A 288,358-nucleotide genomic window follows, 5' to 3' on the forward strand; every position below is an offset into this window, starting at 1 on the left:
CTGAACATGCCGTTCAGTTGTGGAGACATTCAGAAGAATTCAAAATGCAACATATCAGTTGTTAACAGACTGGATGTAAGGTGATCACAAAATCCTCTGTCTAGTACAGGCAGCTGTCTGTGAGACAGAAGGGATTTTAGGAAATGTAAGGGGTAAGGCAAGATCTCCCTACTTCTCAGCTTGCTACTTGGCTCTGTATGTACAGTAATGTATCCATTAGATCAAAAATATAAGCAGGCAGCTGAAAGAAAAACTAGAGGCTGTGTTATCTCTCCAGAATGTCAACATCAGTCACACCTCAGTCACAATGCCAAGCTAGTCTCCAGAAATTGATGAATTTAGATCTTTATCTTTTTGATATGTAAAACTAGTTTTGGCTCTGATTTTGCAAGATCATTTGACCTCATGTGCCAGCCTAAATTCTCATTGGAGTTGCCAACCCTGTGCATTTCATGATATCTATGTAATCTTTTTTTCTTTTCTTTTTCTTCTTTTTTTCCTCCCTTTCCTGAAGTTCTGTGTGATGCTTTAGGAAACATGCACAAAGCTGCTGTTTTTCTGCATCTGAGTGGCCTGGGAGAAGCAGTTTACATGAACTGATCCAACAGTTACCAACAGTCCACTCTTTAGGTGGTTTGCTTGTTTATTAGGAATGGAAGTCTCATATGGGTATTAAAACATGACTGCTTTAGTATAGTTCTATAGAACTTGCTATTATAGGTCATTATTTGAAATCCATTCTCCACATTCATCTTGAAACCTTTTAGATCAGTTAAAGCTCAGTAGCAGTATAAAAAGCCTAAAATACCACTGCTGTGACTGTTTTATATTCTGGGTTGGATTATACAATCCCACTTTTACCTTCTGTCTTTAACATTCTCTGATAATAGTTCACACAGAGGATTTCAGATATCTCACAGTTCTCTTTTTCTTCAAGTGACAGGGGGCGGGGGATGCTCAGCCTCCTGTGGATTTCTGCACTGTGCTTGCCTACCAGATAAACCTTGCCACAGCTAGCAGAGTTCTCCCCACACCTTTCTGAAATGTATTTGAAGTAGATTAAAAGTGTGATGTTGAGAAGTTCTATAAATATGAAGCTAACTTTGTGGCCAGAGTAGAAATTCTTGGATACCGTGGAGAAAGGCTGAAATATGTTTAATCTGTCCATAAACTGAATGAGTGTCTTGCAAAAGTTTTCTGCATTGACAGGGGATGACTATGCCTTGGTAAGGCATCATTTGCATTTGAGTTCTGAAATGCTATTAGTAATGACAGACTTGGCTGATGGTGTGGTGCTGCGCAAGTTGGTCTCCTTCTCTGAGCCTTCTCTTTTCCAAGCTGAATTCCCCAGCACTCTTGGCCTTTCCTTGGAAGAGAGATGCTCCGTCCACTAACAGAGGCTCTTCACTGAATTCTCTCCATTATGTCTGTGTCCCTTTTGTGCTGGATACAGTACTTCAGGTATGACCGATTCTGAAAAAAGGAGAAGGACCATCTCCTTCTACTTACTGGCAACGCTCCTGCTAATGAAGCCCAGGATACTGTCAACCTGTTCTGCTGCAAGGGCACATAGCTGGCTCATGTTGAATTTAGCGTCCACCAAGACCTCTAGGTCCCTTTGTGCAAAGCTTAGAAATTATCGAATTACTAAGTGATAGCTCTTTACCAGACATTCCTCTGAATTCCTCTGAAACAGGTTCCAGTTAAATTAAATATATGTAGATAATAACACTGAAAATGAATATGATTGACCACATGCAGGAATGAGTGTACTGGACAAGGAAGTGTTAGTTTTCAAGTGACCTGATGAGCCTTTCTGTTTTATAGAATGGAGTTTTAGATCTGCAGCTGTGCAAGCGGCCTTCACTTTGCTCAAATTTTCTCTGAAAACAAGTTAATGGTTTGCAGTGACATCAATTGATGTTACTTTGGCCAACAAAATTGGAAAGGTATTTTGTTTGTCTGCTATTCATATAAATTTTAATATCACCCTTTTACTAGGAATAAAAATAACAAGTATTCACTAGCATTAGACGGGGATAAAATAAAATCCTAGTATTGACAGGTGTATTGTAGATGTGGCCCCTTCTAGCTGACTTCTGAAGTAGTGGCCAGTGAAAATACAGGTTAGAAGTTACTAATAGTGACATAGGAGCAGTACTAAACTGGTCAGGTGGGGCTGACCTCACTTTACATTTTCTCCTCTTTCTTCATCAGCAAAGCCAGACTGAGAAGTTTCAGCCCTTCCATTCTGCTAGCTGCCCTCAATTTGGTCTGCCCTTTCAGCTAGGTGAACACTGATGTTTGGAAAGTATGTGATGTTTGGAAAGTGAATAAGCAAAATCCTCTCAGTCATAAATTCATTCTGCTCCTTTCTGATTGCTTTATTTCTAAGTAATAAAGGAATAAAGATATTTTTCTAATGATAATGCCACTGATCCTTGAAAATGAAGTTTGTGTAAGGAGCCCTGATAATGCTAGTCCTTTAGCTTTGCCAAAGTTCTAGAGCATTTTGGAAAGCAGGACACAGACTTTGGTGATTGTGCTATTTTCTGCTGGTGAAGTGGACATGCAGAGCAGCATACATTGTGTAACGTGGCTTGGACTGTTGCCTTCTGCATTAACTGTATGTTATGAATGGTGATTCTTTCCCAACTGTGATGATTTGCCAATTGCAGTGATCTTATTCTTGTGGCCTCCAAATTTATGGCATCTAACCACAGATCAGTATTTTCAAAAGACAATGTAATATCAACCAATGGTTTTTCTAAGCTTCCAGTTCCTACAGTTCTCTGATTTCTTTCTATTTGCTCTGTCAGAGCTACGCGCAGACCACAGGCACAAACACTACCCAAGGAACAATTTGAAACATTTGTTTCTTTCAGATATTCTTAAAATCGGCTTACAAGCAGGGGTATATGGGGAAATATTTATTTTTCTGGTGGGAAAACTGAAGTTAGATCAGTAAAAGCAAGTGATACCATGAATGAACATTAGATCTGGAAATTAGACTATTCCCTTATTCTTCTAAAGTCTTATATTCTTATATTCTTTCATTCTTATATTCTTAAATTCTTATTGCCTTATGATGATCTATTGGCTGAGTCAAAATCAGTCAACATGTCTACAGCTTTGTAAAATTGGGTGCTTACAAACAAGCTGAAGGCCAAGAAGTTTTCATCTGAAGTCTATTGTGAATAATCCTACACAGCAGACAGATTTGAAAAAAATCATCAAGTGTTCCTGGGAAAATAAAGAGAGAAAAAGATCCACGTTTGTCAAATAAATTGCTGTTATGAATTACCTTCTCATTTTACCTTCCTCAGCACAATGGTCTGCTGTAGCATTTCTCATCTATAAGAGTCTCTCATGAATTCTTTCTGAAGGTCCTTCCTCAGCAGGAAGTGCAGGAAAACTTCTTCACAGTGGTTAAAAAGTTGCTTGTTCTGCTGAATACAACTAGTCAGATTATGGTTTTCCAATCTGGAATTTCTCCAGGATATCGGTGCTTTTATCTCTCTCCTTTTTTTAGACCAGGTTGCTCGAAGTCCCACTGTCCTAGCCTTGAGTGCTTGCAGGGAAGGGGCATTCGCAATCTTGCTGGTCAACCCATTCAAGTGGCTCACCACACTCAAAGTAAAGGATTTCTTCCTGATATCTGGTCTAAATCTACCCTCTTCCAGTTTAAAATTATTTACCCTTGCCTTGTCACTACCTGCCCTTATAAAAAGTCCTCCCCAGCTTTCCTGTAGGCAGGGGAGTTTTGATGCTTCTGTTGGTATTGATGCTTCTATCACAGGGTAGCTCCAGAGGCTTCAACACACAGTACTGAATATTCACTGAGACATCCTAATGTGAATAGGAAAGATGATACCTTGTGCGAGACACTCCTTGAACTGCCAATGCAAACGTTTCCCTTAGAATTGATGTTGATTTCCTCAGTGGAATAACAAAGTGACTAAGTTTCCACTCTTAACTAAGAAGCTTATTTGTGTATTTTTCCTGTTCTGTCTAGCACATGAATGATATTCATCTCACATTATTTTTATAAATAGACTTCTCTGCCTGAGCTAATCAAATCAGTCTCTCTTTCTAGACAGAGACATAAAATAGGTACTGTTAGAATGCAATTCATTTCACCTGAAGTTGGTGAAATAATAAGAGAGTCAGTCATTCAGTTTTTCTTCACAGTTCTCTGTGACTGGCCTCTGATATATAAAATGCATAAGAAGTTAGAGGAAGCTTTCTGTCTTTGTGGGTGTTTCCACACTAGTACTTTGTTCCTTAATTTCATCAATCCAAAGTAGCTATTCTGCTTTCATATTTCCTTGGAAGTTCTAACAGTGTGCAGAGAGTATTTCATGAGATTTTCCCAATATTATCATATTTACACCTTATGAAATTAGGAATCTGTCATTACAGGTAGCCTTTCATGTAAATCACGACACCAGCTTTCTAAATGATGGGCTTACCATTTAGCATTTTTCTATATCATTTGCTCCCCAACATATGTAACTTTTAGGAGCTCATGTCCTCATAGATCCTATTGCTCTTGGCATTATTAGTCACATAGACAGTTTCTGTCATGTATTGTCTGGAGTCTCAGTCTTTAAACAGCTTCTATGTTGATAAGAAAAGGAAAGTGATGAACACTCAGTTTCTTGTATATTTTTTATTCTTTTTTCAGTAACAATCATCCCTATTCTTTTTAATTTCAGAGTTTTAAAAATATAAGTAAGACATCATGAGTGAATTAGAGAAAGGGAAGAGAAATGTTAATGAGGGGAAGATGCACACAGATCATTTGCCAGGCATGATAAGTATGTGTGTGTGCATGTGTATGGATTTGCAAGTGTATACACATTTAAGGGGCAACATTCAATTTGCTCTTCTGAGAGCAAGAGTGAGAAAGTGCCCTGAAGGTGCTAAGTTGAAACTTATTTAGATGTGAAGCTGAAGTCTTTGTAGACTTTATGTGGAGTATCTACCACTGTGAGGTGTTTTAAACAGAATTTTTAGCAAAAGAGATAAAGCTTAAGATCTCTATCCCTAGATGGGACTAAAGCTTTTCTAATTTGTAGGCACAACTAACTTGCTGCACCTCAAGCTTGGTGCGGTGATCCATTTACAATGGTCTGTTACATCCACATCCTTTGCAACAGAAAATATTTTTTGTGCCAGAAGTCAAACATGTTAGTGGAAACTCCTTATGTGTAAACTAGCAAGGCTAGGCTGCCAACAGATCTGGTTAACTCAAGGCTGGTTTCCCATTAATGTAACTGTTTTCAGATCCTGAACTTGTGCTTCCTTGTTTAAATTTATAGGCAGGTCCAGTCGTTCCTTTTCAGCAGCTGGAAATTTGTGTGAACAGGAGATTTTAATACTCTTTTCTCAATTTTAGAAGTCTAAATTTATCATGTGTGAAGTCACATGACCCCATACACCCTTTTAGTTTTCACAAGAACTGTCACTGACATCCGCTTTTCTTCTGGAGAGAGTTGTAGATTTGAGTACAGTTTGTACTCTTAAAGTGCCAGAGATAACATTTATCAGCAGTTTCATTCAAATGATACCTTAGTGGCTCTTGCTTGCAGTCCTCACCCCTGCCTTTTTGTCACAGGAACTACTGATTGGCACATATCTACTTTTACCTTACAGATTTATTGATGATACTATCAATCTTACTTAGGCAGAATGACAGCTCAAAATTAGACTCTCTCTTGGCAGCATCTGCTGCTAGGCTTCAGCAAAGTGATAGTTTCAAGCCTTTGTTAAAGGACCAGTGATCTGGATCACAAAATAAAGTTTTCAGATTCTAGACCTGAACACCTGAAGCATCAGGCTATGAGAAAAACTTGTGCACGGGTATCATTTTGGGAAATCATTTTCTAACAAATCAACTGCTTTTTAAAGCCAGATTTAATTATTAGTCTAAACTATACTGCCTCCCTTTCACATAACTGTCATGTGGAATTAGATTTTTCATTCTTTTATTATTAATTATGGTGTTTATACATATGTCCAAGAGTTAGGAACAATCATTTAGGACATAAGATATGTCTATCTGCCAACTCAATAATGTATAGAGACTAATGTTTTGTTCTAAATAGCTTAAGTAAAGCAACTCCAACCAGTTTCTAACATGATTATTTTATGACATTTAGAAGGCACTGGAACAAGCTTTCTTCTCAGTCTCTTAATATCAAAGACAGAAATAATAATACCTTTAGGTATTGAATTTGTAGGTCATGTTTACATGAAGCAAATATTTAGCATCAAATGTTCTGAATTGATTCTGAAGGACTTTAGCAGCGTTTTCAGATGCTTTCCAGATCATAAATCATCTTTTATAGATATTTGGATATATTTTATTTGGCAGATTCTTTCTTCCCCCTCCTACTGCTGCACTCAAAAGCTTGACTCTAGTAAAGAAAAATTGACTATAGTAAAGAAATTCACTTTAATCTGTAAAAGATGTTTATACTAGCTTAATCTAACATATACCTAAGTAAACTATACCAATGAATGCTATACGTTTATGTGAAGAGTATCACAGAGAGTATTAAAGAGTATTATGATTGTATTTATAACACCGTAAACTACATGACAATGCCTACTTTCAAGAGTTTTAATTCTAGATGATAGAACAGCTGACAGAGTCCAGAGAGAAGTGAGGCAGAGGTTCAGAAGCAAGGAAAAATGGTCTTTCAGTCTACTGTGGAGTTGAATCTTAAATAATGGTTTATGTGAGACTTCTGTAACTACAAAGATTAAGAATGGATTCCTTAAGGAGGCTATGGAATTGAATGTAGGATGTAATTATGAACAAGTTAAACAAACTTGTGGTGAGAATGGTATGGGAATTGTTGGATCCTTCAAAGGCCAAAGAGACAAAAGTATTGTCACAGCTTCTCTCTTTCCCTGTTCTAATTTGAAGGATCTTCTGATTTATTGAATGGATTTATTTTTTAACATGAAGGACCCAATATTCATGAATATTTAGGATTCACTACTTGATAACTGAGAGAGATTTCAATTTTGTGTGTTACCTGCTAAAACTACTACATCACTACAGATCACATTGTGGATGCACTACAGTGGAAAGGTTTCTCATGCTGCTGCAATATATTCTGCTTCCCGTGGGGAAAATGCTATGGAGGGATACCCATCTGCAGACCATTACAGCTATAGCCATCCTGAAAGTAAGGATATTGCCATTTAACCAATTGGTGTAGTTAAAACAATGTATTCTTTGTGTATGTAAAATTGAAGGTTACTTTTGTAGTGTATATACATATGCTACATGGAGGGGTAAAAGTTGACCTGTGGACAGATTATTTTATCCCAATTCAGAGTAACACAAAAAAGAAATATGGGACCTTCAAAATGAACAAAAAATATGAATTTCAGTTTTCCAGTAGCTCATGGAATTGTTGGTAGGGATTATATTCTGTTTTAGCAGTGAAAATAGGAACTATTTATTGAATAGTTTTTAATAACAACTGTTAGTAAAAGGATGTTTCTCTCTATACAGATTCTTTTGCAAATTTTACAGTGATGGGTAAAGGACTGAGAATAGATTGTTCAAGCAGATCTAACCTTAACTATGGAAAAACTTGTCTCTGTTTAGAAACAAAGACAAAATTGTTGGAAGGAAAAGGGAAATAATACAGCTGCAAAAGAATTCAGAGTGGATTTTGCTTTGAGAACAGACTTATTAGCAGATAAAAATTTTATATAAACTTTTATTGGCAAATGCATTTCATTGCAAGTGGAAGCTGATATTGAGTTACCAGAAGAAAGTATCTGGTTTGGCTATATCTGAATTCTCACATTGTTAAAGTATTAATGGCAAACCAAAAGTCAGATGCTTCTGCCTCAATTCAGAAAGTAAATATCACAATATTAATCCCCGCTGTTGAATGTCCAATTAAAATTCTTGCTGTACGTGCCAAAACTGTATTCTTCTTTACTATGCGTGACTCACAAATAACGTAGTGTTTCCAAAACATGTCTGAAGACAAATTCCTACTGTATTTAGCAAAGATCAGAACTAAAGCTTATAGGCAACTATGAATGGAGCCAAGTTGTGATATTCAGAGGAAGAGATGACACTGTGTGATGAGCCCATGTTCGTTTTAATGGAGTATTCTGTAGCTAAAGTGTTCAATCTAAAGTCACCATTGACCTCAATATACAGGATCAAATCTATGAAAGTCTGTGCCTAAGAAAGAAAATCTAAGGCATTTTCTGCTTTTGACTAAATATAGACAATGATCTCAGTTTGAACTTGCTTAGGAAAAAAATGAAGTGGTACATTGAATCCAGCCTTTCTCAGTAGACAGTGAATTTTTTTTTATGTTACTGAGAGGAGACCCCTTAGAATGCAAAGCAATGTGGACATTTTAGGTTGAGAAGGAGACTTTAGTGAGCATTTCTGGATATACTCAGATAATAATAATCTGAAACTGCTATTCCACCTCCAGTTGATTATAGAGAGAGGTTATGCTTCTGATATATATTCTACTAAAAAAGGCAAGTGAAATGGGATGAATCTAGGCCGTTGTGTTCAGACAGGTAAGATTCAGCATGATCATATGTGGCACAATTTGTTCTTTACTATTCTAGACTATCATCATTTGTTGTAGTTAAGTACTACATTGACAGCTTTAGAAAAAAAGCCTTATGTAGACAGATCTATTTAGTCACTGATAGAAACAAGATCTGGAAGAATAACTTAAAGTGAATAATTTATTGGATGGTTTCTGTCTTTTTCTCTGCTCTGAATTATCCATGAACATAACATTGTTCTAGGAGATGTTAGAGACTGTCACAGCATCGGTCTTTGATTTATTCACCGTTACAGACTTGGTTAAAGCTGAAAAATGTTGCAGACAGCTTTCTTTCAGGATCATTGGAGGAACAATTAAATTTGGGCACCACAAAGTAACAAACAATTGTCCAGACAGACAGAGTGGTGTGCAATATTTGATAATGCTATGGAAAAGAGTATTGCAAAAAGTTAGTTTACTGGAATTTAAAGGCAAAAATAGTGTGTTCTTGTGAGAGAATAAAAGTAATTTCTGCCCGAGTTTATTAGTTTGCAGACTTGAATTTGTATAACTGTGTGCACTTCCTGTTTTCATTAAGTTTGAAAGCATAGGAATGTTTTTTATTTAATTATATATCTGTATTTAAATATTTAATTATATCTCTGACATATTTTCTATTTTTTCATGTGATTATGAATGACTTAGCAGAATCCACAAATCCACTGCTTGGAACCAGCAGGACAATATTTTCTCAGATGTAAATTTCCAGTGATTATTTTCCTGAAGTTATTTGAGGAGAACTAAACTGGTCAAATATCAGATTCCTTCCATTTCAGTAAATTATTTGGCAAGTTGTTTTCCAAGGTCAGCTTATTTTTTAATTTTTACTGGACTGAATGATTTTAGAAATTGTTTGATGGTGCAAATATTCAAAATTTTTATTCCGATCTACCTTCTGTAAAAACTTGTCTTCATTTAAAATTCCCATGAATTTGCTTCTTGTAAACTCATTGTCTAGAATATCTGCAGAAGGCAAATGCAACAGGTTCATGAGAAGTGTCCAGGTAAGATTAATTAGAAATGAAAACAAATACAGCAAATACCTGGCTTTGTTTTCACTGTGCTGATGAAGTTGTTAAATGAGAACAGAGCTAATAGTGATCAATGAAGTAATTGCTAGACTCATCCATCTCACTGTGATGTACTGCCATTTATCTGCTGTTCTCACTGACCTTTGTTAATGGCCTTTCTTCTGTTTCCAATACATACAAAAGTGCTTCTAATCCAGAGCAATGGAGAGATTTCATGAGCTGCTGAAACCAAAGCTGGTCTTTCATGATCTTGAGAATATATTACAATGCATCTAATACATTACACTTTGTTAATTTCAGTTAATTTAGATTATTTTCTATTTTACAGATAGTGATTTTAAAAAGGTAAAGATCTACAGTGAGAACTGCTTTATGGAGTCAGACAAATTACATTTTTGCAATGCTGTAATTTAAGAATTATTTTGTATATATATAGATGCTTATCTAACTTTTTACTGGTGAAAATACAGTTATCAATACAAGCTAACAATTCTCAAAAAACAACAACAACAACAAAATTGAGATCTAGTCCTTTAGTTCATTTTCTGATGAAGAAAATGGGAATTGAAAAATGACCTGGATGCATTTCTGAAGCACATGAGGGATGTGCTGTGAACATCTGGGAATTAACCAAACAGCTGAATAAAAGTAGTAGGAAGAGAAATGAAAATGGGTTGCTCTGCTCAGAAAAGAGACATGCATTGCACACAAGCCCATACAATCTTCAAAATTAAAGCCTTGATTGTGGATGTCATAATGACTCAATTCTTTTTTCTTTTTTTTTTTTTTTCTTTTTTTTGGGGGGGGTGGGGGTGGGGCAACTTTCTCCATGAGCTGTGAAATTACACATTTTTCATTCACTCTAGGATAATTGGTCCTCTATCATTTCAGTGTTTCTCCAAATCGGAAGAAAATCCATTCGTTTTATAAGAGTTTGTTTTGCTTTGTTTTATCTTAAAGAACTACTGGCAGTACTCACTGCATGTAATTCTCTCAGTGAAGAAATTTATCATAGTTGCTCCTTATCCTTGGAAAAAAAAAAGTCAAACCACCAACAAAGCTCCATGTGAGAGTGCCTGTGAGCCAGTGAGTTCACCCTCATTTACTGTTTTGCTTTTTTCACAGTCCTCAGAAAAATGACTAAATGTCTCCATGTGGCTTTCTGAGGATAATTTGCTTTATTTTTTTTTTTTCTTTTTGAAACTGAAGTATGGGCATAAACATAGGACATAGTCCTGTCATCAGGTTTTTTGGCTCCAAATGTGCTTGGTCACTTCCTAAATGTCTCTCCTCACAGCTTGTGCTGAGAAGGCTGATAGTCAAATGGCCAACATGCAGCATGTGTTCAGAATGTGTGAAATGGCTTCTCTGTGCAAAGAACATCTATTCTATGGCATCTGAAAAAACTCTTCTGCATGTAAATGCTTTTATCCTATGCTGCAGCCTGCCTTATGTACTTGTTAAAAAATGTGCTTTTTTTGTTCTGGATCTCATAGAATTTCATTCATTGTTCATTTCCATTCATTTCCAGAACAACTTCATTACCCAGTTGCCCCAGCTTGTATTCTCTGAAGCCTTTCTCCCACTCAGTTCATCTGTGAAGGTAGCCCTCCTTCAGGCTGGGCCATCCTCTCCTGACAGTACTGTTTATTTTTACAATAGCCTGGACAAAAAGACCAGATCCAATAAGCAATAAAATTTGGTTCTGAATATAAATTTGATGCCAGTGTCACAGCTCGTATTCTTTGTTTGTTTGTCTGTTTCTTCGGGCCAAGTTCATTCTTAAATATCAGTTGTTTTTCAGTTGTTAGTGTCTAGACCAGCCTGTTCTTATAAAAGCCTTGGAAAAACTTTACCCAGTCAGATCAACAGCAGTCCTTCACTTTTTCTCTCTGAGGTGAAATCCTGCAGGCTAGATGTTGATTAACATATTTTATTCTTATTTCAAATGGTTTGGCACAGGATTTCACATCAGTCATTTTTCCACAAAGAAGCTCAAAAATATGCAAAGCATCAGCCTGATATTTCAATAAGAACAAAACCAATGGTACATTAAGACGCCACACCTAAAATCTTTTAGTCCAATCACAGCAGCCCAGTATTGCTATGTGTCTAGAAAGGCAAATTTACTTAGGCTTAAGAAAATAAGACTGATTCCACTTTACTGAACAGGACATCCAAGTCAGTCCTTGAAGTAAGTTTAAGCCTGGTCTGTTTCCATTTGGCTCCTTTCCCAACCTTCTGGAGTCTCAACAGCAGGCTTCATTTTCCAGACTATGTCTCACAGTGAGTGGACTCATATGTTTATTCTCCCACTTGATGGGAGAGAAAGCAGCATTAGTCACATGTGTGCTCAGCTGGAAGGAAAGGAAAAGGGAGGAAGGAAATCTAAAGTTGTTCATTTTAAAGGCAGTACATTTCCTAAATCTGTTGCTTTCTTCACCTCCAGCAGGCAGGTTTACTTACGTTGCTTTTGTTTTCCTAGCTGAGAAAGCATTGACCATGTCTCTCCCTCATCCTGTAGGCAGTGACATCTGATTTTCTTCTATATATATTACATATATATTACAGCGAGTAGTTGATCCTGCCAAGCACAACTGAAATTCTTACTCTCTGGCTTCCCATTTCAGTGTTTTGTGGAACAGTAATTATCATTGAAGGAAGCAAGTTGGGAACTCTTGACTTCCTCATGTGAGCCTTTGTTAGTATCACTGTTCATGCTTTGCAATGAAGCAAAAATGATCCTTCTTGGAAACTGTTCCTAGTGAGATCACAGTTATTAAATACCAATATTGCTTACAATAGTTAATCTTTTATTATCTACGTTCCAACCCTGTCAATTTTGTCTTCCCTGAGATCCTGTTGTTTGTTAGCCAAATGCTGTGGGAGGACGTGTTATGAATAATACCTTGAGAATACATTCTCAAAACATACTGTGCTGAAGAAACATCAAGGCTTCTAATTGGGAATTATGAATTTCCTAGTGACAGACAATGAAGACATGGATAATTTGAAAGATGTAATGGAAGTTAATCCCTCTGTGATACAGACATAATTATCCAAACAGTGGTGTGTGTAATATAATGGGCCAGATTGCATGAGTTTATGCACTTTAACAAAGCAACTTAACATGGACCTTAATCAGAGATAGGTGAAGGAATGCCTTGGAACCTGGTAGGGAAAGAAATTCTTCGAGGAACTAGAGACTATGAGATTCACTTAGTAACTCAGTAAGGATCTATGTTTGGCTTTGTTCTGGACTGGTAAAATAATTGTTGAGAATTTTGCCATATTCAAGAAATAATCTCTTACAGAGCCCCAGTATTAGAACAGCAAAGGATTTTGCCATGAAAATCAAGTTATATTCTCATAGCAGAGCAGTATGGTTTAAGAGGAAGCAGAGGAAGTTGCATCACTAACCCAGCATTTGTGGGTATAGTATATCATATTTGATAGAGTTGTTAGGAGTCCCAAGGTTTGTGTAGACAGCAGACCTGTGGAAGAGCAGCTAACTGTGGTGTTAGTTCTGTGGGAAATGTAAAATATCTACTTACATTAGAGGAAAACCTAGGTTTGCTGAAACTACAAACAGACTCGTGATTTTAATCTATTGAACTGGAACAGCTGAGCACGTTTCTCAGAGAAAAACATTAGTGTTTCTTTTTGTAACATTGAAGAGAAACTAAAATTTCTAAAATCTGATTATATTAAAGTTGATAGTTCTGAAATAGTCGCATTAAAATAATATTGAACATGCATCAGAATGGATTTACACACTCTACTCCTTCTACCAAAATAAAATACTAGGAATAAATATATTAGAAAGAAAAGCAAGCAGAGGGCTAACCTGCAAAATATAAATACCCAGCCTACACTAATAAAGTTTTTAAACATATTTGCTGTTCACTGTGTGGCCTTATTCAAATCTATCTGATAACAAGGATTTTGCCTGCCAGCAGATAAGTGTCAGAGATCTTGCTTCTTCATTTTACTATGTGAATTCAATTCCAGTGGAATTCCATGCAAGACTACATTTACAGGAGACAATTTGAAGATTTGAAGAAAGAATGTGAGGAATGGCTATGGAAACCAATGAGAGAAAAGAGGCTGTAACAAAAGTAATAAAGTTTTAAGTTTCCCTAACACAGCTGTGTTAGCTGTGTAGAGTGGTAAATTTTGGATTGTACTGGAGTACAAAATATCATCACAACAAAAAAATCAAAGATGATACGTTCATGTCTAATGTTTTCCTTTTGGGATTTCACCTCTGGTTTTCAGCTCCATATCCAAGATCATTAAATTAATAGGTCAGGTACTTCAGTCTGAGGCTTGTTGAATTGTTCTGCTAGGTATAAGAAAGATATCTCTACAGCATCAGTTTGGTTCTGGATTGTGTGTTGAAGAACATTTGTAACTTGCATCTAAAATGATCACGGTGATGCTAGGCAGCTGCACTTACAAATTTTTCATATTTAGTTAGACACAAGGTGTATGGGAACTGCTAAATCATGGCCTGAACCTCTGATTGAGGTGAGCAATGAGTCAGCCCTGGGAATACAGGTGAAGGCAATTCATCTGTGCTGCTGGAAGGGGTGAAGCCTGGCTCCGCCTCTTCTAGACCCATTTAAGAGCTGACTACCAGTGGGGAAGGATCTTTTTCTGGAGATCCCTCCTTTGGAGTTTTACAGTGAGCCCAGGACACGGGTAATCCTATTCTTTCTTTGGTATAATAACCTGCTTAGCCAAACTCCCTTATATTTCAAAATTATAACATCTGTATATTCATTGATTATACATAAGGGAAAACTAGTATGTTGCTTGACTTTTGGAAAATGAGGATAAAAAAAGAGATAATAGCTTTTCTAGGCCTTTGTGCTTGTGATCGCTGAACTGCTTTGAGGTGGAAGCAGTTCAGTTTTCCTTTATGTTCTTCCTTCCTCATACTCTGATGACATTCAAAAAATGGAAGCGGTTTCTTACCGCAACAGTTTCTATTTTGCGTAAGAAACAATAGACTCTAAGCCTGGCTGAAGTCTGGCATTGTGGTTTTCTAGAGCAAGAACTGTGAAGAAGGAAGCCTTGTATAATAGTTTAGGTCTCTGCTGACACAGTTCCGTTCTTTGTGGAATGGTTCCCACTACTTTGTTTTGTTTAGTTTGAAATTAGTACTATCCTAGAAACTGTTGGAACAGAAACTTTTTTTTTTTGAGAGCTTTAATCTTATACTGAAATTGACCTACTGTCTATTCATGAAGGACGTGAGCGCTGCACTTACCCTATAAAGGCTATTTTAGATACCCTTTTCCAAAACTAGGTTTATTACTTTCTAAGTGCCCTGAAATACGTTTATGTCTTGTAAATACTATAGACAATGATTTTGTTGCACTTGAAATTCTTGCTTTGTTGGTACAGTACTTCTTTGATTTGACAAACCAGGCAGCCTGTGATATAGCACATACGTGCACCAAAGTGAAATCAAGGAACAAGCCACTGTTCTAGTCTTCATTTAGATTTCAGAGCTTTTCTAGTTGGAAAATCAGATTTCAGTTGACTCTTTCTTTGTTCTGAGCACAGATAGTGACTGCACACATACTTTAAATAACTCTGGGATCTGGTCCAGGGCTTTTCAAGAGCATTGTTACTTGCTGTAGCAAACATGTCCCTGATATCTCTCACCATCAACTTTAACCTGCTTTGGAAAAATGACTTCATTTTTTCTACTGATGTTATCTTCATTTGTATAAATAATTAGCTGCTTTATGTGGAATAAAGTTTTAGGTCTTGGGTTCTGTGTGTAGACAGAAACATTTCTAGAGTACTGAAAAATCGAGCAAGAGCCAGGAGGGCAAAATTTGAGGCGCTCTCTCTGTTCTGTGGTATATTAAATTGAGATTGCTTTTGGCTGCAGTGCTGAATTTAGTGAATTGTATTCTCTGGCATTTAGTACTTCCTTTTTAGAGTGTAGAACTAAAATTATAGTGTACAGGACATCTACTGAAGCCAGTACCATCTTGCAGCAGATCTCCATGACCTATCAATTTCAAACAGGGTACGTCCATTTTTATTGTGTTGTGATACCGTATAAAACAACAGAATTAATCTTTTATTATACTACCTAAAATAGCAAGACTGACAACAGTAGAAGTCTTTGTAATTCTGGTTATTGAATTCCGTTCATCTCAGAGCTGCTCCTAAGGAATTTGAAATTCAGCTGCTTTTGTACTTTGACATGTCTGTCTGTAATGCTGCTAAAATACTGCCTCCCTCACTGCTATCACAGTTATTTGAAAATTGCCTAATTGATTCCAAATAGTCTTTGTTTTTATATCATTTCTACAAGAAAAGCAGTAATCAGAAGAGAGAGCAATAGGAATTTTCTCTCATATTTGAAATACGTGTTTTAATGGAGCTTGGACTACTGAGGAGCTCTTTTCTTCTTTGTGCATTGATAAAAACCTCTGCAGTGTTGTCAGCTGAGTTGTTTTCATCAACTCAAGTTTTTGACTGAGTTTTTGCTAAGAACATTACTTTTAAATGAGAAACAGCAAGAAGACAGAAAACTTGTCTCTAGTTTCTTTCCCAAGAGGCAGGTAACTTGTATCTTGTTTAACATTCTACAGTTATATACTTACTTAAAAAGAAAGAAACAAGCAAAATTAAAAAGAATCAGATCAGTAATAAAACAGCCCTCAAATGAACTTCCAAAAGTGCATTTCTGTGGATCAGACTAAATCTTTGAAGTAAACAAAGAGCAGGAAAAAGCTGTCATCTGAAAAGGCTTAGTTGTGGGGAACTTATTGGAAAACATAGAAACATTTTAAGTTAATTAAAATAATTAATAATATAATTAATGTTATTTTGAATGTATCTGTCACTAAACATTAATTATCTTGTAGCCACTAGAACAACATAATGAAAGCATCGCTCATACTGATCAGTGTAAAACTTTATTCCTATGGTAGAATTTGGTTGTTGTCAAATGAAGATAAATGGAGTACCAAGCTATGTATTTGTTCAACAAAGCATGTCTGTATGACCTGATCTGAGAGGTCTTGGGGGAAAAAAGTCTCCTGGTGAAGATCTGTTGCTGGACTTGTGCTCATTAATTCTGGCAAATAGCAAATGGTGCATATAAGTGAGGAAGGAAATTAAAACAATAACAGAAAGAAGAAATTATTTTGGACTGACTATTTTTTATTGTCCAAAGAGAGTTTTAAGACCCTGATATAAGGAAATAGGAATCCTCAGAAGCTGAGAATACTGATTATGAAAGTTTTCTTTCTCCCTTGAGGATTCCCTTTTTTAACTTTCCTCAGAAAAACAAAAAAATTTTTATGAAAAAGTTGCATGTCATTAGCATTCAGTTTCTTTCATGGCGGATCTCAGCATTAGGGTAAGAGGCACTCACTTAACCTGAACATTTCTACTTGCAGCAAAGGTTCTTTCTAGGAATATCACCAATAAACCTTAAAATGACTTACCCAGAATCCAGTACACTTGTACGGGGCCATGCAGGATGTTAGGAGTGCACTCTTTTTTTTTTTTTTTCTGGCCCTGTATCCCACATCCCACATGAACTCTATTACAGTAATTACATCAGTCCTGTACAGCACAAGCTGTCTGGCAATTGGACTCATTCCCCATATCCAGCTGCTTCTCCTTGGAGGAAAAAGACTTCTGCTATAGATGAGAGACTGAAGTTTGGCTTATATTCATATGGCCTAAGTGTGACAGTCCTGAAATAATTCAAAATGGGCATGAACCTCTTTCCTTTTAAAACAACAAATCTGTCCAAATCTTTCTCCTTGTTCCTCAGTGGAACAGGTTGTCTAGCGAGAGTGTGAACGCCTCCTCTGTGGATGTATTCAAAGCTGGGCTGGATGGGGACTTTGAGCAAACTCTTCTAGAGGAAGGTGTCCTTGCCTATACCTGGGGAGGTTAGAACTAGTTGATCTTAAAAGTCCCTTCCAACCCAAATTATTCTGTGATTCAGCTCCCACTACAAGCCTTTTTCATACAGCTGCTGAAGTTGGGAGAGGTGAAGCGCTTACACTTACTGCTTCTGTGGACTGTCCAAAGAAGGGCAATGAAACTGGTCAGGGTTCTGGAGCACAAGTCTTATGAGGTGCAGCTGAGAAAACTGGGATTCTTTAGTTTGGAGAAGGCTTGAGGGAGACCTTATTGCTCCCTACAGCTCTCTCAATGGAGGCTGTGGTGAGGTGGGAATCAGCCTCTTCTCCTATATATCTAGCAATAGGACTAGAAAGAATAGCCTCAAGTTGTGCCAGGGGAGATTCAGTTTAGATGTTCGGAAAAATTTATTTTTTGAAAGAGTGGTCAGGTGCTGGAATGGGCTGCCCAGGGAAATGATTGAGTCACAATCCCTAGAGGTGTTCAAGGAACATTTAGATGTTGTACTAAGGGACATGGTTTAGTGGGGAAATATTGGTGGTAAGTGGATGGTTGGACTGTGGATGGTCTTGGAGGACGTTTCCAAGCTTGGTGATTATATGATTCAATGAACTATGCAAGTCTGAGGCCCTATCAGTTAAAGTGGAAATGGGGAAAGTAGCAGAGATTTTAAAGATTTTGACAGAGGGAAATATAAATGGCATTAAACAGTCAAAAAACTGAATGCATTAGCCTTGAAGTAAGACCAACCACCTGGGACTTAGTGCATTTGCAGGAGCCTGTGACACAGCCTTGTCTGTAGCATGCAGATGTAGTAAGTGAGAGTTTATAAATTGGCATTTTTGTTTGTAAGTAAATAAAAAGCTGAGCATGCCTAGCATGAGTAAGATGTGTTCCTGTAAGAACTGTGGGATTTATTACCTTTTGTGTCCGTGCATGTTTATCTAAATGAGTCATTTGTCAAGTAGTTTGGAAATGTAAAACTCCTTTATGCTTTAATTTGTATCATTTTCATTGCCTCTTATATTTCGTTTTGCCAGATGCTCCTTGGGCTTGTCCTTTTTTTCCCTCTCATTCCCTCATCTATCTGGAGCAGCAGTTGGTAGCTGTTGTGATTTAACCCAGCAAAGTTAAACACCACACAGCCTTTTGTTCACTCTCACCCCTCCCTCTGTCATGGGGAGAATAGAAAAAGAAGATAGAATTTATGGGTTGAAATAAAAATTATTTACTAAGAAAAAGAAGGGAGAAACAGTGGTAATGATAATTATATATGTATATATTTATATATATGCATATTTATACACAAAACAAGTGATGCACAAGCAATTCCTCACCACCTATTGACCAATGTCCAGACAGTCCCTGAGCAGTGGCTGCCTGCCTGGCCAACTCCCCTCAGTTTCATATTTTTTTCACATGATGTCATATGGTATGGGTTATTCCTTTGGCCAGTTTGGATCAGCTTTCCTAGTTCTGTCCCCTCACAACCCTTTGTGCCCCCTCCCTCCCCCCAAACCTCTCATGAGCAGGACAACAGGGGAAGTTGAGAAACTGAAATGTTCTTGGCTCTGTACAGCAGTGCTTAGCAACTGAAACATCAATGTGATATCAGCATTCTTTTTCTCCTGAAGTCAAAAGATAGCATCATATCACATGATATCACACCACGAACAAAATCAACTCTGTGCTGTGTAGCAAAGTGACAGGAAGAACTGTTGCTCCAGAGCTTAAACCATGACACATGAGAGTTATATACATCAGTCAGATGTTCTGTTCTCTAGCTTTTGTGACTTATATACTCCCTCTCTTTCATGGGATGCATTTAGGATCCCATCGGAAGCAATTAGATATGAAATATCAACATATATTTATTAAACAGGCACTGTTTTCATTGTTCCCTCAAGTGTGATTTAGCAGTGCTACAAAATCAAGTCTTGGTGTAATGTATATTCTCTCATTGTTCAAACAAAAGGAAAATAAACAGAAGCAGTAGGTACAGATTGTATATTGCTGCTGAGCTTCTCAGTCAGTGGCAAGCTAATGAGAGAAAGTGTAGTAGTCTGACAGGAGGTATTGCCTTTGATGAGCCTGAAGTTGTACATGAAGTAGGTTCTTGGATTTATTTATTTATTTTTAACTCCATCTAGCTATCTTCAGGGAGAATGTGCAGGCCTGACCATCTGAGAAATTGCCACATGGAGAGTTCCCACCCTGTACATCAAGCTGCCTGTTTTCACTATAGCTTTTCTGTGAAACATCAGCTTAGTCTGTCAGTCACAGCTTCTGAGGGTAATGGTGAGCACAGACTGGAACTGATAGTTCAGCTGGAGATGGAATCAAATTTAATGCTTTTTTGTGTATTTGTGAAGAGGCACAAAAGTTTGTTCTACGCTGTGGGCCACAGCAAACAAGATGATGAGGAATGTGCAAAAAATCAGATGCAAAACCATAGATAGAAATGGAGAATACTCAATATTGAAACATATTCTGATTTAATTATTATTCATAAACACTACACTCTTTTTTAATAATGCAGGTGAATCATATTCTAATTACTACATTTTGAGTCCATAGGTTTCACGCATCTGTTTTAGCTACAGTTTGGCTTAGACTTGATTTTCATTGGACATTTATTATTTTCATAAAAGTAAAATTCTACTGACTTTGATCATGTGTGATTTTTCTATGAATCAAGTCTTTTACTTATAGAAGTAAACCATGCTTTTATTAAGAAATATCTTGGTTTCTCTTGACATTTCTGTTACTGTTGGGTATGCCTGTTGTGGAGGGAAGATATGTTCAAACTCTCTCCGTTTGTCCATCCATACTAATGGTTGCAGCAGAAGCTGAATTTGCCAGCTTGCTAAACATACTGTCAATCATTTTGCTCCTGCTAAGTTGCTGCATTGGTCTATGTGCTTTCAGTGACTCAATCCATGCTAAAGATGTCACTTATTTTTACAGGAGTAATGGTTCCTTATCGGAATAAGGAACACACTGCCCTTTTTTGTTTTATTTTGGAAAGAAAATTAAATTTCCTGCGTATGATTTGCTCTTTTCAAATCCACATTGACCATTAACCCTGTGCTTACTGTCATCTACATATTCATGAGTTTTAGCTTTGCTCTGATAAATTTTCTGGGAGTCAAAATTAAGCTGACTATGCTATAAATCTCTATCCTCCTCCATTGTTGTTTGTTTTCAGTTCAAAAAGCCCAAACCAATGTAATGTGCAATTTTTAAAGGTTTTGAGAGCTCACCCACTCTTCAGTACTTTCAACATGTAACTTCCATAGTAGTGCTTTAGAAATCTCCATAGTTTATCTTTCCATCATTTATTTTCAAGTGCAACTGATAAAACTTCTAACATATCTAGTTATTATCTAAATAGTTCCTTTGCATTTTTGAGTTTGAGTTACTACCCTTTTATCATTGGTTTAATGATAGCTGCCTCATAGCAGTTATCTGTGAGAGCAAAATAGACGTTAAAACTCATGAAGCAGTGTATATTTTGATTTCTGTCCTTGGAAAGGAAGCGTAATGTGTTCTTAGGTATTCCACGTAATAGTAATAAACATGTAGAAAATTTCTTGTATCTTTTCGTGTCCCTTGGTAGTAACTTCTTCTGTCTTGACTCTTCTAAATTTACCTGTATATGTCTCTACTGTAATTTTGTACTCCTCCTTTGTAACCTCATCTAATTTTCAGCGCATGTAAGTCTCTTGCGCCCAGTGGAAGACAGCCAGCTGAGCATCAGCCAGCAGTGTGCCCAAATGTTCAAGAAGGCCAACGGCGTCCTGGCTTGTACCAAAAATAATGTAGTCAGCAGGACCAGAGGGGTGATTATCCCTCTGTACTTGTCACTGGTGAGGCTGCGCCTTGAGTATTGTGTTCAGTTTTGGGCCTCTCACTACAAGAAAAACACTGAGGTCCTGGAGTGTGTCCAGAAAAGGGCAACAAAGTTGGTGAGGAGTCTGGAGCATGAGTTTTGTGAGGAGTGGCTGAGGGAACTGAGATTGTTAAGTCTGGAGAAGAGGAGGCTCAGGGGAGATCTTATTGCTCTCTACAGCTGCCTGAAAGGAGGTTGTGGTGAGGAGGATGTCAGCCTCTTCTCACAGATAACTGCTATAGAACGAGAAGTAATTATTTATCTTGATTAATTTAATTAAGCCTTAAATGGCACAAGGGAAGGTTCAGGTCGGGTATCAGGAAAAAATTTAGTATGAGGTTGTGGCGATAGATTCGAAAAGGTTGCCTAGTTACTGTCCCTGGGAGTGTGCAAAAAAAAAAATGTAGGTAGAGAACTGAGGGGTGTGGTTTAATGGGCATAGGCAGATGGGTTGACTGTTGAACTAGATGATCTTGGATATCTCTTCTAGTCTTAGTGATTCTATGGTTCTATGAATAGTTATGTGTGATTTTGAGAGAGTAACTGTGAACATTTTTCTCTCTAACTCCCTAATCCACAAGTAAACAGGACAAGGGGTGGAGCTATATGATATCTCACATCATTGCGGTCGTTGCTAGGGAAAAACATTTGGATTTTTGTGATAGAATGCTAAGTGCCCTTTCTTCCCTGCTACACGAGCAAATTAAATTATACGGGCCTCCCTTTCCAGAAAACTGAATATGTTTTGACAGACTGGTTGAGAACTGAAACCAACAATGATTTTGGTAAATGAATCCATCTGCTAGTGCTGTGGAAGGCAGATGCTGAAGTGCCAAGTTGTGAATACAAGGATATGTAGACTGTGGGTTTTTGCTTCATTCCTTTGGATATAGATGATATCATGGGAATGAAGAATATCGGAAGGGAGGAGGAAAAGGTCAAAAATGACAATCATATGTGCTCACGCTTTGGCATGTTTATGTTGCACATCAGTTACAGAGGAAGTGAAGAATATGTTGTCAAATTTATACATTAAGGGTAACCAAGAACTGAAGAAAAAAGTGACCACTTAGTATTTTCCCTTCTATGTCAACTTATTCTTAAAAATGTGTCTGATTTAGTACTTTTCAGTATCCTGCAGTGATTTCAACATGCCCACTTGCATGAATTCTATAAATAAGTTTCCTGATAGAAATGAGTACTTCTAATTTTGTATGTCTACCTATAAGGTTTGCACTTTTCATCTGCAAACAAGATGGATAACATCACATTCGTGCTTATAGTATATAGGCATTTTTAAATTTAAAACTTTCTTAAAATACAATTGGATTGTTACTTTATTTATAACTGACTTTTGATGAAGATGTCCCTTTATGCCATCAGTGAAGATAAACATTAGTTAGAAATGGGCACAGCAGAAAGGATTTGTGCAGATCTTATAGAAATAATGTTTTGTATGACTTACATTTCTACAGTGTTTTTTATTATGCATACCATTTTCTAGGGTTCTGAAGTAAAGCTGACCTTGTTAAGGTCACTATTACTACTGTTTTGACAATCCTATTCTGAACAAAGTACTCTAGTACTGTGTACCATAGCCAGTCTATAACAGGTATAATTCAAAACTGCAGCTTGAGGCACCAGCTTACTTCTATGACCTTCTGAAGGGCAATCATGTTGACATAACAGTGTCTAGATGAAATAAAATATTGCACATAAGCAACTGCAGAGTGAAATAGTGAAAGATGAATGACAGGAGGGTGTTGGGGAGGTGATAATTAGTATTTGTGCATTATAAGGTTATCCTAGTAGTTGATTGTTCTGGTTTTGTACAAATATTTTTGCTATAAAACTGCTCTTATAGAAAGTTTCTCAATGAACAGATGAAATATATTACTGAGAAATCAGGCAGATTTCTATGACAGTGAGAAACAACCCACTACAGTTGGTTGTAGTATACAAAATTTTCTACATTATCTGTTGAAAAGGAAGTTGCCACTGAGTTGGTCTCTTGATTTTTGAAGATAACGTGCCTGCCTATGGTTTTCCCACTGGAGGTTTCTGGTGTAGTATTATCAGGAGTCTCTGGCTCTTTTAAAAGCAAGTGTCTTAGCTTCTGAAAACACTACTTTATTTTTTTTTTCACAGCTCATCTGCCAAAGTACAATTCTCTAAAAATGTAATTGAGTTAATGAGTTTGAACAGATATATTTTATTTTGTCTCCATCTCAGAAAAATAATCTTGTAACTAATGAGCCTCATAATAAGTAATTTGCTGGCAGCTGAACCCAGAACCTCAAACACAGAGCAGAGGCTTCAGCCATTTGGTTTGACAGAGTAGTAGACTGCACTAGATGGATGCAGCAGAAGGCTGTTTTTCTCTGTTATTGATTTGCCAATTAGAAAAATGCAAAACACACCGAACTGGTGGGTGGATATTTTTGAAAGGATTCATCAATGACTTTAATGGAAGAGGAAGCAAATAAATGGTAAGCAATTTCAAGTGTGTGGTCTACAGGTCTTTGCAAATGTATTCATACATAAGCACCACTGTTTGAGTATGCAAAAGAGTTTGGCAAGACAGGCACCACATAAATTAAAGGAAGAAACAATAATTCAGAAGTATGTTAAGTGAACCTGAATAAATGGCAGCAGTGCTTTAAGTGTTTGGCTGTTACAGAAGCTCTGCACTTTCTGGACATAATGAATACATTGTGATTCAAAACAAAGGTGCTTCCATCTACTTGAAAAATGAATTAGGTTTTGGTAACACAGCATTTTCTCAGGCAAATAAAGGATAATTTCCCACCTTATAGCAGTTTTCAAACAATAGTACCTAAGGAAAATAAAAGGAGAGTCACAAAATAGGTTAGTTGAGAATCTGAGATTGTCTTCGTTTGAATAATACTCTAGGAATACTTACTACTTAGCACTTTAAGATCCCACCTTAACGCAAGTGAAAAACTTCAAAACCTGTATATTAATATTTCATTTCAGGAAACATCAAGGACAAGGCCTAAAAAGAAGACATTTTCAGTAGTGGTGATCAGAATCAAGATAAAATTCTCTACCAATAAGGCACTTTCTGTGATGATTAAGAAGGAATAATATATTTTATGTGTACAGATTTATACAGGAAATTCATATGACTATCAAGTCTGCGGTCTTTGTAAGAGTTACAGCTCCGATGACTGTAGTCAGGAGTTTTAATGCATATTTCCACTTACCTTCTACTTCATGAGATAGAGATAAATAGAATCATATAAATTATTTTCTTGGAGTAAATGGTATTATACACTTAGCCTTCTTGTAGAATGACTTTCAAAATGAGCTGCATTGCTGATTAATAATTTGCAAATATTAATTCTATTCTGTAGGGGATAGAAAATATTTGTTGATAGTGTTATAGAAGAATTTAACTTTTTATGTAGTTGTAAACGTGTGACTGGTCACTGGCAAATGCTGTATTGTTTGTTTCCTCACTGACAGAATGAAAGATTTTAAAGGAGAAATGCATGATGAAGAATGAATAAAGAACAACCATGCTTTATTGTATGAATTCGTGAGCAAATTATATGTATTAAAATTTCTGACACTTTCAAGAATTGTGAATGTTTTTCATAAATAAGTCCATCACAGCACACATTGAGTATTATGACCCAAAGAATAATAGTAAAGCAGAATTGCCATTTATTTTCGCAATATGTAGACAGTAACAGGAAGTCTCCAGGTTATGGAAGAAGAGCAAATAGCTTATTTGAATGATCCCAGTATGCTTTGAATTCCATAGTAGTCCTTGGAAGACTATAAATAATAAAGGATCATTTGGGAACACTAGAAGAAAGGACACGGAAGCATTTTTTTCTCAGTTGTATGAAACCAGTGTAATATTGTTCTGAAGTGCTTAAAGCAATGGTTATAGAGATATATTATCAATTTTCTTTAATGAAGTAACAAAATTTTCTGCAATTTAAAAACAAAAAAATATTTTTAGTTTGGATCACGTTCCAGTACTTATCCAGTGTTAACTGAATGATTTATTTTTGGTATGAAAAAAAAAAGTGGAATTAAATAATTTCCGTTCACAGAAGATGTGGCCAGAGCACTAAAACATTTCAATAGATGCTTGACCTTTAGCAAAAAATCAGTTATGAAAAATTCATTCTTCTAAAACATTATTTAATTCAAGAAGGACAAACTGAGTTTGGAGTGGCCGTTATGTGTACATAAAATTTAGTTTAAAAAACCTCTTCCACTTAATGGCAGAAGTAAGCCCAGCTAGAAAGGATAATTAGGCAGCTAAAGAAAGTGTTACAGTATGAACAGAAATGAAACAGATTGCTTTAACTGATTTTACAGTTTTAGGGACTTGCAAAAAATAGGCAGGTTATATGAATCTGTTCTTATCAGAATAGAAAGCTCTAAAACTTGAACATTTAAAGAGAAAATAAGACAGGTAGTTTCCCAGTGACTCTGATGTTGCTTTCCTGAATAAATAACAGAAATAAATATTCTGTTCATCTATGGACTTCAGACTTTCCACAGTCTGCTCTGTCAGACCATGTTCATCTTACTCTATGATACAAATACTTTCTCATTATTTCTTACATTTCCTGTCATTGTGTCATCTGAATATTTAGTCATCAGCTTCATGTTTCCTCCTAGACCATCAGTAAAACATTGGATAACACTTGGTTTGGCAACATGACCTACAGAATTCTTTATTAACCTGTTATGTTTTGTTATGTCACTTAGCTAATTATTGATCTGCTGAGTGCTCTGCTGATATTGGATATTGTGAGTTTTTAAATCAGAAGACCACATTGTACTAAAGCAACTCTCTTAGAGAATTATATATCTATGTATTTACATTTATTAGCTGAAGAAGCTATCTCTTTCCCCACAAAATCCTTCTTTTTTTTCAGCTTTCAAGAAAACTGATTGAAAACCAGAGAACATTCTACCACTCTGCTGACTGTGGTCTCCTTTTTTTTTCTTCATAATTTTGCTCATGAGCAACACCAGAGTAACTAAAATGAAGTGACCCAGATCACATACCTCTTTGTGATGTTGGCGAAATATTAACACAGTTGCTTTTCAAAGATTCCATGTTTGCACATTTCTTCATGAAACGATTGCCAGATTTATTTGCCAGAGCCACTTGAATGTTAACTTACTCACAGTTCAGAAATAGAAAAGGAGGTGAAGTACTTAGAATAAATTATTACTCATCTCTGCATACAAAGTATACAGATGTTTTATATTGCTGAGGGGTATAAAAATAAAGGCACAGGATTGAACCTCAGCTTCTGTCTGCCACCAATACCATAGAATCTTTGGCTTTGAGGAAAATATACCAATAATAGTTAAAATAAAAATTACTGAAAGTAAAAATGCCACTGGAGTTTCCTTGAGAAGCTGAGAAATCCAATTATTCTTTGGAATGGTGTATTCTGACTGCTGGACGTGCATAAATGTGGATGAAGGGGCTGGGAAAATAGCAGCTAGGTCTTTTTCCATCTTTCTTGTCAGATATCACCCACAGATTTGGGGGATAACTTCAGACATAGACATAAATTCTGAATCTTTTCAGGACTCTTGAGTTGTCGGAGGGGAGAGAGGGAGATAGAGATATCTTTAATATTTTCATCAATGACATTGACAGTGGGATTGAGTGCACCCTCAGCAAGCTTGCTGATGATACCAAGCTGTGGGTTGTGATCAACACTGCAGAGGGATGCGGTGCCATCCAGAGAGACTTAAACAAGCTTGAGCAGTGGGTCTAGGTGAGCCTCATGAGGTTCGACAAATCCAAATGCATGATTTTGCACCTGGGTCAAGGAAGCCTTCCCTACCAACACAAGCTGGGGAACGAAAAGATTGAGTGCAGCCCTGCCAAAAAAGACTTGGGGGTACTGGTGGATGGGAGGCTGGACATGAACCTGTAGTGTGCCCTCACAGCCCAGAAAGCCAACTGTATCCTGGGATACATCAAAAGAAGCGTAGCCAGCAGGTCAAGATGAGGTGATCCTGCCTCTCTACTCTGTGCTGGTGAGGCTTCACCTGGAGTACTGTGTCCAGATGTGCAGTCCTCAGTACAGGAGAGACATAGACCTTTTGGAGTGCATCTGAAGGAGGGCCATAAAAATGATTGAAGGGATGGAAAACCTCTCGTATGAGGACTAGCTGAGAAAGCTGGGGCTGTTCAGCCTGTAGAAGAGAAGGCTCTGATGTGACCAGATGGTGGCCTCTCAATATTTAAAGGGGAGCTACAGGAAAGAATGGGACAGACTCTTTTGCAGTGTCTGTGGTGACAGAACAAGGGGAAATGGTTTCAAGTTTAAAGAGAGAAGATTTAGGTTAGATGTAAGGAAAAAGTCTTTCATAGTGAGGGTGGTGAGGCATGGGAACAGATTGCCTGGAGATTTGGTTGATGCCCCATTCCTGGAAACTTTCAAGGAGAGGCTGGACCAAGCCCTGAACAACCTGATTTAGCTGTGCATGTCCCTTCATTGCTGTGGTGGAATAGATGCCCTTTAAACATCCCTTCCAACTCTAAGGATGCTATGATTCTAAGAGATGTCTGGATACACTTGACTATTTACTGCATAGAGAGTATGGTAAACACACTTGTATATGAGGCCTTCCCTTATATGAATTACGAGGTTCGGAGTGGATCCCCTTGCTTTCCAGACTCCTTGAACCATGAATGTATGGAGCTTAGGTGCAGCTGGATTGATCTTCTCCTAGTCCCAAACTTAGTCAATTGTTTATATCTAAGACACAATCAATCTAAGATATGTGATCTTAGCAAGGCTAACAAAACTTGAAATGGTTAGTCAGTTACCAGGAATCTGTACTGGCAAGACATTTTGACATCAAGAAGTACTGGATCTTTACATAGGTGTAACCTTGATAGGTGTCCCTATTCGAGGAGAGATCCTGTCATGCAACTCACTGCCTCACAGAAGAGCTCAAAGGGGATTCTTGGGCTGCTCATTATTTATGGGGTAAGATGACTGACTCATAGTCAGAAGTAACTTCTGTAACTTTTTTTAGATGCGTGCTCAATTGGTCTTCATCTGTTAAACAATGTGTATGTTAACAGTTCTTTCAGCCCCTAGGTTTGAGGCAGATTTGTGGTCGTTAGTATGTCTTAGCAGGAGTGTTATCAGTACTGTTGCTCATTATTCACTGTGTAAGGCCTTATCTGTGAGGGCAGGTCGAAGAAGGGAAATGAGGGAAAAAAAGGGTGGAGAGGAAACTGAGGGGAAGGGACTGCGTGGGTCAGGGAGAACATACTGTCACAAAGTGGGGTCAGTACAGTCACTGGGACAGGCAGGAATGTTCATGGGGTTTCTTATCCTCATATTTTTCATTTTCTAGTATTTCTCAGAAATATTTCTACAAATTGAATAAGCTATAAAAACGTCAACAACAGCAAACCAAGGCCCTCACTCTGTCTACAGGTAGGGAGATTGATAAATTTGCAGTGAATTATTTGATTTCCATGATAGCCTCATTACTTACTAACAAAATGCATTATTAATAATGAAATAGGACACCTACATAAAAACTGTAAACTCTATGGGAAGCTAGGTCAGGAGATGACAAGAACACATTCAAAACTGCAGAATGCTCATGAGTTAATATGGCTTTCTTAAGATTTGGTCTTTTGGAATGCATTTTTACATGATTTTCTCTTCCATACTGTCTGTATTCTCTTTGCAGCTGCCACATTTGACTTTCAAATCAGAGTGGCTTAATGGATTCAAGAGATATAGGCACAGAAATACAGCAGCACATAGGGATATACACTATACCACATGAATATTGATGGCATAAGTGGACCTGGAAAGCTATACGTGTTATCATAGCCCTGTTATTATAATATGTTGTCACAGCCTTGGGGCTTGAGATGATACCCCAGAATGCTCAATACTATAACAGCACTGGTGCCAAAACTGAAAATATGTTAAATTGTTCAAGTGAAAATTGATATAATTTAACTAGAAATTGAAATGCAGGGGTTTTGTTTTGTTATGTTTGCTTATTTATTTTCAGAACAAATGTTTTAAAAACATTTTGAGACTCTTTTCTGGTAATAATTATTAAAGCTTCTTATTTTGTTAAGCATTTTTTAAATAGTACATAGTTATTTTTTCAGTTCTGAGTCATTAATATGATTGCTTTTAAAAAAGAAACAAAGATTAAGAAAAAAAAGAGACTAAAAGTGCAGGAAATGCAGCTTAGTATAGATGTTCTCAGGACAAAATTATCGCAGTCTTCAAGTTTTCAACAGCATCTACTCTGTTTGTCCTTAAGAGTTAAAAGTGTATGGCTAGGTTAGTCAAGACCTTGGATTGCTGCTGCTGTTGAATTGATGAGGCACCACATTTTCTTGTGTTGGTGCCAGGTGATACACTAGGTCATTTGCAAACATGCAAAAGAGATGTTTCAGATGAGGTGAATGTATAATGAGATAAATCAATGCTTGTATGTTTTAGTCCAGTATTTAACATACTGGTGTAATTCCTGGAGCTAGAATTTTCAGAAGAGTAGATGTACATTAAAACCAGGAGATTTGGCAATTGCAGTCACAGCATATGTTTTGTTAAAGGGAAATATCTGATCTTTTTAAAATCTAAAATAGCTTCCAACCTGATGGAAATTCCATCTGTGTATGTGTAGGGATCAGAGTTAGAAATGCAAGCTGAAATTTTCCCTTGCACTTGTAAAAAAACACCAGGATGAATTTAAGGATATGTTCAAAAGTCTATATAATGGACAAAATCTCCTTGTACTTACTCAGCATCTCTGTGCATGCACAGGCTGCATCTTCATAGAATCATAGAATCATAGAATGGCCTGGGTTGAAAAGGACCTCAAAGTTCATCTAGTTTCAACCCTCCAGCCACGGGCAGGGTCACATCACTTTTCTACCCATGGAAACATATTAAAATATGTCTTTTGATGAAAGTAGTCACCACTACCTTCTTACTAGACTGGAAAATGGAGAAAGTGGATTTTGCAGAATTTGTCCTTATTTCTATTAATGTACCATTTTTGGCTTCTGCTTATTTCTCAGAAGAAATGCTGTAGAAAGTAGACACACACGCACATAAGCCACTTTGAACTCCCACTGAGCAGCAGATTGCACTGAAAAGTTTTAACTGTCTTTGCTGATTAGCTCATTAGAAGAACGACACCCAGGTCAACACTGTCACCTTTGCACCATGGTAGTGTATGGCTTTAGTACTGATTAGAAGCGAAGAGTAACATCTGCTTCTTAAGTACAATTATTCTCTACATACCTCAGTTTTTCCTTGGAGATCACTCTAACTCCTCCTTGTGTAACTTATGTACTCAATTGTTTTTGAAAATCGATATGGCTACCAGCAGCATGAATCACACCTCTCAGGGAGGAATTTCCCATTTCTTTTCCAGATCTGAAGTTGAATGGATGCTGTAGTATACAAGTTAGCTTGCTACTGTAAATATAAATATACAGCACATGGGAAGAGAGAGAGCCATTTGGGGCAACGCATTTATATAGTTTGGAAATGTAAAGCACACATCTGGTACAAATGAACAGCAATCAGGAAGTTATGGCTGGAGGAAAAGAGAGAATGTTATAATCAATTGTGTTAAATGAGTTTTTCAAACAACCAAAGTTATGGCCCTTTGAGCCCAGGGAAATGGTTTGTTTAGAGCACAGGGAAGGGTGGACTGAGCCAAAGCCAAAAAATCTGCTTGGATTGAGATCCTACTTGCTTAGTGAACATAACAAAAAGGTCATTCGTGAACCACTGCATTCCAAATATGACAGATTTGAGAGCAACATTATCTGGAAACCTCTAAAACAACTTGAATGAAATACAGCTTAGTTTTGGGAAAAGGAACTGGTGAAAAAGGAGGTGGGTGTATATACACATTCTGAGAATGGTATGTAAAGTCTTTCCCACCATCAAGACACAGATTTCTGTGAATTTTGTTTTATTTGAAATACTCTGGTTTATTGTAGCTTGAAACATTTCTTTGCTTCTCTTGGATGCACGCCTTATGGAATTCTTCTTGGATATTTCATCCTTTTAGACTATAAAATGAAGGTGAAGTTTCCTGACAGTACTGGCCAAGAAAAGAAAAATAGAAGTTCAAAGCAAAAATTTTTGTGCTGCTGACTTCAGGTACATGGTGAGGGTTAAACAATACCGCCATGAAAGCCAAAATGTTGTGGTTTTCTTTAGCAGGCAAACCCAAGTCTTTTTATTATGGAGTTAGTTAATTTGTGGGCTTATGCCTTTAAATGCATGAGATGCAAACTTTATGTTTTTGATTATGGTTAGATTAGTATCTATAATTCAAATGTCAAAATTCAAGGTAAATTTGATGACTGTATATTGCAAACTTATAGGGGATTTTTTTTCTTTCAGAATATGATCTTTTGATTTTAGAGTCCTAATAAGGATACAAACAAAAATAGCAAATAGATATCTTTCAAAGGAAAGACTGCATGAATAGGACCTTATGGCGTCAATCCAGAGAAAGCATCAAAGCAAACATGTTAAATGATGGTGATAATGCACAATAGTGAAAAACTACTCACTCAGAAAATACCTATTTACATACTATGAGGCTCTGTGAAAGAAGAAGGTGATCATAAAAATGAAAAAGCTGTATTGTAGTTTATAAGCAGAAAATGTCTGAGTTAAGGTTGAAAGGACATTCAAATTCTGGCATTTCATGTATTCTGGGTCTCTGATTTTATGACCATAACATTTAATAGGTTTTTAGAGGAATTTTTCTGCTAAAAGAGCAAATGAAACCCTTGAGTTCCATCTCCCTTATTTCTCATTGAAATGTTACCCATTGTATAAAGATCTGACACACAGAAATGTAAAAGAGCAAAGCTGCAGCTGGAAGGAGGGGGAAACAGATGTTTTTTTCTCTCAAGAAAACTATCCCAGTTAAATGAAAGAAAATATTCACCACAAATAGGGTTTAGAAGTTGAAATGTCACATTTTTCTTAGCCTGAAAGTTAAATGCATGATTCTTATTGAATTGAAGCAGGTCTTCTGTATAGTTTTGAACTTTTTCCTTTTGTTTCTGATCATTTTAGTTTCTTTTTTTTTAATCACAGTTAGCTTGCATTTCCAAATGAAAGCTTGTGACATGCCATAAAACCAAGATTTTCAATTTTGAAAATGTCACTGTGGGCACTTACCATTCTGTAGCTCTTTTCCTCAAACTTTTTTGCTTTGTGGAAACCCTCTGAAAGCAAGCCCTCTTGCTGTGTAAGATATATTCAACAAATTGGCCTTTGTCAAGAAAACGAAATCAACCATAAATGCCCAACTAGATCCTTAACGCTCATAGTATGGACCTCTTTGTATATTCTGGTGTCACTATTGTCTGCTAAATGGTTTTGTCATTTCTGAGACTTATTTTGAGTGTGGCTTTCAAAGCTATTGCTCATAGCAGAGCACTGCTGAGGAGTCTGAATAGTTACAAAGCCTCCACTCTTCCCTTTTCCTTCTGACTCTTCCAGCAGCTGCTTTCCTTTCACCTTTTCTCCACCATCCAGTCCATGTAAGATATCAAAGCTCTCACAGAGTAATTGCATTGTTCCTTCCCCTCCCCTCCAGGAAGACATGGGTTTCTAGAAGAGAAATAATGAGAGTAAGGAGAAACAGCTTTCTCTCGTTCAAATCCAGCACCTTACATCGTAACAGCTTCTAACAATATGGAAGGAGAATTAGAGGGGAAGTTCTGCTCACCTCTGAAACAGGATCAGCTGCTCTCTAAAAACCTTCACTTTTCCCTACTGTCTGTAGTGTAGGAGGATTTGTGAGCTGACAAAAGGTGCTTGGTACAGTGGAAAATTTGAAATATTTAGCCACTGAATTCTTAACAAATGCAATTTGAACTAGAAGCTTCGTCGCTGTATGGTTCTGATAAGTTTCCTAGCAAAATCTGTACCAAAGTTGTATCAGCACCTCTTCTGACGTCACAATGCCAACTTTCAAGTGTCTTCAAAATGCAGATTTGCCACTGTATTTTTTTTGTCAGACTCTAAGAAGCAATTATTTGTAGATAGACTGTAAAGAAACTAAAGATCTGATGTGTTACATGGTTGATTTAGGAAAGACAAATGTGTTAATCTGCAAATACTGTGTGAATGAGTGAATAAATAAATAAATAAAGTCACACAGCACATGCAGGGCACCTAATCTTTCAGTGTAATTATTAACTGCAGTATAGCGCTAATGTTAACATCAATTTACTGACTGATAAAGGAGAGATTTACTTTGCAACATATATCATATATGTGCCTTTCAGTGGGTATTTGGAAACAGTTTTTTATCTGAGATCCACCTGTAAAGTGGAGGATTACATCACATTGTGACTTTATTCTTGATTTCTGCTCACCATTTCCCACTCCACAGCTTTAGCAACTGGGAAGTTTACAAGTAAGTAAATACAATGTTTAATTGTGTAGCAAATTGTCTAAGGTTATGTCCGCTGTAAGAAGTGCAGGAATGGGATGGAGACAGTTTCAGAGGCACTGTCACTGACCCAGTGTATTACTCCTGTTTAATACCCTGTGGCACAGAGCTTGACTGTTCCTTCATTCTCCATCAGTCTATACATTCGTGTGGATAAACCAGACCAGAAAGCAGCTGAGACAAGGTACATGCTGTTATCTCTACCTTCCTTGAATTCTGTTCTTTTGACTATTTTATTAACATTATTATGACTTAAGCTTTTTTTCATCTCTTTTTCATGAATATTTTAATCACTCATATCTATTTAGACCGTGAGAGAAGGTCAAAGAAGTGATTTCTTCTAGTTAGTCCATATGAAACATGGCAAGTGAGGAAAGGGTAAAAACCCTTTGAGATTGCTAAAGCCCTGCTGTTGACAGAACAGACAATTCAGACTTCCTGCTACTGTTATTCAGAGTGGCCAAGAGCTCTACCAGAGGAACCCACACCTGTGCTAGAGTCAGTCTTTCATGGGCTGATAGGAGTAGCATGGGTTCACATCACTTTGTTATAAAAAGCATTGAGGTATTTGGGTGTTTTGTGGAATAGCAGGTCTCTTGGTTGTATGGTACAAAAGAGGATATGAAGACAGTCTATGAAGAATGACATAAAAATCATTACTCACCTTTATTGCATAGGTAACTATTCCATCAATCAACAGCATCTTAAATACTTGCCTCCCTCAGGTGAAGGGGCTGATTCAGATCTTACCTTTAAAAAACCTCCACTCACCCAGAGACCTACTCCTGTCTTATGTCGATGAACAAGCCCCAGCTCATATGTGTCACTTCTGTTTTGCATACTCTCATCTCAGAGATTGTGCAAGGAAAAATGTGTCTGAAGAAGTTTGTTTTGGTGATGGAAGTGAATTTAAAATGTTCTTCCTTTTGATCATAATAATCCAGAAAAATGCTGGTCAGATTTTTGTCTCAAAAATCTTGGTGATCCTTTATGTAACTTCACTATTTATTCTGGTCCTCTTTCCAAATAATCACATTGTGAGATTTTGAATTTGATAATAATCTCAATAATCTGTTTATTCTTTTTTCATTCTCCTTTTTTTTTTTTTTTAATTCAGAAATGAATACTTGTTCTCTGCTTATCTCATGTTGCTTTTAATTAATACCACATTCCTAGTATTCCTAGTATTTTTTTTATCTCATTTTAAACCTGGAATTATGCTTTATAAATTTGTTGTCTGCTTTTCCTAAATGTTTATCTCCACTACCTAATCTCATAATGGAAAATTGTGAAGCAGACCTTTGTATTACTTTACTGATTTCACTGAACTTCTATCAAGCTATGCTTTTATCATGAAGGAAGGGGGAAGAGATAAGAAATCTGTGCAAGGAAGCATGATGTACCTGCAAGAAATAATTGGAATGAGAAGTAAAGGGGGAGGGAAGAGGGATGTAGGTGGCAGCTGGAGATTTGGGAAGGAAGTGAAGCAGCACATGGTGTGCAGTCAGACATCTCTGGAAAGATGGGAGGTAGCAGACATACTGAACAGCAGGGGAGTGGGCACTAAAGGGCATTGATATATTAATTCCTTCACTCTATGTTGCATTAAAAAGAGAAAAAGAAGAGGAATAAACCCTGATAGGTGTCTAACACTTTCCATGGCTCTACTCCTTTCATCTGAGTAAACAAAATATAGCACTGTATTAGCACAATGCAGCAGGTGTCCTCACTGCAGCTCAAATTCAATATGAGCAAAGGCGTGAGGTGAGACCTGTTAGAAGAATATTTGCTTCTTCCATTATTATGCACTGAGCGTTCTTTCTAATAAAAGGCTTGCCTTTGTACAGGGATGAAAAAGAGAATCTCAGAATTTCTGTCTCTGATATCATAGAATCATGCAATGGTTTGGGTTAGAATGGATCTTAAAGCCCACCTAGTTTCAAATCCCTGCTTCAGGCTGGTTGCCACCCACTTGCTCAGGCTGTCCAGAGCTCCATCCAACCTGGCTTTGAGTGCTTTCGGGGATGGGGCATCCACAGCTTCTCTTGGCAGCCTTTGCCACTGCCTCACCATCTTCTCAATGAAAAATGTTCTCCTGACATCTATTCTGAATCTCCCTTCTTTTAGTTTAAAACCATTCAAAACCCACTATTCACAATTCTACAAATAAATAATGCTTCCTTTTTAATCAGGTTGCAATTTGACGTGGATTATGCCAAATGTAAGTGCAGTGTGGAAGCAACTAATGTGCAGGAGGAACTTCCACTAAAGCCAATGTAGGAAGCAGAATAAAATTCCTATACTTGTGTTTAATTCCATCAGTGAGAGTTTTTTACTTTCTTTCCTCGCCTTGTTCTCCTTCTTTACAATGGCAGTACAATCATGCTTATTAAAATGTAGCATGGCAGAATTTCACTGTGAGAGAGAAACTTTGGTGGAAGGGAAGTGATGATCTTACATTTACTACTTGCTAGAAAAAAAAAATAATCCAGGAGAGAGAATTTTTCAGATAAAATTTTCTCAGATAAAAGATGAAGTGAGAAGGGAAAAGGGAATAAAAAAAGTCAGCAGGGAAAAGCAAAGTTAAGCTGATGGGAATGTTATGAGATTATACAAAGCCACAATGAAAACTCACCGCTCATCAACAGTTTTCTAAGATTGTAGAGTTGACTTTCTGTTCTGTAGTCAACTCTTTCCTTCCCACCTGTTGCATGTAAAATAAAAAAAAGTTTTCTCCTAATACTTTGTATGCAAATAATCTTTTACTGAAGGCTGGGTTAGACTTGTTTTCAGTATTTTTGTTTTAATACTTGGCCTTTTATCTTCTGCAGTCAGAGCAGTTTGCCTGATAGGACAGGTCTGAAGCTAGCCCTTCTTCCCCATCTTCACAGAGGTGTTTAAGTGTTTCAATACCTGCACAGAGTCTCTGTCCTGAGCTGCAATGAAATCTGTAAATAAGGAGTTCTGTGCTAACATCCAGTCCCTGAAAAAACAGTGTAACTGTAGGTTTTAGAAGCATTTAATTTTTAAACTGATAATGTTAAAAGCATGCTATATTCTTCCCCACTCTGAATAATTGAGAATAATGCTGTAGAAAAAAAATAAATCCTTTGAAAATTGCATGGAAAAGTGATTCTCAGACAGTCTTTAATCAGCAGCACACAGCTAAAGCAAAGGTACAAGCTTGGAAACAAGTTAAATTTTACTGATACCTTGCTGCAAGAACATTACTTACTACAGTCTTGTTTGATCGATGCTCTAATTTATAGTTGAATTACTCTCCAATCAAATAATAAGGTAGGAGAACTGCAAAGACTGCCAAGAACAACCTGTGCCTCTTCAGTTTTACCCTAAACAACATTCTCCTGAATCAACTTATTTGCCGTGACATTTGCTTTACAATGAATATTTCTAGTGGTCACTGTTAATCCAATACCATCAGAATTAACAAAGCTACGTTTATTTATAACAACCTAAGAGTTGGTGTAGTATTTTTAACCCAGACTAATAAAAATTTAAAAAAACAACCTTCCAAATCAGAAAACTGATTTGGTCAGTTAAGTTTCTCATATTTCTGTTCTGAAAAAATACTCTGCATTTGACTTCTAACAAAAAGTTATTATATTTTTTCCTTCCAATTGAAATTGCTCCTCCATCAATACTCTGCTTTTGTCCTTCTTCTGTCCATGGATGTCCTTCCTTAATCTGACTGCAATATGTTGGAATCAGCCAGCAATTCAGTTCTGACTGGGATTTTGGACTTTAAACTGACCTTTATCTGAGAAGCACATCGTTCTTTCCAATCATTTTTCAATATGAGAGTGGTCTCTGGGAAAAAAAAATTAGAAAGAAAAACATATGCAATCCTTTTCTAGATCCTCTAGGGGGTTTATTTTCATTTCATATGATTTTATACTAGTAAAGTTATTCAACCTGACAAATGTCTGTCGTCATACTGGGATGGTCATTTGAGATGGAAATCCCATTGAGAAAATTATACTAAATGAATCCATGATAAAAATTTAGCTATAGATAAAGCTTAGCTATTGATCTTTTCTAACCCTCCTCTGCTCACCTCCTATCTTTAAGTATAGAGGATAACTCACAGTGTTAAAAAAAATTGTTAAAAAATACTCAACCAAACAAAATATGCTTTTAAAAAAATATTTTTATTTTTTTATGTTTACCACTGGATTCTACAGAAAATAATAAGAACTACTGAGTTATATTGCACAGCCATTAAGTCTGTAATAATTGAAGGCTGATCTCCTTTGAATGAGTGTATTAGGATTCCCTGTTTTTCTTATTAGCTATACATTTTCAGCTGTGATGAACAAGAGACTGCATGCTATGCTCATAAAAGTCTGCACCACCTAAAGCCTCACTGCTTACATCCACTGCTTGGTCTCCATAAACATTCAGCAAGTGTCAATGAATATCAGTGTAGTAATTACATGACACACCTTTGCTTCTTCTGCACTTCCATGTCAGATGCCATTTTGTCAGACTAACCTTTTGCTGCCATCTGTCTCACAGCAACAAAATGTAATGGAATATTTGTGGAAAGGTTCAACTTCTGCTGCCATACCACAAACATCTACTTCTGATGTCATGGGCCAACATAATAAAACAGGAGACATTACTTTTGGAGCAGGCCTCATAAAATATACAATATTGATACTGTATAAAAAGACATTTCAATTTTTGCATAACAAAAACATAAAACTGGTGGGATATTTGAGCTTGTTTTCATGAAACAAGTGCATCGCCCTGGTTTGATGGCAGTGGTTGCAATTCTTAATGTGATCTCAAGATGTTCATCAGATATTTTTGATGAAATTTTACTTCTCCTGTACTTCATCCTTGACAAGTGTTCACAAATGTGCCTGCTGTCAAAAAGCAATGACATGAATACAGCGTGACTGTGAAGTGAAGGATATATTTATCTGGTAAGAAACTCTGGTAAACAAACATGATCAGATTTTTGAGTTGAGTATCTGATTGCAACTCTATACATTCCATTTGAAAATTTATAGGTCATGTATTTGTATCAACCGAAAACGTGTCACAAACATAAATTGATGATTTTTTTTTTTTTTTTTTTGCAATCTTCAAACCTGTTCTCAAATTCTTTTATCAGAATGGAAAACATAGCTGCATATTCTTCACTGTTTAGAGCACTGTCTTTAGCCAATGTACCAAAAACATACTATTATTTGCCACCATTTGAGTCAACGCTGCACAGCATTGCCCTCCCCAACAGTTTGGGTGTTGCTGAGCGATGGGTGTGTGCTGAGGGTCTCTCTGCAGGGAAGATCTACCGCCTCTACAGCTCATCCTGACCTATGCCAGATTGCGGGTTGGATATGCCTGAGCAAAGGGAGAAAGCCCTGAGAGGCCTCTCAGATCTGCTCTGAAATTTGTCTTCTGTGCTAATAGAAAAAAGACCCACAGGCTGGGCTTCTGAGCTCTGAAAAAAGGAGGATGAAGCTACAGGCAGTTGGAGAGGGTAACAAAACACTGATGATATTTTAAAGCAAGGAATAAGAACTCCTGGCAATAAAATTCTCATACTTCAGTAACCTCAGCATTCAACAAACTTTTGCAAAATACAGTCCTTCTGCCTTCAGCTAGCATGAGGGTTGATGATTTCTGAGTATTTGATGAGATTGTCTGAAGAGGCATAACCTTGCCACGTGATTCTGGTTGTATGCACATTACATTTGTTTTGCTTTCACCAAATGCTGAAGGCTGGACAATTCTGGAGGTGAAGAATGTCCAGTCTCCCAGGAAATGGAAACCTGAGTAGGCTGTTGGTGTCTCACTGTTTGTGCCTAATCAGCCCCTGCAGATTTCTGGGGCACATTAATAATCAGAAGACTGCCGAGCCACTAATTATGTTGACAGAGACATAATTTCTTCCAGCCAAATTCCAGCTTGCACAAGCTTTCTGGTGTCCAATGCTCTTCTCTAACTGCACATAAAAGGCAACTCTTCTTCGGCTCTAACATCACAGGGGTAGTTATGCATAAGATCTTAGCCATATTTCAGAAAGAAGTGGAATTGAATAAAACCCAGGTCTCAATCTTTGTACTTTGCTTTCCCCACAGAACACCTCAAGCACCTGGGAGTCTTAAGAATATAGCTAAGAAGTAGAGCTGGTCCCCACCCTTCGCTCTAAACTGCAGGAGGCTAGCTGCTAAGCTAAAAGTGAATTGCCTTTGAAGGAAAACAGAACTGGGGAACACAGAAACATCTTTAAAAGTGAAAGGTATTTTCTCCATGTACTCCTTAAGAGCTATGCTCTAGGAAATTTGAAGCTCTGAACTTGAAAAAGATTTAGTTCTATTTTTTCTGCAGCAAAATTTAATTTGACCTAGTTGTCTTGAAATGGGTAAGGTAGAGCTGACATTCAGCTAAGCAATTATGTGTCAATTAATGAGCGGCAGGTTGTAATAACAGTAACTGAGATGAAAGGGTAAGATCAACATTTTTGCCAGGAAGCCATATGGGACTAGAAAATAGAAGAGACCATTATCTTAGATTACAAAGGCTGTGGTGTGGTAGGATAGAAATAATAATAATAATAATAAAAAACTACTAGTAGCAAAGGTTTGATAAAAGACAGAAGTTGATGAAGGCTTTCTGAATTATATTATAGCAAAAAAAAAAAAAGAATGTTTTGTAAGTTCTTTCTTAAAATTATATAATTGCGTATAGCGTATGTTTCTAGAGAAAAAGAATTGTTTTTCTTCCTATATTCCCCTATAACATACCATAATTTACTGTTTTTTTTCTTATAATATAGGTCTCAAATCTAGACCTGGCCATTTTGTCTTAGATTCTATTCGTTTGGATATCTTGTGGTCTATGGGAACTGCTAAATCACAGCCTGAACCTTTGATTGACCACCTGAGGCAAGCAATGAGTCAGCCCTGGGAGCACAGGTGAAGACAATTCTCCCGTGCTGCTGGAAGGGGTGGAGCCTGGCTCCACCTCTCCTAGACCCTATTAGGAGCTGACTACCACTAAGGAAGAAGCTCTTGGAGATTGCTTCTCTTGGAGTCTTCTCAGCAAGCTCAGGATAAGGGTAAGCTTTCCACCCATTCTTCTTTAGTGTAATAGCCTGTTTAGCCTAACTTTCCTGTGTATCTCTTAATTATAGCATCCGTATATTCATTTATTACACACTTGGTGAGCCAGCAGGCCAAACATACTAAAACTTACATCATGTCCTTTCTATGGAATTTCTATAAATGGGTCAGGGGGAGGAGAACATTACCCCCCCCCAGATAAAATGATTCTGGGACAGGTCCCAGGATTTGGGGGATCTTCCTATTATGAACTAGGGGTTATGATTGAAAAATGGGGTCCCTTATGTATTATAAGAAATATCTCCCCATATTGCATGGCAGACTACTTTCAGGGACTTAGCGAAGATGTACTAATCACAAAAGAATGATAGTTAGCTGCCTCCACAGTGGCATGGCCACTATTAAATGTTTTAAATCAGGCTGAACTGAGGAATAATACTTCAGAAAATGAAAACCAACTTTTAAGAAACCGCATTGAAAAGTTGGAGCAAGAACTTAGCATATTAACGGAGAAGACACCAATTTTACATCTTCCAATAGGTCAAGTTTGCAACATTTCAATAGACAATGACCAGGCTCCTGAATCAGCAGACTCATTGATCAGGAAAACAAAAATTCTAAATTAGATCTCAAAGCTCCGATTGTGACAGATCTGCTAGAAGTCCATCCTGTTATAGCTCAGAAAACAAAGAAAGTACAGGATAGACCAGTAGGGGTGCTGCCTGATCAGTGGCCCCCCTGCCCAGACTCACTTGCATGTAACAGCCTAGCCAAACATGTCAACGGAGTTGATGGATTTAATACAGTGATTTTGGCAGAAGCCTAGAGAAAGTGTGCCAGCTTTGTTATTAAGACTGTGGGACTCTGGGGTGGAAAGTGTTATGGTGAATGGCCCGAAAATATCCAAGTTGGCCACCATGACTGTCCATCCTGCCCTCAGGCAGAGTTATATGTGGGTGTTCAATATCTCAATGAAAACCATTCTATAATAGAATGGTTAACGGCGGTCTGCCATATGGTATGGCTGAACAAATCCAATATACCTCCACATGCAAGGAGGTGGTCCTCCATGGAGGACCTTTGAAATTATATCTGTGAACTAGGCATAAGGGAAGCAATTTATGAAGATACATTTGATGGCCTTGATATGGTCAAATTCTCAGTGGGGATGAGAGACTTGATTCTACAGCAAGCCCCCTCCCATCTATATAGTACTTCAGTTTCTGTATTAAATCCTCTAGTGGCCTCAGAAATGGTAGTCCAGCAGGCTGCCCAGTTAGTGGCTGACCTAGGAGAAACAGAATGCCTGTGGACTAGGCACAACATTTGGATGTTAGAAGAAACTGAGGTTCTGATGGTAATTAAAACCAATAGGCCAGCTACTCGAGCTCCTCAATTGGCCTATAAGGGTTTCCCAGAAACAAATGTTTGATCTAATTTGGGCTGGCGTCCAATTTGCTAAGATTGACTGTGAGCCCCATCAGTCATGTCCTCCTCCAGCTTTGGAAACAACTAAAGGACAATCAAAAATTTCAGGACTACCCCCAAAAATGTAGGGTAAGAGTTATAAATAGGCTACCAACTATAACATGGAATTTAGTAGACTTTATAGTCCCCAGTAGGAGGAAAAAAAAAAAAGCCTCCTCAGGTGTCTCGGGCCACAATGGCTGAGCCACCGGAGGCGAAAGAATTGGTCATAGCACAATTCATGGAATGATGAGGGATGTTAGTCCCCTTAGAGCCTCCAGATGGGACCAGGGGCCCTGTGTAGAATTAATGATTTATTGGTTCCAAAAAAAATATTCGGAGAGTTATGGCAGAAACATCAATTATCTACAGAGATCTGACTAAATTTGATGAAGACAGAGTGATGATTGGTGGTTTTGGGGGACAGACTATTCCTGTCACCCAAACGTGGTTGAAACTGGGGGTTGGGTGTCTCCCACCCCAGGAGTATAGTGTGTCTATTGCCCCAGTCCAGGAATACATCCTGGGCATAGATATTCTATGGGGTCTGGCTCTCCATACAACTGTGGGAGAGTTTAGATTTTGACAGAGTATTAGTTGTATTAGTATCTGGGTGATGCAGGTAATACTAAGAGGCCATGTGGAACATGGGCCTATTTGCCTGCCGAAACCACACCAGATTACTAATGTAAGGCAGTATAGATGCCCAGGTGGGCAAGATGAAATATCAAGAATGGTGCAGGAATTAGAAAAAGTGGGCATTATAAGACCTGCACATAGCTCATATAATTCCCCCATATGGCCAATGCGAAAGTCAGATAGTACATGGAGAATGACAGTGGATTTCAGAAAACTAAATAAGGTCACATTGCCTATTCATGCGGCCATACCAAGTATTGCCTCCCTAATGGACACATTAAGTAGGGAGATAAAAAACTTATCATTGTGTCCTAGAATGTGTTAGCAAGTGTGTTCTTCAGTATCCCAATTGCTGAAGAATCGCAAGATCAGTTTGCATTTATGTGGGGAGGCAGGCAGTGTACCTTTCAGGTCCTGCCACAGGAGTACGTGCATTCACCAACGTATTGTCATAATCTAGTGGCATGTGACCTGGCTAATTGGGGAAAAAACTGATGGTAACTTATATCATTATGTTGATGATCTCCTGTTGTCATCTGACTCACTGGAGAAGGTAGGACAGGTGGCAGTTTCATTAACTGCCCGTTTACAACAGAGAGGATGGGCTATAAATCCTCAAAAGGTGCAAGGTCTGAGCCTGTCCATAAAATTCTTGGGGTTGGTTTGGTCAGGAAATACCGAAGTGCTACGCAGTGCTGTCATAGATAAAGTTCAGGCGTTCCCAGTCCCTACAACATCGAAGCAGCTGCAAGAGTTTCTAGATATATTGGGTTCCTTTAAATACCTCACTTAGCACAGCTGCTAAGGCCACTGTACAGACTCACAAAAAAAGGGGAGCTATGGGACTCGGAGAAAACAGAAGAGGATGCTTTCCAACAGGCAAAACTGGCAGTTAAACAAGCCCAGGCATTGGTATATTTGATCCTACTCTCCCAGCTGAGTTGGATGTTCATGTTACTCAAGACTGCTTTGGCTGGGGCCTTTGGCAACGTTCTGTTTGGACCAGTATTGGTTTCTGATCTCGGGTCTGGCATGGAGCAGAAGAAAGATACAGTATGATTGAAAAACAGTTATTGGCTGCCTACTGTGCATTATGGGCAGTAGAGCTAACAACTCAAACGGCTGAAGTTATAGGTAAGATCACTCTGCTGATTCAGGGGTGGGTGAAAGATCTGACCCACCTTCCTAAGACAGGGGTGGCCCAAGCACAAACAGTGGCGTGATGGGTTGCCTACCTCAGCCAAAAGAGTAGTCTGTCTTCATCACCATTGAAAGAAGAACTTCAGAAGATCCTGGGCCTAGTGACGTATCACAGTGATGCACCAAAAGAAACATTGGTTGCTCCACCAGAGAAGAGTCCCATTCAGGAGGGAAGATATCCTACCTCTGAAGATGCTTGGTACACAGATGGGTCCAGCAAGGGCAACCTGAGTAACTGGAGAGCAATAGCATACCATACCTCTGTAGAGACATCCCTCGTCAAACCAGATTGTCAGAGCAGCCAATGGGCAGAACTGCGAGCCGTGTGAATGGTTATAACCAAGGAACCTGGTGATGATATCCTGAATATCTGTACAGATAGTTGGGCTGTGTACCTAGGGCTTACTCTTTAGATTGCACACCCAAGATGGACTATTCAACCAATCTGGGGCAAAGATACGTGGTTAGACATATGGAATACAGTCAAACACAGGACTGTACGTGTCTACCATGTTTCAGGTCATCAGCCCCTACAGTCACCATGAAATGATGAAACTGACACGCTGGCCCGAGTTTGATGGATTGAGAATTCACCATCTGAGAACATTGCCCGCTGGTTACATCAGAAGCTATGGCATGTGGGACAAAAGACGATGTGGGCAGCTGCTAAAGCATGGGGACTGCCCATACAGCTACCTGACATCATCCAGGCACGCCGAGATTGCGATGCTTGCTCTAAGATGAGACCGCAATCGTTGCCTGAATCAACAGCCCATCTTGCTAGAGGACACAATCCTCTCCAGCAATGGCAGGTCGATTACATTGGACCCCTTTCTTAGTCTGAGGGGGCGAGATATGCCCTGACCTGCATTGTCACTGCAAGTGGGCTAATGCAGGCCTATCCAGTACCAAAAGCAAACCACCTCATTTCATTGAGAGTGACCAAGGGATTCATTTTAATGTAACAATACAGCGCTGGGCAGAAGAAAATAACATCAAATGGTGATTCCACCTGCCATTTGTCCAACGGGAGTAGGCCTCGTTGAATGTTACAATGGTATTCTTAAGGATGCCCTGAAGACAGACTCCTAGTCCCTGCAGGGGTGGACAAAAAGACTCTATGGAACTTTGCAGGACCTGAATGAAAGAGCCCGAGATGGTAGACCCAGTGTCCTGAAAATGTTGCAGACAACGTGGGCCTCCCCGCTTAGGATTCAAATTACGGGCACTGATAAATAGGTCAGACCGCAGATTGGTTTGTTTGTTTTCTTTTTTTTTGTTTTTGTTTTATAACTGTCATGGTTTCATGATTTTTCATTATCGGTGTTCCACATCATAACATCATGCAATGTACTGGGGGTTTGACTGCTGATGCTCAAGTTCCGGGTGCCTGTCCAGCGGAGAAGAGCAGCTACGTTTCCCCAGGGGGCTTTGCGGTCAGCGAGGAGATATAACTCCCGGCAAGGTCACCTGATGCTCTCTTCTCTGCCTGCGCTGCTTCGCTTGCGCTTCTCTGCCTGCGCTGCTTCGCTTGCGCTTCTCTGCCTGCGCTGCTTCGCTTGCGCTTCTCTGCCTGCGCTGCTTCGCTTGCGCTTCTCTGCCTGCGCTGCTTCGCTTGCGCTTCTCTGCCTGCGCTGCTTCGCTTGCGCTTCTCTGCCTGCGCTTCTCTGCCTGCGCTTCTCTGCCTGCGCTTCTCGCCTGCGCTTCTCTGCCTGCGCTTCTCATCTCGGCGTTGTGGTGGGGCCGGTCCACCATCAGTTTCGCATTCTCTCTCCTTGTAAAATTCTGTTGATACCATATTTGGTGGATTGCTTTGTTTTGCCTCGGATTGTTGCCACTGTTTTCAATTATTTCGGGGTCCCTTGTTTTCTTTTTTTTTCCCGGGGGCGCGGATCCGCGGATCCCTCCGCCCTTCTAGTCACGGAGCCGGGCCGGGCCAGCCCGTAAACCGTTGACATTCTTGGTGGAGAATGCGGGCAACAGTTGCTTTTTAGCTTTTTGAACAAATCTCTCTCTCCGCTCTCAGACAGCTTCATTGGGAAAGTTTATCTGTTTCACCAGTACTGTCTGAAAGCGTGACCTTGAAAAGTCCAGGCGGACGGCCAATACTCTAGGATATTTGTAAACTTTGAGCCTTGCTATCTTGTTTCTGTAAAAGAAAAAAAAAGAGAAAAAATGCTTTCTCTACTGAAACTGCCTTTTAAGGGGCTGCATGCCACTGTCTCTTCTTTCTTAATGCTAAAAACATACTGGGCCTTAATTAAGTTCACCACTTTGCTCTATGGAGCAATAGGTATATATAGCCAATTGAAAACATGGATGGAAATAACTATGTGGCATCTGCATATTATGTGGCATACCATTCCAGAGGGAGCTGCTAATTTTACAGGGTTGGGGATTTTTAAGCAGGTTTCCAGCCTCTCCTTTGAATTCTTTATGCGGATTTTCAATGCTCACCTGATCACGTTATTAATCTCCGTGAATGTACTGCTCACCATTTCACTTATTATTAGTATTTATTATATTTTGAGGAAGTCTGCCCCAAAACCAGTAAATACTGAGTGGCAGGGAATGTGGAGAGGCCTGGGTGAGACTTTAGAGAGATGGAAATCTTCGGTGTCATGGAACTTTACTCCAGAACACCTGAAAGACCCTGAAAATTTAAACAGATATTTGAGACAGGAATGTCGCGGCTCAGGAAGATCTGAGGAGGCCCAAATTATTTGGGGCCTGGCTAATGCTTACCGGGCCTTATTCAATACTATCCTGGAGAGGGAGAGAGTTTGTGAAATTGAAAAGGAGAGTCTCAGGGAAACAGTGCAAAATGAGCGAGAGAGTATCCTGGTCGAGAGAAACAGCCTCCAATCTGAGAGAGATGCCCTCCGAATTGAGAGAGACTCCCTGCAATCCAAACTCAACAGTCTTCAATCTCAACAAGACACCCTCCAATCTGAGCTAGATACTCTCATAATCGAACGAGACAGGCTTCGAGCTGAACTGGAGGATGAGAGCATTGGAACTGACCAACCTGATCAACTACAAGAAGCACCACAATTGATGTCACTTGCCCCTGTAAGAGGACGGAAAATGAAACGAATCTCGACTCAGTTAGAAGAGAAGAAAGAAGAGGAGAGAGGTCCAGAGGAGTGGCTCCAAGATCCACAAGAAGCACCCCTAAGTCCAGGGGAGGGGCCCTCAGTAAGACCACGGTCACCGGCGCCAATGAGGGCAACAAGAAGTCCCGAAAGAGTAAGAGGTGAGCAAGATATCGTTACTATTGTTGATCGATCTCTGAAAATGAATGAAATTCGAAGTCTGAGAAAAGACTTTTCACGTCACCCAAATGAGCCTATTGCCACTTGGTTACTTCGATGTTGGGACAATGGGGCCAACAGTGTGTGGCTGGATAGTAGAGAAGCTCGCCAACTGGGTGGCATTGCCAGGGACTCAGCCATTGACAGAGGTATTAGTACATGCCAGAACCAGGCCTTTACCCTCTGGAAGCGGATGTTGTTAGCTGTAAAAGAAAGATACCCCTTCAAAGATGATCTGATGCCTGAGAAAAAGAAATGGGCTGATATGGAAGAAGGCATCTGTTATTTAAGAGAATATGCTGTGGTGGAAATGCTACATAGCCCCGATTTCATTCCTGACGAGCCAGACCAAGAGCATGATCCCGAGAGAGTCAGGTGTACACCAAACATGTGGCGTACATTCACAAAGACCGCACCAGAAAGGTACGCCAGCACATTTGCAGCAATGTATGGCAGAGGGGAAAGAAGACCCCTTATAAGTGAATTGGTTAATAAACTTCAAGACTTTGAGTTACATTTAAGCCCTCTGCGAGCTTGTGTTTCAGCCATTACAAAGGTAGCTGAAAAGCTGGACAGAATGGAAAACAAACAAGAAGATATAATAGACAAACTATCAACCGTGCCTGAAGCTGATAAATCCATGGAGGTAACGGATACATCAAATGGGGACCAGAATTCCCAAAACAGCCTATTGGAGGGGCTCATCAACTTGATTTCCTCCCAGCCGGTGGCATCTAATGTCTCAGCCATCAAAAGAAGACGTTCTCCTGCTCGAGCAAGTGACAACAGTAAGACCACATCACGTTTTGCCTTGTGGCATTACCTACGTGACCATGGAGAAGATATGAAGGAGTGGCATAAACAACCTACTCCTGTACTTCAAGCACGGGTAAGAGAGTTACAAGACAAATCAACCACCAAGGTGAACTTCTCCAAAAAGGTGATTGCTCCAGTTGCTGCAGACAATGAAGGTAACAAATAGAGGGGCCCTGCCCCCAGCCAGGGGGGGGAAAGGGATAATAGAGTTTATTGGACTGTGTGGATTAGATGGCCTGGCACATCAGAATCACGAAAATATAAGGCCCTGGTGGATACTGGTGCACAGTGCACTCTAATGCCCTCGAGTCACCAAGGGACAAAATCAATTTATATTCATGGGGTGACTGGAGGTTCCCAAGAGCTAACTATGTTGGAGGCCGAAATCGGCCTCACTGGTAAAGACTGGCAAAAGCACCCTATTGTGACTGGCCCAGGGGCTCCATGCATACTTGGTATTGATTACCTCAGAAGGGGATATTTTAAGGATCCCAAAGGGTATCGATGGGCCTTTGGAATAGCTGCTGTAGACACAGAAGGTGTTAAGCAGTTGTCTATTTTGCCTGGCCTGTCAGAAGATCCATCTGCCGTGGGGTTGCTACGAGTGAAAGAGCAACAAGTACCGATTGCTACAAAAACGGTGCACAGACGGCAGTACCGCACCAACAGGGATTCCTTGCTCCCCATTCAGAAGCTGATTCACCAACTAGAGAATCAGGGAGTGATTAGCAAGACTCACTCACCTTTTAACAGCCCCATATGGCCAGTGCGTAAAGCCAGTGGAGAATGGAGGCTGACGGTGGACTACCGTGGCCTGAATGAAGTCACACCCCCATTGAGTGCTGCTGTGCCAGATATGTTAGAACTCCAATATGAATTGGAGTCAAAGGCAGCCAAATGGTACGCCACCATTGATATTGCTAACGCCTTTTTCTCCATTCCTTTGACCAAAGAATCTAGGCCACAGTTTGCTTTCACCTGGAGGGGCATTCAGTATACCTGGAATCGTTTGCCCCAGGGGTGGAAACATAGCCCAACCATTTGCCATGGGTTGATCCAAGCTGCACTGGAACAGGGAGGTGCTCCTGAGCACTTACAGTATATTGATGACATCATCGTGTGGGGCAACACAGCAAAGGAAGTTTTTGAGAAAGGAGAGCAAATAATCCAGATCCTTCTGCGTGCTGGTTTCGCTATTAAGCGAAGCAAAGTGAAAGGGCCTGCCCAGGAAATTCAGTTCCTAGGTATAAAGTGGCAAGATGGCCGTCGTCACATCCCAACAGATGTGATCAACAAAATCAGTGCCATGTCTCCACCCACTAATAAGAAAGAGACACAATCGTTCCTGGGTGTAGTGGGTTTTTGGAGAATGCATGTTCCAAACTACAGCCTCATTGTAAGCCCCCTTTATCAGGTGACACGGAAGAAGAATGATTTTATGTGGGGTCCTGAGCAGCAGCAGGCTTTTGAGCAGATTAAACAAGAGATAGCCCGTGCCGTGGCCCTGGGGCCAGTACGGATGGAACAGGATGCGAAGAACATCCTCTACACTGCTGCTGGAGAGAAAGGTCCCACTTGGAGTTTGTGGCAAAGAGCCTCAGGAGAGACCCGAGGCCGACCCCTGGGATTCTGGAGTCGGGCGTATAGAGGGTCTGAAGAGTGCTACACTCCAACTGAGAAGGAGATCTTAGCCGCGTATGAGGGGGTTCGGGCTGCTTCCGAAGTAATCGGTACAGAAACGCAGCTCCTTCTGGCACCTCGACTGCCAGTGCTGAACTGGATGTTCAAGGGAAAGGGTCCCTCCACCCATCATGCTACTGATGCCACTTGGAGTAAGTGGATTGCGCTGATTACGCAGCGAGCGCGGATGGGGAATCTCAACCGTCCAGGAATCCTAGAGGTGATCATGGACTGGCCTGAAGGCAAAAAGTTTGGAACACCGCCAGCAGAAGAGATATCACGTGCTAAAGAGGCCCCACCATATAATGAACTACCCGAAAATGAGAAGACATATGCCCTATTCACAGATGGATCGTGTTGTATTGTGGGGAAACACCGCAGATGGAAAGCCGCTGTGTGGAGCCCCACACGACAAGTTGCAGAGGCCACTGAAGGAAAAGGAGAATCGAGCCAATTTGCAGAGGTAAAGGCTGTCCAACTGGCCTTGGATGTTGCTGAACGGGAGAGGTGGCCAATGCTTTATGTTTACACTGACTCGTGGATGGTGGCAAATGCTCTATGGGGGTGGTTACAGCAGTGGGAGCAAAACAACTGGCAAAGAAAGGGTAAACCTATTTGGGCTGCTGACCTGTGGAAAGATATTGCTGCCCGAATAAAGAATATGGTTATAAAGGTGCGTCACGTAGATGCCCATGTGCCCAAGAATAGGGCTACTGAAGAGCAGCAAAATAACCATCAGGTAGACAGAGCTGCCAGAATTGAGGTGGCCCAAATAGATCTGGACTGGCAGAACAAGGGTGAATTATTTCTAGCCCGATGGGCCCATGAGACCTCAGGCCATCAAGGGAGAGATGCGACATATAAGTGGGCTAGAGACCGAGGGGTGGATTTAACTATGGATGCTATTGCGCAAATCATTCACGACTGTGACACGTGTGCCACAATTAAACAAGCCAAGAGAATGAAACCTCTCTGGGAGGAAGGGCGATGGCAAAAGTACAAATATGGGGAGGCATGGCAGGTTGATTATATCACCTTGCCACGATCTCGTAATGGTAAGCGTTATGTGCTCACCATGGTGGAGGCAACAACTGGGTGGCTTGAAACCTATGCAGTACCCCACGCTACCGCCCGAAATACCATACTAGGTCTTGAGACACAAGTCCTGTGGCGACATGGTACCCCAGAAAGAATTGAGTCAGATAATGGGACTCATTTTAAAAATTCTCTTGTAGGTACCTGGGCTAAAGGTCATGGTATTGAGTGGATTTACCATATTCCCTACCATGCACCGGCCTCAGGTAAGATTGAACGATACAATGGGTTGTTAAAAACTATGCTGAAAGCAATGGGAGGCGGTACATTTAAGCACTGGGAGAAGCATTTGGCAGAAGCCACCTGGTTAGTCAATACCAGAGGATCTATCAATCGTGGTGGTCCAACCCAGTCCAGCTCCCTACATACCGTAGAGGGAGATAAAGTCCCTGTTGTACATGTAAAGAATATGTTGGGAAAGGCAGTTTGGGTTATTCCAGCCTCTGAGAAGGACAAACCTCTTCGTGGAACTGTTTTTGCCCAGGGACCTGGGTCCACTTGGTGGGTGATGCAGGAAAACGGGGATGTTCAATGTGTACCGCAAGGGAACTTGATGTTGAGGGAGTGCAGTCAGTAATTCCTAGTGCGTGTGTTTATATTTTGTTTGTCTATATTAAGCATGATGTAGTGATGTGGAATAAGGGGTGGAATGTCATGGTTTCATGATTTTTCATTATCGGTGTTCCACATCATAACATCATGCAATGTACTGGGGGTTTGACTGCTGATGCTCAAGTTCCGGGTGCCTGTCCAGCGGAGAAGAGCAGCTACGTTTCCCCAGGGGGCTTTGCGGTCAGCGAGGAGATATAACTCCCGGCAAGGTCACCTGATGCTCTCTTCTCTGCCTGCGCTGCTTCGCTTGCGCTTCTCTGCCTGCGCTGCTTCGCTTGCGCTTCTCTGCCTGCGCTGCTTCGCTTGCGCTTCTCTGCCTGCGCTGCTTCGCTTGCGCTTCTCTGCCTGCGCTGCTTCGCTTGCGCTTCTCTGCCTGCGCTGCTTCGCTTGCGCTTCTCTGCCTGCGCTTCTCTGCCTGCGCTTCTCGCCTGCGCTTCTCTGCCTGCGCTTCTCATCTCGGCGTTGTGGTGGGGCCGGTCCACCATCAGTTTCGCATTCTCTCTCCTTGTAAAATTCTGTTGATACCATATTTGGTGGATTGCTTTGTTTTGCCTCGGATTGTTGCCACTGTTTTCAATTATTTCGGGGTCCCTTGTTTTCTTTTTTTTTCCCGGGGGCGCGGATCCGCGGATCCCTCCGCCCTTCTAGTCACGGAGCCGGGCCGGGCCAGCCCGTAAACCGTTGACAATAACTTTCTGTCTGCAGTAATCAAGTTTACCCTGAAATCAAATGGAGAAGAGTAAACATCTACTGATACTGTTTTTCAAAATCCATGTATGAGTTTCTAGTGAGGCTCTGCTAATATTGAAAGGAAATAAATCATCAAGGACCAGGGGAAATCTTTGAAAAGAGGAAAAAAAGAGTTGAAAAATGAAGGGAACATGAAACAAGCCAATTTCCACAGTTTGTGGTAATGATGTTGTAAAGCTTTTTATAACCATTTATTACTGACCTTTATACATAGCAATTAAATTCCTATGCTTGTGAACTATAAGGCTGAGGAAATCTGAAATAAAAAATTTACTTAGTTTTACCTAGGTTCCAGCTGCTTTGGCTATTAGACCTGTTCTTTTCCTTCCCATAGCACAATCCCAAGCCTTTTGCCTAAAGCTAAAGCCATAAAGGATGGAAGTGTTTTCTGGGTTTTAAAAAGGATTTTTCAATTTGTGTTTTTGGTACTACATTTCTCCTGACCTCACTGGTAGGCAACTATAGAGCTTACCATAGTACTTCAGTACCTTCTTGGTTAAGGCTTCAGGTGCTTATTTCCTAGCAGCTGTTGAGAATTAAATACCCATACCAACTATCTGCAGGTATTACTTCCAGAGCACTCAAAAATTGGGTGAAAAAGACTGAAAATGGAGTAATACAAAAAGATGGAAGATTATTGAAGAACAAATGAGGGTATGTGTCCATGGGGGACTGCAGAGTTTGGCTTCCACAATTTTTGCACTAGAAAGCTGTGTTAATCTGTTTGCTATCTTTTGCATATGCTGTAGATTCCCAGGGTCAAGTCCCTCAAACCACATCATTAACAACCTATTAATATTTTTTTTCTTTGTGTGTTCGGCTGGGATTTCTGATTTATATGGTACCAAGAACAACGAAACATGTTTTTTTTTTCTTTTTTTTTCTTTTTTTTTTTTCTTTTTTTCCCCCTATGAAGACACTTTCTGTTGTTGCTAACTGAAAAGCTGTGATGACTTTGCTGGGTACATAAGTAAGGATGGTTGCAACCATTGCAATCATATAACAGCCTCCTTTTTTCATGCCAGAGGAGCCAGCTGTGACAGACTCATATCCAAAAGTAAGCCAAAATGTAGTGATGAACTAGTAACCCTACAGATGCTTCCCTGTTCTCCAGCAATCACATCATCATGACTACTGTCTAGAAATGCCAGCTGGTTACCAAAATGCTTGCATGAGATTTATGCCATGTGGACAACTATACAATTGGCATTTTTATGTGGAGTTATGCTAATATTGGACAATGGTAGAGAGCAATTAGTTGCTATTACCTTTCCTCTTGTGAACTGCAAAACATATGCATCTAATTCCCATATTAATTATGAGTAGGGTGCAAGAAGATGGCAAGGTTACAGACCCAATGTGGTGTCACATTTGTGACAGTAGACATAATTACCTCTTGCCAGTTAGCAAGCAAAACTTTGTATTATAAATAATTTATTTAGTTGCTTATAAATTTTTACACAGTTAATTTCATGGGAAAACTTTACAGTTACAGTATTACAGGTTAACTGGGTTATATAGGCAGGATGCAGAATAATGTGCACTAATTCTTTTTTCTTCTGATATTTGCTTGCTTTTGTACAAGTTTTCATTCTTTTTTTTTAACTGACTCTGATTCAGAATGTAAACTCTAAGATGTGTTCTATCATGATGAAATTCCTTCTAATAGTAAGTGCATGTAAGAAAATGATATCATGTTCCTTGTTTGCTCTTGTGAGAGAATGCTATCACTGAACCTTTGTGCAATTAACAAGTTCAGAATTAAGCTTGATGTTATTTAAATAACATATTCCTACTACATTTGAAGCCCACAGAACATGCAGAAGGATTTAGAAACCTGATAGTACATACATAAAGCTGAAGCCCATAAACATCTGATCCCTTTGAAAAAGCTCTTACTCATTTTGCATGCCTCATTCATGGTATACTGTCTATTAATGTTCTTTATAAAGATACAAAATACTAACAGATAACTTTCTGAGCATGTAGAGATTATCTTTAAGAAAACAGTAATGAAATTCTGAGTAGCAATGCATATATCCATTTCAACTGAAAATAAAAAAGCCATTAGCTTATAGAGATTTCTTACTGTTGCCTTCATCATGTTAGCCCTTAACAGAATTTCTTGCTGACTTGTGCCTTTACAGTATCATTGTAATATTGCTAAATCTAGAATACTCAAACCACGGTGGAGAGTTGTTTCATGGAAATCTCACAGAAATGCCTTGCAACTTTTACAGTAAAGGGAATCCTGCAGGATCCACTGTTAAGTGCTGTTGCAACAGCAAGAGATTTATTATTTTAAAAATAAAAAAGATTTTCATGAAGATTCTCACAATTTTAATAATTATCCAGGATTGAAAAAAATCACTTAAGACATTTGAGTTAATCATGGTTATTGCTGGTGGGTTTTATTGCTTGTTTTTAATTTGGAACTCTTGTGTGGACTTCAGAAATGTTTTGAGATGCATAGCTATTGAATTATTCACTTTAACTATCCTTTGTTCATCATAGGCCTTAAGGAAAAAATTGTGTTATTTCTGTTCTTTTTTTTGTGTGGTTAAGATAGTAAAAAGATGGCAAGTAGTCATTATGAATTAACTGAAAATGCAAGAAAAATAAAAAAAAAAAAAAAGTTTGCTTAAGAGCAAAAATATTGAAATTTGTTATTACCCACCACAAGTCTCCATCCATATTTAGTGGTGCTTAATTGGTAATGTACTGAATAACATGAAAAAGATCAGCAACTTGGTGCTATAATTCATTGTGAATCAAGAGCTTGGGAATTTTTCCACCAATGCTGAGCAGTATTTTTGCTTTTTTTTTTTTTTTTTTTTGGTTGGGGGGGGGCAGGGGAAAGGTTTGGTTTTCGGGTTTTTTTTTTTTTTTTTGAGAGTCTTGTGTGGCTGCTAATACGACTGTCTCGCCGCACAGTAGTTTCTCATTTCATTTAATTGTTACTGTCATCATGGTAGTAGCAGAGATCCAATGTGCTGTACAAATATTTACAAATATTTTCATTTTTTTTAGTACTCTGCTGTGCCTATCTCCTGGTTTATAATTTTTTGGATAATATTATGTCATCAGATATTTTTCTTTTATAGAAAAGCCCCTTTATGTTGTGCTTTTAGTGGTGAGGAATCCTAGCTCTCTTTAGAGTAAGGCTTTCCTTTATTGTTTACTCTAAGAACCTGAATTAGTCTCACATCTTGGTGGTAAACATGTTTGTACTGTTGCACACTCTTTATCACTTTTGTACATAGCCACGCATTTTAAGGAAGATATCATAATTCTAGTTAGTATTTTTTTCACTTTGTTATGTTTTGTGGGACATTTTCCTTTTGATTGTAAGAGTGAGAATGAACCAGTGCATGGGACTTGAGGAGTTCTGCTTACAGTCTTACTACAAATTGGGTATTATAAGCAAGGATTGGAATTCTAGTTCAGGGAGTGTGATACTAAAGTGATGTGTAGTGGTGTTAGCAGATTTTTTTTTTTCTGTGGATGGCTCAGGCTATCTTTCACTAGTAGATTTTTTTATTATTTTTTGAGTTAAAAAAGAATTCAAGTAATGTAAATGAGAATGACAATAATTTTCCCCATTTCTGGATTTACCAATTACATATCTCTCCTCAAAAGTATTTATAACAAGTAAACCAAATACTTTCCTGAAAGATAGAGATGAAGAACCCTATACAGCAAAGCTCTATAGATTGGAAAATACCTCATAAAATTGCTCCTTCTCTCCCATCTCAGGTTTCTTGAACATCTTTCCTTGTTTTTCAGACTTCATTCAGTCTAAAATCAAGCACTTTTTTACTTAGGCTACCTTCAAGGGAACTGAAAACAGTGTTCAGAGATAGCTGGTTCCAGAGTTTTAATTTAGAAGGTGCTGCAAAATGGTAAAACAGGTGAATTCTGTGGATGCAAAGAAGTTAAGATCTTAAATCTATACTGGCAGGAGATTGGAGTCTCCCTTTCCATCACCACTGAAACGGACTGGGTTAACTGTAATTTTAAGAGTCTCAGCACTGGAACGACCAGTAAGGTAACACCTAACACCTAGCCTGCACTTGTTCATCTTCCTTTTATGACTTCACTGTGAGCCACAGTGGGATCCCAGCTCAAAGCTAAGGATCATTCCTTCCAAGTGGACCTTTGACAAGTACAGGGGCTGACTTCTGTAGCTGCTGACCTTTTAAAGGAAAACCTGGCGAAGATGAGTAGAGTAGGGATGTGGTGGTTCTTGCAAGCTGAATATGTTAGCACTGTGGAATCAGCAGAATTATCTGCAGCTGAAATTGAATGTAGTTGGAGAAAGGAACAAAGTAGGGATGAGCCCACAGGCTGTGCAAGTTTCTTACTGGTTTTGAAATGATCACTTACAGTGTGCTCTTATGTGAATGTAACCATAGAATTCTTACAAGCAGAGTTGAAGGAACTGCACAAAGATCTGTGGAAATCTTGTCAGATCAACACACTGGATTTCAGAGGATCTGTGTCTTGAAATAAGTGATCTTTAAAAAGTTTTGGATAAAGCAGAACTTCATCCGATTGTAGTTCTCATTCTTCAGCCTGGGGTGATATTTCTTTTGTTCCATTCTTTATTCCTCTTGTTTTTGTCATAACTTTAATTGATATCTAAACTGAGATGCAACCTTTAGCCCCCTGGACTGAGGCATCTTCTTCTTTTTTCTGTGTCCTACTCATGGAATCAGACTCCTGGGGATAGGGGCTATCTACAATGTATTAGCAGGAACCATGGATTCTTGGGGCTTCTGTGCTTGTGTAATGTAAACAATCATTTGTTCAAGATGTCCATCAAGTCAGTTTTAAGCTTAACCTGACCTGAACTTGAAGCCAGCTCATCAGAGAAACTAAGTTCTAGTCTAAAAATACTTCCCCGTTAACAAATGATTGAAAATGTTTGAATCTGATACGAGAACCTTTCACCTTTTCCTGTACTCCACCAACCAACCAATGCTCCCTTCCTTATCCCCCTCCTCTTCTTTACCCTCCCACCTCCTTAAGCTCTATTTTAGGCAAGTAACAAGTAAATGCAGCTTTTCAGTGAAAGGCAGCAAATCCCACCCAGACAAAACTGATTTCAGTTGAGTGACACCAGTGTAAAACTGCAGTGAGTCAGGAAGTGAATCAGAACGCATAGATTTGATGGACAAAGAAAGGCACATCAAATGAATGATCTAAATTGGATTAGAGTGATTGCTTTCCAAAGAACTTGCTGTCAGAATTATAGAAGTACAAATGGAGCAAACACTGAAAATAATTCAGTAGAGCAAAGAGGAAAATGTTATTCATCATCAGCTCTTTATTACTGAATTTGCTGAAATATGATTCAGAATTTCATTATGCTGTATATGTTTTTTGATCATTTTTAAAAGCAAAAAGAAGGAAATCTAATAGTTACACTATAGCACACAAGGCCTCTGGGTCTTATTTTGAGATCTGGGACTTTCTTGATGTATGATTAGGAAAACTTTAAAATAATTTTGTGTTTCAGTTTATCTTCAAAGATGAATGCTGAAAATTAACTATCTCAGAAGACTGCAAAAGCATGCTTATTTTGTGTTTACAAAGTATCTTGAGATTCTGGTACAAAAAGTGCAGTAAGTTTAACATTTTATTAACCCAATAAAAGTGAATTTTTAAATTTTAAATTTTAAAAACATTTTTAAAAGTGGGTAGGAGCTGTAATTATGCTTGCTTAGTATCAGAAAAAAACTATTGTTTTCCAAAATGTAATAATTGCTTTTGGAGTATTTCATGTTTACCTCTTTGTGAGAAATGCTAATTGAGCACCTGGTGAGAAGGCAGGGCCATTCAGGTGAGCTCAGGTGCAAGCAGATTTCATTTAAGGGTTGTCAGTGGAAACAAGTGGATTGTTTGGAGATGTCTGTTTATCTAAGGGCTACTTCCTGAAGTAAGCAGACTTTTCCCTTTTTTCCATACCTGTTGTTACTTCTGAACAGATTATCCCTCACCTTGCAGCTCCTCCATCTCTCCATCTTGTAACACGTTCTTTTTCCCCTCCAATGGTACTGTAATGCACTGCAGTGGTCTCTGAAATTCATATGCTCTATTTTGAATTTTTTTTCTACTGTCCTGTGAATCTATAACAGAAAAAAGCCTATTAATACCATGGTAAAGTAGTGGATGAACTGAAGCAGTGTCTTTCTGTGCTGGTACATCTTTACACTTTGTGGAGATCTATCCAAAGAAAACTGTTTCTGAACAGTAAAAAGATAAATTAAAAATATCCATCGCCTTGCATCCTAAGCAGTCTGTCATCTCTGAACCTAATAGCATTCTCTTGTGCAACACTAACAAAAGACTTGTTTGTTGATAATGGTTTGGATTGTGATTGTCAGGATGATATAGATATAGATAGATTTTTTTTTTTTTTTCCAGCTTCTGTAGTAGGAATGGCAAATTTAAAAAAGGGATGTGGTGGAAGAAATATATTAACTCTGTGTTTCACTAGAAATTAAGAGTAGGTTGTAATGATTTCACCTTTGTTTTAACTCTCACCTTCACGTTGTTGTGGCAGGAGACTCAGGAGATTCGTTATTGGCTGCCCGGTACAAAACTGTGCTCCAAGTCAGCTACCACTTCTGTAGCTTATGAGGAATGTAAGAAAAAAGGAATATTATACCTTAAGAAATTAATGACATCCCATTACCATATATGTTGGAGTTCAGAGGATGTTTTTGTATATAGGAGCCATTATGGGTGAGCTGAGAGTGATGGACTGACCATGCTCTGCCCTGTGACTACACACTATGGAGTCCAGACTTGGTGTCTGAACCAGTGTGAATTACTTGATTGTAGGCAGGGTGTGAGTTAAAAGAGTTGTAGAAAATGCTCTGTTGCAACACACAACAGGATGTGAGAAAGCAGTAAGTTAAAGAAGTCTCCCACATTAACCTGCACCTTTGCCAAATAAGAAATGCCAACTTCAGGCTTCTTCATGCTCACTAGGACTCAGTCACACCCACTTACTGCTGTTCAGCTCACTCCCATCTTGACTGATGTAATAAATGCGATGTGCCTCATGAAAGTGCAAAATGTCCTACAAAAACAGTTAGCAACCATCATGCCCAGAGACTGAAGTTACTCATGCATAGCCTGTGAATGGTGTGTTGTTAGAATACTCTACCCAATGTTTTGTGCTAGCTTCTGTTATGCTGGCTCAGGTGATACGAGTCTATTTTCCCCTACAGTCAGGAATGCCATCATGATACATTGTGAGTGTAAGGAAGCCAGAACTCAACACTGGATTGCGATCAAGTCCTATTCATCTTACTCTGCCAGTGGCCAGAGGAATTATGTATACGGACTTTTTCAGAGATATGCCTTTTGTGTAGGACAACACAGCAAAGCAAATTTAACCAGATAATTGCATCAGGCAGTGAGGGACTTTACATTTTCGTACAGAAAACAAATACCAAGGGTTGTGTTCGTTCTCCGGCTTGATGATAACCAGGCTGACTCTAAAACTCTTTTTACTTTTCTCTCTTTTTTTCTTCCTTTTATTTTATTTATTTTTTCCACAACCATGAACATGGTAGCTAATTTCAGAGTAAGTAAAACAAACTTGTTGTCTATGAAGTCAGTATAGTAGTCTTTTTCCCATAGTTTTAGATTCTACGTATTTAGATTCTTCATGTCAATTTAACCAAAATACTATTTTCCAGATGGGATTTTCTTCTTATTTTTCTCCCTTTTTATCATAGTCTCCTGAATTTAACTTGGTTAACCAAGAAAAATGGAGAGATACAGGGAATAGCAGCTAAACTTTCTCAATTCTATCGTTTGACACAAAAGGTATGATACTACCACAAATTCTTTAGTTATTCTTTAATTATTCTGGACTGCTGTATTTTTTTCCAATATGTTTGTATTAGCAAGCGTATGGGAATTGTTAGGTCATAGCCTGAACCAGTGATTGAGCACCTGGTGAAGGGGTGTGGCCAGCCCTGAGAGCACAGGTGCAAACAATTCACCAGTATGACAATTTCATTTAAGGGCTGGCAGCTAGAAAGGGAACATTTCTACTTGGAGGTCATTTCCTTTGGGAGTTTTCCAGCAAGTCCTGATTCTAAGAAGATAAGCTATTCCTTCTTCATTTCTGAGAGTTGGTCAATACCTTCTTTGGGTAGTCTGAAAAGTGGTCACTGGCAGCTATATTCTCTGCTTTATATCTTACAACATGGTTGAAGTGGCTCATGTACCTTAGATATTGGAAATATAATTTAATGGCATCATTTATAGTTACAGCTTTAGAGAAAAATCAAGGGTGCAGTGCATTTTTTAATTTTATTTTTAATAGCAATTTCTGATAGCTCAGCTTTCACAATCCTTCATCTTGAGCTATTTGATATGAGTAATATCTTCTATAAAATTTAAATGACATTAGAATTAAGTTGTAAGCAAATGGTAGCATGAGCATACACTCATTTTGTGAGTCAGCCTAAAAATCTGTCTCAATTAGTCTCTTGCAGAGGATATAAGAACTGGTCAACTGTATATTATCTTCAAGCAATAATTGCTACTGCCACTTCATGAATTAGCAGCTTTTGATTTTTGTTTTATCAAGCTTCTTAGCATGAATCAGAAAAAATTCATTCTGCATGGGATGGTGAATTCAAGGAAAGATATTCATAGCCTTTTAGGGATGCTATCTTGTAACTTACACTTTGTTTGCTTGAGTTACTGTCCTGTTAATATTACTATCAGGAGAGAATGTCACTTTCAGAAACGGTTCAAGCAGTATTCAGTTTGAAAGCATGTTTGTGTATGTAAATTGTACAAGCAGAAGTCATTGTAATACAAGATCCCACTTCTACATTCTTGCTTATATTCTTTTAGAAGTTATATTGTAATTCTGCAATTAATTTTGAGATTTATCATGAAGCATTTGAAATCAGCAGAGAAATCTGATAGATTTTAGATTAAATAGATGCGTTTGTTCACAAGTAATTTTAAAAGATACCATCATTTTATACTTTTTTCCTAGCCCTACAAATTCTTCATCCACAAGGTGCTACAGTGAACACATTATGTAGCAATTGCAGTATTGATGTTTTGCTCCTGTCTTTTTAATTTGGAAGAGCAAATAAAGTGTTTGCCACTTAACTGAAAATAGAGCAAGAAAACTAAGTAGGTTTAATGGGGGGAAAAAAATAGGTATATGGATTTACCTGTTTCCTTAAAAAAAAAATGGGATGTTTCAGGCATTGTTGCTTTAAGAATGTCCTTACAAAAACAAAAATAAACTAAACCAACAACCCAACCAAAACAAAGGAAAAACAAAAAACAACACCAGAACAATTCACCTAATAGGTTTGAGAGTTTCTTGTTCATAGGGAATAGTAGGTAATCCTTCCAGAGTGGAAGGATACTCCACTACTAAGACAAGCAGCCTGTGGTGTGGCTACCTAGCCAAAATTGTCTAGTTTGGTGGGGCTGGAGTGGACTCCATATCCTGAAGCAAAATGTAGTTATGTTCCTTCATTTCTTAAAATGAAAAACATTGAACCTTTTGACTATGCTCAATCATCTTAAAGATATGAAATCATTTAAGAAACACTTACAAACATGTAATATCTTGACCAAATCAGTCTTCAAGTGCTATTCTACTTGTAAATCAAAAGCTGGCAGAAATTAGATACCACACCTACTGCACTACCAAGCTTGCATTTTTCTCAGGAGCATCTGTCAAATGGAAACTAATGGACAGTTTTATAGAAAAAATACTGTATATTTCGTTTTAACCTTCTATTCCAAGTAACCTAAGAATCTAATTAAATTTTGGAATCTCTTATCAGTTATCTGCATTCAGATGGTGCTAGGCTACAGAATTCCCACTCAAAAGAGAAAAGCATTGCCTACTGATTATGATGATGAAGTAAACTGATAAATTATCATGTATTGAAACTTGTATTTCATATGAGTCTTTATGATTCTTCTGTGCTATAACCTGTGATTTTCAGATTCCAGACCTGACATAGCATGTTGGGATATGACAAAGAGTGTAGCATTCACTCAGTTCTTGTTGGATAGTCCAAAATTCCTGGGGTACAAAATTTGCCTTTGACAATGCTTTCAAGAAACCATTCATAGTTTTATTTATTTATGGCTAACACTGGACACAACTTTTGTTCTCGTACTTGTGCCACCTATGTATTGGAGTACTGTCTGAGGAAATAAGAATTGAGGAAGCCTTAGCGAAGACTGACTTGAATTTCTGAAATGGTCAGTTTTTATTATAAAGTTTAGTTGTTATGGAAAGAAATGCAGCTTTTTGCAGTTACTGTGTATGGTTTAACAACCTAATACAAATGAAGCAAGAGACAGAACCCACGTAACATAGGAGAAATGGGATTTTCATCAATAATGAAAGAGATACCAAAGGCAATAAGATATGAGTATAGTGAAGCTTTGGGTGATGTCTTTCAGCAGAGACTTCAATGAGTAACCTCTGCTGGTGCTGTCTTTTATGAGTATGGCATGCAGGCTCTTGTTCATCACAGTCAAAAATGCATAACTAAAGGTGGTTTATATGCTAATAAATATTATTCTTTTACTGAGCACTTGCTCTGTTGAGCAGTGTTCTTACGCTCTTTGAATCTGTTGTAGTTTCCATGAAGATAAATAGGAGGCATTACTTTTGGAGAGATCTACTTAGTAGAGGTAGACATTACATATTATCCTGCCCATGACTTAAAAACTTAGCTACGTATCTGTTATTCTTGCAAGAGTGATCAAAAATGTAAAAGAAAATGACCAGATACTGTTCTACTTGTATTTGTATTTCTTGCTGCTAGTTTCAAAGAATTCAAAAAATCATCAAAATTTATTATTTAATATGTAATAATAATTAATAAAAACTTGCTTAAATTTAATCTTTTATATGTAATGATAATTGTGCTAGCTGTTAAGTATGAGCTAATTATTATGGTTTTTTCATATTGGCAACACTTGAATCAGTCTTATGTTCAGCTTTTTTGATGTTTTGTTCAGCATTTGGTTTGAAACATTTTTACTGTGGATTAAAAAAGCGAAGTGTTGAAACAAAGCTGATGTTAAAATCTTTGCTCTCAGAACCAGCCTAATACCAATGTAGTTCTGTATATCAGCACAATCTATTGTTGTCATCTGTTTCAAATGCCAGGCTCTTTTAAATACCACTAACATTGTCAGAGCCTCATTTAAACATGTATTAGCAAGGTAATCCTTCAATCATAAACTTCCAGTAAGACATAAAAGGGATGATTACTGACATTCTGTAACCTTTTCAGAATTACCTAGGGGAAACAATATAATGAATATCTTGGGCTTGCAGTGACCCAAGACTTTTCATAGGAAAACAAGGGAAAATAAAACAAAATTATGTGAGCAACTGTTTTCTTTTTTGTTTCCTCTTTTATTTTACTTCATAACAATTGGTGAAATAGTCATATTCACAAAACAGCTTTGTTTAGGTGATTGTAGTTCTCATTAATGGATCTTTCTGAGAGAAGCAAAGTAACATCTAGTTTAAGTTGTGGTACATTTTTTTTTCTGAGGCTGCAAGGAGATTGCTCCTACTAGTTTCAAAGTAACTTGTGCCCTTCCATATGTGCTCTTGGACAACTAAACAAACAGCACAACTAATTGTCAGTGCTAAGCTTGATTTACTACAACAGTGCTGCAGGCAGCAATATACCCTGCTGAGATGTTAAAATATAATGACTGTTTCAGTGCCAAATTTAGTATAATTTAAAACAAAAATCAATAAAATGCATCTCATATCTCAAAAATATAGCTGAATGTACTCTGCAAATTTGTTGAGCTTATAGGTCGGGCAGATAAAGTTATTTCCAGCAATGCCATAATTTAACATCTTGAATTCAGAAGAGCCTTATCTTTGGGCTGCCATCTTTCTAAAATTATTTTGTAGTAACGTGTGTTTTCAATAGGAAGGTGAGTGTTTTAAAAATATGCTTAAGATGGCCACTGTGGAATCATATGGCTTTGGAGTGTTTCCTGTTTCCAGAAAGCTTTGAAAACATGTATTAACAAACCTTTCAATGCTTGGGAAGCCAGAAAGTTGTTTTGGAAGGAAATCGCCCTGGGCAAAATGTTCCAGACGCTCACCAGGAACTGCTTACACAGCTTAGGACTATGTCTCAGATATTTGCACAGGAGCTCCTGCTAAATTGTTAGGAGTCTGGGCTGGAAGGATGGAGGAACGTCTCCAGACCAGCACGTGTTGGAGCAGCAGACAAACTGGAGGTTTACTAGGAGAAGAGTAAGACGATTTGGAGGTGACAGTAGTGCTTTCAATGCATGTCTCTCTGCTGCCTGCAACCAGCTGCAGTAGGAACCAAGCTGAAAAGAGACAGAAGCAGATGACACAAACTTGCCCAGGGCACTGAAAATGTGGGAGCTGGAGGGGCTCCTGGCAGTAGTGCCTGTGCAGGTGTACTGAACATTGCTGAGTTGAACAGAAACAGCGCGGAGGCAGAAGAAACACTTGCAAAGAGCAAACCTTTTGCATGAAAAAATATCCTGCTAGGAGCCACACCTTGGTAGTTTGGTAGCTTAGGGGTTATGTTTCTTTCTTGATCTGGTTTGGTGCTTGTCTCAGTGAGAAGGTTTCTATTTGTTTGGGGGGTCAGTTTCACTGTTAGAGTAAATCCTCTGAAAGTCCTCAAGTTACCTTGGGGAAGGATTTGGCACCGTGCTCAGTGACAATCTGTAACTATGTATAATGCTCTGCAATTTTCTGTAGCAAGCAAAGCCCTTTACCTTCCCTAAAGGACTGGCTGCAACATTATTCCATGTGTTCAGATCATCCAGACTCTTCATCTACTAGCAATTCTGTGTGACATTCTGTATTTTTTCCTGCCTTTTATTTCAGCTACTTTGTGGCCTGTGAAAGTTCCTGCACTGACCTGTGTACAAAAGAAGTTTCTGTAGGAAATTTTAAGCCTTGAAGTCAGATTCTGATTTTGGTCACATTAGTGGAAATGTGAAGTTATTAATGAAAGTAAGCTGAATGACATAAAAATTTGCACCATTGAAAATTAAATTTACAGAAAATCTTTTGAACAACTGTTTGTGTTTTCTCTGTTCCTTTTAGATTTTAAGCAAGTTATTCCTTCTTGGAGTACAGTAGGAGCATAAGAGCCCACAGCTACAGGGAAGCAGATGAATCTAAAAGTCATCAGTAGTTTTTGCAATTGACTGAAGCGTGCTGCCATCTGCACTGCAAACCAGCTGCCACAAGAAAACAAAAAGCCACAGAGGGATATTTTCCTGTAGCAAGAGGTAATGTGAAAGATACGAAGTAGAAGCTATATTGTGTTATTGTAGAAGGGTAGAAAGAGTTAAAAAGCTAAAATCATGACTGAATTATAGGCTACAAATACTTAAAATGTTATTGAATGTACATGTGCATGTACTGAGCCAGTGATCTTTGTAGACTTTGTGGTCACTTGTTCTGATCTTAGTGTAAGGTTACCAAGGTATAGCAGGAAGATAAAGACAGAGGCAATTAATGAATTTGAAATAATACAATTGTCTTTTGCAATTTCTCTTTTGTCTGTATGAAAATTACAATTGTTTTCAGCCTGTCTATAGGTCAGTCCAGTTAAGCCATATCCAGCCACTGAGTTAGTACCTTATGCTTTTACGCTTCTCCTCCAACTACTTTTTGATAAAGCATGTACAAACTGAATTGGGCAGAAGTAATGGAAGTCGACTATCCCACTGTATGTAATCCATTTTCACAAATACTAATAGGAAAAATAACAATATTAATAATAAAATAATAGTGCTAGATAATAGCAACAGGATTTGTAGACAAGTTCAGATCCAGGTCTGAATTTTGGTTAAGAATCCACCTACATCATACACAGGCTACATTCAACCTTTTATGCCGTTTTCACATCCCTTTGACAGACCATGCATAATGGTGTGAGATACACCCAAATGCAGTTGTCCAGCCCCCTTGAAAAGATGGATCACTAGTGAGCATTCTTATCTTATCCCCTGCAAATAACTGTGAAACATCAAAATCCCTGCAACTGAATATCCCTGAACTCTGAGAAAGTTTTAACTGGGCTCAGTTTTCACTCTGTAGCTCAGGAAACTGTCACTGAAATGTGCATAGCTTCCAGAATTACATCCCTCTTTTGCATCCAATTCTTGGATTATTTCCTGTTTTCTCAATGCTATAGCAGCTGGAGCCACTCCTGGTGGCTGCACCCTGTACTTCACACAGCTGCCTCCAAGGCTTTTATTAACATTTTCCATTTCTCATCCTGTTTTCTCACTGATGACTCTGGCAAAAAACACACTCTCTATTGGAGTAAAAAATAATGTGGAATCCAAACATCTAGCTCAAAATAGCTAGAAAGGAGCTTTTTGGCCTAGATGCAGGAGAGTAAAATTAGTACCTATTGCAGTGTATTCGTATGCCTCAGAATATGTTGCAGGTTGGAAGTCACCAGCAGAGCTTTGTTCCTACTGTTCGGGTTTTTTTTGTTTGTTTGTTTTGTTTTTGTTTCTTTTTTTTTTTTTTAAAGTCCTTCATGTTAGTAAGGAATCCCTTCTTCAAAGTACCTAGTGGTACGTTGGTGAAGAAAGTCAGTTGTAGGGCCCCCTCTTCCCTGCAGGTGTCACTATCCTCCTGAGTCTCTGGATAAAGGGCAACCTGTAGAGCTATCAAAAATCAATATCAGGACTGAGCTTGCAGAATCTAATAGCTGATTTCATTACATTGGAGTGACAAGGCATAAGCTGTCTGATTTGAGGAATGGGATTGATTTCACTGTGAAAAGTAATACCAAATGTAAGATTAATCAATAATCCGAGACAAGTAACTGTAAGCCTATTAACTTGGTTTTTAATTCTGAGGAACACTTTGTCATTAGCTGGAATTCTGGACTGATTTTTGTCCTTGTGAGTAATGCATTTCAGGAAGACCTATTCTGAGTTTGTAATTATTCTGATAGAGGCAGAAGCCTGTAAATGAAAGAACTATAGACACAAACAAATCCATTCATAATTAGTCTTCCCCTCTTTCAATAGGATAGTAACAATGAGTAATGATAGCCATTTATTGAGTCCCATTTAGTTAATGGAATCATACTCCTGGCTTCTTGTTATAACATTTTTAAAATTTATTTCTTCCCAACTTGTCTATTGGGCAGTGGCTGCCATATTCAGTCTTTAAAGTGCTTTTATTTGAGATGAGATGGAATTGTTGGAAAGGCATCTAGAATAACTCTGGCACTTTTGAAACTTTTGAAATGGTCGCATTTTATATTCAATTGCTCCTTTGTATGGCATTTGGGTAAGCTATTCATTTTGACTTCTATAAATCATCTCTACAGCCATAAGCAGCTGAAGTTAGGTATCTGTCATCCCTAGAACTGTTCTTCTAAGGCTATTGCATGTGACCCACACACGTCCTTGCAAAGCCTCAAGGGTACTAGAAGGCCAGAAATTCTGAGGCTTGGTGGGACACAGAATTCTGTTGTATGTCAAATTGTCTTTGACGGACTTGCTACAGAGAACAGTTTAGGCAGTGTGACATCATTTTCTATTACAGCAAAGAGCAAGCATGTGCAAGGGCTAGTAATGACATAAAGAGGATTTGAATTTGTAAGAGAAAGGAAAAAAAGTTGGAAAATTGCATTAGGTCCATTTTTTTTGTGTATTTCAAGGAGTGGAGCAGATCTGGTGGGTCAAATACTTTACTGATAAGAGGACTCTTGTAGAATTAGGTAACCATGGAGCCTCACAGTGCTTGCTTATTTTGTGGATCCTTTTAGTTCCTCTAAGTTTGTGATACAGTGTAGCAATTTGCTCTCTCATGGGTAGTAAGATTCCTTAATGGCATTTGTGGCCTATTGCTTGTCTCAGCTCGATCATCCAGCAGCCAGGAGCCTTGCTGAATATGAGGACTTCCTTAGTTTGACTGAGGACAGCTGTCAGACATCAGTGAATCTTGCTATAAATCTTGTTTTATGCAGAAATACAAAGAAATAAAATGGAAATGGATGTTTGGGGGCTTTATTTATACAGTTCTAGTTAAAACAATTTTTAAAAGATTAATATAAAATACGAAATAAAGAATAAATGTTAAAAACAAACATACAAACAAAAATCTGTAAAAATAAATGTATTTAATTTATTATTCCCCACCCCCCTCAGCCCCCCCGGGCTCTACTTTGGCTTAAAATATAAGTTTATTTTATTTATTTATTTATTTATTTTCACTGAAGAGTCCTTGTTGCTTTTTGCTACTTATAAGAATAATATAAGATACAAGTATTTTGTGTTTTAAAACTTTAATGGCTGTTGTTGTTTTTAAACTTTGCTTGGCAAAGTAAAATCCCCAAGGGCTTGCCAGGGCTTGCAACATTTCTTGGAAAGGAATTTATCATCAATGCAGTATCCCTGGGTGCAAGAAAAGCATGCTGTGAAGCACAGCGTATCTTCTGAATTTTCCTTTGAGTATAGCATCTTTAAATTTGTTTGTTTGAACATTTCATGACTTCAAAGCTGGTTGTCCCACATTTCTCTACACCTTACTAGTCTCCTTCACAGATGTCCAGGTTCCATTAGTCCTACTATTGCCTTAGGCATCTATTTTTTCTTGGAATTGCTGTCTTCTCTATACTTCCATTCAAGGAGGGATGACAGGATACTTTCAGTATCAGCCAAAGATTTAGAAACTCTAATCCAGAGTGGAGAGAAAGAGAAAACGGCAATTCCAAGAAGAAATAAATGCCCGAAGCAATAGTAGGACTAAGTTTGTAGTATTACGTTTTTGTCCTAATTATATTGATTTCACAATGGATGTCACTTTCTTCCTCAATTATGATTAATGTGACAAGATGGGTTTTTAGCTTAGCTTTTATTATATATATACTTAGTAACATATATATTGTATCTATATACTTAAAAGTCAGAATAATTTTGTCTTGTGTATGATAATTAAATTTCAAACTATTTTAACAACAAGAAAAACACTCCAGAAATCACTTTCCTGTAATGTGGATAGATGGAAGGACTCCAAAGTTTCCATTACAGAGAAGATCAAAAATAAACACAGAGGTGATCAGCCATCCACAGATTTTATATTGTGCATGTAGAGACACACTAAAGCTAATAAGTTAGAATTTTGTAGTAGTCTGGAAGGTGTGTGCACATGAGAGAAATTTTGTAGTAGTTCCATAGTAATTACAAATATGAGAGCATGAATTAGTTGAAGGAAACAGCTGAAAGAAAATATTAGGAAACATTTTATAGTAGTTGGGTCAGATGAGGTATGAGATGAGTCTCCAAAAGCATAAAAGCTAAGCTGGGGACTTCCAGTCGAGTACAGTAAAATCACAGAAGATGTGGTGGGAGGCAGGGCTTCCCTGTCTGAAGCATAGGTGCTATGACTAGCCAAGTACAGATAAGTGAGGCATATGAGCAAGCATCACCTACCTTGTCTCTATTATGCCAATATGATATATTCTACCTCTCCTGTATTCTTAAAAAATAATACATAGACTGTATTGTTGGGGCTTACTTCAGTTCAAAGTTTAATGGGTCTCTAATTGCAAGATTCAGTTCTTCAGTCTTGCTAAGCTTTGCTCAGTTCAACCCATAATTCTGAACGATGGGAGAGCTGTCAAAAATGTTTTTATAATAACTTGGTGATGATCTAATCTCCAAGGCTACCTTGGTCCCAGAATATGTTAGATTATTTTTGTAGATTGCTTGATGCATTTTAGCTGGCAAAGGCACCATTGTGCCAGCTTTGGCTGGCAGGAGCTCAGCCATGTCACCTCTCAACATGTCGTTTATTATCAGCAGATCAGGAGCTGGAAGGGAATAGAGTGTAGATGGCTTTCTGCCATACAGCTAAGCCAAAAAGGAGAACAATCACAAACAATAACCTTGGGTCTACAATTCAGGCACACTGTGCGAGTTCCATTCCCCAGAATTTTGTAACTCATTTTGTCTTTTACACCCACAGAAAGAGATTGTAAAGCAGACATAATGTCAGATAGGAAGTCTCTCTTCCTTCAATAATAAAAAGAGAACAGCTTTCTACACTGCACTGGAGAAGAAGGGTTTTAAAAGGTCAGATCAAAAATAGCCTAATACGGGATTCATTCTATTTCAGAAGGCAGTAACAGAAATGTTAAGAAAAAGAATAGAAGAGATTCAAATAGTAATAATTTGTCCAGGTGTTCAAAGCAAACAGTGACCAAGAGAGAATCAAGCCCCGATTACCAAGGTAAACCAAAAACCTTTTTGTAGGGTCTGAATTCCCAACACAGGAGTGAGATCTTTTTTAAAAAATTATAGTGCAGTGGGATTCAGACTTTGAAATAGAAACAGCGGCACTGTAATACATTTGAAAATTGCAAACTATGATTGCAGGTTGGCCTATATACTTAAAATTAACATGTACTGTTATTTACTAAATAGCTTATCTGTGTATGTAGGAGTTTATGATAGGTAGAATACAGCAATAAATTAACAAACTGTTCCTTAGGGGCACATTCTAGTAATTTCAGATTTTATGTTTTCATCAGCCTTTCCAAAGACTCCCTTGTATATTCCTCCTTCTCTCTCATTCATATTCCTTATAGTAACTTCTGAATGTACTTTTCTGAAATATTATGTTCATTATCATTGCTGGGTAATTCTCCTGTGATAATTTATTGTGTTTATTAAGTTTGAACTTTACACCTTTTATATTTTTTGCAGCATTTTTTGTGTTCACTTGCCAGTGCTGGATGTCCCAACCCACTTGCTTACTAGAGATACTGTGCTGCCTGCTCTGTGGAGCTTGCTGAGCAGGGAAGTTAGATTTGATGATCTGTAGAGGTCCCTTCCAACTCCTACAATTCTGTGATTCAGTGACCTGATGCCCACAAAAACTTACTTTGGTTAGACTGAGAAAAGGTAGGGCATGGGAGAGACTGTTCCAGATATTGCACAGGGCAAGGCTTTCTTTGTCTGAGGAGAAATACAGTGGGCTGGAATGAAATGTGTGCTGCATATTCATTCTATGGGAAGGCTGACTTATACAAAGAAAGATTTTTACCTTTAAGTCACCAGTTCAAAGCAAGATTCTGGCATTCATCAGTAGGGACTTAAAAGCTTTACTAGCCTGTGTCATGTTCTAAAGATTTAAATTTAAAGAAATGACAGTCTTAGGTTAGTTTCTCATAAACACCATCACTGCTGTCACTGCTAATTGGGCATTTGTTGGAAGCATTGGAAGAGAGGCAAAAAGACTGAACAAGCCATTGACATTAAGTTCACCTCTTGTTACATGTTCAGCAAGGCTCTTTGTTGCTGGTAATGTGACCAATAGAGGTAGAACTGGAAGAATCTCTTTCTGTCTACTCTTCTTGCTCTGGAAACCTAGTGCTTCAAAAAATATCTTTAATTCTGTGACTACCTTTTATACCTAGTGTGTTGTCACAATGTAATTTTGAATGAGGTAATCCTCGGAGTGCAGTGGTCAGGAAGTATTGGAATATTTTGGCTTAATGTCAAGAAAAGCTTTTTGAGAATAGTGTAGTTTGTTTCTGCCAGCCTGTGTCTAACACAGTCTGAATCTTGCAAACTCTATTAATATCTCAAAATATTTAAGACTTGAAATAAGACAATTAAGTAACCAATTCCTGTAAACCATATGAAGACAAACTCCTGTACAAATGTTTTGCTCAGAATGCTTCTGAAGCTTCAAAATTCTATATATTTTAAGGATGGAACAATTTATTTTTATAAGCACTCTTCTTAGTCAGGGTATTTAATTCCTTAGGACACTCAAAATGTTAAGTATCCAATACAGTCATAGTGATTACCAGCAGAGAAAGGATAGATCACTTACAGATAAGTTCTCAGCAGCTATTTATTCTGTCAGGCTGCAGCTGAACTGAATTTTTGAAGGTAAATATTTTGGGTTTAGTTATTGTAAATAACTTGCAGATCAAGTCCTTGTCCTAAGGATGTTCTTTTCAGGATGTTTTTCAGTACTTTCCTGGTACTTCTTCAGGTAGTTAGGAGAGGTGAGTGGACCATTCAATGGATAAGAAATTGATTAAAAGGCTGCAGGCGGAGGGTGGTCATCAGTGGTTCTATGTCCAGGTGGAAACTGGTAACAAGCGATGTCCCCCAGTGGTCTGTCTTGGGACCGGTGCTCTTTAACATCTTTATCAATGACATCGATGATGGAATTGAGTGCACCCTCAAGTTTGCTGACGACACCAAGCTGAGTGGTGCACTTGACACAGTGGAAGAAAGGGATGCCATTCAGAGGGACCTCAACAGGCTTGAAAGGTGGGCCCGGGTGAACCTAGTGAGCTTCAACACAGGAAAGTGCAAGATTTTGCACGTGGGCCAGAGGAATCCCAGGCATCTATGCAGAGTGGAAGGAGCGGTCCTTGAGAGCAGCTCTGCTGAGAAGGACCTGATGGATGAAAAGCTTAATGTGAGCCAGCAGTGTGCTCTTGCAGCTTGGAAAGCAAATGGTATCCTGGGCTCCATCAGAAGAGGGGTGGCCAGCAGGGACAGGGAGGTGATTGTCTCCCTCTACTCTGCTCTTGTGAGGCCCCATTGGAGTACTGTGTCCAGGTCTGGAGCCCCCAGTACAAGAAAGACAGGGAGCTGTTGGAGAGGGTCCAGAGGAGAGCCACAAAGATGATCAGGGGACTGGAGCGCCTCCCCTACAAAGGCAGGCTGAGGGAGCTGGGCTTGTTCAGCCTGGAGAAAAGAAGACTGCAGAGTGACCTCATTGCAGCCTTTCAATACTTAAAGGGAGCCTACAAATAGGAGGGGAATCAACTCTTTGAAAGGATAGATAACAGCAGGACAAGGGGAAATGGTTTTAAGTTGAGGGAGGGAAAATTTAGGTTAGATGTTAAGAGGAAATTCTTTACAGAGAGAGTGGTGAGGTGCTGGAACAGGCTGCCCAGAGAGGTTGTGGATGCCCCATCCCTAGAAGTATTCAAGGCCAGATTGGGTGGGGCCCTGGACAGCCTGGTCTAGTATTAAATGGGGAGGTTAGTGGCCTTGCATGTGGCAGGGGGTTGGAGAGTCATGATCCTTCCAACCCTGGCATTCTGTGAGAGGTGTCATTTCAAATACCAGCTAGTTGTGCTGAAGCCAATTCTGCTTTATAAGATAGTATATAATCAAGCAGATAGGTGATTCTTGATCACAAGATAAACAAATTTGCTGATGATTGCTCAAACTGATACTGCTTTTTCTGTATCTGTTGGCAAACAGCAGGTTTATGGATCCATTCCATTGTAGTAGTGTCTGGAGTAGACAAATGTAGTGCGCTCTGCATTGACAGTACAGAGCTACACAAGAACCTCAAAAGATTATTTTTAGGGACTGTGCCATGAGTATGAGTTTGGTATCTTGTCTCACAGCAAGAAAGAAGAGCAGTTTTTCTTCAGAGTTTGGTAGACAAAATCTGAGGAGATAATTCCTGTTCAGAAGCCAGAGGGATACTGCCCAACTTGTAGAACCTTTATCAAGAATGTTAAACTTTTCCTTTTCAGACCCTATGACATAGTGGCTGTCCTCAGTTCTGTGACCAGTACCCCCTTGTCAGAATTAAGTGGACAAGAGTCCACCTAATTGGAGTGCTTCCATACTTTTTCCTCACCTTTTGGCTGTTCCTTCAGTGTGCTAGTTTGCCATGGTCACAGAGAGAATCTTTGTCTTATGTGATGTATATCATGGTTGAGGTCCTGTACACAAGGAGGCATTTAAAGTCATAGAATGGCCTGGGACCTCAAAGATCATCTAGTTTCAAACCCCCTGCCATGTGCAGGGCTGCCAACCACTAGACCAGGCTACCCAGAGCCACATCTAGTCTGGTCTTGAATGCCTTCAGGGATGGGGCATCCACAGCCTTTCTGGGCAACGTGTTCCAGTGCATTACCACCCTCTGAGTTGTAAGTTATCCACTAATCCTAATATCTAACCTAAATCTCCCCTGCCTCAGTTATAACCATTCCCCCTTGTCCTATCCCTATCAGTGTATGTAAACAGTAATTAAAAAAAAAAAAGTGTATCACACTTATTTCTGCTATAAATCACAATTTATAAAATTGTATCCAATAATTTTATCTTAAGATCTTATAAAACACATTCTTTCCTTCCTTTTGAAAAAGTGAGATATTACTCTTATTTGCTAATGAAGAAGAGATTCTGACATAGTAAATCAGTGCTTGAGAATACAGAAGTCCTAACTACTGGAATATAATTTTCTACTTGAAACCTTCTCTCAGACTGGTTTATTTAGAAGACCTTTCTCTGTTTTGACAGGATACCCTCTCTTAACCTGCAGTATGAGGAAAGTGGCAGTCAGATCACTCTTCACTGTGAATATCAATGAGAACATTCATAATAATCCTTTCCTTTGACAGTGGAACAGACTCTGAAGTCCAACCACAGGATCAAGCAGGGTGGCATGCTACATGCATCAAACCATCTGGCTAATGCATAGCTCAAGGAAATGAGCCAAAACATTTCAGTCAAACTCTTCACCAGAACAGTAATAACCCATGAGTCCCTTCTCCCTGAAAGCCCTGGAGGCAGAACAAAATATCCTGTCAAAATGCATCAGTGCAGTGGAGCAAGAAAAACAAAAACTTCAGACAGTGTGTGTGACTATGTGAAGGTGTTTATACGTAACACAAAGAATTTTTTCCACTCTGTTTCTCTCTTTGTTCATCTGCCCTCTGTGCCTTCCACCTCCACATACAGACTATGCCTGGCTCTGTCTGCTCCTTATGTTTTTCACCTGCATCTACCTTTCATTTAGAGACACTGTTTACTTCTAAACTTTCTTTTATTTTTACTCTTTGCATTTTGTTCACTGTTTTGTGTACAACAAGTAACACAGTTACTGAATTTGTTGCTATCATTTCACTCATGGTTGGAAAGGAAAAGGCATGTTTTCTAAAGAATTGTCTACTTAGGACATTTTATTCAGTCTTCAGGCTTAAATATATATCCATCTACTTTTTGACAGTGTTTGCTGCTGGTTATCGGAATAGTTCTTCAGCACTAACATTGGCCATGATATTGGTACATCTATGGTAGAGAAAAAATGTTGTGCTTGATGTTATTAATTAAACCGCCTCTGGCTGTCTTATTCAAATCATCATGGTCTGAATAGCCCAGACAATTGTCCTGCCAGTTCTGAGATGCGGTGCCTGTGGGCATGTTGCTGGAGTGATAGGAGGTGGTAGGTGAAGGTCAACCCTTCCAAACTTCTTAGTGTGGGATTAAAGACTCTAAAAGTGCTAAATCAACAGATTTATGCATGGTCCTTAGTGCTCATTAATGTGTGACAGCCTTTTCACTTTGCTAATAGGACACATTCAGTGGCTTTTTAACATATTAGGTGATAAAAGCAAGATGAAGATATGCTGGACATCTGATCAATAGGGATGAAATTCCAAATTCCAGTATTTCTTCATTAATCAGTACTACGTATAAAGTGGCATATGAGAAGTGGCATAGCAATTTAAGACCAAGATGCACTGAAAGAATTTCATTATGGTTATTCAATGTTAGAATAGTCACTGTAGATCAAATTCAGAGTGGTGGTGAATGGACAAATAATGCTAAAAGTGGAACTTTCAATGCCTGTAACAGTTCTTTTAAAAAACAGAACTTTTATATTCATTGATAGTCAAAGTGATCCATTTAACAGGCCCTGACTGACGACAGTTCCCTTTTCTCTAGAGAATTTACAGTCTGAATATCCAAAAGAGAGCAGTTAGTGAAACTCAAAGAAGGGAAATGACTTAGTTCATGTCATAGTGGACATCAGCAGACAGCTAGGATAGGAAATTCCACATGGTGCCTTCCTGGCTTCCATGTCAACCTCTCAGAAATACATAGAACCTACATTAAAACATTGTTAGTCAGCCAAATCTTTCATCATTGAAGATACCTTTTGAAGAAAATTTAATGTGAAGAGTGTTTAGATTAAACACTCAATTCAATTTCTTCCTCAGTTCAATTGCTTCCCTACTTTCATCCTTGCTTATAAGACAGTGACAAGTATCAAATGGGTAGAGATATGGATCTCTAGTAAAGTACTGTTGGCTGTTTTCCCACCTGCTATACTTACAGTCTATCCACCAGAAGAAAAAATGTCAGCAAACAGCTGAGTGCTGTCAAGGTTTATAGTTTCTGATTATTTTGAACAAGTTTAGAACTAGTTTGTAAACCAAAGGATTAATTAAGCAGCTGAAAGCATTGGAAAAGATGCATTATAATTAACAAATTTCACTAGTATTAGGGGTGCAATAGAAATGGGGGCAACATGTTTCCAACCAGCCTGCACAATAGATGTTTGTTTATAATCTAGAAACAAAGCAGAAATCCTTTTCTACCAATTTTGAGTAGTTTGTGATTTGTCCTTTGTTTATGATTTGGAAGTGGTTACAGAATGAGAGAAATGATTCTATGTGATTTGGACTGTTTTTTCTCTTTACAAGTGACTGCAGATGGAATCAGCATGTAAGGCACTGTACCTGCAGTAAGTAAAGCTAGGTTACGTACTCAAAGTCATGATTCCAGTAAGAGTTTTGCTGTATTTTTTTATCTATTAAGTCTTAGGAGGAAAAGTTGTAACGTGGAAATGTTTCTGAAGCAGACATATCACTGCACAGCTAATTGTCAGATACTGCTATATGGGAGAAAGATTTACTGGGAATCTGCGATGACTCATCAGGTCATGTTGAAGTGTGATCTGGAGTACTGATCTGGGAGCCATTGGAGCTCCCGCCTAGATGGATGTACAGAACAGGACAGATGATCTAACACTTAGCTGGAGATGATCTGTGAGGATAGGTGTTTTGCCAAAAGATCTTTATACCTTTAAAATTTGTTATACCTTTAAAAATGGTTTAAAATTCTGCTGGTGAAAAGCTAGGAATGCATTCTCTACACATTTTCAAGAGTGACTTAAGTTTTTATCATAAAAAACTCCCGAAAATGAATGTTTTGTTTAAAATAGAAGTGATTTCGAAGCTAAGAAAAATGTTTTTATTGATAAAATATCAACTAGCTTTGCAGCAAACAAACATGAACAGCAACAAACAAACAAAAACAAGAAATTGAAAACAAACACAGAGAAATGTTCTTGAAGGAATTTTTCTTCCACCAGATGGTTCTGAGGTGAAATGCAATGGTATTGAAGAGATCACTGATCATAGAATTTGTTAAGATTGGAAAAGATCTCTAAGAGCATGTAGTCCAACCAAATCTTTGTTTTCTAGATAGAATCTATTTAATATTGCATTTGTGACAGTAGACCCTTACTTTTTACACTTGCTGAAGTTTCCATAAGACTTGCTTTATTTCCAGAACAGTTGTTTGTAGTTTAAAAAAAACTGCAGGTTCAGAAAAGAGCTAGTCTTTGTTGTTGTTTTGGTTTGCTTGTTTATTCATTTATTTTCCTTTTGTCTTTAAAATAGATGTATTAGATTTGCCATGTATGGCTCCTCTTTTTACAGGGAAAATACAAGATTAATTATCTCATGCTTTTTTTAAGATTTTATGTTTACACACTAGAAGAGATAGTTGTTCAGCAACCTAAGCAAAGCCTAGAACTATAAACTTTGTCTTATTTTCCGTTGCTTGTTTAACATGTCCCCCTATGACTTTGAGTAGTCCTGTTTAGTATCCCATTAACCACCACTGGGTTGTTGCTTTGAAGAGCCACTACCAGGACTATTAATGGTCTAATACTACTGCTTTGGAAACACCAGGATTATGCAGTTGAAATCAGAGCTTTTTTTTTTTTTTCTTGGGAGTTCAGCAGAAACAGCCATATTCCCCCAAAGGACCACATGAATGGAAATTGAGAGCAGACCATGTATCATTAACTCAGAGGAATGCATCTCCCCTTTTACTGTTCATGTAGTGAACAACTTTCTCAAATGAAATAACAAACCACTCAAATCTAAAGAGTCTTTAAGGAGAAATCTCTATTCCTAAACTGGCACGTATTTTCTGGTACTTATACTCCGTTTCCTCTCAGATGATCAATTACAACTAATTGCAATGCTCTGCTTTAAAAGGCTATTATCACTTTTATTCTATTTCATTAGATATTTTTTTAACCTGGTCACAATTTCTTATGTGTATACTCCATATTAATCATAATTTCATGCCTGATCCAAAGATACTCAGTATTTCACAGACTTATGCAATCAGTGTTAAGACTGGATTTAGTAGTTCTGACAGCGATTCAGAAAAAGAAACTCTGTGTGAGATATAGCTAGTATTCAACCACTAGAAGTATCAGTCCACAATTCCCATAATTATCATTCTTAAAACTTCAAAATTATTGTTAAATTTCATGAGCTCAGGAACCTATTATGAAATTCTAAAATAAAAGCATGCATATAATTATTTTTTTGTGAACATGTATCAGCATTTTCATAAATTAAGTGCTGACATAATGAAATTCTTGCAATTCTGAAGTTATTTTGGTAAATGAAGAAAAGTGCTCGAAAAAAGGCATTTAGAGCCTTCAAAACCAAACAATCTTAATATCATACAGTTCTATATTAAGCAGTAGTTATGTATTTGAGTGAGAAAACTTAAATTTTATTCATCTGTACATAAGAATGCTTTTCAAAACAATTAATATCTGCTACAAATAATAATGGTTTACCAAAGTTCAGACCATTTCAGAGAAGTAATTTTTTAATGATTTATTCCTATAAATTCACAATGCTTTTGAGCATAATCAAGCTGGCCAGATGAATTAAATCAACCAGTAACCATAGAAGTTGATATTTGTATAGTATTAAAGTATTAGTTGCTTCAGAGAATAAGTTATTCTGTGAACAGTTAATGTTCATGATGTTCTATGAATGTTGATGTAATTGTAATTTAAGAAGATTTGTGTTCCACACTCCTCCATAGCCCCTTACCATAACACATGCAGTTTTTTTCATTTTCCCAGTGGTTTCAAAGTCTCTTTAATAATCTTTAGGCAGTAGGCAAAGTCAGGCAGTAGGGCGAAGCAGATTTTAACCTGCATTTATACTGATGGCCTAGCATATATTACCTGTTTAGCTAAATAGCCACACAGAACATTCACATTTAAAATAAACACATCATGTTTTTCTACAGAAGAACCACTAATCCCTTTCCTATCATGTTGCAAGTTGTAGCAAAATTGCTTACAAGAGTCTATAGAACTGAGAAGTGTTGTATGGGAGGAACAAATTCACATTATTTTCTGAGTCAAGAGTGAAGCTGATATATTGATTACAAAACACAAATCTTTTATCTCAACTGCTGTGATTTTTATCTCGGGGGAAGTCATGAAAATAGCACTGTTTCATTTTCTGTTACAATAGAACAATTTGGATGAATGACAGTAGATAAAAGAGTGTCACTTTTTTTTTTTCAAATGCAATCACCACCTATAAAGAAAATAAATATTTTCACATTTCTTAGTCACAGACCAAATTTCAAGACTGTTAGTCTCACTGTTCACGCTGGTAGAATTATTTCATGTGTTTCTTATGCCTAATGATCTACCACAAGAAATAGAGAGACTGCTTCTATGTAAGTTAGATTAAATGTCTTCCAACTACTGCTGTCTTTAGGAATCAATTTTTTTTTTTTTTTTAATCAATCAGTTTGGAAGGTTCTTTCTTCATTTCATTTAACGAACCTTGACTGGGTGGGCTATCACAAAACCAATCCCTAACTTTGAGTGAATCTCTAAATGAATTCAGATTTAGTCAGTCAATAATCAATCTTAAATCAGGCTCATCATCTTTTTTCTGCTCTCAGCGTACCAACAGTAGTATTATGGCTGATATTTATTTCCTGATAAATATAAGAGATGAAATTCTTCTTTAGACATTAAGAAAAAAAATATATAATAACATATTAATAAAATATATAAAAACATATTAATTCTAGCAGCAATTCCTTCAGAAAGACTAGAGAGATTCTTTTTACATTTCATTATTTGATTCATATCTTCTTGTAAAATTATTTGCTTTCTAAAGCTGGAATGTAAATGTAAACTATTGTTCTTTTTTTTTTTTTAATTAAAAAACAATATTTCTCTTGGCTGAAACATATACTGAGAACAAAATTTAATCAGTAGTTACATTACTTGTTTGACCTATTGATTCACCTTTCCTCTTAGACAGTGAATGAAATGATGGATGTATTTAAAAAAATAATCACATAATCTTTGAAAGAAGAGGGACAACTTTATAAAGGAAGGATGGCTACCCTATCTGCTCATACTCTAGGCTAACCCACAATGCTGTTTGACTTTGCCCAGACAAACCTGAATGCCTTTACTGAATCACTCTTTAGAGTTACTCCCTAAGAGAGGCAGCCTTCTTTGGTAATAGTCATATCTTTTAAAATAGTCTTTGTTTTTGTCTGTTTTATCTGGGCCTCTGCAATGTTGCCAACTCAATCAATGTAGTTCTGTTGTGAGTCACTATACATTATCATATAATCTTAGAAAAAGCCTACTCATCTTTTGCAGACAGAAGTGTTTGCCTGTGCTCAGTATAAGTTAGATAATGCTTGAGTGTGAGTGGGAAGATGCCGATGCTGTCAAGTCTGGAACAAGCATGAACACAGTGATAAAGGCATGCTCATTTCACTCATGTCAGATATTCCCGTTTTTTCTATGTATTGAAGCATATCTGACTCATGTGACACAGTCAGGACCACAGTTTTGGTTCATTGTCCTTTCTTGGTCTGTGGTTGCCTAAACATCTCTTCCAGTCAGAAATGATGACCTGATTTATAATCACTGAATCACTGGAAAAAGACCTCTAAGATCATCCAGTCCAACTGTCCACCTATCACCAATACTTTCCACTAAAGTATGTCCCTCTTTTTTTAAGTTTTATTTCACCAAAATTTTTCCATAACATGATTTCAGTTTATCTATTTTTTTAATTTTTATTTTTAGCAATTCATTTATTGGAACAATTTACTAACCACAGCTCTTGTGAAATGATAGTAGATGGCTTGACTGAAGCTGGGTTTTTTTTTTTTTAAGGGTTTGCACAGAGTACTTGGCTTTATTATACTTTTCACACAGTTGATGAATTCATAGCTTGAATTAAAGCAAATTATGACTTGGAAGTATGAGAATCATGACAAGCATGATTCCTGCATGCATGAGGCCTGAGGAATAATGTTAGAGACTTCCTGCTGTGTAAGTAATGTAGATTTTATAGTACTGATTTTAGGTAACAGATGCTTTTTTAAAATTTTTCCCATTGTACTTGGCTTTGATATCAAAGACTTAGCAATTGTCCAAACAGATGGATAAAACCAGACTTTTCAAACAGAGTTTTGGAAAAGAAAAAAAAAAAAGCAAGTTTCATTCTATGTTATCATTATTGTTCTGAAAATCTTAAGTTTTCTTAAGTTTGAGAGCATCAGAAAGTTGCTGCAAGGTTGAAATATGAAGAAGAAAATATAACAAAGATGATTTTTGAGGAAAATGCTATGAATATTTTGTTACAGTTTGATTTCCAAATGTGATTTCCAATTGCTCTACAAACTCTATTCTTCTGTAGCTAACTGCTGCTCCACCCGCTTTGCTAATCTCAGGCTTTCAAGTTCCAAAAACAGGTAGTCAGAAAATCACGCAACATGCTGCTATGCACTTATCAACTATTAAAGCAGATCTTTGTGTAACTCCCCCCAAAAGAGCTTTATTCCAGTTCCAGTCTGCCTGCTGTAGTGTGGATTGTGGATTATATATACCGCTTGCACAATCCCCAAGGAATCTCATTACCAGAGCTGAGTTGGAATGTTTTATTTAAACAAACACAGCAAACTGCACTGTCTTTATCCTAGTCAGAAAACTGCTCTATTATTTCAGAAATACATGTTGAAAAATTAGTTAAATTCCTACTGTCTTTTAAAGCAAGAGCTCCTCCATCCTTCTAGAGCCCAGCCAGCTCAGCAACCATATTTAATTCTGCATTGCTTTCTCTTTGATATAGAGTGACAAGCAATGGGCTTTGGCTGCCATACAAGTTGAGGATTGTGCCGCACTTCTCAGGATTTCATGCAGAGGCAGCCTGGACATTTTAGTAAATTGAACAAGGCTGTGTGGACAAATGCTTTTGGTTAAACTCTTATCAGTTCTGATTGAAACCTTTTTAGAATAGTGAATTATAAAAACATTACAATTAAGAACGTTAGAACAGAGTTATCTCTCTCCTGCAGCAATAAAACAGATCAGGAATGTTCTGCTATATGATTTATGATATGAAAAATATTTTTAAGAAGTACTGGATGTAGTAACTTCTGCCTACGAACTTAATTGTTGCATGCTTTCTTTCTTATTTGTTTGGTTGTTTTTTTTCTAATTTTTTGTTGCTTGTCCATGATAGCATGGTGCCTTAAATAGATAATAATAAAATGCCTTCTGAAGCCCCATAACATTTGTGTTAGTAGTCTTTGGTGGTTAACAAGCAAGTCGAATCATGGTAGCATTCTTAAAAATGGTAGAAGGGATAAGTATACCTTCCAGAGAATTGTGCTGTATTTGGTGGAATTAATGTAGAACTTAAAAAGTGTTAGTGAATTAAAAGAAATTCTCAGTCTTAGGAAGCTGTGACAATTTTAAATTGAAATTATAGGTCAAACAAGTACTCATTTGAAATTAAAAATCTACATTCATGAATCTCCCATCTCCTTAGAGGTAGCAAATGATGATACGTGCTATCTCACAGGCAGGTGGGATATGGATTTAAAACTATGCTTAACTCACTCTTTTTCATTTACTACCCTGTGACATATAGTAAACATACCAAGTAAAGAACTGTACAGGTGTAATTGTATTAAGTGGCTCCAGGCAGATCTAAAGTTATTCCCTTTGAGCTACAGCACTGGATTCCCTGAACAGATTTTACTTGTCTGGATGAGTTTCAAAGCAGATTGGTTATCAAACATCTGTCAGGGTTGCTTCGAGTATGATGTGAGTATTAGAATTAAATCAGCATTGGGAAATCAGAGACAGATGTGCAAACAAGTTTTTTTATCTGATTTTAAATGGAAAATAAAGTTTTTTATTCTTCTTAAATATCAAGGTCTTTGGTATATTTCTTTCCATCCTGTTAGGACTTTTTAGAAAGAAGCTTTTGTTTGTTTTTCTGTTGTTTCTTTTTATTTTCAGTAGTGATTTTGCTACCCTTTGACAGGCAGATGCAATGAGAAACTGCATGCCAGATGTTGTGAAATAGCTTGAATCAATAGAAGAAACTGCAGACCCTTTTTCACCAACCCTGCTGTGTGTATATGTATATAGTAAGAGGATACTTAGGCTTTGCCTTTATCTTGTTTCCTAAGGCAGATTTCTTATGTCTGTTAGCCTTGAGTAGCAGAATTCTATTTTGTTGATGTATTGTGTGAGTAAATGAAAGTTGGAATGACCCAAGACAAACTGGGTCACTTATCTCCACTGCTGCTGAAAAACAGCACCAGGAATAAGACTGTATCATTAGAAAGAGGTAGGCTGCCAGCTCTCCTTTGACCTTGGAATGGTACTTTCAAACAGTACCAAAAGTGGGTTTGATCTCTGCTGTGCATGAAAGAGTCTTAAGACTCACGTGGAGAATTTGCCTGAAGTGGTTTCTTCAGACATGAAGAACACAGATGACTCAGAAGAGCCCACTCTTTATAAGCAAATGACTCTAAAAAAACCGTATGTTTGCCACCTCACAAGCACTGCTTGATGATGACAAGAGATGGCAGAAGATGGCTGTAAGGTTATTTCTGAGCCTTTCTTTCCTACTCTTTCAGGTGAAGGCATGCAAACTCCTCCACCAAAGGCAGATTTTATCAAGGATTGAAATTGTATGAAATTTTATTTTGCTGCTCTTTACTTTCTTCAGTGAATATTGTTCATTTCGAGTAATCTTGCCAAACTCTTAAGATTTGTAGTAAGTTATATACCCGCATTTCTATCGCAAACTCAACAAAAGATCACTTGAACCTCCTAACTAGTTGTTCAGCTTTCTATAGAAGAAAAAGCATACCCTTGGTGTTTTCCTCCACGCAGTTTTCTTAGAAAGAAAATTGAATGATTTTTATAGTCTTTTGAAAATAAAAGCCAATTTCAGCCTATAATTATTTTTACATACCTCTATGTACTGCAAGCTGCAATGCATCTCTTGTGGTTTGGTTAATGATAGAGTGGAGTGGGAAGCTCTTGCACAGGAGGTTGTACTTGAAGCCTCAATACAGAAATTTGTGATTGGTAGTGCCAGAACTTTTGCGATATAATATTATATTACAATGACATCTCCACTGCTGTGTCAGTCTTTATACTTCAGCTGTGAAAGCTGATTTGATAAGATATGGCCATAGAAATCATAGCTGTGGCTGGGTTTGTTCAGTGCAAGAAGCCTGCAGTTACTTTGAGTAACACCAGCCAAAGAGAGGATTAGAAAAGTAGATATAACTTCAAGTCTGTGACTAGTCTGTCTATATCAGTGTTATAGAGACATTCCAAAGCAGGTTTGAGTCAGCCTTTCTGGTGTCAGTATCTTAGTGAATATAGGACTTAGCAAATCTCATGCTGAATTTCATTTTTATATGGCTGCGGTATAACTAGTGCAATTTAGTTTAGGTATATGTGTAATGTGCTTAAGTCTGCTGTGTAAGTATACTGGACACGCTGTCTCAGGTGTTCCAGGACCTCACTCAGCCAAAGATATAGAACTATTCAGTGTATTCCCCATGTGATTCTACAAAATATCTTAGGTAGGTGGCACTCTTGAGTAGAATGTCTTTTCTCCTGTAATGGTTGTGGGATTTCTTTTGATTTCTTTTGCCACTGATTTAGATTTTTCTTATACAAACAATCTTCTATGCAACTCAGAACTTCAGCACAGTGTTAACTATTAGCATACATGCAAGTCTGACTGAATATTATGAGGCTTAAGACTCTACATAAAATTACTATATTTGTCATCTTTTTCTTTTGGACTTTCTTTCTGAGAGGATTTTCCAGGAATACCTGGCTGAAGGACTGTAAGTCAGTAATGACCAAATTATGTCACTGAAACTGTAGTTTTAAATCTGCACTAGTTAATGAAAACTCTCTAATAGTATAAATTGTATCAATTTATAAACATAATTAAAAGTACAGCTGGGACTAGCTAATTTCTTACCTTCTGAACATCTTCCAAGTCTCTTCTGACTTTCTTTCATGTGGCAAATAACTTACCAAATAAAATGCCAGACACGAACTAAGACAGAAATAAAATCCTGAGGATGGGATCCTTATTAGTGTCAGTGGGATTCAGGAAGCTTTATGCCCAAGAAGAATTTAAACCTGTAAGGTTTTACCATTCTATTAGTGTTCCATTCCTGTTTGTTAATATCTGTGGACAGTACTGGAGAAAAATAATGACAGTACAAAAGAGAAAGGAGCGTTGGCTGGAATTAGGTGACACAGGCTTCTCTAATTGACAGTGACTTCCCCCAGGGCACTGATGAGTAATTCTTAAGCACATTGCTCACCCTGAAATGTCTTAAGACAGAGAGCCCTTTTCCTTTGCGTGTGTGTGGTTGAACATTGTGTTGATTTAATTACAGCAAAAAGTGATTGGGAAGTATTTTTAAGAGGGATTAGTCTCTTGTTGTCAGCTGTCACTGAGATGGATGGAACTCAGCCTTACTACCGAGGCACTTGTTATGCACTCGTTTGCTTGTGGCTGAGACAATAGGCTGCATATTTTTAAATTGTATCAAGGAGGACATATTATTTAGGACTCCTTATTGTTGTCAGTGTCACAACATCTTGCATTATTCAAAGAGAGCATTGCTTCCATCTGTCAGTCTCCCCTTTGCTGTCAAAGATGCAAATACAGGTTTGCATTGCTTAGGGGAAATTTGTAATATAAAAGGGAGGGAAGAAAGATGTCAGGAAAAGTTAAGTGATATAGTTTGAAAATCCTTAGAGGAAAGAGCAACTACAGCTTTGAATTTTTATACTTGCTGCATAATGGGAAACAAAAGTGAAGAAAAAGTTTCCTTCTGGGAAGTGCTGGGAAATTTGTGTCTGTGTGTATATGGATGACTTTTTCAATGTAAGAAAAGATGCTGGGTCTATCTGAGAGAAAGAAGAAAAGGTCCAAGGAACTATTCATGTATGAAAATCAATTATTAAGATTTTGAAACTGAAGGCAAGTCCAAAAATATTGAGTGGGACAGTAAAAAAAAAAAAAAAAGCCAAGCATATTTCAGTGATCAGAAATATTGCTGATCATATTCGTGTAATGACACTTTTTCTACTAGAAGTGTTGATTTATTGAAACAAGACTTATTAGGGTAAAAGGCTGCTATCAGTGAATTTATAATCCAGCAGCTGTTTGTAAAATATTTCAAAATTAGTTTTAGTATCTTAAATGGATTTGTTTTTTCAAACACGGATTTACAGTTTAAAATTATTTTTATAAGAAAATGAAGAAAAAAATCACAGCTTTGAGACTACTGTGATTAAAAAGATGCATTCGTGAAATAATTTTCTTATGTGGTCTTGAAGCATTTGAAAAGATAACACTTCAGTCTTGAGCATTTTCATGTTCATTCTATTCTGAGATGGGAATTTGATACTTTGTAATGCTCTGATGTTACTGAAAGATGTTTTCTGTGCGACTGAGGCACAGTAATCCTCTCCCTTCTACCCCTCTGTGTGCTGTTCTCATTCAGCAAATTTAATTTAGAAAAACCTAGAAGTCTATCTATACAAGTTCACTGTGACTTGAAAAACTGAAGCAAGGAAATGAAATCATGATTTCATACAGGTGCCATAGATTCTGAACAAAATTTCAGGGTCTCAGGTTGTGGTAATCATGTTCTCTACGGACTTAATCCATGGAACCCACAGAAAGACATGCAAGTCACAGAATACTGACAATCAGGTTGTATTGATTTAAGTTTTTTTTAATATTGCTTCTATTTTTAATGTTATTTATTTATTTATATTTAAAAGAAGGAAGCCAGGATGCTTCCCAATCTACTGTATGATATATCTCTAGAATTTTCTTATGGAACATATTATTATCATAGTTACTGAGGGAAGTCACTGTTTTATGCTTGAGCTGGGAGAGGTTTTTCTGCCTCTAGTGCTACTCAGAGAGAAGGCCTGAAAATGAAGAGCAGATGTTCATCTGTTGACTGATCTGATTTCTGTGATGCTGCTTGCTGCATTATTTGAAATATAATTTAATTATGAGAAGTAATCATGAAATATTATTCAGGTATATCTCATTTGTCAAATCTTAGGGAAAAAATTAGTTCCTAGGGAACTTCCAGGAAAGCCTTGCAGACTTCACAAATCAAAACAAAACGAAGCATATTTTTATAGTGTACCTTTAAGGGAACTCTTCTATACTGCCCCTGATTGCACCTATGATGACACCTTCAGAAATGTATTCTCTCACTGAACAACTAGAAGGGGGGAAAAATTTGCAGCTCTGACAGGTGAGCTAATTTTGCATTTTTCATTTTCAAAGGAGACTTGATCCTGGCTCCCAGTTCACTACTTCTCATTCCTTTACTGAAATCCTATCCCTTCATTAATGCAAAGCCTGTGGGCCTTGATCTCTTTATCTCTCTCCTTATCCATTCTCCTTTCAGTGGCCCCCAGTAACAGCTCTTTTCTTCTGAAGAGTGCTTTAAATGCTTTATGATCTTTTGTTTTAGCATTTTCAGTGACATCTTTCTTTCTGAAATTTTCCTTTGCTACTTTCTAAATATATCTACATGCAATAGAATATTTACTGTTGAAGAACTAGATTAACTATGTAAGTTAACATGGTTTTAATACAGCAGTCAGTAAGACTGCTTAAGATAAAGAGATACTTTAGATATATCTTTAGGACAAAAGGATAGAGAAGAAACAACATAAAAATGATGAGTTTCTGGTCCTGTACTGGGACACTGCTACACTGGTTATTGGAAAGATTAAAATCTGTTTTCATCCTTGCAAACTTGTTTCATGGATGGTTTTTAAAGGGTGAGGCACCGATTCTTATCCTCTGCTATTTCCTAATGGGAACTGTGATTAAAGAAAGAAACTTGTCATACAAGTTTTAATGGACACTATTTGACTGAAAAGTAATGCATGATTGTAAAGAATGAAATGCTCAGACTGGCTTGTGAACAGGCATAGCAGAGGCTATCAGAGGGCAAGTTTTTATCGTATTCCTGAGTTTGAAATGTGTCAGCCTTTCTGTTGAACTGTCCAAAAAAGATGAGAGGTAGAAAGGGAAGGGATAAGAAAGAGATCTTATTCTTACTATGAGCTGCAGGGCTGAAAGTCCTCATAGTTTTCAAGTATTGGGCAAAACATTCTGGAGTCAGAAAAAATGAGAAACTTTTCAGGCACAAATGGGACTGCAAAACCTGTAGGCTCTCTTCTTGATGCCTTTGTTTTTGTTTACAAAGCCAGTCCAAAGGATACACAAGATTAGCAAACATACATTAAACAGTTTTAGTAAGTGAACCCTTGGGCTGAGACCAGTGTACTTGACAAAGACATTTCCACTAATATCTTTTGATTGGCATATGTGCTTAACTGAGTGCTGTATTGTATTTGTGTTATTTGTGTTCTGAGGCACACAACAGCAGCTCACCCCAAACAAGTGATAGTTCTGAGTGTATTTAATTGATCATGACTGTGGGTGAACCCACGGCAGATCATCTGTAAGCTACTGCAAACATAATAGTATAATGCATTTCTCTCCCATTCACAGTTCCTTTTAGAATGGCTTTACCACTCATGCACTTTAAGAGATCAATTGGGGAAGCTGTGTGCTTTTACTGCAGCCTAAAGGCAGGTACCCCTACCTCTTCACTCCATTAATGTGCTGGCAGTGAACTCTTTCTCATTTTTTTCCCCTCTGGAACAGAAAAATGATGCAATTTCAACCACTACCTGATCATTCTACTTGGAGGGCTGTCTCTTGAGAGATTTTCTATGAATACTGCTGTATTTTAAGGTCATTTCACAAATAAGTGGGTAAATGTAGAATAACCTGTGCACTTTCTGACAACTGCCTCTGGAGGAAACCTGATACAGTGACACCAAACGTGTCTTGTGCTCAGATAATCTGTGCAAGGTCCCTCCCCTTTGTGGTTTAAGGTCTTTTGATATATTATCACTACAACAAACCTTTTTTGTTATATACTCAAAACACACTGCAGTGACATGTTAAATCTCACAAGGGAAAAAAAGGTGCCATCTCACCAGCAATTCTCTCAGCTGAATTCCATTATCTAGGAGATCTGAACTAAGACAGTCCACTTCAGTCCTGTTTTCACATTTGAGCTATTGCTTGAAGTGAATCTAGTTTAAAAAGTTATGGCAATACACTTTGGCATCTAGACACTCTATATTAAGTAAGTCATCTTGTTTTTATGGTTTTTATGTTGATATCCATATCATTTTTCATGGAGATATTAATTAAAGTTGGATTAGGATCATGATAATTGGAGTGAAAAGAGGCTGATAATAACAAAGGATCAGTAGAATTTAGGTACTTCAGGGTAAATTCTCCAAAACAGGAAAACTGTTTGCCTGGGGTTTACATTCATAGAATACTGTTCCTCTTGAGATTGCTGGATGCTAACCACAAAGTGAAAGTCCTGCAAGTAATACCAACAGTACATAAAGAATTAAAAATGGAGAGTCGAGTAAGTGAAATGTTACTTCCACTACTAAATTAAATAGCAAAAACTATAGAGGTCAGTAAAGAGAACTGTCTTCAGATTGAATGGAAATCCTGACTTTTGGCCATACAATAATTAATTTTGCTTTTGGTGCTTGGATATAAGGCAGAGATTTAATGCAGTTTATCTGGGGCTTGATCCAAATCCCACTAAAGTTAGAATAAATCTTGATTCTGACTTCAAGGAGCTTTGCATCAGTTGTTTAATTTCAGTCAAAAAGTAATGCCACAGTATTTGAAAAGACATGGAAGGGATAATAAGAATGGAAATAACTAGAACTATGCTTTTACCAGTTACCTAGAAAGTCCAATTAACCAGTGATTTAAAGAAGTGGAAAGCACTGGAGCTAAATAATTTTATTTCATTCAGTTATTCAGTTAACAATAACACATTAGGTTGTTAAGATGAAAATCATTTAAGAATCTAATATGCTTTCCCTTATCCATGACATTTAATTGTACATGTTAACTTCATCAGGAAAACCAGTCAATTTTTCTTTCCTCAGATCGAATTTGCAGATTTGTAGTTATTTCAAAATGTTGAAGAGGTTGTTTGTAGAAGATAAATTAGATTATTATTTTTTTTTATAACTCGAAAATATATTTTGTTATATAATATAATATATTCTATTTACAATAGAATTGCAAAATCATTTTTGGTAGATGGACAAATATTTAAATTCTTTTGCAGTAGAAAATGATATCAGAAAATAAGAGAAAAAACAACATAGAAGTCTAGATGTGAAAGGCTTTCCCCTAGCGTCTCATGCGCCAGAATATGACTTAGAAAGGAATGAGATAAAGGAATACTTTCAGTAAAGATAAGATAGGCTACAAATATTTTCAGAAGAATGCTAGTAGAAAAGTCTGGTGACCACAGGAAACATCATATGCACACTTATTGTAGTAGTGTAAATAAGGAGTATTACTGCCTGGAATAAATGAAAAGTACTCATGCACCATTAGTGTTGTGGAGATGAGTATCAGATTTACAGAATAAACGTGCTACACATGAAACTTTTTTTTTTTTTTTTTTTTACAACTGAAGTCATAAAGATGGTAATGTTGCTTATTATTATTGTGTAGTTAATTAGCTACCACGGTATAGTTGTCAATCTTGTCTCTTTGATATTGCCTAAATCTAGTTGCAGCTAAGAAAAATGTGACTTCCAACACACTTAGTAGCAGAATCATGTGTTCTCTTGCTCAGCCAAATGTGTACTTGAGGAAAAGAAAGCAGAGAAGTGCTTTCAGCCCAAGGACATAGAATGTGTAACCCTATCAAATTGACTATCAATAATTAAGGGCTTTGATGCTTTGAATCATTTAGATAATAAGATTGCTTTGAAGTAAATAAATAACAAATTAGAATTTGTGGCAGTCACAGGTGTTTGGCAGGACCAGCTTGTAATCAACAGCAAAATGAATGCATTTTACTCTGTGTAATTAGAAAAAAAATGAAGTTTATATGCAAATCATACAGCGCTTTACTGAAAAATAACTGGTCAGACAGTATTTTGTACTATAAACTTTCATTTATAGGGGAAATTTACAAAGTATCTATTTTCAATGTAATTTCTATGCAGCTGATTGAACTGTGTCAGTCTTCCTAAGAGAGAAATTCAAACACCACTGGTACCATGACAATTTTGTTACAACACGGTAAGGACAAAATATACATTTTTAAACTTGTCTCCTTCCATCCCTCTGGAATGACAGGAAACAAAAATTACTGAAGATTAGTCAGAATTGCGTGCCAATAAATAAGTGTAGTCCTTGCAGTAAATAAGAAAATGAATAGCCAAACAGTAGGAGATAAATTACAAGAAATGAACTGTTAGTAATGCCTTTCAAGTATTTTGTGGATCAGAAGTTAATGTTAATGAACAATGAAAGCTTTTCACTAGTCTTCCATAGTCAAAGGAAAATTTCCTGATTGGCTGGCATTGCTTTCTGGAGTACTATTTTCACCTTCAAAAGTCATGAATGAAGATTATGCATGAAGTAGAAACTGCTCAGAGAAGGTATGCCAAATAAAAGATAGAGGCAAGTAGCTTGGCAATGAAATTGGGTTTGTTGTGAATTGACTGAAAGTTTAGTCCATGTAATTATGACACATTGGGCTGAATAATGCGAAAGCACCAAACTGAATGGAAATTTAGAGACTGGAGCTGATAGAAATAATCAGAATATGCATGCAGATAATGGAAAGTCTTATACAAAGAACAGAATAGACAATGCAAAAAGGCACCCTGAAATTGATTTTTGCAGGATGTACTTTTTAAAATTATGGCCTAAAAATTTCAATATATTGTGGCTAAGAACCATAGAGTTATCTGACATAACCAGAATTTGACATTTTTTAATGTTGAAAAGTTACCAGTAATCACATTGTTGGAGGTATCATATCTGCTCTGTATTGTATTATGAGATATCATTGTCAGTGTAAGCCATCTGAAAGAGACAGACAAAAGAAATAAACTTTTCATACTTTGTTCCTCCTATGCCGTAAACAGTGAACAGTAGTTACAAATCGGTGATCGTGAATATATGTATCATATATAAACTTCTATTTGATTCAGACTTCTTATTCTTTCTATGTCATTAATGTTACCTTGAATCATTTTTATTAGCAGACCCCAATTCTCACATACTGAAATATTTGTAAATGAGAATGTATGCAATTTTTAATTGCATTTCATTTAAAGTTCTCTCCTTGCTATTAATAAAGTTCACCTACCTTCATTGCTAGTACAGTACATCTGTCTTTCTTTCTTCATTCTAGTGCCGACTAATTTCCTGAATTGGGTACCATTCATTCACACACTCTTTGTAAAGTCTTTCAGAAGACTTTTGCTTAGGAAAGGAAGTGCACTTCCAAAGTGTTGTCTTAAATACTAACTTCATATAACTTTTGATTTTAGACAGCATCTGTTTTCTTGATTAATGTTACAGTACGTCATCTGTATGTCTAGTTTCTCCCAGCTAGCTTTTCCTGCAAGTGGATTCTGTGTCAATTATTTCCCACTGAGTTAGTCTCCAACCAGTAACTGTGCTTATCAAGAATAAGAAATAATTGCATATATAGTGAGCTGTAAGCTTTTCTTAATTAAGATAGTCATATTTCATAGAGGAAATAATTAGCAGATTACTTATATCACAATAGGAAAACATGACCCAGAAAGACCTATGGATTCTTCTTACTAAAATCTTTTTGAATATTCATTACTGTTTTAAATCATATTTGTTGAACTGTAAATTCTAATGACATTGTACTAGCTCTTAAGAATTCTTTTTTATTATTCTTGTTATTGATCAATTCTTTGACTACATAAAATTCTTGTTGTGTAATGGTTTGTAACTGCTCATATTATTATAGCAATTAGAGGAAATCTTAAACCTACATTTATACAGATGTCATTTCTTTTGAGATGGCCAAATTTCAGAGGAGCTAGATTCAGTTTGTCCTTCTGAAGGGTGTGCACAGTTTCAGTGTCTTGCAGCACATTTTTTACTCACTGCTATCATCCTGACGAGGATGTGTTGCTGTCAAGCTGGTTCCATGTTTCAACCTCACAGTGGTTTCGTTAGTGATAGATGAAACAATCAGTAAGTACCAACTTCTTCTTTCCACTGTTCAGTAGCTATTAAGACCTTCAAAACTGCAAGTAAGAAAACATATCTTCTCAGAGTTACAAATGTTTCTCTACTGGTAGTGATTTCTGATATGGAACTGTTACTATTATGCTGTGTTCTGTTCATCTCTTTCCTACATCATTTGTTTATTCTTCTAATGTACTTTGCTAAAAGCTTTTTTGAAGAAAGTCTCGTCTTTGTTTTCTATGTTTCCTTATTGCTTCGCAGAAGGGGAATTTGATGATGTTTGAAGATCCCAGCCATTATTGCAATTAAAAAAAAAAAATTGTTAACTATGATATATACTTAACTAAGTCTCATTCTATCTCATATAGAGGAGCGCAATACCTACCTAAGATAATTTCTTTAAGATGCAGTGTCATATGATCTCAAATTCTGTGGTTTAACATGGGAAGCCTTCATCAAAAGCACTACAGGTTGAAAATTTAGTTTTACAGTTACATTTTGAAAATTAAGCACAAGACTTCTTGGAAAGGGAGGATTTAAAACTATTCTTGAAAATGAAAATTTCCAGTTTTTGCTGGATAATAGATATAGATAAGCATATTATTATGGAAAAGTAATAATAGCTGTAACATGCATTTAGAGATGAATACATCCTCAAATACCAGCTTTTGGAAAATACATTATGTTTGATTATAAGAACACAGTGAGTTTAAAATGATAAATGTTATACTTGTGGCAGACCTCATGTCACCATGTGGTACCATCAAATTATCAATTATGGCATGAAATTATTAAACATAAAAAGGAGGGAAGATAAAATTTTGATAAAGAATTGTTATCTACACAGCGATTATAGCAAGACAATAACATGATTTGTATGTCCAGGGTCTAATGTCTAAGTCAATAAGTACTTAAAAAATCTGTCCTACAAAGTGCTGTACACTCCTTACTCCTTTTGTCTCCAGCTGTAAATGAGGACATTTATTGTAGCTGAGTGTTAAGCCCAGAAATTGATTGCAAAGGCACATACTTTTACTGAAGACAGAAACTGAATTATGATTAGGTCATAGCTCCAAATTACGAACAATATGTGAAAATACATAAGCATAAGTTGTATTCTTCCTTTTTATCTCACAAACATAAAACCTATTCTTTATCCAATACAGAACATAAAAACAAAGTATTCCAAAGATCACAAAGTTGGTATAACAATTCATCTCTTTCCTTGCCAATAAAAATGTCTTTTAAACATCTTTATTTTATCCATTTTCACTCATCTAGGAAGCTTCATCACTAAAGGATTCTTTCTAAATAGGAAAAGAATTAAAAACAAACAAGCAAAAAGAGTAAGAAAGAGAGAGAGAAGTAAACTGTCACTCAGTTTCAATGCCTTACTCAATTCCAAAAGTATATTTCTTTTATCAAGCAAAGCCAGTATTTATAAAATTCTCTGTTGAAAGATGTGGAGATTTTTTTTTTCCTTTTTATTTCAGCTTTGAGTTACACACATTTTTCGAAGAACTTACAGGTTCTCTAGTTGAAAGAGTCACTCACATGCCTGAAGAAATATACAATAAGAACTTCTAATAGAGTATTTCCATTTCTTGATTATTCAAGGAAAAATAGTAACTATGACACTCACTTGGAAATAAGACTATATTTTCTTTAACCAACAGAGTTCTACATACACTCTGTTGAAAAAAAAACTGCAGTCTAGCACAATTCAGCTCTGGTAATGAAAAGCACTTTCAATCTACACTCAGAGGAGCCTGGACTTCCTTCTGTTTTAATAATGGGGAAAAAAATATTCTTTGAGAACTCCATTCTCATGTTATCTCTATTCCAGATTTAGTCTCTTAGGCTGAGAGTACGAGGACTGACTCAACTTCTCAACTTGGTTCTCAAGTTTCTTCTCAACTTGGTCACAGACATTTCTATGAGATTATAGAACATATCCTTCTATTGCGTTATTCCTGTGTGTGTGTGTGTAAAGATAACATGCTTAATAGATTAGTAAATTACTTTCACATTCCTGGAAGAATGATTTGAATCAAATTTACAGGTAAATAAATCAGAAATTATTTTTAATGAAATCAGAATTGAATACAAGAAAGCACTGATTACAAAGAGTTCTGTCACTTATCTGACTTAGATCTGAAATGTCTTCTAAAACTGTCAAATCACTGAGATTACAAGTAGCAATATTTTACTTTGTAGATTGCCAGTATAAAATATTAATTACTTTTCATTACATCCAAACTTTTCCTATTTTAGCTCTTTTGTTTGAATTGGAACAGGACATGGCTTTGAAACCTTGATATTTTCTGAACAAATTAAATTCTATATTTTAAATTGTTAAATACCATTTGTAATTATTACTATGAACCACCTTTAATAGTGTAAGAGAAACCTGACATGACACTTGGGAATCAAGTTTAACTCTGGGGTAGAGATGAGACCTTTATTTCCGTGCTTTGCTTACCTGGTGTCCTGTTCGTAATTACTGTATCCTTTGGTTTATCAAGAAATTATGCTCTTGGTCTCTGTTAGTGGGTATGGAAGGTACAGAGAAACAGTAACAGATATTAATTTTGTAAAGAATAAAGCTTATGCTTAATATAAACAAATAGAAATTTGTACCAAGTTCTCTCTCCCCAGAAATCTAACACACTTTGATTGTTTGCATCATTTTTTTTTCAGATAAAACATGCAAGACTATTTTCTCCTTAACATTTTTTTTCACATTTTTAAAAGTTCAAAATATGATTCATAATCCTGAAGCCACATTTAATATATTTCTGTTTCTGTACAGGACCAACAGCTATATATCATTTTGGTTTTTGTTGGCTCACTTTATTCACTTCTAATTTACTCTGAATGGATGGAATGGATACTTTTCAACTCCATTCCTTCAAAGGCAACCCAGGTGGCAAGCTCCCATCCACCACCTCTCTGAAAAGACTGTATGAGCAGATGCTTCTGGCTTCAAGAGTCAGCATCTTTGTTTCCTTAATACTTTCAAGAATATACCCTTCTTTTCTTCGAAGACTGTGTATATTTGCATGGATGGGTGAGTTTTGTTAGCAGATGGGAAGTCACAGGTGGTTTTGCGTGGAAACATAATTAAAATGCATTGATTGGTTTAAATGACTAACAAAGATATGCAGCTCCATATTCTGGCGACAACTAGGTTGCCCTTTTTAAAAGGGAAATTAATCTGGAATGAACTCACTTGATGATCCCTGACTCTGAATCCCTCATCAAAATTATCCCACTATCACCTTGGAATGAGAAAGCAAATCATTCACAATCAGTAGATTTGTTAGATTTGTGGTGTTTATTGTTGTTTTTTTTTTGCTTGCTTGCTTGCTTGTTTGTTCATTTGCTTAAAATGTGTTTTTATATTAGCATTTATGCCAGTAATAGCATTGCTTCCAGAAAGTACCACTTTCTTATACTAGATTGAACTGAATAATTTGCGCTTGGGAAGAGAATACTTATCAAAATCAGTTAAGGAGGAAGGAGTGGTATTAAAAATAAAAAGAGTTATTTAATTGCAAATGCCATGTATTATAAGCTTTACCATAGTGTGAAGAAGACACTGTAGTTGAGAGCAGATACCAACAACTAAAGCTTCTCAGTGTGGTAACTATAGTACTTATAGTACTTACTTATGGTTTATGTATGGTACTAATTTAAACCTAAAATAAAATACCTAAGGGACTCTGATATATGATAACAAAGGAGAGAGAAAGACATGGTCTGATAATGATAGGATGAGGGGAAATGGCTGTATACTGAAAGAGGGAAGATTTAGGTTAGATGTTAGGAAGAAATTTTTTACTTCGAAGGTGGTGAGGCACTGGAAAATGTTGTCCAGAGAGGCTGTGGATGCCCCATCTCTGGAGGCATTCAAGGCCAGCTTGAATGGGGCCCTGGGCAGCCTGATCTGTTGGGTGGCAACCCTGCATACAGCAGGGAGGTTGAAACGAGATGATCTTTGAGGTCCACTCTAACCAAAGCCATTCTATGATTCTCTGATTCTATTAGTTGATGAGGAGCAAATGACTGCCAACTGGAAGGTTTGCCCGCTCTTTGGAACCCAGATCCGAAGGTCCTTTGAAAGAGATTCAGGCAAGGGATAAGTGCAAGATCTTCTGCTTGAAAACAGCTTCCATGGGTCAACTATTAATGAGGCTTCTCTAGATCTGTCTGGCAGTCCCTTCCTGGTCAACAGAAGGTAGTGGAGTTGTCCCCAGCATTGCTCTAAGTTTTGCTTGAGCTTAAGCAGGTAAATCCCCAGGATGCACTTTACAGAGCAAGTTGCTCACAGACAGGCTACTGTGGTATTGGATTCAATTAAGACTTTTTTAACAGTCCACTTCCAGTGCTGTGCAAATAAATTTCTTTGCAATTGCAGGATTGTAAGGATATGTAAGGAATCAATATGGAGGAGTCAGCTCAGAAAATGTAATTTCTTAAAACATGGTAATTTGGTTATTTGTAATTGACAATAACTTTCCAAAAGATTTTTGACTTTCAAAGTGTTAACCAACTTCTAATGTCACTCTGTAGTCTAATGAGAAAGACGAGGGGTAGGAGGATAGCGTTAAACACTCCAGATTTATTGCCTAATTTTCTGAGTGTTCTGCAATGTTCATATTCAACTAATTACTCCAAGACAATGAAATGTCAACAGATTGATTTTATTTCATGAAAATCTATTATTGGAAATGACCCCTACATCACAAATTGGGAGTATATCTTTCTTGGAAAAAAAATCAGAATTAGGAATGTATATTTTATATTTTTCCTTTCTTTTTCATGTATTGAAAATCACAACTTAAGACTACAGTCTGAATAAAAAATTAGTCTGATCCCATGTGAAAGAATATTTCAGCTATAACTGGAAAAAAAATAAAAAGAGGTGAAGACAAGTGAAATAAATTATTTTATTTGAATATATGTCCCTAATCCTAGAAAAAGTGATGAAATCATTTGATGAAACTGTTTCTTGAAAATGTGCCCCAAACCAGTATTGAGTGATTGTCTTTCAGAATCACAGCTTGTATTTTTGTCTTCACCCAAAATAAATGTCACAAACTTTCCAAGCCTATATTATGCTGAGCTCTGTATAACAACAGTGTAATTTAATCTGTAACACATGTTGGCCTTTGGAAGCTGCTTGTTGGTTAGGGTTTTTTAAGAGATAAGTCCTATGAATTAATAGGTACCATGATTACAGATGTCAGAAGTTCCTGATTTTCACCCTATTTCTGTCACTAACTTGTTTTGAGACTGAAGTCCTCAGTATTTCAGTGTTTTCTATTTCAGTCCTCCAGAATAGGACTGAATTATATTAAATCTATGGTGACGAAATAATGAATGCTTACACAGAGATCTGAGAATATAAAGTGCTTTGTAAAAACGTAGCATTATTATTTTGAGTCTGTAATGGAAGAATGCAGCACTGGAAGGAAGCCAACAATGAATTCAAAGCTGAGGGTTTAAAACTAATCATTTCAGTGAAATGAGCAAATTTAGCCAGAGACGTGTATGTTGTATGAACACATTTTTACAGACCTCAAAACAATTTAAAATATTTCCATGTTACAGAAATTCCATCAATAGTATAACTGCTTTATGCATTAAAAATAAAAACCGAACAGGTCTAAAAGTTCACAAATATACTGTGTAATACTAATCTATTCCATGGGAAATGATGTGGGGTTCTAAACAAGACTTCTATTTCATTTTGTTGTGTGGTAGAAAAAACTCAAAAAACATAAAACTCTGGTTGTAAAGAAAGGAAGGAGATGATAGTTGTACTTGGTTGTATAGTTTCAGCTTTGCAAAAGATATCATAGGTGTTTACTAAAGCAATGCCTGCTGTGCTGTAATCTCTCTGCTGACTTTTCATAAAAGAATACACACAGGTGCATGCAGTGTCTCCCCATCTTCTATGTTACGGTCTCAGGATGTGTGCATTCTGGTACCATACAGCAATCCATACTTGACCTGCAGTATCTGTGATACTAAACCACACTGTGAATGTTGCTGAGCATTTAGGATATCCAAGTCTGATTTGCTTTCTGAGTTTCAATGTCTCTTTCTTTCTCTGAGTCTTTTTCTTTTCTGTATCATGCATCTTTTTCCTTGGTCAACACTACATGGATTGGATGGATGACACGTGGATTACATGTCACTGTGCCTTTTCAAGCACAAAGATCCCTATTTCAGTCTATTGAGGCCTCTACAATTCTTGTATGGCCAGAAAAATTCCATTTGGCTTTAATGAAAGAGACAGAAAGAGAGGGATAGAGGGAAGGAGATTAATCTGAGAAACAGAGAAATTAACAGCTTAAATCCAATATTCCCGATGAAATTCAAGCAGGAAAATCTGCAGCTTGTTATTTATCCAGTTATCTGCTATCTAAATCCAGAAGAATAAACTCAAAGCACTTAAAGCCTTATGAATGTTGTTTATTTTGTTTTTGCTATAGATGTCTGAAGCTGATTTAGCCTGAACAGCTCTGAGTAGGGCAGCCCTACTCAGGTATTTACTATTTTCAGAACATAGTCTTGAGAGGAAGGGATGGCTTTTATTGTAATATGGCAGCTGTGCAAATTAAGTTTTCCTAATGAGACACATAATTTTAAATTTCCTCAATGAAATTTAAAGTGAAAATTTTAATTCTATGAAAAACTGATTGAAATCTCGGACTTTCAGAGTGCACTGAGAAATGAAGAATTTTGACTCTAGGATCAGGGAGTGTGTTAGATTTGGGATTTATGGGACAGCTGGAGTCTTGCTCTTTTCAGAAGTAGGGAGGAATAAAATATGTGAGTGTTGGTATGCAGAGGTGCTCCTCGCTGTTTGATTTAACATGTTATTGTATTTAGTTTTATTTAGGTCTGCTACTGAAATAAAGTTCTATAGGGTACACTGTCATCTGCATAGTAGACCACAGCTTATAAAAAAATGTGGTTGTTCTAGGTTAGAATTGTTGGAACCTCAGGAGTGAGCTGTGGAGTTCCTGAGTTCCTTAAATGGAAGCTTGACAGTGAGTGAATGTCTCAGAATGGTTACATTCTGTGAGCAGCGCTCAGAGGTAGGAAGGTTTAGTGGATTCATGCAACTGCAGCTTTTTTCACCAGCTCGTCTCTTTCCTGGATGCTCTTTGAGTTATAAAATAATAATGAATAAGTGAACATAATTTTTTCTATAGGCTTAACATCTTTCAGGATAGAACTGAACTTAGCCTCTCACTTACTTGGCTGAGGGAGAAAATCTTTCCACATGAACTAATGATTGGAGAATCCTACAGCTGCAGAGAGAGGTTAGAATTTATATATCACAGGGTTTAAAATCTTGTAGAGAAGCAGGATTTTGCACGCTTTTGAGTGCTTCCAGCTGGTTAACTTGCAGTTGCTTCTATCATGTCCTTGTTTTACTGGATTCTAGCGTAATGTGTCTGTATGCACCTTATGTGAACAATAAGATTTTAAGACTGCAATTTTGAGGGCCAGAACCTGCTTGAGGAGGGTCTTGGCAGTCCCAGCAGGTGAATGTGCATCTCCAGAATCCCATCACTGCCTTACACACCAGGCCTCTTTCTCCTTGTAGACTCGTTTGCAGTATAAACAGTAATAGCATGAAAGAAAATTAGATTTTTAATAACTTATGTGTTACTAATCTAAATTATGATAAGCAATGTAGATAAGGGAGTTATTTTAAAAAATTCATGTTTTTTAATCTTAACAACACTGTGAAATTGTTATACTATTGAGAGCAGAAACAGTAAACTAAATAACTGGTTGGAAATTTCTATCAAGCACAGAAATATTTTCACTATACATTGCATAATTAAGTGTTTTGTGAAACAATGGCTTGAATCACTACTTTCCAAAATACCTGGTATTATAATCACTTGGATATATAGGCAATTTTACACCCTTATTTTCTTATTCTCTTGGGCTCAATTAATATTTAGGCAACATGGAAGAACTCTAGAAGAAGTGACTGAAAAAAATTGTTTCAGAATAACCCCTCTACTCAGCTCTTGTGAGGCCCCATCTGGAGTAGTGCGTCCAGGCCTGGGGCCCCCAACACCGGAAGGACATGGAGCTCTTGGAGCAGGTCTAGAGGAGGACCACTAAGATGATCAGAGGGTTGAAACATCTCTCTATGAAGAAAGATTGAGAAAACTGGACTTGTTTAGCTTGGAGAAGAGAAGGCTTCCGGGACACCTCATTGTGGCCTTCCAGTATTTGAAAGGAGCAGGAGGGGGGACTGTTTGCATGTGTGGATAATGACAGGACAAGGGGGAATGGTTTTAAATAAGACAGTGGAGATTTAGGTTAGATATTAGGAGGAAGTTTTTCACCCAAAGGGTGGTGACACACTGGAACAGGTTGCCCAAGCAGGTTGTGGGTGCCCCATCCTTGGAGGCATTCAAAGCCAGGCTGGATGCAACTCTGGGCAGTGTGGTCTTGTGGTTGGCAATCCTGCACATAGCAGGGGGGTTGAAACTAGATGATCATTGTGGTCCTTTTCAACCCAGGCTATTCTATAATTCTATGAAACAATATTTGAACACATTGGAATCAGCTTCTTTGGAAAATGAAGATCAATTTTCATTTTACACTAACATTAAAGAACTAGATTTGAGCTAAATTAAGTGCTGTCGTAGAACCATAGAATCATTGAAGTTGGAAAAGCCCACTAAAATTATCTAGTCCAAACACAACTCATCCCCACCGTGACCCTCAGTGCCTCATCTCTACATCTTGAACATCCCCAGGGAGAGTGACCATAGCACCTCCCTGGACAGCCTGAGCCAATGTCTTATCACTCTTTCTTGGAAGAAATGTTTCCTAATATCGAACCTGAACTTCCCGTGTTACAATTTAAGACAATAACCTCTAGTCTTATCGCTTTTATCTAGTAGAAGAGGTAGATTCCCACGGCATATATTTGAACATCTTCAGATGTTGTTCTGGGCTTGTTTGACTTTAAATTAGTAACTGTAACTTTCTGTAGACCTCTTGTCACGCATTCTGTCTGCATGTTTTCCAAACAGGCCAGTTATTAGTGAGCTTTCAATTAATTTTACCAGTGAAGCAGGCCAGTACGATAGTTTAATATAAAATGGTTTTAAACAAGCAAACAAACAAAAATAACAAATAAATAACCACCACTACCAAAAACAAACAAACAAAATCCTTAACAACAACAGAACTCACAACTTTATTAATAATGCTGGAAAAATACTTGTATCAGGCAATGTCACTATGAGAAGAACTGATATCTCATCCATTTGAGAAATAGGTATGATCTCTAGATAATAATAGAAATGTTTGTAGAATCCAGTAGAGAAACTTGAGTAAACACTGAGTAAAAACTGAAATGTAATCAGTGTTAGCTATTCTGCAGAATGGCTGACTCAGTTAAGACTTTTTTTCTCCTTGAAACTTAGATTGTAATTAATTCCTAGTGCCAGATTAAAATGAGCATGCATAAAGTGTAATCTGGTCTATAGCTATTTCAAAACCATCACAAAATTCTTAGATCATGGCTTATTTGAAATCAGTGCAGTTGTCTGCCTACACCTGATCCAGACATGTTGTATTTTTTCAGGTGTGTGATGCAGCAAATCACAGATTCAGAACTTATCATTGGTACACAAGCTGTCAGGAAATTCTGAAATCTTAGAAATGTCCATGGGATGATAAAGAGACTATCCACCTATCTTCAGAATATACTGAAATAATGATGTGTCAAGAAAACAAAATGCTCTTACATTGTTGATTATCCTTAAGGAATGAACAGGATAAATAACAGTGATACTATATTCTTCTAAAAATACAATACTTTCTATCCCATATGTTAAAAGACTTACGGAAATTAGTTTGTTACATCCTGTGCACCTGTAGAGTTGGTTGCCACCAATAATATATTCTTCTGAATTTTACGTCGAGGTTTCCCATGATGCTTATTTTAACCAGATTTGTCAATGAGAATTGGACACAAAATGGAATTTCCAAGTTCAGCAAAATACTATCTCGATAAAAATAATTAAAGCATTGTCAGAGGACATGCAACTGAGTGCAGTTATTTCTACATCATCATGACATGGAATGTCTTTGAATGTATTTTAAAAAGAAAGAAAAAAAATTAGAAGTATTTATAATATTTTGAAGCAATTTTTTCAACTGTCATTTGAGTTTCTGAAGTGTGTCTATTTGAAAACTCACAAAATGATACAGATTCAAACAGGTCTAAATCCAATATAGTAGTTTATCCTTGTCAGGAAAAAAGTACATTTTTATTTAGTCAGTGGAGCATTTTCAAGACTTATGCTGAATTGTCACTTTTGTTAGATCTGTGGAGACCACAAGGAAAAGCTCCAAAGTGAACACCTTTGCACACAGTCCTACTCTATTTCTTCCCGGAAGTGAGAAGACTTAAACTGTCAAATCAAACTCAGAGTTATGAGGAGGAAGGAAAAAACGATTAAAGATCAATCAGAATGAAATATGTTATTTATTAAAAAAAACCTAGGACTGACAATAGCTGCTGTAGAATCTACTGTTCCTGACAACAGTAGCTATATTACCACCTAAAGAAAAGGAATTGCTGTTTTTGTGATTCTAAATAATTTGAAAGGAAGTAGTACCCTCACTAATCTTCTACCTCAGAAATACTTCTGAAATGTTAAATATGATACCAGTAATTTCCTCAACCATCAAGAATTCAAATCCCAAATTTCTTTAACCTTTAACTTTCAATCTTCTAATTAAATTTTTACTCTAGCTATTTGTTTGATCTGCACCTTCCTCAATACTGACTAACAATTATGGTGATCTGCAGTGCCATTCCAAGAAAAGTATATTTTGTGACTGTTATAGAGATCTAACTGTGTCGGTTTATTTTACAAGCCCATCTCACTAGTGCTCATGATGGCCTAGTAGTTCTAGCAATAATCAAATAGGTATCTCTAGTCATTAGACAGTTTCAATCATATTATGCCTTCTGTATAAAACCCCCCAGACCTTTTCAACATTATGGAAATTCTGAGGCCAGAAAGTTGCTGATGCTTCTCCCGAGCATGTTGAGTATCAAGCTTTTCATCAGACAAAGTTTTGTCTCCTGACACTCCTTCATTGGAAATACTGCAGATGAGGAAAAAATTCCAGCTCAGAATATATTTGAATGTCTTGACATCCATGTAGAGGATTAATGGCATATAATTTACTGCGTGTAACTCTCTATCTCTAATCCTTCATTCATGGTAGTAAGGCTTGAAGGAGCAACCTTTCTTTTGGTTCATAAACACCCTGCTTGTTCTCCGCAGCTGAGCGTGTGAAGTGGAAAGTACTGGGGACTCACCTGTGTTGTGGTTTAACCTGACAGGAATTTCAACACCACACAATCATTTGCTCACCCCCATCTCTGAAGTGGAAGAGAATCGAAAAAAATCCAAAATAAAACTCAGGGGTTGAGATAAAAACTATTTAGTAAGACAAAAAAGGAAGAGAAAAAGAAAGATAACAGTAATGATAATTATATAGAAACATATGTGCATACAAGGCATATATATATACAAAACAAGTAATGTACAAGCAATTCTTCATCACCTGCAAGTCCCCAAGCAGTGGCTGCCTGCCCAACCAACTTGCCACAGTTTTTCAAGATTCTTCTGCATGATGTCTATGGCATGCATATGGTAACTGTTGAATCACAGCCTAAACCACTGATTGAGCACCTGGAGAAAGGACTCAGTCAGCTCTGGAAGCACAGGTGAAGGTAATTCACCTTAGACCTCATTTAAGGGCTGACTGCTGCTGCAGGAGGATCTTTGGGTGGAGAGTCCTCCTTTGTGGAGTTTCTATTGTTAGCCTAGATCTTTGGAGATGGGTGAGCACCTCTTTTTTTTTCTTTTGTAATATCCTCCTATTGCACTGGTCCATTACAGTATAGAACATTCCTTTGCTTGGTTTATTTTAGCTGTTCTGTTTCTATTTCCTCACAATTCTTTATACTCCCTCAGTCCCCCTTGCTGGTAGGACGGGAACCTGAAAAACTGAGATGTTGGATCTGTGCAGTACTGCTCAGCAACAACTAAAACATTGATGTGTTACCAATATTGTATTTTTTCTAAAGTAAAAACATAACGTTATACCAGACATTGTAAAGAAAAAAATCCAATTCTGTCTAAGTTGGAACCAAGGCACCCTACTTCTCTCTTATCTCCTTAGAAAACTAGAATGGTGTTCCTGATTCTATCTTTTCTTTGCTTTGAGCTGCCCCTATCAGTGTGAATGCTCATCAGTGTGCTTACTCCATTCATCTTTCTACCCCTACACATATATTTCCTCTATGACTTCATGAATCATAGAATGCTTCCTTACTTCGTTCATCCCTGCTGTCCTACCCCTACTACTCTGCAATTTCTTCTGTATGTTTTGATGGAACAGAAGAAATAGAGTTCACTAAAGCAAAGTTGCCTTTCACTTTCTTCCTTTGTGTCAGGGAAAGAGGCATTCATATTATGTCTTTGATGGATTTTTATCCCAAATTCCTGTCTCCGTTTTTTTTCTTTATAGAAAATGTAGATGACTGCCTTCATCAAGGCCTCTCTCTCTCCTTCTGTATTCAAATTCATGCTGAGACTTAGGAAATCATTTCCCCATTTTAATTTCTCTAGTTGATTCCAAGTGTTAGGAAGCTCATTTCCTCCATCCACCTAGAGTGCCACTATGTGACTGAGCAGGATAAGAAATAAAGATGAAAGGAAATAGGAAAAGCTACAGGTCAAGAGTACAACTTCATTCTGCCACCCACTTCCACTGTAAATGACTTATGAGACCTGACCTGCTCAAACTGTTATGCCTTCCTGCTATGCCTTCCAGCTTTCTTACTGGCTGTGCTTAGCAGTATCACAGAGCAGTATTAAGCAGGCTTGAGCTTGGCTGCTTCTGCATGTGGTAACCCCACAAAGTTAAGAAGACTACAAGCCAAGGCTGACAAGCTTTTTACTGAATTGTCTGGAGAATTCACACACACCTACAATACCTTCTGCATGTGCAGAGCTCGAACTCTCATGGGAAGGTTTGCTGTTGAAGTTGGGTGTGGTGGGAACGTGCTTAGTGGATGTACAGCTGAGTGAACCTGATGCTGGAAAGCAGAGCTGTGCTCAGGAGCACTAACACAAAAAAATGGAGCTCCTGTTGGCTTATTCAAACAGACTGCTCATCCTTTGCCTTCAGTGCCTTATAGCACTTTTGATACCATATTAAAATGGAAAAGGGACACTAGTGTCAGAATTTTCCCTACCTGGAAAAAGAAACTGTCCAGAAACATTTGGAATCTCTGACCATAGTGATATTACTGGACAAGGTCTGATTTATTAAATATGTTTTGAGAAGCAAGTTGAACTAGATGACCTTCAGAAGTCCTTTCCAACCTAATCTTTCTATTTCTATGCAGATAAATACATACATTTTATCAACCACTACAAACTGGTGAAAGGAATCTTGGTAACTTTCTGTATGAAAAGAGTAATATAAATGCAATGGATTATTGTTGTTGTTGATATTATAATTATTGTCGGTATTAATCTTGCATGAGGGAAAACTTGTAGAAAATACTTAGAACAAGATGTTCATCTGTTATGCAGAAAGCCAATGCAAACCTATGCGAAAGCATAAATAAAAAAAATTATTGCAAGAATAACACCATGACAGGAACATGCTGCTGCCGAACTGCCATCTCTGTGAATTAATCTTTCATTTCATGTCTGGATTTACCATAGCTGTTGTGTTGGGAATTCATTTACAATTGGACTGAGATCCTTTTACTATCATTCCTCATGCCGCAACATAATAAACACTTTTATTGCCCAAGTTTCCTCAGTGTGTATATTATTAGGAATCACAGAATTTGTCTTACAGCTGACTGCAGGAAATCAATAGGAAGAAAAGTCTTTTAAAAGTACTGGAAATCCTGGAAGACTTTCATATGCCCAACCAATGAATATATTAAGTGCTGTCAGAATAAATAAATAAATAAAATTCATGAACATCTGCCAGTCTCTGGTGTCTTAGAAATGAAATTACTGCATTTCCACTTTTATATTCTCTCCAAATATTGTTCTAGAATAACTCATTTCTTTCTACATTAGAAAAGTTTGATTAGCTACTGATACTGACTGATAGTGAGTGTAGTTTGAGTCAAATAGGAGCTTGGAAATACTCCTGGAAGTCGCACAGTTCTAGCATCAAGGAAAAAACATCCTCTGCCAATTTCAGAGTCAGTTTTCTGAATTCAAGGTTCTTTAAAAGGTGTTAAAAATTTTACTTAATGAGTTTGGCACTGCAGCAAGTGAACTTGCTGATTTTCTTCAACGTTATGTTTAGCACTGCCTTTATTTTCCCCAAAATCACATTTGAGTACCAGTAAATAACATTTTCCCCCTCTTACTTATCATGAGTATCATATGTATATTACTTCTTTCCATTTGCTGTCAAAAAGAACAAAATTATTGTTTGCTCTCTTTCTCCTCTGCTCTTCAGAATTCTTTTTCCCATGAACTAATGTTTGTACAACTTAAATTCTGACATTTGTTTTTGTTTTCTCTTTCACATTTATTACCTTGTGAAATCATCATTTTAAAGCATGAAAATCAAAATGCTTTCTTTGGAAAATGCCAGAATTTGTGTTGCCTGGAATTCAGGTGCTTACAACTGATGAGGAAGAAATCTATATATCTCCAAAAAAAACCCACTTCCTCTTGGTGCCTTTCTCAGTAGGTAAGAGTTCTCTATGTCTTGTTAATTAATCTGATTGCTTGAGGTTCCCAGTAAATTTTAATAATGAAGGGGAGTTGTGATGTAGATTCAGTAGGTAAAATTCCGTCTAGACTGAAATTAAGAGGAGAGCGGTAATTATTTTTTTTTATAAAAGACCTAGCCAGGCTGCAAGACGTTACTGTCCCTGGACTGTATTTGATGTCCCAGTACTGCTTTCAAGTCTGTTTACCTTTGCAAAACCATGGTTCTCTGGTGTCAGAAACAGCTTGTTTAAAAATCATTTGGATGAGGTGCACAGAGACATGACTTAGCAGAGGGTTGTTAGAGTTAGGGTAGTATGGTTAGGTTGTGGTTGGACTCGATGACCTTTAAGGTCTTTTCCAACCTGAGCAATTCTATGATAATGAATATTATAAACAAGTTGTGGTATTGTTCAGCTGTACTCAAATGTATGTGCCAATCCAGGAGAGTGGGACATGAACTTGAGTAAAGAGTACTTCCATTGGATGCTCATTTGAGCTATTTTGAGATAGGCTGAACTAGACTAGGAGAGGGAAAACAAATGTTAAGCTGCTTTCTTTTTTATTTGTTGCAGACGTGAAGTCTGTCTGTGACTTGCTAATGTCTTTTTAGCTTCTTTACTGTGAATCAATTACAACTTTTATTTAGTTTTAGTTAGTTAATGTTCCTCAATGAGTGATTTTATGTTAGCAACTTCCAATGGGTTGCTTATGAAGATAACAACTTGCTTTTTCTTCATTTGCTGCTCTAGTCAAGTAGAGCCAAGTCTGTTGTTATAAAGTTTACTTCTGTTTCCTTTTGAAATATCTGAGTTTTATGAGAAATCTTTTTATTGCTATTAAAAATTAATTTCTCCCTGTCATAAAAAAGAACTACTTGAGTGAAGACTCCAAGATTAAGCATTATACTTACCTTTACCCCTAGCTTTTAATTGAATAACTCCCTTGGGGAAAAATATCGCTATCTTGATATCTTTCATTTGATTATTTGATTGAACAAGTTCTTTGGTAGATGAAAATAAATGAATGCCTGCTATGTAGACAATAAGACATCACAAACAGCTCAAATGTCTGTTAATTTCACACAAATATTTATCTCACCAACTTTTTCCTTCACAAAAAAACCCACAGCACATCAGTTCCCCATATTGAAATAAAATTTCTAACTGAACTCACTTGCAAGAGAAGGCTGTAAAGGTTTTGGTGTAAAATAAATACTGTCTGAAAGGCAACTCATTAAGATAGATTTGGAACCAGAGAAAGAGGAAAAAAAAATAGAACCTAAGTGAATACCTAGTAGCATCGGAAAAGCTGTTTAAATGCATAGTACAGCATCTTTCTTCCTATCTCTTCCATAAGCTGAATGGTTTGTCTTATACACTTTGGGAACATTCTACTCTTTCCTTATTGTTAATTACTGCTTTAATATACTTAAAATATTTAGAGAGGAGGATGAGTAAGCTGCTCAAAATGATCTCTAAGCAGTTCTTTCAGATCACATGCTTCTGTTCTCTCTCTGAGCTCCACCTCTCCTATTCATTCTTACTCTCTTCAATATGCGTCTTTGCTGAGCATGCAGAAGGAAGAAAAGCTGAGGATTTATAGCACACCTTATTCTTCAGCAAGTTGCAATCAATATTCAGGAAACAAGGCCTGCCCTACCCTGATAACCATAAACTTCCGATCTATCATTGTGCTCCTCAGGGAAACTCACAAATCACTTGGTTATACCCACCCTGATTTTTTCCTGTTCCTTGTTTAAGCTTAGCAGAATGTACTATGCCACTCCTCCTTCTTAGGTCTTAGAGAGAAATGAGGAAACAAGAAGGACAAAGGAGACCTTGCTTTGGTGAGACTGGTAACACTATAGTCTGCTTCAAAAGTCTCAATGATTAGATTGTTACTTGTCTGTACCTCTTTGCAGGAGGTATTTTCAGCTATGACTGGGTTAGCTCTTGAAGAACTACTTAGCATGCCCCTAAGATCCAGTAAGTGTGTTAATGTGTTCAAAACTATCATTTGTTCCCAGTGGCAAATTCCCAGTGTGATACAACAGCCATTAACAGAATTCAAGGCTGTAGATGCACACCTGATAGAAACAATGGGAGACAGAAACTAAGTTTCTGGGTGAAGAGGGGCTGAGAAATGTTTTCAGAAGGAATGAACTCCATAATGAATGCTACCTCCATGATTACAGTGAGTCTAAGACATAATTTCAGCAAAGCTTGTGAAGTTTAGCAAGCTATTACTCATTTATTGAGGATCTGTAGCTGCAAGCAATTGTTTGATGTCTAGGTATAAGGGGTCTCTACAGAAAGTGTACTGTTGAAAGGCACCTCTATTCTCTTGCTCAAGCGGAGCTATCAGAATGCATTCTTGATGCAGTCCACAATTCTTCTGGTGTTCCTTCTTGAGACTCATTGTACCTGGACCTTTAAGTTTTGCCTCTCTCTTAGTCATAAAGCAATTCTATCCCTAAATGTTGGGGCAGACAAACTTATCCTGAGATCTGTTTTCATATCCTCAAAGAAGCAGATGGAGAGAAGTTCTGGCCCTGTTTTTTGATTCTTTCTGGCCCCACTCTACTTAGTGTTTTAGACTTTGTCACTCTGTTTCTCCATTATCTGTAGGGAACCTTCCTGTTCCCTCATAGGTAGTGTTTCCAGCCTTCAGGAGATAGGCTAACTCTTCTTTTCTAGCATTATCTTGATTTCATTCAACATTTGTCCACCACATTTCTTCGTTTGGTTATTTAGATAGGTAATAAGCATACCAGAGTGTAATAGTTACCTAAGGACCCACGTCTGTTTGACAGTCTTAATCCTTATTGTGATTGCCTATTTTCTCTGTATTTATTGTATCATGCATTTTCCTGATTGATATCACCATTAAGTAATGATGTGTTTGAATTTTATGTGTTGTTATTATACTTTTATCAATCATGCATGCAAATTGTGGCTACAAACATCACTTTTGTTGGTTAAAATCAAAGTTGACAGCAGATCACTGTGAAGGTGAATGTAAGGGAAAGGCTGTTACTAAAACAGTGCGCGTCACTTGTGGTGTTAATATACTTAACAAATATGTATGAGTATTTGCACACCCTAATTACAAATATCAATATTTGATACCCAAGCAAGTGAATCTCTTGGATGTTAAGAATGAATTTGCTTGTGAAGATGTAGCCCTGAAATGGCATCGCACTATGGATTCTTGAAGAGTTTCTGCTCATATTCAGGTGTTTATATGAGTAACTTACTGACTTTCTATTTAACTAAAGTAATTTCTTTCCAATTTTTGTGAAGACTTTGAATTTTTGAACTTTGGAGGCCATGATAACAGAAAATGCATTAAATAGATCTCATTTTATTCTGTAGAAGTTAACAATTATTAAATTATTCTGGTAGCTGTCTTCTGATTTGGAAATTCAGAGGTAGCAATTCTTTAAGAAGACAGCAATATGAAAGGCTTTTCACAAGCATATTGTTTTTACTTCTTGGGGCTAAAGGCCTCTTAATTAAATCCTTATATTCTTTTATCCTAATTACTGAAATTCAGAGACAGTTCTTCACATTTAGTACTGTGGCCCTGTGATCTGTCTTGGTCGTAAGGATCTCCTTGCTAGTTGCAGGTGCCGTGACTTCAGTTTTCTTCTAATTCTGGCTTTGGTACAGAGACAAAAAAAGATCAAGCTTTTCTTTCTCTGAAAATTAGAACAGTTATACTTCATTTTGTTAGTTTCTGTAAATGTCTCCTGGCAAAACTCCCTCTAGTCTGTAGTCTGTCTATTTAAGGAAAATGAACTAGTTCTTTTTAAATCCTAGCCTGGAGTATGCACTCTGTTTACTTTTTCGAGATCTTCTTTATGCAGCTACTCAGCCATGTAACTCATAGCTGCACAATCAAAGATTACTGTTAGAATTGGTTACTCTGGAGGCTTTTTACCCTTAAAGTTGCCTTCTTTAACAAATCTGTTTGAAATAATGTAGTTTACGTTACTAAGTTTCTGGAAAATATTACACTTAGCATTTTATTTCTGCTACGTGTTTAATCGGCTCTAACAAAGTTCAGAATCTCTCAGATTTTACTATTTAATGCTTATCTCAGTGAGTTAAAGCATGTTGGTTATACAAGAGTTGCAAGATCATGTTATCCAGAGAGGAGAAATGTGGCTAGCAGGCCAAAGGAATACATCATCCCCTTCTACTTAACAATAGTGAGGCCACATCTAGAAAAATCTAGCCAGTATTTGACTGGGAAAAATATTGAGAAGCTGGACAGAGTCCAGCAGGAAGAACTTAGGAAATATGACAAATAAGGAGGCAACTGTGCTTGTTTTATTAGACAAAAAGAAGACTAAAGTATATATAGATATCCGAATGTGTGTTACAAATTTGATGGAGTCAGATTTTTTTTTTTCTTTTGTAGAGTAAGAGAAAGTAGTGCAGATCTTGAATGGAGTCCTTAAAGAGGGTGGTGGAGCTCTATCCTTAGTTCTTTTTATACCACGTGTGATCAATTTTGCTATTAACAATATAATTGAGAGGTTGTGTTAGCGGTTATCAGCATTCCAGCTAGCATTTCTGTGAGCCCGTGGTTTAATTTAATAAGTTTGCCTGGGAGAAATGTTGTCTATTTTAAAACTTACAAGTAAGCTATACAAAATAACGTCTAAATTGAAAATCAATTCATTTGTATTGGCCTTAAATAATTAGGAGATTTTTCACGAAAAAATTATGAAATATCAATGCACTTCTTTGCATTTTGCTGTGCTTACTAGAAATCATTAAAATATTTCAAAATCAAGCCTGAAATTTATAAAAGGCGGCACATTTTCTTCACACATATGCATTCCATCTGTAGTGCTTCTGAGATTTAAAGTTAATGACCTATAAGAAAAATCTGTCTGATCAGAAAAAGTGGAGAGGATATATATTTTTCTCTCTACTAAGACTTCTACATAAACATTCAAATGGCAATTGGAACTAATTTCGACCAACTTTCAATGGAATTGAAGTGTCTAAATGCTTCTCTTTTCTTTGAAGTTGTATCATGTAGTTCAGTTTCAGAATCCTGGTACTCATTTTTGTCAATATACTTGTAAGGCAAGGAAGGTATTTTAAATTTATTCTGCTTTGAAAAGTAATTGTACAAAAGATATTTAAGAACATTTGATCCATACTAAACCAGGAGAAAGAGTCTGAAGAGCTATGCTTTTAAATTCACCCAAATAGAGTGAAAAAGATATAGGGCAATGGAAAAGAAACTTTGGCTTTCCATCTGCTGGTCTCAAAAGAGATTTAAAAAAAGATTTCCCTTGAAACTACTAAAATGTTCTCTGGTATTCCTCTGGCAGTGGAGGTAAAAAGATTAGAATGGTTTAATCATCCTTCTTAGAATCTCAATTTTTTTTTTCCTTCCTTCTCTGAAAGTTGAGGAAGGAATGTATATTTTCCTTGTTTGTTCTTATCATAACAAACCAATGAATGATACATAAATTCTCTAGAGATCATAGAAATAAGTCCAAAATGTTTCAAAACTTCCTCCTTCTTTCCTCTTAATTGTCTCTTGTATTTGCCTTCTTCCTTGACCTGTATGCCATCATAAACACTAAGAAACATTCTCACAAAACATGTTAATAGGACTCTAAATACTGTCCTGATGTCTTGCAGACTTGCGAGTGTTAAACTTTCACTTGTGGAAGTTAAATTCTAATACTTGTCTTACTGAGATGAATTATGAATTCTACCTTCCCAAACATCCTATTGTATTTTTATAAATACTGTTCCACAATAATGTCAGAAAAGTGCGTGCAAAACCAGGCATACATTCACAGATACACTAATTAGTAGTAGTTTAAGAGATTAGATGAATTCAGTATCTTAAATTAGGAAGCTATATCTAGATTTCACTACTGTTCCTGCCTACCCTTTAAATTATTTCATGCAAGTTCAACAGTCATCTTAGTCTTTTGAAGCCTGTTTTGTAAAATGTGAGGGCTTGTATTTTTTGGATGGAGTAAGTTTGCTAGTTTAAAAAGAAAACCTTGTGATCTTTGCAGAGATTGAGTTTATGTGATTATGAAAGATGAAGAGAGAAGGGATATATAAATAATTAATCTTTGAAAATAACTCTTGCTCTTGGAGTGTGCATATCAATATGATATAATTACCAGATTTTATTCACTGTTGGCTGAAGTTCACCATAGGTAATTTAAACAGTGAGATCACATTTGCATAACATACAAGCAGCAGGTTCTTTCAAATCCTCTCTAAGAGTTTTATAACATGTCTGTGCATCTACTTGAGATGCAATTGTAGCATTTAAGTTTCCTGTTCTTGGATTTTTCTTCATCCTGTTTACCTTCTGACAGCCTTTTAAAAGGTACTTGCAATTTTTTTTATCTAGCTGAATTGACTGACCCCTGATCAGGTCAGATATGACCACAATTGAAAAAAACATCACCCATATACTATTAGAATCTTAATGGAGTTTTCAATACCTTAGTTTGTATTTTCAGCCAGCCTGGAGCTAATTTTCTATTATCTCTCAGGGCTGGTTTTTGAACTAAATGTCTTTTGAGTGAGTTTGAACAAATCTGAACGCACACGGGTCTCAGTTCAACAGACCTAAAAAATTAGAAGGCAGTCAGAAGACAGTTTTGGGTATAGATATAAATTTTCTGAAATGATTTTACTTTTTTCTCTCTGAAAGATATGAGTCTAAGAAACGTATTTCAGAAAAAAAGTCTGCTGAGAAACCTGAGCTCTTCAGAATCTGAGCATTGAATGAAACAAACTGGTGTTTTTTGTTTTTTTTTTTCACAAGAGGAATTAACTTAAGCTAATCCTGATGAAGAGTGGGAAAATTATTTTCAGGGTGTAGAAATCTATTTCTATTCCTGAGTCATTTTCCAGATAGTGAGCCTGTAAGTCAGCTAGCTAAATTTCACTTCAACTTTAATTGCAGTTAAATTTCTTTAGAAGTACACTCAAATGAATTAGAATTTTAAAAATCCTCTTCATGTTGAATCTTATCAGAAGAAACTGAGTTTATTTCACAGTCTTACTCTGTATTGTCAAACCTTTGTTCCTTGGAGTCAGGCAGTAGCACTATGAGAGAAATGATCCAACAGTGAATTACTTGGTTTTTATTGCCTGTAAATGTGCAGTGGCATCACTTATTTGACTGACGCACAGTATCAGCCCTTTCTCCATAAAAGTTGCAGTTCTGCTTTATTTATTTAGATTTCAAACCTATACTCCTTTCATAATATATTGTTTGCTTGAAAGCTGTAAAGTAAATGCTTGTATGTTAATTCTGACAAAGATGAAATTAAGAGGTTGGAATGAAGCCTTTATCATGGGATGGATTGCTTTTATTTGCCCACCATTCAGAATATCTTTTAAAACATAACATCCTGCTGTTTCTGAAAACAACAAAAATCTCCTTAATGTGGGTGTGAAGAGATTAAATACCACTGAATATATAGTATATGTCTCCAGTGACATCCCAATCGTCTAGCCTGTGTAGTTTGTTTTTGTCAGCTGATGTTTCTTGTAGTTGCCTTTTGTTTTTTATTGCCTGTGGACCTTCTTTCTGTAGTCAAACATTAAAAGAATTCCTTTCTGTTCACTTTCATGGCCAGCAGGGGAGTTTAAAGTTCTTTGTCATCTAAAAAGCAGCACAGTTTTCAGTTCATTATGCTCAGGGTCAAGCTGTCTTGCTTATTTTAGCACTTCAAGTCCAGTGGAGTCAGATATCTCTACTGTCTTTGGGTATAGGCTACTTTTTGAGATTACGCTGTATTTCTTCTCTGGAATTAAGATGCCATTCAAGAAAGTCATTTAGGGAAGAGATGGCATTGTTTCATCCTGGGAAGCATATATGTAGATCAGGATTTTATTTCTAAGTAAAGGTAAGAAGGCAGTAGATCTTAATACACATACTTCAGAACTCTGGGTATAAAATAACATTATTACATATTTTCAAATAGCTTTTCAAAGATACAATTATTTATTAAGATCCTTTTAAAAAAATTCCTTAAGAACTCCTTGGAATAAACATTATTTCATTTTCCTTTGTCAGTGTTAATAAATACAGTTTATCTCAACCCATTAGTTCTATCTTTTTTTTTTTCTCATGCTTTCTCCCATCCCACTGGAAGAGAGTGAAAGAGTGAAACACTGTGTGGTGCTTAGTCACCTGCCAGGTTAAACTACAAGAATGCATTGCACCTTGACTACAGTTACTCCAGTCTGCCAGTTTCAGAAGAAAACTGGGAGGATGGAAAGCTTTCAACAATTCTAGAACTGAAATATTGGTTACTGACATGGGCATATGGAAGTGTTCTTCACTTCATGAATAAAGGGAAAATCACGGAAAGTATCTATAATATTGAATTGAATATTCTGATTTCTTCTTTATGTAACAACACAAAGTGTTTTCCAGAGAGCACAGTGTCAAGTCATAGGAAAATCTGTACATGCAAATTCTAACATTTCATGTCATCTTTATTACTATTTTTTTTCTAACTCCATTCTATCTATTCTAATGGCTATGACAGAGAGTCCTGTAGACAAAGTCAAGATGTCTAATTACAGTATTTTTTCTACTGTTTCCTGCCTCTTTTATTTCATATTCTATTTACTTCTTCATCTTGGGTGGATATTTCCACTAACTTATCACAATCATTCCTACGTGCTTTTTTTTTCTTGAAAGTATTCCCAGGTGCAAAACACATTATGATAAGCTTATAATTGTTACTGATTGATTGTCTGTATGCCTCAGGCAATATTAAACCGAGAAAATATGGAAAAATACTTTTTTCAGGAATTTTTTTCACAGTAAAGGACAAAACAACTTGATTGTGCAAAAATATTACTGCTAGAAAACTGTCATATTATTTCCCAGTAAGTGAAGAACTCATGTTTCCTGCTCCATCATGTTTAGGTTGATCGCATATTTATACTAATTTTTTCTACATGTCATCTTATGTATATTTGATGTTTTGTAAGTTGGCATTCCTGCAAAAGGAAGGAGAAAGATTGAGGATACCTTCAACAAGGTATAGAATGTAAGTTCTATGAATTCCTATCAGGCAGGAGGAAAAGACGATACAGTAACACTTCTTAATAACCTTAGGCTGTTGAGCATGCATTAAGTAACTTAATTCAAAATAATTTGACTCTATCTTTTCTCACTTCCGAAGTCCCCAATATCTTATTTCTGCTGAATATAAACAAGGAAAATGAGAGTGAAATTGCTTTACTACAGCAGTGAGGTCTCTAGTTTAGAGTAACTAGTAAGAATGTACAGGCATAGTATTCAAGAGTAGTCTGTCACTTTATGGGTTAGGCATTAGGCTTTTATCAGTGGCTACTACTTAGTATTTCAGGGAAAGTGAAATACTTGTGTGTGAATAAAACTAATCTCGAGTTTGGAAAATCTACATTCTAAGCATGTCTTCCTATTGTTCTGGCTGCAGCTGGTTCTGAATCATGTGCATGTGGAGTTCTGACCTGAATCATGTTTGCAGTGGCTTATTGTATTTTTTTCATAATGACATCGTAAACTTTGCTGAAGTTTGTTAAATTACATCCTACATTTTCGAAGTCAGCCATTGTATCCATTTTAAGTGACTACTTCAGTACTAAACTCCAAGGGTTTTGTTATATCAAGTGAACCAGTTTTTTTTCTTGTTTCATAACTATATCTTTTAAACCTGAGATGACTTCTTGTTCTGTTGAAGAACAGGGTTAAAAATAAATAAATAAATTATAGAATGGGTTTATCAATGCCCTTCATTAGGATTTCAAGTGCCTTCACACAGCTCTTTAAACTCCTATTTCTAATAGGATTTTTACTTGTCTCAATGGCAGCAAAGCAGGAACTCATCTTGTTAGATAGAAAGGATGTTGAAGATTTGATAAAAGCTGTTTTTCTTCCACTTACAACTAATGTTAGCAGAGAGGAAGGGTAACTTAGATGACTTCAAGTGTTTTTTTTTCTGGCTCTAAGTGACTAGTTTGGTGCTCTTTGGTGTGTCATGTTGTCTCTTTATCTCTATACCTTTAGTGTAAGGATCCTTATGCGCTTTTTTAGTTTGATTTGAAATTTATGGATCAAAATGACAACTGAGTGCATTATTGTGTATCTAATTGTGATTGATGCAAACATTTTCCAAAATCGCTACTTTGCATTGCATGGATTATGGATAATTTAACTGTCATCAATAAATGGTTCTGTACAGGCTAGAGATCACTGCGTTATTATTTAATTTAGTGTTTTGAAGTCATGGTGAAAAGTCTTACCAGTTTTTCATATGGCAGATGAAATAAGAAATTCTAATCCTTACAATTGTTTTTGATGTGCTTGGAAAGATAACATGAAATGCCAAAGCAAGCACATCTAAAAGGTCTGTAAAAATAGTTTTGTAGCCATGTGATATGCGTGTTATCTTAACTTGACATGCTGAGAGAACTTTATATTTCTGGCCCTGATGTTTTCAGACAGAATTGAATTTGATAGGGTATGAAAGAACTCATCAGCTCTGAAGACAGCGCTACTTTTGGAAAAGTTAAGAAATGACTGCCTTGGAAATAAATCGGGCGATCTTGATGTTTGAAGGATAAGTGGAGAGACAGGAAAATGTATGAACTTCCTTCTGCTGTGTTATTGTTCTAACCAAGCGAACCTGGAGTGATTGGATAGTTGTTTATGGACTCCGGGATGAGGCTGAAGTAAAATTCTAATGAGATGAGTGGCCAGATGCCACCATGAAAAAGAAAACAACTAACCAACCAGCCAACCTACCAAACTAAGCCAAATAAAAATACAAACAAACAAAAAACTACCAATCCAGACTGTATGGTGACTGTTGAATCATGGCCTAAAACACTGATTGAGCACCTGGGAAAGGTCCTGGCCAGCCCTGGGAGCACAGGTGAAGGCAATTCAGGGCCAGGCTCCACCCCTCTTAGACCTCATTTAAGGGCTGATCTTCATTGCAGAAGGATCTCTGGAGATCTCTCCCTTGTGGAGTTTCCCTTCTGAGCCTAGATCTTCAGAGAGAGGTGAGCATTTTTCCTTTTTCTTTGTAATGTCTTTCCATCATGCTAGTTACTTTGTCATTACAACTCTTGTATCACCATTCTGTCACATTGATCTTTCTGATTATTACACATACAAACAGAATCCAATAGAACCCAGAAACAAGAACCAAAAAAAAAAAAAAAAAAAAAAAAAAAATCACCTGAGAAGTACCGTCAACTTTGCTTAAATTCAGTCAGTGACTACTGAATGTTACTCCACTTACTTCACAGGAGATACAGCATTTTATCCGTACTGTGGATGTGACATACTTGCTTTTCTTTTGAGGGAAAAGATGAAGTCTTATGTATAATTATGATGTATGCCATTAGTTTCACACAACAGCTGCTGAACATCTGATGCATTAGTTGTTCTAACTGTGGGGCAGGAGGAGTTGCTGTAGGTTCTTTATACCTTATGATAAACTTGCAGTCACAGAGTGAGTTAGCTGCCAGATTTATTTAGTCATGACAGCAAAGGCCCATTGACTTTAACAAGAACATGAAAATTTTGTCCATAGCAAACCTAGGAGAAGTAGCAGCTGTCTTGAACTGACTAAGAAACAATTTTCTTCTTTATGGTCCTTTCAAAATAACAATTTCAGCCCTTTTTCTCTTCTGCTGGTGATTCATGTTTTCTATAAGGAGAGACAACAATGTTTTTATTACTCTCCTACACAGAGTTTCTAAAGCAGCTGTCTATTTATCTGTCTCCCTTCCTAAGTGACAAAAGAACAAATTTAAGTAACTTCTAATTTATTTATATTAGATGTAGAATAAGATGGTTTTTATTTGTCTAGGATAAGTATCTAGTTTACCAGGGTCTCTTGAGGTATAAGAAGTACAGTGAAATCCATGAACTTAGTTTAACAAAAGTGATATTGTCTCAGCTGATTTCAACTACTGTATTTATTTGTCTTCCCTTATTTTGTTCAAGATTTGAATGTTCTTTCAGGTCTGTTAAAACATGAGCCAGTAAGCTCTGGGAATGGAATTCCTCTATGTCATTGCAGACCGCAGGGTGAACTTACTGAAGTACAACTTTGAACTTGCTATCTATTGCATTCAGCTGTGCTTGGGTGGGGTGTCTTAATGAAAAGCAGAAGCTTAGCATTACACATCATGAAGCTTTAGGAGCTTATTTTAGGACTCCAAGAAATGGTGCCAAATAGTTTGATCAGTGCTAAGGCATTTTAAACACTACTCACTCTCTAGGTTCTGTGACTCTAGTGGTCTGAGATGCTAAAACCGGCCCTATGGCAAAAAGATTCTCTGAGAATGATGTAACTTGCAGTGTAAGTTTTATCATGTGATAAATCATCGTTTCTGTCTGTTTGTCTTTGAAGATAAATGGACATTATATTTCAGTGGCGGCATATTCTCGCATTTCAGAAAGGTATTTCTTTCCTGCAGTGATACTTATTGAATAACTGAAATAATTAGGAGATTTTCTACTGAACATTTTTAAATTGAAACAGTAACTTTTTCAGGAAAAAAAAAAAATCCTCTAAGCATAGATAATGGTGAATTTTTCCTTGGGGAAAAAGGAAAACCAAACTCCCCCCTAAATACAGAACATTTGATCAGATAACTGTTTTGTCCTTAAACATTGTTTCAGTTGTTCAGTTTTAAGTTGTTTCAGCCTTGTTGCAAATATGTGTGGTTTTTTTTTTTTCATTCAGTCAATCCAAGATTACTCTACTCTGGCAAGTTAATAACCAACCATTCTTTGTTCTGAGTAGGCAACTAATAAAATCACTAAGTAGTGTTCCTTTTTCACATTATTTACCACCTCATGGGGAGATTATTCCCACAAACCACCTGGTTTATGTAATTATGTTTGGCTTCATTAATTGAAATGACTAGCAAGCAGAAACACTTTTTGATCCCCTTATTTTTGTGTTGCTTGACTGTAGTACATCTGAGAAGTAGGCTGAGACTCTGAAATAAAAAGCGTAAGAATATGTGTGAGGTTTCTGGAAATGGCCCCTTTTTTTTTTTTTTTTTTTTTTAGGCCCACCTGCATTTTTTATCATGACACCTTGTTAAATGCCATGTTATAGAAATAGATGAAATACTTTAAGAGAAAACAACTACGCTCCCTTGGGGCAGCTTTTCTATGTATCTTTCAGCAATGATATGCTAAAATGGAGGAAGACCAGAACAGCATTTGTTATTCAGATTCTAACGTTGGAGGGAATTGATCTTCTGTAATTTTCAAAGGACAAAATCAATTTGCCACTCCAAGAGGTTTTCCAGACAAGCCAGCAGCAAGCAAATCAGAGTCAGAGGCAATGCTGTGCTGTTTGATGTTAAGGAGGACACAGAAATTACAGGGCATGAAGCCTAGAGGTAGTTGTAGAGGAAAAATAAACAATCCAAACCCCCATTACCTTTGGGAAACTGTGGTATTATTAATATGAGAGGACACTTTGTTTTCTAGCACGAGAGAAGTCTGATTCAACCTGACAAAAGCTTCAGTCATGTATGTGGCTGAAAATTTGGGGGCTGGAGATCACTACCATCCAAGAAGTATATAAGGTAGAGGCAAACATTTTTGACTTATAACAAAATAAATGGCCTAGTGATATGGGATAAAGTCTCTGTATATAGTAGCTAGTTACTGGAGGTTTCTGTCAACAGTTTTCCTTGCTATCATTGTTTCTTTAACTCTGTATTTCTGTCAAATGGTATTTTTCATTAATTAACATATTTTTTGCTTTGTTTCCTTCTCATGATCTTTATCCTTTTGCTGTATATGAACGTGTATGTGTATTTGCTGCATTTGTTGGTGTTTTTGCTCCCTGCTGGGATGCGTAATTGTTAGCTGGCAGACAAATTCTAGCATACAGAATCATTACTGTGAACTTTTCATGAGCCCAATTAGCATACTGCATGGTACAGGGGGTTCCACTCTAGTGAACCCCTGAGCCACTCTTCACCCATGTGCAAATTTGCAGGGAGTATGGCATAATTATAGCTTTGCATAATTATAAATCATTTTGTTTATAGAGAATTAATTCAAGAGATGCTATTACCATATGCAAGGGGTTACCTTTCCAATGAGAGGCAGACAAGTGTTTATGAAGGTGTGTTGTATGGATTTGGTAAATATTTGCTGGAAGATGAATGTGTATAATTTCCAGGATGTAGTGCAGAGAATATTCAGAGATACTGATTAGCCTTGGTGATATGTGACTAATGACATTTCACTTGCTATGAGCTGTAAAGGCAAAATTCATTCCAGAAGAATCTGCTGCAACTACAGTGGTTATTTATAAATGTGAGCTAGATTCAAGTGCAAAGTAGTACAGCTCCACTAAGTTGGTGCTATGCTACTTCATGCTTCCTCAGAATGCAACTACTAACTGTACATTAGAAAAACTTCTATTAATCTCTGTGATATGGAGAAGAATTGTTTTCCTCTTTTGTTTCAGTTAAGTTGTACTATAATTGACAGTTAGAATATGAGGGAATTTATAGTGGAGCCTGATTCTTGTTCTACACCATTAAACCAGGCAATGAAATCATTGCGTTGTAGTTTGACAGTGTTCCGTGCTGATGGGAATCTCTTTATATTCTTGTGATGTCAGTAGCTCTCCATGAGCTAAATATAAAGTTGCTCCATTCAGTTTCTGCATATATTATTCTGCCTTCTTAAGGAAACAGAGTTTAAGATACCATGTGGAAAGAATTTGTGTTTGTACATGTGACACTCGCAGCTTTGCCTTAGTTCAACTGATTTCGCATTTAATGCAATCAGACATGGGGTTGTCAATCCCCAAATGCTGTTTTTCTATACCTCATGTAAAAAGATGTCTCTCCAAAAGAAAAGGCCTGTTAATACTTACCATAAAGGTTTACTGGACAACAGAGAATTGATTTACGGGTGTGGAAAAGAACAAAATACTGTAACTACTTCAACTGTTGAATAAATGCTGGCCATAGTTTGTTTCATAGTCATTCTCTTCCTTTATGGATTTTTCTGGTGTGTAATAAATAAGGTGAATGTTAGAAGTTTCTATTTTGTGTACTGGATATCTGGTAACAACTTGTTTCCTAATGCCACTTTGGTATATCATTAGTAAATGGCAAGATCAGGCCCTTAAAAAACCAGTCTTCAAGTTTCTGTGACAGAATAGGTTGCACAGATGAAGGCAAGAATTAGAGGTATTTAATTGCGTCCATGCACAAAGCCTTACTCAAGTCCAGCTGTCAATAGCAGCCTCCTAATTGTGTAGTATTCATAGTTTGTCTGCTTGCCAAGAGGTCCGTGACAGAACTGTTTCAGAAGAGTGGTTTACTTATGTTTTGACTCTCTAAACCTGTTTTTCTGCAAACATGTCAGTGTATAGATGCAACTGGACAAAGATATTATTAAAAGTTTTTTAAACAATATTTCAGGTAAGGATGAAAAATGACCTGTTTGCAAGCAGTTTGGTGATCAGTTAGGAGGTTTATAAGTCAATGATAATACTAGTTTTCTCCATGAGGATCTAGAAAGTTCAGATATTTAAAACTGAAAATCTGGATAAAAAAAAAACACGATATTTTTTCAGAAAGGTTTTGTAAATTCATTGCGTGTTTTTCAAATTGTTTCAGGAATAAAAATGATTCTTTTCTCACTGCATTTATTTATTTAAATTTTTTTTAATGTCAGGTGGCTGCTTTAAAACATCCTTTATTTCTCTTGAAAGAAATTTCAAGGCTGAGAATGATTTTTTTTTTTTGTGATGTAAATAATTTTTGGTGTACTGTTCCATTCAAAAAAAATTTGAAAAAGGAACTACTTCCCTTTAAAAAAGGTTTCTTCATTTCCCAGAATTGCTGATTAACTCAAAATTAATCTGCATGACTGTCTATGGGATTAGATCAATAAAACCTAGTCGAAAGAGAAAACAAATATGCTAGGAACAGTGACTTACTAGTTCAGTTTGTTTGTTGTCTTGTCACAACAAATATATGAACCAAGGCATTCTAAAAAATGTTTAATAGACTAAACTCTTGAAAGAATACAGATTGTATATTCTACTCCTTGCTGAACAGTTGTAGCCTGGTCATTCCTTTTTTGTTTGTATTTGAACTTTTCAAAGGTTTTTACTGGAAACTTGCACTCTGTAGAGGCTTTACATGACTTTGCTGGTTCCAGGATGCAGATTAAAAAAAAAAATGACTGTGGAGTCAGTGATGTTATCCAAATTCTGCATATGAAATGCTGAAGAAAAAGATCCTTTCTACATTGAAGTCCTGACATATACCACTGAACTAGTCCTAACATTGGTGCATTTCAGAACTTACTCATTCAGTCAATTGTTTCAATAGCCTCAGAGAGGACATTTTTTCCCTTCATTCTCCTTGTGTATGATTAACTCTTAACTCTTTTAAAGATGACATTGTTGGACAGATGTCAACTCAGAGGTGTTTCAGGGGTTAATTGCCAATTGTAGAGAAACTCTTTCAAAGGAAAGGAAAGAACAGAAACTGAAAATAGGAAGTTCTTTTAGAAAAAATGGCCTCTCCTCTTTGCATCAAAGTATTTGTGTTCTGAAACTTCTATGATTGAAATAAAAACAAATTAAACTTAGGCAATACGGTGAAGTCATAAAGACATACACTAGTGCTGGGAGAAGCATCTGAAGTATTAATAGACATTATCACAGTTCATGGGGAGAGTGGTCTACTCCATGCTTTCTACATCCCTGCTAATTGCCATTTATTGTGGAGAACTAAAATAATATATATTTGCTTTGAAGTTAGTACCAGCTGTTTCTTTTAGCTGCCTGGAAAACTGACTGACATCATTTAAGACAGCAGGTCCTATGAATGCATTAATGCTGACGTGTTACAGAAAAATGGATCAAAGTTTGTGAGCATGAAAAAGCCGTACCAACAGAAACCTTTTAATGCTTCTGATCATTTGACAGAGTTCCTCAGTAAAACTATGTAAATATTTCCTAGATATAATCTTAAATATTCTCAATATTTCTCAAGCGTCATTTAAAAGTAATAATGATTAATGATGGAAAAGGTAGTCTGAACTTGCTGAAAGAAATAAAAAAAAAAAAAAGCTTGTATTTAATTTTAAAGTTATCAGCATCTTTGAAGTTTGCTTGTCTCTCAAAGGTGTGCTGGTTTGTTTTTTAGACTGAAACCATATTAGATATGGCAAATATTTGTGTGAGATCACAAATTGCAGCAGAAATGGAAACAAAAGAGTTCTTAGGTTAATATTTTCCTTATGTTTATTTCATTTTGTTTTAATGTGGGAGTTTTGTTTTACTTCCCATAGTTTCACGTTTTCTTTGCCTATGTGGAACTGTCCTCCACAACTTGACAAGAGAAAGAGATGTCCCAGTGTGTGGTTTTAGAAGATTCCAAGACATTTTCCTAAATAGTAAGAGGATAATTCCTAGTTAATCATCCAGGCAGTCTCTAATTTTTTTCTTAGATTTGAATTATACATGACATTATTCACTTACCCATTGAACCATACAGGATCTTTTAAAGAACCTTTTGCTACCCACAGAATAACCTGTATGGTGCTTCCAAGAGCAGTGTTAATTGGATGGATTGCCTGTAGTTTCTAATGAACAGTATTGCACTAGACACAAGAGGGCAGCAGGTGCTGAGCATATCAAGTAGGGGAGAAAGAAGAGGTGATGTATGCCGGTCCTCATAGATGTTTTATTATGTGCAAGGCATTCTATGTAGAGAAAGGACAGGGGATGTCACTGAATGTGGTAACCTGTCTCCCTTTTTTTTTTTTTTTTTTTTTTTGTGACTTACAGTTCCATGGGCAGAAAACAATCTCTGAATCAAGTAATTGTAATTAGCTGGTTTTTTCTTTTTTTTCCTCTTTGGAGAGCAGCTTCTCCGGGCATCCCATGGATATGTAACTAGGATGCAAGGCAGCTGAAAAATCAGAGTAAGGATTAAGGGTGGGTGATGCCAAGCCCAGTCAACCTATGAATGAATCTACAGTCTTATGTGTCACCCTGAATACTTGTAAGAAAGATGTAATCCATTTCTACCTCAGTAGAACTGAGTTCTCTGTTTTTATTTTTTTTCTAATAGTTTTTAGACTGTCACTGCACTGTGAAAGCTGTTGGAAAAGTCAGTCTTACCTTCTTTTGTACTTATCCCTAAAAATCTAGCAATCTGTGATTGTACAGTCTTTCTAGAGGTTGTGGTATTCTTGAGGGGGACTACTGATGACAATTTTGAACTGGATTTTATAACTGTCTTGTGAACTTAATGTAACAAAAACCATAACTTTAAAGAACACTGGAGTGTGTTTCATTCAAGTTAATACATTTGGGAAGAAAGAAAGTCTACTTCTTCTATTCGGAGCTTTACAGGTGTTTTTCTTCCCAGGGCTCTTGAAATGATCATTTACCACTACACTATTGATGTTTTACAAGGGTCAATTTGATTCCAGAAACAATTTTTTTCCTATTTATTTTTTTAAAATGTATTATGCTTAAGTTGCTTCTCCTTTTCATCCAGCATTGGCTCCAAATGTTACTGCCTGAAAACAAACCCTTTTAGTTTCAAAGGACTCTGCATACCTTTAGTGCACAATAGAGTGTTGGTCTGGGCTGGCTGCCACCTGCTTTTGGTGACGCTGAGATTGGGATTACAAAGAACCCCAAATGAAAGCAGCAGTCCTGCTGTCATTGTGCAGATAGTTTGAATATTTTTTTTATTCAAGGATTACCTGTTGCATATCATGAAGTTTCCAAGAATCCAAGTAAAAATTTGAAGGTAACTGTCAAAAATACACCCCAAAATCAATTTTACTTGGACAGGAAAAAAAAAAAGATTCAAAACACATCAGATGCTTGTGATTGCATTTATTAGCTAGATCTCAGGCCTTATCCATAAAATGGAACTGATAGCGAAGTTTACAGTGTATATGGATTGGAACTCATTGGATGAACCCTAACTCATTTATGTTTAAATTCAGTGAGTTCAAATATAGGGCTATCATTGCCCTTGAGGTACTCTTACAATTTGGGAAAGTTTTGGAATATAAAACAAAGTCAGAGCTGCTGTATTTTGCATTTTGAACATGCAGCAATGAATGACAGCTGAAAGACAGTCTGACAGGCTGTTTCTGAGTTCCCACCTGGGAAATGCAGTAGCAGGGCAGGAATGGAGACAAGAACAAGTATTTTTTTTTTTTTTTTTTTTTTCCTTTTTTCCCCCTCTGTTTTTCATCTCTTCCTGTAAGCTGTGAGACTTTATTTTCCCAGCTCTGGTTTCAGGTTTTTTTGTTTGTTTGTTTTCTGACTGATGTGGAATCTGGGGACAGAAGGAGAAGAAAATCATAATCGTACTGAGGTTATTACTCGGTGGAGTAAACATCTTTACATGTAACATGAATTAATCATGCTGGTTGAAACAAAGATGGCATGCAAGGCTAGGCTTTGTACAGGCTACGAACATACACAAAACCACACACTTCCTTATTATCTACCAGACTTGCTGGAGATTAGCAGAAACTTTTGAAGCTTCTAGGGAGCACTGCAAAGAAAACCATGAAGACAAGAATTCTCTCACTGGAGTGGTGTGTGAATAGGATGCTGTGAATTTACATTAAGGTTGCATGTAGATTAAAATATCTTGATCATTCTCTGTTTTGTGCATTGAGTCAGACAGATGTTCCTAAGGAAAAAATAACTGGAATGTAAGCCCTTGGAATAGGCTTAGTATACAACACAAGTGAAAGAGAAAGGAATTTGCACAAAATCTTTGTTTATTTAAGGGACTCAAATGTCAGAAAGAAAAATGGTTACAATACTAGTTTTATTTATTTATTTGTCAAAATTCAACATAGAAATATATTTGGAAATAGCCAGGTCTGATATTGCAGTTATCTTTTAAAAACTTATGTACTCATTAAAATACTACTTTTTTTTTTTAAATTTTATTTCACCAGTGAGTGGGAGGCTACACAATCTGTAGAGCGTGGATCAGTATTTCTTTAGTATTGTAATGCATCAGTGTAGTTTATCTTCTGAGTAAGTTTTATGAGCAGTTACTTGGAATGAATGGCAACAACCGAAAGCAAATATGTACTTGCCTAAAGATTAAAGAACTTTGTTATACAGGTGTTCATGACCAACGGGACATGTACTGTAGCACTGATGTATGTAAAACAGATTTTTTTTTTTGTCCCTGAAAGAAAAAATGTAGTATCAATACCCAGTAAAATTGCCTGTTATCACTACTCACTATAGTGTATAGTGTAATTTCACTAGATGAAAGTAGTTGCATTAAAGCAAATTATTAATACTGAGTCCTTTATGGTCTCCTGATAGTATCCAGAGCTTCCTATTTTTTCCATAGGATTACTGGATTCATCTGTCTGAATTAACAGAATCATGATTGTTTTCTGTTGCTCGTTTATTCATTCTTGAATTTTTAATTCCTGAACAGTCACTGAGATGTCGTGTTGACAGTTATTCATTAAATATGTACTTCTTCTATTCAGTATGTTAGAGGTATGGTTTGTCGTTACACGGAATGTGCCCTAGTTATCTCACAAGGTAAATTCAATTATTTTTGTAATGTCTGAAAAACAAATTATAGTAAGGATTAACACTTGTCATTCCCAGTTACACAGTTCAATATAAATACCATTTAAAGGGCATATGAAATGCCTGGTGTTGCTCCAAATCTTCATAATCTCAGCAATTATTAATAAATGAAAATTTAAAATAACAAAACAAAGCCGTTATGGTGTCTGGTCTTTAGCAAACAAATAAACAAAAACTTTTTGTTTTCCCCTTTATTAGTGGCTTCAAGCTAAGTTGCAAGAACAGTTTATTTTCCAGAAAGTATTCTAATTACTTGTCTTATCCATTAATTTTTGAGAGTATTCATCACTTTGCAGGCACATTGTAGATGAGAAGGCCTTATCTGAGTTATTGTTCAGGAATTTGGCACAACTACATTTTCCTCAGCTTTACTCTTACCAGGAATGATAAATTTGAATCTCACTTGATATGTACTAGAGCATATGTTTCCTACATATTGCAACAAACAAAAAAAAAAAGAGGAAGACATTGGTTTATTAATGAAGGCAACTTAATGCTCATGTCCCCATGTAAAGCACTGACGAAAAATATTGACAAGCATAATGGTTTCTCAATAAGAATTCTAGGGAAACGCTGCTAAACACATAAGTTATCCCTAAACTGCACGTGTTCACACATAGCTGTCAAGTGTTAGATAAAGAAAGCCATCTGGTTATCTATATATTGGCTTTCTATCAAGTACCATAGTGTCTTAATGTGTACAGTATTCAGCTGGGCTTTATTACTGAAATTTCAAAAGTTAAATGCAGAAAAAAACCAAACTATTGATTCATTTATAGCAAGACCTCATTGTTTTCATAAATTAAATATTTGTATTAAAATTGTTATTATTTAAAATTCCTGTTTAAAATGTGAGAAGCATCATCTGCATGAATAAAGCTAAAGCATGAAGAACTTAAAATGGATTAGGAGACTACCTGATGTTTATTTAGTGTCACCATTTAGTTGTTGGTAATGGCTAAAGAACAGTAAATATCTTGTGGGCTGCTTATTTCAGGAGAATAAAGTGATGGTAGAGGCAGGAATGTATCTGTTATATTCAAATTTATGTTAAAAAAAAAATATATAGTTTCCATAAACATAGAAATAAATTAGGATGCAGTTACTCTTCCCACAGTTGTAAGCTTTTCTCCTGCCAGATATCAGCCCAGACAAGTCTCATTCTTTGCTTTATCTCACCTTCATTTTGTCAGTCCCTGTCACACCATCTTTTTGATTGTCTGTCTTTCTTCCACATGCAACTGCTTCCAGTTATATCTCTATGGAATAGTGTCCTTCTCCAATGTAAAGTGATGCAACTGGTATTGACTAGTGTTGAGAGTTTGTTTAGATATACTTTAGTTTTGCTCAGTGTTACTCTCAAAATTCTAAATACTTTTAGTCATTCTAAATAGTGGGTTATTACCAGATTTTTCAATCAAATTTGAAACATTTTTTGCCCCTAACAGTATTTAAGTATTTCTATTATTGGCATTTCCTGGTAAGCTTCTAAATATGAGATCACTTAATACCTCAGATTTATTAAATATGATGAAAGACTAGACCATGTATTGAAAGATCTGTGACAGAGCTCCTGAAAGTGCCATGGTGTAATTTGGAATGGAGATTGTAAAAGCGTACTGGAGGTCTTCCAGGATTGGTTAACAAATGTGACCTTGCACTTTAAAACTTTTCTCTAGATAAGTGAGTGTCTTTATTAAGGTTTGACCTGCTGTTTTTTCAAAAGAGGTGATAATGAGATCTTCTGTAGCAGAATTACTTCCTCTCCTATACTGAATACTGAGCTCAGTTCTATACAGGAGAACAGTAGTTCATCTTCTTAAGAGTAAAACTCTCCAGTTGTAAAAGGTCATCTTCTCAAAGCTCTGTCCCACTCTGGAGTCATGTGTTAATTGATGAAGAGTCTGAGCAGTTTCATTATGCAGTAATATAATTGTCAGAAAAAACAGTAACAGCAAGGTACTGAAGATACAACTTTTACTCCCTCGCTGCCCCTGATATTCCTGTTAAGCCAAATGTATAGTCCAAAACCATTGTAACTTTCAACCTATATTTGAATAGATGACAGTGACTAAACAAGCTGTGATGCTCAAACAAGTTATCTAATGATCTGTGATCTGATGCCTAGCTGTTGTAATCTGACTAATAACTGATCATAGCAATATGGAAGACATTTTATAAAGGGCCTTCATAAAATATTTTTTTTTTTTTACTTGTGCTCTAAATTTTGGAAACATTTGTAGTACCATTATTCTTGGTATTTTACTGATTTAACTTTTAATGAGTTATGTCCTTACAAGTAAAAAAATAAGTATAGTTGTATGACATGTGAAAACAGTGAATGGGAAGTTTTTTGGAGCTTGACTGACAGTCATGATTATGTTGCCATAGGGTGCAGGTCTCAGTGAAAGCTATGGTTTCAGTTGTATCTTTGTTTCTCTCCAAGGAAGCTCTATCCATTCTATACTGAATAGATTGTCTGGGTGCAATTAACAGCATAAACAGGAGCAAAGAATGCAGCTACAGATTACTAGCCATTCTGGGCATTTAAGTCTGTGATTTAGATATTCAGAGCTCTTTCATGGATGTGCTTAAAATCTCATCTTGCTTACATTCCCACCAATAAGACTCATTATTAACCCATGTATCTCTTCTGTCTGTATTTAGAGGTGGCCAAGCCTCTGCAGAGCCTACTCCTGCCTACAGTTAGGCAGCACCCTTGGGCCAGCATTCTTCTGTTTAATGTATACAAAAGGTACTGAGCTTCAGTAGTGCTATTTATACCTGGTTACATACAATTATGACTATAACTCATCTGTATATATTAACATTCATATGGCAGCTCCCCTTAAATTCCTTTTTTTCCATGCTATATACTCCTGACTTTTCTTGTTTGACTGTATATCTTTTTTCTTGCTAAATGTAGTAAAAATTTAAAAATCAAAAAAAGAGAAGTGACAGAAAGCACTTTTGAACTTAATATCATTTGTTCCTCTACTTTCAAGCCAGAGTTACTTCCTGTCATGGCAAAAGGTATTCTGAATTTTTTTAAAAACAGTCCAGAGCCTTTTTACCTATTGATGTTGCTACAGACGTCACTGGCCAAATTGGTTACTGTGTATCAGCTGGAATGGCTATGCTAATAGTGACTTTAGAGTCAACACCAGGGTGGTAGCTTTTCAGATGCTATCAGGGTGCATTTGCAACAGAAATATTTAGGAAGGTCAACTTTTTACTTGTGAGAAGTGCAAATTCATCCACAAATAACTAGAAAAAAACTGATTAACACATTTAAGACTATGCACACAGTGAATGAATCTACCTATTTAGTAGGTTTTTTAGATTTTTGAAGTTGTAAATCTTTCTAATTGTAAGTCATATTTCATAAGTCATATTTCTTATATTAGCATAGCATCTAAGTGCCTCAGTGTATTAATGTTAATCCCCATCACACACCTGAGAAAGAAGATTACTCCCTCAGAACAGTGAAGAAATTTTAAGACTAGCATATTAAATATTTTCCTTAAGGTTAAATAGAAAATATGTTGCAGAATACTTCATCTTCCATGTTCCATATTAACAGTCTAATTATTATCCCATCCTTCTGTAGTTGCTTTTTTATGAAGTTTTTTTTTTTTTACTTTGTGTTGAAGAAATGTTTTGTTTCTTTGTGTATTAAAATGGTGAGGACCACTTGGACTGTTACGAAAAGGTCCAATTTAAAATATTTTGTTATCGTGAAATAGATAAAATACTCAGTTGATCTTTCAGTTTAGAAAGAAATCATTAACGTGTTCACTAATGATATGCATTTAGCAGCACTTGATCTATGGGAGGACTACCTCTAAGACAGTTATTTTGATTATGAAGTTTTAAATAATCAGTAGAATTTGGCCACAGTAAGGTACTTTATGGGTAAAGTGGTCTTACAATCAAGAAATCTTCAAATAGAACTCTAGATGATAAAATATATATATAAAGAACTGCAAAACCCCTCACGACCTTTCTGAGTTGAGCGTTCCCATCATAATAGCCCTTTAATAACAATCTTCTGTTGGATACTGGGAAGATTACTAACTTCCTTCTGGGAATTGATTGAAATAACACTGAAGTTAATCAGTAATCAGACTTCTCATCCTCTATTCAAGACTTTCTTTCAGCTATGTCAAGAGGGCTGTAGTACAGTGACCCTGAAACAGTCCTCTACAGATTGCATGCCTTTATAAACTCGCTGTACTCTGAATGAAATAGATTGAATTGTTGGAAGTAGCTCACATCATCTAGTCAGCTTCAGAAAGTCAATATTCTTGTTATGCCTGAAAAATCTTATATTTCTTATACCCATTGGCTTTTGGTAGTAACCCTTTCAATGCATCTCCATCACACCCTTTCTGAATAAAGCAGAACATGAAACACACTCTCTGTTGTTCAGGAGAAGTAGTCAACATAATCAGTGTATGGGCTTATATCCTTGAAAATATTTCAACACTGATCCGAGTTACAGTGCTTTTGAGGATCTGGGCTGCATGTTTGGTTTCAAGGTTAAGGTGACCTTGTGAACTTTCTAGAGTTTGCAAAATGAAATTTAGGCATAAGAATTAATTACATATGGTCATAGAAGTAAGGGTTCTCCAAATAATGTGGTTTGGTACTGGGCACTGAATGGAAATCTAAATATATTGCACATGATCATTTTTAAAAACTGAAAATTGATAAATGGAAGAATTCAAAATCCTAATGAACTGTTCAGTAGATGAATAATTGGCTGCAAGATCAAGTACAGAGAGTGATGAAGAATGGCTCTATGTCTGGATGGAGATCAGTGTGAGTGGTGTCCAACAGGTATCAGTGTTGGGACCAATGCTCTTTAGTATCTTCATCAGTGGCATTGACAGTGGGATCAAGTGTGCCCTCAGCAAGCTGTGGGGTGTGGTAGAGGGATGGGATGGGATGCCATCCGGAGAGACCTAAACAGACTAGAGCAGCTGGCCCAAGTGAACATCATGAGGTTCAACAAATCCAAATGCAAGGCCTTTCATGTGGATTGAGGCAACATTCACTACCAATACAAGCTGGGGAATGAAAGGTTTGAACTTAGCCCTGCCAAAAAAGACCTGGGGGTACTGGTGCATGGGAAGCTGCACATGAACCAGCAGTGTTCCCTCACAGCTCAGAGAGTCAACTGTGTCCATCAAAAGATGAGGGCAGGCTGAGAGAACTGGAGCTGTTCACTCTGTAGAAGAGAAGGCTCTGAGGTGATCCTGTTGTGGCCTCTTGGTATCTAAAGGGAAGCTACAGGAAAGAATGGGACAGACTCTTTTGCAGTGTCTGTGGTGACAGAACAAGGGAAAATTGTTTCGAGCTTAAGGAGTATAGATTTAGGTTAGATATAAGGAAAAAGTCTTACAATGAGAGTGGTGAGGCAGTGGAGCAGGTTGCCTGGAGATGTGGTGGATGCACTATTCCCGGAGATTTTCAGGGCAGGACTGGATCAGGCTCTGAGCAACCTGATCTAGCTATGGATGTCCCTGTTTATTGCAGGGGAGTTGGACCCCGTTTCTTGAGGCAGTCAAGGTCAGGTTGATTATTGCTGTGGGCAGTCTGATTTAGTGGTTGGCAACCCTGCCCATGGCTGGAAATTGGAACTATGTGATCTTTAAGGTCACTTCAAATCCAAGCCATACAATGATTCAGTGTTTCTATGATAGTGATATATTGTGGAATAATCAGAGAAATAATCCTCATCCAAATGTGGCATATGAAAAATTGTTTTTTGATGGTATTGGTTTTTTTTGTTACTTTTTGTTTGAATTTTTTTGGGGGGTTGGTTTGTTTTGGTTTAGTTTATAATTTGAAAAGGATTTTTTATAACTTTGTAAGCGTTTGCTTTAGAATAACTTGCGGCAAAAGTGTATAGAACATCTAAAATGTGAGACAAAAAGCCTTCACTTGTGTATATCCTCTGAAATGGAGATACAGATTAAATAGGAGACAAACTCAAGGAAAATGTCAAAGTTAACGACAGAGCTTCATTAATGGACAGAAATGGATGCTACATGAGTGGCCAGACTTGGGTGGGAAAGAGCTTGAGACCCTGTAGATGACTGCATTAAAACAAATGCAGTAAGATTGGCTTTGCTTCCAAGTCTTGATATTGTTTAACCTCTCTTCAACAACTTTTCAATGCTTGTATGAGAAATCTGAGTCAGGATCAGGTTCTTATAGTAATATTATGCTGGATGGGCAAGACCTAATTTAGGATTGGAAGCTGAATAGCTCTGTTGCGTTTTGCTCATGCTAATATGTCCTTCTGAAGAATCACTTGGGAATAGATGGAGTCCTGGTTTCAGTCACTCCCTAGAGCAGCAACTTGACACAGCGATGAATCAGAATGTGTTGAGCTTTCTAATGACTAAAGTGGGATTTCCTTCTGAAGAGAGCTCTGGAGGGATTATATCCTGAGGAACATCTGTGAAATATACAATTGTCTCTGTGCTCTCATGGGAAAAACTACCTGCAGTGCATTATTCAGGACTGTAGCTGAGGGAAACTCTTCAAGCAAAAGCTTCTCTCAGTGAAAAATGCTTCTGCCTGAAGCAATTCATAATTTAATTTTAAATTTCTTATTGTATTTAAACAAGAAAAAATGGTGGAAAGACAGAAAAATGCTAGGAATTTCCACTTGGCGTATGTAAGTCATGTTTCAATGCAAAATGCACTTCAGTTTAATAAGGATAACAAACCTTTTGTTTGCTAAAGAGAAGCAAAGCTCAAACTAAATTTATTAGACAACAACCTCAAAGAAAAAGTTCATTTAAGCACTGTATTTCAAGAGTTCTTCATTTTGGTGTGAAAAGATGGGAAGGAAGTATTTGACAACACCCTGATGCTATTTCCTTTTTTCTATTTGCAATTTGAAATATAAATGATCAGATAAATTTATTTAGACCCATATTTAAGATAAGGGCCAGCTCTGACAATAAACTCTTTCATACCTATAAGATCATTGTAACACTTCTTTTTTTTTTTTTTTTTGAAGTGAAGAATATTTTACTTTCTAGTGCACTATAAATCTCTTATTTAAAAATTCTTTTATTTATGAACTTTTCCAACCCTTTCACATCTTACATATAATGCTCTTTGAACAATTAGTAACACATGGTTGCCAGCTGTACAGTTGTTAGCTATTTACAATAAAGTCAGTGCCATTAATTTGCTAATGAATTGATATTGATTTTGCTTTTTGTGAGCTGGCAATGTTTCAAAAGTCATTGTTACCTAATATCCAAAAATGAACATCAAGGAGTTTCCATTACTGCACAAAATGCAAAAGTCAATTAAAAAAGTCTAATTGCTGTAATACCACCTGGTTTCAAATTATGCCGATGGCACCAGATCAAAACTCTTAATCCACTCTCCAATTAGAGCTGGAAAGTGGATGTTTCTTGCTACTCACTAATATGCTGTGAATATTATAATATATACAGTATAATAATATATATTATATAATATTAGTAAATAAAAATCATAGAGAGCTTTTCCAAAATTAATACCTTCTATTTTATTATGTTGGCCTACAATGTCAGAGGTGTATGTTGGTGGTATAGCAGTAAAGGCTGAACTTCTCTATAAACATTTTGTTGCTGTGACATAGATGGCAGCAGAGGGGCAATTTGACAAAATGGCATCTAACAGGGAAGTGCTGATGAAACAAAGGTGTGTCATGGAATTCTTCTATGCAGAAAAAATGGCATCCATTGACATTCACTGATGCTTGGAAAGCATCTATGATAGCAATGTATGTGAGCTCATTGAGGCAATAAGCAATGTGTTTCAGCAGTGGTGACTCTGGCAAGAAAGACAAGACATGAGTCATTTGGACTCTTGTTCATTGCTGGTTGAAATGCTTTGCTACTGGTGGTATGTTGAAAATATTTTGTAGGTGAGAATTTGCTCTATTAAATAGTGTTACTGTGCTTTTTGTATCTGTTGTAGTTTCCATGAAAATAAATAGGAGATACTACTTTTGGAGCAACGTCTGTAGAAGCAGATTAGAAAAAATAGTAGATTTAATAGGTGTATAAGAAATGAATTGATGTATACAAGTTCTGATGTGTATTTTTTCTCACAAGAATGACTTTTCTGGACGGTATGCATAGATTACATAACAGGAATTAAGGAACTGAGTGAAAAATAATAGCTGATTTGATTGACCAAATCAGTCACCTAATAAAAAATGAAGGTCTTTTCAAGTTTAATATGTTCAGAGGAAGCTTTCTCAATGTTTTTGTGCAGCCACTGTTTGCTGTCTAAGAGGGAAAACGTACTTGTGAAAGCTTTTATGATAACTTCATCACACCAGAGTTCTGGTTAATCTCAGTAGTCTCAGAAAACTGCCTGTATTTTGAATGCTTTTTTCTAACAGCCTTTAACAATAATCCTCCTAAATCTTGACCATTATCACAAGATGACTAGGATGAAGCCACTGGATAATTAATGGATTAATTGTTTTCTAAGAGACTTTCAAGAATCGTAGTTGTTTTATTTTAGAAAGAAAACTAAAATAAATTTATGAAGTGAAACAATTTTTTACCAGTACCAGGGACTTGGAAAATTACAGTAAAACCAGCAGAATTTGTAGAATAAGCTCTTGAGAAGATGTGAATCTTGAGGTTTTGAGACTTTCTGGTCTGAGTTCATCCCTCTTCCCGTTAGGCACGTAACTGTAAAAATTTAAATAGGATGTTGATTAGTTATTACTTCCCTTTATTGTTAACAGATGGAAGCAGGTGACTCCCTGCACAAGATGTTTCTCACTCTCCCAAGATGCTGATCTCTGTCACTAACTGTTAAGAAAGCCTACAACACTTTGTATTCTATTTCTCTGCCACACAGGAAAAGAAAATTTAAATAAGCAAGAAATCTTCTAGTGGTTGGTGACCCTCCTCATGACAGGGACGTTGAAGCTAGATGATCTTTGAGGTCCTTTTCAAACCAGGCCATTCTATGATTCTATGAACCATTATAAAGAAGAATTTCCTCACTCACTGTGAAAATATTGTGAAATATTTTGATCTGGTTAATGCCTTAAATAAGTACTGTTCTTTTACAGATAAGTATATTTTCTGATCTTTTACATTTGGTCAGAATCAGAAACATTGGTTCTTTCTATCTCCAAACTATGTACCCATCTGTCAGATTATTTTCAGGTTTAATAACTTCTGAGTTTATTGAACAATTTCAGCTATATGACATATACTGCCAATGACTATGACAAATTTTATTGTTGACAAAGCAGCATGTCAACAATATTACTAGACACCTGCAAATCCACACAGGAGCAAACCACAGAATATGGTTTTGCTTCTTGTGCAACTAATCAGTATATTTTTAAAAACTTTTAGTAATTAAAATGCATGATCCTCCTATAGCTCCAGCATAACAAATAGGAATATTCTTACAGAATTCTATCATCCCACGATTTGTTTCAGAAGTTACTTATTTTTCACGAAAGGCAAGCTCAAGAGGCACTCACAAACTCTCCTCTATACATTATTTCTTTTCTTTTTCATACTGTCCACTCAATTTATAGAGAACATTTTAAGTGAAAGCACCTATTGTTCCTAAAGCACAGGGAAATATATAGTTAAAACAATTATAAACTCCTGAGTCTGTATCATGAGATACTGGTTTTAGATAAGGCCAAATATTTATGCTGCTCTACAGACAGTCGTCTTTTTTTTTTTCTGTATGCATGTGCATGCAAGAAATTACAACTTTTTTGCCGTTTTTCAATGGCAAATGACTTCTGAAGTGCTCAGACTACATGGAATCACTTGTGCATTCAAGTTCCAAAACTTTGCCTCAACCACGAGACTTATTTAAATAAGTACCATTGTGTTATAGCACATGCACATGTCTATCAGAATAGGTGGAAAAATGTTCTTTACCCATTTTTTTTCCTTGAGGAACAGGTTTTTTTTATTATTATTTTAGTCATTTTTTATATGATTTCGGTCACCCAGTTGTGGGACATTCTTAATTTCAACAGTGTCCAGTTCATATTAGAAACTCAGCTTTTTTTTCTCTTTTTAGTGTATTACAACTTGATAAATGAATTACAATGCTTTAGCATTAATCTCCTCCAGTATCTGCCTTCAATAATTTTTCAGACTGTTTATGTGAAATAATCAACATTACTGGATTATGTCCAATCTTGGGAAATTGCTGTTTTCACACTAGCATCCTTGATCTCAGTGAAAATCCCATTTCCCATTCTACTTTTGGTCTTTGTGTCTTAGTAGCAGATATCTTGAGAAAGGTACCGAATTGTACAGAGAAAGACCAATTGCTGTAGACAGTACAATACAAATTTGATTGTTTAAGAGAATACAGACTAAGGCTGAATAATTATGTAAATGATAAATCAGCTAGCCATCTAATTAAGTTAAAATTACAATGTCTATAAATATATAGTTAAATTCTTATTGATACATTAAAATTGTGATAAATGTTAATATATTTAATTGGCATTTAACAGGGTAGCTGAAGCAAGTTAATTAGATATCAATTAACATAATTCATAAATGTCAGTATTTTTAACAAACCCACATTCAGCTTTGGATATTCCTGGATTCAAGTGGTATGATTGGTAGCACTAGCTATATTAAGATTATTGACACTTATGCTTCTAAGACTTTCAGTTACCTGTACTGTGGTCAGGATGTAATTAACTACAATAAAATTACCTCTCCCCTTCCCATCAGTTCTCCCCCACTCTGTCCTCTTATCTCTTCCTCTTCCCATGCCCTAGTCTCTCTGTTCCCCCTTTCCCTTTGTCTTTTCTGTTTCCCTTTTATTCTTCCTGATCTCCTCCTTTTCTCTTTTCTTGGCACATTATGTATCAGTACTTAATAAGTATCAAGTGTCTGGTTCCCAGATCTGACGAATTAGACACTGATAGCTACTCAACAGTTTTAATATTTGTATCTCTATGCCTCAGCTTCATATCACTAAGGTACTGATAACAATTATGCTGATTATAAATGACAAAGTTATGTATTCACAAAGATTATGACTTCACCTGGTAAATTTGTTAAACTCATGGTGTTGGGAAATTAAACCCAGAAGTTGCATAGCAACTTTAGTTGCTTTGACAAGTCAGTTGCAAGCAGAAAATACCAAAATAGTTTGCCAAGTTTATAACATTTCTCCATTTTCAAAATTCTAAGGATGCATAAAAAATGGCTATGAAGATGATTGCAGGAACACTGAACTAGACAACCTTTAGAGGTCCCTTCCAATTCAAGTAATAATATAATACTATTTACAAATCTATACTTCTGAAATAATTTTGTAAGTGGATCTACTTTTATTTTCTCCTTTTACGTAAGAGAAAAGGGAAGAATGAAAATGTTTTTCAAAATACCATTAAGAGTGATAATGGTTTTTATGTCTTGCCTTGATAAAAATGTTACATAACATCTGGTATTACAGTGAGGAAATAGAGACTTTTGGAGGGAAGAACAGGAGATGGAATGGGAGACAAGAAATGGAGAAGGATAAGATGGGTGACAATTCACAATGAGTCCCATACATTTTACTTTGATTTATTCTCATGTACCATATTTGTCTATTAGATATGTTTAATATTATGGGCAGCATTTCCAGTGCTGTAAGTAGTTCAATCAATTTGAGATTTTAGTGAAATAATGGCTAAAATGCTAAAATAGTATTATGAAGACATTCAAAGTAATTGTCTGCATGTTTCAAATAGGAAAGATTTTTCATTTATTCTTTTATTATATCTGATTCAATCAGAGCTCACTTTTCACTATTCTTGCCAGTTCTACTTCCAGGAAATACATCTGCTTCTGGAAGGGATGTGTACTACTACATGAGTGCACTGTGCTCCTTTCTAGAGTTTCCAGAAGATGGCCTCTTGGAGGTATTGTCCTGCTTGGCTAGCAGTTAATGCTGATCAGCACTCAGGAGTAAGAGATAAAATTGATTTACTTTGGGAAATGAGTGACTCACAGGCGGTCAAAGCCCAAATTCCTTTTCTTATCTGGTAAGAATATCAGTGGCTTCCTCTGGCTTTAGCACATGGTCAACTTGCATTTGTTTAGGAACCAAAAGCAGTAGTGTGTATTTATAGACAGTGTTTATGACACTAGTAAGACAAAGCAACATACATATAAATTATCAAGAACTCTGTATATAATAAAAACTACTTGTTAAGTGTACTACTTTTAAAGGCAAGCAAAATGACAACATATTACCAAAAGTTTTCCAAGGTTATTTTGGCTTTATAAGCGTGTCTAATCTCAGATAAACAAATTTCAGCGGCATATGAGAGCATATACTGACAGTATGCCAATTCTGTTCTAATTTTTTGTTTTTGTCTGTCAGGTTTTAGTCCCTAGCAGCTCAAAGGCTATTTTATCACTTCCATTTTGAAAGTATTCTACACACGTACAAATTCCAGCTTTCAGAAACTTCATCTGCTACTTTTTTGCACATTTTTTTATTGTTAAGTTACTCAAATGAAAATGATGGACCAAATTCTTCATGGAAGTTATTCTATACACTTCCTCTGCTAAACATTTAGTGACAAAAAATGTTAGCAAATAAGCATCATCCTTTCCTACAGCTGTGTTTTAATAATACCAAGCATGTTGATTTCTGTTAATCTTTATTTTATAGTTCATTAAGGCTCATAATAATATTTTATATTCTTTCCCAGATTTTTCCTCAGTCTTTCAGAACCATTTAAATATCACACAAATGATATAAATTTCTATTTGCATTTTAGTAAGTAAAATGAATTCTACTATTTACAAATCTATAGTTTTGAACAGTAAGTTATTTACTATTTGGCTTTTGGAGTGTGGATTTTAGTCCAAATTAAAGCCAGTGTAGTTGAGACAGAATTGTCCTTGAAAACACAACTGAGATAATTGAGAAGTGTATATATATTACATTTGTGTTATTTTCATGAATTACAGTATCATCTGCATTTTGTAAGACAAATGTAAAAGCAACCAATTCATGAAAACTGAAGCATATTTCTTCATAAGAAAACACCTACAAATTCCTAGAATAAAAACAATATCATTAAATATCATTAGTGAGCATTTACAAAAGAAAATGATAGTATGGATAATACAATTTACACCTAATTCGGAAGATTGACAAGTATTTATATATATATATATATATATATATATATATATATATATATATATATTTTATATATATATATATATATATAATACTTAAATAGAAAGAAATAGAGAACTCTAAGGAAAAGTCCATCACGTTCTAAATTACATGCCTGAAGTATCTAATTCTAAAGACTGTGGAATTTGTTTTGTTTTGTTGTTTGTTTTTTTGTTTTGTTTGTTTGTTTTTTGTTTTTGGCAGACAGTGCTTGCTTTATTCACAAATCCTCTTGGTCCCAGGTTAAGCGCATTTATAAGCTTAGGATTCAACATGTATTCTCTTCTAGTCTAAAGAGCAGAGAATTTAATTCCTCCTGAACAATTTCCTTTTGGAAACAGGGAAGGAAAGAAAAAAAGAAAAAAAAGGTTGAGCTTTCCTTTCAAAATTAGATCTTGTTTTGTTTAAAAAACAATCTTTAAATCAAATGACTTAACTCTGGAAATAAAAGAGAATTGTCTGTATTACCTTCAAAATAATTCATCTTCATTTTATCAAAACTCCTTCCTTAGTTTCTCCCCCCACAATCCATTTCAGTTCATCCTGTTTTCTTTTATTACTTGCCTAGCTCTATTGGCTGCGATGTATTGAAACTGAATAGATGTTCTTATTTGTAAGGGATTGCAGTCAGTGATTGGGGTGTCAGCCACAGACTAAGGTAACTGTGCAGGGCTGAAGCCCCCCTTCAGGTTGGGTCTGTTGGAGACATCTTCTGAGCTGTGAGGAACCTAAGGAGGAATTCTCCCCTATGGAGGTGGCAATTCCCAGGCAGAAATGCACCCTACAATTTACTGTATGCTATGCCAGTAGCCATATGATGCACCAAGGCTATGGGAAGCACTACCTGCGCAATAGCTAATTATGCTACTTTCTAATAACTTGAAATTCAGCTTTTCCCTGCAAACATGATAAGGAAAATAACTACATTTGTGCCTTCAGTTCCCTGGAGTTTATAGTGTATTAATGGCTATTGGATTCAGAATAAATAAACTGGACGGAAAAATCATTATCTGAGGTCCATTTTCTGAACACCAATTTGGTTTCTAAGCACTTCAATAACTTCTCCTTAATTTTCAATTCGGAGCATTTCTGAAAATAGTAGAAATTTGGGGCATCATTGCCTTTTCTCTTCCTACAGTAACGGGATGTGAATGTGGTAGCTGAGCTTATTGAATTTGACATTAGAAGTTGATTCATCTTTTGAAAAGCATTTTTACGTATTGAATTTTGGCCTTTGAGGAATAGTAAGTAATCAAAAACGCATTAAGAAAAAATGAAAAAAAAAGAAAAAGAAATTAACTGAGAAAGACACATGAATAACCCTCTTCATCCCCACAGCACCTTTTAAAAGGAAAGTATGTGCATAAGATAATAAACAGATTTTAAGGTATGGTGGCAGCAACTTCATTTACCAGAGCTGTGAACTGAGGAGAATGAGTCCTTTAGAAGCTTGTGATAGGTGCTTGTTCGTATGGGTGAAACAGCTCTATGGAGGTACAACAATTGGATGGGTAAAAGTTAGTTCTACTTATGCACAAATACTCACATTTTTTATATACATAATGCATATATTTTGTATATATACATAGTATATAGTGTCTTGTCCCAGGAGTTAGGACTGCAGAGGAGCCTCCATGTGACAGAAGGTATCAGGGCCTGTCCCATTCTGGACACAGCTGTTTCCAGTCGGTTCCAGCAGTCCCACCACAGGGCATAGCTGAGGCCATCAGAGAAGCTTGTGTTGCCTCTGTGAAAACACTTTTAGAACAGTGCAGATAATGTCTTACAGGCATGTATTCATATGTACAAGGAGTCCTACACAGAACTAGAAAAAGTTATTAAAGTATATCTGTACACCTAACAGAGCAATTCTGTTTTTGTACCTCTATTTCAAGCATTTTAGGGAATGAGATCCCACCTGAACAGACTCTCAAAAATCAGAGTGAGTTTAGGGGCGTAGTAGAAACAGATTTGTCTGCAATTAGGCTGTTTATCCCAGAACTGTTAGCGCACTGGACAAGGGAAGCATTTTACTTTCTGCACCATAACTGACAGCTCTTTTCCCTCTCGGTGCTGCAGTCTGTCCTGCTGCTTTCTCAGTGAAGTCATTCTCATTAAATGAAGCAAACACCTTCTTACTAAATCAAAAGCGTCTGATGATGTAATTTTCCCAACTTTGTTTTGTTGTTTTACAACCAGTTGGCACTCTTCAAACAAATGAATAAGGAACATTTGTAAACAAGTTAAAAATAATAGAAATGAAGGAAGAAAGTTAATTGAGAAAATAAAAATTAAGACAATGAAAAAACATGAGAATATCAGCAGTCTTGTGCAGAGCTAAAGTGAAAGTGTTATGTGAATACTCAATAAATTTTGGTTATATAATTTAATGTGATACTTTGCAATTACCAAAGGCCTACTGCTTGTCTGTATATTAACTTTTATATAGATAAATAGATAGATATAGATATATTATAACGTATGTTAAATTATATGTATTTGACAGTGAGTCCTGGAGAGAAAATTCTGGATAAATTTGTCCCAGAGAAGTGCACACATTATTACAAAGAGATAATTACTACTGAATGAGAATCTCAGACTGACTATCCTGTATTATATATCTTTGCCATTAGAAAAGCCAGCAGAGCTCTTTCAAGAATCAGAATAGAAAGTACAGAAAATTACTTGAAGAATGTCATATATTCTGCAGAATCTCAGACCTCTCGATCTCTGAGGGATACTCCTTATTCTAGAAGGGAGTATCTAGTCTCCAGAGTGGTCTCGCTGTTTTATGAGAGCTGTGTTTTTCCCATTTCTTCTTTGCTTTGAACAGAGCCATGTGCAAATTAAATTTTATGTCTATGATATATTCATTAAAATGTCCTCGCTATTTCCTTGTGCTAATACCCAATCTATTTCCACAGTATTGCAACATTCTCAATGGATTAGTCGCAGACTGACTTTTTAGGAAATAATATTTTAATACGATAGTGAATTGCACAAAAACAAGAAATTGCTCAACATTATTTAAGGATAAAGAATGCTGCTTAAATAAGCTATAGAAATCTGGCAGTAACACAACAGGCAAGGTGATTTAGACATCTCAACACTGACTTCCAGGGATTTATTCTTACCTACCTCCAGGCAGACCTACAGCTAAACTGCTGTAAATTTGTTTGGAACAAACTCAATGGTAAATGCTTTTAGGAAAGACAATTTAAGTGTTCATAGATAAGCATATTATACAAAATAAATATTTAATAATAATACTCTTATTGATATAATTTAAATGTTGATGTGTATGTTCCAAATAACTGTTCTTGTTTAAAACCCATTGTGGAATTCTGTGAGACAAGAGAGGCTTGAATGTAAAAACCTTCTTGTATTTAATAACTGGATTATCCCATTCCTCTATTTCGTGGAAGAAAAAAACATTTTTTAGTTCTCGTGATACTACTTGTATTGTTTTGTTGTTGTTGTAAAAAAAAAAAAAAAAAAAAAAAAAAAAAAAAAAGGACAAAGACAACTTTTAAGTTTGTGGACCTGCTTAGGTCTTGCTGACTCACTTCACCTCTTTTGACTTCTCGCTAGAGACGTTTAGCACCTCTGTGAGTCCTGCCGGCACAAATGAATAGACTGTTGAGATATTAACCCATCTGAGTTGTTAACGATTTCCAAAGCTACATAAATGCACAGACCTTAGGGATATCTTACAGATAAAAAGCTATTCATTCTGTGTGAAACTCTGAATACTGAATTTGATCGGTAACAGCATGTAAAAGTAAAGGAAGACAAGAAAATATAATAACAGATTTTAGGTCACAAGGGAACCAGATTTCATGGTATAGTTTATTAGATGAGCACAGTCTTCCAATGAAGATGTGGGCAACAGAATGCTGGACCTGAGGCTGGGTTGGAGGCTTAAAGGTTGATCACGTCCTTCAAGCTTAGCATTGTGATTGAATAGCTTTGAAAAGAGGAAGGTTAACACAGATATTGGAAGAAATTCTTTCTCTGTTTTCATACGAATTTTTACTTTGGCTGCCTTGTCTGGGACATACAGTCTGGCAGTCTGGCAGTGTTTGTTTTCACGGACTCATAGTGATTGGAATGGACCTCAAAACTATCATCAAGTCCAACCCCCTTGTGCTAAAGCAGGCACCCTACAGTAAGTTGCACAGGTAGGCATCCAGTCAGATCTTGAGTATCTCCAGAGAAGAAGACTCCACACCCTCTCTGGGCAGCCTGTTCCAGTGCTCCATCACCCTTACCGTAAAGAAGTCCTTCTGCGTATTTGTGCAGAGCTTCCTGTGTTCAAGTTTTAGGCCATAACTCCTTGTCCTGTTGCAACACTCCACTGAGAAGCGCCTGGCCTCATCCATTTTTCTCTCACCTCTTTTTAGACGTTTATAAATATTTATCAGATCCCCTCTCAGTCTTCTTTCCTCTAGACTGAGCAACCCAGTTACTCAGCTTTTCCTCATATTGGAGATGCTCCAGGACCTTCATCCTCTTTTTGACGTTCCACTGGACTCCTCCTAGAAGATCCCTGTCTTTTTTGAACTGGAGAGCCTGAAACTGGACACTAGTATAAATCTGGCCTCAATAGGGCGGAGTACAGGGGAGGATAATCTCCCTTGACTTGCTATTCACACTCTTTTTAACGCAACCCAGGATACCATTGGCATTCTTGGTCACAGGGGCATGCTGTTGGCTCATGGCCAACCTGTTTTTCACCAGGACCCCCAGATCTTTCTAAACAGAGCTTCTCTCTAGTAGGTCATCTCCTAACATGTACTGATTCATGTGGTTATTCTTCCACAAGTACAAGACTCTACACTTGCTCTTGTTAAATCTCATCAGGTTCCTCCCTGCCCAACTCTCCAGTTTGTCCAAGTCTTGTTGAGTGGTAGCAGAGCCTTTGGGTGTGTCAGAGAATTCTCCTGGCTTTGTATCATCAGCAAACTTGCTGAGAGTGGACTCTATCCCTTCATCCATATCGCTGATTAAGTTTTGAGCAAGACAGAACCCAGCACTGACCCTTGGAGAACACTGCTAGTTTAAGGCCTCAACTCAGAGATATATTTAATGTAATTTTATCAGTGGACGCAACTGAGGGACAGTATGGCCATTTATGAACAATACTGGATTTGGAGAAAGTTTGTTTGTATGTTTGTAAAAATAGGAAAGGTCTTTAATTTCTTTTTTTTTTCCTGGCCCTTCAAATATAACTGTGGTGGGTTGACCCTGGTGAGCAGCTAAGCACTGCACATATACATTTTGATCTGTTTGTAAGAGCAAAAATGAGAAAACTTGTGAGTCGAGACAAAAACAGTTTAATAACTGAAAGAAAGAGGAGTGATGTGAAGATAATCACCCTCCAACTCCCACAAGGAGACTGATGTCTGAGTATTCTCCAAGCAATAGCTACCTGACAGCGTACTCTTCCTCCACCTCAATTTTTATTGCTAAGCATGATATTACATGCATGAAATATCTTTTGGTTCAGTTTGTGTCATCTGTCCAAGCGATGTTCTCTCCCAGCTTCTTGCTAACCCCTAGCCTACTCAGTGCAGGGGAGCAGAGTGGGGAAAAGAAAAATTATTTATTTATTATTATTAATGCTGTGTAAGTACTTTTCAGCAGTATTGAAAACACTGCTATTACCAACATTCTTTTGCTTCAAAATACAGTTCCATTCAGGGTACTGTGAATACAATGAACTCTGTCCCAGGCAGACCCAGCACACTATCCAAAGCTCCTTAGTGTCATCAGTTACAGACAACTCTCACAATCAAGGCGCTGAGACACTTAGAATAGTCTAGGACACTGAACATGTTGAATGGTGTTCATGCAATGCTGTATATGTATCATCAGGTTTTCTTGCAAAAGTCTTTTTAATAGATGTTAATAAATTCTCTGCTAGGATCCAGACAGGAGCCACACCTGTAATTTAGACAGATGAGGATAATCAACATAAACAACAAAAGAGGCAAAAGATAATTGGTGTAGTGGGCACTGAATACTTGGAAACAAGGTCTTTTGGCTTCAAACTGTTGAGCAGATTGTATTATATGCCTGAAGTACAATTGATATTTTCATGCTGAAACAACGTAGGTACATTATCTACTCTGGAACATATGACTTTTAATGGCCGCAGTCATGTGATTAGAGGAAAGGGATTTCTGCTGCCATTATATATATAATTCATAATAAATAGAAAGAAAATGTTTTACAAAAAAAAGAAAAAGAAAAAGAAAGCACATTTTGTCAGTAGAGGAGTGAAATAATTTACGGGAGGATAGGAAGAGAAGATGAGGGTGGAATCAAAGTTAGAATATATGCTGGGTGTTGCAGAGCTGCAGAAGGCATGAGTGCAAAAGGTCTGCAAAGCACTATTTTGACCTTGAGTGATATTCTGAGCTACTGCCAAACACTAGGAGCTTTGGTGTTTCTAATGTAACATTGCCAACATTTAAGTGTTCCAAAAGGTTGAATTTGTCCATACAAACTATAGGCATCATCTATCCCTGCAGACATCAACTTCCTCAGACATATTGGTTGAATATATATTTGGGTTCTTTCGAAGCATTCTGCTTTTTTGTTTCCAAAGTTTTGTTTGGTGGTTGGTTTGTTTGTTTTTTGTTTTTCTGTTCATTTCCTCCAGAAAGTTGAGGACTGGTTGTGTATTTCAGGGACAGAAGATAGATAGAAATCTATTCCACTAAAATGTAAGTATCTAGAGCTACTGAACACTGAATAGCATGAGATTTTCAAACAAGTTGTGATAATTGGTTATGCTACTTTAGACGATTCTAGATGTTTTAGACCAATAATTAGAATATTGTCTGACACTGGAATCAGTAAGAATCATTTCTTTGTCTTGAAGACTATTAAAGATGCTCTGCATTGTCTAAGGCGAGTTTTTTAAAACTGGATTATCCAAGAAGATCTAGCCCATAGTTCAGTATGAGAAAGTATTTGCCAGCAACACTGTCTATTCACTCTAATACCAAAACTACAGTTTGAAGGGCAATATAATGAAGCAGAGTAGGGAGATCCTCGGACTTACAAAAAATGTATAAACTCTTTCATTTTCTTTTCAGGAGAAAGACAGATGTACTCTTCTCTCTGATTCACAGTGAGGTCTCTGAAGAAAACTGCATCAACTCAGCACACCAGAAGGTGAGTTTTAGCATGAGAACAGTGGCACCTTAAGCTTGAAGTGTCACAAAGCACTCTGCATTACAGGAAAATGACTTAACTAATTTAAGATTTTAGAACACTTTTAACTTGTTCTTTACTTCTCTTCATTAATGCACTATAGAGTCTTGATGGCTTATCACATAAACATTCAAAATTTTCATGAATTATGCATTCATAATGCAGAAGACATTTTCTAAATGCATGCATAAGGAAAATGAAGGAATTGAAAAAAAAAAAAAGCCTCTGAACCTTCATTTAGACTGAAATTCAAATACCTTCAATAATAAGAAGCTTTTGGTTGCTTGATCCAATTGTTCTAAAAAACTGCAGGGTAATTCTAAAAATTCTAGGAATTCCTCAGTCTCCACTGAGGAAGCTGCTGCTAATTGTAAGGTCTAATTACACTTGTTTTTTTCCTGCATAAAGAGAAGATTAGAATGCTTTAATATGTTTAATCTTGTAGTAAAAAGAGGGAATGGTCATGTTCTAATGCATACATCACCAAATACAGATGAATTGAATAAAAAATAAATAGCATTAATAATCTCTTTTTGTTTGCTTTCTACTTCTAAGGTAGGAACAGAAGGAAATTATGTATGGGACAAAGTACTGTCTTGATTTAGGTTTCTGATACCTGGAAAACTTGAAAACAGAAAATCTGAAGTCCAGCCTAATTTTTCCTTTAAGTTTAAACAGACTTTAGTAAGTGATTTAAGGACTATATAAGAAAAAAAAAAAAAAAAAAAGATTAAAAAAATACCTCAACAGCAACATTCAAAATAGCATATCAGCATGAAAAGACTCCCAAAAAAGCTTGTCCAAAACACTCAAACACTCCTGGTGAGACTGACTCATTTATCGGCTGTAATAGCATCAGATGATAGACTTCGGAAAGTGAAGTGTTGCACAGTGGGAAAATTCTATTAGCAAACACCAATTTACACCTCTGAATTGCTGTGAATATTTGTTAACATCTCCTGTATGCTTTGTAGCCATTAATGATTAATGAAATCTTAAAGTGAAGCAAATACGCAGTATACAATGAGCAGGTGTTGCCATTCCCTTTTTGTAGATGATGGTGAAACTGAAAAGAGACTTACTTCTGTCATTCCTGATACTAGGCTGTTGAGTGACTGGAAATGTTCCTGAAAAGTGTATGCTGTGACAGGTAACATCTGGATCTCCCACAGCAGATGATGGGGTACTTGTCCATTGTCCTACTCCAAAATCATAGAATCATAGAATCGTTTGAATTGGAAGGGACTTTTGCAGGTCATCCAGTCTACTGAGTCTTGGGTCCTAGTGCTACCAAAATAATACTTTTTCTTTCCCTACTGGCTTCTAACTTCTCTCATGAAAAGTGGATAGTTTTTTTTCAGTAACAGACTGTATTTATTGAGTTATTGCTACATACAAGTTTTTTCATCTGCATTTTCACAAAGGTAATGTTTTTCCAATTCTTTCTTCTTCCCTTCTTTAAAAAACTGGAGAATGCTTATTCTGTGGGGTAGCCTTTCTTGCATAAATTTCCTGAAGACTTTGCTAGTCTTATGCCTAGATCCTCACTAAGACACTCATGGGTGCTAGACTGACCCATTGTTTTGCATGAATTACCCTCAACTAGGAGGAATAATGAGATGGATTGGACGTGTCTTCACTGTTATTGTAGAAATTACAAACTATCTTTTTCTAAGTGCTTTGAGTGTAGCAGAAAATTAATAAGCTGACGTTAATACAGATTTCTGCATAGAAAATTAATCTATATCACAGGGTTTGCTCTCATACTTACTCTCATGAACTCAAAAATAGACAACCAAATCTAAACCTTGTGAGTAAATAAATGAACAATCTTTTCTGAAAACAGCTACCCTGGAATTAGATCCAGTACTGCTCATGTATCCACAGTGTTTTGTTTCTCTTACAGTTGTTTCTATCACACAGTTCCCACTCTCTCTACTGGGTGTCTGTTTGAGATCTTTATCTCAGATTCCATACTTTGAAAGAAAATTCTGATGATTGCAACAGTAAATGTTGGATCCAAAATAATAATCATCATCATCAATAACTAACTATTAATAGCCATCTAAGAAACTTCATTGTCTGCTAAACATCATGATTTCCATCTCATCAATTAAAGTGTCATCAATTAACACTGTATGAAATGTAACATTTCATAATGTATTGGTGAAATTACAGAAAAGGAAGTTGCTGGTGCTGAAGCTCAAAACTTAGAAACTAGATTACAGGTTCTTCTGATCCCTTGGACTTGCTTTTTCTCTTCAGGCAAGACTCTCTTGTAATGCTCTGTGTTTCAGTTTTTCCAAAAGAATAATGAAAAGATAGATATGTCAGAAATGGGAAGGGCCTTGTGCACTTTTGTTAATATTTTATCAAATGTACTTTTAAAGGCAGAGTGGTAGTTATGCTATCCAATATTTTTAAAAAGCTACTGGAAGTGTAATTGCTCTATATACGTCCATCTTGTGGAGCAGTAAGATGTCATACTTCTGAATACACATGGCAGGTGGACAAAAAAGGGAGCATTTCTTATTTGAATAACAGTAATGTCTCCCATCTGAAAGATGGTTCAGTTGCTCTAAGATGTAAAAGTACTTTGAAATGGATTTGTTCAAGATCTTCCTACTAAAAGCAAAAACAAACAAAAGCTAGATGAAATACATTTGTATGTGGAGGACAAGAATCTACATATTGTTAGGGAAACAGTAAGACTACTGGAAACATCGTAATAACCAATTACGGGATGCTGCAGCCATAGCAGGAACCTTGACTGGACAGTCAGATTCAATTCAGTTTTCTCAGACATTTCAAATCAATACAATGTGTTATAATCTAGATTAAGGCTTGCTCTGTATAATTATATTTTTATTTTCATATGTTTACTGGAAATTCAGTTTGAAATTTCAGTTATTACTGCAGAATGGATAAAAACAGCCAATAATCACATTGAGAGTTTTCCCATTCTAGACTCCATGTATTTCTAGATGTAGATGAAGCTTGTATCTCTATTGCTATGGGTGAATGTACAGTTTCCAGATCATAAATGTTGTGTCCAACCAGCAAACTACACAGGCAAAGTATCTCTGTTATGTCTGTATCCAGCTCTGTAAATATGTCTCTACTTCTAATGAACCTGTTGCTTTAAGGTTCAATAGAGGAATGTATGAAAACAGGGACTAATTGTGACTAATGAGAATTTGTAGAATCCATTGTCATAATACCAAACAAATATGCCTTGTTCTGTTTTTGTTGAGGAATGGAAGGGAATTCTGCAGCTATGTAGAGCTCTGGAAAACCTTTGACACCAGAGTCATGAATGGCCTCTTACTACACATGCAAGGTTGCAGTTCTCTCCCTAGGAGCTCAGAAATGGCTATGATCAGCCCTGAGAATGAATTACAACTTCATACAGACTCTGTGGGTGGCTACTACTTGTTGTTATTCTGACAAAGAAGGCTATTTTTTCTTTTATAAGTTGCAGAACATTTATATGTTGTAAGGCTTTTTATATCTGCATCTGCACTTTGAACTCATATGACCATATTTAGCTGGGATGAACGAAATGGTTACTGTATTTCCTTTCTGCCTAGTACCTCAACTGCAGCTCACCAACCTTGTAGAAGAGAGAAAATTATAGGATTTACTTCTGCTTCCCAGATGTCGATCTGGGTGATTGCAGGTAATGCCAGTATTCCAGATCCTCGCATTTTAATTGAACTACTTTGACAGGGCTAGTAAATGTTAATAAGAATACTGGGAGAAGTAGCAGAAGACAAGAACTGTCTCAGCCATGCCAGTGTGGTCTGCCTGCTGTTATGGGTTTCCTCCCATGATAGAAAAGGTAAAAAAGTAGAAGGTAATAAGTTAAGGCTTATTCTGGGCACTGAGGTAAGATGCCTTAAAATGACTTCCTTGTGTCATTGCATGTAAAAACACTTAAGAATATACTGAAGCCAAAAGGATAGGTATTTAAAAATGTCCCAGCCTTCTGAAGCAACTCAGGCAAGCTGCCATTCTCAAAGAAAAAAGCACTCTCAAATTATTTTTTTTACTTTTAGCACCAGTTTATGTTATTGTAATCCTCACCCAGTCTTTTTCCCACCTCCACATCATTCTGTTTGTTATACCTGAAAGCTTCATTGGCTGGACCACAGAACTGCTTTGGATATAAAAACGTTCCTGTCGCTAAAAGAAATACACTAAAAGAAATAGCAAAAGCTCCTTTAAAGTCCAGCCTTCCCTGTTAAAGGACCCAAAGGTGACAAAATACAGAAAAGTGCAAGCTTACGTTGGAATTTGACAAAGAACAAATAGTTTACAGATAGATAAGAAACTATAAAGTTCTTAAAAAAAATTAAAAAAGAGTAGGTCTGTGCCTGAGTGGGTGAGATAAATTTTTCTGGAAATGAAAGGAGCTATTGGTGTCTGATAAAATGCTCTTCATAGAATATGTGGTTGTTAAGTGCTCAGAGAGGCCTATGAAGAATACATCTATGTATCTAAGTAGATAGAATTAAATATAGGGATGTTCACCCTTTCCTGAAATGCTCTTATCTCAGGACTCACTATGAGAACATGAGGCCTGATATCTTAAACTTGCCAGTACATGTAGCTTGCTGTTAAATAATAATAACAATAATGAAAATATAATTAATTATAATAGAATATTCTTTACAATTGCTAATGAAAGAAATTGCTAATCTCTTGTTAATAGCAGAAGAGTTCTTTGTCTCTGCTTCCAGAAACATATTACGACTTGTAATTAATTAATAAGCATGCTGAGTGGGCTGACAATGCACTTTATAAGTAATTAAATAATAAAAAATAAAGGCTTTGCTGGTGGAAAGGTGACAGAAGACACTGAGATACCACCAGAAATAAATACCAGATGATGATTACAGCTAGAAAAAAAACATCAGGTTTTCTAAGCACTGTAGAATAGTGTGAGTAAAGAATTTTACTTGATTTCATCAGCTTTAACTTAAAAAATCATATGTATCTTCTTCTCTCCCAGAGGCAATAGTATGATGGAGTAAATTTTGAATCATGGTTAGAACAGAGGACTTGGAATTTGCTATTTTGAGATCTGACACTAAATCATTTCCCGACCTTGGCAAAGTCAATCACAGTAGCTATGCATCATTTTCCATCTGTACTATGGGAACAGTCACAATCAGCTCTTAACAATATGGCGATATATCAGGAGTGAAAGATTTATAATGTTTAATTCACAAAAAGAAAACATCTTGATGGTGATGATGTACCTTTACCTGGAAATGTGTTCTGAAGTAGCACTTATTCTGATTGTTTTTAGAGATGTTTGTGTTTGTTTTTGCCCTGTTTTTGTTCCTGTAAGACAAAGGGAATGACCAAGCTCACATCTACAGTAATGGACCTTTCTTTCTGCTAGCTTGGAAATATGTTTCATCCTGCTCTGACTGCAAAGCTGGTCTTCTCATTCCCACCCAAGATGGCTACTTCCAAACTTGGAGAGGAAGTAGTGGCTGTCAGCAAGAGATGTGAAGTATGCTGGTAAACTTAGTTCAGTGCTTCAAGAGGAAACAGATTCATCAATACATTTTACATGCTGCTTCTCCAGCTTCTACGTATGCTTTCAGTATTGGGCTAGCTGAAAAATAGGGAGACAGGTTTCTTCGTAGCCAGTATAATAATTTCAGAAATCTGTAGAACCTGGTTTACTCTACCACAGCTTTTGGTGTATTCTACTCCGTACATCTCTGTATGTTTCACTTCTGGAAGACTGACCTACTCTGTGATTAAGAACAAACTTTTTCTCATCATATATGGTAAAATATTGTCTCATTTCTGTCTTCTCAAGACATCTTGAGTTTTAAATCCAAAGTTACTTTTGGAAATCCTGTGTGGAAATCCTGGTGTTTCTTTGTCTTTAAATAACTTCCAAAGTCATTGCATATACTTCTATCCCAAAGAAGGTCAGACTCTCATTGGCAGCATAAGACATTAGCATCACAATCCCACCTGTGAGAGCTTTCACCTGTTATCATCAAGCATTAGAGGAAGCAATGGTTCTAGCTGCTGAAGAGCAATGCTAGTTCTGAACATTGGTGCTATGTAGAGTTTTGAGGATGGGTGCTGAAGGTCACCTGTTTTGTTTTATTTGAGAGTTGGAGATGCCAAAGAAGTTTATATCTGCTTCTGGTTTGGGTATGTAGTAATACTAAAATTTGGACTAGTACATAAACTTCATTATTTTTTATTTATTTGTATGTAGAAGTGGCCTTTCTTTCTGTTTGTGTACCAATAAGAATTTCTAAATTCTTTTTGAATAATGCTTTTTGAATAATACATAGGCACAAAACCTGTTTTTGTAAAGATTAAAAAAGATCGTTTGTTAACAAATAGAGGCACGTTTTTTTCTCCTCAGATACTGGAAGATTCTTCAAGTGAATGATATTGATAATTGCATTGAAATACATGTTTATTTTAACAGGAAGGTCAAAATATACATGTACTGGAAAAATGCAGCTATTAAACATTAATTTCACTTGGAATTGATCAATGATGAGGAAATAAGCAAGACTCTTTTCTTTTTTGCTAGAAAGAAACGGCTGCCTTGATCTATAGCTCAGTCAATAGGCTAAAATTATGAATAATTGGGGAATAAGTTGGGAGTTAACTTCTTGATCTCAGCTTCAATGCAATAAATGTAATAATAAAAAAAAACCCTAGGCCTAATAATATTATCAATATCACTCCTTGTAGGTGATCATTTGGTTTGATTGCAAAAAAAATGGCAGTGCATTGTATTCAATTTACAAATGATTCATTCATAAAAATTAAATTATATGGATCTTCATAATGTGTTTAGTACGTATGAAATATATTCCAAAATCACTTTCTGATTGCTTACTGCAAACTTTTTATAAAGAAATGAGTAATCATACTCTTTTTATTTTATTATTATTATTGTTATTTGAAATTGCCTAGTGTGTCAGAACTAACTGGTTTTATCAGCAAACTGTTTTCCTGCTATGTTTAAGTACTGCTATGTATAACTGTCTAGTAAGGCCTGAACCTGTTTGTGCACATAACTGTCTCGTGGTTTGCTGTAGACAAAAATCTCTCAGAATCAAGAGATTGTTTTGCTCTTCTATCCTTAGTTTGAGGAAGCAACTTTCATTAGCAGTTATTGGATTAATGTGTGTACATCAAGGGTCTTGCATACTTATATCTCTTCATTTAAGAATTTACTGTAATATATACCTATAACATTGTAATAGTAATTATAGATAGATATGTGGAATGCTGTGCAAAATATGTTGCTTTTATTAGGCTAATGATAAAGATTTTTGAAATGTGCAAAGGATTAGAGAATTTTAAGACATTTTTAAGAAAGTAAGAAAATGTTTATCGTTTTCATTTGCTTTCAGTGGGGCCACAGTTTACGAATGAGGGAGCTGGGCTTGGAGAAGACAAGCCTGTGGGGTGACCTAATTGCAGCCTTTCAGTACCTAAAGGGAGCCTATAAACAGGAGGGGAGTCAACTCTTTGAAAGGGTACATAACAGCAGGACAAGGGGAAATGGTTTTAAGCTGAAGGAATGAAGATTTAGGTTGGGTGTCAGGGGGAATTTCTTTACTATGATAGTGGTAAGGTGCTGGAACAGGCTGTCCGGAGAGGTGGTGGATGTCCTGTCCCTAGAGGTGTTCAAGGCCAAGTTGGATGGGGCCTGGTCTAGTATTAAATGGGGATGTTGGTGGCCCTGCCTGAGGCAGGGGAGTTGGAGATTCATGATCCTTGAGGTCCCTTCCAACTGGGGCCATTCTGTGATTCTGCGAATGAGAGTGGGCAGAAATGTTTATAACCCATTGCTTTCGTCATTTCCACTCCATTAAGTGTATAAATAAAGTATTGAGCTTTTGGTGATAAAGCCTACCCTGTTGATAAGTCTGATATAATGATTCCAGTAAAGAGAACTAAGAAATATACTGCAAAAGATATAGCTTCTACATATTCCACAACAAAATCTGATACACATTGGAGGTGCCTTTGCTCAAAACAAAGATTTGAGGAATCAAATAAATAATACGAACCATAAATCAAATAAAACATACGAAGTCTCATATCTATGTGAAATGAACAGATTACATTCAGATCCAAAAAGAATTTGTGACCTGTAATATTACCCATGTTATTTCAATCAGTCCAAGGACTAAGTGCAGTTATGCTTAAACCGCTAGATTTCCCTATCTGTTTTTATTACAGATCTGACAACTGTGACCAAGCTTATTTGTAAAGATTTGCTGCATCCATGCAAGGGAAAAGCAGAGCAGCTGGCCAACAGCTAGGAAAGAATCCAAGTAGAATCAGAAGACTTCCTGAAGCAGACATAGAGTGTACTTCTCCCAGAATACAACAATAGGACTTCTCTGCCACTGTAAAAAATAAAAAAAATCATGAGGTAGGCATGTAAGATGTCACTGATCAATATCTAGGAAATTCCTCTGCATTGTTGTTTATAATTGTGATTCATACCTTTGTTTAACACCAATATTACAAGGGTTGCCCTGAAAATAATTCCACCTATTTTATTATGTTGGACCACGACATTGGAGGAGGATGTTGGTAGTACAGCAGTAAAGTTTAAACTTCTCTACCGGTCTAAAGGATACAGACATTTTAGCAAAGTCTGTTGTGATAAAAAAAGGGGAAATGGTTTCAAACTAAAAGAAAGGAGATTTAGATTGGATATAAGAAGTAAGTTTTTTACAATAAAGGTGATGAAGCACTGGAACACCTTGCCCAGAGAGTTGGTGGATGCCCCATCCCTGGAGACACTGAAGATCAGGCTTCCCTCACATCTGGTCTGTATGAAGCACTTTTGGTCTTGAAGGACAAAGCATTTCATCTTAGTGATGTAAACTCCAGATATATTTCCAAACAGCATTGCAAGGCTCCCACAGAGCAGCTTGTGATGGGACAATTAAGAGAACAGCTGAAATGCAGTACTTCTTGAGACTGAATAAGTAGAAGTTCATTTAATTGAACAAAACTTCCAATTTCTGTAACTATTATTTGTTAAAAAGTTATGATGAAAAAAGATGAATACTTTAAACTTCTTTATTTGCTGCCTATATGAATTCACAATTAGTGAGGATTCTTTTGTTTCTTTTAATAAGCTGGATCATCAAGGAGGAAGACAAGAACCTGTCCTATAGCCTTTGTAGTTCACAATGGATTTTGCAGGCTGGTGCTCTGTAAATAGGATTGATAACTTCATCTTACTGGATTCTTAGACCTTTCCAGTAAGAAACAGTGGGCAAATATAGTCAAAAGATCCAGTAGCTTAGTTTCTTGTGCAGTAAATGTTATTGTTGGATTGTTTATGCAAATAATTTATACCTAGACTCATTACCTTCTTTTGCCAGTTTACAAGCTCATGTCATTCAGAACAACTTCTGCTAGAAAGAAAAAGTAGCGTCTCAATCTTTCCTGCTGGTGCTTCAGAAGGTTTTTTAAGGTAGTTGGTTGTATTATTTTTGTTTGGAGAGAAAAAAGTTTAGGTTGTAGCTGCTCAACTGAGGCAGAAGTGATGTGTTGCCATGTTTGTCAAGAGAGCCTGAGGTACCTTTGGAAATTTCAGTATTACAGTGAGCCCTGCGTGAGCAAATGGATTATTATAAAACTGATTATCAGCGACACTTGTAGAAGAAACTTAGATATCAAGCCATGTCCTCATTGAATCTACTACAAGAATTAAAAGTTAATTTTGGTATTGAGTAGTGCTGTCCTGTTTGCCTTTGAAAAAACTTTACAGGAAAGACTATTGGAGTCTGTAATGAAATCAATCCAACATATGCATTCTGATAATCCTCCCTTTATGTGAAACTGCTGAATAATTGTGGTCAATTTTTGCACAAATAAGTGTTGGGCGGCAACACACTCAGAGGTGCAGGTACACTTGTGCCCACACATACATATATGTATGTATATATACAATTTTGGGTATTCAAAACTAAGTAAAACCCAAAGAAATACCTGTATTCAGGCATTCGTTCACAGTTTTTGTGGAGAATGTGCAACAAATGACCCCATGAGCTACCACCAGTTTATTTATGTGACTGACAGCAAATAATTGTTGGCAGGCTAACTGCTCGTGTTGGTACTGTGCAGTTGATGCTTGTTGTTTGCCAGGACAGTGTCAGTTAGTTAATTTTTTCCACACATCTACGTTTTCTATTTCTCAAAAGTTTTCTTGTATAACAAAGAGAGCTTTGTTCTATGTCACTGAAACGGAAGACAGAAAATAAACTGACACATTTATGCTGTGTAATGTCTCAGTCATATGTGTACATATAAATTTAATCACTTACAATTTTTTTAAAGGACAGACTAAATTTGGAAAATCCTGAATGCTTTAAAATGAGCTTAATGAAAACTGGTATGCATATACGTATATACATATATTACAGATATATATGTAAGAAAAGCTTACTGACCAAGAAATTAATCTGACAAAGCAAACATATTGTTGTGCTTGTGATCTCAGCATGCACCAGAAATATATCCTCTGCAGGTAGAAAATAACAGTCCTAATAACAGTGGGATACAGCCCTAATTCAGTGGAAAAACTAATGGAAGTATTAAATGAAATTATAGTACAGGGAAAACGTTAGTAAAACAGATTGGAATCTGACCAGCAAAACAAACACCCCTTACTCCCCCAAAAATCTCAGTCATTTTAATATTTAAAAAAAAAATAATACTAATAATATCAGTTCATTATCATTGGTTTCTAAAAGATTTTAGATGAATGAGTGATTCTGTTTAGTTCCAACATTTTTGAAGTCAGGCATGTTCCCAAAAGATTTGTACTCCTTAACTTAGGCAGAACAGCACTTCCTCTGCTGATGGCAGTATGTGTGTCATGTAGGAATCTCACTTGTTGGACTCCAGTAGTTAGTAGTTAGGTAGCAAGCAACATGCTTGTTTTACTGATTTAAAAAAATAAATAAAATAATAATAAAAAAAAAGGAGTTCTTCAAACAATCTAGTATGCTGTCACTGAAGCTTTTGAATAAGCGCTTTTCCTGATAATTGTTGACTGCTGCCAAAATACCATTTCAGTTCCAGTGATGGAATTGCCTATGATTTTCCCCAACATTTCATCAACTTTCAATTTTAATTATGCCTCTGGGCATGGATATAGTCAAGAACTCAAAGCACAGAAGGTTCAGTTTAAACATCAGGAAACATTTTGCAAGTGCCTGAGCACTTGTAGGTTACCTACAAAGGCTGTGGCATCTCTCTTCTTGGAGATACTCAGAAGACATCTGGACGTGGGCCTGGGTACCCGACTCTAAGGTGTAAGTGCTTGAGAAAGGCAGTTGGACAAGATGACCCTGAGTGTTCCTATTCATCCACAGCTGTTCTGTAAAGAAACGGAACAGAACCTCATTCAGGTCCTTTGGTTCATTTGTGTGTTTGTGTGATAGAGAAACATGCCTGCAGGGGAGATGCTATGGTATTTGACTCTAAAGAGTCTATTAGCTAAGTGCAGTTCCTGCTCACAGAGTCTATTTGATGTAAGATTTTCCTGCCAAGTGGATTTACCTGGAGAAATGTAATGAAGTTTTGATGACCACTCTCTGTGAAATTGACATTGGAAAGATTAACAGTATAATTCTTACGCATCATTATGAACAGGCACATGGTATTAGGCAAATGAAAGTGAAGCCTCTGGTGTTTAAGGTTCCAGGAAGCACAGATGTACAGAGAATATTTCTTGCACTGGGGCAGCTTAAATATCTCAATTATGCTTGTGTTTCTATTACAGCGCCTCTTTGCCAAATGCGGTTCCCAGACATTTACCTACACTTATGAGGACGTCTTTATCTTGGCAGATTGAAAACATCTAAAAAGTTCATTTTGACATTCTGAGTAGGGTAGATTTTCTAATGGAATGCACTTCTCATTCCATGAGGAAAAAAAATTCTGAGAGATTTGATGTGACTTCTTGTGTTTAGCATTAATCATGAAGGAAAGAGCTGCTTATTTTACATGATTCTAAATCCTTTGCAAGCACTTAACATGACTTGGGAACTTTTTTTTTTATTGTTTCACAAAATTTCCCAGTGAATAGGGAGGCCACAGTTAATCGCATAAGTAAATAATGTGCTTTTCCTCACTTCCTTTCACTATGCATTTACTACTCAATTGCTTTTCCTTCTCACAGCTTTTTGAGTCTGCCAAAACAACTATGAATTTTGACACCTCCTTTTTCTTTTTTCTGTGCGCTGAATCTTCTTTTTATTCTTTTGCCCAGGTTCACATTTGAACTGAAGGTGAAATAGACCAAATCTGATGGTTAAAACTTTGTACCTACTTAATTTGACTTTATTAAGCGTCAAGCGTGACCCATATTGGTTCATGTCTCTCAGACTAGATACAAGCTAAAGTGGAGCTCTAGGACAGGTTTATAATAATGATAGGAGCAGGGGGAGTAGGTGTGGCATCAAAATATATTTGTGCCTCCAAGGCCCTGACATGTACTGTGCAATTCTCCCATCACAGAAGGTGGGCAGAAGTACATGAGCTGGAGGAAGTACAAAATACATGGTACGCATACAGATACATACGTGAATTTTGTTGCATGTTCCTCTACTCTTGAATCAAAACTAACACCTCTAAGGCCAGTGACAATGTAGATTATGAAACTACTGCTACATCCAATGAGAACAGAAAGAAAACTTTACATTGTTTTAATTTCTTTTTCTTTTTTTTTTAATTTTGCTTAAGACTTTTTTATATGTAGCTAGAATTTTCACCTAGGACTCCTTTCTCGCAGTATTAGCCATTGAAGGGCTAGGTGTCGGTTTAACTTAATTTTTAAGATTACCCTTAGTCTTTCTGAGAAATGTATTTCAGGATAGGACAAATTGAATTTCTAAGAGTTGTTCCACTAGAGTGAACATAACTGAAGGCTTATTCTCTGTCTTAAAAATAAAAAAGTTTTATTAATGTTCTATTCAAAAAGTGCTTGAGAACTGAAATGATTCATATATATATATAAATATATATGTATGTACTGTATATGTATTATATGAACATACATATGTAACACATATATTAGGTTAGAAAGTCCTGTAAGCTGCCTCCATTTCACTGTTCTGAGTGGTATTTCTGCAATACTAAAAATTATCATGTTTAATTAGATAAAAATATTTCAGTTTAGTAAATTTTGAATGTCTATGTTAATGAAGGATATTGAAGAACTTAGTGAGAAAAGATAAATCAGAGTACTCAGATTCTGCCCCCTGAATAATAAATATCAGCATCAAATTTATCAAATAATAGAAGAAGCCCCTACAGTTTTGTGAAATGGTGTCAACGCACACGATTCTGAAGAACTTCTACATTATATTTGTGTATTGACTTTAATATTTATATAGCTGTAGCAGAGAGGGGAGGGAAGCAGATTTCCTCTTTCTATGGAAACACACTTAACTTGTTTTCTTGTACAGTGAGAAGAAAACAAATAGTGTGAAGAAAACATCTCAATATTCCCTTTGAAATAAAAGTATTTAAATATTCAGATAATTTCAAATGTTTTCTTTCAGTAGAGCAGAATTAATTAAATTTGATGTTGATGTTTAGGAAAGTATAGTATAAGCTGAAAGAATCATATCACTATGGATGTTGGAAAGTTCTTTTTTCAGCACAGTTTTTATTATGATGCCTTTGCAACTTATCATATGTGTCCTCCACCCAAGGAGATTATTCAAAACTGACATATTTCTGTTAACCTTTTCTTGTGAGTGACCTTTTGTCATAAGCTTTTGGGCTATTTGTATCTCAAAAATACATTTTTTTATGAAGTTTTAGAGAGACTAAAATGTCAAACATCTTTCCTCTTCCAGAAAAACAAAGGCAAAGCTCTTCTACCATGCAACATTTTATTTTTAGAGATCCATATGAATAGCCTGATTTACACAAGTGCTGCACATTCAGCTTTATCTGTCTGTGGGAATTGTTGGGTACTTGATGCTTTTTAGAAATCATAAGAGGATCAGTTGAAAAGTAATCCTTAAGAGGAAGAAAACACAGGATATTTCTATGTGAACATCATGCCCTTGTGAAAAGCTTCTCTGCAAATTTGTCAGCTCTGCTATGCTACTTAACACTTTTCTCTAAGCAAAAAAAAATATTCAATTAAGAGCACATGAATCATTTTAAATAGTGTTAATTTGAACATCTGAATCTAAAAAAAGGAGAATTATTTCCTTTAGAAGTTGTTAGATGAAATGATGTTGTGTTATCCTACTTTGTTCGAATCCAAAGACTATGTCACAACTGAAATATGCCTTAAGACCTCCAAATGTTGATATTTGAAACAAACTGTTTTCTCTGTATACAAAGAAAACAAATCTCTCCAACACTGGAAATCCTTATACTTTTCAATGTTATAGGAACCTTTCTTAGAGCGTCCTTTACTGATAGATGGAATAAATGCTGTCAGTTTGCCCATAATGTCAAATGACACTCCTGCTGGGACATGGTTCAGGTCAGCATTTTTACCTCAGAGCTTCTCTCCTTGTGCTTGGATCAAACTAGTTCACATTTAAAGATTTCTAGGTAGAATGCCTTAGTAAAGATGGTTTCTGCACCAGCTCATGACATTGCTGTATAGAGAGCTATGTGGGATGACTGTACAGTGCTGTCATTGAAATCTGCTGGGGGGGTTCTGAGAGATTCAAAAGTTCTTTTCCTACTTTCAGCTTCCTTTGGATGGGAAGAGCATTAAAGTCTGTTATATTGACCCCAGTGTGTCTGTTGAAATTGTCTGTCATATAGTCACAAAAAAACCTGCAAATATCAGGGACTAAACTCTAATCCTTCACTATGAATTCTGAGCCAGTCCATGGCAGCCAGTGGATTTCTTTCAGATTTATAGCTATGTTAAAGAATAACGTATAACCATGGAAGATAATGTGGTTTAAGGTCTCTCAAAAGACTGAATCAGAATTCAAAGTTCAGCTATATTCTTTGAGGATTCATTTCTTTGTTCAGACTGTCCCTTCATCCTATGTAATTTGCATTGCTGATTTCTACCCTGCTCCTCAGAGGACATGAAAATATGTAACCGATCATCTTCTTGTTCACTTTTTATAGATTACTTTGATGTTCAAAATAAATCTCTGTATGTTGCAGATCAAAGAGGACAATTCCTCTCACCAAAGTAGTACAATAACTGAATTAGCATTTGATTTTTGTTGTTGTTGTTGTTAATTTTATGTGGAGAGCATCACACTAATTTATCTGCTGTGACTGGACAGTCTTCGGTGAGATTACAGGTAGGAGAGCCAGAGAATCAGAATTAGACTTCATTATTCGACCAGTATTTCAGCTGATCAAAATACTTAGATAGATGTAAATCAACTACTTAATTAAAAAATACGTATTAAAAAAACGGAAGGGATAGAATAATATGAAAATATATATGAAATATATATTTCATATATGAAAAAGTATATGAAAAGTTTTCTTTTTTAGCTTAACATAAGAGCATAAGTGTTCAAAAAGCTCTTGAACTTTGTTTCAGGAGTCAATTTTTTGCTTTTTTTCTTTGGTTATTTTCTTCTTTAAAATTGAACTGACATTAATTCTCAAATATAATTTCAAAATTAATAATTGAAGCATTATGCTTTGATCATTTCGAAAGTAAAAATCAAGCTTCACAGTTATATTTATGAAGGAGGTCTGCAAAACATTAACAAATTTAACCTAGATTCAGCAGTCATTCTTTACACTGTAACTTAGTTATGATTATTATTGATGAATAATGTCTATATCTTTAACCCTTCTATCCTTGCCAGATCATGGTATGTTGGTTCATGTACTAATTACATTTTTTCAGGAAAAGAGTCTATTTGCTGTTATTCATTTAAAATATTCATTTCTGGTTGCTTTGTTGTTGTTGTTATTTGTTTTGTTTGTTTTCTTAAATGAGCATGAATATGTATGTTGTGTATAAATCTACAGCCCCAGGAAGTGATAGAAATTGCAAAACAATACAAATCATGCCTGAATTGCTATTGCAGCCATGTATCTAAAGAAATGCTAATAGGTTGACTATTTCACCCTCGAATAAAGCGTTTCTTAATATATTGAAAAAGGCTGATGGTCAAAAGGAGATGGCTATTTTTATTGTTACTGTTGCCAGTTAAATATGGCCTGATGTGTTGGCTTTTCAAAACGCAAATGTCATGTAGATTTCAGTGAGAGCTGAATAATAATCTGGCAACTTTTCTGAGTTTATTTGTAATGTTTTCTCTTTAGCTAAATTATTTCAAATTTTATCATTAAATTATTATTAATGCTTATTAATATATTTGTTTTAATTTGACTTTTTAACTCCTGCAATAAATACACCATGAAAACTATGTTTCAAAAATCATCTATTTTCAGGTCTAAATTTGATTATCAAATGCTTACTGTGATTTGCACAAGAACTACACTAAAGATAGTTATCGGTGTAAAGTAGATTTGACATTTATGTTTATTTTCATAAATGGTGCAATTTTGCTTTCTTGGAGTTCTAAGTGAGTGTAGATGAGGGGTCAGCAATATCAATACAGCCTAACAGTAAAGGGAAGAATTTGCCCATGGTATACAATTCGTACAAGGAAATTTTTCTGCTTCACGGAGAAAAAGATATATGTATGGGGCTGATAGAACAGGCAAAACATAATCAGTCATTCTACCATCCAGACTACAGGAGTGAATTTTACCTTGCCACCATTCTGTAGGCAGTAACTTCAACAGCAGCCTGGCTGAATCTGTATGATTTTAAATTCAATCTATTCCTGGAAGCACTCAAGAAACTAGATTGTCTAGACTGACTTGGGATAATAACCCTGTGCTTTTCATCCTGTTCTAATCCTTTATGCACTTTGATAGCACATGCAGAATTGCACTTACAGTTCTGCAGAAGAAGAAAGTCTGTAAAAGGTGTTCCAGTTTTCTAACTAGCACCAAGACATTTAGGGGCAAATGATATTAATCATGAATTTGCAGGGAGCAGATGTTAATAGAAAAAAAAGAAATTTTGGCCTGAAGACCAAGAGCCAAGAATCAAGTTTCTTATCTCTCTCTCTCTCTCTCTTTTTTTTTTCTTCTTTGACCATTATTACCATTTTAATAATTGCTATATGTTGAGAGAATTCTGCCTTTTCCAAAGGTGACTTCTTTGTCAACAGATATCTCCCCATCATTCTACATACTTTAGGATTAGAGTCAAGATAACTGAAGTTCAGCTCAGCCTGATCTGCCCTCATGGTCTGACTGCACGTTTCTGACATTTCATTGGCCAAAAGCATGAATGCTTCAATAAAATGATTCAAGAATACCTCCTTAGGAAGAGGGGGAAATGGAGCTGTTATTAATAAATTTAAATAGTGATTGGATTAAACTGAGCCATCAATCAGACTGTTTCTGAGGAATCATAGTCACATCCTGGTTTGTTTATAAATATTTGAAATTGGAATTTCCTTAGAAAGCCTTTCTCTGAGCTTTTAAGTATACTGAGTAAAATATATAACACAAAGAGGACTGATGTGAAAATGTCCCTTTCACATATTGTTTCAAGTTTGACATGTAGACATAACCTGGCATATTTACTCTGTGTTGGAATCCTTTCTTACAGTTTACATCTATACAGTGCTAATTCAAAAATAAAATCCATATCTGGAAGCACTAAACAATTACATCAAATTAAAATTTCCTTAGTTCAAGCAACACTTTGAAAAGTCCAATGAAACCATAAATTATCAGGGTGTAGAAAAGCAATGTGCTTTCTCCTGTGATAGATGGAGTTTCCTAGACTACCAGTTTTGCATTGCTAGGACTTGTTGACTCCTTGAAAAGAACATTTTATATAATGCGTACTTCAATGATTTTTATGCAATACTATCTATCTCAAATGCTTTATTTCATATAATGCAAAAAAATAATAAGAAATACTTTATATATTTGAAAAATTCCTTGTACCATGGTGAACCAGGAAGGATTAATATTTAATTGAGTAATTGAATAATATTTCAATGATCTCAGCATCTGTCCCACTTATTTATTCTGAGAGAAGAGATTTGAAGACCGTTTCCAGTGAGGCAACACAGTATTTCAAAAATATGAAAATGACTCTTTTTTAAAAGTTATGGAGAAAGGAAGGAAATTATGCCAAGTAATTACAGAATTTTAAGGAGCATGTACTGGATTTTTAATGTGTTAATTAAAATAATTTCTTTCATAAGTCACTGGTTACTTTGCAGCATACGATTTGGTGGTTGTACACAACCCTTCAGTTAGTGTGTTAAAATCTTAAACTGAACATAGGTGTAAAAAATATATCAATTGATGTTGCTAATGAAGACAAACTGTATCAACAGCAAATAGTCAATCTTTCTTGTCAAAATGGAAAAAATGTACTCCCTTAAGTAAAAAACTTACTTATGGCTAAAAAGTTTTTGATTTGGAACTCAAACACTTCCAACTATCACAAATTCTCATGTGTCATAAAGAAAACACATTCTCATTTTTGTTACTCTTAAAGTGTTTTCATGTTGAATGTTTTCCCCTTTTCAGAATTTTTTTTTTCCTTATTATTTCTTAAAAGCACTCTATTCCTTAAAGACTGCTCCTTCTAGCTGAGCAAGTTGACTCTGCCATCTATGCAGCATGCTTGCATTTTGGAGACTGTGAACATAACTGTTTTGCAAAAATAGCTACAGGAGACTCTTGTTTATTAATCACATTGTGCTTATTAATTTTTCACATATCTCTAGTGGAATGTTATACTCCTTAGTCTTCTGTAATTCAGTAGAAGCCTGACACTAAGGGTCAAATGGCACATTTTGACTTCAGATAAACTAGGATAGATACACTAAATGGTAATTAGAAGAATTACTCCAAGTGTAGTGTATAGGAAATGTATAGTAATAATCTTAAGGAGACCAGTTACAACATACACAACATTTATAGTTGTTTCCTCACAGTCAAGGTACAAAGCCTCATTCAACCTGGCCTTGAATGCCTCCAGGTAGGGAGAATCCACAACCTCACTTTGTCACTTTGCAAGCTGTTCTAGTGTCTCACCACGATCACAGTAAAGAATTTTTTCCTAGTATCATCTAAATCTACCCTCTTCCAATTTAAATCTGTTTCCCCTCATCCTGACACTATATACCCTTATAAAAAGCCCATTTAGCGGTGGTGTATGGTGTTGTAGGTGCTCTATGTGAGATTAAGCGAGTCAATACTGAAGTTCAACAGAACAGTTTTGAGTGATTTGAATCAGATCTCAAAAGTTTGGGCTAAGTCTTGTGTGTATTATCTTCTTGTTCTGGATAACACTATAATGTAGTGTAATTGACAGCAGAATTTTGCTGCTGACAGGCAGCTCCTGTCAGTGTTTTATTTTTGAAAGGAGACTGCTGAAGCACTGAAGTATGTTCAGAGTTATGGTGCAGAAAATTATAAATGAGTTGGAATAAAGAAATGAATTCAAATTGTCCATCAAGAAATATTCTTTTCAATAATTCAAATTTCAATAATAATTATCAGTAAGGGAAGTTACAAGATTTCACTCTATGCTGGAATGCACAATTTACAAGCAAGCTTCCAATAAGTATGTGACCTTAAAATAACAGGAAGGACTTTGTATTTTATTCTAATTAAAAAAATTGATTCTACTTCATGTTCTGAGCTGTTACAGTCAGATGTATCATATAGAAAAAGAGTGGGGAAGTTGGAAGAATAATATTTTGTGCCCACGTACTTGCCTGCCTGGTACTGAGTAGGCACTGGAGTAAAAAAAGAGTTTAGTACAATCAGTATTTTCTAAGATGCACTTTTTATCTTTTTCTCTGCTGTGCATAGTGGCTTTTGTTTTTTCCTCAGTCTCTCGGAATGGCTCTCATAGGAGGATTAGGTGCATCTGTTTACACACCCAATAAATAACCAGCAACTGCTGAGTTGAGGATACGTTGATTCATACAGAATGTTTATATATTTTCTCCTTGTGAGCAGCCTGATATTATCCAATTTATCTTATGCAAGATACCTAGCACACAGAAGGTTTAGCTTTAATTTACTAGGTTATTAGTATCTGTAGTCTCTGCACTATCTGCAGCATTTTGTAGCCATAAATTATTTGGTAGCAATTATCCCTTAAAATGTAATGAATGTCTGTTTTCTGTGTCCTGAATTCAGAACAATTGTAAAACTGAAAGTACTTGAGCAGGCTCCGTGGGCCTTTTCTCATAGGAAAATTGTATTTGTACATTTTGAATAAGTAATCACAACAGTAAGTATATATTTCATGTATAAAAGTGGTATAATTAAATTAGATAAAAGATGCATATTTTCCCTTTCTCAGCTGTCTACAAACCCTAGTCAAGCTCAGTTAACTAGATTGGAAAATTAGCATTGACACCAATATGATTTGAATTGCTACTAATATTATTACAATCATTATTAGAGTTCTTATTTGTTCATTTGTTGACTCGAATGAAGGTTTTCCTGTTGATATGCTAAATAAGATAAAACTGAACCAGACAGTGCCTTCTCTGTTGGGAATAGTACTACTGGCCTTAAAATAAACATGCTTTTTTTTTCAAAAAGAGAGTGTTCATATTTTAGATGTATTTTGCTTTTCTTTACTTTTGTCACTACCTTTTCATAGAATCATAGAATCACAAGGTTGGAAAGGACCTACAAGATCACCTGCTCCAACCATCCTCCCATTACTATTGCTACCACAGGATACTAAACCATATCTCGTGGGTCCTCATCCAGATGCCTCTTGAACACCAGCAGGGATGGCGACTCCACCACCTCCCTGGACAGGCCATGTCTCTCGATCCAAACTGCGCTCTGGGCAGAAGGTGCAATAGCCCCTGGTTCACATATTTGATTTCCATCATAAAGCAGGGAGAGCTTAATGAGTATTGGGGTGTTACTTTCAAAGGGAATACTTTCAAGGGAACATACGTAGCTTCTGGAGGGTGGAAGAGCTCTTAAATCCTGCTGCATAGGTGCAGTCAGAAACAACTCCTTGAGGTATTAAAGAAAGTACAGCATTATACATAACTAGAAGAAAAAAAAAAGAAAAAAAAACAACCCACATTTTAGCACTTGAGTTACTTCTAGCCTCAGAGATTCCAGATAACAATTATAAGAGTATTTGGACACAAATACTGTACTAGTCATTTTCAGATTTGCTCACTGAAATCCACATTATGGTGTGCCATTCCAGATGCAATTATGGATCATTAGTTTAAATAAGGAAAAATTAATTGGCACTGTGAACAAATAGCATCACCTACACAAAAGGCTTTGGGAAACTGGAAAGCACTCTTTTTTTTCCATCTGTGGTTGAAGTACAAGTCTGGTCCCCTACTGAAATTAATTCTAGTTTTGCAGTTTACTTCAGTGGGACTGAGCTGTTTTGCTTACTTCCTATGCTTTGCATATGCAGCTTTTCTTCATATGCACTTGAATATCAGATGCCTTTTTCTCAGACTGCCCTTATACTTCTTGATCAGTCTATAATTATCCTCATCTAGAATCATTCCATTTTATATCAGCTGATTATTATGATTGACATCTAGCCTAAATCAAACAATCAGGATTGCGTTTGCTAGACTGTGCTTTGGAATGAATAAAGAAATTATTATATTTTCCCTACATAGTGCAACGTACACTAAAATTTCCCCTAAACTAAATTAAAAATAAAAATCAGAAGGCGGCCCTGGATCTGAAAGGTTAAATAAGAATATGAATGATCTTGAGTGAGTTGCCAACAACTTTTTCTGGAATGAGCATATGACTACAGAGCAGTACTGTTGAAGAATGGTGAGAACATAAAACACAGAGCATTCCAAGTCTTAGACCATTATTTTTTCTGGCATAATGAATCTCTGATAATGCAAACAAATTCTATCTGGCATGTTAATGATGTATCAAGAAATCAAATAATGTAGACATGAAACAGCAGCATTAATCTGCAGATTGCCAGGCGTGAGTTATAGGAAAAAATTCAGGATGAAATATATAAGTGTGCTTGGGGTAGACTATTAAGCCACAAAGATTTCAAATTTTTAAAAAATCTATCTGTGGTCTACTGCCATTTACATCCTACTCAACCTGGGAATTAGATCTCAATGATGTATGGTAGCTATTAAATTGTGGATGGTAGGGCTATGCTCTGATCCCTGCAGAGCCACTAATTGAGTTGTTCGTATATTAATGGATAAATATTGAATATATCTACAAAGACTAAAAAAGATCTATAGTTTTCTATATGTTGAGATAAGCACAAACTCAGAGCAAATTTAACATTCACTCATCCTCCTATGATTCCTATCTTCTGGTAAAATTTCAACTACTTTACTAAATAATGACAAATGCTTGAAGCTAAGATGTCTGGAGAATGAAATTATTTTTTCAAAGTTAATTCCTCCAAAGAATCATTACCTTAAAGGTTGCTGTCAAAAGCAACTGGATTGAATTATGCTACATACTGAGGGAAAAGGAGGGAGGATGTGTGGAAGAGAAATATGTGATACATTCTAAATCTGCTTTTTTTAATGTTAGGTATATTAAGTTTGATAGTTTGCAGCAGGCTGTTTTGTGTTTTGACAGTGGGTCCATACTTATAATAATTATTTTAATTATCTGCGCATTGTCATGTTGCTACTACATATAAAATTATTCTGGCTGTAATTTTTTAAGGAACTAGAGTTCAAATTTTATTTTATAGAATTATAAAATATACTGTGTGGTAGTAACACTCAAAAGGTCATCTAATTCAACTACCTGCCATAATCAGGACTGTCCTTGGCTTGCTAAGAGCTTTGGTCAGGAAAGTCTTCTCCAGAGACTGAGAATTCTTGGGAAACTGGCGTGTAGATAACTGCAATTTCAATTCTGCAAACACAGTGTGTCTAAGTCCTAGATTCTCACTGCATTTCAGTCAAGAAGTTGAAATATGTGAAATTTAAATATAAATAGAAAAGCAATATGATGAGAATATTCCTTTATGTTATATTTGAAGGACATAGTCTTTGTGCATATATGTGGATTGCTCTTAGATACTTTGCAGATTCCACTTTTCTGAGACAATTTTAAATCATAGCCAGAGTTCAGCTGTATCTTTTAGCCCCAAGATGATCCAATATACGTTAATTAACCCCACTGCTGCTCATAATACCTATTGATGAACAAATCTATTAAGGCTTCTGAGACTAAAAAAGTTGATAATGCTAGAACATCTTAACCCTGGTCCTTTGAAATTAGGAAAACTCTGACCTATATGCAAAGTTTCTGGCTGGCTTTAGCCAGTGATTAAATAATCATGTGCTTATTCAAAATACTCTGTCACTTTCTGTAGTCACAGTCCAAAAACTTGAAGAAGACAAAAATTTGTGAACTTTCAGTGCCAGTTACAAAATACAAAAACTAAATATTCAGAAAGTGTACAACGGCTGTATGTCAGTAAAAGGTATTGGAAAATCTCGAAGAAAACTACCAGTGGAAATGATTCCTGAAGACATAAGCAGTAAATTCTCTGGTTGTCATTCTTAGTGGGATGGAGTCAAAACTGGAGACACAATCTCATGGTACCTTTCCAGTATTACCATTTATAGCCTCATGTCTACAGATAATGATCCAGTACTAGGTATATGTGTACATGAGTTTAAATTTCCTGATGTCCAGAAAGCAAAGTTTTGCTATTCATGCGTAGTCACAAGTAAATCTAGGACATATTAAACTACCATGGGTGCAACAGTATGGTACTCTATTTTATGAATGGATCATGTTGGATCTACCAGAACTCAGAGATTTGCTATTATTTACAGACACAGTCTAGTCTTCTACTTGTTAGCTTGTTGCACAAGTTGATTCTGCCACTTCCTGCTTTTCAGAATAGCTCTTTCAAAATTATTTGAAATTAGCCTCTCTGCATGGAAATGACAGGGGAACAGTCTCAAGACAAGAGGAGAAGAGGAGCTATGCTGCTTATTCCACATAACAGAAATTGAATTAATAACATACTTCTATAGTGGCCAAACCACTCTCTAGTTGTCCTCTTTCTACTTTTCTCAGCAAATTCAACAGTTATCAGAGGCCTATTTTTGTTAAAGTTGTAAGCATACTTTAAAAGAAATCATTTATGCTCAAATTAAGTAATTTTACTTTTGCCTCCTTGAAAGTCAATGTTTTTCTCAAATTCACATAAGTGTTACATTAAAAAAATAAGAAGTTTTTTTTTAATCTCTTTATCTGTCCAACTTCTTGGAATATCTGTACTACCTGAATCTCAATCTACAGATAAGAAAACTGTATTTATGCGGAAAAAAATCTCCAAAATGTAGGTTATTTTTATCAGTCTGGGATTTGTGAGATTCTCAGTTAATTCCTTTTCTCCCACAGAAACTGTCGAAAGAGTATCAATCTGTGGAGACCATTGGAACTGTGGGATAGAAAATTATCTCTTTTTTTTCGACTGTCATGAGAACTGGGACAAAATGTGGCAAATGATATACAGGTCTACTTTGGGAGGAGAGTTACCAGTGGATCAAGGAAGATGATTCTTCCCCGTATTCAGCACTGGTGAGGCCTCACCTGGAGAACTGGGTTCAGTTCTGGACTTCACAGAGTGATGATACGGAGACACTGTAGAGAAATCCAACAAGGGGCCATGAAAATAATGAAGGGGCTGTCCTATGAGGAAAGTCTAAGGGAGCTGAGACTGTTCATCCTGTCTCCCCCTAACTCAGGGAGGATCTTATGTTTGTATATATATATATCTGAAAGGAGAGTGCAAGGAAGGAGAGTGCTTTTTCTGTAGAGCCCAGTGACAGGACAAAAAACAAGGGGCACAAACTAACATAGGAGGTTCTATCTGAACATGGGGAAAGAACTTCTGAACATTGAGTGTGACTGAGGGTAGGCTGCCCAGAGGGAGTATGGAGTCTCCCTTCTTTGAAATATTCAAAGTCTGTCTGGATTTTGTTCTCAGTAACATCTGCCAGGTCTTCCTGCTTGAGCAGAGGCATTGGAAAAGATGAACCTCAACCATTTTGTGGTTCTGTGACGTATGAAAATATAGGGAGAATTCTAAGAGATTTCCTCTAATAAATTGAAGGTTTGAAAGCTTGAAACGTTCCCCATGATTCGTATGTAACAATTCCATTGAATTTTCACTGTTATCTGTTTCAAATGTGAAAACTGTTGGTCCATGCTATTCTTCAAGATACTTTTAAATATTTATATTATGATTGTTGTTGTTTTTGTAGATCAATGCAGATCTACAGAATTATGAGCATTCATTTAAATTGGAAAAAAAAAATCTAAAGCAAAAAAATTCAGGATACATTGCAGTATACTTAGTTTAGATCTGCAGGATGAAGTACCACTGATAAACTCATTGTGTGAAAGGTACTTTGGTAAATTCCAAATAACTGAGCCTTTCTAAATGTTTAATGCATAGATAATGGAGCTTTCAAACCCAGAATGAGAGCTTTCTGCAGAACGCATTTGTATCCGTAGCATTGTCTTTGATACTTTGAAGACAAATATTCAAAGTGAGGAAATTTAGACTCCATCTATCTGGTGGAAAAATTAAGAGATTTTTGCTGGAACATTTTGATCCCCTTTACTAGTAGATCACACTCTAAATCCTGTTGCTTTGCTAATCCAGGTGGAGAATCAGACCTTCACCTTAGGTCAAGCCTCAAGAACAATCAGTGTCGTCCTAGTTCTTTTACCTTCTTTATGTGCCTCTGCTTTAACTGTTTTATTTTCATCTTTCGGAGCTAGCTGGCCATTGAAGATACATAAAACAGAATAAAGGAGGGATGGTTTAGGTTGTTAATTTTTAAGTTCTTGTAGATAAGCAGCCTTGAGATATCATCAGAATTAATAAAGTCAGCAACAAATTTTTAAAAAGACCCTGAAATTGCTTCTGTGATCAGCAAGATAGGAGTGAAATAATTGCAGGAGTTCTATTACTGAATCTATTACTTAAAACAAATGCTAGCCAAAGGGACAAAATGATACACATATATGGGTCATGGTAATTTCTAAAGGAAATTCTTTGTAAAGAGCAGAAAAGCATGATGGGTAACACTGCAAATTACCATGTCAGTAATACTAATTAAATGTAGCTGAACTTACAATGTGAGATAGTGACTGAAGGAAAAAATATATATATATTTAACTCATCTATTGTAACATATCTTATACTTCTCCTTTTCCTTGAATTAATTATTAGAGTGCTTGAGATGCCTTCCATGCTAATGGAAAATCATAATCGAGTAAAACCATTGGATTAGAGTCTTTCAAACAAAATACCAAATGCAACAGAGTTTCTTCAGTTATACAATTTCTAGATCTAGCTATGATCCTCATAAATACTGTATCCAGAGAAAAAGGCAAAGCTGTATCTGGAACTTAGAGGAATCATTGCTAATTTTTAACTTTTGTAAAATAAGCAGCTTAAATACAATTTAAGGCTTATTGAAATCATGAGAACTATAAAATGCTTTTGGTTTGCTTAGCTACTGGATGTTTGCTTCAACAAAGAGCCTAATGCATGAGCTTTGTGTCTCATTAACACAAGTAAGGGGTAAACAATGAGGCTTTTCAAGAAAACAAAAAAAATAGGGAGGGTAAATGTTTTTTCATATTCCTCTTCTGAATGAGATCAACCTCCTCTCTTGTTTTATGGTTGTTTATCTGCAATGTTGTAAAGATGCCTTCTTGTACGTCCTGTGGGATTCTGCTTAGCCAGTGAATTCTTCTAACATTTTGTTATTAGGTATAGGTTTTTTTTCCTAACATATAGGCCTCTATTTTATCTTAGAATTTTTTCATCACTCTGTAATTATCTTGCTTTAATGTGGCACCAGTGGTCTACTGTTGTTCTGCATTTCTTTTCTTTCCCCATTCATTCTTCTTTTCAGGTAATGACCATGAGTTCTCCATTTAGAAAGAGATTATCTTCTGGGAAACAAGTTAATTTTTTAATCTACATGGAGTAATGCCAATTTTAGGGCACACTGACTCAGCTCTATCTAGGTGCAGTGTGCACTGTCTGGAGTGGACAATGGATGTTCTTGACGTTACTTCCCAGACTGCATTTGTGTATATACCAGTACACAGGGGAATCTGATATATCTTCACATATCATCCTTATAAAGAGATCACCATGGACTTCTCAGATGACCCAGCAATATCATTATACTAAATTGAATATACTCATCTTTTATACACGAATCCAACAATCCAGAAACAGAATTACTAGTCTGCCCTTGTAATTAAAGGGGAACACTGGGAAGAAAGGAAAAATGTAGTATGCTTTGATCTTACATTTACAAAACAAAAGTACAGTTCTAACAGATTAGGAGTTTTCCTTTAAATTTCAACAAAACCACATTCTAGCCTTAAAATGGTGAGGCTGGTTCTATCTAAACTGCATACATTTCTGAAAATCTACTAAACTTTCACAGGGTCAAACAGTCTTGAATTAGACCTGGTGAATATAATATAGACATGAGAGTTTCATTTCATCACTATCACTAATGCTTATAAATGGTATTCTTGTTGCTAATACTTTAAGATAAAAAGGAAAAACAGCAAAAAAAAAAAAAAAAAAAAAAGATATGAAAGGTTTTAAAAGTGTAAAACAGGCTTAAAAAAAAAGAAAAAGATTAAGACTGTTGAATGCATTACTACAGGATATTCCAGAGAAATATCAAAATTCAAATTCTTGTTTTGCAAGATCCAAGGGAGACATTTAGTCTGTACCTTCTCCGGCAATATTCTTCATCTAGGTTAAAGAAAGATATTATGTAGAAACAGTTTTACTTATTAAGACCATGCATTCATTGGTTCAAACAGTATTTCACTCTACAGTAAAATGTTTAAGACTGTTGCCTCTGGATCTAAGAAACTGATTATTAGTCTACATCTCTAGTCAGGTTATACGGACACCTAAACTTGTGGTAATAGCATTGGTTGGTAGCAGTAATGGTAACAGAATTGACCTCAAGGTAGGTCACCTCTCACAACAGAGAAAGCATTTCAGTGTCACATCTGAGGTCCTTTTATGATTGTTTTTTTTATAGCAGTTTCCTGTTTTTTCAATATTTCGGTTTCAAGGAGTCAGCATTCTTATATGAAGGAAAAAAAACATCCTATCAAACACTTTCTAATCATCCCTATTTTAATATATTTCAAATTGTTGGAAATCAAAGCAAACTACAAATCTGGGAGATTGAATAAAAGGAAGAAAAGAATCTAGTGACACTTTTGATAAAAAATACATATCAATTTCTGCCTACATACCAGTACCTTTAGTCCCTCCCTGGGGAAATAAATTCTAATACCTGCACAGTGATGAAGGTATTGTTTAACACATTTGTATTTGTCATTCGTTGACCAGATAATATCAAAGCACTGTTTCATAGTACTTGAACATGTTGGATCTAAATTAGCAAGAGACTCTACATAAATAGTGGATGACTTGGACAGGAAGCCTGTTGCAGTTTGCTGGAAAATTGCCACATCTTCTGCAGTGGAAATGAGATGTGTAAGGTGGCAATGAACTGGAAAACACACAATATAATTAGAGGAAGCTGGATCAGTTGGGAAGGTGAGTGGATTCAATAGCAGAGTTTTTACAAGGTTTTTTTTCAGTGCTTGTGGAGAAACTATTCTCCTGCATAAACAAAATCCCTTGCCAGAAGGATGTCCACAACTGACATATGAACTTCAGTTTTTAGGTGTTTACCTCAACTAACAGTCCCTAGACTTACTCACAGTTTCCTTTTATTTATGCCTTTTACAATTTCTGTCAAATTCTGATGATTGTTTTGGAAGAAATTTTCCACTTTTGATTTTCACAAGAGAAAAATATACATCATTTATGAATTTAAATTATTCCACATTACAGAAAAACTTTTTATTGAATATGGCCATGGTGTCTTTCTTTGTCTTACTCAGGGCTCCTTAAGTCCATCAGTGTACATTAACTAGGGCACGGGGCACACCAGCCAACACTCTCTTACGGTACCTTCTTCAGACATGAGAAATTGGTTCCCAGATCATTGAACTCTTGTGATCTGAGAAACAACAGATTTGGTAGCTTCTCCACTTGGCTCATAGCTCCCTTGTGTAAGAAGACATAGACATTTGTTGCGCCCTGATAAGTGTCTCAGAGTAGTTAAGCTAGTGGTCTGAGAGTGTCAGCTTGTTTCAGAGAATCCAGTTGTGTTTGCATGACATTAATATGAGACTGTGTGTTCAAAGGACTTGCATTGTCTACATAGATAAACACCAGCTCCAGAATTAAAACTTGAAAGTATTTTGAAAGAAATGGCGTGTTTTGTTAATGCATGTGATACCCAGCCCACATAGCAGTTTTCTTCATTAACTCACAGATGCTCAAGATACTTCAGGGACACCTTCTCAGGAAATTAGGTTACTCATCTTATTAATAACAGGGTGCTCTAAAGTGCCCTCTCTTCTCCTTCAGCAATCCGGGTCGCATTTCTTACTTTTTCTTTTTTGGAAATACTTATTTTTGTCAAAGGCTTTATTCATATCTCTCTGCCTTAGTACTGAAGAATGATTATGTGTTATTATACGCAGTCTGGTGTTACCTCATTTGGAAAAAGAAAATCATGTAACTCTTTGTAAGCCACTGTTGTTTGTAGGCTAAAAAGAAACAAAAATGAAAGACAAGTAAAAGAAAAAGTGAGAAGTGAATGTTTTTTGTTATAATAACCCTATGAAACTAGATGAAATGATCACAGCTTTGGAATTTTCAATGTCTCCCTTGGGATTTATTGGTGTAGAAGCAGCAGACAGAAGCACTGGGCCGCTTGTAAGTGAAGGAGCCATTCTTCAGTTTCACCCCTAAGAGTGGTTGCTGCCTCAGTAAATGAAACAGACTGTGACAAAATGAGGAACAGAAGGAGCGAGTTAGCTGCTATTGCATGTTATGTGAACTGTTTTTGGATTTAGCGCTGGTGGTGGCCTGTTGTAGATTGGTTCTATCTGAGACTGTGAGCTGCAGTGTTCTAAGATAAATTATCAAATGTCAGAGTGCCTGGGTTAACAATACAGTACTCACCCTCACTTCTGGAGTTGGGATTGATCTTTTAACTCCACCCTGAAACTACAGCAGTTCTATCTTCTCCTTTTTCTCCTTACAGAAAATTTCCAATGCCTTTATCATTAGATAAGGTTGATGAGATATAACGCAACTTCCTTTTTTTGTGTTTTGAGTCACTGGGAATGAAAAGTGACTGACTCATAGCTGTAAATCCCACAGATCATAGCAACTTTCTGATGACATCAGAGATTTTTAAGCACCATTAAGAAAGAAGCTAAGTACTCCAAATCTGAATTTCAATCCTTTTTGTATCTCTCAACACTTCAATAATAGGCTTCTTGTATTATTTTCTTATCAGGATTCAGGTTCAATATGTTTCTCGTGTGGCAGTTCATGATGACATAAATACTTATATTATAAAGAAATTCATGTTTTCCCTGTGGTGATAAGAAAGGTGAGGCAAGCTATTGCCATGGGACTGATCTTGGAATCCAAGCCATACAGTAACAGCAAAACAGTTCTTTTGCAGCATGTTTTTAATGCTTGTTATTGTTTCATTATTATTAACAGTATTTATGACCAGAAATACCCCTATTTATTTTGAAATAGCTGTCATTCTTGATGTCCACTTCTTAAAGCTAGGTAATGTACTTTCTACTTTCAGCTGGAATTTGTTTATCTTGCTCTTCTCTACTAAACAAAGCTCTTTGTTGTTTTTGTTTGTTTGTTTTGTTTTTATTTTTCTTCATGCAGTGTGAAGGAAACAGCTCAGTTCCTACACATGACAGAAGACACTGACTGAAATCATTACAGTGGGTTTGTCACTAAGCTACAACAAGGATGGAATTACTGGGATATGATTGGTCTGTGTGCTCTAGGAAGTCTTACCATGACCACGAGCAACCAGTTCAAAAAATATGAAAGTTATGAATTCAAATACTCATGACTAGTGCCTTAAATTATTTGTTTTTGTAGCGTTGTGTATGGGGCTGCTGAATCACGGCCTGAACCTTTGATTGATCACCTGAGGCGAGCAATGAGTCAGCCATGGGAGCACAGATGAAGGCAATTCACCTGTGCTGCAGGAAGGGGTGGAGCATGGCTCCACCTCTCCTAGACCATTTAAGAGCTGACTGCCAGTGGGGAAGGATCTCTCTCCATCAGGAGTTCATCTTGTGAGCTCAGGATAGGGTGAGTGACTTTCTCTCATTTCCTCCAATATAAATTATATTAGCCACTAACTAGTGAACACTGACTGATTCAAAAGTCCCCTCTTTAAGAATGGTCATTTAACTTTGGCATGATAGTTTTGAAGCAAGTCTCTGTACAATGATATGTTTCTGCAGCAGTAACAGTGATTTTCAGTTCTGCTGAACTATTCAACTTAAGCTGGAGAAAACTTTGAGGAATCAAATATTTCAGTTAGGAATTCCACCATTTATTTCCTAAAATGACTGTTCTTTGTTAGAGAATCTAACGGAAGAGTCCTCTATATACTGCAGCTTTCATATTGTTTTAATAGTTTTACTGATTTAGCAAAAGCAGAATGTTAATATACAGTCCTTATGTACCTCATATATATATATAGTCATTCTGTGGCAATTCTAGTTCTGAGTGTTATTTTTTTTTCTTACTGATCTTCTGTACAGTCACTTATCCACAGCTTTTAGATTACTTTCCAAAGGTGAAACTCATCGCTCTCTTTTGGAGACAGAAATATTAATTCACAGAAAGAAGCAGTTATTCCTAAAGGTGTCAGTATCACAGACCTTTTAGATGCCAATGATATTACTCTTCAATAAAAATAGAACAGCTCAACATTGAAGTTCATTTATTTTGAATTACAGATACAAAGCATGAAGCTCATCTTAGTAAATGAACTTGCAATTCCAAAGTGCTCAACAATATCTGCAAGCATCAACTGAGATGTACATTATTGCACATGCATATGCATACACAATAATGTGAGCAAATGATTTGGAATGTAATGGTTAGCACAAGCACTAAATATTTTGCTTCATATTTGATCTTGAAAAAGAACTAATACTCTTCTCACACCTTCTCACACCTTTGTGTGTAGTAGGACAGTCATTGATGACAAGAGTCTATATATAGTAGAAAAAATTAATACTGCTCAGACATCTGTTTTATGTATGTAATATTCTTCCAGTCCATTGCTGATACTTAGTATATTTGATATCAGATACGTGCAACATTTATTTTATGGTGATGTCACCAGTTCAAACATATGGAATGGGACATATGTAACTGCCTTTTGAAATTGCCATTATGTTTCATACTTTGTCTGGGTTTATAACCTTTAATATCCTTTTACAACTCAGGACAGCATTAATTTATACAGTTCTTTGTTAGTGTGTTTCCATTAATTTATGGAATTGTGTTTTTGTAAGTGCCTTGAAATTGCTTCTTTATTTGAATATCTAAGTCCCAAAACAAGAACTAACATTAATTTCTTTGCTTAAGAGTAGGTAGCTGACTTTTTATTTCTTTTGTCCAATTTCATAGACATGAGTTACTTCTCTGGCTAAAAATCTTGGTAATAATTACTAGACTCAGCAACAACAACAAAGTAGAATATTGTTAAACTTGCTGACTGCCGTTAAAATTTTGTTTGGTCCATATATGATTCTATATAAAATTGCAAGAAAGCGAACTCTTTATGTTAGGAGTTAGGCAGGATCTTGAGAACTTTTCTTAGTTTCAGATGTTTTAAGCTTTGAAGTCTCCCTTATCTTCTCAGAATACTGTTATAATTTAGGAAAATCAGTGGAAGGACTCAAACACGGAAAAATGTCCATACATTTTTTACTGATAATTTACATATTTCCAAGTTCCAATGATTTGAAGTCCTGAGTTGAAGATCTGAGAATGGGGAAAAAAAAGGAAAAAAATCACTAATGTAAGTAGAAGGCATTTTTGTTAAAGAGAGGAGCAAAGAATATTAAGGTGAATGTCTTGCAAGACAAATGTAAAGAAAAACCTGGAGTTCCTGAGAGGGCATTTACATGGCTTATTGTGAGATATTCTATAGATTTGAATTTTAACTCTCACTGAGTATCACTTATACTGTGGAAAGTGAATCTTAAAAAAAAAAAAAAAAAAATATGCTCTTAATCTGATTTGGCTGCTCTGCCAATTACCTCTTTGTGAGGTAATTAATGACTGATGCTAGTGAAGGGTAATGAAAAAATTTGACACTTCTTTTTATGTAATTCATTTTGCATTTTGAAAATAAATGTTACCAACTTTATAAGCTTCATCTGAATCACTTGTTCCAACTCTTGAGCACTATTTTTTTCATTTTCCACTTTCATACTGGATGAAAGTTAAGAGAAAATTGTGATTTTGTTCTGTGCATTGCAAAATACTTTAGTAGAAGCTGACATGAGTATTGAGAGGCCTGTATAGATAGGGAGTGAGAAGGGAGAGAGAAGAAGGGAAATTTGGAATGGAGAAAGGGAATAGAAGTAATCCATTTTTTTTCTGTGAAAGCAGTTATTTCTTTATACTTCAGGACAGGAGAATAATTAATCATTCAAAACCAATAGGCTCTGCTATTTCATTAATTTAGAAATATCTGGCTGTACTGAAATTGATAGAACTTGGCTTGAATGAGTTTTCAGTGGTATCGCAAATAGCAGTAACTCAGGAGAAGTGTGCACTATGTGATTTGGGAATATTATTTGTAGGACTTTTTTTCAGATTCTTGATACTTCCATTTGAAAAGCAGCAATGTGAAACAGCAAATGGAGATCTCCTTTGACTATCTGCATAGAGAATACGTTTGGGACATGTGAAGAAACTGAGCAGCATGCACAAAACCTGCTGTGCAATCCTCAATGGCCCTGTGGAGTCTGCTTATACTTGTGTGCATAGAAGCAGTTCTGATGTGTGCAAGGGTTGAGTGGGGACTGGGAAATGGAAAGGGGACATAAAAGAAGTTAAAAGATATAAGACTGCTGTTTTCCATATGCTGTTTTTACCCCTCCAAATTTTACTGTTAATTAAATGAGTGCACTTTTCAGACAGATGAGTTCTTAAAACTCTGAGTTTCTATTTTTTATTTTTTTATTTATGGCTTGAGAAGTCTGAACGATAATTGTTCCTGGTCCTTTGGATCCTGACTGCATGCACAGGTCAGTTGATGAATGATGATTATGATTGTAAGTTGGGTAATGGTAACAGCTATGGAAAGAACTCTTATTTTAGCTGTTACTACTGCTGTCTCCTTGTTCTTGTACTGCTGCTTGTTATACTTTTGTATGTCATGGTGACTTGAATGAAATTGAATTTTTTAGTTTATTCCAGCCTGTAACACATTGGTTGGGTAAAACATAGCATTCTAGAAGGTGGAAAATTATTACAGTTGGGTTATTCTTCACGAGTAGACTCATGGGATAGATTTATTTATTTATATTATCTCCTTTTTTTTCTTGTGAGGTGCACAAGGGTAGACTATGAATCTATCCATTTTCTGTTATTCAGAAGGATAACTGGACTAAGCAGCTAGAATGAAGTCACTTTTATTAAGATGCTTATAGGAAACTTGTAAAGAATCTAACAGGTTAATAGAATTTAATGGTTATATTTTAATCTAGAAAGCAGTTGCTTCCTTCTGAACATGTGTCAGGTTTGCTTAGTAATATGAGTTTTAGAAAACCTGATCTGTTATGAAATAAATACCTTTTGATTCCCTTTTCTCTGACTGTCATTCTATAATATGATCATAGATCTCCCCTAAATACATGTAGTAGCTTTAGCCTTTTTGCCTTCATACAATCTACTCAGTGCATGAGTATTTGAATACAAACTAAGACTTGCATTCTGATATCTCAGTTATTTTTAGATTTATTATATCTTTCAGTAGTATCTATTAAACCTGAGTGAAATCTGTTCGCTTGTTTTTCTGAAGGAAAAAAAAATATTACTTAGGAATAGGAATTAGGAAATAGGATCATCAGATGTATTTTAGCAAATTAATCTGGATTGTTAATACTAATACTTCTAACAAAGAATCCACACTAGCATTTTCATCTTGTTTTATCAGTGTAATTGCTAGCCTCTTATAGGGCTTTGTAAGGCAGATCTTACTTTCCATGGAAGAAACTTTTGAGATAAATAGATGAACTACACAGAACAGACTACAGGACTTAATTGTGTGCTCTGAAATCTGCAATCTCTGCTCCACACAGACTCCACAAATTAATCCCTTGTGAATATATCTTAGGAGATTTAGTGTAGAAGTGCTTTGAGATGTATTCAAAACCTAAATAGATCCAAGGTTAAGGTTAAAAAGATTGTTATACACTCACTCAATTCCCTAGTTTTTAGTACATTTAACCATGATGAATGAGCTTTATGATTTGTTATTTTGCCTACGTTGATTAAAATAATGTAGTTCTGGTAGCATCTCTTAATATTACTACTTCTGATTTCGTTATAATTTTTAAAATGTATTATCACTAAGAATTGTGTGTTCAATACTCATTCTTTGCCCTTTGAATGGCTCTAATCTCAAAGAATATTTTTCTTTTTCAACCTTATTAACTTCTAACTTAAATATTTTTTGCTCAAATTTTGGATCACTTGGGAAAACAAATGGTAATGACCAGGATACATGCATTTAGATAGTTTATTTGCAAACTTTTATCATTTTTGATCATATGTTTGTCTTGGTGTTTTCTCAATTAGCGGTGAGCTTGAATAAGTGTGAACACTCTGAAATATTAAGATGTTTAGGATTTCACCAAATTTCTGTCCGTCACTTAATGCCAGAAGTAGAGCTTCTTTTAATTTGCTGTATAGGAATTATTTTCATACATTTTTTCCTCTTTGTCTCTCTAGAGTTTACTGAATATAATTTGAATAGCAGAAGGAAGCCAATTGAAAGAAAGCCATCCAGGTCCAAAGACATTTTCCATCATGCTTCAGATTTAAGTGATTTAAATTGAGTTTCAATTTACATGTTGGATTTAATATCACACTAATTGCATATTAATTAAATAGCAACGGATCATTTACCAGCCCATTTAAACCAGCGTAACAACAGTTGCATATGAAATATGCAGGCACTATAATTATGTAGTCCTTAAACCTCAGTAAATAAGCCTGAATAATTATTAGTACTTCCGCAGTATATGTGGCTAATGCATTTCTGCATAAATTCATTGATGTACTTGCTACAAACTTATACCAAATAATTCTCTTGAGTCTATGCTCCTGTCTGTCTACGTAATCACTGGAGACATCATAAGGTTTGTCTCTTCTTTTAAATCACTTTAAACTGTGTCAGAATCTAATAATAAATGAAAAGATCTTGAATCAAAATACGTATGCAGATATATTTAACTTGTTTGAAGTTCACCTACAAGACTGATTAACAAATGTAGTTACATTGTGTATTGATTGTGTCTCGACTTAAGATTATGGGCAAATTATTAGCAATAGTTAAGTGCTGTAATTAACATTATGGATTATGTTGAGGGTCATGAACTAAGAATAATACTAGAAATATTGTGTGAAACTGGGATGTGTTTTTGCTTCAATAGAGGAACTAATAAATGAGTTCTTGCTCCTTTTGATTTACACTGAGTGAGATCAGAGCTGGCAGAGACAGTGATTGATGGCTATCATAAGGACCAGTAGCTCTCATGGCCATACTGTATATATTTTTTCAGACAAGTGAAGAATGGATTTAAAAAGCAATCAGGTGTTTGTGGCTTGAATTTTGGAGCATTCATGTGTACATCACTTAAAAATAATGATCACTGGGATTACAAGATTAATTTATGTAAATCCCAATTCAAGAGCAGTTTTCTGACATGGTAAGATTCTTTTAGCAGTACCACCTCAGTTTAATCACTTTTCTCAGTTATGTAGAAATCTGGTGTTTTAAGAGTTACTTCTCAGTCAGGGCTCAGACAGAGTAAGAACAGCCAACTCTCAAAACTTTAAGGGAAGCATAAAGAGAAAGGAAGAATTTTCTTTACCTAAATATTGGAGATCTGGAGAGAAAAATAGGATGGAGAAGTCTAAGGGTGCTATCCTGCTAGTGAAATAGCCTAGTTGTATAAATATTTGGGAATTAGAAGGAGTTAGCCTACTCTATTGCTCTATTATCTAATTAAGGAACTGGGAAATGTTCTTTTGACTGTGGAAAATACATTAAGCACTTTTTTTAATGAGTATAACTTACGCTATTTCTTATGCTCTTTTCAAATTCAACTTAGTGTTTATAAAATTTGTGGCCTTCATTTTTGGAGGGTTACTTAGTAGTAGCAGGAGGAAAGAAGTAATATCCTTATTTATAGCCTCATTTTGTGAGGAATCCAAAATAAAAACAAAACAAACAACAAACTCTATTTAGTTGGAATGGAAATATACCTCTGATTAGATCAGAGGCTTTACAATAAAACAGTTTTAATACTGATGTCTAATTCATCTCAGTATACTTTGTTTATTTATTGCTGTTTTAGTCGAAAAATTGAGAGAGGAAAGGAAGAGGCTGAGAATTCTCAGTATGTTGCCAGACATCAATCAATCACTTACCTCTGAGCTTCTAAATACTTATTTTTTAATTTGTCTTTGAGCTCATAGTTATATACCATAATATAACTTAGCTGTGCAGTTAATATCAACATACTTAAGTAAAATTTTGAAGCAAAAGAAAATAAGGGATTTCCTGCCAGCAGCAAATCAAGGGAGGAGAAAGAGGCCAGGAGGCCAAGTTCTAGTTTAATTTATATCCTGTCCAGCATCCCAGGGTTCAGTGTTGCTGTTTGATTAATGATTTCTATAGTTAAGTGAGCTGTACTTCTGCACAGGGAAAAAATATAGTCTGTAACTTTCATGGAGCAACACTGATCACATATCAGCGCAAGCATAGGGCCTTATCTTTTGCTGACCAAGATTTTCAAGAGTGTTGATTGGTTTGTTATATTTCAGTATAAACCATAGCAAAACAAAAGGCTATTTAAGCCAATGTCTTACCACCAACAGTAGTGAGTGCCACATATTTAGAGAATTAAGCAAATTTCAGAAAATCTAGCTAAATCTAAGTTATTACAATAGGCTAGAATGTAATTTCTCTATATGATGGATTTTTGTGTGGATCTATGTCTAGGTTTATATCATAAATTTTTATCCAACCTTATTTTTCAGTTCACATTCATACAATTCTTCACATAAATATTCCTCATCCTTTTTCTTTTGCACAAAGTAAAAGGAAGCTCTCAGAGTATGATTGAAGGACACAAATCCCAGGTAATTTGGAAATAAGAAGATATTCTAATTAGAGGTGGCTGACCTTCTGTCTTTTTGTCCCACCAGGAATGACCTTTCAATTTGTAACTTTCAGTTGGCCTTTTCAGTTTGGAAAGCTATTATACATGATCCATTATCAGCTTCACAGACAAACACTATATATATAAATTGTCTGGTTTTGATAGGCATGGATTTGCTAACCACAGCATAACTTGCCATAAGAAACACACTAGCTGACTCAAAACAACAATCCCAAAGCCATGTTTTATTCTATATATTCTATATTTAGAAAATAGCAACAATTAAATATCAAGACATTTTTTGGGTTCTGGATCCTAGGATCCCTGTACCTTAGTTCTACTCTGTAAAATGAAGACAATTTTTTATACTCTAGAAATAAACTCATTCTTGAAATAAAACAGATCTGTTTGTGAAAACAATTTATTCTGCCCTTGAAGCATCAGAAAATCATTTTTTAAAAAGGCTATTCTGTTGGCTTTTGTGTGCAAGAGAAAATAAAAATGTCAAGTAGGGCAGACTTTGCAGACAAACAGGAAATCTCATTGTTCTATTAAATTATCAGCAAAACATGTATGTTACAACTGGTCTAAAAGATTCAGCTTTTTTACTATTTCCACTGAGAGAAATATCCACAGACTAATAGAAATAGTTAGAGATGCTTTGGAAGGTCAGTGGGGAATATCAGAATTAACAAAGCAATCCCTAGAGTTAGGCTCTGAGACATTAATTGGAGAGGTATGCCTGACTTGCCACATTACCCACTGCATTCATTCTCTGTTTAAGCAGACTTCAGCTTCCAGGCCTTGAAACTGGGAGGCTTTGCCAAGTAAATGGGCTGAATAAAATCAAGGATGCGCGCGCACACACACACACTCTCCTTGTGCTCTCAATCAATATTCAGGATTCTACAGTATGAATTACTGTGAGAGAAAAGACTGGATAAATTAATGCTAATTTCTGACAATGTTGTTCTCTTAGTTCTAAATTGAAATTATGGCATTTTAACTGGTGACACTAAGCATAGCAAAAATTAATAGTGGTGCTAATTACTTTTCAGTAAGTTAAGTTTGTAGTCTTTTAAACAGCCTGGTACAAATCAGTCCCACTGTGTGTAGGATAAGACCATCATAAATCAAAAAAGAAAAATCCCATGGAGAGATAAAGATGGGAAGATATCTGTGCAGTCTCAGTATATTACAGTGCTAGATGGAGTTGCATTAGATATCCTTCTGGATCAGGATCAAGCATGTGAGCTAGTAGTGAATTAGTGGTTGTTTCAGACTATCCGTGGATAGTGAAAGTTCACTGCTGTTCCTGAAACTCTCCTTAATGTACATGATAAATTTGCTGCTGGAGCAAAGAAGGAATGATTTAAATGTGCTCTTTTTTTATGTAAACTTTACTTTGAAAATGATTTGGTAAAAAAAGAAGAAATGTGGAAGAATACATTTGAGACATGGGTAGCGCATGGGGATGAATATTTTATGTATGCATTTTATGACACCTCCATTGAATTTTGGATACTGAGATGTTTCTCATAGTTGAAGACTTCTGTCATTTATTTACTGAAGTTCTTTTAAGGAAGAGAGGAAAAAATTCAGACTGTAAATTGAAGGTCCATGAATTAACTTGTTTTGGACTGTGACTTTATACATCTGGAGTGTGACTTTATTTCAGCCATGAAACTCATTTATGCCTGACATACACCCCAAATGTTACACAAAGGCCAAGGCTTGCAAATCACAGTCACGATGGACTATATGAGCAAGGGACGCTGAATTCAGAAAATGTGTAATTGCTATCATTGACTCATGCTTCAGCTCTGTAGTCCTTTGTGGAAGGACTTGAGCATCTGGATCTGTGTCCAGTAGATGCATATATATATATATATATATACACACTTATTCCGTTGTGATTCCATATCACTTGCCATTTACCTGCATACCACTGCATTTCTTAAGATATTCTTACCCCTGTGCTACTATTTCAAAGTTTTTTTCAACCTGTGTGTTCTTACTAGATTGGTCTGAATATCCTCTTGAAGTATGAGAAATTAAAGAACTTCTCACTTCCCCTTTATTTTACTAGTTGTGTACTACGAGTTCAGATTTATTTTTCCTCTTTCACTCATCAAAAACTGTCAGCTATGTCATCAAATTCTCTCTCACACACTTAACCAGGGTCAGCTGTGTCATCTCAAAATGTGCATTTATTTAGCAAAATAAGACAGATGCTTTTATGACTACAGAGATTAATATTAATATTTTCTAGTATATAGAGAGTTTAACCTTTTTAATTTTAACACCGCAGCCATGCACAAATGGGGGCAGCTTGTTGTCACTTCTATATGCAATGCGCAGCCTATGGAAGTGCTTTCTTTACTTTTAAATGAATCCTGAATCTGGCAGACCTGGTCAGGAAAACAGCACGCTATGACAAAGTCTCTAATTGCATTTGATGGGAGGCTACATGAGAAGCAATAAACACAGTATGCTCACAAACCTGACTGCTTTCCAATTATGTGTCTTCACAGTCATTTATTTTTGTTTTTGTAAAATTGTGTAATGACTTATTCTTTGGGCTCTGAGCGTAGATGTTGTTTGACAAATGTAATATGCAGTAAGGTGTGAATTTTGAGAAGAAGAAATTATGCTGCATATTCTGCTGCAGTACTGTCCCATATCCCATCTGCTGTAGATGCAGTTGTAGCTTTGATGATCTTGATTGGCCATAGTACAAATTGGTGTTGCTTCTGTTATTAATCATTCTTCAGCGTAAAGGACATTTCATATTGACTGATGTGACATTAAAATTTAAGGAGACACGAGCTCATACAACTCCAATACTTAAACTGTATAAAAATGCAATTCATTGGAAAGTAAGCTTCATGACAGTATATCAGAACGGTTTCTCTATGTTTTCAAGGTGATTTTTTTTTTAGTTCATAAATATTTCTTAGGTGTTGACAGCACAAACTTTGCATAATTGCATTAAAACATACTGGGAATTGGATACTGAAGAAAGCTACATAAAAATGTAAATGTAAATATCTAGATATAGATTTAAAAAATCACTGATTTTCCACAAAGTAAATTGAACAAACACTATAGGTAAAAATAATTGGATTGGGAGTTCATGGATGTGTACAATTACTGTTAACAGTATCTTCACTTGATAACATCAGTTTATCAATAATTAAAACTGAAATAAGCTGGAGAGGTAGGATACCAAACTCTCAGACATAACTGGACAAGCAGAAGTGTAGAGTTCCTCATTTTGCTAATCCATGTTGCTGATTTCTGGCTCTGTACTTCCTTTTCACTTAAACTCAGAACTTCCTTACCATAGTCCAATTGGGGTTTTGATGTCTCACTTTTGATGACCTATTGATCTATGGTGGACGAAATCCCTTTTCATCTGAGAGTCTTTTTCATCCATTTGATTGGTGTAATTGTCAGCCTTACCAAGGTTAAAGGCCTGTTGATAGATAACATCAGCATTTATATAGAATCCTTGGGAGGTCAATATCTTCATCTTTCAACAAAGGGGAAATAAGTCACAGAGTTTATTTATAGCCCTTTTCTCCTTTTTTTTTTTCCTTCCCATTCTTTCTTAGTCTGTAAGTGGCCCAGATTCTTAAATAGATTTCATAATAAAAAAAAAAAAGGAGAATAGATGTCAACCACATAACATCTTAAGGGTCTGCTGCTGTGGAGTTTCAGATTACTATAAAGATAGGAACTACTCATACTAAAATTAGACCTGTCTTTTGTGTTCTGAGGTTCTGGTGTTTTTATCCATTTTTAATATGTGAGAGCTTTTGGTGTCTAAAGGGTATACTACAAAACATGATAAATTAATCTGGACATGGAAATAATTTTTGCTTTGGTTTTAACTTGGTATTAATATCATTTTCAGCTGCTTAGATGAAGAGTCCTGTATGATCATAAGTTGCTATATTTTAAGCCAGAGCACCTCTGGGTTTTCAAGCATATCTATTTACCTTTTTTATACAGAGGCAAGAACAATTTAATTCTGCAAAATCCTTGCTGCATGGCTATTTAGTGTAAGCCTTACACATCTCCAACAGCCTTGTATTAGCTACAATTGAAAAGTTGTAGAAAGTTGACAGTGAAGTGCTGACTAATATGTTCTTGGGAAGGTTTCTCAATCTCCAGTCATATTGCAGGTTGGGCAGACATTTAGTTTTTTCTGCATACTTCCAGTGAGCTACAGTATATTTGATGATTTTATATTTATTATATTCTTTCCAGAGTGGGATACACACTTCAGGAAGATATTTTCTCTCTGAGAATTATTCTTGTTTCAATTTACAAAGATTCAACAATGGAACTTGTATGAGTTTGTGTTACAGGTAGTTCTTTAGTACTTTCTCAGGCAGACAGGAGAATAAGTACAGACAAGGTGTTGCAATTAAGTATTATATTTCTGAATAGAAATGTAATACTCTGAAGAGAACAAAAAATACTGTGAGAACAGGAATTGTATTTTTAAGAGTGTAAAAGCAGTATAAATGCCTTATTTTTACTTAATATGGCCTTTTAAATAAATCTCTAGGTTGCACTAACTTTGCTTGTATGTCCGTGCAGTCTTTTGTTTTTATTACATTCTTGTACTGAAAACTCATGTGGAAACAGGTAGCCAAATGAACCACAAGCCCTTTCTCATCTAACTTAGTTTCTCAAGACAGGTCTCCCCCTTTCATGAGAAATGATGAGCTATCTTCTTTTTCCACTTATGCCTATGCTTGCGTATATTAAAATAAATACTGTTAAATGCAGACTGTTTAAACAACGTTGTCATAAATGCAGTATTATCTAAGTCTTGAACATAAAAATTCTTCTCCATTTTAAAGTCATTTTACCACATTGATCAGAAAAAAAAGTTAATACATGGTTTGCAAAAGCATGCAGAGCTTTGAGATGCATATATTATAATTCTTGATACAACTAGTCTTTAGACTTTTTCAGTCATATTTATGATAGATTGCATCATTCATACTTCATAAGTCATACTACATAAGTCATACTTACAGTATGTTTTATCAACCATGTCTTAACATATGACACTAATGCTATCACTTGTTATAAAATTCAGCAGAGGAAATTTACTGCTAATATATGTTTGCTGGTGAACGTACTGCAGAGGCTTCATATTAACCTGTTACCCAAATAAGCAAATTAGGTACTGTAAATTGTGTATAAATATGTTGCATCTCTGAAGAATGAATCTGCTTTATACTAGCTTGAAGGGTATACTTTTAGTCAGGACATATTCTGGAGCAGTGGAAGAAGTAACAAGTATAATGAAAATTATCAAACTGAAAATGTTTTTGAAATACCTATTGGTGGCTTCTTAGATGTTCTTATTTATTTATGTCTCTGCATAGCAAATTTCATTTACTACTTCTCTCATTTTCACATCTCCCTAATGATATCTGCCTAGTATTGATAATTAATCCAGATAATGACACTCCTGGATATGATGCCACATCTCTGGACATTGAAATATGTCCAACATGCCATTAAAATCCCATTAAAGCTTTATTCACCAGTCCCAAACTAAAAATAAAAATTGATGGTACATATGAGAGAATAATTATTACATTGACCTTGCAATGCATCTTCCAAAACTGTATCACAAAGCACTTTATTGAGGCAATCAGAAACAATAATTTATTTATTTTTATTCCAGGGAAAACATGAGTTCTATTTTACTTCTCAGATTTTGTGTCTTCAGTTTTTAATCTGCTTCCCAACAAAAGCAGAGCATGCTTTCATAGAGTCGAAGAATCATCTCCTCTGGTACTTGGTACAAACTCCTCTGTGGGTAATATTTATAAGAATGCAGGATGTCCTTTCTTTCTGGTCAGATTTTAACTTTTAGAACTACACTTATATGTCTCACTCTAATTTCAGCTCCTTTACTTATTCCTTTAACCTCTTATCACAATCTCTTCTTTTTCTTATTCCCACAATTTTTAACTGTAGCTTTTCAAAATTTTTCTCTTCATTTAGCCTTCTTCCAAAGCGTTGCTTTGAAGACATACCTGGTTTCTTATACTCCATTCTTACAGACAGGCTTGTCATTTTTTTTACAACCATTATCCTTTTATTCAGTCTTTTTCCACCCCAGTCCTTTCAGTTCTTTGTACTCTTTAATGCTTTCTGGAATCATGACACTATCTAACCATCTGGTAACTAATTTCTTATTGTTACCATTTTTTATTTCTTAGAAGCTGCAAGGAAAGGAGTGGTGTTTTACCTCAGTAGTTTGCTGAAGGAGAATCCAGATTTAGGCAAAACCTTAGCTCAGTGCAATAGTGCATTCTTAGATAGAAAGTGGCATGTATTTAGTTTAAATTTGGCCAGAAAGACTAAGTAGACTGGATTACAATTCAAAGATTATTATTGCTATGAAGCTTGGCAGAGATTTTGCTTTAATGGGAGAAACAACTGAATATCAAATAATTAATCACAAGGACAATTATGTGCAAACGTAATACAGCGCTAACCTTCCAAGGATGTAAAGAAGTTCCCAAAAAGAAATATTTGAATAGCTGTAATTATACAGCTGACTTCCTTGCTTTTTAAGTACCTTTATTAAATATATTTTTGAGTAAAAATAGATTATTAATTTAAAAAATTCCATCAGCATTTTTTTGTGCATTCTGAAGCGATGGTACTGTAGGTCACATGGACAATGAACTTGTTTGCTTCATATGTAGTGAGTGATAGTTTGCCTCTTAGTTCAGACTAGCTCATTGTGCAAAATATGTCTTTAAATTTTATTGTAGCATACTTAGCTTTATCAAAAGTACCTCAGTTGTAGATGTGAAAATAAAATAGAAGGAGTTAGGAGAGATTGATCAGATTAATTGGAATAAGTTTGGGGGTTTTATATGGAATAACAGCAGGCTGATAAACAACACCAATCTAGACCATGACTTTGTGTGGCACGGTGATCTAGATGTACTTCTATCATGAAATTCCCCTCTTCACTATAAAATTCGCAACTATACCACCTATTTAGCTCAGCAAATAAGGGCATTTAGCCAATGTTCTTTCTCTTACTTCACTTACTACACTTGTTTCTGATGTTCACGGATCTGGATTGAGATTTTGAAGACCCCAAGGCAGTGACTTAGAAGATGAAAGAGAGGGAAAGAATATTAATTCATCAGTTTTGTCTTCTTGCATGAATATGTAGTCTAAACAAACGTGTTGCTTCTTAATTTTATTTGTTTTGTGTTTTAACAGGATTTTTTAAAATAAAATATAGAGGAAAATTTGAATATTATTATGTAATGGTTTGGCCCATACGCAGATATCATCAGCGTAGTTCTGTGACAGGAGGCAAATATCCCCATGGCCCCAAGTCCCTGGAAAGGGATAAGAGGGGTAGGAAAAAAGGTAGGGAGATGGACCTAGATGAGGAAAACAGCAGCAATGATCTAAGGGAAAAAAACTTAATTTACTAAATACAATAACGGAATGTGAGATAATACAATATAATACAGTGTGATTGGAATTGATGCTAACAAATAAAATGAGAGGGAGTTTCTGAAACTGGAATCTTTAATGCTGTAGGCAAGATGGCCAGGGAGCAAAGAGAGCAGAAAGACAGTCTCATGACTCCCAGCAGTTTTATCTTTCCCTCGAAACAGAGAATGAAAATGGAAAAATAAAGTCTTCTGAAAGTTGTAGTTCACTCTTCTCTTCTAACTCATGTTACCAGAACTATTGACAATCGACAGAACTGCAGCATTAACTCTTTAATTTCTAGTGCACTGCATGATGTTATGATTTGGAATACCTATCAAAAATCATAAAATCGTGACATATTGACAGGTGAAGAGGGAATTAACTTTTTCTTAGGAAACTAGATGACTGTAGCAGTATTACATATAAATGTTTTCCTAGCTGCCTGCCTATAACATAGCTACAGTATTTCTGTACACATTGTGTGAGTATAGAGCATAATTTTAAATAACTTCTAAGGGAGTAGGTAATTAATAAAAGCATCCTTGTTGATTTAAAAAGTAGGTGTAATTCAGTTTTGAAAATCTGAGCCATTTTATTTCTTTATGTAATTGCTTCAAATTAATATCATATTTATATAAGGTTGTAACAGGGACAACATGTCATTCATGGACAACATAAGAAGTATTTGGTAACATCTCAAAAACACTGAATTTTCTGCAAAGGGATCTTACCGATGAAAGTAAGTGGTAATTTAAAAGGTCAAATTATATACAAATCTTTATTGCCATGGTACAGTAATCAGAATGCATTATATAAGGATAAGATGTTCTAACTAAGATATAGCGTCATCAATGGTGAGATTTCAAAACACTCATAAAAACTTATAAATTAACCTAATTAATCATTTTTGTAGATGAGATAAGGAATATTATTTTACAAAAAAAAAGTGAACCAGTCAGAAATATGTAGTATATCTGCTGAATTTTAATCCAACAAGTTCATCAGTCTTCAAATAATAGCGGTGTGAGGTTGTGAAAATTCCAAATGTATATTATACATATTATACACTAATTCAGCTTTTTTATTTTGTTGTTAATTACCCCCCCCCCCCCAAAAAAAAATATCAAGAAAAAATAAAACTTCTTAATAAATTCTTCTGATAACACCCACTGAATACTTGATATTTATTCTCAGAATCTGTTAGGTCAGTTTAGAATGTGTAAATATATTTGTTAATGCTTCACTGATCTCCAGTTGAGCAAATTACAGTAATATAAGAATCTGAGTGAAAGCCCTTGTGTATCTAATAAGGAAAATTAAGTTTTGGAGCGTCAAAAATACTGAGTTTGTTCTATGTGGTGCGGATTGATCAATTACATGTCATAACTTCTTGACAAAGTGATGATAAATACACATCTGTGAATTATACAAATAATTTTGAATTTAGAGCCTTTCAATCAGGTAAGTTGAATCCTTATATTAAGTCCACTTCATTTTCATTCTACATCACAGAGATTTGTATAGCAGGCTATCTTCCAAATAAGAAAAAGATCTGCTGATCTTTCCAAACAAAGCAAAATCAAAGTGAAAAATAGGCTGCCATCCTGCATTCCTGTAAGTGGATAAGAATGGATAAGACAATAAAAACAAACAAACAAAAAAACCCACAAAACAACTCATAAAGAGAGGTTATAGGAATTAACTTAGCTAGCTGAAGTTCTTATAGTTTTGTAAACTATTTCTCCTGCTGTGCAAGTGTAATCGGGAATGAAATCTGAAGTATCCCTACAAGAGTGTTGCGCTGTAATTCAAAAAGGGAAAAAAAAAAAAACTCGTAGCTTTCTGTAAGCACACCCCTAAAAATAATTTCAAAAGAATAACCTATAATAATTTTTTTTCTAATTTTTTTATACTATCTGTTCTAATTGATACATGTACAAAACCCATGTGAAACTTGTAGATAAAGCATACAATATTCTCCTGTAAATGCTAAAATCATACCACATTTTAAAGGGAATTCTAATAATTGTACCTCCATAATTCACCTTCTGATGAACCTCAGAATATATATTAATTGTTGCATTAAATCTAGTAGTAGGGCAAAAAATGCTCATATTCAATTCGTATTTCTAAGGCCAGCATGGGCATGGATAAAAATAATATTTAGGAATAAAATAGTTACTCATCTTTCATATTTAATGGATTCATTTATCACAAGGTAATTATTAATGCAAAATATTTCTATTAATGTCCATTCAAATATTTAAATGAAGTCATGTTTTTTTTCCCCACATTTTATTTCCATTAACTTGTCAGGCAGTTAACTGTTAGGGAGCATTTACAGAAGGAGTTTAAGCAGAAGTGAATATTGAAGAAAAAGAGCACTGAATTTCTAGACACGTGACTGTGTCCACATGCTAATCAAAAATAACCAGTGGTGAAAGATCTGTTGAACAAGACATACATGAAGATTAATTTCAAATACACTGTTCATGTTTATCAGAGATAGCCTTCATATATTTAAGAAAATTAAATTCTTAAGGACACATCTTAAATGGTAAGAAGTGATTTATGATATGAAAGGTTTGCTGGGAAATATGCACATGGAACTTGAGAACATTTTTCTGTTGGGGGTGGTACACCTCTGGAACACTTTTCCTTTTGCCCGTGTATGAGTTTTCAATAACACTTGAGTTGAGATTCAAAGCTGCAGGCTAGCCCAATGCAGAAGTATTAAAAAAAAAAGCTACAAAATGGTATGTAGCTGGTGCCTTAAAGTCTAGCAGGATCTTCTTTAACTTTGTCCTTCAACCTTGTTTCTGATACAAGAACTTGCTGCACCTAGAATCTTTGCTTACCCATTGTGCTTTACTCTGTTATTTATGTTCCCAGCTGAAGAATTTATTCAGATGCTGATTTTTGTGGTTTCACTTTTTAGCAACAGTTTACCCCAGGCAAACTATTTTAGAAACTGAAACAAAATGACTCTTTCCCATTTGTTTTAAGAGATTTTTGCAAGGTTATATGTATGACTTTATATACAGAAACAGAAATTTAACATAGAGGGAGATGGTTCTAGATAAAACATCAAACAGTACAGCATCAGACCTTGTTTACTTATAGTTACATATTTCAGGTGGAGGAAAAAAGGTGCCTGTGAGAACAAAAATGAGATCAACTATTAGTCATGTGAAGCATAAGCTTTTCCATCTGGAAAGAAAAGAACTGTTTTAAAAAAGATCAACAAGAAGAAAAGGATGATGATGCTTAGAGATGTTTTTGATGAGATAAAGGACAGAAATGACCACTGGATGAAAAATATTAAAGAATAAAAGTGTGTTTCAGGTACGTATTTGGAAAATAATTGAGAAAATAGCATAGAGATAAGACTATGAGTAGTCCTCTAAACTTTATTTTGCTGCTGGATGCAGAAACAGCACTACAGTGGGTTAATCTGTGTACTAGCAAAACCACCAAATAGTAGTAGAAAGCCACCTGGTACTTTCAAATGTGCTCTGTCACACAATTGTACTAGGTTTAATTTTTTGGATAGGTATTCCTAGTTCATGGAAAATTCTGGACTGATTGATGGAATATATGGATTTTTGGTATACATTTTTCTTTTTTTCTTTTTTTTTTCTTTTTTTTCTACCCATTAGAATATCTGAATACTTTGTTTCTAATAATGTTCATCTATTAATCTTTGTGATGTGATGAAAATCTATGTATGTAGAAAAGCTCAAGGCCATTATGTTTTCCTGACAAATTCTTGTCACCTCTTACTCATCTTTTTATTACTAATTATCTATTTCATTTTTTTTTTTCAGTATTCTATGAACCCCAACTGATCTACACTAGTTCAGTTTTTCATCTCAAATCTTTTTTTTTAATATAGCCTCTATGGCTACGAGTCATACTATGTAAATTTAGGCAACAGATTTAATGAGTCTTGCTGCCAGAGATTAGAATAATGCTGCCTCCATTTTAACTTGTCACTCCTTCAGTTATGTTAATAGTTTGATTCCATTTGGTATTTCTAATGAAGGCTGAAGCTAAAAAGACATTAGACACATGGAGTTTGTATTGTCATTTGCAGAAATTCCTTTTCAATGGAGCAAAAACCTGTCCTGTAGAGAGTACATTTAGGTTTACAAAAATACATGAAATATTCTTGCAGAATGAATTTATTTTCATGTTGCTGGTTAGAGTTAAAAAATACATAGCTTCTTAATATTTTGTCGGAATCTGTATATTCACTTTGCTATCAGGCAGGATGCCTTTTATACCTCTCTTAATCTGCCTGCTCTGGCTGTGCCTCTGTGGAAGTCAGCAGTAACCTTTAACTTACTGGGGAACCTGAGGAACTTGATTTCTCAAGACAACTGGACCAGTTGCCTCTATCATATAATCTTTGAAATATTCTGCACCTTCCCAGTGTTTGAAAACAGCTTAGAAAAAAAAAATTAAATGAAAATAAACTGGTCCTCTTTTTTAAGGTCAAGCAAATTACACAGTGTTCAACTTGGCCTCTCAGGGCATTCTGTCAGAACTTTATGATACCTCTCTGTACTAATAAGCATGTATTTGTCAGGTGCTTAAAATGATAGAAATAGAATGAAAGATCTCAAACTCAATTAAAACTTTCTCTGTATGACCCATGTACTCTTTTGTTTTACCATCATCCTTGCAAAATTGGAATAACTAGATGTCAATTGCAGTGTGTAGGAGTTGACAGGTGAAACATCTCACTTGAGAAGGTGAGTTTGTCCAAGACTAAAAGCAAAAGCATAAGCATAACTAGAATTTTACACACTGAAAAAAAGCACATAGCAATCAAAGTTATGTGACTTCTTTTCTCCGATGCAAATCACAAGCAATTTCACAGAAACAGACTGAATGTTCCTTCCCTTCCCTTCCCCTTCCCATCATCCTTATATCTATGCAACCTGGTGCAGAAATACCTAGAATCAGATTAGGATTAGAACATAAACTAGTGCAAAGCAATATGGCTCCTCCTGATTTTTGTGAAGACATCACTTCAAACACAGTAAGTGGACCTTCCTCAGGTGAACTAATCCATTTATGGCTAGCCTTTCTCCTTATTGTCTTAGAATCAGGTACTAACACTTAGAAATTAGATTTTGGTTATATCTTCTATATCGCGTATCTTTTTTATTATATGAGCTGCTGTGCGCTGTATTTAGATTTGTCACATTTTTTCTCTTCTCATTAACTTTTGTCAAACATGATCTCACTAGGAACATATTTGGGAAAATGAGTTCATCTGAGCATTTCAGGAATCTTTGATCCATTCTAAGATCAGTATTTATTCAACAGGTTAAAAAGGAAATTATAGCCTAAGGTCAATCTCATACCAAACTGTTTTGATTTTGGTTAGGAAAGCTAGAATCAATCACTGCAGCAAAACCTTTAGTTTACATTTTCCATCATTCTGCTGTTCCATTTACTACTGACTTGACTGCACATTTGCTACAGAGCGGCATTTAGTGAAGAAGAGAAAGAACACTGAGCTGAGGGCAAAGAGTATCATGTTTGTTCTGTTTCTCTCTTTTTTTTTTCCTAGCTGCTCACATTGCATTAGCATTGGAAACATTATTTACGTTCTCTCTTACAGCATGTATATTGGCATGCAGGGATGCATATCCTCTAAATCATTTCTGAGTAGAGACAATTAGACAGAAGTTACAATGAAATTCATAGTGTGGAGATGATTAGCATAACTCTGGATTTATTGGAAGGGCTAACAAAATTCCCCAGCAGCATTACAGAGTTTGCCAAAAGCTTATTTCTGGGGAAAAATAAATAAAAAATTACTGTTGTACTGATAAAGTAAATTGCATATTGTATGGGAACTTTTGAATTATGGCCTGAACCACTGTTTGATCACCTGAGGCAAGGACTGAGTCAGCCATGGGAGTACAGGTGAAGGCAATTCACCTGTGTGACGGGAAAGGGTGGAGCCTGGCTCCGTTCCTCCTAGACCCCATTTAAGGTTCGACTGCAACTGGAGAATGATCTCTTTCTGGACATTGCCCCCTTTGGAGTTTTTTTTACTGTGAACCTAGGACACAGCTGATGTTTCATTTAGTTTTTATTTTCTCCTTCTACCATGATAATCTTTCTAGTTATACAACCTGTAAGATACCAGCCTAACCATGCTACACTGCTAATTGTTTATTAATAGATTGTACAAAAGTTTTAGTGAGAATCTGGAAGTCAAAAATTTCTACTATTAATATAATTACCCTACTATTATCCCAACATTCAATTTAATGGGAGGGAAAATGTGTAAGGCTTTTGGGAACAATCATAAGTTATGGCATTAAAATTTCTCACGCACAAAATCTGTCTCATGGTCCACAAAGAAGCTTGGCTGAAGTTAAGCAGGCAGTGAACGTGTGAGTAAGGAAAGAAATCAGGGAGCAGCTGAGAGAACTTAATGCTCCCCTTAAAATCAGTCCAGTGTGTGGACGATTGGACTCGCCCATAGCAAGTATTTGTCTTTTCTGAATGGGGGGCCAGAAGGCTCATTTAGGTAAGAGTTAAGTGCTTGAATTGGGCAAAAGATGTGTCCCTTAGATCGGCTTTTTAATCCACAGGTGAGAAAGCATCTCTTCAACTCAGTTTGGGTTGGCTGGGAAATGGGAAAGAAAAAGAAAGAAACACAGCAACAACAACAACAAAGTGTAACACACGACAAAAGGTAACCAAAGCCCTCATTTTGTGAGCGCTTAGGTGTTGTGAATACATGCGCAGTCAGTCCAACGAGGCCTTAAAACATTCAAGATGCTTTGAAGGAAAACTATATTGATTTTAGAACTATACTGAGCTATGAAGCTTTATGTTTTAATCCGATTAAGGGGAATTCTCATCAGGTTTTCTAGCTGTGCTGAGGTTCCACTTCAGTGATATAACCTCTATCTGCTTTAAAGGAATCTAGCAGAGCTACGAGATGTGGAGAGTCTGAATTTGCAAGACTGATGTTCTGAAATCACCCTGGGAAAAGATCAAGACTGTTTTTTTTCTCCGTGATGGTGGAGATGGATGGTACTGCCCTTGCAAGCAGAGAGGAAAAATTGCTTCCCAAGGTAACGAGAATAGGAACTAGATGCTGCATCAGGGACAGTCTTTCTGCTACTGGTTATGCTACACAGACGCGGGAGGGGAAATCACCTGAATGGAATATGGAACCAAGCATTGCCCTCACGCAAGGAGCGTTCTGTGACTGTGTCCCTTTTCTGACCACATTGCCTCTCCATTGTCATCCAGGTTTTCTGAAACGAAATAGGGAGGCTTAAGAATGCCACTGAAAGAACACGGGGCCTGTGGCTGTTGGCAGTTTTTGTGTGATTGGAGTCTGTATTTGTGAGCATGAAGTTGCAAGCACAGAGATCATGAGATTTTAGACATGGGCTCTTCCCCTCATCTGTCAAGCTGAGGAAGTCATTCTGTGACAGCTGAGAGAAGCCACCTCAAAGAAGATTGCTCACATGTGTGATTATACATATGGGGTCAGTCATGAAAGTAGTATCTCCTATTTTATTATGTTGGCCCATGATGTCAGAGGCAGACACTAGTGGTATAGCAGGAAAGATTGAACCTTCCCATCAGTATTCTTTAATGCATTGTTGCTTTGTGACAGATAACTGCAGAGTGGCTCCTTCAACAGCTCTTCTTTCCCTAACACCATGAACGTCGTTACCATTTCTTTCCTTCTGCTATTTAAAAATTTCATCTTTCCATGCTCTTCGTGTTCTGCAAGTGTTCATATTTGTACAGATGCAAGCACATCTTCTATTTGTGCTCTTGTATGTTTTAGTGTTGCTTGAGATAATATCATAACAGCTTGACTGTCAGACTGTCTTGCTTATCCAACATTGTGAGCTGCAATCCCTCATCTGAAAAATAATGGCAAATGTGATAGTATTTTTTTATGTAGTTTTGTCTTTGAAAGAAAAAAATGTGAAATTCTGACAATGAGAGCTGCTGTAATTTCAGCACATGATGTTTTTAATGGTATTTTGTGGAGAACAATTGATGGTATCACACTAGCAAACCTTTAAAATGAAAATACAATGTCCATACTGTAGTACACAATGTAATATTAGCATATTTTGTAGGTATGAATGAATTTCTAGACCATTTCTCATTGTACCCTGCAGATGTTGTTTTTTTTTTTACTTAAATATATTGCAAAGAGTTTTCTTTTACTTCTATTACAAATATAAGTATTTTCTCCACAAAAAAATTTATATGCTATAGAGGAAATTGGTACTAAGCTTAGTTTTATTAAATGTAATATGTAAGTCCCTAAGTTTATTTATAAAACCACAAATTGATGGCCAGAAACTTAGTCTCATACAGTTAGGCAGTTAAAAAATAAGTGTTTTTTTTGTAACCATAACCTCTCAAATGTTCATCTCTAGTATGTTTTACAATAGCTTTCATTTTGATATGCAGATTTTGTGCCTAATTTAACTCCATTCTGCACATACCCATTTTTTCTGAATGTTGATCTTTCTCTATCTGCAGGAGGCACCTGACTTAAAAGTGTATGCAGACTAATAAATCTAGTCTAGAAGATTTTTATTTGCTCATACTGTAATGAATTTAGGCACAATCTGGTTTATGCATGATGTGCTGCAGGTGGGTTTGAAGGTATGATGTTTTTGCAAATACATTATTCTGAATGTTATTTATTTTGTTTCAAAAAGACATGACCTGCATTTCTGTCAGCAATGCAGTTAAATTGATGTTTCTCAGATTTGCCAGAAGGGATTGGGAGAGGCAAGAATTTAGTCGTGTATTGCTAACAAACTGTCTATAATATTTCTGTCAAAATTAAATGCAACAAACCATCAAATGACATTAAAGATAATTATAGAGTGAAGAATTTCTCCCCTCCCCCCACAAAAAAGTGTCATGTGTTCATGTATGCACTAGAGGGCAATACGACTATTATAATTTTGGCAGGGGATATTCCAATATGTCTGTCTCCTCTGCAATGTTTTGATAAACTTTTGTAAGATATATAAAACATATATTAAATTAAAGTTTACTTGGTAGGATTGTTTTAGAAATATTTCAAATGTACCTTCTTGCTAACAGTTCTGACTTGCTAGCAGCTCTTACCCTGCTTCATGAAGTGGCTTGTGTAATGAATTTTGCAGATAAAAAAAAAAACAAAACAAAACAAAAAAACAGGGACTAAACTCTTTAATTTTCTTCTATGCTTTAGGGAAAAGAAGAGAAATAATTCAGAATCATTGTGAATAAGCTGGTAAATATATTACTTTACTTTACATTTAAACAAAACTACCCAGTAGTGAGAAGTAAAAATGCATTCAAGTTGTTGTAGAAATCCAGCCTGAAATATCAGGCAGAGGTATTGTAATTAAGATAAACAGGTTGCCAGTCCAATTTGTTGATATTATTCACTTTCACAGTGCTCTCAGCACATTGAGGCTCTGAGTCTGCATCACGATGCTAATTCCTAAGCTAGTTACTGTTGGCACATGAGCTCTTCAGGACGTATTGTGACTAAAGGGAAGCTAGGTCCCTTCTGACTTTGGAAGCGTTTTCTAGGGAGATCAGGAGAATACAGAGAAGCATTAAAACTTGTCTTTTCTGCACCCTACAGCTCTGCTCCCCACCCTCAGGTATTTGCTTGCAAAGCTTAAAAGAAAAATTTATAAATATAAGGCACCAGAAATAAAAACATCCTTTCATTCTCTTTCCTGCAGTGACGAGAGATATATATTCTAGATTGTAGACAGAGCTGCTTTGCAGATAAATCATCTTATTTCAACATCTCAGCGGTAGATAATAGATTCCCCTCAGAACCACATAATTAAAAAATGACATTTCTGCTAGTGTGCCAGCTCAGCATTGCCATTGCCCCAGGATTCTGAGGATACAGAGGCCCTGCAGGGCACAACAAAAGAAATCTTACATTATTAAGGGGGACATTGTAAGGTTGTTTTAACAAAGATAAAGATCCTTTAGGGGAGTGGGGGAGGGGGGGGGGGGGAACAGAATATGTTCCTTTTTCCTACATTTTTTAAAGTGGATTAAGATTAAGGAAATTGATTTATTAAAAAATAAAATTAAAAATTGATTTATTAAAAAATGAATGAGAGGAAGCATATGCAGAATAGCAGTTGAAATTAAGATTTTAGTTTCCGTTAGAGTCTAGGTAGCAGGGATTTGGCATGAGTCTGGAACACTCAAGTGAAGGACTTGTGATGGGGTCTTCCCTGTACCATCTTCTGTTTGTGGGTAGTAACTACCATTGCTGTCCTTCAACTTTCAAGAAAGCAGTCATTTTCTTGTAGGTAAACTTAGTTGTTCTTAATACTTATAAGGAGTAAAATTCACCATGAACATGATCCATTATGGGTATATTAGTATTTCCTGAATATAATTGGTCTAGCAGCTTTTCCTAGTAATAGCAAAGGTGAAGTTCTGGACTTTTAAGTTGTTTGGTGTCCGGTGTCCTCAGATTCACAATGCTCACATGGGTTTCAGGAGTTAAAAAAAGATGGATTTTGAGATTCTAACTTAAACAAGCTTAATAAGGAGATGTCCATGAAGGTTAAGAAGTTTGCTTCAGAGCAGGTGTCACACTCAATGGGAGTTCTGAGAGAATGATTGCAACCTCATGTGTGCAGTAGGCAAAGAATTGAAATAAACTGGAGACCCCTAAGTGTGATAAGGCAGTCTGCAGTCATAAGACAGAGCTCTCTGACTGCAGTGTTTTCCGTAAGCAAGTTTAGAGTGAATGAACAAGCAAAGATAAAGCTAGAATCTCCTTGTACCTGCTTTGTACACTTTAAACCTTTTCTCCTCTATCAAAACCATTTCTGCATTTCTTGCATGGCATTTGAAATGAAAAGAAGCCAAGAAAAGAAATACCGTCAGTGATTTTGTCATTGCTGTTTCAAATGTCGGTAACAATTGGCATTCACTACTGAGTATATTGCTAGCATAAGCTGCTAAATTGTCATCAGTGTTATTACTGTTATTACTGACATCTGTCTAGAGCTTCGCATCTTGAGATATTATACTGAGTAGATCTACTGTAAAGCCTAACAAAAGTCCTGACTCTGCTCTCCATTCTACATCTGAGGAATGCTATTATGAGCAGCCCCATGGGGGACTCCTTCCTGAGTAAAAGCAGCTGAGGGGTGAAAATTACAATGTAACTAGTTTGCAGTGTGATGAATGTGAAGAACAGGTCATTTGCCTCTGAAATAACAGCCTCTGCTGGGCCTGAATTTTGCCATTTCTGAGGCAAGTATAACAACAGTAAAATGTTCCAGAATTTCAGTAGTATATGAGTAGTTATTTTATACGGATTAAGTCCAGTGCAAGAAAGGGATGAGGATTTGCTTTATCTGCTAGGAATTCAACTGGATAATTTTAAGCAAAAAGTATTTAATCCATCTGGAACAAAAGCCAGGCTTTCTATCCCTATGATATTTAGAAATTGGAATAATGAGTTGTAGAACATAAGAGATGTCCTTCTAACAAGAAAGGGAAAACTTTGGTTCTAACTTCATGATAATATTTTGGGTGACCATTGCCCTGAAACACAGTAGCTAATGCTGAAGTATTCAAGTGTGTGTGTGTAAGATAGTATTCTGTTAACATCAGTGTCTCAAAGCTTGCTGGGGACACAGATGGACTTGTCCGAGTCCAGGCAATTCTTGGGCAAAGGTTGTGAAATCCTTTGTCTGGAGAACTTTGATGGACAGGGCTAGGGGCAAGGAGAGAGAGATAAGCTGCAGCTAAATAGCTGTGAAGCGGTCTTTAGTGTGGACTTATCTCAGGATGATGGCCATCTCGGGGGATACTCATATGACTCGTGCTCAAGTGCCCAGGGATGTCACGTAGGCAGGAGGAAAAGGAGGATAAAAAGAGGAACCGAAAACCATGAGGGTAGGTGTGTGTATGTGTATGTATGTATAACATATATATGTGCACAAACACACAAATATATACATACATGTCTGTATACATAAACCTTATTTCTTCAGGTAGCAATGAACAGAATTCTAAGTTTCTTGTGATGCAAAGTTTCTTGAATCTAATAAAATCTATAACCACTGAGAAATATAAACAGGAACATAAAATGTGAAAGAGGGAAAACTCACAACCACTGTGACTAAAAAAGACAAAGGGAGATAGTGAAAAGAGGACAGTGGGGAGGAAGATGGTTATAAATAATATTAATGTATATTACCAGTATTAGTATAGGTAATGGAATGATTACTGGGAACCTAAGCAGCAGGAGACTCATGAAAAAGGAGGTGGGAAGATTTCTAAAAGGCCAGGAACTTCAATTAGTAATGGAAAACCTCAAGAGTTCATTGAGAAAATTCTTTATTCCCACACATGCCACTTGCAATTTCTAACAAAGGTATAGTGGGGGAAGAAAGTATTTGCGTAAGAAGAAAGGGAGATGTAATGGAGCTGATCAGGAATGGATCAGAAGAAGAAAGCTAATGGATTGCAATTAATGACAGGGAGGTGTGAAAGCTTTAAAGTCATGTAGGAGCTTTCTCAGAGCTCAAAGCATCAGAGGAACCTCCAGCCAGATAGCAACAAAGGAAAACTTGCTGCTAACCTATGAGCTGGATCAGCTAAATCATAAATACTGAGAAGAATTTAGGAAAGTCTTCTGCAATTCAGCATATCTTAATAATAGTCCCTAACAAGCTCTTGTGTGCCCTGCTGCTAGTGCTATACTTTAAGAGTGATGACAAAACAAGTCAAAACCAAAGTGAATCACCTCTTTTGAGTGTGAGAACACACCTTGAGGTGTGTTCTTGAGCACTCATATTCTTCTCACTGCAAAATTCCTCTGTCATATGATTAAGTCTTTGGAATAGTTTAGCTTCATGTAGTATTTTTGAAGGCTGTAATCCAGAATGATGTTAGTAATTGTCACCAATGCAGCAGGTCTTCACTAAGAATGCTCCTAACTTAAGTGAACTATGTTAGGGCAGAGGAAGGAGAAAGGTCTGTCAGCAATATTTTAAGTGATAGGTAATGAAAAGGCCTTTTAAGAACTGTCACCTCTGTGACGGTATGCTCCCTCCCTTTTTCACCATCCCCTTTCTCCTTCAAGCTTACCATTACGCACAAGATCTCACTTGTGCAGATAATGAGGTGCCCACAGCCTCCCTCAAGGCTAACAACTTTCAAGGTCTGAAAGAGCGCTATAGTCTCAAACTGAGCGTTCAAAGTTCTGATAGCAGACACCTTGGTGAACAGCCAGTTTAGTATGCCCCACGAGAACCACCACCACGAGTTACCCATCTTACCTCATAAACAGTGAGCAGTCCACCAGCCTTTTGATTTTTCCTTTATTGCAGTTGGCTGTATGACAGGATATACTCTTCAGTAGCAGTGTGTCTTGCTGCAGAGATCTCTTACACACTGATGTTTAATCTTTCTTGATCTTGATCCTCAGGAAATGACTGATCAGATAAGATTTCTTTAAGATTGTGTTTTTAACTGTATGCTTATAATTCCCTACATGTAAACTGCTGCTTGAGTCTGAGACTAGGGCTAGATTTTGCTGCACCTAGACTTCTCTAGGAAAGAATTTAGAAATTAAGGGGCATCCACTCTAAACCTTGTGACTCAATTGGATCATGGCCTGGATGAATGTGTTGAAATGTTAAATAGATGAAACCCACCATCTGTGCAGTAAATAATTGTACCATCCTCACTGGAATTTTAAGTTACTGCTTTATTTAGGATTAGGGTCTGTTAAATACCTATATTCTATACATAAATATATTTCTGCATCTCTCTTGTGAGTGATATGCATAGTTTCCATCTGAGACAATCTCAGAGTTGCCACCTTTGTCTGACAAATTCTTTCTATTCCTTAAAACAAATGATCCAGTGATAAAACTACATCATGTCCATGGGCTTTACTGTCAAACAAATGCCAGGATCTCATTAGTGTACATGGTTACTTTAGGTAGTCAAAGCAGTTACTCATTTCAGTGTGTGTGTGTATATATACAGATAAATATGACCTATTCCTAGACACACTGTAACTCTTGATGGCAGCTCTGATCTATTTTAATTCACCTCTGTCATTGGCCAACAACACCTCAAACTTCCCAACATTTTTGGTCACATTTTGGGATACTAATTTCTTTTGATTTTACTAAGGCTGACTTGCATAAAATCTTTTAGTGAGAGATTGCTGCTTCTGAAATTATTTTGAAGGTTAATGCCTCTAGATTTGTCTTTGTGTGTATTTTTAACTTTATTTTCTCTGTGGTGAATTCAGGTCTCAGCTAAGTTGTATTCACCAGTTACTAATTCCTACTGCCTATTCTACAGTAAAGAAGAACAGGACGATCACTAGCAGCCAAGAAATAATAGGCCCATTCATGGACAGAAGAGACCATTGCTATCAGATTTCAGTGTGAGTAAAAGGAAGCATTTGTATGTTATATTGGCAACAATTTGTTTTTTAAAAGTTGTGAGCAATATTCCTTGAAGTATATAACTGACAAATGAGAACACAACCTGACATAGCAGTTGCTTTTTAAGAAAAGGTGCCTTTCTTATGCAGTGAAGTGCTAATCATGATGCCCACTCAGATGCTCCTCAGTCTTGTTAAATTGACAGCTTTTCCTCTAGAAAAAGCAAAATTAAAAGTCTCTGGCATATTACACCTGATCTACACCTTGCTGAACCTTGCAAGAAATCTTCACCTGTCCTTTCAGAGTACTGTAATGGGTCATGTTTCCTTACAGTCTTTGTAACAGAAAGAAAAAAGTCCACATATATAGTTCAGTTCAATTATATCAGTGTTGTTAACACCCTACATTTTTAGATGAGAAACTATCTAGTAATTGCAGATGTTCTGCCAAGAGCACATGCTGTACTTGATGACATAAACAGTTGATCAGAACAAGCAATAGCAACAGTAAGTGTGAAGCTGATAAAAGCTGTATCACAAAGCATATGAATTGAGCTGGAAAAAGAAACAGAGGAGAACAAAGTACTACAAGATGCAGCTGACAGAGATGAAACAACTCTTCTCACCTGCATAGTCCCAGGAGAGAAAAAGAATATTGGGCAAGTGGAAGTGAGAAGGCTGATAGAAGAAAAGTGAGCTGGATAACAAAGAGCACAAAGTAAATTCTAGTAAAAAGGAGAAGAAGAAGGTGAGAAAGTAACAAATTGAAATGCTGATAAGAAAGCCAGTGAAATCATCTAAGCTTTTCTCACAACATGCTTTACTGAAGAGACAAGAAGTTGGTATGTGATTCTTTCTGCATCCTCTTGTTTTGAGAACAAATTCTCTCATGTCATAGAATTAAGCAGCTAAATTCACTTCTAGTTGTTCTAGTTGCCATCACTATAATGCATAGGCACAACATAGTACTCTTGAATAATAGGATAATTTGTTTCTCAAAATCTATCTTGTAAGTCCCTGTCTCATGTGTCTGTATTTCCCAGTGTGGTGTAAAACCTGATGGAGATAACAGGTATGTGGTGATGACAATGTATCTAACTAATAGTTATATAGGAGTATTATAATTTCCCAGAATGTTCCATCATGGAAATGATAGAAAATATTACTGATTATCATTACATGTTAAGCTGCTATAAACCAAAGGACTGAATATGAAAATAAGCTAGCAGGGCTAGGCAGTGACCTCTGGGCAAGGCTAGTATTTTTTCTTCTTAAAAAAAAAAAAAAAAAAAAGCAAGTTCAGTTGTATTGAGAAAAGAAAAATATCTTAAGCCTTAAGGCTAATTGCTGGTTGTAAAGTGCAGTCTGCTTCCTTCACTATGTTGAGAGGAATTTCAAATTTATTACTTGCTGTGTTGCTTTAGGGGCAGATTGGGGAAAGGGACGAGAGCTTGAAATAATTCACTTAATGGATACCTCAGTCCTTTAACCAGCTAGTTCAAATGGAAGCAGTGCTCTGATTAAAGGGTAGCTGCTGATACAGTGAATGACTTCCATGAAAGCCAAATCTAAATGGTTTGGAGGAGGTGTGTGGGAAGAAGGAAGCTAAAGGTAGAAGACAAGGTCACTTCAGTGTAGGCTGGAAAAGGTGAGAGATCAATCTATTGTGCACAGCTAAATAGTAGGACTCCTAGAGGAGGGTGAGAATCACTATAACATGTCTGTAACTATTCAGGTATTTGCTGATTGAATGATATCCACTGATAATGTTATGGATAGCTCCCACAAGAGGTAACAGGTCTTCTATGTCAGTAATAATAATACAAGGGCTGCTCAAAAGTAATACTTATTTTTTTATGTTGGCCTATAACATCATAGATGGATGTTGGTAGTATGGTAATGGTTGAACCTTCTCAGCAGTATTCCATTACATATTATTACTGTGTGACAGACAGCAGCAGAGGGGCAGTCTTATAGAATGGTGTCTGACTTGGAAGTGCCTATGAAGCAAAGATGCATGTCAGTGAATTCCTCTGTGAGAGAAAATGGCACTAATTGACATTCATTGACTCTTGCTGAATGTTTATAGAGACCAAACAGTGGATATGAACACAGTGAGTCAGTGGGTGATCTCCTTCATACCAGTGCTACCACTGCTGAAATACAAACTATGTTCTGGATAGCCATGCGTAGCTATCACACTATGAAACAAGGAGTGTCTCAATCAGTTTATCTGTGCAAATCAGCTAATGGTGGTGATTATGCTGAATTTTATTTTATTTTTTTTATAGCTGAGAATTTGGGATATCAAACAGTGTTATTGTGCTGTTGTAATTTCCATGGAAACAAATAGGAGGCATTACTTTTGGAGTAACCTATACATTCCCTGTGTTTGTGAAGTAAACAATTTAAGCTGTTTCTTCTACGTGTATATTTTTAAAATATCTGGGACAGTATAGACATGCTTTCTTTTAGCTTTTGTGCTCTATCATCTTTTTGTCTCTTCTACTGCACTTATGCAATTGAGTTTGTCACTTTCACATCTGCTAATATTGTTGAAATAACATATCAGTTCTATGCTTTGAGTTGTATGCTGCCAGAGGTAAACCTACTTCTGCCTATTGAGGAATGTAGCAGAAGACCTGACAAGGTATTATTTCCTAAAGTAACAACCTTTGTATGCAATGAACAGAGTGACCTTTTTAAAGAAACATCGTTGATGTAAACTGATATAGGCTGGTTTGTTTAGCATTGGGAATTAGTATATTAGCTTAAGAACCAATATAATAGTTTAGCAATCCATGAGTTATAGTTCTAAAACTTTCAACTTCAACTTTAGTGGATGAATAGTCTTGTTTTCCTCAATAATTTTGCACTGGGGACAAAATAGAATACTTTTATCTTTTGCCTCAAATAGCCCAAGGATATTTTCCTCGGATTCCACATATATTGTTTTAGAAAGTCGCTCACTATGGTTTAATAAGCAATGGAAATTTTCCACAGTGGATGAAAGTGAATCAAGGGCCTCAGTGATTAAGCTGATGGTAAAAATTGGGGAAGAAATAGGTGGGCACTTGACCACCCTTGATACCACTGAGAATGCCCAAAGAGATATTAGCATATATTTATGAGTCCTTGAAAAAGAATGCCAATGTATTGCATACGCATATTATATATCTTAACTGTTCAAATGTAGAACCTGAACTCTGAGAGGGTGTGCTTGCTTGTCAAGTCACCCAGTATGTAATGTTAGGAATAAAGGAACGCTGCTTTTTAACAGTACATTGGAGTTAGAGAATTTTCTTCCTGGATTTCATATGACAAAATGATATATTTTGGAAAATGTGAAATTTATTCTATGATTCTGGTTTTTTTCCATTTTTTAAAATGAAATTAGAACATTTGAAAGTTTGGTGAAATGAATCCACCTGCAGATTATGACTTAGAACACAGTCCTGTGTTCACTGCTGCTAAGAGCAAGCTGGAGTAAAAGACCGCAGCTAATTTGTTAACATGCTGTTTGTTCTCTGTATTTTATGAAACATGTATGTTCTTTTTACAGTGCCTTATAAATCTTGTAAATTCAGCATTAAGCAAAGTGAGACTGTGTATTGACCTCTGTCAAATCAAGAATTGCCTGCGTTCAGGTTATTCATAAATATAGCATAGACCAAAAGTATGTGTGTTTCAGTATTTGCATTTTGACGTAAGGTGAGGGACAGAGCTGCCTGTTGTTGTCCAACTTATAGTAGACCTCACCTGCCAAATTAAACAACTTTTTGAGCTGTCAGAATCATGTTATTGTTTGTGTTACTATGTGTAGTATGAAAATAAGCCTATTTATAGGGGAAAAAAAAAAAAGTAGGGTAGAATCCAGATAGAAGTTGTTGTTTGGTTGCTTTCATTTGTTTGTGTCACACTAGAGGCAAGTTAAATCTTTATATGTATTTTTAGGTTGTGTTACAGCCCCTCTGTTTATTGCGTCCTCAGTAGGAGGTGAAAAAATTGCTCTCATTCCTTTAGACACTTCTGTCCTTCATCCACATTCCAGCTGCATTCAGACTTAGCTAAATTTAGTACGTAACTGTATTTAGTTTTCTCCTTCACCTGTATTTACTGCAGTAAATCATTTGGCAGTTTCAGGCCTTCCTTTCTCAAGGCACCTGGCTGCTACTTCAAATGCAGAGACTGTGTTTGAATGGATCAGATAGAGCTTTTAAGAGCTTGATAAGGTTGTCATTCATCATGCAAATGAGAACTTCTTTACTACTGACATGCTACTTTTTGTCTATATTTGCAGAGAAAATGTTAGGATGTTGAGGAGATGACTGGATATCAAATGAGGAGTGAACCTAAGAAAAAGTGAGTTGGAGATAAAATAGCTTGGCAGTATAACAACTTTATTTATACTGGTCACCAGGATATCTTTGTTAGCTAAGGGGTTTAGTTATATTTTGACACATCCATCCAAAGGAGAGGTGGGAATTTCTATTATAGGACTCTTAATGGGGAACAATTCACTGAACTTGGTAGTTGCATGCAAAGGCATAAAACCTGTCAAAATAGAAGGGGTTAGGGTACTATTCTCTTTTTGAACCAGTATAATGGACTTCACTGGTGAATCATGGCTTACCGTGAAATCAGTGAGAGGAGGAGCAGGCTTTGGATTTATTCAGCGTATTTGGAGAGATATATTTTCTGAAGAGAAACCAGCATTCACAAAGCTGATCTTTCACTTGAACACAATGAATAAATGTTGCTGTTTGTTTCTGTCTTTTCAGATACACCTGCTCTCTCAAAATAGTATATTTTCTGAGTATATAATTTGAGGCAGATATGGGTGTGCTGGTGGCTTTTGGATTTTCAGATTTTCATTACTTTTTCCCATAAGAGTGACAATCATAATATATTGCTTAAAATAAGTGTGATATGCCTAGGAGAAGCTTTTTAAGGAGCATAGAGAACTCTTATGTTGGCACTGAACAAAAAAATTGGTATTACATCTAAAGGTCAGTGACAACTGAGTCATGTTTCTGAGGTAGTTTTAAAGTTTTGAAATGAATTCTGATAATTTTATATTGTTGTTGCTCTTGCTATTTCAAAATGTTTCTTTGCATTGCAACAGTGAAAGGATTTCACTGTGGGCCCAAAGCAGCTATTGTAGACTCTCATAGCACAGAGATATCGCCTCTCCTTGGGTTGAGTATTGTTTTAAATGATTAACAAATATGGATGTACAAAGATATCTTCAGAATCCCTGAAGCAGTCATACAAGACAGGAAATTTTACAAGTAGATTCAAAGAAATAAAGGGTTTCCAGAACCTCTTTTTGAAAAACTGCAGGATATTTTTCAACTGAACTCCTGCTGTTTGGTGGGAGTAACTTCCTGATGTTACTGATAGTCATTTAACCTGTGGAACACAAAGATAGACACTGTCATTTTTATTTTTCTTATTATTATTTTGAAGAATCCTGACTGTAGGTGTCCAGCTCTCTGCCTAGCTAAAGAACTAACTAAAAGTTACACTGTTCTGGTGTGAAAATCTTCCCTGCTGAGGAGAATTCATAGGAGACCATTGAGACAGTGGAGAAGAAGAAAGGACAATCTGTTCTTTAAGACACCAAAATCTTTTTAGTTTATGCTTTAATTTCAAGTAATTTCATAGCTGTATGAAGTGCTGTTATTTCTCAACTACCTTTCATCTAGCACACTTATTACATTTTGTCTGGCATAAAAAGTGTCTCATGTTAAGTTTCTTACTCTTCAACTGACACAACACATCCTGTCTCTTTTTTTCCTCCTCTCTGCTGAGATCAGTTCACACAATCATAACAAAAAAGTAACCAACACACTTAAGAGAATGAAAGTATGTCAAAAAAGGTAAATAGAAGTACTGAATTAAGAGACAACAGAGGATGAAAACATAGAAACATCAAATGCTGAAAGCTGCAGGGAAGGAAACGCTCATGAAATTAACCTGCCATCTTGTGTGTGACCTTAGGTTCTACAACTTTGGTGTGTGTGTTTGCTCCATAGTTGGGGTAGGAAGGAGAAAGATTGTTCTTTGAGAAAGCTTTAAATAAAACCAATAATTAAACTGTACATAATTTTCTTCTCATTATGAACTGAATGAGCAAACACAAGCTTATCTCTTTCTCTCACACACATTTACTTGCACATCTTTTTTTACTTTCTCTTCTCTTGTTAAGACAGCACTGAATGTCTTTTGTACAGCATAGGAAAGTGGAGAGCTTAATTATAGTGCTTCTGTAATGCTATGAGATCCTGAATTGAAAGATGTTATTCTACCATGGCAAGAAATGGCTTTTTAAAAATTATTTTTTACCCCTCTTCTCCTCACTTCTACCTGGTTTCCTCCTTTGTCTTTGGTATTTCATTTCACCATCTGCCTGGAAAGTAAGTGGGCTTCCTATCTTACTAGCCTGGAAAACAGAAAATATGACGTTCTACAAAAGATTAGCACTACAGATAGCTTTGCAACATATAGTCAGAATAAGAGCCCTATTTGGTCTTGAATAATTTAATATTCTACTTAAGTTTTTCAGTATGAAATTCTGTAGCTTCTGGAATGTAAATAATCTGAAACATTTCTACTGAGCTATTTAACAGATATGAGATACTGACTTTAACCAAAACCACTGGCTCTGTGTGACTGGAACTGGTGGGCTCCAAGACTCAGTCCTATACTGGGAAGTTATGAGAGAGAAAACTATCTTTGGATCTTAATGTGATCCTTCACCCCTGAGATGGATATTTGAAGGATATGACCAGGTAAAGGAAGGCCAATAATATCATCTAAACAGAAAGCTTAGCTTCTCTCCACAAAACCACAAATTTTTAACTTTGTTACACTATTGGTTGTTAAAAGAATTTTTGTTACTGAGAAAACTGATGGTTTCAAGTTCAGATAAAGTTTGCTTCAGGACAAGTCCTAGAAACACATTTTTTTGAAATTAAGGTGAATTATTAAGCTGAATTATGCTGAGTGATTAAGCTGAGCAGAAGAAAGAGATGCTATCCAGAAGGACCTTGATAAACTCAAAAGGTGGGCCCTTGTGAACCTAATGATGTTCAACAAAGCAAAGTTAAAGGTTTTGCACTTGGATTGAGGCAATCCCAGATATGTATACAAACTGGGAGAAGAAATCCTTCAGAGCAGCCCTGCTAAGAAGGACTTAGGGGTTCTGGTTGATGAAAAACTTAACATGAGCCAGCAGCATGTGCTTGCAGCCTGGAAGGCTGATGGTATCCTGGGTTCCAGCAGAAGAGGGGTGGCCAGCAGGGCAAGGGAGGTGATTGTCCCCCTCTATTCTGCCCTCATGAGGCCCTAGCTGGAGTACCACATTGAAGTCTGGGGCACCCAACAAAGGAAAGATGTGGAGCTGTTGGAGATGATCCAGAGGAGTGCCACGAGGAAGACCCATGGACTGGAATACCTCTTATATGAAGATAGGCTGAAGGATCTGGGTTTGTTCAGCCTGGAAAAGAGAGAAAGCTATGGGGAAGCTTCATTGTGGCCTTTCAACATTTACGGGGAATTTATAAACATGAGGGAAATCAACTTTTTATGCAGATATGTACTGATAGGACAAGGGGGAATGATTTTAAACTAAAGGAAGGGAGATTCAGATTAGATGTTGGGGGCATTTTTTACTGAGAGAGCCCTGGGCAATCTGATTTAGTACTTGATCTAGTGGCTAACAACCCTGCCTGTGGCAGGGGAGTTGGAACTTTTTGATTCTTGAGGTCCCTTCCAACCCAAGCCATTCTGTGAGTCTATACCATTCAATGATTATTTTTTCATGTAAAAGGGGTGTAACTGAACCCAAAGCTTATACAATTCCTTCTGTCTTCTATAAGAACTGGTAGATCATTTTTTCTAAAATAATCAGAACTCTATGTCTAGACATCTCCACATTAAATGTGTACATGGTCTTTGAATATTACAGAATCACAGAATGGCCAGGGTTGGAAAGGACCTCAAGGATTGTGAATCTCCAACTCCCCTGCCACATGCAGGGCCACCAACATCCCCATTTAATGCTAGACCAGGCTGTCCAGGGCCCCATCCAATCTGGCCTTGAACACTTCCAGGGACGGGGCATCCACAACCTCTCTGGGCAGCCTGTTCCAGCACCTCACCATTCTCTCTGTAAGGAACTTCCCCCTGACATCTAACCTAAATCTTCCCTCCCTCAACTTAAAACCATTTCCCCTTGTCCTGCTGTTATCTACCCTTTCAAAGAGTTGATTTCCCTCCTGTTTGTAGGATCCCTTTAGATATTGAAAGGCTGCAATGAGGTCACCCCGCAGCCGCCTTTTCTCCACGCTCAACAAACCCAGCTCCCTCAGCCTCTCTTCATAGGGTAGGTGCTCCAGTCCCTTGATCATCTTTGTGGCTCTCCTCTGGACCCTCTCCAACAGCTCTGTCTTTCTTGTACTGGGGGCTCCAGACCTGGACACAGTACTCCAGATGGGGCCTCACAAGTGCAGAGTAGAGGGGGACAATCCCTCCCTGTCCCTGCTGGCTACCCCTCTTCTGATGGAGCCCAGGATACCATTTGCTTTCTGAGCTACAAGGGCACACTGCTGGCTCATGTTAAGCTTTTCATCTATCAAGACCCCCAGGTCCTTCTCCACAGGGCTGCTCTCAAGGACCGCTCCTTCCAGTCTGTATGGATGCCTGGGAATCCTCTGGCCCAAGTGCAAAATCTTGCACTTTGCCATGTTGAACCTCATTAGGTTCACCCAGGCCCACCTTCCAATATTATAGTGGAGTCCTTCCTCTCCCCTTTAAAATGAAGGATATTTCACTATCTAGTAATGACTTGATAGATGCAGAGCTCACGTGACAAGTTTCCATTCATAGTAGGGTGACACTATATGTGTAGGACAACATATCAGGAACTGTGGATATTTACAGAAAAAAATGCATGAGCCTTTCCAGTCAAAAGAAAATTGTGTGTGGTGTTAAAACACTCCTGTCCTCCTATACCATGAACAGTAAGAAGCTTGTAACGCATCAGATTGCATTGCGATCCCATCATTCATAAGGGACAGGGATAGAATAAAATAATTTCTCTGTGGTCTTACTGTTTCTGTTTCTGCTCCTCCTGACAGCTCTGCCACTAGTGGAAAACATATCTTCATTTACAATTGGTAACCATTTGCAGTAAAACTTGAAGCTTGAGCTGTACACAGTCAGCTCCTGCAATGTTCCTCTTGTTTACATGGCTCTCTCTTCTGTCTTGCTAAATCACTGAGTTTTTGGCAGTTCCTTAGCATGTGAGAGGGTGGCAGTAGCAACCATTCAGAATTGCAGCGATTAGAGCTGTTGCTTTGGATTTCCACCTGTAGTCATTCTTACAGGTTTCAATAGCCTATAAATATCACAAGTGAAACTTGTGGCTGTTCAGAATATGAATAATAGTTAAAATGTGTATAAACACAGAAACGATCACTGCAAAGCATATCTGTCTGTATAAAGAAAACTGAAGGAGCCTAGGAGGGCAGGATAGCTTGTTTTATGTGGATGTATTTGCATACACACAGGCCTAACCAGCATAATCTTTTGTGCAGAATGTCTAAATTAAAATCAGTTTTCAATCACAGAACATGCTCAAAATAAGAATGGGTTTTCTTGTTCTGTATGTATATGTTTATTTTCTTCTCCATTGCCCAAATAAATGGTGCATTTATGTATAATCCTACAGTGACGTAAGTTTTGTTGAGAGAGAACGGCTGTTCTGTACAGTTCTGCAGACCCTACTCTATGGTGTTTCAATATCGCATCAGACCATGATATGGCCACTGACATATCCTGAAGACAGGGAGTAATGTTCATTTGTTCAGAGTATGATTACAAGTGAGGGCCTTTGTTATGTGATTTGACCTACTGGATAATATATGGATGATAGAGACCTCCAGAAAAAACCTGAGTCAAGATACAAATCAACATATAGATAAGAGATTACATTCTGTCATGGGCTGGTTAAAAGCCTCTTTAGATTCATTCAATAATATTCTATTACATTTTCTGAACTCTTTTCATAGGTGATATTTTAATGAAAGATATTTGTTTGTTTGTTCTTAATAAATTTATGTAAACAGATTTACAACTTACTGAAAACAATACATTCTTGTTTTGTTAATACCAAGAAATTATTTTAGCCTTGCTCTTTCTCGGTATCCCTTTCTGTTTTGCCCTTGCAGATTAAAGGAGAGTAGTGTTTCTGAGCTCCAAAATCAGAACTAGAATAAGCTCCTCAGTCTATATCTATTCTTAAGCAAACAAAATAGAAGTTCTAAGGAGAAGCCTTTAACCTGGACTGCCTCTGAGCCTTTGGTATTGTGCTTCATTGTCCTGACAGACATATCTCCTTACTGAAAGCAAGTTGTCTGTCAACTCATTTGTACTATTGACATATAATGTAGTGGCTCTTCCAGGATATTACCAGGATATAAGTTGTGTGGAAGAGATTGAGTCTAGCAGAAAAGCTAGCATTTGATTTCAGAGCTAATGCTTTTATCCTGGACATTCTCTGTGAATTACATTATACTAAACTCAACTGCACCCCGAAAGTGTAACAATGCAGGATCGTTATCAAGCACTATAGTTGAATGACAAAGAAGTTGTAATTCAGTAGTGTCCAAAATACCTGTATACATATGCTTTTCTTTGTATTTACGTTGAAAATGATGGGTTCTTTTTGTCTGGCTGCCTGTGAATCCTCACACTATTACTCGCTCATCTTTCAAAGTATACAGAAAAAAATGAATATTAGCTCATCAATAATGCAAAGCTGATTGTGATATACAACCATGGATACATTGAGCCATAGTTTAAGAAATGATCCTCATAAATACAGAGTTATTACAGAGTGATTTGAAAAGAGTGGGATTTATTTATTTTGCAACCAGAGAAGTCTCTGATGTCTAGTTTACAAAACAAGCATTCTGTTAGTTGAGAACGTGTTCTAATTTACTGTTGTTAAAATCATAAACAACAGTTTGATCTACTGAAAATTAGATACAGATGGTTGCAGAATTGAGCTTGAATTTAGTTAGTTAGCTGGTGTTTTTTCATTTCATCCACTGATACACTTGTTTTTGCTTCAGTTACTACTCATCAGTTCTTGATTTTTCTGCTGTGTGCTTTGTCAGTGAAAAGAAGTCCATAGGAAAACAGTAGCTGACATACAATGTTGAAGGTTGTTTTGTTTTAATGTACTTAACCTGAAAGATAATTCAGAAATCACTGATTATTGTGTGGCACGCTTATTGTGTGTTTGTTTTATTTTTACACCAAAGAACTTTGAATGCCCTCCAGTAGAGAAGTTATTCTCTCAGATTTAATAACAATATATTGCATTTACATCATTTGTTTGTGAAGCACTTCAAAGCAGTTCAGAAATAATTTCAACAGCAAAGGTCTTGAGCAAGTAAGAACAGGAGTGGTACCTAGTTAAAAAAAAGAAAAAAAGTGGAAAATTTTCAAGCTGAAACTTGATTAGGGTGTAAAAACAATCCTGTGACACGCTGACAAAAAGAGAGAGCGTCTTTAATTTCAGGGGCAAATAGTGATCTGGTGGAAGCCTGATCTGGTAGGTGGCAACCCACAGGTGCCCACAGCAGAGGAGTTGGAAATAGATAATCTTTTATGTCCCTTCTCACTATTCTAGGATTCAAGTGGATTTAACTCTATTCACAACAACATTTTGTACACAGCTATCCAGTCAGCTCTGTGCACAGCAAGCAGTACATCTAGCCAGATTCTGCAGGAGAAGGCTGTAGGAAAAAGTATTGAATGCCTTGCTTGAGTTCAAGCTGACATCATCCAGCCTTTCCCTCATCCACTAAGCATGTCATCTTGCTTGCTTGCTCTTTCTCTACTCCATACCCTAGTATCAATTTACTCTATTCCAAACATCAAATGTGGAAGTTTCAGCTGAATGAAATCTATTTCAGATTAAGGAAAATAATGCTCTATAAAAACAGTAAACAACAAACTGTAAAGCTGCCATCCAGTCTCAGTAGCGTTTCATATGTGTCCTAGCAAGATTCATGTAGTTTTTAATAATGCTGCTAGCCAATCTTACTGGTTGTTAGGAGAATAAAATATTCCTTTTTTTTCCAGGTTATGGATGCAGTTACAAGGATCATCCTAATGCCGCATAGAATCCACAGTAAGCTGTAAGTCTATGAAGTCTAATGAGAGCAATACAGAATTACATATTTTCAATATATATCAAGAACAACTGAGTCCAGAGTTGGTACCCACTAGTGGAATCTTTCCCTTCCATGAAGTCAGTACTCACAATTGTTTTAGGCAGAAGAACATGACAGTGTTTTCTTCTGAAGAATGGATTTCGTTTAACAAGTCACATGACATTTATATCTCACTGGTTCTGTACAGGAAAATCTAAATAAAGTTTCTGTCAGCTTTGAGCAAATATGATTTTAGTTTTGATGGGCTTTGTCAGGAGCCTGGAAACAGTTAAAACATATAGTACCCAGCAGTTTAATCATGCCAATCTCTGCTCTAGTTACACAGTCTCTACATGAGGGCCCAGCATTTTTTTCCTGCAACATTAATTTTGTTTATGATTGAAGTCTTTTTCTTCAGAGGACCTTCTTCAACTTCAAGCTTTAAATAACTCCACTTCTGCCCTGCTCTCAACTCTGGAATCAGGAAGGAAATCCATTAGATTTGAGGACTGCTTTCACAGCAACAACAAATAATATATGGAAAGATCAATAATGAGAACAGAGTGTTTGTGTATTCTTTGTTACTATAAGCACGTAATTAAATGAAGAGAGCCAGAGGTTTACGAGAAATTTGTGAGACTTCTGACGCTATGGTTTTCTGCTTCTGTTTCACTCTAGCATGGCATCATCTGAAATGCAGACTGCTGTGCATAGCAGCTTAAGTTTTAGCAGCTCAGTTATCCACAGTGCTGGATTTTGCAGTCCCAGGTGATAGATAAAACTGGGAAGAATTTTATAAGCCCACAGTTAGTTCATAGTTCTCAGTGTTGTAGGCCAGTGATTTACAGTCCAGAGTACACATGCAAAATCAGGTTCTGTTGATTTAATTTATTGGAATTTGGTTAGTGAGAATATATTTTCTATTCAAGTAGGTAAAATAATTACTTCCTTTGGCCCCATTATTGCAAAACTAACGTTAAACTTGAATGCAGGATCATTACTGCTCTCTGTTAAAGATTCTTGTGTCCAAGACACAATATCTTCCATATATCCCTGAATATTTGTTTATTGAATGCTAAAAAAGCATGGTTTCTTGGTTTTGTCCTGACAGCTGTGTATGATAAAAAGCAATGTTGACAAAAACTCAAAGTTTTTCAAGGAGGCTATATAAACAAATTGTCTGTGCAGGGGCTTACATCTCAACACAGTTTACAGGCTCAGATTTAGTTATTTGCAAATGCAATGATTGAGCTTATTCCCCAAGAAAATCTGCCCCAAGGCAAATAAATTGTGTAAATAGTTCTATAAATGGTCTTCATTTTTTAATTATTACTGTGATGATATTTCTAAATAAAACCATCTTTTATCATAATGATTCATGAGATTGATTTTTTTTCCCTTAACTATTTCTTCTGCAGTAATATAAATGTATGCTATTATGTAATCGTAGTCACGTTCATATATTGAATAGTTAAAGACAATTACAAGTAATGTAAGCACAAAACTTAGAAACAATTCTGAAGCCCTTTTAGAAATTTTCACATAGATTAGACTCTTTGGGAAAGAAAAAGACCTATCCAGAAATGGATGAAGTAATTCCAGTGGCATTTCACAACACTCAATTGTAAGAAGGGCTTACTTGTTATTTAGCAAAAGCTTTCTTTTATTTCTAGTGACATGGGATGAAGCTACTGACTCTATATCCATTTGGACTTTCATTAGGGTGTCTAAGAGGGACTGAAATCGTGGAAGTATATGACCAAAAATTCAAGTGAAAATTAGAAATTATCAGAGAGCTTGATTTTCTTCTGTATTCAGTGCAGTTGAGATCCAACAGTTACTGTGTTCTGATGTGCTCTTCTTCCTCAAAAGTGAATTGGAACAGAAATTAAATCAATGGCAACATTTAGAAATTAAAGCAATTCAATTCTCTTTTCTATCCATTTGATCTTTGTCTTAAAAATCCAAATACAGTCAGTGCTATAACTTAAGCAATAAAATCTACAAGTGTGATGAGGAAGAATCTGTGGAAATATATTTTGAAATTGATCTAGAGAAATCAAGCTTTGTGGATGTAACTAATATTTGGAAGAAACTCCTAAAAATAGTGTCAATCTCAAATTTAAACATTTGAATGATAAAACATGCAATCAGTGTAGCTGTAAGTAGCTGTATTAAGTGGATGAAAAAGGATGTAAAATAAATGGAGCTAAAGGTAAGCATGAATCTACTCTGTAAATAAATAAGTAAAAGAATCATTGGCAATTTTGCTTTATGAAGGCAATGATGGACTGGAATACTTAATCCTAGCCTCAGTATGGGCAGTATTTTGTCTGTGTGTAGAAATGCAAAGTAGGTAGCAGCACTGCCTATACAAGCTTGATAATTAGTGTTTCTTAAAAATATTTTTTTACTTATAATTTTCTTATCCAGGTTTCTGTAGCACCCCTATGACGCTTACTGTATGTATTGCAGGAGCATTGTTCCATTTGTTTGTATTTACATTGGACCCAGGAGTATCGACCAAACCAAGAAATCCAAAGAAGCATATGTATAATGTTGAGGATGATTTAATTGGTATTTAAATGACCATCTTCAGGGCAATGCAATTGCTGAGCAGTTATCTGTTGACAATAATGGGATCCAAGATATCCAAGATAGCAAGTGTAAAAACTTGATTCAGGCATATGAGCTTTTGTGCTTTAGTCCCAGCCTGAATCCTGTCACAGAAGACTAAATTAAGCAGATGCAGACTGAGACTAAACAGATCAGTTTTTGGAAGTATCAAACAGAATAACCTTTCTATTGACATGGCGAGAGAAAGATGAGTTTCTGTCAAACCCCTCCTGATAGGTCAATCCTTTGTTTAATCAGATCCCTATAGTTTATTTAAGTCAACAAATGAGAGGCCTTTAGTGAACTCCTATGAGTTGATGGGGTAATTGACAACAGAGAGATTTCAAGATCAGGACATGAAAGTGTCTTGAATGGATATTTTGCACAGAGGAGCCTAATAACATTTTTAAATTGAGGATATATCTAAGGAATTTGATTTATTTTTTCTTTAAACTGTCTTTTTAAGCGTGATGCCATTCTTTGTAATCATTCATTTTAATAATTGTTGGACTTAATAAGAGAGGCAACATGCCTTCTTTAAACTTTTTGACAGGATTGCATATAGCATGAATTTATTACAGTTATCACTGTGCAAAAACAGACTCCGAGCCAAAATACATCCCAGATATCCATCCATCAAAGGAAATAGTTAGAACTGACATAACCTTTTCCACTACTTTTTAGCAGAGGGAGAAGGCTGGATAGGATTAAGAAATGGAAGAAAACTGGAACTAATTTGTTGCAGACCAAAATCAAAATCTGACACTTTTATCTAACGTCTAAGCAAATGCCATCTGAGAGAAACTGTACAGAAGACATCCAATAGAAATTTGGCCCTGCAAATCTAATTGACATAGAAAGTGAGTCTGACTGGAATATCAGGATCTGCAAATTCTGCTGTAGTTAAATGTTATCAGTAATATTGTTTCTTTAATCAACAGCACTGTTAACACATAGGGACTAACATGATCTCAGATTCATCAGGAGACAGACTAAACAGGAAATATTTGGTGGACTTTAGAAACTGGGAGAAAATGTATATAAATCTTACATTGCTTTTGTCTTAACTGATGTCTTCTGAAAATGCTAAGGTAAACATGCAGGGTCTTTTGTTGTTTATGAGCAATAAAAACATCTTGGGAAGGACTGAAGCCTTCAATTAGGAATAGAATCTGTACCTCATTACTATTCAAAGTGCAAATCTCCTCACCTCTCTTAGTCACACAGAATGGCATTTTGGCTGCTTCATTTTAGCTGAGCTTTTGTTGACTCTTGGCAGAGGAAGCATAAAGAAAACAAAGATGCTCTCTCAGCTTTCAAAGAACTCTAACTTCTCCTGAGGCACAATCCTGTGAGGAAATCTTACCATAAACTGAGTTCAATGGATGTGTTTAAGAGCATTTCCCCCTCTATTTTACAAAACTTATTAATCTGCTGCTTCTGAAGGATCTAATTGAGGACATTAGCAATCAACTGGCTCTGCTCAAATTCACCTCACTTTTGAGTTACAATACAGTCTGCTTTTCCTGTGTTTGAGACCCCACACATATCTGTCAGTGCTCAATATAATACCTCTGGCTGTTCCCTTGCCCTTCTAGAGCTCTGCCAACACAGTAAGTCTGCAGCTCCAGCTCCAGTAATTTCCTCTCCTTCCAGAATTTCTATCTGAATTTGCAGCCACAGCATCTGTGAAAAACTCTCAAGATCCTTTTCTCAAAAAACAAAACTAAAACATAAAACAAACAATAACCCCTTTTCTTAGGCTGTACTCATACTTCTCATACTAATATTTAAAATATAACTTTTTTAATTACATCTGCAGAAAAGTTTTCTTTATATATAACCTTTAAGAAACTCTTTGTCATAGAGATACCTGTTATTCAAGAGGGAAAAATATAAGTAAGGAGGAAGAAGCAATGCAATCAAAATAAATGGTATAACTATTTATATATTTGTATATCATAATTAAATAGAACCAGACCTTAAGAGTGCTGGCTATCAATGAAGATCAATCACAAAGCATATGACTTGCTGAGGTGTTAAGTGTTAGTCACAAATAATCCCTCCTGAATTTAAAATCATGCTCTACAGGTCAGGTAAATTAGAGTATGCCTGCTCTAAATTAGGGAAACAGAAAACATTGGGGGTTGTTTCAGTGTAAAGAGATCTTTCCTACTCTTGAGATATCACTTCAGCCAGGTTATCAAGACCTATATGTGAAGACCAGTTTGTCCTCTGTCTGGGCCAGTGTCAAGCGGGAGTTAGGAACTCACTTTGGACCTGAAACTGTCTGTTAATGCAAAAATGTAAACTAAATCTCTCTCTCTTAGTCTCAGCCTGTGTCAAGTTCTCTCACTCTAGGAAGGAAGCCAGAGGAAAACATGCCATTATTCAGTACTTCTGATCTGAAGGTTTTCAACCTGTCTCATTGAATTTAAGAATGACAGGGATACACATCTTTCTGTAGAGATATCTGTACTCCATAGCATGTATTGAATGTCTTTCTTGCTTGTATCAATGCTGTCAGTCATTCATACGTGCAGTATATGTGCAAATTCCTACTGAAGAGGATTATGGATAGAATTATAGGTGTTGTAAATTTCACAAATGAGATTAGTTAGAGCTGACTTCTCTGTCTCGAATGTAGTGGAAAACTTTATTCTCTTCAGCTTTCTAAGATTAAGGCATTCATAGACCAAGTTAATTTTTGTATTTTCTGATTAACAATTCCTATTGAAGAATGTTTCTTGCTGTGGGAACTGCTGTTGGAATATCTCAGCACTGTTCCAGGACCATCTGTCCTGGATGAATTTGCTGAAGTTATTTTGATGAAAAATGAAATTTCCTATGAATTTTTAAAATTCTAGACTTTAGACCAAGTTTAAAGGAAAAAAAAAAAGAAGAAAAAAAAATCGAATCAAAATGTTTCCAGAAAATGAAATAAGCTCTTTACTTTCTGAATCTCTGTTAATGTGGCAACATCATAGTATTGGAAAAATACTAGCAGGATAAGAAAGGGATATTTTTTTCTTGATGTCTTCATATGATGTCAAAACAAAATTTCCTTTTTACAGATACAGTCTTTGAGTTCAAAAACTCTATTAATCAAAACATTTGTTATCTTATATTCATTATGAGAAGTGAGGTTTAAAAATGAAATAATAATTTGGCCTGCATATAATAACATATAATCAGTCAAGACTGGAAAATATTTGCAGGAGCTCAAAAGATCTATTGCTATTCCATATGCGTCTAACTTAATTTTGTTACCTTAGTACTGCTAATAGATCCTGATCTTGTATTTGATGCATGCTACAATGAAGTCAATAAAATTGACTATTTTAAGATTAGAAACCTTGATATATTTTTAAATAGTATGAAATATGAAGTGTTAGTTGATCTGGCAATTCACTCAGTAGTATTTAAACATAGGTACGTCATAGGACACTAGAAGCTTGAAGTTGTAAATGTGCTTATCTTCTGAGCTTTCTTTATCAATTTCTAAATAAGTACTTTTCTCTTGAGTTTGTGATAAAAAAAAGTAGCAAAATCTGCTGAGATAATGCACCCCAAGAAAATGAGATTTCAGGTAGAAGCAGAGGGACTAATGTTAGGCTGCTTTTATGTGTTCATGGCTTGTTAGAGTATAATCTATTCTGTCTCTTCTCAGTAAGATCACATGCATTTCCCTTAAAGGCTATCAATATTTTGTCCTTGTTTCTGAGAGTTAAATGCACTCATATGGTTTGCCGTGCATCTCTTTCTTTTTTTTTGTTCTTCTCATTTGTCATCCACAAAAACGAAAACAAAAACAAAAAGTCTCTCTACTATGTTTTCCGTGCACAATTGCATGTTTCTGAAAAAAGATGAATTTCATATAATTATCCCATATAGAAGGCAATGAAAGTGGTAGAGTCAGCGTACGCTGTAAATGAAGGCATACAAATTTGTGTTAGAAGCCAGAAAAATGTTTGGGGAGTATTAGACATTTCAGCGAAAGGCACCTCAAGAGTTAGTTGTATCTTACATTTCTAAGAATTAATATTAATTAAGAGAAACAGTTTACCCTAAATATACTTTGTAGTGGAAAATGAAATAGTATATGAAATCTTGTGGTGGACGGTACAGTTACCCATGAAGTAATTTATCAGTGTTTGTTACATCCTAAATTAAGAAACAATATATATGTTACAAAAATAAGACACAGCTTATTTTTTTCTAATCTTCAAATTTCTCACTTTTGAGTGTGCATAAGTCACATATTCAATCTACATTCTCTATGTTTCATGTAACTAAAATTACTTTCATTTAAAAAGTTGCGTTAAACACCTTCTTGCACACTCATGTGGTGCAAAAAAATCCACTAAATGCTGGTACGATCATACTCTAGGTGTCTATGTCTCAGATGAGATCAATATGATTTTTAGGTCTGTAAATTCTAAAGAGACTAAAGACTTAATGCTGAGTCCTTAACCAGTTTTCCTCTGATTAGTACTGAAGAGATCACTGTACAGTCTTAGCAGTTTGAAAATTTAGACACTTCCAAGATTGTATTTATTCCTAAATTATATAATCTTCTATAAACCAGCGACACATTATTTGTCACATTAGAGACTGTATTTAGTTAATGAGTCTATAATGATAAATACATCATAAAATATATTGATGCTTCATGCATTTGAGTAATGTTATGAAAACTCCCAAATTTCTGCATTCTGAAGTGGAAGCCAGGATAACTAATGAAGCATAGTTTGGGGATCAGGTCTTCTTAATCAATAACATTAGCTGGATATAGCTTTTCATTCTGCCCACTTGGCCAGCCCTTATGCAAATTGATTTGATAGAGAAAAATGGTGATGATTAAACAAAATTCTTTCCGTGTGTGAAATATGTAATAAATGGGCAACCTAGTGACAGTTGAAACCAATGCTTTAAATTTCTATTAAATAAAGTTTGATAGACAGATTAATAAGCATTCTTAATGGCTTAATCATCTTCCACATAATTAATTTCAGATAGTTCAAACTGATCATCAGAAGAATGAAAATAAGAATGAACTATGTTGTAAATGCTTGAATATCTAAGAGCATGTGAGGAGTAAGCAGGAGATCCTGCTTAGTGCAAAAACATTATGGATTTCCAAGTGATGATTGAAAACTGCTGAATCAGCCTGAACCACTGATTGAGCACCTGGAGAAAAGATCAGGTCAGCCCTGGAAGTGCAGGTGAAGGTAATTCACCTGTGCGACCAGAAGAGGGTGGAGCCTGGCTTCTAGACCTCATTATGGGCTGATAAAGAAAAGATTTCTTACTGGAGATCTCTCTTTTGTGGAGTATTTCTGTGAGCCTGAATCTCTGGAGGTAGGTGAGCATCCTTTTTGTAACACCTCTCATTGCGTTGGTCCTACTGCTGCTATGATTACAAATTACAATAACTGTTACAATGATAACTAAACTCTTTGATCAATGTGGTTTTTTTTTAAGCTATTTTTCCTGAATCATACAAATCTTATGTTGAGAGCTGGAAGAAAATAGGAAGTTCTCAAAGAGATTCAGGTTTATTTTGTTATTATTCCTTTTAAAAAAAAAAAATAAGTCTTTTTCTCTTAGCTTTCTTCTTTTTTCCTTTTTTTTTTTTTTCTGGAAGACTTTTTTTATTTAATTACAATAATAATGATGGAAGACAGTAGTTCTATGGTACTCCCATTTTGTGCCTTCAATTGAGCTGATGTATATTGTGTTTCATCTCTGGTATTATTTCACTTGAGTATTCTATCAAGTGGAATTGGGTGCAAGTATATTGGTGACAGAAGGAGGGAGGAAGTGTTCAGTGTTTGTCTGATCATATATGATAAACTGTGGATTCTACCACACATCTAATTTTGAGCCTTTCTATTCTTCTTTCTCCTATAAAACTGTCCCTCCACACTCTTACACACACATGGTTCCCCAATTCAAGTCTACTGTATACATAGATGGACAGTGTGTGGATGAATGACTTTATCAGTTCCTTGTGAGCTACTGCACTTTTGTGTACTTCAGCTTTTAAATAGCTTGTTCAGATATCTTGAAGAAAATTCCAAAGCACAGTGACCCTTGTTTTAAAATTTTTACCATTTAAGAACTTCACTCTGGATTTAATCACACTTTCATTAGCCACAGAAATAAGGAAAGCCAAACCAAGAAGAAAAAGAAAACAATACCAACTGAAGTATAAGGTACATCTGAACACTGTTTATGAGGAACAGTGACAGAATTTAGAAGATGAAGGAAGCTTGATAAAAAATGAATGGCATGAAACTTTTGGAGAGAAAACCAATTTTAAGGTTGAAAGAAATGAGGCTTAGCAGGGAGACTTAGCAGAATTAGAAGGAGGAGGAGCATGTGTCAGAAAATATATTAAAAATGACAAATAATTATGTTAATAGGGTAGTGCATGCTCTACACAATGCCATTTAGGATACTGCATCAGAGGGCATGCCAGATATTTTGAAAGTATTAGAGTGCTCCTAGGTCTAGTGGAGCATAAGTTTTTATGAAAACATTCTGAACAGCTCTGATTACAGATAATTGAAGCTGTTTTCTGATTATGGTTAATCAAAGTAATCGTGTTAAATAACAATTCTCAGAAGTAGCATTGCCTGACTTGGTTTTCTATGCTGCTTTTTGTAAGTAGAGAATGGCATTAATTCTTCTATAACAAAGCCTTTCATTTTAAAGTGCTACTGGCTTGACCATTTATAAATAAAAATAGTCTCAGCAGAAATGAGTAAAAGACTATATATACAACACTGAAAACTAGAATTAATGACTTTCATTCATACAGCATAAAATTTCCTCTGATACACAGTTTTGTATTCCGTATAATAGGACGTGATTTTAATTGAGTTCTGGGCAGTATCAAAACATGAACAAAGAGTAAAAATAATGATGATTTCTATCTGAGTTTTCTTTCCGGCTATGCACAACAAGAAAGTCTAATAGACTGTTCCTTAAGACAGACCTCTTCAATGGGCACTGTTGAATTGTGGTAAAAAAATTTATTTCCATTATTTGCAATCCTACTTATAAATTTCAAAAGTGGAGAGCATTTCTGTACTATATAAAGATATTAAGGATAAACAGATAGACATTTGTAAGTTATATAAACTACATAGATGTAATTCTATGTGAATGTAATTCTATGTGAATTTAGGGCAGTTTTGAATGAAGTTGCTATGAAGATGAGACTAGTAGGCTTCAGCAACCATTGGCTCTGCTTGATGTGAACTCATGCTTGCAGATTTCTGTGTCTAAGTCTTTGCAGAACTTATAAAGATCTTAGTTTCATTCCTAAAGACTTCATGTATGTAGAAAAGAGCATGAAAAGTACTAATGCTATGATTCTAAAGGAGCAAAAGAACTTCAGCAAATCAGATGTCTTAGAAACATGCACTACTCATATTTCCAATTACAAAATTAATTTGCTTGAATAGAGGAATCTCAGATTTCTCATGAAGAACATTCCTGTGCTTAAAAATTATTTAATGGAACTTTTCAACATGCTTAACACTTACAGCACATTATTTCTCAGAAGGCTGCCATGTATTGTAGGGCTGCCTATATGCACATACATTCAACTTCACAGAAGCACTAAGGTTGGAAAAGACCTACAAGATCATCCAGTCCAACCATCCACCTATCACTAATAGTTCTCACTAAACAATATCCCTCAACACAATGTCCAAATGTTCCTTGAACATCTCCAGTCAATGGTCAGTGACTCCACCACCTTTCTGGACAGCTCATTCCACTGCCTGACCACTCTTTCAGAGAAGTAGTATTTCCTAACGTCCAGCCTAAATCTCCTGAAAGGTGAGAAGGACCCCATAAGTGAAAGTAAAAAGGCAAGAAGGCTTCGCAGTGACTGAGAATAAGGGGGGGTTAAGAGGAATAGTTAGAGATAGTTTATAGAAGCAAGGATGTAGAGCTTGTTAGAAAATAAGGGATGGCAGACACTGGGTCTGGAATAGTGAGGGGGATGAAGGCCATAATGATAAGGGTTTGAGAACAGCCCAAGGACATTTGGCAGGGAGGTGATTAGATAGAAACCGGTTTGGAGGGATTTCCCCCCAAAAGCTCAGAAGTTTACAGTGAGAAGTGTCAGAAGTCTTTGTGAGGAAGACAACAAATCTTCATCCTACAACCCACTATGCGTGCGCAAGAGGGGATGGTCTGCATGCTAATGAACTCTTGGGGGTGTAATGAATATGTATCCGAGTTCTGGGAAAACTATTGATTATGCATTAGTTTGGCCTATATCTGTAGCATGATTTTTTTTTTTTTGTGATGGTTGTGCAAGTTAGGAGGAACGGTCCTCCTTGCACCCGGTGTCTGTGCAGCACTGATTAAAACATACCTGCTTTTATAACTACTTTGTGGTTATAGAGTTTGATTCCACATGTCACTGCCCTGGGGCAACTTGAAGCCATTCTCTCTAGTTCTATCACCAGAAGAGGCTGACCCCCAGCTCACTACACCCTCCCTTCAGGTGGTTATAGAGAGCAGTAAGGTCTCCTCTGAGCCTCCTCTTCTCCAGACCGAACAATCCCAGCTCCTTCAGCTGCTCCTCGTAAGGCCTGTGCTCCAAAGCCTTCAGTAGCTTTGTTGCCTTTCTTTGAACCCACTCCAGGGCCTCGATGTCTTTCTTGCAGTGAGGGGCCCAAAAATGAACAGAGTACTTGAGGTGCGGCCTCACCAGAGCTGAGTACAGGGGACAATCACTGAAAAATTTCCTTAATAATATTTTAAAAACAGTTATGAAAGAAAAGATACCTGTATCTATCCTTTCTAAAATCCCTCTATGTTCTTAGGCTGAAAACACTGGTATTCCTGAAACACAGAGCTAATGGGGTATCAGCATGTCAAACTGATTTCAAGGGCTATAGTTAATGGAAAGACTACATATATTTGTAAAAGGTGAAGTGCTAAACTCAGCTTAGGCCAAGGCATATTCAGACAAATTCTATGACCTACACTCTCAGATGAGTCCAAAGCCTGTGGTGGTTGTTAATTGTGGTAAAAAGCAAGATGAACTAAAATAGTGCACAGCAGACAGACCATTTCTATGTCGCTACGTCAATAAGATTTTTGGCACAGCAATAAATGATTGCTCTGGTGAGTAACAAATGTACTTGCAAATGGGTAACAGGCTGGATCTTCTTTGGAAATGTGTGTAGCACAGGATAGTTGAAGGTCTGCAACTCCTTGAATTGTGTCTCAAAATGTGAAAAATGGCCGTGAATACTTTTTTTTTTTTTTTTTTTTTTTTTTTTACCCGGAAAAGATGCAGGCATCTAAATACATGGCTTCCTGCTATGCTTATTCTCTCTGAAGGAGAATCCTGCAGAATGTACCTGTCAGGCACAGTTCATGCTTATTAAGTTATGGTAAAGTCTGATAGGAAAAAAAAAAAAAAAAAAAGACAACAGGTATGTTAATTAGGTATGTTTTCCTATTTGGCATAAGTACAGATGGAATTAGTGTTGTTTTGTGCATCTTTATATCTTCTTCCGTTCAGTGAGTAGATTTATACATAACTATCTAGGAAAAAAGTCTATTTTATGCGTCCTTGCATAAATAGTAAAACAAGAAGAAGCTATAAAAGCAAATCTTTATTTAATGTAGTGCATCTTGCAATTTAGAGATTTTTATCTGTAACATAATCTATTTTGTTAGAAAAAAGCATAGCAGATGTTCTGTACTAGGCACTATTTCATACTTGATTGTGGTAAAACTCACACCCTCTGCAAGATCTTTAGATGAAGACTGGAGATGCATTAGCTCGAGTCCCAAGAGGGATGAAGGGTGTTGGTATTGCATCTGCTTAGAGGAGATGGTTCTTTTCGTTATATCAGTGTCATTAATAATTTTCAGTACTGGAAGTTTGAAAAAACACAGCAGATATTTTCCAAGATCAATTCAAGACTCACAAAAATGTGCAGTTAATGGTTTTTGGTATTTTACAGAAGAAATCTACCACACTATATTCAACTACTGACATAAATTTCGTTCAGAAGATTTTTATTCTCATGCATTCTTTTCAAAGTGTTTCTTTTTGTTTTTAACCATAAATTTTGTAGTTTTATGCTCTTTTTAGTAGAATAGAAAACTCAACTGATAAACGTTTGCTTGAACAATTTTTAAGTTTACTCATTTCTAATCTGAGATAATAAAAAGATGGCCTTGTTATATAAAACAAAATAATCCACGATGTGTACAAGTGTCTCATGTTGTGAAGTTTCCCCTACGATATAATAGAGTATGGAAGCACTGTTGCTTCCATTTCCACTGTTCTTAGCACTTTTCTGAGAATTTTCTTTTGAGTCATCATTCAACAAAACCTAGGCAGGCTGGAGATTTGGGCAGAGATGAATGATATTAGGTTCAACAATGGCAAGTATGGAGTGCTATACTGGGAAAGGATTAACCACATGAACAGGGGCTGATCTGTTGGAAATGAGCTCTGTGGAGTTGCATGTCCTGATAGACAAATGGTTGGCCAGTTGGCCATGAGCCAGCAATCTATCCTTGTGGCCAAGAAGTCAAGAACATGAGGAAGAACTACTTTACTGTGGGGGTGACAAAGCACTGGAATTATGTCAGCTCTTCTGCCAACATTTTAATTTAGTGGGAGGGAAAATGTGTAAAGCTTTTGGGAACAATCATAAGTTATGGCATTAAAATTTCTCACGCACAAAATCTGTCTCATGGTCCACAAAGAAGCTTGGCTGAAGTTAAGCAGGCAGTGAACGTGTGAGTAAGGAAAGAAATCAGGGAGCAGCTGAGAGAACTTAATGCTCCCCTTAAAATCAGTCCAGTGTGTGGACGATTGGACTCGCCCATAGCAAGTATTTGTCTTTTCTGAATGGGGGGCCAGAAGGCTCATTTAGGTAAGAGTTAAGTGCTTGAATTGGGCAAAAGATGTGTCCCTTAGATCGGCTTTTTAATCCACAGGTGAGAAAGCATCTCTTCAACTCAGTTTGGGTTGGCTGGGAAATGGGAAAGAAAAAGAAAGAAACACAGCAACAACAACAACAAAGTGTAACACACGACAAAAGGTAACCAAAGCCCTCATTTTGTGAGCGCTTAGGTGTTGTGAATACATGCGCAGTCAGTCCAACGAGGCCTTAAAACATTCAAGATGCTTTGAAGGAAAACTATATTGATTTTAGAACTATACTGAGCTATGAAGCTTTATGTTTTAATCCGATTAAGGGGAATTCTCATCAGGTTTTCTAGCTGTGCTGAGGTTCCACTTCAGTGATATAACCTCTATCTGCTTTAAAGGAATCTAGCAGAGCTACGAGATGTGGAGAGTCTGAATTTGCAAGACTGATGTTCTGAAATCACCCTGGGAAAAGATCAAGACTGTTTTTTTTCTCCGTGATGGTGGAGATGGATGGTACTGCCCTTGCAAGCAGAGAGGAAAAATTGCTTCCCAAGGTAACGAGAATAGGAACTAGATGCTGCATCAGGGACAGTCTTTCTGCTACTGGTTATGCTACACAGACGCGGGAGGGGAAATCACCTGAATGGAATATGGAACCAAGCATTGCCCTCACGCAAGGAGCGTTCTGTGACTGTGTCCCTTTTCTGACCACATTGCCTCTCCATTGTCATCCAGGTTTTCTGAAACGAAATAGGGAGGCTTAAGAATGCCACTGAAAGAACACGGGGCCTGTGGCTGTTGGCAGTTTTTGTGTGATTGGAGTCTGTATTTGTGAGCATGAAGTTGCAAGCACAGAGATCATGAGATTTTAGACATGGGCTCTTCCCCTCATCTGTCAAGCTGAGGAAGTCATTCTGTGACAGCTGAGAGAAGCCACCTCAAAGAAGATTGCTCACATGATATTATATATATTAATTTTATGGTTATAATCTTTTGCTGTACTTGCATACACTGCAGGTCCACTAGCAGGGATTTCTACTCTTCTTGACTTAAATCATCAGTCATCTTGAAGCTGTACAACAGTAACTCATGCAACAATAAGAGTAGCCACTAGGCTCCATAATGGCATTGTTCTCTTAGGAAACATGTACTGATTTTTGACTTTCTCAGATTGCTGCTTCATGATAATGAGAATGCAAACCAGAGCACACTTTGAATGGAATGAAAATGTTGAGAAGGTTAAAAAAAGTGTGCTGCCATTCAGTTGATGTCATATGTTAGAGGAGGAAGAGTGAACAGCCTTTGCAAATGCAGCCAGTAATGTAGATAAATAACAGATGCAGCTAGTGACCTGAATGCATTTAGAGAATTCCAGCTGCTCCACTCAATGTTTAATAGGCTAGAAGTTACAATTTATTGTTACATAAATATTCGATATATTCCTACAGCCCTGACGCGTAGGTGAAAACAACAATCAGCATAAAGAGGAACATAAATTTTTATTATAGGCTTCACTTTAGCAACAGATGCTCAGTGAAAAGACTGAAAGTTAAGGTAAAAATGATTACTCCGGGAAACTTATCAATCACAAGAAATGCTATGAAAGTGGCTTCATATATACAGGGATTTTAGTTTAGGAGGCTTTTTTTTTTTTTTCTTCTTCAGGTTATGGCAAGAAAGAGTCAGTAGTACACTTAATAAATGCAAATGTCTTGTGGTATATAGAGAAAGCTGAAGTCTGAGATGAGAGAATTTTAATTCTTCCTGCATTGTAGTTAAACTTCTTTCTGAAATCTTCCAAAACTCTCCTGCATTATGCAACTTCACAAGAATCTGTGCTCATGCTTAGCAGTCTAAGAAGTAATAATGGTATTTTCATTAATCATAAATTTAGCATGGTAACAAATTTGTTTTGAGAAATGCATGTTCGAGTAATAAAGTGTTTCCATTCAGCAATTCCCAATCCAGTTCAAGTAGGAAGAGAATGAACTTCACTTTTGATACATACCCTTTTCTTTGATATGTGCGTACTTCAGATGGCCTTTATTAATTCCATTAGAAGTAGAGTTAGGAAAGAGTAACCTATGGTAACTAAAGTGTTTTATCATTTATTAACAATGGAACTCATTTAAAAATGAGCTAATTAGTAGGAGTAAGATGTTGATATTCACTGAAAAATGATATGAGCACTATAAAAGAAATTATCTAAGTACTAGCTTATGTTAACCTCCTCTTTCTCAATTTAACTTGATTTCTGAGAGCTGAGCTCTTTTCTTATTAAGTTTTATCAATCCGTTGTCTGGATGCCACTCAGTTGTTTTTATATGAATAAACTGCTCAATCAATCAGTAATTCTTCTTTCCACACGAAAAGCTACAGTAGGGTGGTAAGGTGAAGAGGTGGTGAATGAGAGTGTAAAAATAATTAAGTGGGTTTTATGTTGAGCTGTGTACAATTAATATTCATTCTACTATTTTTGTTGCCATTAGCATTAGTATTATTTAATCAGTAGAAACCTAAACTCATTTCATTGGTGATTTTTCTAGACTTTGTTTTTTTCCATATACAAGATATTTTAAAAATGTGTGTAAACACAGAAAAAGGTATAAACCTACTTTAAAATCTCCCTGACTCGTGTCCTAAAATTTGTTTAGCAAAGGTATTGTTATAAACAGTATGGACTATAGTGAGATTGTGAAAGCTGTTGATTTTTCTTGATTTTGCATTGTTGAAAGCTTTCTTGACTTTGCATTTGTTGAAAGCAAACAAACAATCAAAAAAACTACATTGGTTTATTTCATTTCCTTCTTTCCATAGCACTTTTAGTTCAAATTCCTTTTTTCCACACATCAGGTGTTGACATCCTGCTTGTCCAATATGTAGTATTAACATGGAACAGTCATGCCTACTAGGGAAAGTTCCTGTTTCTGCTTATTAATTCTAGAGATAATGGACATACTTACAGAAGAATTCATGTGTGTAATTGAATTTCTCCATGCAGAAAAAATGGCACCCATTGACAGTCATCAAAATTTGCTGAATGCTTACAGAGACCAAACTGAGGATGTGTGCATAGTTAGGTGATGGGTGGTGCACTTCAGCTGCAACACCATCTTAGCAAGTATGAAACAGTGGGTCATCTCCACTGATGCAGATTTTTAAGAGCATGGCACGCAGGCTCTTGTTCATCACTGGTGTAAACGCATGGCAAATGGTAGTGACTATATTGAAAAGTAGAATTTTATAGCTGATAATTTGCTGTATCAAATAGCATTAGTGGGATCTTTGTATCTGATGTAGTTTCTATGTAAATAAGGAGGCATTACTTTCTGAGAAACCTACAGACACACCTTTCCTTAATGTGTATTTGCAAATCGAATGCCAATTTGTCAGACTGCCCCTCTTCTGCCATCTGTTGTGCAGCAACAAAATATTGGCAAGAAAATTCATCTTCTACTGCCATATCAGCAACATCCACCTTTGACATCATGGGCCAATATGGTAAAATAGGAGGCAGTACTATTGAAGCAGCCCTCATACAAGCTAATTTGGAACTCTTACTGTTTGAAATGTAGCTGTGTGAAGGATCTATACTGTTCTGCAGTTCTCATCAATTGTGTACTTAGAGTCTTAAAAATATGTAACTTGCTAAAAATAGGAAAATCTTTATATAAAAGTTATATATATAATAACTTATGAACTGTATCTGTATTTCAAATTGCATTAAGAATATTGTTATCAGAATAATTTGAAATATGCACAGAGTTCCTCTCCATGAAAAAATACTGATTAATTCATATTCATGTTGCCCATTCATCTCGTTTTGACAGTGAAATCTCACAAAGGCATTCAGCGGAGCACTCCTCACTTTGCAGTGAAATTAAGTATCCACTCAACAGTAAATTGCTTGGTTGTTGACTGTATATTTGACTGTGTTCGCTCTTAATGCTTTTAAAATCCATTAACTTTAATGCATCTTATCTCAGATTGACAATGTTTTTGTATAGAATAAGCAGTTACCATTAAGTCAATAGGAAAACAAAACAAAGAAATTTAGCTGTGAAATTCTGAGAGTTTATAGATATTTATTAGGAAATGCCTGTAACAAAATTATGAAGCAAGTGCAAAACCACATCAAAATATAGGAACATAACTACATTTCCTGGGATCAAATAATCAAGATTCATATCAAGTTGCTCTGAGTTCCTTAGTTTAACTTCTTTTTTCACAGAGACTTGAAGGAAGAGACTGATGTCTGGTGTAATTGATTAGGTATTAACATTAGCTCCAGATGACATGAGGGGGTAATGATAATGTGTATGATTTATTATAGCTATGTGTACTGCATAATGCTGCTACACCAACTAAACAATTATTACTGGTTGCATTAGCTCTCTGCACTGAAGCTGATCTCATGCTTGATGTCCAGTAACTTATTCTCCTTGCAAAAGCTCAACAATATGACTAATATATTTCTTGCAATTTAAGCAAGATGAGCATGTTTTATGAAAAATTCCAGCATTATATTGAAGAAATTGATGAATCACTGGAAAACATTCATCTAAGATACTACTCTATTTTCAGTGTTGACAGACTTAAGCTCATCAAAGCTCACTGATTTGATACACCTAATGGGTGCCATGTTGCAACCTGATTTATTGGCAACCATTCAGAATCAGAATTCAGAATCTACATCTGTACAAATTGACTGTAATCTATTCCATGATTCTCGATTTCAAATTCCATCTCCTTCAGTAATGTACAAAAATCTTGCTATCATTTCCTGTGAAAAATGGGCTGTTACTGAAAAAATAATTAAAATGTGTTATAGCAAGAAAGTAGTACACAATTAATGCCTTGATTCTGGCTTCAAATATGATGGTCATGTTTATTGAAAAAGTGCAAGAAGGATGACTCTGTTGGGGCATAACTTTACATTTTAGGAGAGTAAGGCAGGAGGGAATATGAGTTAAAAAAAAAAAAAAAATTGTACAAGGACTGCTCCAAAAGTAATGCCTCCTATTTTAGTAAGTTGGTGCATGATATCAGAAGCTGATGTTGGAGTACAGCAGTATTCTGTTGCAGTCCATGTGACATAGATGTGTGTATGAGACAAAGCTGTGCAGTTCAGTTCCTCCAATAGGAACAAATGGCACTCATTGACAGACACTGATGGTTGCTGAATCTTTTTGGAAACCAAATAATATCTGTCAATACAGTGAAGTAGTGGGTCATGTATTTTAACAATGATGCTGTCATAGCATCTGTGAAACAATCGATAACCTCTGCTGGTGTGCTTTTTTATTAGCATGGGAAGCAAGTTCTTGGTCATCACTGGCAAAAATGCATGGCTAATCTTGTTACAATTTTAAACTAGTGTTCTATAACCGAGGATTCACTCTATCTAACAGTGTTATTATGCACTTTTTATCTGATATTTTCGATGAAAATAAATAAGGAGGCATTACTTTTGGAGTGACCTACCTAGTATATGTTTTATAAGGTAGTACTTTCAGGAGAAGCCATGTCTAGGTTTAGATGAAGCTACCTCTCATCTTGCATCCCATGATCTTGCTTCTTTTTACTTCTTAAAAGAAATCAATCAATCAAATCACTGTGGAAGAGATTACACACTGAGTAAGTCTGTAAGAACTTAGTATAGTGCTGGTAACTGCAACTGTACCCTATTGGCAGGGTTATTCTTGTGCAATCTATTTTGTGTCAAGAACCACAGAGAAGCCATCACTTCTTGCTAGTCCTCAATATGTGATCCCTTCGTCTGGGAACTCCTAGGGTATATCCTGAGCTGACTGCAAAATGTGAAGGAGGGAAGAGACCATCTGCACATCTCATTAATCAGGAGGGTGAAGTGGCTGCTTCTCTGTGCACTAATGGAGCTAATGGAGGACAAAGGATGGCCTTTGTCCTCAGCCTTGCATGGACAAATCCCCATCCCTGTACTGTCAAACAGTGGTGATACAACCAAAGAGAAGGGTAGGATATTTGGGTGAGTTCAGATCTGCAGAGCAGAGCTATGTGCTGATGACAAACACCTCAGTATCAGGTAGTGTAGTCTGGCCATTCCACACTGCATGCACTGCTTCAATTGCCTCTGTGGATCAAGAGACAGACTAGACAGGTATATTTAATTTTCTATGACTGTGAACGACTAAATATTGGAGAAAGAGCAACATGTTTTATGTCTGAAAATGCTTCTATAATAGTTCCAAGACATAGTTTGTCTTTGTTTCAGCGGAAAATCTTCATCAAAGAAAACTTGATTACAGAACAAATATAAAAACAATGGCTTGATTGAAAATTTGCATTGTTTTTGCTCTTCTGAATTTGGTCATCATATGTCTGACTTGGATCAGTTTTCCTGAAGAACAGCTTGAGAGTCAACTTGAAATATTCCAGTCAGAAGGGAGATGAAGATGATATGCTCCTAAATTATTTTATGTTGGAATCTCCAAGTAATAGCCCTGGAAATATCAGGCCAAACTTAAACCCTGGCTCAGTTTCTGCCTTTATGTCTTTCACAATATATTATCTTAGGATGTAACCTAAATATAATAAAATCTGATGTTCTTCTCAAGACTTTTATCCCAGGAGTTCATTTTAGATCTTCTACTTGATCTACCTTCAATAAAGATTTCAGCAACAGAAATATACAACTTTTTTTTTTTTTTTTTACCAATGAACTTCTCTTTCTGTGGCAACGGAAAACTGTCAAAGATCAGGGCATAATGGCTTTATTTTTTTCCTCTAATGACATGTTAGTATAACAGAATAAATCTATGTATCATGGCACAATTCCAAATTCCTGTATTTGGCTTATAGGTATAATTAATAAGATATCAATAATTTTATTTTTCCAGTACCAAAAGGAGAAAAGAAATCTAAGATAATATCATCAGGCTGCATTATGAAGTTCCCACCTTCCAACTATTGATCAGGAAAAAGCTAAATTCCCCCTTAATATTACTCATTCCTTCCTGGCCCCAGAAATGAGTATAATGAAGTATTACTGCCACAGCACCTGCCCTGTTTTCCTTTACCGTTTTGTTTTGTTTTGTTTTGTTTACTGCTTGTGATATTCACTCTGTGGTATAAGTTGATAGCAATGCCCAAAGTAACCTCAATAGCCATTAAAGCTACTTCTAAAACATGCCATAATCAGGCATAGAAAGTCTACTCTATGGAATTCAATAGATCCACTAAGGCTTAAGTGCTTCTGTTGCAAAGTGTAGTATTTTTAGAGTGGAAAAAAATTCCTGTTACAGCTGAAAGTCCACTGTAAGCACTTCAGTGATTAGAGTTGATGTATAGTCTTTTTTCCATGCTTTCAGCTGCAGTTCAGTGCTTGTTTGAAGCTCTTCAAGTCTTTATCAACTATAAGTATGGGATGTGTTTGAGTCACAGATTTAAATATAAAGGCAAAGACATAAATTAAATAGAATTTCTAACTAAATATTACGTTATAATATAAAGAAATTGAAGTTAGTGGGATAATATATTGTTTCAAGCTCTGCCAGTAATGTACTGTGAAAAGAATAGTTTTGGCAACTTGATATGGTGGTGATGGAAATTGAACTTTTTTTCAAAGTCTGTACTGCCATTGTTGATTTTATAAATATTCTTGTTATGTAGAAATAGGCACTGAAAAGTCTAGAACAATAATTCATTAGATAAATGGCTTGGCTTGGCTGTGTGCTGATTAGGCTTTGAAGCTATATTTTTATCTCCTCTATTTGCCTTTTTTCCCTCATGACCAGATATTCTCTCACTTCCTAGATGGTATTCAGGCAGTAGTGCTAAAAGCTACCCAGCTACCATCAAAAATATCTGTGCTTTTTCAAACCTCTGCATTTTGTTGATGTTGTCTCTCTTGTGTTGGATCTGATGGTAGTGCTCCCACAGGCTAAATCAGTTGAATTTCTGATCTAATGGGAAGCTAATATTTTTAGTTGTTAAGGAATTATGTTTTCTACTGGATTGGAAAGTGGAGGTGACTTACCGTGCAGCCATGTAACTGTGAGAGGAGGCAGTGGGCAGTTGAACAGCCAGCAACTTTGGCAATAAACTGCAGTTAGAATGAGATATGTAATATATATTTTCACATTATTGGATATTCGTATAATTAGGTGGATTATTGATGCATGTAAGAGGTTGACATACCTCCACCATTACTTGAAAGAACTGAGTTCAAGAACTTTGAGCTATTTCATATTCAGAAGATAGATAATAAACATAAAGCATGAAATATATAACCTTTTAGTGTTACTATTCTTTGGTCTGTATATTACTCTTGCAAGGACAATACTTATGTAACCTAAGTTATAATCTATGATGTTTGCCACATTTGAAAATGTACATCCATCCCTCTCCCCTCCTCCTCGAAGTCTTATTTTAAGCTAAATGTAAATGTTGACATATTGGTGATAGTATTTTTAGGTATGCTAAGCTCTATTGACCTGACTGACATTATATTGATGGCCTAGCATCTTGCTAACAGACTGATTCTGGGGAAAAAGTTGCAACCACTAATAGGCACACAAAAAAATGTAAGCAATTTCAGCCAAGAATAAAATGATCTGGTAGAACTCTCCTTAACTCTTTTAATTGATGTTCTCAATCACTTTCATTGAATCATAGAATCATAGAATCACATGCTTGGAAACGGCTTCAATGTTCTTCCTGTGGTGTGGGGCCCAAACTGAACACAATACTCGAGGTGCAGCCTCACCTCGAGTGCTGAGTAGAGGGGGATGATTACCTCCCTGCTCCTGCTGGCCACACTATTTCTAATGCAGGCCAAGATGCTGTTGGCCCTCTCGGCCACCTGGGCACACTGTTGGCTCATGTTCAGCCAAGCATGAACCAACACTCCCGGATCCCCCTCCTCTTCACAATCATCCAGCCACTCGTTCCCAAGCCTATAACGCTTCATGGGGTTGTTGCGGCCAAAGTGCAGGACCCGACACTTGGCCTTGTTGAACCTCACCCTATTCACCTCAGCCCAGCGATCCAGCTTAACTAAATCCCTCTGAACGGCCTCGCTACCTTCAGGCAGATCAACACCACCTCCCAACTTGGTGTCATCTACAAACTTACTGAGGGTACACTCAATCCCCTCATCTAGGTCATCAATGAAGATATTAAACAAAATAGGCCCCAGTACTGACCCCTGGGGGACACCACTTGAAACGGGATGCCAGCTGGACTTAACACCGTTAACTACTACCCGTTTGCCTAAAATGAGCTGGTAGTAATTTTAGTTTTATGCTTATCCAGTCCAGTGTCATATAAAGTCCAAAGATATTTGATTTCTAGTCATTAGATCATTTACTTAGGTCAGACAATTTCATAATTCACAACCATTGCCATTATACTTCTTTATTTACAGCTTGGCTCTCTCTGCCAACATTTAAGAATGTACATATTTAAATGCATTTGACTATTGTTTTTGTTTTTTTTTTTTGGTGTTCTGGCAATCATGGTTGATTAAAAGCAGAAGTATTTGTAATGCTTTTAGATGCATTTTGCTCATTGTCAAGCTACTTTTTAAGTTAAATGTTTGTATTCAATGTTTGTACAAGAGACATGCCTATTATCAATATTTACAAAATGCATAATCAGAAATTTCTTTCATTGAGAATTCAGTAAAACCCTCGTAACATAATTTTCTAAGTCAAAAGTAAGCTATGTACAAAACTTACAATATTAATATAAAACTTAGGTTATAAGATGTGAGAAATGAGTATTTGTTTCAACTTAATGAAGTTTAGGCAGAGACATAGCTGCTTTAATTTCTTTTCTGAATGACAACTGAATGACAAGTGTCATTCAGATTTTAGCTTCATGGAGAAGTTACTATGTTGATAGTTACACATTAAAAGTATTTATCCCACGACTTGAATTTACAGGTTGATTCATAATGTATGAAAGATCATTTGCAAAAAATATTTTTTCCTCTCTAAAAATATTTTTAGTATTTCAATAAAGATATTACTTTTGTATCTTAATAACAGTCTTAGCGTTTAGCACCATCTAAATATTTAGTAGTAAGTTAGGGAACAAAGTCACATGGAAAGCTCGTTCTAAGCAAGAAACATCTAACACTTCAGTGTCACTGAGCTCAAATGAAGAAATCTTTCTACTGCATGGATCGGATCCAATATCAATATTTTCTTCTACCTATATGAAACCCAGGTTTGTATTTAAGATTTAGCAGTCTACACTGTCAACAAGAAAAAGGCTTCACTGTTCATATTTCTCAGAAAAATGTTATCTGTATCTTATTGTTTCGATTTAAAAGTGTTTGTTCAGCTTCTTGCCATTGGTAATGTCAATTGGAAAATCAAAACAGGTATTACATTGAGATTTTTTGTTTGTTTGTTTCTCCCCTCAGGATCAAGCTCATTGGAAACACTGCACAAAAGGCATTTACAGAGGGAACTTCTGAGGACAGAAGGCCAGCTCTATTATTGATAATTATTTAATTTTAGTGAGGAGATCATGCAACATCTTAAACCGGATCATTCAATTTTGTTCTCAAATACTACTGAGCAGATCCATTTTTTGTTCTTATTTGTTTTAAATTTGCTTGTGGATTTCCTCTGGCTTTTCTTTCAAACACTGTAACTAATTTATCTGTAATTAATTGGCAAGTTGGTGTGTTTTTATTCTTCTAACATAGAGGACATTAATATTTTGAAAACACACCTCTTCAGATTTGGTGCCAAAACCAGATCATGTTATTGTAACTAACATTATTGTTAGATATTAGTTATATTATTTTTATTATTTTGTTATGTTTGTTATATTAAATATGTTATTACAACATTATTGTAACTAACAAGTCAGAAGTCATGTTGCATTTAAGGGTTGTGAAGAAATCTATTTGCATATCCTTCAAGATGGACATTTTTAAAATGAATTGCCCGTTAACTTAGTATTACAGCACAAATGGCTTTTAGGGACAAATGACCTGTTATGAAAGAAGGTACTACTACTCCCAGTTAAGTACTTGCCATTGGGCAATCTAAGAGGCAGAACTTTAATGGAAACTTTCTGGAAAGCTTTCTTCCACTAGGAGATTTCAGCCAGTTTTCAAAACATTTTGCTACTTGATGGGGGAAGCTGAATGTGTAGCACTCTGGCTGATTCTCACCTGTATGGTGACACAGAACTACAGGAGTGACTTACAGGTCTCATATTGTGCAAAAAGCCACCAAGCTGTGTAACTTCCTGCCTCCATGAGGTTTCCTTGAGGTTTCCTTTCCTAAATGCTGCCTGAATGGGGATTATTTTTATGGAATATTTTCTGTAGCTTCAACAACTTTTTTTTGTTTGTTTGTTTGTTTTTGTTAAAGCATTCGTTATTAAAATGGTGGCTTTTCATTGAAAAAATAATCTTCAAACTTTTTCCAGATTAGAAAACAACAAATGACTTTCATCTATATAAAAATGTGGACAGAACTTGAACAGGAAGTACGGGAGCAGAGACATTTGGAAAAAATGTTTTTTACATTTTTCATTTTGTTTCCAAGTTGTTATTGCTTTTACTCTTCAATAAAATCAATGTGTTCAAAGATGTACTGTTAGTACTGTGGGTATTGTACTATAGCAATAAATAAGATTTACTAGAGATATCAGTTCAAAAAGTTAGTATGTGATTTTTACAATTTTCCATTGTTTTATCTGGTAATTCATTCAATTTTATCTGAATTCAGGGAATTTGAAAGAGAAAGGAATATGTTGGATTAAAGCACATGCTCCAGGTTTAAGAGGGAATGGCAGAAGGCTTAAACACAGAAATAAGAGAAGAAGGTGATAATTACTTTAGCAAACAAGCTTTAGGACAGATAGACAAGATTTCTGTTATATGTCAAGTACACTTCCATCACAAGCACACTTGGTCCTCTGCTTACTGTTTCCTTTGCTCGAAATACAATTGTATCCACAGGAATGGAACTTTACATCTACTTTATCTGAAGTCTGCTTTAGTGCTTGTATACTCTGCAGTTTTTAGGTACCATTTAGTAAGACTCGGTATTATGCTATGATATAATCGACATGATATTTCTAATATGAGCCTTTTAAACTTTGGGACTGGATAGCATGCCTAAGCTGAAATCAAATTTGTCGAGTGGATCATTTTTATTTCCAGAATAGCTTTGTCCAAAATGCCACCTGAGCATCTCACATAAGGTCCTGTGTACTACTGCTCCAATCCTTGCCTGTCATCCTTAACTCTCACAATGTGTGGATGGAAAATGATCATCTGTGACAGATGTCCACGTGTCCACGTGTCATGGTTTCATGATTTTTGGTTATCAGTATTCCACATCATAACATCATGTAATGCACTGGGGGTTTGACTGCTGATGCTCAAGTTCCGGGTGCCTGTCCAGAGGAGAAGAAGAGCTACATTTCCCCAGGGGGCTTTGCAGTCAGCGAGGAGATATAACTCCCGGCAAGATCACCTGATGCTCTCTTCTTTGCCTGCACTGCTTCGCTTGCGCTTCTCTGCCTGCGCTTCTCATCTCAGCGTTGTGGTAAGGCCGATCCACCATCAATTTCACACTCTCTCTCCTTATAAAATTCTGCTGATACCATATTTAGTAATTACTTTGTTTCACCTCAGATTGTTGCCATTGTTTTCAATTATTTTGGGGTCCCCTATTTTCTTTTTCCGGGGGCGCGGATCCGCGGATCCCTCCGCCCTTCTAGTCACGGAACCGGGCCGAACCAGCCCGTAAACCGTTGACACTACGTAATTCCTCTCATCACTGTTAGAATTCAGAATAAAATTAAAACCCTGTCTTTGCCTCACACATTGGGTTTTGATCAGTATGATGTTTCTCAGCCTCAATAATAAAACTGTGTTCATGAACTTGTATTCAAAACTATAGAAGTAGCATTGAACTTCTCAAGCTTTGGATCTGAGTCTCTCATTTTTTGTGAAGCATTTACTCTATTTAATTGCTTCATCAGTTCCTGTCTTTACTATCCTGCATTTAGTCAAATATATTTTATCAGAATGGTTGCTAAGAGTTTTTTAATTAGCATAGTTTGAGTGACTCCCTTACTAATGGTTAAAGAGACTCTGTAGACAACATAAAATAGGTCTAATGTTTTTTTTTTTGTATGACTTACACCAATACAGACTGTGAATGTGTCAAGTCTTTTACATCTGTTATCCTCATCTCTTGTAACAATCATTTGGGACAATCATAACAAAACCTTAGTTGTAAGGTTGCTAATTTAGCATGATTAGGTCCTTGGCTCAGAATGCCAGCTGTTTCCAAGTTAAAGCCTTTAGGGAAAACACACCCTATTTAAAAAAAAAAAAAAATTAAAAAAATAGCAATTTATCTTTCCTCCTAATGTTTTTATTCACTGTGTAACTCAAAGGTTACAATTGCAACTTCTTTGGGCAGGATGTAAGATTTTTTAAAATATTTTTGTTTGCTTAATCTGTTCCTAGGTCTTTAAATTCATGTTTGCCTATTGTGACACAGTATATAAGATATTTAAAGTCTTTTGCAAAGATAAAAAGTTATGTAAATATATTATTATATAAATTATTTTACCTCTATTAATAATAAAAATATATTCAATATGGTCAGAAGGTAAATATTTTTCCAGTCAGTCTAGACATCTTTGCAACCCTTATCTGATGTGCTTATATATTGATCAGTTTATCAAAGTATATCTGAGCAACTGTAAAGCTTTTCATTGCCACATTATTTTCTTTGCATTCCATTCCATTCTTTCTTCTTTCTCTTCTCCTTCTTTCTCTTTTCTCCTTGCCTCTTTTCTCTTTTTTTTTCTTATTTTCTAGTTAGTATTGAAGGTCTGTTTTGATTTGTTTTCCTTTCGTAATCATTTTTTTGTTCTTCGGACAGTCATATTGACGTTTTCTCTCAGATCACCTGAGCAGTTATTTGTGCCTACTCTTTTTCTTTTTTCCTCCAAGTATTTCTTCAATGCCTATCATCCAATCTATCATCTGAAACTGTTTCCTTACCATCTTAGTTGAACTAAAATATTGGAGAAGAATTAGCCCCCAGTGTTTTTCTAATCAGCAGTTGCCAATATTAAGGCTAAATCCACCCTGCCTTCTTTTTAATGGGCGTCCCAGGGAAAGTTTAGAAAAGCCAGAAAAGCTAAGAGAATTTGCTAAATTCTCTAGCACTGCTAATTGTGCACTTTTTCATTAAAAACAAAACAAACAACAACAAACTAGAAATATTTAACCAAAAGAGTTAAGCTTGTGGTTATTTTTAAAACAAAACAACAAAACTGGATAAATAATCACAACTAAACAAAGATAGAAATTTTACCTTAAATCACAAATTACTTGACTCCTGTTTGTTTATTTATTTATTTATTTACTAATTATATTCCTTCTGCTGTAAGAATTTTTATGTTTTTGGGTTATTCTTCACTCTAAATATTCATTCTGAATATATATTCATTCTAAATATGTTTGATAAGAATAAGCTTGACAATTTTAGACTGGATGTGCATTTCATACATACATTACTTGCATAAATACTCCCAGCTAATATATATTTTGTAGTTTGTATGCAAAACTAATCTACATGCTAATCTACATGAGCCTTAGGAGAAAGAATTGACATAGTGGAATAAGTTTCTAAGTAGGAAGCAGTAGAACGTAGTTTTGCATGACTTTTTGAGATATTTCTTCCATTTTCTCTTTTAAAATTACTCTGGTGATACTCATCTTAAATTCCAGTTAACACAAACACTCCAGCAGATATTATTGTGGTTTGGAATCTCTATAGTTTCTAGATTTATCATCTGAATGAAGCAGCTAATGTTAGTAGCTTGAAAAGTGAAGTTGCTATTGAAAATCTTACTGTACATAAAGCACTATGGGGTTGTCATGTATTACGAGAAACTTCCTTAAAGAGAAGAGAATTTCTTTCTTTCATTTTATTTATTTTGGTTCCAATCAATATAGAGCCATTTTGATGAATAACTCAAAGATTCTTCTGTTAAAAAAAAATCATTGTCCTTTTTAAATCCAGTGATAGAGTTTCAGATGATAATAGTATCACTTCAGGCAAAAGGTGGAATCGGGTGTTGAGTTTTATGTTCTGTATTTAAGGGTCAAAATACTTTACAATGTGTGATAAGAATGTTCTTTGCCAGCATACACTGGTAGCTGCAGAGTTTTAGCCTTTCTTTTTAACTTTTTAATGAAAAATAAAACATGAAATTATATAGATCAGAGAGAAACTATGGTTATGAAACAGTGCAATATGGTAAACACATTTGGCAAATTCAGCACAGACTTTTCTGCACACCTCTGATCATAGTTTCTGTTCTTCTTTCCCATGGGGGTGCTCATTTAGGGGAGGGACACAAAGCATTGGTACTTATTTAAGTTTTGGTCTCTTAAAATAAATTTGTTCGGCAGCAAGAAATTATCTTCTTACAGTAGTCAACCTGATAAGATTGGAGGGATCTACATAAAACTCAAAAAGAGGTTTGAACTATTTCTAGTCTGTATTGGGACAGCCTGATAATTCTCTTTCTCCTTACAGTCATTTTTATAACTTTGCAGCTGTTGCACTTCTTTCTTGTAATTTCTCTAGTTTTGTGAATATTTTCTGCTTTCTCTTCAGGATTATTTTGCATAAAAAGACTTTTTTTCCTCATGCCTGTTTCTATAATGAAAGCACCAGGTAAAGCTAAATCTTCATCTTTCTCTCTTTTAAGCCTTCTGCTAGAAAAATAAAAACAGCTATTCTCATTTAGAAACGTCACTTGAGAATACAACCAGATGTTAGATGTCAGGTTGCCTGAGTGCAGTTAGAGTATTATTTGGCAGGTCATAATCAAATATGTTCAATCCTAGCAGAAACAGATTATTACAGTACAAGGAGACACACTTGATCATCTAGAATTGATGACTCTTCAAAATAATATAGATATTTCAGGGAAATAAGAAAACAACTTGTATTAGAAATGAAGTTTAGCCAATAGAGATGCGAGGTGCAAAGGAAGAAAGAAAAAGGTTTCTACTAATCAGTACATCTATGGCTTCTAAACCTGTGTAGGAATGGAATCAGTACCTGAATATATTTTCATTACTTTTCATTTCATTTATGACTTTATAGAATATAAATACTGACTTTTCTTAGATGTTGCCCATCATTGTTCTCAACATCTCCATGTGAGTAAGATTTCCCTGATATTTCTGTAAAGGAGTTCTTACTCTCTTTGATCCATTTGTCATTTTGAAGTCAAATTACATGTTCTTCTTGATCCGCTAAACAATAAAATCAAGTAAAAATTGCTTGTCATGTTGATAGAATTGGTGTAAGAGGGTATTCTCCCTGGGAATTAGCCTTCTTATCTGCATTAGTAAAATGAGTTTGTAGTCACCTATTTCACCCCATATACTTTCTACTCTCTTCAAATATTGATCTTCTTGTCCTCCTCTCAGCAGCAGTTCACGTTAAAATATTTCTTTGTACCACGTGACACTACATATTTAAGGTGTTCTTTGAGTCAAAGGATCTACTTTATCTCTTTATGTTCCAATCCATATTTGGATAAAAACTTGATTTTAGGTGGTTAAATTCAGATTTTGTGCTGAGACTCAAAGAGTTTAAATAAGAGTTATATTTTTACTGCTGTCAAGGAAAAAGCTTTTCAAATAGAAGTACTTTAGTAAGTCTGTTAATGCTTATGCACATGGTTGTATTGCTTTTAAATACTCAAAATACTGCACTTTCATTACTTCAATATTTTGTTTTTTAAAAAAATGTTAGGCAGTCAAGATATAAATTATATATAAGATATAAGAAACAAAAGGATAGTAAACTAGCCATTTATGAAAGTACATTTTATCAATTTTTAAATTTTGTTTCTTTCATCAGAAATTGGAATCTGAGATGTTGTATAGAACAACAATTTTTTTTTTTTTATTATTATTATTTTTATCTCTGCTATCCTGGCATGCCACATTTTCTTTTTAACCTGATTTTTTCCCAAATGACTTCTGATCTTTTTTCCTTTTCCTCCTCCATTTTTATTACCTACTTATGTAACAATAATTCTTACTTAAATTTAAAATGTGTGAGAAATTTGATTATATAAAGACACTCTTATATGATATCTGAATAATATATTTATTTTTATGAGAAGTAAAGCAAGTGTTTATTTAAGTTGGGATTCATTTTACAATCAATAATGTAGAGTCAAATACATTCAAAGTGAGATTTGCCTTACTCTCAAAGTGTTACAAAGGATAACTTCTCAGCAGTATATACCTGCCTCCACTGATTTCTTGAACTCTTTTTGTTTTATGAAAAATTTTTTGTCCACCACTAAGAAATCTATCGATACACACAGCAATCATAGCCATCCAAATTCACCATTTTAGAAATTAAAAAATTAAAAGGAGCAACATTTCCTATTACTTTATTTTTGTGACTGACAACTGTTAAGATTATATGATTATAAAATATTATAAGATTATAAAATAATATGAAATCTAAGTTCATTTAAATAAGGATTGACAGAATGAAGGGAAATAGCTTTAAACTGGAGGAGAGTTGATTCAGACAAGATATTAGGAAGAAATTCTTTACTGCAAGGGTGGTGTGACAAAACAAGTTGCTCAGCAAGATGGTGAATAACCGCACCATGGGGGTTTCTGAGGCCAGAATGAGGCTTTGAGCATCTGGTGTAGTGGAAGGTGTCCCTGTCTATAGCAGGGGGATTTGAACTAGATGATCAATGTTCCTTCCAATCGAAACCTATCTATGATAATATGAAAACACTTTCTCTGTCTTTTGAATCAACTGAAGATTCTAACAATGGCTGGCTGGCTGCGCTTTACTGTCTTTTTTTTCCTCAAGCAACAAAATAATAATATTAGCTTCTTTCTTTTCCCGACCTCCTTGTCCTTCTCATACAAATAAGATTAAAAAAAATCAAGTCCAAAGTTTTGAATTTTTTAATGGATAATATGCCACTATTTTGAGATTGGAAAAGATTAGGAACTATGAGAAGTACATACTTTAATTTATAAATATATACAATGCTTAACTTTTAGATATGATACCAGTCACAAGTCATCTTCAAGATGAAAAAAATATAGCAGTATATTTGGGAGTGAAATTTATCCATGATTTTGTCAATAAACGCTAAAAATTAATGTACTTGCATAAAAAAAACTTTTGGAGACTTAGTTAAAGACTGTAAGGAGGACATAATAATTGGCTCAAATGATTTAGAAAGAACTGTTTTATGATAAGACATCTGTTCACATTCAAGAAGTCTGCAGACTGTTGGACTTATGATTAAATGTGTGTTTATATCTTTATACTTTCTTCAAAGTGGAAGGAAGCACAGCTTCAGCCTTTGGCTTAGTCTCTGCTGTGTAAGTAAATATCAATCATAGTAAAACGCTAGCCAAAACAATTTATGTATGTGAGACTGAGCTGAATTTCCACAGCTAAAGGCTTCTGGACTCAAGTCAGTCCAGTATTAAGGAGAAAAATTTCCCCAAAATAAACATTGCTCACTGACGGAGAATAGTACTCCCTGCAGAAAAAGCCACATGGAGAATCACAGAATAATAGAATATTCTGAGTTGGAAGTGACACACAAGGATCATTGATGCCAACTCCGGGCTCCGCACAGAACCACCCAAAACTCAAACCATATTTTTAATAGCATTGTCCAAACAAATACTATAATTTTAACAATGCTCATCATCAAACAAGTAGATTACGGCTAAGGCAGGTTAGCTATGTAAAAGAAGATCCCACAGATTCCTGCTAATAGAAGGCAAATTTGAACCATTATTTTTCTTTGAAATAAGCCTAACATACACCTCTTTATATAAATCTATTGGTTAAAAGTCATGGAACTACAACCTGTATAGCTATGTAGTGAATGTTAGTAAATGGGTTAGAAATGGTTTTCTATGGCAGCGTACCTAAGATAGGCCATTCTGGATAAGAAATAAGTAAGACACATATACTTCAGCCAAGTATTTCTTGTACTTGGTCAACCAGTAAAACAAAATCAAATTTAACAAATCAGCAGAAAGTATTCCGGCGATGTTGTTTTGCCCTGTAACTAGGCTGCCAAAAGGCGAGGAAAGGCAAAGGATAGAATAAGAAACCCTGCCAATAACCTTAAGAAGAGCTACTCTGTTTCCCTGGTTCCCCTGATCCCAAATCCTCTAGCATGTGTCATCCACTTTCTTGAACAGAAAAGACTCTGACATTTTTCCCAGTATTTCTGTTACAGCAGGGGAGCATTTGATCAACTGTGCCCACCATTTTTATCTTGCTGAGATTCTGTTGGCTTTTTTCCTGCCTAATAAATTGGGAAAAAAACCACCATACTCGTATGCATCTATAATATTATGTTCTGTAAATGCCCCAGTAATCATATTTTTTTGCTATTTTTTTTTCTACATTATGTAAGAAATTATTCTTTTACATCATTATCTCAAAGCTTGCTGAGGACACAGATGAACAAATCCAAGCAAGTCCTGGGCAAGGTTTGTGAAATCCTTTGTCTGAGGGACACAAATGGACAAGGCCAGGGGCAACGAGAGAGAGATAAGCCGCAGATTAATGGCCAGGAAGTGATCTTTTGTGTGGGCTTATCTTGAGGAAGATGGCCATCTCAGAGGGTACTCGCATGACTCTTGCTCAAGCACCCAGGGATGTCACCTAGGCTGGCAGAAGAAGAAGGATAAAAAGGGGACATATAACCGTGAGGTTTTCTGGCAGCAGATTCCTCATGAAGAAGAAGAGGTTTCTGCCATGAGAAGCCTCACAACCTGCCTCTCTCCCTCCTCGACTTGCTCTGCGCTCTACCACAATGCTGAAGAAGAACAAAGGTGTCTGCCATCAGATTCCTCACTGTGGAATTCTTGCATGCTGACGGACTCTCCTGGGCCTGCTACCTGAGTCCTGCTGCTTCCTCCCGGATTGGCTCTGCGACTTCTTCCTGCTACCTGCTTGCTGCTCAAGGCCGGTCATGCTGCTGCTGCTCTCCCCCCCCTGCTGCTTTTGCCTCAGACCTTCAAAACGGCGTGCAATGGGACTGCTGCTGGATCCTGGTGTTGACTATCCCCGCATTACGCAATTCTTGCTTCTTTCCTATCTTTTCTATCACTCTCCTTCCCTTCCCCATCTCCCTGATTAGGATTTATAAAAAACTGGTTGGGCCAACATTTGAACCGTTGTTTCTTAATCTCACGCTAGGTATACAGATATTAAAAGAACCTCATCTCCCTCCTATGAATTGGAGCGAGACAGTGGTCAAGATTGAACAAAAAGTAGATAGCTGTTTGAAATGCTCCTCCTTCTCTATGGCCTCAGGCTGTGTACTAATCTCTTCATTTAGATGGTATATAATCATTTTTTTGCAGTAGAATAAAACAGAGACTATTAAAAATATATATATTGTCATTACTGAATAATATGGGGTGAGGAAAGAAATCTGTTCCTTCTGTCAGTTGAATAAGCATTCTTGCTTTATGGAAGTGATTGGCTGTCTTCTTTACATTTGCAGACAGAGTTCAACTTTTCCTTTGACAGAATACCCTGCTGTACACCGTACTGTTTGCACCATTAGATCATTAAATTAATGTGCAGCAAATTCTTACTGGCAGCTGTTGATTTTAAAAGCTTATCATAGCAGCATATTCCACCAGAAGATCATTTTATCCGGAGAGTAATCTGAGAGAACTAGACTACTTCTGCATACTAAAGTTTCAATTGGTACTTTTTGGGAAGCTAAGGTAAAAATGAAGTTGAAATATTTTGACCAAAAATAATCGCTGCTTCTTTTTATTTATATTTTGCTTTATTGTATTTTAAGTGTAAACAGTAGGATTCTTTGAATGTGCAATTAATATCTATACACGCTTCCTTAATATAACAGTGTCAAAACAGAATCACAGATTTGCTTGAAGTGATCACTCAGTACACCTGAACAAGCTACCGTACATGATACATCATTCCCTTGGATTTGTACAGTATGTGTTTTGGTTGCTAAAACCAAACATATACTAAATCTGATACTGTGATTTCTATGTAATTCACCAGCACCAGCCCTGACTCTTACACAGGAAAACATCCAATGGAATTAAATCGTGGTTTTATCTGAAGCCTGTTCCTTTATGTCAGGGCTCTGATGAAAAGCCACTCATGTTCTGGAATGTTACTTGTTCCTATGAATGAAATTCCAAGTCATACATGTACATGTAAATATGCAGCTCATAATCCAGATCCACTGATCTTTTATGAGGTTTGTAGGTTTTTTTTCCCATTTCAAGTAATGTGTACTATGTGATCCAGTGCTGGAATGCACACATAGTTTAAGAGTAAGAGAAGAAATGCAGACATGTGGATGTTCTATTGTAATTGTTAAGCAGGCTCTAATTTCTGAGATGAAATAAAAATGGGTATAAAACTTGATCCTTTTAATTTCTGCCTAAATAATTGAATTTCACAATTCTTCTTCTTGATTTAGCCATGGTGGTATTCTTTTCATTTGGTAGCTCCATTAAGAACGACAGAAATCTTTGAAGAAACTTCTAGATTTTTATATAATGAGACTGTCAGTTTCACTGCTTTTTTAACATTTGATGGGTCCAGAGGAAGGCCAGCCACAAGGACGATCAAAGGGCTGGAAAATCTCTCCTATGAAGAAAGGTAGAGTGTTGTGCTTGTTCTTCTTAAAGAAGAGAAGGCTTTGGGGGATCTCATTGCAGCTTTCCATTACTTGAAGGGAGTTGATGAACAGGATGGAGACTAACTTTTTACACAATCCAATATTGACAGGACAAGGGGGAATGTTTTCAAACTAAAGTGAGGAGATTTAGATTAGATGTCAGGGGGAAATTTTTCCCTCAGAGGATGATGAGGCACTGGCACAGACTGCCCAAAGACACTGCTGATGTTCCATCACCAGAGATGTTCAAGTCCAGGAAGAATGGAGCCCTGGACAGCTGATCCAATGCCTGGTTTAGTGATTGGTGACCCACAACAGAGGAGCTAGAATTAGACGATCTTTTAGGTCACTTCCAACCCAAGTTATGATTCTATGAAAAGTCAAGATCAGATTAATGCATCTGTAAAGTTTCTGACAACAAGCAGGTATTAAACCTTTTGTCAACAAGCATTCAAATTTCAAGGCCTAGTTTATCAACAGTCATTCTGGTTTGCCGTAACTTAACTCCCTTTCTCCCTTTGTCTTCTGATTCAAATCAAATGAATTAAAGTCAACCATATTTTCTATTTAATACTCTAAGAACAAGATAAGGTAAGGCAGATCAGTAAGCCTCCATGCATGCTTTAATTTCAAAGTATGCTAAAAGATAAGTGTTTCATCTTAGTAATTTTATTAGATGGTAGTTCCTACAGTGAATTTGAGTTCGGAAGTAAAAAAATTAAGAAATTTTTCAATTTCAGAAAATATATGATTTCCTTCAGTTATATAACTCAGGCTCATGTAGTTCACATCGAAAATAGTTCTTGCGTGTATCTTTGTCATTTGAATTTCACCAGCAGTTGAAATGAAGAACCGAGGGATTCTGGTTATCTCGGAATACTTTGCATACTATTCACTTGTATAATCATACTATTGGCATTTCAAAACATTTGAGTCAAGAAGTTAAATGGATTGTGTAACAGAATTTGTAAAATAGTGCAAGTGTCACTTTACTAACATGACCCATTCTTCATCATCTGTAAACATTTATAGGGTCTGCACTTTTGGAACAGCAGGAAATATTTTGAAAATTCGGGTTAGCAAATTGCAAAGGCAAATAAGACAGAAAGTTCCCAATTGAGACCTTAAATATAACTTGCTGTTTATAATGTGGTCCTAATGCTGTTCACTCTTCCGTTAGCAGAGACCTCTGCATAGCCATGGGCAAGCATCAAATATGCAGTAGTTTATAACAGTAATACATATACTGGTAAAGCAAAAGCATAATTATGCAAAGAGGAAAGATACAAAACGAAATTTACCTTCAGGCAAAGCCTTGGTTTCTATAAGCAAGTTAAATTGCAGCCTTTACTTCATTTATATATTGAAAACTTATTGGTATATTTATTCTTTCCTATATGACTTAGAATCAAATACTGGTTTATCTGGGGTATATAGTCAGCAGTTTGAATAAAGGACCTTTGTATATGCTGAAGTGTTAGTGATATCTGCAGTGAAAGAAATGTTTCCACTTTTCCAAAGGAGAACAAACTGATCTGAATGTACTGAATATACTAGGAAAGAGAAATCTGTTATATTTTTTAGGCAAAAATTCTACCAGTAATGGCCTGTATAAAGCCTCTATGCAGTAAAAGTGTTCCAACATTTAAATAGAATCATAGAATCATAGAATAGCAAGGTTGGAAACAACCTTCAAGATCATCTAGTCCAACCATCCTCCCATAACCATTGCTACTACAAGCACTAAACCATATCCCATAGCTCCTCATCCAGATGCCTCTTGAACACTGCCAGGGACGGCGACTCTACCACCTCCCTGGGCAGGCCATCCCAGTGCCTGACCACTCTGAGAGAAAGTTTTTCCTTGTGTCTAATTTAAACCTCCTCTGGTACAACTTGCAGCCATTTCCTCAGGTCCTGTTTGTTGCCTGGGAGAAGAGGCCAAACCCCTCCTCATCACAACCTACCTTCAGGAAGTTGTAGAGTACAATGAGGTCTGCTCTGAGCCTTTTCTTCTCCAGACTAAACAATCAGCTGCTCCTCGTAGGACTTGTGCTCCAGATCCCTCACCAGTTTCATTACTTTCATTACCCCTCTCTGGACACGTTCCAGGGCCTCAACAATGAGAGGCCCAATACTGAACACTGTACTCGAGGTGCGGCCTCACCAGTGCTGAGTAGAGGGAGATGATTACTTCCCTGCTCCTGCTGGCCACACTATTTCTAATGTAGGCCAGGATGCTGTTGGCCCTCTTGGCCACCTGGGCACACTGTTGGCTCATGTTCAGCCAAGCATCAACAAACACTCCCAGGTCCCTTTCCTCTTCACAGTCATCCAGACACTTATCCCCAAGCCTATAACACTGCATGGGGTTATTGTGGCCAAAGTGCAGGACCCAGCACTTAGCCTTGTTGAACCTCATCCCACTCACCTCAGCCCAGTGATCCAGCTTATCGAGATCCTTCTGAAGGGCCTCGCTACCCTCAGGCAGATCGACACCACCTCCCAACTTGATGTCAGCTGCAAACTTACTCAGGGTACACCCAATCCCTTCATCTAGGTCATCAATGAAGATATTAAACAAGATAGGCCCCAGTACTGAGCCCTGGGGGACACCACTCATAACAAGCCACCAGCTGGACTTAGCTCCATTAACCACTACCTGCTGGGCATGGCCCTCTAGCCAGTTCCTTACCCAGAGAAGAGTATACATGTTCAGGCCGTGGGCAGCCAGTTTCCCCAGGAGAATACTGTGAGAGACCGTGTGAGAGGCTTTGCTGAAGTCTAGATAGACTGCATCAACAGCCTTTCCCTCATCTACCAGGCTGGTCACCCATTGTAGAAGGAGATGAGATTGGTCAAGCATGACCTGCCTTTCATGAACCCGTGCTGGCTGGGCCTTATCCCCTGGACACCACGCATGTGCCGTGTGATCTCACCCAAGATGATTTGCTCCATAACTTTCCCTGGTACTGAAGTCAGGCTGACAGGCCTGTAGTTCCCCAGTCCTCCTTATGGCTCTTCTTATAGATGGGAGTCACATTGGCAAGCCTCCAGTCCTCTGGGACTTCTCTAGATAACCAGGAACGCTGGTAGATGGCCACGAGTGGCTCAGCAATCACCCCCGCCAGCTCCCTCAGGACCATAGCATGAAGCCCATCTGGTCCCATGGACTTGTGACAGTCCAGATGGAGGAGGAGTTCTCTAGCTGTCTCCACCTGAATCAACGGGGGTGTATTCTGCGTAGCATTCCAGGCTTCCAAATCAGGGTGTAAAGTGCCTTGAGGATAACTGATCTGCCTATTAAAGGCAGATATAAAGAAGGCGTTGAAGACTTCAGTCTTCTCCTTATCTTCAGTTGTCTCATTCCCCACTGCATCAAGCAAAGGGTAGAAATTGTCCCTGATTTTTCTCTTACCGTTGATATATTTATAAAAGAATTTCTTATTCTCGTTTACTGCAGTGGCCAGTCTGAGTTCAAGTTGGGCTTTTGCCCTCCTAACTTCCTCCCTGCATACCTTAGTAACTTCCTTGTAATCTCCCCAAGTAGCCCGTCCCTTCTTCCAGAGTACATAGACTTTCTTTTTCTTCTGGAGTCTCAACAATAGTTCTGGCTCATCCACACTGGTCTTTTTCCCCTACGGTTCGCCTTACAGCATTCAGAGTCAGCCTGTTCTTGCACCTTTAAGATTCCATCTTGAGGAAACATCCAGGCTTCCTGGACCTTTTTACTCTTAAGGAGCAACTCCCAAGGGACCCACGCTACAAGCGTCCTGAACAGGACAAAGTCCGCCCTATTGAAATTCAAGATAGTATTTTTGCTAATCACCCTTCTGACATCTCCAAGAATAAAGAATTCTACAATTTCATGGTCGCTCTGTCCAAGACAATCCCCAGCCTTCATATCTCCCACCAGTCCTTCTCTGATAATGAAGAGCAGGTCTAGCAGGACATCACCCCTGGTAGGATCTCCTACCAGCTGTGTAAGGAAGCTATTTTCCACACATTCTAGAAACCTCTCGGACTGTTTCCTCTGGTGCTGTATTATATTCCAACATATCAGGGAAATTGAAGTCTCCCACGAGAATGAGTGCTGGCGATTGTGCGACTTCTGCAAGCTGCTCATAGAACACCTCATCAATCTCTTTATCCTGATTAGGCAGTCTATAACAGACACCCATCAAGAGGTCGCTCTTACAGGCCTTCCCCCTGACCCACAGATATTCAACTTTATCATTCCCAACCCCAAGCTCTCCAACATCAAAACAGTCTTTAAGATAAAGGGCCACTCCACCACCCTTCCTTATCACAGCACTCCAGTCATGGGAGTGGTCTCACCAAGTTTCAGTAATAGCAACCAGGTCATATACTTCATCAATACTTTATCTTACATTCAAGAAATCTAGTTAAATAGATGTTTTTGGTTTTCTTTTTGTTTTTTGACCATACTGATGCAAAATGTTTGGAAATTTCACTTGCTTTTTGAATGCCTTCTAATTTTTTTTTTTTTACATTTTCAAATTAGGACACCTAAATTTTATCCATCAGTTTCCAGTCACTTTTTTTATAATGCCAACATTTGGCATAACTGTTAACAGTACAAGCCTTGTGATGACTCTAAGACACGAATAGATGATGCAAAAGAGAAGATACTCATTTAGTTTTCTGCAAGTTCAATTTCAGAACCACTCACTTAAACTGCAAACAGACGTGTCATTTTGAAGTGAGAGTGAGCTAAGCTTGTTTAAATCAAGCAGTCTTAGGCCAGGAAACCACCAAATATCTGCTTTATAGCATCTACTACGTTGTGGAAGTTTGAGTCTGACAGTCATGATGTTAGAGCTTCAATAATTCAGTACCCTTTCAAGTTACTTAGTTAAAAAGCATGAAGTTTAAAAGCCTATATTCATAGTTAACTCATCCATCTTCTTACTCATATTTAATGCATGGTGAAATTTAATTATTCTAGAAATATACTTGGACTAATATATATCTGATTATGAAAAGTTAAATATTACTTTTTGTTATTAAATCTTAACTATTTTTCATTCTTTGCATTCAGGATCCACTGTCTGAAAGTCTTTTGAATGAACAGCTTATTGTGACTCTCCTGAATTAATAGTGTCTTTTCTTTATCTGATTTATTTATTGAGTCATGGGAGAAACCTTCACTGCAAATGCTAGTAAAGTGTGTTTTGTTTCTTTTTCCTGAAGGCTTCCTCTATGCACAAACTAAGCAAATACTCAAGTCAGTTTCTTTCACAGATGAATTGTAATGGAGAATTTGTAATAGGCCATTTTGCAGAGTCATTGTGCTATCACTGTGAAACAGGAATAGTGATATCTGATTTGTTTGACAGTACTTTAGAAACAGATTATTTTTGTCCATATAGCTACAAGAATGCAATCAGAGAAGTAAAAAAAAAAAAAAATAAACATAGGCTTTATCTGAATAACTTAATTAATATGATTATAAGTATGTTAAAAGAGGATAAAAATTTACCTGCACTATAACTTTACCTGATGTACATCCAGGACCCATCTCTGGAAGCCATCTAGTATTTAGATTAGTTAGGGAACAAGGCCAACAAGTGGAAGGAGTCAAGGTTCACAAATGCTTCAAAGTTAGTAAAACACATACTCAGAAGAGAATGAGAACAAATGCACATACACAAAATTTTTTGGTAGATTTGGGATTTGTCGAATTTCTGTTTATTATTTGGAGGTTTATGGCTGAATCTCATAGCAGACTGATGAACTGTACTTCACCAACTATTTTGTAAAATTTGATCTTCCAAGGTTAGAGATCAAAGAAAAGAAGGTTGCAGCTGTCAGGAAAAAAGGATGCACTGACATGCATTAAAGTTGACTTCTCTGAGATGAATGAGAAGGTATAATGAATGCTCTTTGATATAGTCATGGTTATGCTTGTAGTCAGTGTCTTTAAAGCCTATATCCTGTTCTGTTACACTCCTTAAAATTCTTATGTGTGCAATCTCATTTATTTGACCAAGTGCTTCTACTGGGACAAAAGTAGTGCTCATATGAAAATTTATAGGATTTACTAAGGAGGTAAGATGAATGTCATTTCATGTCCAACTCCCTGACCACAACTTCAATAATCTAATCCTAATGGCCAGTAAAGGTACAGGATGTACGTGCATGAGAGGCTTCAGATTTAATTGATAAAAACTATTACTGGACATAGGACTTGAGACTGAATTATTTCAGGACAGATTATACTGAAAGAAGGTATTACTCTGAGTGCTGGTAGGTTCTGAGCCTTTAGATCAGAAAATAATCCACCGAAAAAGATATTTTAAAGATTTTTCTGTTCCTTTAGTAGGATTATTATTTTTTTTTCTATAAAACATCATGTAAATACATGTTTTATGAAGCTATTTGTACAAACAGAGAATGACTACTAGTTTTAAAAGAAAAGAGATTTAATTAAGATAATGAATCCTTCTCCTGTAAAGACGTAACTTCATGCCTCTGAGCACTGTTTGGGCAAGGCATATCTGAGATCAGCATTTCAGTGCTCTCTGATGCAGCCTTCTTTGCTTCTCTACTGTAATCCATTTCAGGAACATTCACTGAATTATTTTCTAAATACCTTTCATTTATATATGGATCACAGTTTACATAAATACTTCTGTGGATTTAATATATTAGCAGCAATTAGTGAACAAGCTTTAGGCTACTGCATTCCTCATAGAATTACAGAATCACAGAATCAACAAGGTTGGGAAAGACGTTCAAGACTATCCAGTCAAATTATCTGCCTATCACTGGTATTTTATTTATTTATATTATTTATTATCACAGTATTTTATATATTATTCTTGCTTTGGAGGAGCAACCAGCCCTCCTGCACCCCTTTACCTTTCAGGATTGAATCCCAAGGGGCAATACCTACCAGGGTCCCGAACAGTTCAAAGTTTACCCTCTGGAAGTTCAGGGTACCCTCTCTTTACTTCACCAAGAATTGAGAACTCTACCATTTTGTGCTCACTCTTTCCAAGACAGCTCCCAGCCTCCACATCTCCCACTAGTCCTTCTCTTGAGCTAGGATTTGTAGGTGAGATCCGTCAGTAGGCATCAAGGCCAAGCACCAAGTAAACAACCCACAAACTAATTATAATTGAACCAGTCAATCAGCCATGTGTTTATGAGATGGATTTTCCTCAGTATCCCTCCCTGCCACTGAAGGGATAGAGAAAAATATAACCTATATGTCCATCTTGTCTGCTAACCAGTCCCTGTACCCTGAAGTCCTTTTTGACAATCCTCAGGCTTCTCTCTGTAACTTCATTGCTGCCAGCCTGAACTATCAATAAAGGATAATAATCAGAGGGGAGAATCATACTAGGAAGTTTCCTAGAAATATCCCTGACCCAGGCTCCAGGAAGGCAGAACACTTCCTTATGGGTAGGGTTAGGCCTTCTGTTCCTCTAAGAAGGGAGTTGCCTATGATAATCACTCTTCTTTCCTTCTTTGTAGAGATAGTCTTGAGGGGTCAAGTTGGCTGTCCCCCTTGAGGGGGTCAAGGCTGTCCTCCTTGTCTAGAGGTGTCAAATTGGCTGTCCCCCTCTACTCTGCCCTTGTGAGGCCCCATCTGGAGTACTGTGTCCAGGTCTGGAGCCTCCAGTTCAAGAAAGACAGAGAGCTGCTGGAGAGGGTCCAGAGGAGAGCCACGAAGATGATCAGGGGACTGGAGCACCTACCCTATGAAGACAGACTGAGGGAGCTGGGCTTGTTCAGCCTGGAGAAAAGAAGGCCGCGTGGTGACCTCATTGCACCTCACCCTGGCCATTCTGTGATGCTGTGATTCTGTTATTCTCCAGTTAAATTTAATAGAATCTGTATTTTTTTGTGTGTGTTTGAAAGATGGACTAGAAATGAATGCTGAGGAGTATAGAGTTGACTCCTTGGACTTTGCAAATATATTTCAGAATAAAATTTATGAAGTAGTACTATAGATTGTATTACCTAAAACAACGCATTTCACTGAAAAGATGTATATTAAAAAAAGTATATATTCCAGCAAGTTCAAAACAAATGACGTCTGAAACTGAAATTGGCATGAAATATCTATACTTGAGGCTATCTTCTGTATATGTGAATAGTTACAGTCTTTATTATTTATTTTTCCATTTGAGTCACTGAAATGATTTGTGTAACTTGGAATCAGTAATTCATGGTCTTGCTAGATATGCAAGAGTTTACCATTTCAGGGTGTGCATCAGGGTTTGAAAGAACTGGAGAAGATCGTTTCTTGAGATTAGACCATAGGATCATTACTGTGTAGACAATAGGTTTATATGAATTATCACAGCAGAATAACCTTCTTTCATGAATGTTACCTCATTCCTATCTGAAATGTACTGTCTTAACATGTTTTGAGCATGGATTATTAGATTTTTCATGTATATGCATTTGAAAATTGTATGGATGAAAAGTCCCTCCTTTCTAGTGGTTCTTGTGAATTAGATTGAAAAACGTTAGTGGTTCTAATTCTTACTTTTATAAAGCACACACCATCCACAACAATCTGTATGCTAACAAAATGAAAAGCAAATCAATGTAGAATGTAGATGCCAAAGAACTAATTCATCAGCCAGAGTCATAACTAAAAATTATTCCTAATTCTACATTGGTCATTATTGCTCACTGGTACTGTATCTATATAAGTGTCTTTGATTGTTCTTTATCTACACTCACCCTTTGAGAGGTAGCGTTAAAGGATTAAGTCTGAAGAGAAATATAACACGAACATTTCACAAAAGAAACGTCTCTAGCCCTGAACGGAGTCTCTAATAATAATCTATGCTCATTTATCTGAAAAAAAAGAAGAAATTTCTTGGAACCTCAGAATGAATAATTACAGAAATTTCTTCCTAACACCTGTATGCTAACTTTTGAATCATGGCCTGAACCTCTGATTGATTGCCTGAGACAAGCACTGAGTCAGCCACAGGAGCACAGGTGAAGGCAATTCACCTGTGTGACTGGAAGGGATGGAGCCTGGCTCCACCTCTCCTAGACTCCATTTAAGGGCTGGCTGCCACTATGGTGGGATCTCTTCCCAGAGATTGCTTCCTTTGGAGTTTTGCTGGGAGCCCATGACATGAGTGAGTGTTTTAATTTATTTTTGATTATCCTTTTCCATTTTCCACTGTGATAATCATTTAGTTATATGCTCTGTAGATACCAAACTAACCACTCCGTATATTTGTTGATTATGCACGCTTATCAACAAGTGTTTTGATTATGAGATCAACTTTTAAAATACGTAGCTTTTTTTACTGTATGTTATTTTTTTAAATTTGAACGTGCTCATTATCCCCAATGATATCCAGTTCTTTATTCAAATTCTTAGTCAATATTGCTATTGTTGATTGCTTGACTAATTACCTAGTGTTTAAAATAAATATTTTCTGGCATTTAGAGTTAGCTTAATGTTTCTTATGTGTACGCGTTAACAGAAAGCATGCATATGCCCTCACTCATCTCTAATAATTCATGTAATTAGCAAAATTGAACAAAAAATGATTTTCAAGGCATCCACTTAAAAAACAGCAAAGTAATTATAAACTTTATTAATCTACAGAAAAAGGAGAAGAAATTTCTGGGACTATAAGACATTTAGATTTAAGAAATTCCATGATTTGTATGATTGGGTGATTGGAAAGCACACTGGATTTGATACAAATGCTTATTTGTAGTCTTTTGTTGTTGCTGTTGTTGTTATTCAGGCATCAGTTCTGCTGAATACTTAACATACAGGATGTAAACTAATTGATGGCACTTCTCACTGCTTAACTCACTGCTTATTTATCATCTTCCATACTGTGAAATACTCTGAAGTACTATAAAATAAAGTCTATTTCTGACTTGGAACATTCTTGATTCATTGTTTATACTTTTCCCTTAAGAAGGGACTGAAATAGATGTTTTCAAGATAATGTCTATATATCTTATGAAATTCTAAAATGAAAAACAGCATGAACATACTATATACAGAAGCTTTACATGTTTTCGGTATTTTAATTCTTTGTGGGGCCCTTTTTTTCCCTTAGTAAGATAACTGTTATAACAAATGGAGATACAAAGATTTTATTCCTACTGGTAAAGAAGAGTTTGAATGTCTTTTAAAAGACAACATAGAATTTATTGGCACATACTGAAAAGCATGCTGCATCGCTTTTATCAGAAAATATTGGAATTACTCACTTCTGACTTAATGTTACAAATACTGAGTGCAAATGAAGTCTTATGCCCTGTGAAGTTTTACTAACTACAAAGGTTGTTCATTCTGCTTTTATTTTCTTCCAGTCTACTCCTTTGATTTTCCCACATGCAGTATTTGAAGAAATTAACTTATATGTTTTTCAAAATGGATTTATCTCTTTTGAGAGAAGGTGAATGAATAGCTCTGCGGACTCAAATTATTTAACCACAGGACAAACATGAAGAAGCCAATAGAACAGCTTTTCCACCTGCTTTTAGTAAGCTTCAGTTGAGAAGAATGGTTTCTTCAACTATTCAGTATGGCTAGATTCACTATATTAGTCAACAATCTCTTTAGTCTTTTACTGTGACTATAATTGCATTGATATTTCAGTCTTGATGTTTTTATGCCTGTATATAGAGTTCAGACTTCTGATTCTGATGAACTAGATATGAGTAGAATCTCAATCCATGAAAATCTATGAATTAAGATGTTACAAGTATTAATAATACACAACTAATACTTCAGTGTTTTTAGTGGATTCAGAGATATCACAGAATCATAGGAGCTTGCTGAGATACCGGGAGATGGAACTTTCTGTATTCTGGCTTGTGATCATTGCCCATTGTCCTGTTGCTGGGTACCATTTAAAAAGAGCCTGGCCCACCCCCCTTACTCACAACCAATCTTTAGGTATTTATAAGTGTTGATTAAAATCCTCCCTCAGTCTTCTCCAAGCTGACCAGTCCCAGGTCTTCCACCACTTTTCCTCATCAAGGAGTTCCTCCAGGCCGCTCATTTTTGTGCTCCTTTTCTGGACTCTCTCTAGAAGTTTTGTCTTTCTTGAACTTGGGGAGTTCACAATTGAACACAGTATTCCAGATGTGGCCTCACCAGGGCAGAGTAGAGGAGGAGGAGGATCACTCCCTTGACCTGCTGGCCATGCTCTTCTTAATGCACCCTAGGATACCATTGATGGTCTCGGCCACGAAAATTCTACTGGATCATGACCAACTGGTTGTCCACCAGAACATCCAGGTCCTTTTCTGCAGAGCTACTCTCCAGCAGGTCAGCCCCTAACCTGTACTGATAAGTGTAGTTATTCCTCTCCAGGTATAGGACTCTAAACTTGTCCTTGTTGAACCTCATTATGTTCCTCTCTGCCCAACTCTCCAGCCTGCCAAGTATCATTGAATGGCAACACAGCTTATTGGTGTGCTAGCCACTCCTCCCAGCTTTGTATCTTAGTGTGGATTCTATCAATTTATGCATGTCACTAATGAAAACATTGTAAAAGAATAAGACCCAGTACCAACCACTGAGAAAGAAATATACATTTTTGTATATCTATGTATAATTTTTAGTATGTAAGCACTGATCTGATCCATTGATGTAGGTGTCTGCTTCCATTGTTTGCAAGCATCCTAATTAACAACCACATACGTTTTTAGCTCTAAATGATAATGTACTTGCATTAAAATTGTAGATAAAGTCTTTTCTAGAAAGCTGAAATTTTGATATTTCCCATTGTGTAAAATATAATATTTGGACATTTGGGTGAAATAAGGGAAAGGTTAAAGTACAGAAAGAGGCCAAAAACTCTGCTGTCACTGGCAAACATACAAAGAGAGACAAGTAATCCTTTTAGATTTGGGTATAGCTCACAGTATGTATGTATCAATAAATAATGCAAGTCAATTTATGACAGTACGAAATGTTTATAACATTTTTTTCCACATTTACAGCTTGTTTTATTTTCTCTGCTTATGTTGTTTTTTCTAGCCACAAACTGTAACACAGTAATATGTCTGCCATATGCTACAGCTATACATTCTAAGGTTAGATGTCTTTCATTAATAAATTAGTTATCTTTTATAGGTTTCTTCTGGCCCCTTAAAAATCTCATTTGAGATTTTTAGTCATAGAAGGATAATTCATTATCTTCTCAGATAGTGTAAGTCTTGCACAGTTGCCGTGATTGAAATTAAATCCTTAATAAAAGGATGATATTCTGAGTGACGGGCTCAGTTTAGTAATCCTAATGTAAAGTTCTAAAAGACATAATTTTTTTCTGTGTATAGCTAGTTCTTCTGAATATGGGGAGCTGATAGATATTTTGCTACCTGGTGCTACCACTTTGTTTCTGTTCTATTAAGTTACATATCTCAAAATAAAAAACAAAACATTTCTTTTTTTCCTTTGAAAAAGTAATATGAGTACTTAATTTCTTTAGAAGAGCAACTGATCTTGCTTTCTCTAAGTACATGGACTGCAAAGAGGATGGAAAATATGAAAATACTAGCTAGCTACTATTATTTTAGAAATAGATTAAGTCCTAGTTCTTTAAATTTACCACCTGTTAAAAGATGAGGTTTTTCTAGAGGTGGACTACACCTAGCAAACTTAATTCAACAACTACAGCTTGATGATATTAACCAATCTATCTTAAGTTAAACATAACCTAATGTACTTTGAGAAGTAAAATTTAATTGGATTTATTATAAATTTATTAGTTTGTTAACTTACAATTAATTTATTTATAATTTATTTTTTAATTATTGCTATAAATTTATATATTATATATTATACAATAATTTAATTATCAATATAAATCTCATCTGCCTTCAGTTCTGTTGTTCACTTTTCAAATACCAAATACAGTTTCTCAGTAAATATGGCTATCATTCTTAGAGTGAAGATGAGTAAATTGGACTGAACCAGAAAGTCAGAACATAAAAACCCTTCTGCATTTTTATGAGGACATAAACACTACCATACAGAAATAAATAAGTAGCTGGAGCCTCACAACTTACATCCTCTAGTAACTTTGTGTTCGTTACATGTAATGGATTAGGAGGGAGGAAATAAGTAACTGGGGAAAAAAAAAATAATAAAGCACTGGAAGGATTCCCCATGATTTTGTAGTTTTCCTCTAACTCTGGTAAACACACTTTGTTCATGTTCTTACTCTAATGTATATGTTCAGAATTTTTGAATATATTGAGTGAAAATAGTTCTTTCACTACTTATACCTTGTTACTTACAGTGGAAAAAAGTCTACGAGGAAATCATTTATCAGTATGCTCCTTGTGCCAGTTTCTGGATTACCATTGCATTTGGGTCAATGGCTTGTTTATAGCCACCTTGTTAGTCTGTTACTTTTTGCCCCATCTCTCTATAATGTTACCATTCCAGAGCATTCTATTATAGTACATAATGCATTTATCATGCCCTTTGTAAAATATATGCATAATGATGACATTCCACTACTGAGCTTACTTTACAGATGCTTACATTTTGTTATATCCATTTTACAAGGGCTTTTATAACACTTGCAGATTTGGACAATCTTAGAATTCTATTTTCTTTTTGTATGAATTCCTGAAGTGCTTGCCAACCATTTTATTTAATTTCATTTGTGTTTCTTTGCTATTCTAGGCACTGCTCAAGGCAAAAAAAAAAACAAAAAAACAAAAAAAACACACACTAAAAGTTCCACCTGAGAGCCTCACTTATGATTTTTTTTTTTCTTGAGGAGTTCTGTCTGTAATTATCTAAAATAGACCCTCACCTATTCTGAAGTTGTAGCTGTGCAAATTTATTATATTCTTTAATGAAAAAGATGCAAACCTTTAAAATATTTAAACCACTTACTCTTTTCTTTCCATACCAAGTTATGGACTTTAAATAATAATACTATTAAATTTATTATTAATAATAAAATAAATGTGTGTTTCTTAAAACAGGGCAATTTAGAAGATCATCTAGCCTATTTTCTTCAACAGTGACTTAGGGTCATGTGAGACAGGTACTTCTCAATAAGCAATTGACAGAAATCAAAGGAAATTCTTCAATTTTCCTCATTAACTCACTTCTATATTTATTTCTCGCTTTAAGAAGAAGGGATGTTTTGTATCTTAAATTATTTTTTAAAGAAAAAAAAATCAATAATAACTTACAGGGGAGAGAACATAGAAAATCTTTCTTTTCTTATGATAGTCCTTTAAATTTTTAGCATTTTCACAGTGTCTTTTATTTTGAAGATTAAGCAATTACTCTACCTTTTCATTGTTGTTTTCCAAACCTCCTTACTTGCAAAATTTATGATCAAGGATGCCAATTTGCTGATCCTTCCTGTCCATTTGAAAGCAACATAGATGTCTCTGGTAAAAGACAACTGAGAGCAAGTGCTTAGTTTAAAAACCACAGGGGACATTCTGTATGTTCATGATGAAATAATTCAGAATAGTCTGTGCTATACAGGGCTGCAGGTCTTCCCTGAGGACTTCAAATGTCAGAAGAGAAGGGTGATTTTTCCACTTTTTTATCATCCTCATGCATTCCAGAAACATTGGTATCATGTTTGTGACCCTTATCCAACTAATATTCATATCCTCATCCCATTATTCACTGTGTTTACGAATCTTTTGTCATGTGAAAATTATGTACAATAATTTTTAATGTATGTTGCAAATTAACAGAATACCTCATTTAATATTAACCAATTATCTCCAATTAATCAAACCCATGTGTTCAGCAGTTTAGTTTGTTCATTTTTATTTTCTAAAGAAAAATAGAATATAGTGTTTATCCAAACACCCTTTTACATACCATGTGCATCAGTAAAGTTTGAAAAGTTTCTGTGATAAATTGCAGGTGTTTTCATTTTCAATAACTGCTTTATTTCCATGTTATTCAATTGCAGAAAAAGAGCAATTAGTTCAATACTATTTGTTCTTTCTTTATTTACAGCAATGTTTCTTTATACACAGTCTTTATCTGCTCAAAGCCTTTGCTTGTTGCATTGTATCACACAATGATATGTATGACGCAATTATAGAAAATCAGGCATAAAGTTCCTATCCCAAGGTCTTACGTGAAGCAATTTCATTTGCCTTAAAATATTATTTATAATATTCTTAGGCATTTGCAAGTGCTAAAATTTCAGCATGTGTGTCAGAGCTGCTGGACAGATTAATTATTGTCCTCATCACTACTACTAATTATATAACATCAGCATATGTATATTCATACAGAGTTATTAGAGACTAGTTAAACTCAGATTTGTGTTATGTAAACAAAAAAAGTATATTAATTTGTAATTCTGTTCTTCACTCACTTTTAGTGCCTACTGTCTTCAAGGCATTTCGTTTTTATATTGAACTCATGACACATTTGTCTGTCTCATTTACACTATGCTCCCACTTACAGTAGATCTTTTTTAAAGGGAGATCACAGCAAGTTTTATTAATAGAAATGGGATGTTCATGGCAAGTAGAAAAATAATAATTGCAATCTTCCTAGTAAGGAAAATAAAGTCTGTAAGTTTGACCTCCTAACTGCAGTTAGCAACTCTGTAACCTAGTTCGACTACAAATAGCAACAAGCCACAAAGATGGGCATCTGAAGAAGGTAATGCTGTGTTATGCATGCGCAGTGCAACATGTCTACAGCAAATGCAGCAAAATATAGTATGCTGTAGGTATTTTTATTACTGAATTTAGATATAAGCTACAGGACAGCTGAATGATTTGCAGGAAGCAACTGACAGAATGAGTTGCAAGAGGCAGTGACAGTAATAAAAATTACAAATTGCTGAAGCATAGAGGAAAAATTGGAAAGATAATGGAATTTTGAGGTATATTTGCTGACTAGAACTCATAGTCTTGCTATTTCTGAGATTTTTATTCTATTTCCTGGCTAGCTTACTTAAATTGTGGAAAAATAATTTTAAATCAGTAGTCTGAATTTATACTGACATGCATCAAGTCAGGCAGTTCATATCACCTCTTGGTATGTGTTGTTATATATCAAGATATTCCATAACAGCTATTTGAATATCAAACCTACTGTGTTCTCAGTAAAAAAGACTGAAGGCCTTTACAGCAAATACCAGTAGGTTCATAATTATATATATATATATATATATATACACACACATACACTCACACACACCCTTGCACCTCCAGGTTACCCTCAGAACACTGTAATATTTGTATTATTATCAGTATTTCATGAAAGATATGACCAAAACCTCATACTGAGAGAGATCACTTCTTCTGCAAACACCGTGCAGTAGAATACACATAAAAAAAAAATTGATCGCGTCAGTAAACATACCTGTGGAAGGAAACAGAACACTGAACATTTAATTAGTTTCACATCTAACTAGCAAACTAGAAAAACCTAGCAGGGATGGAGAAGACCCAGGAAATGAGCTAGAAATAACATAACACCCCTTTCCCCGCCCCCCCAAAAGGAAAAAAATCAGCATCTTAGGACTTCTTGTTTTTTTTCTCATTTCATGTAGTTCACAGAGGTTAATGGATTTAAGAGTTTGTTAATGATGATCTTAGTAGTAAGAATCATCACTCAAGAGCCTCACTTTCAAACTAGTGGATAACTTAGTACAAGTCTGGATATAAACTAAAAATAAGGTCCTTGATGAAACATGCAGTTAGACACCTGGGAAGTGCAAGCTGCTTCATGATGATATATATGTAATTTAGCAGCCAGAATTATCGGGAACGTGCATACACAACTTGTGTTCTATAGTTGTTAGCTACATGCAGACATCTACAGTTTGGAGGCATGAGTGGGTAGTGACAGTGGAGCAGGAGTATTTATGATGAATGCTAGGAAGGCTTTTAACTTGGAAAGAGCTTTAGATACCTAGTGACAGAAAAACCCACGTCGTTTTCCTTTCTTCACTGCAATGATTCAGTCTGCAGATAGTTTAATTTTTTGTGTGATGTTTCTTTAAAATACAAGATATCTAGACAGCTTATGTATGCCATTTGAAGAAGAAAAGGAGAAGGTGGTGTTCTCAGCATGTAAGTAGTGTGTAATATGTATGATCTTCCTACCATACAAGGCACTGCCTTTAAAATGTGAATTTCTTACGGGAGACTTGGTTATGTATTTTTTTAATGTATAATATATCTGTGGGTTTTTTGCATCTCAAATTTTAATCTTTAGATACATTTTCTCTAGAATTTCTACTTAACAGTTTGGCAAATGTGGAAATGTGGAAAAAGGGTCTGACCACTTGGGAAGAATATAGGAATGTTGTCAGGGCCTGCAGGGATGCAACGAGGAAGGCTAAAGCCTGTCTGGAATTGAATCTGACTAAAGTGATAAAGGATAATAAAAAAGGCTTCTTCAAGTATGTTAACAGCAAAAGGAAAACTAGAGAAGGTGGGCCCCTTACTAAGTGGGGGGGGGGGGGGATTTGGTAATGGGGGGATGCTGAGAAGGCTGAGATACTGAATGCCTTTTCTTCCGTCTTCAGTGAAAAGGCTCTTCATCAGGTTTCCCACACCCTGGAGGTTAGTGAGAGGGTCTGGGGAATGGGAGACTTCCCTTTAGTCAGGAAAGAGGATGTGGAAAGAGAAAGGCATGAGCGCCTAGGCAGCACTAAGGTCCACAAGTCCATGGGACCTGATGGGGTGCATCCACGTGTGCTGAGGGAGCTGGCGGAGGTCGTTGCCGAACCACTCTCAATCATTTTTGAGAGGTCTTGGACAACAGGGGAGGTCCCTGAAGACTGAAGGATAGCCAATGTCACTCCAGTCTTCAAAAAGGGCAAGAAGGAAGATCTGGGTAATTATAGGCCTGTCAGCCTCACCTCTGTCCCTGGAAAGGTGATGGAACAGCTTGTGCTGGATACCATCTCCAGACAACTGGGAGAAAAGGAGGTTATCAGGAATAGTCAGCATGGGTTCACCAAGGGGAGGTCGTGCTCGACCAACCTGGTGGCCTTTTATGATGCTGTCATGTGCTGGGTGGATGGGGGAAGAGCAGTAGATGTAGTCTACCTCGATTTTAGAAAGGCGTTTGATACTGTCTCCCACGACATCCTTATAACAAAGCTGAGGAAGTGTGGGATAGACGAATGAACAGTGAGGTGGGTTGAGAACTGGCTGACTGGCAGAGCGCAGATGGTCGTCGTTGGTGATGCAGAGTCTGGCTGGAGACCTGTAACCAGTGGTGTCCCCCAGGGGTCTGTGCTGGGTCCGGTCTTGTTCAACATCTTCATCAATGACCTTGATGAGGGGATAGTGGCCACCCTCAGCAAGTTTGCTGATGATACGAAGTTGGGAGGATTGGCTGACACGCCTGAAGGCTGTGCTGCCATTCAGCGAGACCTGGACAGGCTGGAGAGCTGGGCAGTAAGAAACCAGATGAGGTTCAACAAAAGCAAGTGTAGGGTCTTACACCTAGGGAGGAATAATTGCATGCACCAATACAGGCTGGGGGATGAGCTGCTGGAGAGGAGCTCTGCAGAGAGGGACCTGGGTGTCCTGGTGGACGACAGGTTGGCCATGAGCCAGCAGTGTGCCCTCGTGGCCAAAAAGGCCAATGGCATTCTGGGGTGCATTAAGAAGAGCGTGTCCAGCAGGTCGAGGGAGGTGATCCTCCCCCTTTACTCTGCCCTGGTAAGGCCTCATCTGGAGTACTGTGTCCAGTTCTGGGCTCCCCAGTACAGAAAAGACAGGGATCTCTTGGAAAGAGTCCAGCGGAGGGCCACAAAGATGGTGAAGGGCCTGGAGCATCTCCCCTGTGGAGAAAGGCTAAGTGAACTGGGTCTGTTTAGCCTTGAGAAAAGAAGACTGAGAGGGGACCTGATCCAGGTTTATAAATATCTGAGGTGTGGTGGCCATAGCGGTGAGGTCAGTCTCTTTTCAGTGGTACGTGGAGACAGGACAAGGAGAAGCGGACATAAGCTGCAGCACAGGAAGTTTTGCACGAATGTGCGTAAGAACTTCTTCACGGTGAGGGTGACGGAGCACTGGAACAGGCTGCCCAGGGAGGTTGTGGAGTCCCCTTCTCTGGAGATATTCAAGTCTCGCCTGGACGCCTATCTGTGAGACCAGGTGTAGGGAACCTGCTTTAGCAGGGGGGTTGGTCTCGATGATCTCTAGAGGTCCCTTCCAACCCCTACAATTCTGAGATTCTGTGAAATCATTCTTTTGGAGCAAGTTTCTAGAAGAACTTCCAATGAAGAGATGATTTTTCCAGACGAGCTTGTACATTAACGAAGATGTCTTTGAAAGATTTAGTGTAACTCCAATATCCAAAATTAATGTGATCACAAAATGGTCAGGGTTGGAAGGGACGTCAAGGATCATGAATCTTCAACTCCCCTGCCACATGCAGGGCCATCCACATCCTCATTTAAAACTAGACTAGGCTGCCCAGGGCCCCATCCAATCTTGAACACCTCCAGGGACGGGGCATCCACAACCTCTCTGGGCAGCCTGTTCCAGCACCTCACCGCTCTCTCTGTAAAGAACTTTCCCCTGACATCCAACTTAAATCTTCCCTCCCTCAACTTCATACCATTTCCTCTTGTCCTTGATGCTACTCATCTAACTTCTAAATCAAGTTTATGTGACTGTAGAAATTTATTTCTAGGCAATGCATGATACATTAATTTAGATGTATGTAAGAAGTATCTTCATATTTGTGTGCAGAGGGTTCTTTATGCAGGAATGTGGTGGGGATCTTGCAAGAAAGACCATGAGAGAGAACTGTGGTAGAAAATATTATGGATTGAAGTAAAGATCACAGCAAGATTCCTCCAGATGGATTTAATCTACAACTTAGTGTCAGTAAAATTATTATAGAAATTCTGAATAGACAGAATTTCATTAGGAAATTTGATGAGTTATGCAACTGTGCATCTAATTAACTATAGAACATAACTAGATCTAAAAACACAACAATGTGAAGATCTGGAATGAAATATCAGGTAATTTAAAAGCTAAATCTGGCCAAAAGATATAGTTTCAAGATACGATGAAGAGTTTGCTCTAGGGTAGATTCCCATATGGAAATCTATTTAATCCAGTTGGAATTATCCTTGATTATTAGTAAAGTGATATATCAGCACAAAAGAGAAAAGAATGCAATTCAAATATAAAGATGTAAGTTCCCACACAATTGCAAAGGATGATGTCTGTATCAGATGCCATCTTTGGAAATACTGGTAAGTTGCTTAGAATATTGACTGCAAAATATAAAAAGTAAAACCTCATCAAATTATTGTGATGATACCATTCCTGGTGAAAAAATATACTGTTATTTACAGAATTTATCTAAATTCTTGATACTTCCATTCATGCCTCAGTGATTTTGTTTATTCCCACATTCTATATATATATATATATATAGTGAGCTTCATTTCTCTGTTAAAAAAAAAAAAAATGATCTACACATATCAATCACCTTTGTTTTCCTTTCACATTCAGCCTGAAGTTCTAACTCTGTTACTTCCTTTGCCACATTATTAAATCCAAAGTTGATACTTTCTCTAGTTTAGTGTAGGGATTTCAGTTAATACATTGTAGAAAACTGATTGTACTTCAGTGAATGTATTGATTTTAGTTGAAATACAGAGATTTATGCCAGCTCAAGGAGTGGGCATTTCATATCCGTGATAGCCTGGGTTTATTAAGTTAAGCCTACATATGGAAAGAAATGGATCTTGCAATGTGAAGAATTACTCCAATCTTTATAAGTAATTTAAACTGTGTACCTGTTGATCGCGTTACAGAATTCTTAAACTATGTATATTTTGTGCATATATACATATAGTAATTTCAATAATAAATTCTGAAGAATTTAGTGTTGTTCTTTTCCCTCTAGGGAAAAATACTGCCTTACAAAAGAGAGAGAAAACTTTTCTTCTCATCTTATGTACGCTTTTTCACATCTCTAAGAAATGATCTGCCATTGTTATTAATAATCCAAATTAACGCTTAGCAGAAAATGTAACTATCTAATCCTAGTCAGTGTTTTTAACTGCCATATATTCTCTTATTATCAAATCATGGTCTTGATTGCAAGATATACTAAATCATCTCTTTCATTAGAAAGAGAAACTTCATTTATACAGTGCTGAATGAGATTCATAAACATCTTATTTTCTGACAAGATATTTGCACAAAATATTTTTATTAAGAGATCTTTCCAGTCTTTTCTTTCATAACCTTTCCATGGTGCAGGAATAAATCTTATTATCAATGACAATGATCTTTATCTGATGCAAAAATAATTATAATACATGATCTTTTTTTTTTGATTAGGAAAGACAAATACACAGAATGTTAGGCTGTGAATTTTCCAGTGCACAATAACAGTATTCATGGAGGAATATGGCAAGGTGTTTTCAAAGCTTGCTGCTCATCCCACATGTAGTTTATACAGCTGTGGAATACAGATATTTAAAGAAATGTACACAGTGGACATGGTGAGAGCGAGATGTAAAGAGGCAGCTATTAAAACAACAAACAAAGCCCCTGTCAGATTCCAAATGAATAGGATCATGGTGACACAACTGAATTCCACACCGACTTAAATGTAAGAACAGAAAGATCCAAGCCATGCTACTGAGGTGTTCTTGAGAGTGGCTAAAGGTGAAGCACTGTAAGTAGAACAGTGTCTGCAGAATAATAAATGAGTTAGAAGGTTTGCGTTCTTGTGGGAGACAAATTGCAGATAAAATATGTCAGGAAAAAAAAAATTAGTAGGAATAAGCCCAAATACAGAAGCAGACTTTGAATTTCAGCTTATCACACTTGAAAATGATGAAAATGTAATATTTTATGGGTGGATTTTGAGTAAGACAAGGAAAAGAGAACTCCACGGAAACTCCATTCCTGAAGGCATTCAAGGCCATGATGGATGTGGCTCTGGGCAGCCTAGTCTAGCAGTTGGCAACCCTGCAGATAGCAGGGGAGTTAAAACTAGGTGATCGTTGTGGTCCTTTTCAATCCAGGCCGTTCTATGATTGTATGAAAATTACATATTTTTTGGCAGATCCTCTTACTTAACTAATTTTGTCAAAGTTAAAATATAAATAAGTAGTATGGTGTCAAACAGATTAAACAACCAAATACAAATCACTTTGAATATGCAAGTTTTTAATGTCAAGAGTAATTGTGATATTGAATTTCTTTCTTTTTACAGGTACAAGTCCAATATTTCAAATAAATTAAGTATTTATCTCCCCAGTTTACAGTTGAGTGTCTAGCAACTGCTCACCTGTCTATCAGTTTGGAATCTGTGCATCTAAGACTATCTGGTAGCTATGAAAATTAACAAAGAAACTTGTTTCAATCAGGATTTATGATTGATTTACTCTTGTAATCTAGGGTGTTCTACAGGTAAGCTCAATCTCTCTAATATGAGAACTACAGTGATTTTGATTCCCATTATTTTGTCTTGATTTGCACGACTAGACTGCATTAGTAATCAAATACGGAAAAAAACCTGAAATTAGGTAGCACTACAATAAATTACCACTGATGATTATAACACAGGATATTAAATATTTTGTGAAAGACATGATCTTTTCACCATGTGCATCAATAAGTAAAAAAAAAAAAAAAAAACATAATAATTTTCCTTTCATTTTAAATATTTGAAAAGAAAAAATACTTAAAGTAAAAGAGAAACAGTCCTGAAAAATTCTGTGACGGAATGGAATGGTGGGTTGGTTCCAGGGCCTGTAAATATCAAACAAAGAAGCAGTGACAGTGATAGGTTTAAAGCTTTTATGCTTTTTGTACTGTTTTTATGCTGCTGATTTTACATTTTGCAAAATCATTTAGTCATCAACATATCCACAAAAATTAAAGTGCTATTATTTTCCCATATATAGATTCAACTAGCATCCTGTCAGAATTGTCAGAAGGAGGGAATGCTGTCTCTTATCTCTCCACTGATACTGGGACAGGTCTATAAATTTTCTAGTTTGGTGAGTGAAAGTGTAAAATTAGAGAATTCAAAATGGAAATGTTAACTTTCGTGCCACTATGTTTCTAAAACTTTGTATAAAATTAAAAAAAAAATCAGTGTAGGAATGCTCTATTTGATTAGTATGTGTGGCCTATTTCCTAGTTGTTATCATAAAGAAATAGAATAAATATTATTACACCTAACAGAAGCAAATTTGTTTTTTAAAATGTTCTTTCAAAGAGAAAGAGTAGCACCATCCTTAGCACCAAATGCAGTATAAGTTTTGTTTCAGCTTAGATATCTATTGTTTTATTTTACTTTCATAACATTTTACTACCACATTGTCCTGGTTTCAGCTGGGACAGGGTTTTTTCCCCTTCATAATGTCTGGTGTGATATTATCTAATTTCCTGTTACAGTAGTACATTTATAGATTGCTCAGGTACCTGTGAGGAAGAAGCATGAGTACTCTTTTTTTTTTTTTTCTTAATTACACTAGACCTCCTCCACTCTATGTAACTAATATCACTACCACCATTATCTAGCTTTGGGTGAATATAAAACATGCTATTATCTCTGTGTTAAGAATTCATATCCTTACTTTGTTTGATATTATGGTCACTAATAAAGAGAAAAGTTCATGAGTTCAGTCTTCCTGAGGATCATGATGCCTGCAGGGAAAAGAAGTTGTCACATACTTAAAAAAACATGCCAATCACTCCTTATCCCCACAATTTCTAGCTTAGGTGTTGGTCTGAGGGAGAGAAAGGTGTGGGGAAGAGAAGAGAGAGAGTTGTATGGTGAATTATCAATAAAAGAATAAGGAGAAAAAAAAAATCACTGTAAGCATTATTTGGGTGATTACTAGAAAGTCATGGTGAGGATAGTGAGTGAAAACTGATATGCAACAGCTTTTCCAATGAAGTTTCTTATTTCTGAGGTTCTGCACAGGGACAGAGATATTACCAGAAACTAATTTTAGACCCAGATGATCCCCATTAACATAGGTTACCCTTCTTTGGTAAGTAGTTTAGAACATCTTTTTTACTGCTGATCTGTGTAGAGGTGTAAGATTGAAAAGAATCTGGAAAGATCAAAGAATCACAAGAGAGCTTTCATCCTGTTTTAGAAAAGTCCATCTTCACTGAAGGTTAGACAGTTGTTTAGAAAATTTATTGAACTCTCAGACTGTTTTGTTAAACAGAGATGAACAGATTTAGAGAGTTATGGTTCAGAATGAACATTCTGTATGGCTACTTGAAAGCTACTCCAGTAAGCAGTGCAGCAGGCTTGTCTTGTTCTTCCAACTGATCTAATTCTGCCTTCACTCTTCAGGTATTTTTTCTACTCTTGTTCTGATACTGGACTGCATGGAGAAAAGAAATGAAAAAGGCACATGGAAGGGGACTTTCTGAGGACATACTTGAAAAGTACACTTGGACAAAGGCACTGGCTGCCGAAAATGTTACTATGTCTCAAAGCGCAACCTATACTGAAGCTGTGGGGGAACCAACACCAGAGCAGAAACACTCCCAAAGGGCTTATAGCTCTTAAATAACCTACGTTGGATCACAGAAAATGAAAAGGAAGGGGAAGAGAAGAAAAAGATTAAGAAAGAGGGATCAGCAGAAAGAAATTTCTGTGCACTGACTATGACCGTCTGCACTGACTGTTGCCTCACCAAAGGGCTAGAAGGGACTGAATATAAAGTACTGAAAAAGCAAGAGGAGTTGAGGCTACGAAGGAGGAAGGAGATGTACTGGACCTGGTGAAAGGAGAGAACAAGTTTTTATCTAACTGTTTCTAGCTTGTCTTCTTTGGGTTTTGGTACCTGAATCCATAACTGAAAATTTGCAATCAGTTGGCAATGAATGAAGTGTAGAGAACTTCCTGGAGTCAAGTTTTTTTGTTTTTGTTTTTAATGATATCTGATACACTAATTCATCATATTATTTGAATCAAAATAATTTTTGTTTTAGGGTTGGCTGAAGTTCAAATTATTCAGTAACCAGTTGATGCCTCATATAATTCCACTTACTGGACTCAGATTGTTCCTGCTCAGTACCACCAATAACTTAACATACTGTTGAATGTCTTTTGTTCCTCTGACATACGTGAACACATATGGAATATAAAGATGTCCATTACCATGATGTGTTTCTTAAACAGTGAATGAAGAGATGGCTATTTGAGATGAGTAAAATAAACGAACTCTTTATACAGCTTAGCTTGCAGTATGACCACCAGCTGTTACAGCATCAAATCAAGAGCCAAAGCAGATGTACAGAAATGCAACAGACTTTCCATGAGAACTGTAGTAAAGTTCCACAATTGCAGAATTTTATGTAAGCAAAAAATATTAGGAATTTGTATTAAATATATATATGTATGGATTCTTTTCTACAGTCAGGAACTAAATTCTTCACTTAGATATACCTTGATGTTCAAGTGATTTTTACATAGCAGGTAGTTTTCAGAGTTCATATTGTTTAATACTTGCCTAGAAACTGTTGTATATTCATACTTAAGAAACACTACAAAAATACAACTGGAATGAAAATCTGTATCAACCTTTATAGACAATCTTAAACAGCACTGATGCGATCCTCTTCCAAATAAATATTTTAATCTCAAGCAATCTAAAGCAAAAAATTTGTTTAAAACATATACGAGTAAAAAACATAGAACAGATGTATGAAACGTCTTAAGCAAACTTAATTCCTTTTTGTTCAATTCTTTATAGCAACGAGTTATCAGAAATTGGGAATAGTACTTTCTTCTCAGTGCTCTTATACTTTAAATGACTCCCTCCCTCCTTCCTTCCTTCCTGTTTTTTTTTTTTTTTTTTTTTTTTAATTTCAAGTAGCTAAGATGACCTGATTAATGGTCTGCCATTCCAGTTCATTTGAGGAACAGGATCATAGCTGCCGCAGAAGTTGCTTGTACTGGTCAAATTGTAATCCTCACTGGTAGCAAAATATATCCCTTATTGTGTTCTTTGTGTGAGCTGACTGAGTCTCACTAATGAGTCTCATTGAGCAATTTTCTTCTACTTGCTGACATATTGTGGTGCAGCTAAATACTGTCCAAAAAACTTATGTTTTAGGTAGGCTTGAAATTTATTTGGTCTTCAAGTGCCAACTTTTGAGAATGTCTGCATCAAATGTATTACCTATCCCCTCTTTGATAACTGGAACTGGACGAGGTTAATACTTACCTTATACTTCATCGTTAATATCTTACCACGTACTTAACTGCAGGAGGTTGAAAATCTTGAAACCTGATGAGGTCTTGACCTCAGAAACTCGTTTGTTCTGTTGAATGGTCATCTTGCAGTATAGTACTTTAATCCTTATAAAAGTCTAATGCAAATAATCTAGACATAGAGCAGCTTTGTTATCAATACTCCAGAGTTGAAGAAAATAAATGTCAGAGATGTCAAATCTAGCATTGATTTCTAGATTACAGAAAATAGATGAGAAATACTGAGACACTGCAAAAAATCTCTGAAGATCACTCTTATTATTATGAAAGAAAACACTGGGAAAATAGATGTTCTTTACAGGCAAAACAAAAATAGTGTCTCCCTTTCTTTCTTACTTCCTGTGAGATAGAAATACTCAAGGCAAGAAGTAATACGCTTTCAAAAGAATCTATTGATCTTCAGGAAACTGTTTCTTACATTGCTGTTTTTTGTCTCTGCCCTCAGTGGCTTTGTTTTCCTGTGATTAAGAAAATTTTCATTCTGAGCCTTGATGCAAGTTTCAAATCTTTTTTCTTCCCCCCTCCCCCCCCCATTTTTCTATATGATAATTTAATTTGCCCTTTACAAGGGGAGCAACATGAATACTTATCTTTTGTATTCAACACTTGAATGCAATATTATGGGTATTTTTTAAATAAAGGGATGCTACCAATGTGTTTTTTGAACTAGAAGAATCTTGACACTTTTAACGCAAATGAATTACTTGCAGAAAAATATCATTGTCTCTGTTTCCTGGATACTGTTGTAAGAGTAATAAGAACCCTTCAGTATTTTCTGACTGACAGCGCTTCATAGTATTCTATTTGTGGCCTTTTCCTTCTATGTATTCTCATAGCAGGGAATGTAATGCTTACCATACAACCTGTTGGGGATCTCCTGGATTAATGTAAAACTTTGTATGTCAAACTGCAAGTAAACTGAAAGTAGTTAGGAAAGTGAAGCAATTGACTTGAGGATATTGTGATTAACAAAGTTGGGTTTGCTACTAGAAAGAAGCTGCAGAAGGCTTATTGAAGTAAATTATTGTTTAGAATAAGTGTGTACCTAGTACTGCTGACAAAGGATAAGCCGTTGCTCATGGTAGGAAAATAAATGCCAGTAATAGGTTAACAATGCTAAGATAGGTCCTGTCATGGTGGCGTATTAGAGCAAAGGCAAAAAATCTTGTCTCCATGTAATGGAGTCACAACAACCCCAGGCAACCCTACAAGCTTGGGAAGGAGTGGGTGGAAAGCTGCCTGATGGAAAGAGACCTTGGTGTACTGATGGAAGGTCAGCTGAATATGAGCCAGCAGTTTGCCGAGGTGGCCAAGAAGGCCAATGGCATCCTGGTTTGTATGAGGAATGGTGCAGTGAGCAGGACTAGGGATCCCGTACTTGGCATTGTGTTCAGTTTTGGGCTGGAGGTGCTGGAACAGGTCCAACAAGGGTAACAAGGCTTGTGAAGGGCTTGGAGAATATGCCCTACAAGGAGAGACTGACGGGACTGGGGCTGTTCAGTCTGGAGAAAAGAAGGCTGAGGGGAGACCTTATTGCTCTCTTCCAATACCTGAAAGGTGCTTACAGCGAGAGCTGGGTAGGTCTCTTCTCACTGTTGGCAGGTGACAGGATGAGGGGAAATGGCCTTAAGTTGCACCAGAGGGTAAGTTTAGGTTGGATATCAGGAAACACTTTTTTACAAAAAGGGTTGTTAAGCACTGGAATAGACTCCCCAGGGAGATGATTGAGTCACCATTCCTGGATGTGTTTAAAAACCGTTTGGATGCGGTCCTCAGGGATGTGATTTAGCGGAGGGTTGTTAGGGCAGTATGGTTAGGTTGTGGTTGGACTTGATGATCTTGAAGGTCTTTTCCAACCTGAATATTCCATGATTCTATGATTCTATTCTACCCCTTTTGGTCAACAAAAATGATCCAGTTCCTATCTTAACTGGTTGGTACCAAAATCTTCCAGCTAAGAGTTGCTAGATATTTGAATTATTTTAAGTATTATTGTAATAATTCAATAGATATTGAATTATTTTTTATCTAGAGGGAAAAAGGCCTTACCTCCATTTTCATGATGCTGATTGTAGAAAGAAATATTCAGTGTACTGAGAAATTCAAAATCTGTTGAAAGCCTTTTTATAAATATTATCAACAACTTGATGCAATAAAGAGAGCAAGGAAATTAGTCAGTAGGGAATAGAGTAGGATGAACTATAAGATATTGATTCAGAAGTTCACCATGTCTACAAGCCTTTTGCTATTTCTCTCTTCTTTTAATCTATATAGTGTCACCCAGTGGCTTCTTATTGCTCTTCTTTCCTACAGCATCATGATTGAATATTGATATTGCTTGCTGATTAATTTGCCTCTCATAAACTGCACCAATTACGTGTCTAGCTCCATCATAGGTGTCTGCAAGAATAACCTGCACATTTAAACAGAATAGCAAATTTAATATATCAATTTACTGACTTTATATTTTTTTTATTACTAGCATATAATTACTAACATATTATATTCTTCTAGAATATTATATATATTACTGAATTCTCTATTATACAGCTAGCTGAGATTCAGAGAAGGAAGTTCGTTTTGTTTCAAAGTGAAAGGGAGTAAGATTAGGATCTATGCTTCACTAGGCCTAATAAGAAGTGATTGCAGTTATAAACAATGTATTACATAGACAGCCAAGCACTGAAAGGTAAAGTGAAACAGTTCATTAAAAGAAGCTAGGAAAATCAACATTTCCTGATGCTGCCAGCTACTGCCACACTGTAGGCAACTGTGATAATATTCTTGAAGTTCCAAACAAATATCAATAGGTTCATTTATTGAGGAGATATTAGGTTTCATTTCTTACTGTAGTGACTGTAGTCACAAAATGAGTACTTGTCTTTCAATTCTTTAAATACTTCGAAAGTATATATATATATATATATATATATATATATATATATATATAAAAGGACACAGTAGTTGACTGCTGAATTTGACTTTACTTTATTTCAAATCCCCTCTCCAGAAAATTGATGTGATGAAATGTCTTGCTCTGATTAAAAGTTTATGTTTTGTAAACAGCACCTACTAGTAAAATACAGGTTTAGGACATGAAACACACTTCTACAAGGCATTTAAAAACCTCTTTAATAATTATTTTACCTCTCAAATTAAAACTGTGAAAGAACTTCACTTTTCCTTTCCCCTAACATATCATTCTTGTTTCACAAAACAGGGAAAACAGTATCTATTTTTTTCCTATATTTATTCCCTATATTTATTTCTCCTATACTTATGCTACCTGCTTTTAGCATGTAACATTCCTTTATTTCTAAGAAATCACCTTCCTAAAAGACAGATGAATTTTTTCAAGATCCTACTTAGTCTCGTTTCAGTCTCTGGACTGCAGCAATTTTTTTTTTATAAATTTGTCAGCAGTATTTATGACATTATAAAATAATATAGTCTAGAAAAATTTGCAACTCGTTTATTTAGTTCTTTATGCATTCTACTTGACTTTTTCTTTTAAAAGTTGCTGTAAGAAATCTTTATCGATTCATGAATTATGATACTAATATTCTCTTCATGGATTTTTATAGTTGGCTTATATCCTGCAATGATATGACTATTAAAATTTCCAGTATTAATTTTAATAACATTACTGTTATTAAGCATAATAATTTTTCATAGAACTGATCATTTTCTTAATTTGTTTGAATTTCTCTGTCTGTACTTCATAAATACTTTTTTCTGAACTTCACAATCTATTTTACATCATGTTGTTGCTCACAGATATAGCTGTTTCATTATTATTTTCTAGTAAATTAACATGTCAAGCCTGTATTTTACTTTGGAATTTAGTGCTGTTTTTTAATTTGTTTGGTTTTTGACATCATTTTATCTTAAACGTCTAGTTATTAATGTTAGTAGTTACTACACTACTGTTTTAACAGATTTTCTTCTCATTTTTTTTTTTTTCCCAGTAATTTGTCCATTATAATGCTTCAATTAGTAGAAGTCTCATCCATGAATAGTAGTTTAGAAATTGGTAATCAAATGATGGTCATGAGTAAGTGTCAGACAATTCAGTTAAGGTCAAACTTTCTCATGCATTGGTTTAGCTTCCATTCTTGAGTTCCT

General features: G+C 36.4%; 1 long non-coding RNA gene across 1 annotated transcript; it reads left to right on the top strand.

The window, feature by feature from the left end:
* Positions 1 to 65,773: 65,773 nt before the first annotated feature.
* LOC146544331 (uncharacterized) lies at positions 65,774 to 166,621 on the top strand. The gene is made up of 3 exons (XR_014883684.1): positions 65,774 to 65,955; positions 149,903 to 149,981; positions 158,268 to 166,621. It is a non-coding gene; the product is annotated as an uncharacterized LOC146544331 (long non-coding RNA).
* Positions 166,622 to 288,358: the final 121,737 nt, after the last annotated feature.

Source organism: Meleagris gallopavo, chromosome 5 (genome assembly GCF_905368555.1).
Source record: "Meleagris gallopavo chromosome 5, MGAL_WU_HG_1.1, whole genome shotgun sequence".
Lineage (NCBI taxonomy): Eukaryota > Metazoa > Chordata > Aves > Galliformes > Phasianidae > Meleagris > Meleagris gallopavo.